Source organism: Falco cherrug, chromosome 1 (assembly GCF_023634085.1).
Source record: "Falco cherrug isolate bFalChe1 chromosome 1, bFalChe1.pri, whole genome shotgun sequence".
NCBI classification, from domain to species: domain Eukaryota; kingdom Metazoa; phylum Chordata; class Aves; order Falconiformes; family Falconidae; genus Falco; species Falco cherrug.
In genome coordinates, this window is record NC_073697.1 from 83,717,099 (window position 1) to 83,960,891 (window position 243,793).

Here is a 243,793-nt window from a genome sequence, read left to right on the forward strand (position 1 = left end):
AAAAATGAGTGCAACTACCTTCCAAGGTTAAACTTCCTATGGATGTAATAATTACTCCTAAGGTAAAACTTTCCATAGGAATAGCCACTGCAGCAGGGGGCACAATGCGACCCACAGAGAGACCATGCTCCTTTGGAAAAGCTGTGGCCACAGTAATTACCTGAACCAGACCACATACAGAGCGTAGTCACAATGGAAGCAGCTGGGCCTCTCTTCAGCTTGGAATCTATGGTAGGCATCTCTCCTGTCAGCAAAATGTTTATGGTCACTGTGCCGAAAAGATACTAAAAAAATTCCTACTCTTGCTGATTGCTTTACCCTTGCTGCCACAGAAGTATTTGCATTCTTCAGCATGTTGCTGTATATTTTTAAGTCAGAATGGCACAAGCAAGAACACAGACTACAAGCCTAATTGTCAGATCCTTCAGGCCACAGTTGTTTCAACAGCCGGACAGTCTGGTGAACCTGTAGCGATAACATGAATAGCACAAACAACTGCTATAATGAAAAATACAAAAAAAGGACAAGTCTTATCCTTTACAGAATTTCCTCAAAGACAGGAAAAAAAGGATAAGAAAACTACGGAAGGAAAAGTGGGCACAATCATCAGTAAAAATAGCTCTTTTTTGTCCGGTCCGTGATGGCACCAACAGACCTGACTGTCCCTGCCCAACCCCTGAGGCCTCCTCCCACCGGCCCAGGGCCCCGTTTCAGCCCCTCAGGGCCATCAGTCCCTGCCCAGTAGTGCTGCAGCAGTGCCAGCCTCCAGCTCCCCCCAGCCCAGCAGGCTGGCAACCTGGTCTGGCCTCAGCCTCTTCCCAAGGAGATGCCCGATGCCTGAGGCTGCAGCAGCTCCCCAGCTGCCCTGCTCTTGACTGGGGCAGTGGGACAGGCCCTGGCTACCAGGCCCTGCCCTGCCACTCCGTGGGAGCTCCCACGGCCCCAGCCCCAAGGCAGCAGCCACCGACCCTCGCTGCACCCTGATGTTTTTTGGCTCCTGGGGTACCCAGTTACTGAACTTGTCTCAGGAAAGTTAATCATAATAAAACAAACTATTGGCATAGCTAGGCTTTAAAATACTTTCTGGGTAACACCATTTTTTTCTGGACTGAAAAGTAAACAGCTCACTGGACGAGTATCATTCCCACTGAAGTCCAAGGAAGCTTTGCTGTTGTTCTCTGCAGGAGCAGAAGTAGAGTCACAACTCTACTAATTAAGCAGACTTAATGCTCAGGAAAATGGCAGGGGTATATTAGGCACTGAAGTGGATTATGATACTCTAAAAATACCAGTTCCTTAAAGTTAAAATATTGTAAAACCACTGTTTTAATTATACAAGCACAGACTTTGCAACTGTAATTAAGCTCTTAAAATAATTTTCCCAGATTTTAAATACTTTAGTTAGCAGCTGCAACAGCAAGATTTAGATTTGGAGATGTCCCTGCAGACGAGGCTGCTGCTGGCAGCAGCACCAACTCTCACCCGCTGCTGCTGGAGGTACCTCCCACACCCTACCCTCAGGAGCCAGCTGCTGCCACCGGGGTGAGCCACCAGCCACAGTGCACCCTGAGGGTAGAAGGTGAAGCCCCCCCAGGTGGCTAACATACCTGAAAGAATTAAAAATAGCATGTACATAACATTACTGCCAGAGAGGTTGGGGACAAAGGACAGAAAAAAATTGCTTACTAATAGATTCTAAAATAAATGTTTTTGTTAATTAAATCAGCTAAACATTAAATGCATAAATTAAATCAATAGGAAACCATCTTTCTTGGATCTAAGGTTAGTTCTAAACAGTTTGCAATCCATTCAGTTATTGAGTGTATTAGCAATTGTCTCCTTTACAACTCTAGATACTTTTGTAGCACCTGTGGCTTATGTGACTTGTGTGGCACCTGTTGCCCCTGTCTGCTTATGCAGGAAGTGTTACCTGTCCCATCAGAAATACCCCACAGGAGAAAATTGCTAAATATATTTTGAGAGCCTTCTTGCCTGAGCTTCCAGCTATACACAGCAAGTGGGCTATCAACAGCTATCATGACAATAACAACTACATGACTCACCCATGCAATGTCTATGGCACAAAAAAATACATTAACAGCAAGAGGAATCCAATCACAATACCTTCCTTCAACAGACCAAAGAAGACTTCTTCACCCCTTCCTATTTCAGAAAACCATGATAGTTGATAAATTTTGTATTAAATAGTCTCAGGTCAGACTTAAAACAAATCCTTTGCACTGAAGATCACAAGTATAAACAGGCAGCACCTCAGAAGTCTTTAATACATCCTAGGAACTGAGAGCACTCTGGACCTCTTTAAGGATCCATGAAAGTGCAGGACATGATGTTTTATCCAGGACAGACCAAGGAGTCCAAAGAACTTTTGCAAGTCCAGATGAATACTGAATAATAACTGTTCTCTGCTTTCATGTTTGTCTATTACACACTACACTGTCTATTACATTTTACGATACTAATGCGTATTATGAGAACATCCATATTCCAAGGGTAAGAACATGTTTCTTTTCTTCAAGGCAGTCAAAAATGTCTGGTACACATCACCTTAGATCCACACCTGGGAAGACTCAACTTTCCTTTCTGCTTGGGATCAAAAGCCTCTGGTATACAGGCCCCATTTGTTATCTGATGCAATGAGCAGCCTTCCATGAACAAAACCTGTGTAAACTTCTGTCTTACACAGTAAATTGTCTGCCTTTAATTAACACTAATCTCTTTAGCATGTCAGCTCTGGAATGCAGAGGAGACACTTCACTGTCAATGTGAATGACACTATGGCTAATCCTTTTCCATCTCAAGCAGGGAAAGGAATCAGAATCCAGAGATGCAGATGGTCATGGATGAGAACTGACATGCAAAACCACAGAAGGTATATATGAAAAGGAGAACTGTTTTAAATGCTGTAAAAGCAGTAGCCTTAAAATACGTGAGGAAACATGCTCAAAAAAAAAAAAAGCATGACAGAGAATTTGAAGAATAACAAATAGCAGTAATTAAAATTGTAGATCAGTTCCTAAAACACGCAGACAATCCCTACACTTTGGGCAGACTTTCTATTCTATTAGGAACCTTCCTTCAAGTGGCTGGAGGAAGTGTGGAATTCTAAGTATGCCTTAGGTCTCCTGGTTTTCCACAAACCTAGGTGACAAGCACATAGTTTCTTTCTCTAAGGGGTACTACACTCTGATGTCTATTTAGTTCAAAGAAAATCTTTGTTACCATTTATTACATTTCTTTCCATTAACCCCACTGTACCTACTGAGCTCTTGATAGGGATGCCCAAACGTGTAGCCTCAATTTCTTCAGAAATTCAAGATGTTTTCTTATTTCTAAAGTAACCACATACATGGTTATTGATAGAATCATACAACCATAACACATCAATTAATTACACAAGATCCAAAAGGTAAGACACTGCAATAAAAGCCACAGACATGAACATATGCTAGTAACAGCGCTTTACCAGGGCTTTGGGAATCATGTTCACCCTGGAGAAGTCTGAAATCCTTGTCTTCAGTTTGTGATACCTGTTGTGTTACTTCTTCAGTGATCAAGATACTGTAACTGTAATCTGGGTCTTCGGCTTCTTCTTCTCGATATTCCTCTTCTTCAAGCACCCGCACAACAGCTGCTTCTGCTTTGTCACTGGTCTCATCCTCCTCATCACTCTCACGTGTACTGCCTCTCTGTTTATCTTCCTTTGTGGGAATTAAGCCTATTTTCTCACTGTCACTACACTCTCACTACCCTTATCATTGCTAGCATTCTCATTTGCATCATTATGAACAAATTTTTTTTGAAATTATCTTCTGCAGAATCCATTGTGGATCTTGATTCTGGTGTCGAAAAAAGAAAACTCTAAGTAATCAAGAGAGAATTTTCAGGAAATGTGGTATGCTCTGAGGCTTCATCCATTAAATTATCTACTTCATAATCACACTGGAATAAAACTTTAAGTAAAATCAGAAAGCATTTTGTGAACATCCCTGTGAGACATATTTTCATTCTAAAATTAACAAATACTTTCATGAACTATAAGGAAAACATCAGATTTTGTCTTAAAGTTTACTGAAAAGGAGCATTACATATCTGTTTTGCACTTTGCATGAAGGGACTTTTAGGGGGGGTTAGTCATAATTTGCTATATTAGCTAGGTCTACATGGCATGCTCCAAGGAACAATCCATGTTTCCTTGTTCAGCTGACTTGTACCTGTACCATTCATGCTAGTCCAGTCACAAGTAGGCATGCCACAACATCTTCACTGTATGATGGGGGTAATCATGGTTTGGTATCAATCCCACTTTATAATTCAGTTTAGTTTTCTTCCTTTTTTTTTCAAGGACTGAATTCTCAAATCTTGAGTGAGCATATAACTGTAATGGTTAGGGTAGCTCCCCACTTTATGAGGTCACAATGTTCAGTTTCCTTTGAGCTAAAGAACAAGCAGCTTGGGATAATCCTGTACAGTCCCTACCACAACAGCTCGTTTCTTCTGAACTTCAGTTTCCTCTAGTAAGCCTCATTCAGGTAACTGCCTCATGCAGCACTTACTGTTTCTGTATTTGACATTGCAATATTCATATGTTTTAGATATGGCTATCCTTAATTTTTCCTGAGATGATAAAAAGACTATTCAATCTTTAGATGTCACTTTTAGTCTTACAACCTTTCTTATAACCTTTCTTAAAAAAATGACAAAAGAAAATAAAGTGGAACCTCCATTTTTCAGATTTCAAACTCAAAATTAAGCTGCAATTTTCTTTTTGATTTTTGCCTTGTGTTAACCTTTTAGCAACTGCAGAAAACCCCCACATTATTATCTACTTGTAAAATACTGTGCACAGTGTGCTATATTACAGTTGTGTGTCTAATGTAACTTTACTGTTGAACTTTTCATACCTACTTTCACAAAATGTAAGCTATTTATATAAATACAGCTACATAGTCACCTTTTGTGTACCTGCATACGTACTTTTTGTCAAAGCAGCAATAAACCTGAGACTTTTCTCTATTTTCTTATCTAAATTGAAAAAGCTGTATCAAAGGCTTGAGAACACCATTCTGGGATGAATCATGTATTTCTGCATGCTGAAATTGTCAATTACCTAGAAAACAGTCACTACTATCTCAAAAATCTCCTAAGCAACCCTGACTTTACGTATCTGAAAATGTAAACTGAGCTATTCTCAGAGGAAGCAAAACTGTAACTGTATATACTCATGTATGGGCTGCTATATTTCTTTTCAACAAAAAAAAGGCTTAAATACTTTGCTACAACAGTGGTTTTCCGCAATGCACACACAACATCTGAGGTGCCTGGGGCTACAGTGTGGGCAGAGGCAACCAGGTGGCTTTGACACCCTGCCAGCACCCCCGTTGCCCCTCCACACTGGAAGGTGCTCCCTGGCTGCCTGCAAAGCCCCAGATGTTCCCCTGCCAGCTGTCCAGCCACCTCATCCAGCCCCAGACCAACTGCAACCCTAACGCAAACACCAACCCCAGCTCCAGCATCATGCCTAAACCCAACCACAGCCCGCCAAGAATCAATCCCAATGTACCAACGTACTCTAAAGGTAACCCTAACCACAAAAAAGTCCTGGCCTGGCTAGTACCTGCTGCTGCCCTCCTAGCTGCCCACTCCCGCTGCTCCCACCCGCCTTGCTGTCTTGCCACCCCCCGTCCCGCCACCCCCCGGTTCCCACTCCCACCGCGACCACAAAACTGAGGTTTTGTTGCTGAGGTTCCAGAAGACCTGTGACCCTGAATAGGGCCCTGCAAAGCATCACCAGTATTTCCTTGCTGCCATTAAACCATACTTTTCAGTCACGCCAGCTTCAGCTGATGGTCCAAGAGCCATTAAGCCTGCACTGCTTAAGAATATTATTAAAGAAGGTTGCATACACAGTAAAGAAAATACTAAATCCTATTTCTATCCCCTTATTCACCATGATATTCTTCCACCAGCCAGCTTGCTTCAAGTAGTAAACACCATATAAAAATAAACTAAGAGACACACTATATAACTTCTTAGCACAACTTTTACTGGACACATACCACTTTGTAATAGCAAAGCCTCGATTCGCAAGGGAACCTGGCTACCCAAGTACTGTTGAAACTTTCAGGAAACCAGAATTTACGTATCGGATTGTCTTGGCGAGAAATGAAAAGCACTGCTCCTCTTTAGATCAGATACTTGTGCAGGATACAGCACAGAAAACCGCTGGGTTTACATATGTAAGTAGACTCTCCGTTGATCCAGATAAATATTTGACAGCCTCCCTGGTGAACAGCTGACACATAACACGTGTCACATAAGCAGATCAGAGGACTTTTCCACATCCTGCATTTCCTTTGAGACCTGTACAAAGATTCCAGAAACTCAGGAGAACAGTATCTTTTACAGTACAGTAACATGCCTACAGTGCTCCAGCTTTGTTTAGCTAGCCAAGGTAAGCCCCTGCTCCCTCTCAGCACACTTCCTTCTTCTTTGGTAGGTAACAATCTGGGAAATAGCTGGAACTCTTTATTTCCTTTCCTCAAATTAAATGGGAGATGATCCAATGCTTCAACAGATTTTTAATATAACTTTTAATTAGGTCCTGAAGACAGACCTAATTCTCCATCCCTTTGGATAATGCATCTTGGTTTGGAAAAGTGTATTTTAGGTCTGCTATTCACCTGACTAAAAGGTAGATTGGACACTTTACTTTCCTGAGGAAGCTGGTGCCACCTCCATGAAAACATATTTAAGAAAGAGCTAAAACACCACTCAGGCAGAGGAGTGAGGAGGGGGGAAAAGAAGGAGGGGGGGGAAAGCGGGGTGGGGTGGGTGGGGTGCAGAGGAGTGAGAACCACTAGTGCAAGCACCAAGACAAGGTCCCCTCATGGAGGACCCACCCTATGCTGGAGGAGGTGGAGATGCTCTGAAAGAAGCACAGACTGTAGAAAACCTACACTGGATCAGGTTTATCCTGAAGGACTGCAGCCCATGGAATGGATTCACGCTGGAGAAATGGTCAAGTGACAAGAAAAACTGTTATGTCCTGACTAAGTCCCGCAACTCGCATCCCTCCTGTACCACTCAGGGGACAGGAGTCAAGAATGGAGTGAAGTTGACCTGAGAAAGGGGAGGGTGGGGGGAAGGCACTGTTTAAAATTTTATTTGTTGTTTCTCATTAACAAAATCTATTTTAATGGGCAATAAATTAAATTACTTTTCCCCAAGTCGAGTCTGGTTTGCCTGTGATGGTATCTGGTAAGCCATCTCCATGTCTTTGTGTTGACCCACAAACTTTTCCATCCTATTTTCTCTCCCCTCCTTTTGAGGCAGAGGAGTGAGAGAAGAGCTGGGTGAGAATCTGGTAGTCAGCCAAGGTAAACCAGCCACACACTTTTAGATCTCTCTACATAATGCATGAGGCAAAGAAGGAAGGGGTACAGAGAGATGCTTGAGATCAAGCATGAACCAGAGTGCCTAAAAGCATTGAGCAGTTGGCAGTAACCATCCAGTATAGAAAAACACCTGCAGAAATTTTAACTTGAGATATCCTACAAATGGGGAAATTCAAATTGTAACTGATGAGCAACGGCAACTGGAGATCAAGGAATGACCTGGTCCTGGCAGTGGAAAAGTTTAACTGCAGAACCAGGTTAAACAACAGAAACAGAATAGAAATGGAACGCCAGAGGTGGAACGACTCTTGATAAAATAAGAAATGCTACAGTGTTGATTTGTAATGATATGACTGGTGCTGGCACAAGTGTGTATAAGGAATCAGCTCATGCCACATCTTTGCAGACTCCCTGTAGAACTGCTTATGGCAGTTGTGCTCTGCCCAATGGATTGTCCATTAAATCACTTCATACTTAAGCACAAATGCATATTTAATGCACCTCAAGGGGTACAAGAAAAATTCCCCAACACTTACTTGAAGCTATCAGGAGCACCTATCTTAAGCTAAGCTAAGCAACTCTCCTTTAAAATAAATGCATAAATTCAAATTTTGCAGAAGTTATGTCTCAACTGGTTTTGGAATCTAGCCCTAAATTCAATACGGATGGTGAATAGACTAGTGCGTGTCTGAATGGGGGATTTTTTTTACCCAAAGATTAAACTAAATATATGAACATTTACACTTCTTTCATTAACCTTACTGTACCAACACAAAGTACAGAAAGTAGTGGTAGGAAATCTGGTAATGCTTTGATTACTTTTCAAACAGTAGTAAGTGTAAAGGCCATGCCATAAGGAGCCCTCTGCTTGTCTATAACTTGCACGACATTTCTCAGAGACAACTTCAAGAAACATTGCAAAATGAAAGCAGAACATGAAATGTGCACATGCTTTTATGCAGAAGAAAATTTCTTTGCTTAGTGTTAAGGCAAGAGTTACAATGAACAAGATAAAGTTTTAAATTAAGAACTACTCAGAGTTACTTAAGCATTTTAATTAGTATTTTTACTGTGCATTTTCTCATTGAACTTTCTAAATGGTGAAACTCAGGTCATGCTTATCTTTCACTTCCAAAAACTAATCATCATATCCAATATTTCAGGTCCATTTCTTAAGATTGACTAATTTTCATACATTTCTATTCAGTTTATAGGAACAAGGAATGAGTCTCTCTCAGACTTCAGAGATCTGCATCTGCTTATAATGATTTACCCATTCACGTGAGATTCCTGAAGTAGGTTTGCAGCCCAGTCGGCACAGACAAATTACTCTGCTTTCTAGCACAATGATAAGCAAGTCACTAGATTGGGAACCCAACGGTGGTTTTGCTCTGGAGGAGGAAGATACCACAGTGGTTTGTGAGGGAAAACAAGCATGGGAAAACAAAGAGATAAGGAGGCAAAAGGCTGACTGCATGTAAAGAGGTTGATGAGCACAATGCTTGTCTAGCCATGCACCCGCACCTAATCAGCACAGGCTGTCCTGTCTGCTCCATTTCTAACCACCTTCCTGGATGAGAGACTACCTGTTCTATGTGCATGTGTGTGTATGGAGGTCTGAAAATTGTTTCCATATGCATGTGTCTGTCTGTGCAGAAGGCAACTGGGGAGAGCCAGGATCCATGGCCAGCCATCGGGTGCTCCAAGTGCAAAAGCCCAGCTACTGGTGGAATTCTATATGTATACATTTCCTACTAAAGGGCCTGATCCGCCAGCGAGCGCTCAGTGTTTCTCTGAGTCTGTTCATCTGTATGGCCAGCTGTGTTTATATGTATGCGTTGTATGTGTGTTTGTGCGAATACCTGATGGGGACACCTGTTCAGCCCCATCACTGGTTAGACCTGAGAACATGGAGCTACAGTAGCCTCACAGCTTTGGGGTTACTAGATTCGGCAGCTCTTCACAGAGGTAAGTCTCGAATCCAAAAACTGCCCTTCTAGGCAGGTTTGGTTTGTTGGGGGGGTGGGGTGTGTGTTCTAGTTTTAAAAGGCAGAAATTTAGTTATATTTGTCTACCAGGATTTAATCCCACACATGAAATCCTGCCATCCTGTATTTTAGTAAATAATATGATTTCTTTCACGGTGTAATCTGCTGTATTGATAAGGATATCTGTTGAAAAATCATTTCCAAACTTAATAATTATCTTGTTTAAATTATCCTTTTCAAATTACTAATTTGTTTTTAAATCCAGTAAGCGTTATATGCATACCTGATAATTTCGATGTAAGTAAAAAAAATATATCAGATTATAAACTCTTCTATGCTGTAGACTCAAAGAAGAGAAAAAAGCTCATTTCAAACTTTAAAAAGAATTGAACAGAAGGCATACGTACAGTTTGTTACTTGAGTTCATACAGAAAGAAGATCTGATCCATTAATATAAGTAAAAATACTTCAAATTGCTTTCCTAGCCTAGAAAAATTCTCTAGGATTACTAGCATGCTAAAAGTCAACATCAGGAAAGCTAAATGTTAAAGCAAAATGATGCTTCCAGCAGCTGTAGTGAAGACTCCTCTGTACTTCAGGGTCACAAACCTGTTCAATTCTCTAAAGCAGGTTTTATATAAGTGTAATTTCTCCAGCTTCTTGGACTAAATCCAAGGACATTAGGGAAAAATTCACACTACTGCAACTACATGTTATACGAAGAGTAGTAAGATTCACTCCACTTTACAGAAGAACTCAAAAGTTTACAGAAAGTCTTATGAGTGACAGAAAACCATATCAATATATATCAAAAATCTATAGCCTTTATGTTCAATAGCCCAAATATTTTCCTAGAAAAGAAAGTCTGATGTATATAGTATCAATTTAATGGCATGAAATAAAATTTTCCAGCTATAAAATCTGTTGTTCATTACCAAATTGCATGTGGCTGTAAAAGGAGAGACAAAGAATTTGATATTAAATAAACATTTTTTGTAAAATAAGGCTGCCTTGCTCATATGGCTGTTTTGAAATTAGATGCCCTATGTGTTTGTCAAAGACATTAATATCCTCAAATCTATAGAATTTAATGTGCAGGTTTTGAAATATATCTATCCTGGATACAAAATGTGTCCTTATATGCCTATTAATACTTACAGCATTGACATTTTCTGCATGAGCTTGTAATTGCTACATAAGCAACCATCATCATTTCCAGACAAGCAAACAAAAGGTGAAATAGCTGTTCTTCCATTATTGCAACCCATTAAGTAAGATGCTAGTTCTGAGTCAGTGCATTCGTTATCTGAGAAGTCTAAACAGAAATGACATTAAATGTTAAGTGTAGCCATACTTATAGACGCTATTCTTCTCCAACCCATACAAAAAGCTTGTTCATACTACTGTTATTTAAGCACTACCTCTAAAAATTTGAAATTACAGAGAAACACCTACAATCGTGAAGACTTACTTTTTATTTAAAAAAGTTCAGCCATGTTCTTCAGCAAATTTTTTAATGATTGAATTTCTTTACACCCTGGTAAATCTTTCCACTTTGTATGTACAGAGACTCTGTTCTCATCCACTTGTAATTTTGGCTAAAATTGATATGACCTGAGATTTCACAAGCATGCTCTTTGCCTCAGGACAAATAGGTGTTTCTTTTAGCAATTACTGAAAATAATTTTAGGGGAAAACAGGACTATTTTTAGCTAGTATTATTTCTCTGTTTCTTTAGAAATCTCTGTTTTGAAAGGCTGTACCCACAACAGTTATTAAAATTTCCTTAACTATTATATCAGTCTTTACAGTATGAAAGCATATTAACTTTGTTCATATATACTAGTTCACATTATACACTGCAGTGTAATGAGGTAGTGGAATTTTACTGGAGGCTTTGGTATTGTTCATGTTTAGTAAAACAAATTAAAGGACACCACCTCACCACAAGCACCAGGACAGCCCAGCCCTGGAAATAAGGACTTTGTTTTTTAGAGCTATTCATGAAGGATAGAAGTTATCCCTGGACACCCAAAACACTACTAGCATCCTATGCCCTTCAATACATCTTTAAAGCCCTCAGTATCCGGTGTCACAGGTAAGTCCTACAGCAAGACTGAATCCAGGGACACGTGGATCAATGGACAAGCAGCAAGAATCCTGATGGATTACAATGCAGCAGAAATACAGGTTTTGTTAAGTTCTTTGTAAAGTTCTACTAGGATTAGTAGCTGATAGCGCATGTGTTAAATTAGTGATTAGCTAAATTTTATTGTACCCAAATACTTGAAGGGTATAAGAGCCCTGTGTAAAACCATATCCAGTATGCCCCAGTTTGGCTGGACACCTCATATGCATGAGTAAATATTCACCCTTGTAATTCTGTACTTTGCTTCCTACCCTCTTTCTGTGGCCAACATAGGCCAGCTGTAAAATTTATGTAACACAATATATAGGGAAGAAAAAGTTAAGTTGGTTTTGGTGTTAGATTGTAGAAGAATGAAGCTGGGTTAATTAGCATTGATAACATACAGCTGTGGTTGGCTTCAGGGGTGGCGGGTTGGTTGATGTAGACAAGGTGCAGCTGTGGCTGGTTAAGTTAAGTGGTTGAGAGCCAATGAAGAGAGAGCAGCCGAGGAAGATGCAAGAGGAGAGAGAACATATGCCTGAGATGAGGAGAAGATAGTGGAGGGACTGGCATGAAGAGTGTGCTGGTTTGAGATGGTAAAGGACCTTGTTGCAGCTTGAAAGTTTGGAGAGTGCTGTGACATTAGATGTGCATTTTAGGTCCTAATGAAAGTTCACCAAGATCTAGGCTAAATTTTACCTATAAGTAAAATACAATTATACCAATTCAGTACAGATTATTTGTAACAGTTACTGAATTTTCTGATTACTCCTACATTACATATGCATTAAGTGCACAGACTAACCACACTGAGTGTGCCTTACTCTTTCTTTCAATCTCATGATTATCACAGGAAAACTGTCAAAGGAATGCAAACACAGGAACGGCAGCAAAATGCTTATTGGTGCGGTGGGTGTGAGACGTAATAGGCAAACAGGTTTTCATTAGAGAAAGAACAATCATGGTAAAACAATGGGGGTACTGCAAGCCTGATACTATGTGAGATTATGTTTTCCCATACACCAACATACAGTTGGTCCTCCCGATTTTCCTGCAATCCATACCACAGTTTGTTGAAGTAATACTGTATGTCTGCTTATAAAGCTAGAGTATTTACTAGCCAACTTCTAGAAGGGGCAGTCTGTATTCTTGTTTCATATCAGCCACTCTAGAATCAATCAATAGGAGCTAGCCAAAGTTCTCCTCTGTTTTGCTGTTTGTAGGCGTTTAACGTAGCAGCAAAATCTCCTGGAAAATTGATATTACCGAAAGAAAAACACAGTTTACATTTATGCTTCTGAGCAGCTAGAAGAAAACATGAAATGCTATAATCACACTGTAATTTAATTTCATTACAACACAGCCACAACAATCGATCAGCACAAGAGGAGGAGCAGGGCAACTCACAGCTGGTGGCCAAGCTGGCAGAGTGGCACAGGCTGGGCAGTGTGGAGGCAGGCGAGCAGAGCAAGGTGGCAGCAGCAAAGGATCCCGCCAGTAGCCCAGTCATCATCAGGCAAAGCAGTAAACCAAAACTAACCCAGGAGCCCCACACAGTAACTCAGGAACAGGGCTAAGGCAAGCCAACTGCAATCAGACAGAGCTTAAATGGAGCCCCACAGTTGGGGGTGCATGGGGGAAGGCTCCAGGAGTGGCTAGCCAGGGCAGTTAATGCCAGTTACACTGAGGTACCTAACAGCACCCAAGCTTAGGCTGAATTACTTCTCAAGCAAGTTCCAATATCTATGTATTAACTTCCAAGTTCCGAGAATGGAAGCTGACATAAAGCTGACCCATGTACTTTGGATTTTGCTGACAATTTATCTTTTATTTTGTACTGTTTCAAGAACTTACACTTGAAGATAGGATTTGGTAGCTTCCTAAGCTTGCAATTCTAGGAAGAAAGTATTTTAGAAAAATGTACACCTTCTATGCTGTGTGTTTCTTATTAATCACATAGGAAAGACCTTACTGTTCGTTTCAGAAAGTTATCATATGCTTAATGAAAACAATGTTAGAACAGGATACCTTGGACTACTGTCACTTTATCACTGGTGACCAAGTGCTGGGAGCTATCTTGTACTTTAGAGGTTGTGTTCAAGAAAGCAGAATGCAACACAGTGGATAGGTTCCTAATATTACTTTCCTGTGTACAAAACTGTTATCTTTCCAGATAAATATTTTTAAAAGGAAAAATCTCTTAGTACATCAGAAAAATTCTAAGTTGTGGTCCATATTTTGTGAAAGTTTGGCAAGGGCTTCCAGCTGTTGTGGAAATACTTAACTCTTTCAGAGAGGTAACATGCTTGCAAAGGACTCAAATACCTTCAAGTGATCATCAACTTACATGATTTACATCCGAGAATAAATTCTGAGTCAACAGTTATGAATACAGTTGCTGTCACACTGACATTCTTGGTATAATATAAAGCCAGATATTTCTTGTCAGATTTTCAACTACCATGCAGTCCACTTCCGTTTGCTTTCCTTTACTATAATTTTTAACACACTGTTACAACACAATGGTGGTATTACGATGGTGGTGTTAGAACCTACTGTCTAGCTGATAATATGGAATTCCTGACCTGCAAAGGAAACACAACATTAAACTTAAGCTTATTTGATAAAGATGTCAAATAAAGCGCATGAGTGGGGCAGGGAGGGAAAGAAAGTGTTAATTAGTAAATATTTAATCTCTATTCACCATTCAGCATTTTTGATGCAAGAGAAGTACATGGGAAGTGAAGTACATCGAAAATTTGGGGCCTGAACAGCACAACTCCGTTATTTGCTTACAACAGGTAGTACAGACAATTACAGATAGTGCATCTCTGAACTTTACAGTTCCTGATTTTGCAATGTAAGTGTCTTTATCTGAGGTTTCGCTGCCAATATTGTTGTTGCTTTATTATTTTGAGAAAAACCAGTATCAACTATGCAGCAGCAAATATATATAGGAAAAATAGAAAACTTGTAAAAATTAATTATTTTATAGACATAACCTGTGGATAATCCAGACTGTCAAATTCTCAAATCCAGAACATGTAAGGCATTTGGAAATTTTCTTATAATTTGTTGTCTGCAGTAAACAGTACAGAATGAATCCTTCTCATTGTTTCAACAGCTATTCTTAGATCTTTCACACTTCTGCCTCGGGGCGGGGGGGAGGGCGGGGAGAATGTAAAAAAAAAGCCAGTTGTAATGATTGTCATATTCAATACTTTTGGTTTTAAGAATCTTTCCCCTAATGGAAGAAACTTTCAAAAATCAGGAACCAGTGATTCTCACAGAAGTCCCAGCGTGTAAAGAAATTAACATATGCAACAGATGCACTTGGAAATGAAAATGCATGCATATTCTGTCTGCAAATGTGCAGCCTGCATTTTCCCCCAGTTTCCCCTATCATTCCAGTCCTATAAACCTCAGAGGCACCTGCTGATCTGGGTTAAAGTTACTGATGTCAGCCCCTCCCCCCCAACTCTTAACACCACTTCATTGCTAGGTGTTACTCTCCCAGTTATTCCACATTAACTGATTATCCGTAGGTCATCTAGATTTGAAACAAAACAAAAAGCTGCAATAACAAGCAAGTATCTACAAGAATGGAAATTATTAGCCCGAAAAGGGTCAAGCCAAAGCTTTTTATACTTTCCTTTCATTCCCATAGATCCTATCAGTGGGCTTATCAAAATGGCTTAAACTGACCATCATCAACAGTCCCAAACTGAATAGGTTGTGGGCCACCACAAAATAGCAATGCATCACCTGATGCAGTACTAGGGCCCTTGGCTGACACTGGAGGGAGAGTATAAGGCAGAAAGAAGGCCATTACACCCAGTGAGTGCATACCTCACTCATGGACATTTTTACACTTTGCTGTTCATCATGTGGAGAATATATGCTAATCATCACTGCTATGAATTTAGTGGAAGCAGAAATTAACCAAGATATGTAAGCTTGACATAATAAGAACACCCTCAAAAAGCACTAGAAGGGTCTACTGTGCGCCTTAGCATGTTTAAAGCATTCCTTCCTCTTCTGTTACTCAGCTGACCCAACATAATCTGTAATATATGTATTGTAAAAACCTATTTCTTACAAAACTCAGATGTAATGTTTAGGAAACTCCTCAAATACAGAATACGCCTCTTCCACAAACTAACTTCCTAGAAGTGAACTGAGCTGCAAACAAAACTCTGCTGTTAGTATGAAAACACTTTGCCATTACAATAGGCAGATTTTATTAGGCTGTTCTCCAGTCTTCATACAGTTAATTCCTGCCATCCCCTCCAAAAAACCCACAAAAATACGTACACTTTTTGAAAGCCCACATTAATTCCCTTTATATAGGGATTGTTCTTTCCGCAGTTGAAAACAGACATTGAAACCAGACATTTCTGCAGTACATTTCACAGAATTATTTTGACAAGTTTCCATGAAATCTTTTAACTTATTTATTCCAGACCTAAAATTGTGCTAAATTTGGTTGTCAATACAATTTCCATCGTTTCCACTTGCCCACCCCCCCCACCCCCTCCCCATCTTCACTGTTCATCCTTTTCTCGTTTCCTTCAATGATTTTTTTCTGCTTTTGAATTTTACCGATAAATCAAATTGCTTACAAAGTATTTGTGAAATTTTAGTTAACAAATGCTAAATGTCTTCCATAAATTCTGTGTTCACTGCTTGATAAATCTGATTTACATTTTGCATTTTTTCTCATAAAAAACAAAATCTTAGTCAATGCATATAACACCAGTGGTAATCCAGTGGTAATGAAACATACCTACATACAGTGAAGAAAATATGTCCAAGCACAAAGCGATATTAAGGCTTTGAGAACTCTTTAATCTTTGTTCTGAGTAAGGACATATACATACTTTATCATACATACAAGTTGGTTAATAAACAAACACACAAAACCGCAGTGATATCCAGCTGACTACCACACACATTCAGACTAAATGAAATGTTTTTTAATATTGTATTTTTGAAACAAATCTATTTATTTTCATTCTGTATCAGCTACTAGCCAAAATTATAATATTTAGAATAAACAACCTTTGTAAAAGAATAATATTCACCACTCATTTTCTAAGTAAACTAATAGTAATGATGTAAACTAATAATAATAATGATACCTAGAACATTGTTTCCTTTATATGCCTTTGCTATTCCTCTGCCCTGTCCCATTTTCTGTGTATGAGCCAAGAAACAAACTAATTGTTGTACACACCTAAGTAGTGTGACTGACCCTGCTTTTAAAGAAAAGATGTGAGGGCTGCAAGTTCAATAAGGGACCAGTACTAATTCTTTATTATCACTGTGCACCACTAAACAAATGGCAGATTGAAGAGATTTATCCTGAGGTCTTGTTAACATTTTGAACTGTATTTTTGAGGAAATGCCTGTCTGAATGTATTAAGTAACAATCACTCAGATGCCAGTGTTGATGCAACATACAAGAATAACATTAAAGCTGCAAAGTCAAACATTCAGAAATCAGGTAATGACAAAATGAAGTCTGCCTGCAGATAGAAAATGAAATCACATTGGAACTTAGGACAGGAAGGCATAAACTAGGTTCATTTCCTTCTGTCTTGTTCTCTCACAAGTACTATGTCTTGTAAACCATATGCAGCATCTGTGAAAGCTTAGTAGTGAAGCAACGGCCTGTACAAATGTGCAGTCTGCTTTCAAAGCTGTTAGTTACATTTAGGAACTTGTGCAAGGACCAAAGTCTGTACATGAAAAGCATTAGTTCCCACTTGACTTAAAACTGACCAAAAATTAAGGTATTTGGTTAAAACCAACATTTCCTAAGTTACAAACTGTTACCTATTCACATAGAATGCTGGTAAAGTATCAGAACAACTATGTCTACTCTAATAATAGGGAAATATTCTGTAATAAACTTAATTTTTTTTTAATTAAAGTACCTTCCTCAAACCATATGAAAGTTTGATAATAACAGAAAAGAATTAGCTTCTTACCTTGATTTCTGAACTTTTTTTAACTCATTGACTGTCAATATCTACTCTATTTCCTCTCTCCAAGAAAACGTATTTGAAAATTCTCTGCAGCCTTGATCCTCAAAAGATAATAATTTTTATTCACAGCTTTTAGCTATGAGATTGTAATTTCTATTTTGAAAACAAACTGCAGATGTCCTGATTGTCACCTTTCAGTTTATATATGCTTACTAGACAAGAGGTATTCTATTTCCATATCCATATTTCCATCTTCTGGCTATCTAAAAAAAAACCAAACAAAAAACAACAAAAAATGTATAGGCTTTATTAAAAAACTGTATATACTAAGTCAATGGAACTTTGAAATATGATTTATCTCTAAAACTAAATGATTCATTGATAATGGAATAATACATGTCAGTAGGATGTAAGCTCTTTAAACATAAAACATGTATTTGTAAATCAGAAGTACACAGAACACTTCATCATGGAAGAAAAAAAATATGGGTTTAGTTGTAAGCCATTAAAAATGTGCTATGGTAGAACACACCATTCCCAACTTGTAAACACAGGTGGTTGCAGTCTGGCTTCTTTGTTTCACATCAGGAAGATGTGAGAAGAAGACAGAAAGGAAAAATTCCGTTATTTTTTTACATGATACAGCCTATCATCAAACAAAAAGTAAGTTACTGTTGCTTGTCCATATGATATTTGGTATGTCTGGAGTATTTCTGCCACCACCTTTTTCAGCACCTGTTTGTTGGCCAATCATAAAAAAGCAAAAGGCCTGAAGTCTCTCCAACTCCATGGAAACTCTTTCCAAAAATACCCCCCAGCTCAGTGTCTCCCTGATAGAAGCTAGTGACTGACAAATCTCTCAGCAGTTCATTCTAAATAGCCAGCTGTGTTTTAACGTTTGTTTTTTTTTTTCAGTTTAGTCCTACTGGAGTTAACAGCGGAAGTAATCAGCTGTTCAGCACTCCTCCTTCAGCATTCATTCCTCTTTCCAGAATTATGGATGTCACATTCTTGTACATTTGTCTTTGTTTAGTACTATGACTTCTGGCAGCAACACACAGCTGTCTACCCTTATCTTGCACCAGACGTGTTTTTAGGTGGCAGGCTGAGCCTTCCTACAGACTGCAGGAATACATTGGGCACAATCAAAAGACAATTTGCGATAGCTGTTAAAAAGGTAATGTAAAGCTGTATTAAGATAAAAGGAATAAGAGAAGTAAATATTTATTTTCCTAGAGATTAGCATTTCACAGTTTGTGTTGAAAGAGGCACATTCCTTTTTCAAAGTTAATCCCCTTGTAAAGAAAGAGGCTTTAATCTGGTATTGAACTTCAGCACTGTCTGTGCTTGCTCAGACCAAACATATTTCACATGCTAGGAAGGAATCCAAGTACAAGACTAGCTGTCAATATAAACATGTAAAATATGCACTATAGGCTTGCAGCTAAGATTAATCTAATGAAGATCATTTTCCTTATGAAGAGGAAAGTCTAACAGCTGCATTGACAAAGGCTCAGTACATATAGCATAAAAAGATGCCATGTGATGCATGTGAAGCATTTTTCTCACTGCCCAGCCATGAGAGTATTATGATACACATAACTGCAAATGGTTTTTATTTAAAAAAAACCCACACAACAGATATGTTTCATATATATTTTTCACAACGGTATGCAGGTAACAGCTATTGTGAGTGGGACTGAAGCACATACTTAACCAGGAGTTCCGTACCATGCAGGACACAGAAAGACAGATAACTTTTCAGATATGGTACAGAGAGTTGTAACAAGTGTAATTTACAAAATAAAAGAAATAATAAACCCACATGAATATGACTAACATTTACAGAACACAGGACAAAATTAACGTAGAGAAAAGTAACAGTTGAAGCAGTTAAATGAAACTAGACAAAATTGCAGCTAAGGTCTTGAATGTGGACTCCTGAAAACTCTTAAGAACCAGACTAGTGTTACTTCTGCTTTGCACAGTTGGGACACTTAAATTAATTACCTAACGCTTACAGTTTGCTTTCCTTTTTTCAAACAGTATATGAGGTACCAGCCTGTTTAAGTTAGAATATTACTTTAGTGACACAGATTTTCCACTAGAGTGTTCTAGTTGTAATTTATTTCACTCCTTTCCTTAGAAAATTATATAGGGCTACACTGAGCTGATACATTAAAAACAGTGCTTAGATTTCTTAGCATACAATTTAAAATTTTTACATGCTGGACAATCCAATCTCAATTATATTACCATGTGTTACACTACCAAATTTTATCCCTGCTTTCTCTACCCTTGTGAGATTGCATCAGTCCTCTCTTCTGTAACTTTCCCTCCTTTCCCATGTTTCTTAATTCAACATGAAATGGATTTGGTTTTTGTGCTTTAACATCAGCTGTATAATAGGCTTGCTTAAATTCCTAAACATTTCCAAATGCTAAAACACGGAACGGCCTTTCTGCTAAAACCACAGATGACTGTCAATTCCAGTTTGTTGACACCTCATTCCTTGTCCTTTAGTACTTTTACATAGCAAGTCTTAATGGAATCAGGCAGTGAAAAGGCTTTCTCTAGGCCTTCTGCACAGATGTGAGCCCAGCCTATATACATTTCTAAGGACTTTTATTATCAGTACCTGATTTACAGGAGGAATTTCAATGAAATATGGGCCTAACGCTGGCCCCTAGCCTAAAAGTTTGATGGCTTAAAAAATAATAAAAAAAGACAAATATGTCCTGTGGGCCCCTGCCACATCACGACACCCTCCCGGCCACCGCAGCCAGGCAGGGTGGCGCTGTCTAAAGGTGGCTCCCCACAGGGCCTTCCCCATCACCCAGAAGGGCTGCCAGGCTTCCCGCCACACCTGAGGCACCTGCTGTCACCGGGCCTGCCCGCCTCGGTGCCCGCCTAGGTGCCCGCCTCGGTGCCCGCCTCGGTGCCCGCCTCGGTGCCCGCCTCGGTGCCCGCCTCGGTGCCCGCCTCGGTGCCCGCCTCGGTGCCCGCCTGCTTCCCACGTTTCTCCTTCCCGCCCTTCTCCCTCAGCGCCCGCTGTCTACTCGCCTTTCTCCGTCGGCGGCTCTCGTTGGGCCACTGAGCGCGTAACGGACCAGTGAGTGGAAGGGCCTATAAAGGCAAAAGGCAGGCTCAGAAACGAGTGTGTAACCGTTTCGTGAACCTAGAGGGCGTCTGATGAACGCCTGGGCCTGGCAAAAAGCACACTCTGGTGGCTGGATGGCTGGCAGCACCGCCCAGCCCAAGCGACTGCCCAGTCTCAGGTAACTCGGGCAGGGACATCTTTACCACAGGCACAGGGTTTATTGGCCTTGCTCGATGTTTCTTTGCCTTCGTGCTAAATCCTGTGAGGTCACGGTGTGCTTCACAACCACAGATGCAGAAGTGTATTAATCATAGTGCACAGGGGTACAAATTACTAACAAAATTCATTTGAGATTTCAAGGGGTGTTGAAGACACCATTAAGTGGGAATTTGTCTATAAGTTCAGTTTTCACCTGTCTGGCTCATAATAGATTTTAAAATGTGGCGGTGTTCTAGCAGTCTTGAGGTAAGGGAAGCTGAATTACCTGTTTCTGAGGTCTGAGGTAGGTTGCCTCAGCAAGATCTTAGATACCATAGATCTTGGGCTGAGAAGCCTTCACCTGTTCCCCAGTTTAAGAAACAATATTAGCTCTTTATGAGTTGCTTGTTAGCCTTCCTTGTCATTTCATGGTTTCTTTTCCTACTCTGAGCTGTGGTAATTCTGAAAAGTTGTGATATTTTTAAGTTTATTGAACTATTCTTTAATAGTTCACTTGCAGCCCCTCAGTCACTTTGTTGATGAAGAATTCTGTTGTGATTTATTATTACTGTTCTTTTAACAGTTTAATTTTGACAAATGTATTTCTTCTAGACTGAGTATCGTTACCACTGCTAGAAAAACTGAAGGTGAAAGAGCTTTTCTGTTGCACTTTTACAGTTTCCTCCTAGGCAAATCCTCAGATAAACTCTTCCAGAAACTTGGAAAAATGATGTTTGAGTACCATTGACACCGCTTGACTATTTCACTGTTTGACACTTTCATATATATACAACAGGTAGGTACTTGCAATGCACTCTATAAAAAACAGTTTAGCCCTAGCTATGTAACATTTATTTACAAATAAATTTACAAGCTAAATTAAATTTGTTTGAATACTAAGGGAAAACAAAAAAAACCCAAAGCTATGTATGACATCAAACTACAGCAAGGCAGTGGCCCAGGGTGTTTAAGCATAGCGACCAGATTTTTTTTTTTAAAAAAAAAAACAAACACTTTTGGAGGCAGAAAAAAATTTCTGTTAGTGACTCAAAATAACTAGAGGATTCTGTGGCAACTAGTAAAATGGGTTATCTGTTTCTGCTGCTTAAAGTAGAAGCAACTCTTAAAGATTGTTATTTGAAGTTTACAGAGTGGTGTTTGACTCAGAGGTTGCCTATCTACTTGTATTTTATCTTGTTGCTGTTAGGGTATGATAGAAAATAACAGGAACCATAACAGGTTTTCTGCTTTCTCAGGTAACTACAGAAATTACTAGGGTAAAGAGCCATGCTTGTTGCTATATATTGGTTTTAGCCCAATTAACAATGCAGATCCTCTGCACCATGTAACGTCTTCATCAGGTGGAATGGAAAGTTTGTACAACCAGAATAGCTTTACAGTTTGTGACATGAGGTTTTGCATGACTCAGGCTGACTAGTATTAGAAAATATTATTTATTAAGGTTTCAGGAGACAAGTGTAGCTAGTGCAAAGTATTATCTCCATGGAGTTCTGTTTATCACTTTAATTTGCCATAATACTGCAATAGGTATGGAGTGAATATATCAGGCATAATATCCTTTATGTTGTTTGTGTGCTATTATTATTTTTTATATTTTACATGTAAATGCTAAATAATTACATTATTGCATATTATTGCACATATTTACCTTTCAAAATGTGTAATTATTCCAAGGTTTTAGTCCCTCTGGCATTTGCTTATAGTGATTTACTACTGTCTACCACCTTTGTAAAGGACCATACACATCAATTTTGCAATAAAAATTGAAGATCTCCATCAAAATTTAAGTAGATTTCCAAAAGATTTAGCACAGGATATAAACATTCCCTAAATCTCCATAGAATGATATAAGGAAAGTTTGTTCATGCCTTAATACAGATGTATAAAACCTTGCCCTAATAAGTTTTCAAGTTATGGTGAGTATTTTGTTAACACTTGAAGCCACTAGGAAGAAATTGCACACATATATTTCACTTTCTGGGCAAGTGTTTCTATCATGCTGTACAAAAAGTAATAGGCATACCTGATTTACACAAATCACCAGTGCAACTGTGTTCACAAAAGCTCAGTTTCTTTTAAAACAATTTCTGCAGGTGTCTCCAGGCAGATATATTTTCTTCCCAGAAGTGACAATTTAAACATACATATTCCAAGAACCAGGATTTCATCCACCCCCCTCCCTCTAGAAAATGCTGTAGATAGACCAAGGCAGTTTGTTGCAGTTTATATGCAGGCTATTTTTGGCTCCCATTCCAAGGTGGCTTACTCATGCATTTAGTGGAGAGGCTGGGTGGCCTGACACAGGGCCTGGATTCCACTGTGTTGGGTGAGTGCTTAAAAATCAGGCATACGGTGATTAACTTTTAGATGACCAGCTCCTTTTTTTTTGTGTACAGTTTTTAGCCTGGAATTTTTAGAATGATGATTCTGTTCTTATTTGACAAACTGAAATTACTGTAAAATGACCTGAAATAAAATTCTTTTTATTAATTTCATTACAACATGGTAATGATCCCAGTCATAAAAGTCGGGAGTTTATACATTTTGAAGTATTCCTAATGCAACAATGAGTCTGATTAGGGGACAGTAATTGCCTGTGTGAAGATGCAAAGAAAGATACTATATTAACCACTGAAATACAATGTGTGATACTAACACAGAAAGATGCTCCGGGACCTATAGAGTACTATGAGTCTCTTGTGTACTTCTGTTACAACAGTGAGTCCACTGCACTTCCACTGTTGCCAAGGAATAAATTTTAGTAAAAAACACAAGGCAATAGTATCTAGAAGACCTTAAGCTAAGAACAAGTGCCAGGCCACAAAATAAATTCGAATCAGAGAACAGATATAATGGATGCTGGCAGAAGGGATGGAGGAGAAACATTCGTTTGGAGCTACAATTACTCCTATCTGTGCAAGAATTTGACTCCCAATAGGTTGCAATCTGGCAGAAACAATCCTACCCACATACTGCTTTTATGTCTGAAAATTATGTGACAAACTCTGTAGATTAACCAGCAGTCTTCATGTTTACTTCTGATCATTGAGTATCAAGGGAAATGATGTGCCTGAGAAGGCGGAAGTATGCTTTTGGACAAAAAAATTTTTCTTCCCTGAGACACAACTCTCACAGGATTTCTTAATGAGGTGACAGTACTTCCTTAGCAAGGACAGTAAGGGAGAGGTGGCTGTATTACTCATTACACTCTACAAAGCTATAGAAACCAGAAGTGCATTTTGATTGTTTCAGTGTTAATATGTCTCAGAGTTGTGGGGTCTTTTTAAAGCATACATGTTTTCCAGGGATTTTGTATGTCATTTCTGAGGGAGATACTTCTTCTCTGCTGATAGGATTACTTCATTTGAGATGTGAAAATTTAGTAGGTAGGTTTATTTATACAGTATGGTATATGGTTACAGATTAATAATTACCTATTATAACAAAAAGATGTACCATTTCTGCTGATAACTCTAAAAATGTTAAGGGTCTTTTCCAACTTAAATAAGTCTATTATTCTATGTTTTTTTCTTTTACTGGAAGATTTCAAGGTACACAAGGAACCTATTAATCGTAAACAATTTTTGTAGAAAAAGCCAATTATTTTATTTATTGTCATAGAAATAGTTGTTTGTTTAAAAAAATCTAAGACAAAATGTTGTAGAAAGAAAATATTTTTAAACATTAACTTTTACACTGTGTTTCTTCTATGTCCTGTGGAAGTAGGCCCTTTAACAGTGAGCAAAAATAACATCCTGAAATTCCAGAATCCTATTTTAAAACAGGCTAAAATACTGTGTTATATACAATAAAAATTGCTCATTTAAATGATTAAGGTCTCTGAATTTCTGCATAGTAACTGCGCAGAACTTTGTGCCACTTCCAGGCCTAATGTTGCTTCTATGCTTCTACTGGAATTCCAGATAGCAGCAGTCTGCTGAAACATGAGTTCAGTTACCAAATATAGATGAGTGGGGTAAGAATTACATAGTCACAGAGGACAGATGTAACACATAGGCCACAGTCTTCTTGATGCTTACTGAGGACCAAGCAATCTTTAATGAATAGCTGGAGCAACTTTAAGCCTACTTAGATAAAGAAGACAAAATACAACTTTACCCGCAACTAATTATATTTGAGACTCTGCATATTGGCCTGTTCATTGTAAGGTCTGCTTTATATTTTCTGTTAGATTTAATTATTGTACTTTGGGGAGTAATTTTGCAGGATGTCAAAATTCAGAGGAAGAATAGTTGTCTTTTTTTTAAAAAAAATCTTAGTAGATACATTTCTTCCTTCATATTATTCCTTTGAACAGATTGACTTATTTTTGTAAGAAATAATTTTTCATTGTACAGGTTTTGCAAATTCAGGATGCTTATCCTTTTCTTTAAATGAGTCCTTTGATTTTCTGTGGTTTTCCATATTTCATTATTTACCTCTTGAAAACCTTAATGTGATTAATTATTTAAATATTTTCTGAGATTATTGTAATCCAGTTCATTTTGAATTTACTATTTACCATATTATTCCTTAGAGCATCTAAGTGTGATTTTCTGAATAAATATTTAAACAGCATGATATTAAAATGTGTATTTACTTGTGAGTAATTTTTAAATATATAACAAGTAGGACCCCATAAATAGTTTATATGTAATAATGCTGGAAGTATAGCTAGACACTGATCTGGATGCAACATTGTATTTTATGTTTGTGTCTTTAAATGATATAGTATAAAGCTTTACAGGTTACCTAATGAATAATGGTGATGAAACTGTTATAAATACATTGTTGTCTAACTTGGAGAAGCTATAAATAACATTTGAAATTTCTAATTATGATCTTATATGCTGCTTGGTAGCATTAGCAATACTTCACCTCCAGTTCTCTGTGGTTACAAGTTGCTGTAAAAGAAAAATGGTTTTCTGTATTACAGTGTGGCTGAAAAAAAAAGTCTTTATACTGGAAGCTTCCATTCAGTTGTCTAAAGCTAGACATATAAATCCATTTTTAGGCATCAGACCTTTTGCACCGAGAAGGCTTATCAGCATTAGAGATTGTCAATAAACAGCATATGTTTAAATTCATCAGCTTTACATACCCAGCTACAGATTGATTTACCTAAATTTAGACACTGGGCTTTGAAAATCATGACATAAGTAACCATTATATTTTTCTAATAATAAAACTGAGTATTAGGAGGAACTTTGCTATTTCATAATACATTAATTTTAGTAATTGTGTCAAGTGGCTAGCAATAGGTAAAATTGTCCTCCAACCCATAACCCACTGAAACATCAGGGCAGCTTGGTGTTGGAAGTCAGAGTTATCTGAGTGTGTAATGTACCACTCCGAAATGGGAACAAGCTAGGAATCAGTATGAATCAGATTTGAATAAAGATGTAATTTGAAGCACAGATATTTTACAAGTTATCTAAATAGTAAACTAGCATCTTTGTTCATTTGAATATAAAGTTTTAAAAAATAACTAAGATTAAGGAGATGATAGAAACTCTCCAGGTTTAACCCTTGATTCCCTGGCATTCCTCCAGTTTATGCCTTAACAGCTGAGCCTCTAGACCAACTGTTTGCTTGGCTTCTCAGATTCATTCTTTAAAGCTGCTATGTGGTAGTCAGTTATACTGTATATACTTTTTTAGATTTTGTTGACAAGAGATTGGCATGGTTGCTAAATTTGTTGCCCTGTAAACTGAGGAAATAAAAGGAAAGATGTAATACCAGCAAAGAATAAGCCCATCACTGTATTCTAGAAAAACATATCAAATCCTAAAATACTTTGTTTTCCCTATACTTCTCTTTTATGTGTTGAGTTGTAATCTGTTGGCAAGACACACAGGCACATGAAGAGATGCATATGCCAGGCCAAGAATTCCAATAATCTATCAGTCAGTTAATGACTACATGCCGGGGGTAAGCCCTGGTGAAGTGACTGAAGGTAATGGGAGCTTGCACAAGCTGATGTAAAATACATCCAAGTGTGTCTCATGACTGTCAAGCCCCCTATCTATCAGTGGAGAAATACTTTTGATCATTTAGAGAAAATAAAAGTATTTTTTTAAATCTCATGCAAAATTAATCTCATAGCAATTGTCATAAGAAGGAGAAAATTTTCAAAGGTAATTAAAAACACTGATATTCAACTTAATTAAATGCTTTGCAGAAGCAGCAATTACTTTTAAGATCAGATCACCCACGATCTAGTCACCAGCAGGACAAATAAATTTCAATAAGGAGAGTTTCAGGCAGATACTGCCCTTGAGAAAAGAATGGTTTCCCTGATATCTTGTTTCTTACTGACTTTACAGCACCGGAGAATGCTCATACTCATTCTAAAATCATGTGAGAAAACTTGGAGGTGTATAGATGCTTCTGTACTTTGTGAAACTGGTGCAGAATATACATTATACACATATGTCATGCAGGATGATATATAGGTTGTGAAATCTATTTCTTTGGTATTTTACTTCTAAAGTAGTGGTAGTTTGATATTCCATTTATCAGTGCTGAGGAAAGTGCTACTAAATTGTATTGAAAGGTAACAAGTTAAAAACATTAACATAAGAAGTAAAATGAAATTAAACACATTATCAACATTAAACAGAAAGGATAACTTGGAATTTCTAATGAAAAAGACCTTGTGTAGGTTCTTAGAATGGTTTCAACTAGAACACTTTTCCTCTTGGAATTTGATGGCTTAGTTTCTGGGAAAGAGAAAAGTAAATATATTCCCCAAATCATCATAAGCCTAGAACCAGAAAAAATGAAGTGCAATAGCATTGATGTGAAATGACAAATCAGGCATGAAGTAACAAATCACTCAGACTGGTCCAGTGGAATCGAGCTTGTGCTAGGCAATGTACAGACAAAGGATGTCTTTCTAGTTCTGAAGGAAGACACATGAGAGAAAAGACTCCCTAAATGCTTTCATTTCCACCTAGACAATTTGCAGCCCTGGCCCATTCTAACAGAAACCAAGGTTTATGGTATTTCTGCTCTTTTCCCAGTTTTGTGTCTACCTGGGAACCTGGAGAAAACAGGTGGGGTTTTTATTAAGAAGTTTTTTCATTAAGGAATGGTATTTGTGTTTTCCAGGATGCAAGACAGAAGCTGTGGCCAGGCATTGCCTCTTTCTTTAATGCTGAAGGAGACTTACTGTGCAGAGAGAGGCACCAATAAGGGATACTCTGAAAATATGCCAGAAGCTTCCTCCTACCATGCCTTTTTCTGTGATTCGCTGTCAGACATACAGAATGGGGAATTTTCAAATGAACTTTCTGCCTTCCTTACCCAGGAGGAGATATGTAAGAGCCTTGACATAGCTCAGGAAGCCATTGCCAATTCCATGAAGGAGGATCAGAATACAGCACCAGATTTTACTCATTATTTCAACACTTCTCATTCTAGCACTTCAGAAAATCCTTCTTTCAGGGATACTAAACTGCACGAGCAAGATGCTTTACAGAGGCCTCAAGCAAGCAGTCTGACTTCATCTGCTGCAAGTCACATTCTCCCAAGGAATCATAAAGAGCAATCCACCACACCTCAAACAGCAGGTAGTTTTGTCACAGTTTCCAGGAGGCAAGCAAGCACCTCACCTTTGCTAACCACTAGTCCCAGCTTCATTAGAAGCCTGAAACATTTGGAGAAGGAAGCTCCGTGTCTGCCTAAGACAAGCCCAAAGTCCAAGTCAGCGTCCCAGGGAGAAGTTCCTTTCAGGAACAATCTGTGTGACAAAACTGCCACATTCATAGAGGAATTGTCATCTATATTTAGACAGGCAGCAAAGACAAGAGGCCGAAGTCCTGATGGGGACTCTTCTTCTCCAGACAGTGGATACTTGTCTCCCAAAAAGAAACAACCAGCTCTAAGTGCCTCGGTGCACCAGGACAAGCATCAGCAAGACACTGAGCCTGAGGCAAAATCACCTGGAGTTCATCTGAATGGAGAGCAGTTTTCTGAAAGGGAGAGCATCAATCAGAATGAAATGGACCTTCACCACCCCTTAATCAACACGGAAGAGAATCAGTTTTCACCACCTCAATTCACTCAGAAGCTCCGGAGCCAAGAAGTTGCTGAAGGAAACAGAGTATTGCTGGAGTGCAGAGTTGCTGGCAACCCAGTCCCTGATGTCAGGTAAGCGCGTGCCTTTTAACTAAGTCACCAGATATCACCATCTTCTGATTGTGCAAGATGCCTAAGGACAGGTATCACAGTGGACCTGCTTAGAGGTAGTCACATAAGAACAGTAGATCATGCAGTGTTGGTAAGCACGTGGGATAACCAGTTCTGACCTCTTTAGTTCTCTAGAGTGTTTCATTGTTTTCTGCTTGGGAAATGAAGTTCTACTGGATTCAAGAGCCACATGGCAAAATTAGAAACAGAATTGGCTCTAACAACATTCTTTGTGACTTACCTCATTAATCTAGGCTAGAGAATTAACAGTTTGCCCCTGAAGAGCATATATCAGGCAGTTGATACAGTTTTTACTGTCACTTAATTAAAATTTCTTCAAGTCCACTGCCAATGGGATTTGGGGTCTATACTATAAGAAAACCTAAAGTTTTCTATATGTGGCCACATACTCTCTTGTGTAAAACATTTCCAGAACACATTGATGGTCCCCTTTTCAAAACTTCTTTTGATAGTTTATAGTAAAATTTATGTGTGTTTGCTTTTGTTCAATGACAAAACATAAAATTACTGCTGTATAAGTTTGGTTTAGGTGTTTTGTTTTATTTTTATTATGAATAACTCATGTGTTCCACTGTCTTCCTTTCCTTCTAATGCTAATAGAAATTCAGGTCAACTAGCACTGTGCAGACAGTGTTTGTCACTTCACAGGTCTGAGACTTAATGCTAATATGATTGCTTATCACACACAGAGATAGATTATACCTCTAGTTTATTTTATATAGCTCCTCACAACCTATTTTGGTTTAAAGTCAACTGAGCACATTTGATATTCTCAAAGGAAAATTTTGTCCAGAAAGTCCTGTTTGGACACAATAGAATTTGTAGTTCCCCATTTAGAACTTCCTGCAAGGTTCTTTAGTTAGATCTGAAGACAACATAATTATTTTAAAGTTCTCAACATTTCCTTAAAGAAATGTAGCAATCACTTTCCTGTATCACTTGTTGTGCTTTAAATTTCTTCATAGCTTTTGCTTTGAAGTCAACAAGATTAAAAAGCTACAGCTTTGCAAAGTGGTATTATAGCTGTATGTGCTTATATATGCTTTCATTCCAAAGTTACTTTGTAGAAAGTATCTCCACAGAGTCTTGTTTGTGACTGTTGAAGACAACAGCATTGCCTTTATCCACTGTATTCAGTGAAAATGTATCCCAAACAAGCGGAATATTGAGACACTGGAATTTTTACAGCGTTGAAAGATCATTTATAGAGACATCAAGTGTGTTCAGTTATTTTTGTATACAAAGTGGAAAAACGTGTACCTCAACACGTGGAGTACATTGGTAATGCACTCAAGCTTAGATTGACTTACAAACTGAAGCCAACTGATCTCCTAAGCCAAGACAAGCTGTAGATCTAAGTATGCTAAACAAAGGACTTGCATCATGAGCCTTGCAGCAGGTCAGGAAGCTTACTCCAAATCTGTAATTTTAATGCCCATCAAAAAATATGATATCCATGCCATGTCATTAATAGTTGTTGTATTTTATTTTTTTTAGTATCTGCTGGAGAAAAGAGTAAGAATCACTGTTATGGGTACAAAAGACTGCCAGTTGTTCATTCTCCTTCAGACTTCCATGAAGCAGGAAAGGGGAATTGTAGAAGTTGCACAATTAAGAGAGCCAGGGAATCCTCCTTTTATTTCTTCTCTTAGATACTTCCTTCCGCATTATTAAGATATTGCAGCCTGTCAATGACACTGATGTGGACACTAGGGCAACACAAGCTGTTAACTTCTAGCAATTTTTTTGATGTTGTCATTGCTGGGTTAGATAATATAACACCTAATGTACTGTTACTGATACTTTTGAGTTGTAAAATAGAGTAGTAGCAACAGACAGAGTGCCCACCCTTAAGGAAAAAAAATACTGTTGATTAGTACTAAAGACCTAATTTTACCCATCTGTAGGTTGACCTGACCTCACCAAGTCACCCTAGACTACTTCTGCAGCCACTAGAGAAATGCACATCTTCCAAATATCACTTACCTGTATGGTACATTGACAAGAACTTAAAGCAAATTCCTCAGACTAAACTCCACGTTACTAGTTTGTTATAATAGGTGAGGTGAATTCTACCCATTCCCCCCTCTCTATACCAGAGAGAAAGAGTTGCTCTGCCCACTTGTATACACAGGTAATGAAACTAGAACAAAACCCTAAACTGTCTCTTACAGGCGAGAATTCACCATGATACTTATTGCCTCAAAGGAACTCAGTTTTCTAGTATTTAAATTTTGAAAACATCCATGCTTCCATAACTTGAACAGCAAACTCCCTTACAAAGTTTCTTGCTAAGAAAGCAAGAGACACAAAGGTGTGGGTTTTTATTGAGTACTACTTATCAAGTCATTAATAGGACTATTCAGGTATTGAGAGTCATTCTGTAGACAGTACTGTTTTACTGGAATGAAACGCTGTTTCTGTTGGCTTGGATGTTTTTACCACCATCAGTCTATTATGGTTTAACATATCTCAGTCCTACTGAGTTACAATGTGTATTTTGAAGGGTGAAAATGATCTTAGGATAGGCATGGAGGATCTTTAAAAATAGAATTACTAAACATTCACTACATAGATCCTAGGGTCAACAGGCATATACTTTCATAACACCACAAAAAGCCCCCACTGGTGCCATCAGACTCACATACTCTCTATTTCCTGCCATTGGTACAAGTACAGTTCTGTTCAGAACTGATTAGAAGTTGTTGATTTCTTCTAAGAAATACAGCATAGACAGTTTAGGTGAGTTTGACAGCAGCAATGAGGTTGCAGGGGTTTAACAGCAAAGATGCACTGTTGTAGTACTTCAGTTTCTTGTTGCTCTTATTTTATCTGGCAGAACATCAGTCTGTTTCAGTGCTACGACTCTAGAACTCTATGTAAACATCAACTAAACTAGGAGGTTGTGTACAAGCTATGGAACTTTTTTTGCTTAGGTCTTTTACATCATTGTTGTATTCATTTCAGGGCGTGCAAATATCAAGAAGTTTTCAAGAAACCTAGAAAAAAGTTGTGTTCTTTAAATTCTTATGTAAACCGGTTTTTTTAATCTTAACTCTTGCAGAATCATTAAATGAGAAGGCAAATCTTAATCACTGACCAGAATGAGTCATGAGAAACACTGATGACATGAGTGGATGATTTTAAAATCAAGTATACTTTTAAGTAATCTCATCAGTATCAATTAATTTGTAACTTTTGCTTTATTTCCCTTTCTGAAACCTGTAATTGTCCAATGATAATAGGGTGCAGATAGAACCATTGCCAAATTACACCAAGTATGCTTCATGCCACCCTCTCCGTCTCCTGAAAAGCTCCCTGACACAGTTTAATACATTTTTAATACAATTCCACCCTCGAATTGGTTTTATTTGATAATATTATTAATTCTCCATCTGGCAACAGCACACAATTTTGTGAATATAGTTAAAGAAGACATATTAGTTACTAACAAAAAATCAGTTTTCAAAAGTTCCTACTAAAAATACATTTCCCCTTTAGTCTCCATTTCGTTATGGATCTTCAAAAATACGGTAGCTGTACCTCAAAAGCTATTCGTTTCGGACGTCAATACAATTCTGCAACGTGATCTTTATGTAATGACGCTGACTTGGCTGAAGGGGTCACTCGCACACAGCGCGGGCAGGGCTCTCGCAGGCTGGATTTCTTCTTGGGGCCGAGCAGCACCAAGGGGGAAGTATCGAGCCATTTAGCTATTGAGCTCTGCTGCGGAGCCCGTGGAACAAAATTCAGTGGTTGGGAGGCTGGGCTAGCCGTGTAAGGACCCGGCAAATACTTGCAGGCTGTTTGGGTGAAAACTCTGAAGTCCTTTCTCTAAATCTTGGGGAAAGGAGGGAGTTTTTTAGAGGATAAGAAAGTGTACAGAAAAATTTGTAGTGGATTCCAGACTATAGCATTACTAGTAACTTCTAAGCAGTTACATATCACCTATGCACATCCCTTCCACTCTTTCTGGAGCTGAAAGGAAATTTTATGGTATATCCTGTATATCCTTTATATCCAGTAAATGGCTAATATGCTGCAGTAGAAAACAACAGCCTATTTAAAATTACTGATGCGCTGCAGTTCAAGTGAAGAACACTTCCTGTTTGTGGCACTTTCAGGGACATCTCTGTAAATCTGAGTTTTATATGGTGAAAAAGTAGAGAACGCAAAGCAGTAGTGATACAATACTGGTTGACCATTTCTTATATTTTGGTAATAAAAATAATCTAGTTTTCTAAAGCAGTGTACTTAGACAACTGTTTCATGAAACTGAATAATTGATTGTTAATATGTTTGAAAAAAATCTGTGGGGCACAATCATACGAATTGGAAAGATTTAAGTATCTACTGTTTCCCGAAGAAACAGGCCAGAGGAAAAAAGGTGTAAAAGATATTAAATGTTTTGAAAACCACTGAATAGGTAGAAGATAGAAATAGATATTGTTATTGCCAACAGAAGGGCTATAGAACAAGCTGAACAGTTACCTGGTCTGTGAGGCATGAGAGTGAGTCACTTAGCACATGCAAAACTTGCTGAATATGAGTTGCAGATAGGGACATGAGCCAGAATTGCCACGGTCTGCACGTTTGCATACAGCAATAAGATCTGCATAAACCAGGCTTCATTGTTCTGATTTTCTCCAGAAAAGCCAGTATCAATAACATAGCCACTGCAAATATTTTTGGAACTGTGTGGTAAGTGTGATAAAAGTAGAAAGCAATTGGGACTTTCATTTTTTGCCTCAGCTAGGAAGAAAATAACCAGAAGCCATAGTTCCTAAAGTCATGATTAAATAACAATAACTTAATGGTGACTAGAAAAACATTGACTAAATTGTTATTTTCCCTTGTACCCAAGAAGTTGTCCAGCCTAGTAAAGAGCATAGCCGATATTTAGGCAGCATCAAGCACTGGCAGCTATGAGTTCACTGAAGTGACCTACAGCAGAGCAAAAGGCCTTCAAAAGAAGCTACTTAGGTATTTTCTGACCTTTTAGTGTGTTATTGTTTTTCTATGCATCATGTTTGATTCTAGATCCCAATAATATTTATAACTGCCTTTCTTCCCTTTTCATAGCTTTTTTGGAGCTAAACTATCCAAAATCCTCAACCTATCCAGAGTTAAGCTAGCATTCTGCCTTAAGCTGCTACCCTTCTTACAAGACTAAGGATAACAAGATTCAAGAATCTTATAATAAGCAAGAAACCATCAAATGTAGTGTAAGGACAAGGCGTATATTTGAAAGTTATGTGACTAAGAAGGCCTCTTAAGATTTAAGTTCCTTGGATGTTCATAGCTGTATCATATAGAAAGTAAAAACAGTAAGTATTATGGTTTGAGTGACAAAATTTGACCAAATTAGCTTTGTTCTACAATAGGAAAGTAAGTAATCTTTATAGAACTTGTAACTAGAGTCTTATGGTTGAATCTCAAAAGAAAACATTCAGTTAAATTTCAAGAACCACTACATTTCCTCAAAATTCAATGCCTAACTTACTAGTTCTACTAGCAGAAAAAAAGATACCTAACAACAAAGATTTTGTCACTAGTCAGAACAATTTTAACATTGCTGAACAACCCAGATTCCAACCTAAGACCTAGCAAACTACTGGGTAATTGTAATTTGAGATGTTTTAGGATATTTGCCTTCTAAAGAAGGTCTAAAGCATATAAAATAGAAGTTGAATCAGAAATTTTCTGTATTACTTTCAAAACCATTTCATCAGTCAGTAGCTCTCCTTCAAAGTGCGTCAGCAGTGCAGTACTTAAAATACCCAAGTCAGCAATGAGCTAGCTAAAGCAAATCCCTGCTGGGAGTGACTTAAAGCTCTTCAGCATTTGCCACACTACCTGAATATTTAATTACTTCTGAGTTCTGCCCTGAGCTTTAAGCTATGATTAAAGTATTTGCAGATATTCACCCAGATTCTCTATTCACCCAGATTCTGTAGCACAACAGGTATTGAAATGTTTTGTGCAAAGTATAGTAAGTATATTCTTTTCATTCTTCAACAGCACTAACCAAAACCAAAACAACAACAACAACAACAAAAAATAAAAAATGGCTTTCCACATACTACATGGCAAGAACAGGGCTTCTTTGCTTTAAGGAACCTATTTTTTCTCATGAGAACCTTTTTCTTCTCATAAATGTTGTTTATCTAAATTCCATTATAACATGTACCCACAATTAACACCTAGAAACATTATTTGCATGTAATCCAGAACTGTTCTTAGAAAATATAGAAATAAATACAAAGTATAATTTATAATAAAGCCCATACTACCTAGATTTCTACAATTTCACAAAACTTACCCAGTTGTACAGCCTTTAAAATCTTTGAAGTCTAAAAGCATGCATTAAACTGTGTTTCTACCATAGTCTTCCTGTCAGGCAGAGCTGCAAAGAACATTGGGTGTCATATTACGTAATGCTTAACACAAATCTACACAGCTGGGTGGAAATCCAGGTGCACAGGACAACAGTGACTGAACTACCTAGACAGCAGTTCATAGATTTTTAAGTCTTGGAAATGTAAAGGTTGTCACAGATGTAGTTTCTGCTTCCTTACTAGGCTTGATTTCAGTAGGAAAACTGGTTTAGATGTAGCATTTAGTTCTTTTCTTAAGGTCTCTCATTGTGTAAATTTTATAGTTGTAATGAAACACCAGTGTTATCTTCGGTAGGAGATACAGGTGTTCTACTAGGGCTGTAACGGCAGGACTTTAATACTACTTATTTTTTATTAGGTATGAGTACCTATTTGCACGCACATTAATGGAACAGATTTCACAATCCTAGGTATCCTTAGTTCAAAAAAAATCAATTTCTTGGGTATGTTATTCACTTTTTTGTGTAAGCTCTATAATAGTCATCTTCAGAACTGTTACTTTTCCATTTGTAAAATCTTAACTATTCAGGTTAGAGTTTAGGACCAGGCGGTTCAGGTCCTGCTTTCCAAATGTTCTCATAAGGTTAAATACATACTTATCTTATTCAAGGTGGAAACCTTAGTGAAGCTATTTTGTGATGAACTTGTTTAAAGTACTTGTTAATTCTATTCTTATTTGCTAGCCCAACACTGAGGAAGAGCCCAAGAACTAAACTTGCTTCTGAAAAATTAGATGTGTCTTAAAAACAGATTTTGCTACACTATAAGCATTATACATCACTACAGTGATTGCAGAAATACTTTATAGAAGATTAAAAGAATTAATATGTGCTCTATGTGGCAGGAGAGGGCTCTTGTGACTTGAAAATCATTAACAGCCACATCTATTATTCCTAAAGTGTGACAAGAAATAGTGGTTCTTTTTTATTACACAACCTTTTGTAAACAAGAAGTGTCTCCACAATATTTTGTATTTGTACTTGTTAAAAATGGAAGATTTTTGTACCTAAGGACTTCCATGGGTCAAAAAATGTACCTTTGCAGATCTGGATGCTTTTCTCTTTATGGAGCACTGAAGATCATCTCAAAGTATAACCATCAGTATTATTGCTGGGTGTTAATAGAAAAACGTTTTTAGCCATTTTAATCTGGTAGTGCATTAATTTCAGAAATCTCTTCAGCAGAAATGTGTTGTTATTTAGTATTTTATTTGCATTCAAATTAAGATACTATATCTATAGATATGAAAATCATATGTCAACATCCTCAATATTTTTGTCACAAGAATATTTTTTCTTACTCCTTCTTATAGCAATAATCTGTACTTTTACTTTTTTTTCTTCATTTAGAAGTCAAAATTACAGCTATTTGCAGTCTTGACAATAACAAGTCAATAAAAAAAAAAGTCAATAACATTATTCTTTTAGCCCTTCTTCCCTTCTCATTTATTTCCTTTTATTCTCTTGGTTTATTTGACCATGCTATGACATTCTTATGTCTTTTGTTTGTTTGCTTTCACTAATTTGAGATAAGGCCTGTCCATCTGCAGGTATCCCTGGAGTTCCAGTTTCCTTTGGAGCAGATCTGGAATGTAATGTTTAAAGTCACATCAATGACTTATGAAACTGCTTCTTCATTCTGTTTGTCTTAGAGCAGTGCTCTGGACTAGTGGGCTTTATTGGGGAAGCAAGGGTTTATACCCTAGCACAAATTGTTAAGCTGTTGCAGTGGCTGCCTGTAGTAATTTGTGCCCTGCACGTTTTAGGTACATAATGGTGCATCTTTCAAGTATTTTCTCTGCCATTATGCATCCATTTGTGGCAATGAATGTCCACACTATCAGGATTTTCTGCATCTGGGGGGAAAACATACAGTGGTGTTAAGACCTATTCAGGTCATGTACCCATCTGCTTTAAAGAAACAGTGTGACATATCTAAGATAATGCTAGTAGTGCACCAGTTTTCTTAATTTGTAAATAATATTCCTTCTACCTAAGAACCACAAGGGTGTTGGAAAGAGGATTCTTTATTATTTGTCATAACACTACATAAGAACAGCATTTAGGAGACTATTGTATTATATGGTAACCAAGTGTTCTATCTGGATGGAGGTTTTTTGTCTTACTTTATTGTCTAAAATTATAGAGTACAGTATATAAAATGGGTATCTGGAGAGCCAGGCTCTTTCCTAGGTGAATTGATCTTTACAAAGTCCAGATTGTAATAACAGGATAATTTATGAAAGTCTTGTAAAATAAACAAATTGCTAGAGAGCTTAGGCTGAGAAATCTATTGATCTTACAAAATGAATATTCAAAGATCTAAAATCAAGAATGTGTGGGTGTGGTTGGGGGAGGGGACGGGACATGGACTGTATACTTGTTTACTTGATTGTTTTTTGTAAAAGCCCCAAGCAGGATCTATAGATCCTGGACACTGGGGTTACTCTCACATTTCATTTATTTCTTGTCTCTGTAGAGTAGTTATGACTACATGATGTATGCATTTCCTCATCTTTGTCATACAGGGTCTGTGCATCACCAGGCTCTCTTTTTCTTCAGAGCTGGAAGTTTAGTATTTTTCATGAATGCTGAAATGTCTTCTGTGGTTTTTCTTTTAGAAAATTACATACTTTATTTTTGGTTTTCCATCATGAAAATAGGAAGAATAAAGCCTTTTAGGTGCACGAAGATGGGTGTTGTAAGAGGCAGTCTGAAAAACAATGGGTTAGTTGTTGAAACTAGGATTGTTTGTTCACATTGTAATTAGGAAGAGAATTCCAGTTCAGTTACTTTATTTTTCTCTGTCTGTTTGTGAATGCCAGTGTCTCTGTCTTGGTGTATTTCTGATGACATTACTGAAAGTTTAAAAGCATCTCAGTTCACTTATTTATTCTTTTGTTCTGCTTTGTCTGCCTCTCAGTAAAGGAATGCAAATCTAAAGTTCCTTGCTAATGTTCCATAAATAAATAAGATACTAACTAGTATTTATAAAAAGACCCAGAGATTAGATGAAAATGTTACCAAAGTACATTTTAAACTGATTCTAGGCTTGATGACTGATGTGAAAAGCTTAAAAGTATATTAATAAAAATTACTCCTCTAAAATAAGAAAAATGGTGCTGCTATCTGCATAATAATAAAAAAGAGGAACTTTTGCCTTTTATTTACATAAGAATTGTATGAGACTTGGATGAACTCTAAAATAGCAAGGCACCACATGTCTTCAGAAAGTTCTTTCACTACACTAGCTTTGACAATGTTAAACATTTTTAGTTTTTAAAACCTAAGCTTAATTGAAGTAGTTTTAAAATACAGATTTCCAACAAAACTGCTGCTGAAACAGGGCCAGAGGCAGTATTCCAAGAGGCTGCTTTTACTTAATGTTTTGCATTTATTTGTATAAAACTTATATACCATCCCTGGGCCTTTCCAGTAAGCGTCAACAGCCAAGAAGTCTGACGCATTAGCAATCTGCTTGTCACAAACTAATTGAAAATACCAATCTGTGGCAAATTAAAACTAAATGTAGAGGCTAAATAGAACAGAGGTGAGAATGAATCCACAGATTTTAGGAGTGAATTGTTTTACTTTGTACTGAGATGTGAAGAGATATGGAGTAGTGAAGCTTTTCATAGAGAGAAGTGTTTGGAGTCAGTAATTCTGGTATCATTACTTATCAATGTTCAACAGGTATGCCATGCTATTCCAAATTCTATTTCAAATATTATGTTTAATATTCTTCGACATGGTTGCTCATTTGCCTAAAGACAATAACACATCTTGGATTGTTTAAGTTTCTTAAGGTAATTATATCAGTTTAATAATGTTACATAAACAGGACATACCTTTGTAAGATACAATATGTTGCTTTATAAATATAAACTAAGTAAATACAATTATCACTTTGAAACTTGATGCTTTAAAAAATCTTTACTAATAACAACTTTCTGAATGTCTGAAATATGCTCTGTAAATGCAGTCTAGACAATGTGAAAGCTAACTTTAGAGATCTGGATGAGGAAATTGAAGAAAGAGGATGTCTGTAAACATTCATAGCTAATGACTGAAAATGTTAGACTTCAGTTCATGCAATTAGAGCTGACAGGACTTTGAGGGATGTAGAGAAGGCTAAGGACTAAATGTTTGCAATAGACCAAACGCAGAAGAAATATTGTTAAACAGCAGTTAATGTTGAGCTTATTTTATTACTTCTAGAACCCATCTGGGAAGTGCATTCTTTCTAACAAGTGTTACAGTTTGACAGGGCTCTGTTAGGTGAACTGTAAAGATGGATCATTTAATAGTCCATGGGCTTGCCCTTTAAGCCCAGGCAAAGGTAAAGGAAGAAGTAAAAGAAATTCTCTTGCACACCCACTCCCTGCCACATAGTAAAATAAGAAAGTCCTTCCCATAATAACTGTATTTCCTTCCCTAAGCACAGATGTAAAGAGAGCAGGGAGTTAAAGAATTAGTAGGGCTTTGGTTTCATACCTTGTACAATCGTGCTTACATTTTGAGCTGGGTGGTGCAAGAACAGCAGCAAATAGAGATGTTATTTCTGTGAACCCTCTGAAAAGCTTCCTTTCAGTGAAACACATCACTCTCATCAATGGTGAGGTTCATAGAAAGGAATAGATAAATGGAAATCCTAGGTAGCTTTTTCAGGGTATGTGGGAGAGATGTTCAAGGGACATCATGATGAAAGAAGCCCGTTCCTGGGCTTTACAAAACCTCTGCAGATGTATTATATGCAGAACAGCTATTTTATTTATACCTGAGGCGTTATAATGGTTTCTCACCATGTTACTTATTCACAAAACATTTTATGTTGTTGCGTTCTCACATTCCATGGACTTTAGGACAGAAATTAAGTTTAAAAGATGTATTGTTTTTTACACTTTTGGATATTGAAAAATAATCTACAGTTACGTAGTGAGGAGATAGCATTTTTTTTTAAGATAGCAAAATGAACAGAATTTGGAAGTTTAGCTTTGCGCAGAATAAATTTAACTGAGGAGTAGCTCCTTTAGACACTCAAGTGGGTTTTAGCTTTTATCCTCTAAAAAATTTTACATGTATTAATATAAGGAATAGACTTGCTACTTTGCTTCTGTCAGTTGCCTTGTCTGAGGCAACTCACAGAAGAATTGATCAGTAGCAATAGTGAAATAGCAATAGTGAAAAACTGTAAACAACTGAAATAATAAGGGACTTGCTTAAGTATTGAAAACTTGAATCAGTATCCACATGACATGTTTCTGTAGAACAGGAAATGAGCAGACTTCTTAAATATACACCTGTTTAATCTGGGTAGATAGGAGATGCTATTTTATGAAATAAATCAGGAAGAATAATTCAGCTAGATAATTACACCTGTATATACAAAGATAATTTAAGTATAGGCAAATGCCTGTATAGCAGTATCTTGTCTGATGTACTGAAGTACTCAAAAGTGCTCATTATAGGCCAGACTCCAAGAACCTTATTTTCCTGAAGTAATACACTACAGTTAGTATGATACTACTCCATATATATGAGTACACAACTCAAGATTAGGAGTAGTGTGAACTTGAATAGGTCAGACTTCCTGTGGGAAAGGGTAATAAGTTAAAATGCTTGGAGGCTGGAAGTAATTAGCAGGTAGAATCACTCCTGAAATACGGACAGGTCAAAGCAAGTAGAAGACTAAAATTGTTCTGCAACAAGTCTGTTATGAAGACATGTTTCTCTTAGTCTAACACTAACATGCTGCTTCATATCAGTGATTCATTTTTCTATTTATTAATAATGTATACTTGCAGTGCATGCATGCATTAATGTTATAAAAATAATTAAGACTTCGCACTTATGCAATGCCTTTCATATGAGCATTTCAGCGTTTTGTAAACAGCTTGTATAATTTGTGAACAGCTTTTATCTCCTTTTATTTGATAAGGTTGTGCTTTTCAGGCGGACAAGGGAAAAAGATCAGACAAATAGAATCCACCTCTCAATTAAGGTACAGTACCCATAGCTAATATAAATCAGTTTAATAATACAGAATGTGGCCACTAAGATAACACATGGGCCAACAGTAAATCATTGCTTAGGGGAAGACCACCTAAATATTTGCCCTGTGAGTATCTGCGACATGTATTTAACTGAACTAACATGAACTGAAGGCATACTAGACTAGCCTTGACAATTGCAAGTTGATAACAAGCTTCATAGAAGACTGTTTCACATTTGGCCACAATCTAGCATAACTAGCATTTTGTTCTTCCACTGTCTTTTTTTTCCCCTGTGACATATCAGTAAAATGGGTAAAATATTAATACACTGATACTGCCAGTACTTCACATGGGCATGAATGATACCTCAAGAAAGAACCTGGGCAGAATCAAGGATGACTATAAAGTCCTGGGGGTGCAAGTGAAAAATGTTGGTGCCCAAGTTATTTTTGCTTCCATTTTACCAGTTAGAGGAAAGGGTGCCACCAGAAATAGACGTATAACACACATCAACTTGTGGCTTCATGGCAGGTGCTGTCATGACGGTTTTAGTTTCTGTGACAAAGGGGCATTCTTTGATGACTATAACCTGTAAGGGAGGGATGGAATCCATCTGTCTAGAAGAGGCAACGGAATCTTTGGCAGCAGGCTGGCCAGCTTGGTGAGGTGGAGCTTTAAACTAAAGGATTTGGTGGGGAGGGGTCCAAAGTGTCAATGCTCATGCCATCACATCCAACCTGGGAATAAGCCAGCCCAAGCAGAGCAGCAATATACTTTGCTGCCTCTCATGACAAGTACCAGAAGGCCAGGCACCTCAAGGGTGTGCATGTGTGGCTATGGTGGATCCTCTTGCACCCCTCCTGTGAAACCTGTGTGCTCAATTATCTCTCTGAACTGTCTGTACAGCAATGCATACAGTGTGGGGAATAAAAGGAGGAATCAGAGGTATGTGTGGTAATCGCAGGGCCATGATCTCACTGTATTTAGAGACATGGTGGGATAGCTCACATGACTGGAATGCTGTCTTTTCAGAGTGGTAACTCATTTCTGCAGTTAGGTACTCTGCATGCCTGTGTTGGACTGTGAAGGCCTTGAGTGGGCACAGAGATATTCTTTGTAATACCATATTTAAGAGATAAGTTGAAACATGGATCTCTTTACGACAATTATCCTAGTTAAAGCTTGAATGTGAAGTGACTTAATTTCTACCTTATTCACTAAACAACCCCCAAGTTAGTTAAATAAAGATAATGCGTAAGTGAACTGACATGCTTATTTTCAGTTAAATCATAGTTCTGGATAAAAAGTAATGCATTATGCATAGTTGAAATTATGTAAGTTAAGTTTTATAAATTTTGAAGTGTTTGAAGAGTGAATTTCTGTTATTGTCCAGTACAGGCTTGTAGAGGAATGAAGCTGGGTTAATTAGCATTGATAATATACAACTGTGGGTTGGCTTCAGGGGCGGGGGTTGGCCGATGTAGATAAGGTGCAGCTGTGCCTGGCTCTGTTAAGTGGTTGAGAGCCAATGAAGAGAGAGCAGCCGAGGAAGAAGCAAGAGAAGAGAGAGTGGGTTCTGGATGAGATGAGGAGAAGGTAGCAGAGGGACTGGCATGAGATGGTAAAAGACCTTGTTGCAGCTTGATAGTTTGGAGAGTGCAATGACACAGGCTGATTAAGAAGTGTGCTGGCTTAGGATTTTGTTTCCAGTAACAGATGTCCCACTAAGTAGAATGTGAAGCTCATTGAAACTTTTTCTCATTTTTCCCCTTCTTTTGGGAAATGTGTTTCTCTGATAGTTCTGAATGTAAATATTTGCTGAACCAATTAGTTCAGAAAATAAAAGGAATGAAATTATGTAGGTAAATAACAAATGCACTGTAAGGTATAAAAATGGCTTTTTAATTTTTCCTATGAATAAGTAAAATCAGCTGTTGTTAAATATTGTACTGGTTTTGGCTGGGATAGAGTTAATTTTCTTCATAGTAGCTAGTATGGGGCTATGCTTTGGATTTGTGCTGGGAACTGTTAGTACAGGGATCTCTTCATTATTGCTGAGCAGTGCTTACACAGAGTTCAGGCCTTTTCTGTTTCTCACACCAACCCACCAGTGAGTAGGCTGGGGGTCCACAAGAAGTTGGGAGGACAGCTGACCCCAACTGACCCAAGGGATATTGTAGACCATATGGTGTTGTGCCCAGTGTATAAAGCTGGGGGAAGAAGGAAGGCAGGGGCATTTGGAGTGATGGCTATTGTCTTCCCAAGTAACCGTTACACGTGATGGGGCCCTGCTTTTCTGGGGATGGCTGAACACCTGTCTGCTGATGGGACGTGGTGAATGAATTCCTTGTTTTGCTTGTGTGCACAGCTTTTTGCTTTACCTATTAAACTGTCTTTATCTCGACCCATGAGTTTTCTTACTTTTACTCTTCCAATTCTCTCCCCAATCCCACTGGAGGGAAGTGAGCAAGTGGTTGTGGTGTACTTGGTTGCCAGCTGGGGTTAAACCATGGCAGTCCTTTTTGGTGCCTAATGTGGGGCACAAAGGGTTTGTGGTAACAGCAGATTTAATTGAAGTGTGCCAGATCAAATTTATACCTGTTATTGCTCTTTTAGCTATTAATTGGCAGACTCCTGTGCTTGCCATGGTGCTTGCTTGCCTTACTGTATATTAGTCTAGTGTTTGTTGGTGGCTGCTTGCTGTACTGCTTGTTATCTTATTCTACTGTGCATGGGAACATTTTCTTAACAGCAGTGGCTGTGCACCTGGGCTGGCAGATAGCCAGGGCATCGCTGCTGTTTCTGTGCTGCTGTACTGGACAGGAACTCCAGTGTAACTCAAGTTGAAGGGATGAGTCCACACAGGAGCAGGACACCCCGAAGCATCAGGGTTGGTGGATAAGCCCATGCTGGGTGCATCTCAGAGTGTCTGTGGCCGTGGTTATGTCTGTGCTGCAGCTGGTATACCTCTTGAGGATTGTGGCTGAGGATAAGACCATACTGGAGAAGGTATAACTCAAAGCATCTGTGGCAAAATGCTGCAGCAGGCACATCCTGAAGCATCAGTGACAGAATATATTCTTAGTTCCCATTAGATCCCTTCACTTAGAATTTTCTGCTTTTTAAACTGTAAAGGCTTACATTAAGATACCTGCTATAGCTATTTATCAGGTAAACATTATCACTGTTTACAAGCAGTGTAAACCAAACTCTTTTAAGACCTGCAGTGACCAATTGATATGTGCCTCAAGCAGATAAACAAAAGCCACAGAGTGTGTTAGTGCTTTTTAAAAAGGCAGAAAAACTTCTAAGGAAGTTCTTATTCAGAATTGAAGATATTAATAAAAAGTGGGGAAATATAACTTTTTCATTTTTAAGGGCCTGCCTTAGTTCTGAATGACTAATCCATAGAAAATTCCATTCTCACAGTTGCTGCATGAAAAGTCCTCAGAAAGAGAATTCCATGATAATCAATGAATGGGATTTATGTTCCTAAATTCTTTGAGAGCTTTCATGCACAACAGTGAGACATCTAATTTTGATACTACATGTAACAGAACATAGTATAATATGGTATAATATTGGTAATAACATGGTATAATATTCCAATTGAGTGTAAAAAAAAAAAAATAAAATGAAGACATTATCTCAATTTCTGTTTTTGCACTTTAACAGCTTTCTTAAATAATGGGGTTTATGTCTCCTAAACTATGATTATACTTAACCAGTCATCAGTCAAGCAAATCTGGAAAAGAAAAAAACTTGGAGGGGAAAACACTTACTCTCTATAATACACTATTCAAACTCTGTTGGATGGTTTCCCCAAGAATGCTTGTGAATTGCTGCTGTTAGAAGGGATTCTTCTGCAGAGGTTAATTTAGGGAGAACTTGAATCTTAGTTAAGAAGCAGTATAACATCATCCAAACTAAAATGCTGAACTTACTGTTTTAATGTCTTTCCCATACACTGCAGAGAGCATTTGTATGTTACAGTCTTTATTAGCAATTACTGTCAATATTGACTGGATCTAAAGACTTCAGTAATTTGTCCCTTAGGACAATAAAGATCGACAACATAATTCTCAATTTATGGTTTGCTTGAGATGTTGATACAGTAAGTCTCTTGTACAGTGAAGAGTGAGGAAAAACACTTGTAGCCTTACAGAGGTGAACGTTACTGTATGTTTTCTGCCTTTTTTCCAAAACAGCATTGCCGCTGGTGAGGGCTTTCAAGTTTAATTAGGGAGGGCTGGGACAGGAGGAGAGCTGATTCTATCTGAGCTTCCTCAGGCTTGCCATATGGCCAGAAGGAATCTATAAAAGCTTGTTTTCCACAAAACCCATGAGAGGTAATTTGGGGGGACTTTACCTATAAAGGAAATAGTTGGAGATGATTTGCGGTTAACTGGGGAATTGTTACAGATGCCAGGCATTGCAATTCTAGAACATGCTACTGACTGCAAATTCAAAGGCTGGTGATTCAGAGTTTCAGCCTAGAATCTCTCTGTATTCTCAGAGGATCTCTATATCACTGACTAAAGCCCTGCTCCCTTTTAAAAAAAAAAAAAAAACAAAACCAAAAAAAAAACCAACCACACAACAAAAACAACCAATGCACAACTAAAACATAACCGAAATGAGCTAATTTCTTGTTGTATGGAGGAAACACCACTGTTGCTGTAATCCAGGTAAGTGGCAACCTGAAAATTGGATCCATGTGACCTTACATAGTGTGATATTACAGCCAAAGTCACTCTAGAACCCAGAACTGACATAAGACCCGTGGAAAATTCCTACAGAAACTGATGGAGAAACTGGTTTTCAATGAGGAATTTCACTAGTTTTATAGTTAGAGCAGGCCCACTATGTTATGTTCCTTCATGGCTTTAGTCCTCAGAAGGACTATTGTTCAGGTGTGTGACATGAGCATAGAAATTACATGCTCTTGATTGAGAAGGAAGATGCAGTATTATAGTTTCCTTAGCTGCATGGTATTGAAAAGGTAACCTTTAATTGAATGTAGTCATCATGACTCAAAGCAGACTATTATTTTGTCTCCTGCCTATTTGCAAGATGGATCTACTATAGCCTTCACAACAAGGTTGGACTGCACTTCAATACTTTGCATTTTAAACACAGATTGAATTCATCAATTATTGCCTCAATTAACCATATACTCTGCTTTACTGATTTTAGTGTAGTGCAGTTTGACTAAAAGACATTACATGTTTTTGTATGCAGCCTCTATTACAAGTGCAGATATTTTGCTTGATATTATATATTTTAATGCTGCTACATTAGGTAATTTCTGGATAGTTCAAACTGCAACAAAAGTGTGGCATATACCTCTAAGGCCATGTTGATCCCAAGGATGAACCTGATTTGCTGCACTATTATTTATTCATAGTATAAAAAGTTTTCTCTTGTTCTGTAATTCTTAAAGATTAACTCGCTTACCTATAACTTAAATAGTGCTTTCTAAATAGGAAACAGGAAAAAAGTGAAATGTTGATATGAAGGTGGACGTTACTGTCCCAACAACATTGTAGTGTATTATATGCAAATTTAAACTTTAGACCTTCTGGAAAATGAACCAGTGGTGCGTATTGTAGCAACTTCTCAGTTTAGAAAGAATCTGCATGGAGTTCTTCATGCTTAATTCATAATTCAGAGCAATTCTATGGGGTTTAGGGTAAAAATTAAGATTTTTACTTTAACAAATAGGGTTCTTCAGCAGCTTGGAAATTTGCTACTTAAGTCCAGTTCTGTATCTGTTTTTGTTATACAAATGTGTGATTAAGACAATTCAATGCTCTGCATGTGATAAAGCAAAGAGAATAGCCAGGAGAATATTGTTTTGCATTCCTTTGGTTCCTCCCTGCCTTACTTAATGCCTTAAAAATCTTTGGCTTTGTATTTCAGGTAACTTTTAGAAAAGTATCTATTCCTCACCTTTTTGTGGAAAAGGGAATGTGAAAAAGTTGGGTTGAAGGGGGATATTGTATCTAGTCATGTATTTTTATATTGTTGACATGAAATGAACATTGTCTAACAGTGGATAAATATTTAAATTATAGAATGAATTTCCAAAGTCACAGGGGATCAGGCACTAGGAAATGGGAAACAATCTACAAAAAACACACTTGCTGAAAATCTTCATGTATTCTTTGGTGTTTCCTGCTTTGTCTTTAATATCCTAATAGAAGAACTGAAGTTCTTTTAATCTAAAAGGTAAATTTTTGTCCTAGAGCAAGTTATTTGATCTAGACTAGCTCTCTATTTTCAAGTGAGAGAAAGATAATTTATACTAATCTTTGTGAAAACAAAATTCAACTCTTTTTCAGGAAAGGCCCATGTTCAGATAATTGTTGTAGCATGTGGTACAAATATCCCATGAACTCCAGTGAAATCTGTTTTCTGGCTGAAATGCATTGCCTGGCAAATCTGTTATTGACTCTGGTTTGTACAGCACCTTGCCAGTTCCCCATATTCCGCACCAGTAATGAAACTAGCAGTTGCAGTAATCTCAGTTGATGTAAATATATTCCTTTTTTTTTTAAAAAAAAAGATACAATCTTGACATTTGCAGCAGGGATTGTTACGACCTTAAACCTGTCTGTGTTGTGTTTTATACACCTAAAAGAAGCACGGGGCAAACAAAAGCATAGTATTCTAGATAAAGAAGTCCTCACTTAAGTTTAAGTTTTATTTACACCCAGTTTACATGGTGTTCTATTAAGATTGCTTTTGCAGCCAGCAGGATTTTTTGGGAGACAAGCTGGAAGCACAAAACATTCCAGAAATAACCTAGTTGCCCTTTGCTGCCTTACAAAGTGCAGGGCTCTTTCTAAAGTATGTAGATGAGAATAACGTCTCTAATTTACCACAATTCAAAGCCAAATGTCTCCTTTTGATATTTACTGAAATTTGCATAGTGGTAGCTGGCAACACTGTAGCTGCACTTTTGACAGCTTATTTGTGTTTCCCCATGAAGAGTACTGCAATAGCTTCCTTAGATAAGGAATGTCAGGGGTGAAATAAGGGACTTCTTATTTGTTAGAAAGGCTCTCTTGACACACCTAATAAAGATTCTCAGAATGCAGATGTCTGACAGTAGGAGACATGAGGAACCACCGACCTTCTGCATGGATCTTCCCATTTATGCCTAAGGCATTCTTTGAATTGGCAGTGAAAAAAAACTACAGTACATGCAAGCACACTATGGGTGAATGAAAGAACTGAAGAAACAGCCACTACTTAGGAATGCTAGAGAGAGGCCTTAGGCACTGCCCTTACTGGAGATTTTTTTTTTTTTGCTAGTGCAGTGTGGTTTTGACATTTCTTTAAGGGCTCCTACTGTTGTAGACAAAAATCTTACTCTTATCTTGTGCTTATAAGTGATGAAACTGAGGTGCAGAGCTTCCTGGAAGCAGGTTTAGAAGGAATACCACTGCCTTTTGTGCCAATGGCACACATATATTTTCTTTCAATAGGAATATCCTTTGCTTAATTCTACTAATTAAACTACAGGTAGAGCATCGTAGGGAAGATGTGACCACCAACACATACAAAAACAGAGCAGTTCCTAGTGTTTTATTGTATATTTTTAGCCTATATTAGTAATGGAGAATTCTGCTTTAGAAATTGACTTCAGTAATTTACCTAAAAAATCAAGTAATACCTTTTTTCTTTTTTTTTGTTGTGTGTGGCAGAACATTTAACACTACCATCTGTGCTTATCCCCTTTTTGTTTTTCTTAAAACCTGCATTTCAAGAAACAGCAATTTCTTTTCATAGGACAGCAAGTATCTCTTTGAGAAATCAAGTGACTTCATAACCCTTTAAATCTGTCTACCAAGAGTCTTCGTCTCTCCTTACTTTTTTCTTTAGGTATTCAGAAAGTTTTCTCTTTCACCATATAAAATAGTCCCATTCATGCATAACATCCAGAATTGAATTCTAGGGAGGTGTTTTTTCCCTCAGATTCAATCTGATTTTCAAATAAAACTTGGAGATCAAAGCAGGCTGTTGAAACTCTGCTGCAGGAGTGTCGGTTAGACCAGGGAAGTTCGTCAATATGCAAGGTATTTTACCTCAGTGTTGCAAGGTATTTTCCCAAGAAGTTTATTCTTCTTCCACTAGAATACAATGAGGAGTCTAGACTAGTTGTAGCTGTTCTTTACTGTCTTGTTGTCATCTTCTTTTTCTCTTTGACTGTCTTAGCTGAGCTAGTACATTTAATTGCATCTAAATTGGACTGTGCTCCAGTTCATAAAGTGATGCTGATTTTTTCTTTTCTTCCGACAACTAAACAGGTCTGCCCTAAGTTTGGAGTTCTCAATACATGAACTGTCTTAATTTTTTCATCAAATTGCATTTCTGTTGTTCTTTAGAATAACTGTGTTTCTTTTTATTACTAATTAATTTTTCAACGTTTGAACTCTTTCTTGAGTACTTTGGTGAATAATGTGCAGGGAATAACTTCATACTTAGCATTTTATTTTTGCCTTCCATATTATATTGGATCTATTCTCTTGTTTGCTCATTGATACTTAGTGAACAGTACAAAAACTATTTCTTAGTACTTTTCCCTGTACTCAAAATTGAAACCATCCAGTTAGTTATATAATTACCCTCAAAATTGTTGGTCATGTATAGCCAGGTACCAGGTCATGTATGACCAGGAGGTATCTTAAGATGAGATTATTTGAATAAAAAGGCTTTTCCTCATTGTTCACCAAAAATCAGTGACTAAATCCATGACTGAATCAAAAATCCATAAATATTAAAAGATTTAAATAGGCATTAAGAATAGAAGTATCAATAACTTTGAATATTTGAAATAAAATATCAAAGATACTGTAGTGTGGGGGATGGACTTTGTTTTAACACTGTTCCATTATCCATTCCATGTGTATTAGGTCATCTCTAAGATGGAAACATGCCATTGAAGTTTTCATTCAAGTCTTGAAAAGTGTAATCATAATACCTCTTAGCTGAACTAGAAGGGATTTCAATGGTGAGTTAACACAGATGCAATATTTGATATAAAGTAATTATTTGCACCCTTATGTAGGAGTAAGAGTAGGCTATTTGAAATGCGGAGTTTCATCATTGATTTCTTTGTTCTGCAGTGAATCAAGGGTTAGCATAATCTTCTCAGGTGGAAGGACTGTCAATCTAAGGGAAATTCACAACTTCAGACATTGTACCATAAAGGACTCTTCTTTGCTTTTCATTAATTTAATCAAAATTTTAAAAAATATCAAAAATGGAGGGAAACTGCATGAAAAATTGAAGATTACTGAAACAGACATGCTGGAAATTAAAATATAGGAATAGTGCCTGACGTACTTTTCTACTAAATATTGAGAAGATACTATTTCTTCGGTTTTAAGACTAGATGTTTTTTGAAGTCTTTAATTAGTCATTCTTCACATTTATTGCAGTGAATGTAGGATTCATGTAGTACTTAGTGTATCACCAATATTACTTGAAGCATTAGGCCTGCAAAACAAAATTTATTAATAACTGCAAATTAGGTTGTCACCTGTCTGAAGTCCTATGAGGCACTTTAAAGAGCTACTGTGTTTTAAAAGAATGTAAAAATGAGCAGAACTGTCTAAACACACAGTATCAGATGTTCAATCTGGTATATTTCATCTTGACTCCCAAAAAGACCTTGTATTGTGGGCCAAAGAGAGAGGGAGGAGGAGAACTGCTGAGGCTTCTGAAATATTGGAGTCCTCTGGTATTCTTCTAAAATTAAACTTGCTTGCATAAGCTTAAACAGGATAGCTTCAGGTATAAGATCAATTAAATCAGTTGCTCTCTTAGGTTTACATAGTCAATCCTATAGAATAAAACTTAACCTTTTCTTAGCTCACTGAAGAATGGAATGCCAAAATCTTTCAGATTGACCATTTAGACTGCAGGGAGACTATTTTGTGATAGATGCAGTCTTTTCACGTGATAGATCTGAGAGAGTTTGGAATTATTTTGAATGTTACTAGTTTTTTGAGGTGGGGTGGGAAGATGACTGTTTTAGTACTGCCCATAATGCAAGCTCTTGTACCAGAGTTCACTTATACCCAAGGTCCTGAGTAAATAGAAAGCCACAACATGTAAAAAAGGACTCCATTCCAAAGGAACTTGTTTAAAGCTGATAATAATTGTGTGATCTTATTTTGAAATTGGTTGCAAGTGTCCAGTGCTCATTTATTAGTGAACTGAAGCAAAAGGAGGTTATATACTAAGTTGATTTTGAAGTACATAAGTGTTTAATGAGAGAAAGCTAGGGACAGAAAGGCTCCTGACTGTTATTTTAGTATTCTAAAAATTCGTTCATGCTTCTAAGCTTCAAGAAGGCAAACATGTTGCACAACCAGTTCCAATTTCAAAATACCCCTTAACATAAAGGTGGTGCAGTGAACAGGAAACTAGGAGACTGATTTCAAGAGACTGGTTTCTTGTATGTTTAATGTATTTCTCAAGTCTTAAACCCTTGTATTGAAACAAAGGCATCATTGAGAGATAACTGAGAGGCAGAACAAGCTAGTGGACAGGAAAGAGCTTGGCCTTCTGTCTGATGTAACCAGGTTATAGACCTAAAGAAATTTATAGTACAACAGACCTGATATCCTTTGGTTACTCACTGTCCTCATAGAGCACAAAGATATCCCAAGATGTAAGAAAGGCACGTATCAGTCAGGCATATAAGTGCAAGACATAGCTGAATGGATGGAGCTTGGTGCAAGCTACAGATAAGATGATGATTGTTACTATTTTACCCAATCCTGTGGGAGTTCTGCAGTTTTCACTGGACTTGAGTTTTACGGCATTTTGTAGCTGCACTGCACCCCAAGTATAGCCACCTCTTAATCTGTGGTATAGAATTTCATGAAGTCACCCTGTTGTAGAGAATACTGCGGTAAGTCTGTACTTAGCTGTGGTGGCTGTAACCAGAGCATCGTATCCCATTCCAGAACTACCACTGGAGTCTAGAACTCCTGACTCATTTATTCTGCTCCTTGTTAGCAAATATGCATGTACCTGCTGAAATCTGTTCCATACTTAGAAAGAAATAGTGATTCTGAAAAGATGATAGTCTACTGTGGTTTCACAGCACACCATAATCTCTCATGCAAACCCCTCTATTGGCTACATGATGATCAAAAATCCCATTTCTTCCAGTAAGACACATTATACGTGCACTGTGCAACTTCAGTAAGGCCAGCAAGTTCTGTAGAATTCTTACCTTGTTTTGAAAATAGACCTGTGCTTTTTTGTTGCTTTGTTGCAGAAATCAGGAGAGGAACTTGAAGTGAGAAAAACAAATGGCACATAATTCTTGCAAGTTTTTAAAAAATGTATCTGAATTTTTTTTCTTAATTGTATGTAATTATATCATGTCTATAAATGGATCTCCTACTATGTCTATTTTGGGTTAGGATAGTTTTATTTTTCTCTTCACCTAATATTTGAATCCCTTTCACCTTTCTAATTTTATGCTTCATGAAACTTCATAGCCTGAGAACCCTTTGAGAGTAGTAATCATAGATCTAACAGAATACTTTTGATTTTTATCACAGCATGAAGGCAAAATGAAGAAATGCTGAGATTCAATGATGTTTTTCTTTAGAGCAGCTACTTAAAAATACCAATGGAAAAAATGTTGATCTTTGTAAGGGCCACGTTGGCTAGAAAGGAAGTATTTTGATTACATTGTAATAGTATGAAATATAGCCTAGATAATAAAAGGCAAGAGGTTATGGCCTCTTACTGTATAATCTCTTTGGCCATCAGCCAGAGCAGGAAATTTTCTCTCGGAGACTGAATGCATCAAGTAACTTGAAAAGTAATATATTTTCAGAGACACTAGCTTCATTTCACACTGCTTTCTAGAATTAGATTGTCACCTTACAGAACGGACTTATTGTTTGAAAAGCAGTCTGTAGTCTAACTCTTTTTTCCATATATATTTAAAGTATGCTTTAATTGGATGGAGAGAGGGGAGAATACCGTTATTTTAGGAAAGACCTTTATTGCTAATGAACAATAGTATACTGTAATGTATGCTAGAGAACAGCATATGCTATTCATGACTGTATAGTACAAATGTGTCACCATAAAGCCAAATGCTAAAATAATGTATTTGCAGTATTTCACTTAGCAGAAATGACTTTTGGTACAGTCATGTCAGTATGAAGTCCTGAAAAGTGCAGTGATGGGTCCTGCAGTTATGTCCTGCTTTTCCTGTTTGTTGCACCAAGTGAGTTTGTTCATTTTATTTAAAAAAGTCTTTGTGGAGAGACCATTTTATGCATCTGTATAGCACCAGCAGGCAGGGGTGAGGGAGGAAGGGAAAGGCTCTAGATATTTGGAGGTATTTCAAATCAACCTTGAAAAGATTTTAGTTATGCATCTTTAAAATAACTGTTATTTATTGTACAGAAAAAATATGCTGCTGAAATTTGACAGTGAAATATGTTTTTGCTCAAGACAATTGTAAATTGTTGACCACCATTCTATTTATGGTGGCAAAGCTCACTATGTTATTATGTACTAAATAACTTCTATTTCAGAAAGTGTGCTTTGGTTTATAATGCTTTTGAAGTGTCACTACCTGTATTACGTTTTACCGTATGAATTGTGATAGTGATATCTCTTGTCTAAGTGAACAATTCAACAACTGCAATATTCATGTAACTTAAAAAGGTACCAATAGGATCAGTGGGGGTGGGGGGAATTAAGACTCAGATCCACAACCATTGTCTTCCATCAAGGCAATCTGATCCCATCCCTTGCTGGAGTAGGATGGATATTGCAACAGAAAGTGTCATTGGAGGGAATGTGGGATTCCTTCTTTCTGCCAGTCCCATGCAGGAATTTGACCATGGATAGCATGGGAGAATCAGCATCAGTCATGTTAGTACTGTGTGCATTCTGATTCATGATTCTGGATACTTTAATGACATCATATCATAAATTATTTCTTTAGGGGCATCCACACCTCCCTTAATTGTTTCTATCCTTTGAAGACCTGCTGACTATGGTGCATTATCCCTTAACTTCAAAAGTCCCAACCAATTAAAAGGTTTTGGGAAGGATTTTGTGACAGCTAAGGGTGTGGGATTTTTTTTTTCTTCTTTTTAAGAGAGGAATGAGCAGAAAATTAGGTGTTTAGTTTGCTTGAATTAAAAGAAAATGCTGCCCAGTAATATATCTATTATTCTGCCAGTTCTTTAGGGCATCTTTTGAAATTTGATACAGGGCAACCTTTGTGCTAGAGATGTACCTTTTGCCACTCCTATGAAAATACACCCAGAGCTGGCCAAGTTGCGACCTGCAGTTCTTCCTGGGTTTATATGTGGTTCCATGATTGAGGAATTTTGCCCTTAAGCAAAGATTGTTTGTACTGGCTATGTTCATCTCTGAAACATGGTCCAAGCAGCCTAAAGCCTTTACAGGCTGATGTACTTCTATGCTCTCTTAACAGGCTAAAGAGACAGAGACAGTGTGAAGAGAAGGCTTTGGTCAGGAGTGTAGTGTGCACTTAGGATTAGCACTGGCTGACCACTTTGGGGAGCTGTGAACAAACTGGGAACTGATCAGATGAAGGCCCTTGAGAACTGGGGAAGGAGGGAAGGATGCAGTGCCTGAATAAGGAGGCTGGAACTGTGATCCAGTAGAGAGAGATGGAAGGAGGTGGAATAAAAAGAAAACTAAGACGTTAGGGTAACACTGGGCTTGTGGTAAGACATCTGAAGAACATGGATTAGGGCTGCCTAGACAAAAAGCTATAGATATAGAAGGAATGGGACCAGGATGGGTGAGGACAACAGTGTTCAACTGTCTCACTCCATATTTAGCAAGTCAGAAGTTCTCAAAGTAGTCTAAAAGGTTCTGATGTGATTCCGTACATTTCTGTGATGCTGTATGATAGAACTTACCTTGTTGGCTTGTTCTAAGAAATGTAAAAATAATTTCAATTATAAAGAATTACTGAAGTTATAAAGTCAAGGACTCAAAATGTGGAAAACAAAGTTGCACTTGAACAGTACACTACAGTATGTAATTACATAATCACATTTCCTGACTCCCCTATCTTATTCCTCAGATAAGGGGTACAGTCAAGAAAGGATTTTTGTAGGATTCCTAGCTTATTTTTGGTGAAGCTGGAAAACATAATACTGAATGAATACCGAAAATTAAGTATGTTATTCAAGGTACTGAAGTCACTGTTTTCAATTGCAACTGAAAGTAATAGAAATGCTGCTTTAGATACATACAGCATTATGTATTCTCTGAAAAAAACCAGCTCCTAAATATTTCAAATTGTATTTTGCATTCCCATTTGCAAAGCAGTGATACCAGCATGGATATATCAAGTTGAGGACAAACGGAGGGAGAACGGGTCTCTTTCAGATCCTCAGATCTTTACTCTTGCCCTTCCTGTGCCATTAGCAAATGTTGGTGAAACCTGGTAACATACAGTCCCGTTCTTTCTTCTGCTCATCCGTTCTTCACCATTATCTGCCCAGTGAATTCTTTCAAGAGTAGGTGTTTGCTGTTTGGCATTTCCTAACAACTGAGTGCTTAACTTATTAGCAATGCTTTTTGACATATTAGGCTTGTATGTAATGTCTTTTCTTTCCAAATACAATACTGAAAGCTCAGAACCCTGAATCATTATTCATGAGATGCATAAAGTCAGCTTGTCAGACGTTATGCTGCTCCAGCTGACTGAAAAAAATAATAATCATAAATTGTAAAATTATTTGATTATTTAACCTGTGGATTGAAATTATTAAAATACTCAACAAATTTGTTGTACCCTTTGGAAAACATGAGGAATCATTCCTCCAAATCTGCCAAAAGCAAGACTAAGATGATATGCAAATAAAATGGGTGGTTGCAAGGCATGAGTCTGACATTCTTCAGGCACACAAAAACTGTCAATTTTACTTGTAGGGAGTATTTTATCAGCACATTCTATTCAAACAATAACCATTCTTATCAACTAGAACCAGGTTTGGTCTTGTTAATAGGATGAATTGGCAATGACTTCTGTCAACATAGCAACCAGCAAATATTGTTCCAGTGGTCCAGAGTGGCCAATGAGAGACAGGGCACGCTGGGGCAGCTTTGCTCACAGCACTAGCACTGTACTGCAATTTGTCCTCCTGACAACCCCCTCCCCATTTCACTGACATGAACTTTTTTAGAGTATGATCTCATCTGCAAATCGTAAATACTTGACACTTTTATGACAGGGAAGTATTACAAAGTGCTGAGGCTTGCTTCATAAAGAATTTAGGTAGGAAGCATTTTTAATTTTCTATTATTAATGACTTAACACATTTAAAAAATTGTACTCTTAATTACACTAACTTGTAATTTCAGTAAGGATTCATATGTGTAGTATTTAGCATTTTATTTAAAGTTCTCGCCGTCTTTAGGGCCTCTTAGTGGAACTGCATTCAGCTGCCTTTTATTGTTCATAAACAAGCAGTGACTGGAGAAAAACCCCCAAAAATTCTTCGCTACCCTTATTTATAAGCTTTTAATGTGTGCCACCTAATGATGCCTCTTCTCATTCTTCATTTTGTTGCTGAAGTGCCTTTACTTCACTCTAGATAGAATAAACTGTAAAATACTATATTGCCTGCTCTTCCTTATGTATTATTCTTTGCCATATTCACTAGTGGATTATACACATATCACAAAATTTACTCAAAATATATTATATTGGGTTTAAACTGAAGAGGAAAGTCTCCATAGGAGAAATTTACGTAGAAAATGCCACTAAACAATAGACATCTATTAAGAAAACCCATGTTTAACATTACAAATACTTTCTTGACTTCCATTTCTATGGCTCATCTCTTTGGATGCTCTAAGCACATTCTATATTAAGAAGTATATTCTAGATTAAAAAAATGTAAAAGTCCTATGGAGACTTTCCTCTTCATTTGAGTTTAAACCCAATGTAATATATTTTGAGTAAATTTTGTGATATGTGTATAATCCACTAGTGAATATGGCAAAGAATAATACATATTTTGCATATATATTAAGGAATCTAGGTTTTAACTGCTCAATAATCCTAAATATTACAAGAAAATGCTTCTACAGCAATGCAAAGAAAAGAGAGAGGGGGCTTTAAGGCCAATAGGGAAATGCTACCTTTTCTTCTACTTAAATTTTTTCTTTCAGGAATAGTTTTCTGTGTTTTAAAGAGAGTGTTTCTGACTTGCAGAGATAGGTGTGTATGTGTCAATAATAGTAAAAAATGTCCAAAAACATCAAATGTCCAAAAGTAGCGTTGCTTCCTACATCTAAACACAAATTTTAGGTAAAGCTATTTTAAATCTAAAGAGCTAATTAAAATTTAAAATTTGTAGCATTCAGAGTAGCTGCCTGACTTCAAATTAATGAAACAAAAGGTGCCATTTTTCATATAGAGACTAAAAGCAGTAGACAAACTTTTCAAAAGTTTTAGACTGTAGACCACTTTGAAACAACATTGTGGAGGTATATTTTATCAGATCTAGTGTCTTGAAGTCAGAAGGAACAGTTGTTCAAATGTGCAGTGTTTGTACAGAAATTATCATTTATAAAAATTGTTGATGCAAAAAATTGCTGATACAAAATTATTTATATATGCCATAAACTGCTGCATTCTATATAGAGTGTGTTCTTGTTCTGATTCCTGCTGATCATGCAGATTTCATTATGATTTTAGCAGGTCAACTTAATCTGAAGACCAGAAAAGGTCAGTGATATAATGGCTTCTGCACATGGTTCTTAAAGGTGAACTGCAAAGTTAAATTTACAATTGGATGGGATCCAAAAGTCTAAAACTCCAATGCCCATGCTGTCCTGCTGGCAAAGAATATTAAACAGGTTTTTCAATAGAACTTAAATGTTTGTAAGCACGGGAATATACACATTGATTTCACTTGAATATCTTGCCTCAAATGAATGCTTCTCTTGAATTTTATCTTTGTTGCCTTGTGAATTTTCCTCTGTTGGTTCTGTACCTGAATTTAAAGTGAATTTATGTTCACCCTATACAGAAGCGCTTTTGTTTCAGGACTTGCTAACATTATTACATGTTCTGTGTAAGAGGAGTTATAGATTGAAGCATTTGTGGATGCTTTTAAAGAACATAAAAGTGGCATAAAATGTAGGGTGTTTAAACTCTAATATACGTGCTTGCTATTTATGACAATTCAGTCATTAGACTAATTCTCTTTCATACATTTCTCCATAATGATCTTGGCTATGTGGAGATTAATGAGTGAAATGAGTGTTTAAAGGCAAAGAAAATTAAGAATATGTAGGAAATGAGTAGTAAGCTTCCTTGCAGGCAGAGTAAAAGCACTGGTCACAAAGTACTTCATTCTTTCATGTTCTTTCCTGGAGTACCCCTCCGAGGATCATCACTCTGCAGGTTATTTGTACCAGAATTGCATATATATTGTCCCTGTAGGACAGATGAAATAGCTCAAATTAAGTGACAAAACAGATTTAGTCTATGTAGTAGCAAAATATCGAGTGCTTCCTTTTGTATGGAATGTGTGTCATCTAGCAGTGGTAATTCTCCACCACTTCACTATAGCTACACAAAAATGATATCATTGTATATTGCACTTATACATGTCTGATCTTGACCTTTCCATAGAACACTTACAGAAATTCAAGGCCTGAACTTCATGGTTCCCTTTGGATCCAAACTGCATTTTATTTTAATTAACATTTGAGTCTCTGATTTCCACATCTTGATGACGGATTAGCATACCAGTAGAGTGATAAAATGAGATTAAAGGTAGACAAACTTCTGTTTTTATAAAGCCTGGATGTTACAGAAGAAGAAAGGAATTTGATCATGGAATGTTCCTAGATTAAGGATCTTAATAACAAAATTCCATGGCATTCCTTTTAAGTTATTCATTGTTTACCTCTGTATTTGGATGTATTAGGAACTTAAATATTGGCTTGTTATGAAAAATTATAGTTTTATAGTTACAGAAAGATCCAGTGCCATTGAAACAGCAAAATAAAAAAAAAAGGCAAGTGTCATAGCATATCTAAAATTTTCTCCTAAAGCCTTTTCCTTTTTTTTTTTTTTTTAACTGAAAATGTTCTCATTTGCATTTTTTAAGCTCCGAACGCATAAATGGGGCTTGGAGGACTGCATCATTAAAATTGAGAGTTGATTCAGTTTATAAATGGGTAGTTACCTATTATAAATTAACTACTCCCCTATGCTCAGTAGAAACTACTAACAGCTTCAGTCTTGGAAAAGATGTACAAAAGGAAAATTCCATAGTGGGTTGTTAGGACTTTGAGTTTAAATTTTTTTACTTTCTGATTCAAACATTAGTATTACATACAATAGCATCTCAGATTAAATGTTTCTAATCTTATAAACTAAACTAATTGCAGTGAATAAACTCAGCATACTTGAAGTAAACCTGTGGGCATTTTGATGATTTGAGCATATATCATACTGACGTGTTTGAAAATAGAGGGGAAGCAGTGCTTGAACTTGAAAGGGTGTTGGCAGATAGCTGTTATTATTTCTGGATATTCCCTCTAAAGTAACAGCAGTAGCAGGTGCTGGTGAGTTCCAATGATCTTATTCCTAGAAGGGCTTACATACATTAAGAGCTGAAACACAGCCTCTGTGCTTTTGATGGCCAGAAGCAGCCAAATACCACTGTTCAATATTGTGATCTAGCTATTTCTTGCCTCAATTTTACAAACAAGCAAACAAAAGCATTCCTGTGGGAAGAAGTATAAGTAAACGTATAAAATAATATGAAATCCAGCTGAATACTAGATACAATGTGGAATAGACATTGAATATTGTGAAAATTTTCACTACTTTAGATTCATTTTTATTCCCAATTGGAATTGGGAACCATTTTTTTTTTTTCCCTCTTGAAGGGAGAGAAACAGAGATCCTAGCATCCAGTTTATTGGATGAAGTCCATGACTCAAGAGGGATCTAAGGCCTCAACTGGAAGGAGGCTACTGTGCCCTTTGTATGTAAGTATGTGATATTTTTAAGACCAACATCTGTTACCTCTACTGAATATGTGAGAATTATCTATTTCCTAGTTAGCTTATTCGAAGTAATAGTGTGCAGTCCATAAATACATCCCTCTTTCCCAGAGGGAACTGGAAGTCCCGCAGCATAACTGGGCCTGAGAGAATGTTTAAAGATCTGCCTTCAGAGAGCTATCAAGAAGGAAAGGCCTCGTCAGGTTCTGTGGGAGTACAGGGAATAAAGGATAGTGTTGGTAAGCAGGTATCATCAGCCAGGAGTTATTTACTTTGGCACTATGTATTAATAGTAAACGGAATGCTCTTTTTTATGGATATATGTATATTTTTGTCTGGTGAGTACTTTTACAGTACAGTAAATTGTTAGATTGAATGGCTGTTATATTCCTCATCCTGCCCTGGTAATATAGGCTAGAAGAGTTTTCAAAACTGACTGCACAGATTGATTGGGAAACTATCAATCAGCAGTAACCGTACTGGTAGGATTTTGAAAGCAGGTTTTGTTTTGGTTTTTTTTTACCAATCCTACTGAACAAAGCTGTATGCAGTATAGAACCGGGGTCTTCTCAAGGAGTAAGAGGTGGTAGAGAAGGGGAATTACCAGCTATGGAAGTAACTTTTGTAGAGACTCATAACACATTTTAAGATTGCTATGAACAAAGCATGACTAGAAATACTTGTATAAGCACCAGAAGAAACAGCATAGTAAGTGTTAAAAGAATGGCCTGAAGTAATATTGAAGAACATAGTTCTCAGTTAATCAACTGAACGATGGTGTTCATTCTCTCAAACCTAAAAGGCCTGCACTTCACTAGGACCACACCATCTTGTTAGTGGAAGGCTATGCATTCTGACAACAGAAGGGTGGGAACAAGGTTGTAGTATATGCTATTTATTTTTCTGTTCGTTCAAAAGGAAGAAACCTTATAGCAAAAGACTTCCTATAACAACTGGTAACTCTTAAAGAACATAAAAATCTGTCATTATTGCTAATCAGGAAGAAACCTAGAAAAAACACAAGGTCTTGATAGCCAGCATCCCTTGTTTTCCATGTTGCATGCAAGTGATCTTGGCCAGACCACTAAATACATGTCTTGGTGCTTGTAAATACACGGATGTGACAGTGATTAGGTAAAATCAAATTACCTGGAGATACTGTAAATGCGATTTCATCTGTCATAAGGTTTTGCACTGAGTTTTGTTATACTAATTTCCTACACACCTACCTAAAAATTAGGAGGAAAGCATTTAATTTTAAACGTGCACAGCTGAGAAAAACATACTAAAATGTCATCTTAAGAAGAAACGGAAAGCTGAAAAAAAAGTGTTAATGTGATGCACTTCCTTCTGTGAGCGTGCTCTTACAGTAAAGGAATAAAACTACTCCATCTTGCACACCCACATATCTGCACCCAGGGAGAGTAAATACTATACAGTTTTTAGAATGGTCATTTTCCCAAACTTTTAAGGTAATAGATATGAATAAATACAATTAACACTGCAAATCTTAGTTAATCTTGTGATCATAGAACAGGATACGTGACCTTGTCTCTCGCCCAACTTTTCTTTCATGGCAATATATCTGATATTTCACTGAAGCATCTCACAGGCTACAGCAAGTCACTAATTCACAGAATATGCAAGTCAGTTTATTCCTGCAGTGAAGAACACATCTTACATTGATAAACATGAATAATGATGAAGAATTGGAAAAATCAATGGGCAAGGATGTGATATAAAGTTCTGCTGGGCAGACTATAGAAAAAGCTACACTGATGTAGCAGGCCAGGCAAAATGCATTTGAAATACTGGTTTGTATTTTATTTGACTACTTTCTTAACTGTTACTTCCGACACTTCTCACACGAGTATTTGAAGATATTTCTAAATCCCTCACAATTTTTTTAAAGATAAATTTAGTTTTACAAAATAATATTTTAAGTTTAATAACTTAAGGTGGCGTTTTACTCTAGCAAATTTAGGAGGATTCTTTCTCTTCCCCCCTTGAGTGAGCCAGGAAATTGTGTTGAATGTTTGTACTTAAGCTTTGACCTGTAAATTATTTCAATGTTTATCAAGCAGATACACATTTCTGAATAACTTTTGTTGTCAAACTCTCCAATTAGTTTACTGACAGAAGAAAGTAAACCTTTTATTTTAACAATTACTATTAAATAGTTGAGGTTAAAATAGGGTGCTCATTGCATCTTCGTGCACAATTTATTTTGTTCTCAGGATAAACAAGAGCATCTATCCAAAGTGACACCACCAGAAATGAAATGCAATTTGATTATACTGTAATAACTGCTTACTGACTGTGGAGTTGCTTATTGTGAGCATCGTGAAGTCAGGATTAACTGTTCAGGTTACAATTTGTAACCACTTCTTCGCCTCATCTTAGAACTGTCATGTGTGCTCACCATTCAAGCCAAATGAGTCTGTGTGGATGGTTCCTTTGCGGGAGCTGAAGATCTAGTTCCCATTTCTCTTGTGGAAGTAGCTTACAGAATGGAGAAGGTGCTTCAGCCTCTATTTCCCAAATGTTTGGATTTGTCGTCTTTTTTTTTTTTTTCTACTATTTCAGGTATTCTTTGTTCTTGAAGGTGATAATCTTAGCATCTCATTTTACAGACAGTTTCTGTCAGGGACAAATCAACTTGCTGTGGAGCTAGCACTTATGGTGTAGGAACAGCAGATAACTTATGTAGCATTCTACTTCAGTGTCAAATTATGTGTTATCTATGTCTTTCTCAATGGTGACATCTTTGCTTGATTGTATATTAACATTAGCAAGCCCCAAATTTCTACTCATTCCTGAACATAAAAGCACCCATTACAGGGAGTACTTCAAGGATGCTGAAGAAATCTTTTGGTGTGTAGGCCACGTGTTAAAATGAAACTTGTACAATATAATAGTTAATATATAGGTTCCACCACCTTGTATTAGGAAAAAAAAAGTCATTATGTATTGTCACATTTCATGTGATTTTCCTTCTGGCTGATGTGGCATCAGCCTATTTCCTCTCTGGTGATGACTGGAAAATAGTCCAAGAATTATCGTAGCCATTAGCTCATGTTACAAGAAATACACATACTAGGTGACACTTCTTAGGAAAACTGTAAGCAGGCATACAGAGTTTAGTTCAATTTTTAGTTTCACCCCCCTGTATGTGTTAGTTTACATTCCTGACTGAACTTGTGAATAAAATTTTTATTAAAAATAAAAGGAAAATATCAGACTAGATTCTTTGTCAATTATAAGAAGCCTCATCTTGAATGCTTATAAAAGGCTATCTTGAACAGAAAGGTTCTCAGCCCTTCATAGTTTACTTATGCTCCTTGTAGCCTTGATTTTATGTTCTGTGTAAAGTATCCGTGGACATACTAATGCTTATACCTAATCCCTTTTTTAAATTTCATTTGACTTGACTTTCAGAGACTTCTTGATACCATTTTGCGAGGTTGAAGGACCTGAGGCGTTACACCTACATACCCTACTGTCCCTGTTCAGCAGCAGGACAGACACTACCTCAGATGCCTCTGTACTCCCCTCTAGTGTACAGCCTGGATATTTCTGCCACTCTGTTAATAAAAGACCTTCCAAACTTCTGATGACTTTCAGATGCCTATAGTCTTTTTTTTCCACTCCTGTTTTTTGAGACAAAATGACAAATATTAAAGCCGTAATAGTCTGTGTTTTCCTTCTTCCTTTGAGAGTTGCTATAAGTTGAAAAGAGGTTTTAGTGACTTTATGTTAATAAATGCAATTTTAAACTGCTTGTATTCAGTTGTATGCTGGTGCTTTCAGAAATCTAAAGCAGCCATACAGAGTTAGTACCTGGAAGAAGAATTCTATATTTACCTGCTTAGTTTTGAGCTAATGGTAGCCTGTACTTAGGTGCTTAGAAGGATCTGACATTTGGGTAACTTATCTTTGTATTTCTTTGACTAGGGCACGGTGCCAATACTACCATATGCTTTGCAGTACTATTGACCTTGGTTATGCAGAATGTTTGCATGAGAATCCATATTACGAAAGGGGTACAAAGTCTAATAGAAGAGTGTTAACTTCTGATGGAGATAGCTTTATGTGTGCCCACAGACTGTATCATATAATCATTTAGGTTGGAAAAGACCTTTAGGATCATCAAGTCCAACCGTCAACCCAGGACTGCCAAGTCATAAACTTGCCACTAAACGATGCCCAGAAGCACCTCATATATGTGTTTTTTTTAAACACTTCCAGGGATGGTGATTCCACCATCTCCCAGGACAGCCTGTTCCAATGACTGACCACCCTTTCAGTGAAGAAATTCTTCTTAATATCCAATCTAAACCTCCCCTGGCACAACTTGAAGACATTTCCTCTTGTCTTATTACTGGTTACCTGGGAGAAGAGAGAACCCCCATCTGTATACAACCTCCTTCCAGGCAGTTGTGGAGAGCAATAAATTCTCCTGAGTCTCCTTTTTTCTTCAGGCTAAACAGCCCCAGTTCCCTCAGCTGCCCCTGACAAGACTTGTGCTTCAGACCCCCCACCAGCCTCGCTGCCCGTCCCTGGACACGCTCCAGCACCTCCCTGTCCCTCTTGCAGCAAGGGGCCCAAACCTGAACACGGTACCTGAGGTGCGGCCTCACCAGTGCCGAGCGCAGGGGGACGGTCACTGCCCTTGCCCCGCTGGCCACACCGTTTCAGCCACCAGCCAGGACGCTGCCGGCCTTCCTGGCCACCTGGGCACCCTGCTGGCTCCTGCCCAGCCGGCTGCCAGCCAGCACCCCCAGGCCCTTTCCCCCCAGGCCCTGCCCAGCCGATCTCCCCCAGCCTGGAGCGCTGCGGGGGGTTGCTGTGACCCAAGGACAGGGCCTGGCACTCAGCCTGGTGGAACCTTGTACAGTGGCCTCGGCCCATCGGCCCAGCCTGCCCAGACCCTCTGCAGAGCCTTCCTGTCCTCTAGTAGATCAGCACTCCTGCACAACTTGGTGTTGTCTGCAAACTGGCTGAGGGTGCACTTGATCCCCTTGTCCAGATTCTCGATAAAGACACTGAACAGGACTGGCCCCAGCACTGAGCCCTGGGGACATCACTTGTGACCAGCCACTAGCTGGGTTTAACTCCAGTCACCACCACTCAGTCACCACTGGGCTCAGCCATCCAGCCAGCTTTTTACTCAGTATAGAGTCCACCTGCCCCAGCTGTGGGCAGCCAGTTTCTCCAGGAGAGTGTCATGGGAAACAATGTCAAAGGCTTTACTAAGGTCCAGGTGGACAACATCCACAGCCTTTCCCTCCTCCACTAGGTGGGTAACTTGCTCTAGAAGGAGATCAGGTTCATTCAAGCAGGACCTGCCTTCCATCAGCCCAGGCTGGCTGGGCCCGATCCCCCAGCTGTGCTGCACGTGCTGTGTGATGGCGCTCGGGGTGACCTGCTTCATCACCTTCCCTGGCACCGAGGTCAGGCTGACAGCCCTGGAGTTCCACAGATCCTCCTTCCTGCCCTTCTTGTAGATGGGGGTCACACTGGCTAACTTCCAGTCTTCTGGGACCTCCCCGGTCAGCCAGGACTGCTGGTAAATGATGGAGAGTGGCTTGGAGAGCTCTTCCGCCAGCTCCCTCAGTACCTTGGATACCTCAGATCCCATCCAGCCTTGTGCTGTTCAATCAGTCAGGTTCCCGTGTATATTATCAAACTCCATCTAGAAAGTAAATAGCTGTTCAAAAATGAAACTAAATCTAAATGAATCCTGTCTTTTCTCTAGTGGACACCTCAGAACATGCATTTCTGTGTTGTAGCTATATTTTTTTTTAGGTAACAAGAAGTGGGATTGCAGAAGAAAAAAGCTGAAGTTCTGTATCAGCAGAAAAAGTCTTTATGTTCTGTTCCTGATAAGCAATGTGAACAGAAAGCCAATAACTGTTATTCCATATGAATATTTCAATGTTATGTGCAATTTCACAAAGTTTACACATATTTAAAGGAAAAGTCTTGTCCTCCTTTTTAAAAGAAATGCAGCATTAACTATGAGTTGCTACTAAGAATTTGCTAGAGAGATACCCATTTTGCAGTTGTGTTTCAGTAGTTGCCTTTTGCAGAATAAATGTCAATTGTAGTTGTAATATAAAGCAAGTTACCGAAACTCTGACTTCATGATACCAGTTTAATAGTGGATTTGAACTATTTATCTTACCTATTGATTGGCATCTGTTCTTTCTGTTTTGAAGAACATGGAAAGGAAACCAGAAATGCTTCTTTGTTTTTGAATGTGTATTTACAGGGAAGGCCTGCAATATCTTAGTACACAGATAATGTAATGCCCGCAAAATAGAGACTGTGCAATTTGAGGTGCTTTACATGGATCATTATTATGAGCTCTAAGTAGTTCTAAGTCTTTATATAGTCTTTTGTCCAGTACTTTAATTGTACAGGTAGTTAGTCTGATGATTTTTATTCAGCCAATGTTGTATGTTGAAATGTACACATTTTAATATAAATATCCTTTTTTGTATTTACTAGTAATTTTTATTGAGATGTTGATCATGCTTGTGTGTATTGACCTGCTTGCTCTTTAAATTAGAATTCTATTTCATGTCCCCAGTAACCTGTATTTGTAGCATCTTTCAGTTGACTCTCCTTGTCATTCAGCAGCTTGCTGCTCTTCCGAAGAGTGATAAAATAAGAGGAAATGCAAAGTGGTTATATGTGAACCATTGCAACCTGGCCAGCTTCATCTCCTCTTCCAGACTAGATGGGTGAATGCAGTTCAGCTAGTTACATGCTTGACAGATTGTAGTTCTCTTTAGAACAGCGAGGTTTCCTTCCACAGACACTTTTGTTGAAAGGTAGTTGCTATGCGAGTCCTCCTACAGGTAACCCATAAAACAAGACAGGTAATGTTTCCAAAATGCTGCCCTTGGAACAGAGACACTCTTGATGGAACCATGGTGGCACAGACTGACTTAACTCAGCTTATGTGTGCTTTTGGCTACTTTACAAAGTAGGTAAACTGCCTATGGAAAATGGAGTATTTTTACCTAACAAGTTTTAATTTATTTGTAAGGCTAGAGCGTAACAATATCTTTCTGCCTCCACTAATTCAAGGGCCCCAGTGGCCCCAGTGTCTGGAATTGTGTGTGTATAAAAAAATATATTTATATATATATTTATATATAAAATAAGAAGTAAGTGTAAATTTATTTCTATTCCTCATGCATGGATCACTACAACAAGTTGTAAGAAATCAATATTGATAATATCTGTTATAGGAGAAGGTAGGGACAAGGGGAAGAAATGGTAAGTTTTGCATCAATTTACTACATGCTTAAAACAAAACGTTTTCCATGTCTTCCATTTTAAATGGGGAGTTGGCATTTTCAGCAGTATCCAAAGGGGAGGCTGTGAATGAACTCTGGCAAACACAGATGTTCCATCTGTGTCCCGAGAGCTCTGACTGGCATGTGGCAACAGGATGTTACTTCTGGCACTGTGTGGCTTGATGATCTGCTGAGTCCCTGGCATACCGATCTGTGTAGCAAAGATCTGTGAAGACATCAAGGGCTTGGCAGCATTGTATATATCTTAGCAATACAACAAGCCTGGATTTGCAAACAGGTAATGCTGCATGAGTTCATTCACTGAAAGCAGAAACAAAAGCCAGCTTTTCAGTGAGTGAGAGGGGAAAGAGAACTTCTTGCCAGCTGCATTACTCATTAGTCCTCTTAACGTAGTTAACCCTTTTGTGCACAGTGAAGCTGTAAGGGAGCAAGGACTGTTTGAATGCTTTGTGGATGCTTTCAGCATTTGTTCATCAGCTGCTATAGAGCAACTGGCCATGCTGCAAGAGTGAAACTTTAAGAATGTGTTTCCAGATCTGCTTGGCCAGTTTGCCCTCCACTGTGTGAGGCTATTGTTGAAGGTATGCAAAGATCACAGATTCTGCACTGGAGAGAAGCAGGATATCTGCTTAAGAAGTTTGGGTTAGTATATACATGGAATATCCATTTTTCATCATAAATCCTGCTTGCCATACAATTAGCTCAGAGCTTGAATAGCAGAATGATGTGAGATGTGATCAGGTTCTACCACGAAACACACATTCAGTCTCTGCTTTTATTTTTGTACACTGGTTACTGGTGCTCATACCATAGTGAGATATTTTTGCCTATGAACAGGGTGCAACTACCCTGATAAATAATATTGGACTGAAGGAAGACAACATATTGATAGCACTTCATCTCCAAATGCTAGTTAAGGGAATATTAAGTATGTAGGAAAGATAGTTAAAAAGCAGACTGCAGCCTCCAGGAGGGTACCTCCATTCTCAGGCTTCCTGCCGTGGCTGCCAGTAGTGCTATAATTCACTCCCTGGCTCTCTACCAGAGATGAGAAGCAATCTTTAGGCGGCCAGCATTACCTACACTTTATTTAAGCCCATTCAAATGAGGAAGCACCTTGCTGGGGATCAGATGTGAGCAGGGAAGAAGGGCTCTGGGCTCTGTTTTAAAGGGCCATGGCCATACCCTCTCTTAGGAAGAGGATGCAGGGGGAAGGGTAGAGGTAAGATATGTGCTTCAGGCATAGTGCACTAGAGGTAGGGCATCAGATTCTCCCATCTAATGATCTCCTGCTTAGCCCTTGCTATGTCTATGACTGATCTCTAAGAAGTGGCCTTCTGTGGAAAAAAAGTCCTCATTTAAAAGCTTCAGTTCAAAAACCTCCTCTGATGTACTGTGTGTACACATTGCCCAGACACATATACATTACAATTTCACCTAATCCTTTCCAGGTATCCTGAAACTTCCTTTTGTGTAAAACTTTGCAAATTCAGCTTTGTCATAGAGATACTTTACATAGAATGAAGTTTGGAAAGCTTATCTCTTAAAAATGCAAAACCTATAGCAAAGATGTGGCACTGTTACTGTTTCACTCATTTTGTTTGTGGCACTGTTCCTGTTTCACTCATTTTGTTTGTTGTTCTTTCATCTTGCCACCACCAAATATAAACACAAAACTCAAGTGAAAAGCCTCAGTTAGAAGAGCATGGGATTTCAAAGGACTGGTAGAAAAAAACACCTCCATGTATGCTAGCTCACTTCGAGAAAAGTTCTAGAAGTGTGTCAGCAGCAGAGGGTTAGACAGCCTGTTTCTGTAAAAGCCATGACTCTGAGAATCCCAACTGTTCATGAAAGCTTGCCGTCTGGATGTAGCTCCACAGCATTTGAAAATTATCTCCTTGGTGTGGCTGCACTGCAATCCTGCTTGCTCTTCAGCTGATTATTTCTGTCTCTTTCTGGCATAATAATTGTTGAACTGGAGGCTGGTTTCAAAAAAACTTTATTGTAAGTAGAGATTTCAAAGCTAACTCCTTAAAGGTTCTGTTAAAATAAGAAACCAAACTTAATATACCTACTGAGTTTATGGCTTCTTTGTTGGTGCAAATTGTTATGCAAAATTATTAATTTTTTTTTCCCAGCTTCCTGTTGAGTCAGCTTGTACATACCAGAGTAGAAGTATCAATGTCATCATGGTGTATAATGTTTGGTAGCTAGGGGGTATAGAAGGGATTGCAAGGTGCAGATTTGAGCGTTGACACTGATGCTTTTGTGGGGAAGAGAAAGTGATTTGTGTAACACAGCTTTTGTAACATATTAAAGTGGAGAAAACATAAATTGTGCATATTTGTAAGAAATCATCCCTGAAGAATAGCCTGAGTTTTATTGCTTGTAAAATTAAGAAGTTGTATGTATTAGGTTGATTGGATCAAGGTAAGAGATCACTCCTTGAATTGGCCAAACTAACTAGTAATGTTTAGGGAACGTTTATAAAATAGTGCTCTGTGCCATTGCAAGTGAAGTGAGCCTGAGGGAAAACTATGTCAAGAATATGAAATAATTTAGCTTTGCAAAGGGGCAAAATCTTCATATTTAGGGGGTCTGAAAAGAAAAATATATCCAACCAAACTTAGGGGTAGAGTTAATACTTTATAAGCATAAATGTGGTTACAATTACTACTAACTGTATGCTGATGTTCCTTGGGAAAGGTAAAATACACTTGAAGAAGGGGCAGTTCAGGTACATGTATCTTAAAATGCAGATCAGTGGTTCTTTGAGGTAGTGGATTAGAAAACAGGTATAACATTTAAATGGCAAAAATTATCAGCTATTAAAAAAAAATAAAATAGCTGCTTTGGAAGTTAACACAAGAAGTACTTAGGTTCTGTAAGAGTCCCAAAGCTGGAAAGATCAGTAATTAAAGGTAAAAAAGTTGGGGCATGAGGTAACAACAAATAGCCTGTACATTGGATTTTATTTTTTTTAAAAAAAACAAACACAAGAATACTGCATATTGCATCTTCAATTTTTATATGTTTTAATATTTAAATATTATAATAAAAATTATTATATAATTTTATAATTTATATAATTTTAATATTTTTAATAAATAGTCTGATATTTAATAAATAGCCTGATTTTCCAAAACAGCTGAATATTTTAAATATCTCAAAAAGACTGTTTTGATGAGCAGAACCTGCTAAGTACTTTATAACATAAAACATCTGAAGGTTTACAGAAAAAAACTTGATTTTAAAATCCCATTAAAGACAGCAAAAAAACCCTTGGGTACAGCTTGGGTTACTATTGGCTAGAAACACTACCAAATCTGTATATCAGCATTCACAGATACCACCCTTCTTCACGGTTTCAGCAATGAAAGAGAAGGGGAATAGCACTGTGTGTTAAGCATTACTTTTTCTGGGGTTTTAATTTTATTTTAATTTTTAATCTACCTATGAGCTCACTTCCTCAACTGATTTACCTCAGTACTCAGGAATAGAAATATGTGGTTTACCTCAAGTTACTTTTGAAGAACTACTGCTGCACAGTTAATCCATCTGAATAGCATTTTTACAATTTTTTCAAATCATGAAAGGGGATTTGTCCCAGAAGTAGGTGAAGCAGGCAGCCTGGTAAAACTCAGCCTTCACTCCACAGCTATACAGCCAAAGCAAGCTTGATTTTATACAAAAAGCATTGACTGATGCTCAAGGGAAGCCCGCTCCAGGCAGTGTGTGAACTGGGAGCCTCTTATGGTCCAGTCAGTAGTCTCTGTTAGGTGATCTGTTGGGAAGTTTTCCCCCACCTGACCTAATCCTCAGTGTTTGTGCCAAAATATCTTTTCTGGAAATCATTCTTAGTGACATTACACAGTTAATTTTAAAAAACTGTCTATCTTGACTCCAAAGTGAAAGAATATGTAAAGAATATGTAAATTAATGAGATTTATTTTAAAAGAAAATTAAGAATTAGATATACTTTTGACAGATTATTTAACTATATGTTTAATTTCATTTTCTGGTAACAATACTTCACTTATGACAAATGTTAATTCCTAAGTTATTTCTAGTCCTTACTCTATGTCCAACTGTAATTTCTGTTTTTCTGTTTCATTGATAAGGAAAATATTTTAACCTTTCAGAAAAATATAACTTCTTAATATATAGTACCTCTTAAAATTTAATGTTATAAAAGTTTGAGAAGGAAAACTTGTGGCCACTTTTGTAGCTTGCTTAGAAAATACTGATAGTGACAGAAAGAGAAGATCTCTTTTTAAATAGGTAGACATACATGTTGTTTCTGTCATTGGAGACAGACATGAATTTTTGGCTTATTGAAATGCTGCCTTTGTCTAACATAAAGCATTTGTGCAAACAATATACATTATCTGTTACTAGTAGACCAAAGAATCATACAGGTTTCTTTGAAAACAAAGTCTCAGTATTGTGGCTATAAGGATTTCTCAAGTACTGATTAATTTAACATCAGAACCCAATACAAGCAATTGTTTCTTCAATTTAGCTACTTTCTTTATGAGAATTTATAAATGCTGGCTGACCATCAACTTTGCTGAATGCTTCTATTGCTTAGTAAACACATCTTGAAAAAATGTACCGCTTTTCACTTGGCTTAAACTAATCCCTGTGTTTCATTAAAAGGAGGTTGTTCTTCCCATTTTAAAGCTTTGTGGTTGCTCGTTCTCAGCCTGCTGTTCACTGAGAATAGAAGGATTTATTGTATGGTGAGAAGGGCAGGATGATTATAGTTTTACATGGTTTTGTTGTAAAAAATGCTACTTATTTTTTAGTAATTGTTGCATGACTTTCAGGGGATGGCAGTTGCCTGGCTGTCAGTTAAAAACTTGATCAGAGTTCAAGAACTGAACCTTTAGGACATAAGAAAAAACAGGGGCTTGCCTTCCCAGCTTAGCTACACTTTATATTTCATTCCATTTTTTGCAAGATACTTGCTGTTTCAATCTTTAAATATACTTTTATTTAAATGGAAATGCAGCAGTAGCTGGACTGCTTCATTTAATATTCCTTTCAATAATAGAGGCAGTAGAAATGAGTTCTTTAAAAGCTCAACTAGAATGGGATAAGGCAATGACTATACTTTTTAAAAGCACTGTGGTTTTAAAAACAAATAAAACCCCCCATCTTCAGAATACAAGATATGTGGTGGGAGGAAAGGTTTGGGCCCCACAAACCTTTGTTGTATTGCTACAGGGTTTTTTTAACCTCCTGATAGTTGCTAGATCATAACAGAAGAACTTTGGCATTGTTCATGTTAAAAAAATGCATAAACTAAGCTAAGAACTAGTATAAATAGTTCTTCACAGACTGTGTTCTTCACTGACCCCTAGAGTTGCAAATGAAGTAAGAAAAATAAAAGTATCTTCTGCAGGATTTAGGGATTATTTTGTTACTTTATGGAAACCAGCTTCTCTAAGTTTAAACTGACATTAAATTGTTTATGAACTTCTATCATTATTCTTTGACTTCTTGTTTCTTACCTAAATGGGTTTGGTTGTCAGTTGGTAGCAGCAGCATCTGCTGACATCCTGGACATCAGTTCACATAGAGAAGGATGCACTGTTAAGGCTGGAAGCTCCAATTCAAGAAACTAATAGTAGTTTCTCTGCTTTTTCAGAACACTAGAGCTGAATTGGGACTGGAGTCTGGTCAGCTGTCCCAACCTTTTGACTTGTTTGCTTGGAAAGCTAACAATGCCTGGGGTTACAGTTTCTTTAATAATGTGACCATGGAAGTTTTAAACTGTGTTCAAGCTACAGTTGTTTCTGGCTTTTCTCATAGATTTTCTGTAGTAAATATTCACAGATAATGGCATGAAATAAAATTAAGAAAAGAAAAAAAGGAGAGAGTAGGGGCATAATTAGGGAGCATTCAACTGAAAATTACATTACAAGAGTTGCAACAATTTTTAGGTGTAGTTTGATATTTTCTACAACCAAAATTCAACACCTTTCTCTAGCCCTATTTCTTAAAAAATTCTTTAAAAAAAAAAGATTTATCATTTCTTATGAAAGGAGAGTAAATTTCTTTAATAGCTTTCAAAGCATTCACATATTTTTCGTATGTATTTGTGACTCTTCAATTCTGACTGAGAATATCTGCACTATCCAGAAAGAAGTACTTGGGTTTTTGCTTTCTGACGGAATTTAATGGATAATCATGACCCATTTCCACACTCTAGGTTTGTATGTTCTCTCAACGTGAGAATGAATGTGAATTAAAACTGCAGATAAATAGATGCATCAGAGAAGGCATGAGATTCTCAGACTCGCTGGCAATTAAGAATAATTCCCATGAGCCACAGCCTCAAGCAGAATTTCCCCAGTGTATGAATCATATGGACAATGCATGAGTTAAACAAGTGGATAAGTTGAGTTTTAGAAATGTTTGGTTCCCCTTATCTCCACCCTACCATTATCCTAGTTCATGCATCCCTTTAAGGTGTTTTTACATTTAATCGCTCAGCAATTTCACTGGAACCTATTTCAGGGCTGATGATTATATACTTTTCCTGAGATTACAATGGATTCAATGAACAAACAAAAGTAGATGATTTTTCAGCTCTTTGAACAAATACTTCAGCTATTTGGTTTGTTTGGGCTTGGGATGCCTGCATGTATCACCCCTAAAAGTAAACAAATTTTCATTGAAATCAAATGCAGCAACTGATTTGGAAAGTAATAGATACTAAAACGGTTCTTGGGCTTTTCGATCTTTGGGGGATTCCTGTTGGCATCTAAATGAGAGATGCATACTCTACAAGATTCCTACATTCTTCTCGTGCTCTGGGATATCATTCATGTGGTTTGACTGCTTTCAGGCTTAAGTGGAGATGAGGAGGATTTTTATTTGTGTAACTAAAAAATATGTATTTCTATCAGTTTATGTTATGATGCAGCTATAAAATATTTGGAAAACCAAACTTGTCTGAACACATACTGTCAGTATGATACAGATACTAATCTTGAGGTCATTCTGCTCGATGCTGCAGCTTGTAGGTACTGTTGATTTTAATAGCTATTGGGTTTGAAAAGCTTGTGATTTCTTTGAAACTTCAGTTTAGGTATATTAATTCTGACCTTGAGCTGTGTGGAAGACATCTCATAAATTAACTTATTCTGAGTTATCAGAACACATCCCTTCATATACACAGCTTATATGGCTATTTCTAATATCTCGTTCTTCTGCATCTTTACTGCTTATGTAAAAGTAAATTAACAATGTTTTTAAATAGAAACACTGGAGGCACCAAAGACAGAATTATGTTTATTCTTTTTTCTTTCAAATAAGAAAGTTCTCATGCAAGGAAAGCATTATGAAAATTTTAATTCCCTCTGATTTAGATTATATTTTCTGTAAAAGTTTATTCAAAATTATTGAAGAAGGAGGAAGTTCTATTTCTCTTAAATAAATGCTAACTTACATTATTCCTCTAAGAGACAGAGAAGACTTTGGAACTGCACACGAAGTCTTACTTTCAAAATTGTCTAAATGTTCTTCAGGCCCTTTTCGAGAATGAAATGTTGACATTAAATAATTTCAGAACATGCAAATACTTCACACATCATCTTTACAGAGAAAAAGCTCCTCTATAAACCTATGCCACAGAAACACTTCTGCTTTTTAAAAGAACACAAGTCATTAGTGAAGAGGGCAAAGGAGATCAGGAAAGAGCATGCTGTGGGTCAGTAGTCACAGAAACCACGGAGAGGCTGTATGGATAGTAAAAGCAAAACCTTTACATGATCAAAGATACACTCAACATAGGTTTGAACAATTAAGGTATATAGATACTAAAAGGAAAATGGTTAAATTGGGAAAATACAAACTGTCTGACCTCGTGTTGTACCTTTTTGCATTTTTCACAAGTTTTGTGTCTTCTATTAGATTATAACCCTTGTCTTGCAAGTGCTCCCTGCTTTCAAACACTTTGTGACCTTTACGGCTGAATGCCAAATTTACATAGGCTATATTGGGAACACATTTGCGTGTACAGAATACAAGACACTGAAGTTGTTATAATGGCCCAATTTACTGAGCTTGTGTCTAGTAAGCTCCAAGAAGTGAGTAAAATTTAATTTTTGTTCTTAATAAATGGTTATTATTATATTATACTATTATTCTGGGGAGGAAAAAAAATGAAACATTGCTTCTTCATGCAAACAGTCCAGGAAAGTCTGCCATAACCTCTCTGAATGGGCCTTACCATATAGTGATACGAGAAAATCCTGCTTTGACTTTTGAGAAGCTAGTCAACTCTGACATTACTTTGAACTCTTTGATCTTTTAAATCTGTATTATTTTTCACAGATTATAACGTCTGATGTGTTTATCTAATGCTTCAGAAATTACTATAGCTGTCTTGTCTGACCAGCAACCAATTTATGATGGCTATATCTTACCAGTCAAAGTGTAATGAGAATGAACATTCAGGGAAAGAAAGTATAACATATATCTTTTCATTTCCTTCCTTACTTAACTGTAAATGAGAACAGTTGGAAAACAAACTGAATTCTGATAAGTATTCATCAGAATTTGAAACTTGCAGCTGATTTGCTTGGAGGCAGAAAATAAGACATGTTAACTTAAAGCAAATCAGCTGCAAATTAGCAAATATACAGTTGTCATAAGTTTCCAAAATGTGATAGGGTTACACTATATTTGAGTTAAATAACAACAATATTAGTGTAGTAATCATTTATGCAACTGAGACCCCTGAAAAATTCAATCTATTAGTTCATTAAGTACACAACAACAAATAATTCCAGGTATTTGTATGTGCCTCATGTCTTTGTCACCTATATAGACATCAGAGAATAACAAGAATGTTATATCTATGCTAGTAATGATTCGTTTGATGCATAAATGTTGTGGAATATCAGCTACTGAACTACTCAACCTTATTTTATCATATCTTTTGAATTTTTGGTTGTCTGGGTTTCAAATTTTCCTGAAAGCAGCATCACAGTTTTGGGTCTGTTTATGACAGCAGAGTTCAGACAGAGGAAAGCAGGTGACAGCTCCCCATTACTTTTTTTGTTTGCTTGCTCTTTTTGTGTTTATGTTGTAACTTTATACTTTTGCAGATTTTATATTCTTTCAGGCCTGTGCTGTTCCGTAATAGCAAAACAAATACAAATGTCTGGACTAAGACTAGGTTTTGGACTAACTTGTTTTGTCTGGAGATTCAGTTGCAAATGAAACTAAATGTGGGCTTATTGTTGTCTACTCAAAGTGTATGTTTTTTAAATTAGAACTGTAATTAGCCAATTCAGCAGATTCAGTGCAGCTGATATTCTAGATGGGATGAGGTGTGGACTAAAAGCCCTTAGGTACTCTTATCTGTTCTTGATCTTTTCTTTCGTGTGAAATTTGTCAGGTTAAATTTGGGCTGGCAAACCTCAAGACAGCAAAAGCAAAGCTCAGTAATGCTACCAAGGAGTAAAGTACCCACAGAAAAGTACATCACAGCAGGGCTCAGTGGACTTCCTGATACAGAACTTGGATTTACTGTAACTTTTATGGCCTTAAAATATATTGAAATTCAGTCTCTAGTGAATATGCAGGAAGGCAAACTTAAATCATCACAACTTCCTTTCATTCCAGATGGTTTCTATAGGTTTCTGAAATTTACCTTCAACATAGAATGTATTTGTAGTTTTAAAATATATCATAACAATTCTTTTTGCTGATAGCTTTGGAAAAACACTGTAATTTCTTTAATGTAATTGTAATGTAGGGAAGTGTATTATATAGGTTCTATAAAACCTAAGCTCCTATACAAAGCTCCATTAGTCTTACTAAATGATAAAAAAGGGTAGGTCCAGACAAAGTATTCTGATTATTCAGGAAGTCCTAATTTTTTGTTGTTGTTCTGAGGGGTTTTCTTGTTTGTGTTGTGTTGAGGGTGTTGATTTTCTTTTTAACAGAGAGTACTCTTCTGAATGTGGAATTTGTTTAAGAAAATTTCTGAAAAAAGAGGGTGAGATTTTTATATCCTATTTCTGCATTATATTGTAAACTTGCAACATTAGCTGTTTTAAAAATCAACTTTAAGCAGTATCTAGCAATACCTGGGGCTGGAATTTAAGAACTTCTGCAAAGGCAGCTGTGATGCTATTTTTTCTGACACAGTAAACTTCAATAGTACTTTCTGTTTTTTCTCTCCAGTTTGTGAACTAATGCACACAGTATGAAACGCACTGTGGCTTCAGCATTATCAAGTAGATTGGTACTAAATCATGCGTTTCGTGACGTGTACTTCTAGAGCTCCTCAGTTACAGTTTAGTAGTGCAATCAAATGAGCTGCAAGTCACATTGGAATTTTTTCTCTACTTCTCTTGAGATCAGAATCTTAGGGTAGAGACACTCTCAGTACATGCGATAAGAGGAGAGAAGGAGGGGAGACGGATCGCTACATTACTTCCTTCATGCTATTTTTGGATATGACTAGCATTCCTCCCCTTACACACACCCTCTTTTTTCCCCAGCCCCCATCTCTTACATCCATTACAAGCTCATACAAACACTCTCACGTACTCTGAAGCAAAAGCAAGAGCAACAGTTGGACTGAAGCCAGAAGACTTAAACTCTGCTTCCTCATTGCCAGCAGGCTTTGTTCTTTGGAATCAGTCAGAACTAGGGAGAAGTCTTCATTGCCGATTGTGAGTGGTTGGAATTTGGCAGCTCAGCTGTCTTAATTTTTTCTGTGCTTTTCTGCAAACTAGGCTGAATTTAGAGCAGCAAAGATAAGAGCCGGGGATAGTCAAGAAATAAAGGATCCAGAGACCATCAGATATCAGCTTCTTTGTGGGGGGTGGGGGCCCAACTGTTCTGCAACGGTAAGTGGCAGCATTAAATGTGTATAAAGATGCAAGAAACAATAAGGTGTTTTAGCTGTTCTACTACAATAGAGGAGGGAGGAAAAGTATGTGAGTGAATATACAGTGTGTGCTCAGTTAGAGTGGTCTTGGAACAGTGCCTAGCAGTAAAATGTTCCTCATTTCTCTGTTTCCAAAAAGCACTGTAAGAATGTATGTATTTTAGCAAAATTCCTAAGTACCTGTATAATTCTGGAAAGTTTTCCAAATGGCTTTATTATCAGGTTTTCTGCAAGTCTGTTTTGCTTTGAACCATGTGCAGTATAGAGTAAATTTAACAGTAGAGTAACCCATTTGTTTTAAGTGCAAGAGCAGAACCTGGGAAGTAAATATCTTCCATCACAGAGGATACAAATAGAACTAAAGTTCAGGAGGATGGAGGAGTGAAAAGGGATGAGATGCTTCCTAAGACTGTTTAGGTTATATGAACCCAAAATAAACTTTTTTTTAAATTATTGGCATTCATTCAGAGCACACACACCCCCTCCTCCCCTCCCCTGCATTAGGAGCTGAGTGAATCTGGTTTTAAAAGCAAACTAGGGCATGCAAGCTAATGTACAGTGGAAAAGAGTGTATGCTTGGATAAATGATTCTGAGATGACAGGAACTGCAAAAAGAAACTTAGTTTTTCAGTAAGCAAAATTATTTAGCTGTTCTTGCCTTATGAAAGTGTTAACTGCTGCCTTTTAAGTTTACTGGCAGAATGGATTGCTTTATTAACAAGGACCTTTTTTTTTTCCACCTTCCTGTCTTGTCCTTTCTAGGAAGAGTTTTGTAATGATTGTCACAGTGGCAGGTTAATCCAAATGCCTTGCTTTCAGAAATGCCATCTAGCTGTCAAAGGAAATTCACTCTAGGGACCCATTTGTTTTAAAGCTACTGATAAGCTTTTCTGTCAGCATGCTATTATGTCTTGCTACCTAGGTTATCTTAATAAAGTGATAAATAAGAAACCCTTGAAATCCAAAACTTCAAATGTTTAATAGATTTGACGAAGGGGGAAGGACCAGGTGAATGAATGTACTTATGTACTTTAAAACAAACAAAAAAACATTACTGGGGCAACAGACCTGAAAAGAGGAAAGCTTTCCTTTCCTTTCCCTTAACTCTGGCTTCATCATCTACTTCAAGCAGTTATTCCAGTATTTTGTGTTGAAAAGGTGAGCAGTCCCTTCACCCTAACCCCTTATTAACTGCTGATTATGAAGGATTTGTGAAGGTGACTCTAGTCCCATGAAAAATATGCTGAATGAGCAAATGGGTGATTGTGCGAAGTATAGGAGGCACAGTCAATTAGCTGTTCATTTGAGGCCTGTAAATCTGTTTTTTCTGATTCAAAAAATCATTACCAAAACTCCCATTCTGACTTTCACACTTCGTTTGGAAGAATACTCTGCTTGGTGTGGTAATTTGTAAAAATGACCTGCTAAATTCTGTTATTATGGCATGACTGCAAAGCAGGGCTCAACAGGAGTGTGCAGTATGTTAGGATGTTGAGGATGTTTACTACACATTTTGTTTGTCATGTACTAAGGCACTTCTTTCTGTAGCAGTTACTAGCTCTATTTATGGCAAGTTATTCACTGAACTGGAATTGCACACTAGAACTAGCAAAGATTCTTTTTCAGAGCTAAAAATGGAACAGTGTTTTCCCGAGTCGGGCTCCCCCCTGCTGATGGCACCATGTCAGGTTGCCTCAGCAGCTGCTTTCAGTTTCACAATTTACATGGGTGCTATAATGACGTTTTTTCTCATTGATGTGGTGGAAAAATCTGACATCTTTATGCTGTTTTCCCTGCTTTGATATGTTAAAGCGTATTTTCTACTGACTGTGAGGTTTGGCAATGAGTGCTGAGCTCAGATGGGTCTGTACCAAAACCCCTGGATTCCAACATCCATGAAGTATGAGAAGGTTAATATAATAACTGGATCCAAGCGTCTTGGCTCTGGCCTATTCCTGTTTTAGATGCACATCGCTTTGGCCACATGTTTAAATTGTTTTTTGAGGTGATTAAGACTGAAAGAAATCTTGCAGGCTGCAGACTAGACTTTTAAAGAGGAAGTGGCATTTAAGAATCTTACAGTTAAAAAAAGCTTGCTCATTTGCTGCTTAAACTTGACTTTTAAGAGGCCCCAAGGAATTACATTCCTTTTCCTCTATTATAACTTCAGATGTAAGTAATATTTTGGAACTCTTTCTGAGATGTGCTGAGAAAGCTAAGGTGCTTTGTGCTTGTCATTCCTACTTGCTCAAGTGGAGCAGTGGAGAAAGCTACATCCAGGTAATACAAGTACCTCAAAGCGTTACTTTGATCCTAAGTGATCTGTCTGTAAGTTTTTAACAAAGTGCCTTATCCATACGCATCTATGCAAAAAATTGTGGTAGCCCATGGTAAAAAACACTGTAACTCAGTGTAAGGGGATGCACAGATTGTTACTGAAATCATAGTTATTCTGCTCTTTTAATTGATAAGCTTCTCCAAGTCTGGCTAGCTTAATGGATTCAATGGCTCTCTGTGAATGCAATTGCACATTTATCTGCCAGCTGCCTGTGGTATCTCTGCTTCAGCAAGGAAAGCTGTTCTTGTGCTGTGTTGGCTCATTGTGGTTTGTGGCACACAGAACTGATTTATTAGGCAGTAGTTGCATTTTTCCCTTTTTTCTTTGAATGATTGAACTGTGATGTCACTCTTTGTCTTGGCTTTAACCTTTTAAAGAATTTTTTGTTGTTGTTTTTTTTTCTGCAGACTATTCTCTTAACAACTAGGGAAGTGGGAAATATCCCAATGTTCATTGCAGAGCAACTCTGTCTACCCCAGCACATTCCAGGGCCACCGAATCATTTGTGGTGAGAGTGATTCAGATCTGGTTAAGATGATTTAAAAGAAAGGTTATGGGCATACTGCAGTTGTGCATTTAAGAAAATACAGAGAGTATTTTACTGCCTGATTGAGACCACATGGCTCCAACTTAGACTTTTTTTTAACATGGAAATTGTTGGCTGGATGTACTCAAACGATTTTTTTTTTAATTGCCTAGAGGCTAAGAGTTGGGATCATAGCATTTAGTGGTAAGGTCAGGGTTAAAACAAACAGTTTTTAATGTTCTTTTGAATAAAAAGATAAATGGCTTCTTTGAATATTTTGCATAGAATACAAGCGTGCCTCTCTTAAATGAGAGCAAATGGATCTCAGGAATTCTTTTGGACATTACAAGGGAATTTGTGACCTGATTCGAGAGAGGGGGAGAAGGAGATGAGGGAAGATTTCCCTGTCATAAATCACAGTAAATATGTTCCATTCCAAATACGTTACGGAAAGTATGAAAAGTAAAAAGGAAGGACAATGCCCTTTTTGATTGTATACAGTTTAATTACTTGCTCTCAAAGTTAGCATTTTGGGCTGCTCTTAAAAAGAGTGAAAAGTTTATATTATTAAACACTTTATTAAAATGTTGTAATTATCTAGAACAAAGTATATCCCTAATCTGAAGGATGAGATTGTAATAATCTATATCGTAGGTACTTTGTACTATGATATTCTTTTTATGCTTATTGTTTATTCTGAGATAGATACTTTTAATAAAACCTTGTTCTTCCCTCAGTACTCTCGTAGTTCTTTCTTCTCCATTATATCCTTTCTCCCATAAACTGATGCATAGCATTTGATATAAGGTTTTCACACAAATCTCCCTCAAATGTGAGTATTTTATTATGAATATATTTTATACAGATACTTCCTAAATGGGGAAAAAAAGTCCATGGAGCTTCAAATTTAGAAAACAGATCAAAATTTATAGCATTGAAAAATACTGTTTATTCTTGCCTCTGGTTGGAACATGAAGAAAATTACAACTGCAGTTCTGCATACATGGTAACTTCTCTAGAAATAATCTGTTAGTATTGTTTTACAGCGGCAATTGCAATAAACAACGGTTACAAGCTTTTTCCTATCTTTAAGTATTGGGTTAGTAAATTTAGCTGGCAGAAACTGGGAAAGAAAGCCAAAAGAGAATAATCAGTCATATAGTTGCGTACATCCTTTTGAACTAGTTTCTTGCTTAACATTACTTCTCTAATTTCCAAGACAGATGTGAACTTTGTTCTTCACTAAAAAAAGGATAAAAACTAAAAAAACCCCAACCTTTAACCAGGGTTCATGAATCATGGTTAGTTAATTTCTGCCTCACATAAACTACAATGTAAATGTTTAAAAGTTATTTGGAGATTTTTTGTAATTGTGAAGTGCACAGTGCGGATGGGAAAGCTATTAGTATTTCTGAATAACTGAGAACTAACCAGAAATCAAAATGTATACTACAGCACCTTAACTTTCCTTCCTCTGATAAGTTAAAGTGTTGTGTCAATGTACAGTTTTACTGTGTTAATGTAAATGAGATATGTAAATTATGTAGATATAACTGGAATTGGTATTATCCTAGACAGTCCTAACTGTAATGTGGATAAAACAGTACAGTTTTTCTACCAACCCCCCACCCCCCCCCAAAAAAAAGGAGGCACGATCTTTATGGTGCTCAGTATGTAAAGGCGTCTTGTGCCAGAAGTCTGACAAATTCCAGGGCCTCTCAGTGCTTTAAGGATTGAGTGAAGCAGAGGTGGTAAGATTCTGCTGCATAGTATAGGTGGGAATATCCCTGTGTTTTCATATAAAGACCAGAATATTCTGTTCTTTGAGACACCTCTAGGCCAGCTTTGATAGGTCCACTGAGGGTATGCAGGTATTAATCTGTAACTAGATTGACATTTGTCATTCTTCCCAAATGTAATGACTATTTACATGGCTTTCCTGACTGTAATGCTGGAGCAACCTGCATTGCACTGCTCATATGTGAAATAGATCTCCTCTCTTTAGTTTTTCAAACAGCGGAAGAGGCATGATGGAAGAGGGCTGGAAATAAGGATCAAGGAATTCCAGGATTTACATGGGCCGCAGCAAGCCTATATAAATTCTAGTAATTGCAAAAAAGACACCTCAAAGCAGTCTTGGGCGTTGACCTTCAGCCTGCTGGATTCCTCTGGAACTTCTGATTTTTCCAATAAAACCAGCTTTTGGTACTGTTTCATATTTCAGTTTTCATAATGGTTGTGAAAAATACACATGGTATGCTTGAGGCATACAAATGCAATACAAATACTAAACTAGGGTGTATTGGTAGGTGGGAAGAATCTTGGAAGTGAATGTTAGGATCAAGCGGGCACTGGCCATAGCTATGCTGATAGTAACCAAAGCACAAAGCAAGGGTACATGCATGCTTTTGGATCATACCGTATTGACAGCTGACAACCATGGGTATAAGCTTGTCTGGTAAGGCTGAGACCAAAGTCTCAAGTGACAGTCAAGCTGTGTCTTGCAGCTAGTGAGAGAGTGTAAAGGTGCTTTAACTGATACCTGAACAGACAGCAGAAGTTAATCGATTAGGAAAAGGTGATGCCTAGTCCTCAGGTTTAGGTGGTGAATGTAATCCTGCTCTAAAGAGTCCTTGTGGGTTTTGAAATGCACAATAATGGAGCAGTTAACCCTAATGACAGGTATTTATTTGCATAAACCAAGTAAATAGGTCAGATTTTGCCTGTGCTGTGTGATTTCTGTAAAGGGATGCTGTGCATAAGGATGCTGAGGAAATGGTGCCATACATTTTGCTGCCTTGGTAGAACTGAGGTTCTGAAGACAGACAATTTTCCTTCCCCACACTTTCCTTCCTTTTATCTGCTGTTTCAACTAGACCCTTTCACACAGTACACTCTAAATCTGTCCTATGACACCACAGATGCTATCTGGGAGTACAAAGTCTTGAACCTTACTTTAGCTCTTTTAATGGGTAGTTTCTTGCGATGTCTGTAATTGTACTTACCGCCAAGTTAGGATATAAGGAAATAGCATGCCAAAGAAAAGTAGTTACTTGTAAAGACGACAGCTGTTACATAGAGATCAAGCTGGTTTGTTGGGTTTTTTTCCTACCAGCAACTGTGAAAAAATGTGTTTGATAATTTTACATTAGGAATCAGAATAAGTATAATCATCATCGCTGATGTATTGTTTTGCTAGTTAATGTTGGAAATTAGTTCAGAAAGCTTCCAGTTTCAGTCCAGACCAGTAGGCTTAGAAACTATTTAACATGTTACAAAAGTGGGTTGGCAAGGTGTCTGAATTGTTCGCTGTATTGCAATGATTATACAGCTGACCTCAGATCTAGCTTTAATAATTTCCTCTCCTGAATTTCTATATAAATAGTTTTCTCAACATTTTCCAGTTGTCCTTATGTAAAGAAAGTGGTCAATGATGCTGAGTCGGAATAAACAAATTTAAAAATGCATGCAAGATAGCATGAATTAGCTGCATGGATGTAGCAGAATTCAGCCTATTTGGGAAAGACTTCATCCCTAAGTTAAGAACAACATTTGACAAAAAAAGTAACCGTTTAAAAATAGTACAAATTAGCTCCATTATTTCTAGGACTTGATTATTTAACTCCTTTTGGCTTCTGGTATGTCAAGCAAATGTGAAAGGAAAAATTCAAAAGTAATAAAACTTAAGAAAACACTATATGGGAAGATAAGTATGAAAATTGAACTTGAATGATCAGCATTTCTGCTTTTGCTCACTATTTCAGACATTACTAAAGAAAAACATTCAAAACTCAAAATTGTCAGGACCCCAGAACAGCAGAATAGTCTCTATTTACAAAATTCTGATTTTATTTATGAAAAAGAAAATGTTAGGAAATTGTTGGTTATAAAAAGCAAACAAACAAACAGGACCCAAAGAACCAGAGTTAAGTGGTTACTACTGATTTTTTTTTTTTTTTTTTTTTTTTTTTTTTTGGTAAAAAACAGAAGGTATGTGAATTTTTTTCTGAGATTTTGTATATACATTGTCAGGTACCTTACAGAAACACAGAAAAAACACATTTCATTTTCCTGATAGTCCTGAGGGCACTTGCATGAGGATTTTGTGTTAAGGTTTTTTCTGTGGACTAGAGTGATTGATTTACAATACTTCTTAGCTTCTTCCTCTTTTTAAGTATTATGGTTTTCAGAAGTATTATTGCTTCATCTGAAATGTGTGTTGCCAGCCATGAACTTGCCACTCACTCACTCACCACAATCTTATTAAATGCAGTCTGTCTTATGTACAGAATTTAAGCTGCATAAATGCTATGTTATCCTTACAACTCTCCAACTTCTTCTTTACTTTTAACTCTTTACAGTCCTTCTGGAAGATTATACCTGGCAGTTCTGTAAGAGGTTTCCCTCCCCATGTAAGAAATAATGACAGCATGCTAGTTCAAAATCTGTTTCTGGTCAAAGTATATAGTTATAATGGATAGCTAAGAGCAGCATTTAATTTCTAGACAATATGTATTCCATTTCAGCCAGAAAAGCTGTTATGTTAATCCTACGAGCCTCAATAGTTCTTTGGGTCTAAAAAATGTTTGGTTTTACATCTGATTATTAAATACTTGCTTTTTTAACCTGCTGTAACTGTCTTCACTGCTTTTAATTTCCTTTCTCTTCTTCCCTTCCATGATCATGTTAATTTCCTATCAAATACCAGAAGTGGTAACTTGATGTAAGCTTAGGTCTGCATAAGCCAAGTGATGGTATCTGCAATGTTAGTGAACAGTCATTTAGTGTGTGCACTAGAGACTTTGGTGCATAACTGCCCTCAGAGTTGATGGAAGGTGGTCACATAAAATCCTTCTGCAACATTAGGCAAACAGACCCCTAAGAATGAAGCTCCAGTATTTCATGGCCACACAGTGCTGTGTAGTAACTTAAATCAGTCTCTTAATTCCCAGCTACTAGCTTTTTAAAAGGTGAATAATAAACTTTTGGCTAACAATCCATCTGGTAACACAAAGTCAGAACCTGCTTTGATTCTTGAGACCTGCTCAGTGCATGGAAGATGGTCTTAGAGTTAAGACAGTGGAAACTGAGTCCAGAGCTGGCTCTTAACTTTCTTGGGTGACAGTGGGCAAAGTGCTTAACTTCAATTTCTCAATAATAAAACATATTTAATAATCTCATGTTCAATTATAGTTTCAGTGCTCGAAGTCCTATTCATTGAGCTTTTCTTCAGAGAAACATTTTTATTCAGCTACCTTATATATGAAAACATTTATTGTGCAATTGCCGATATTCACTGTAGATGAGTGGAAACTGTTGTTCTGAACCATTAGATCCTGTCTAGACTGTCGTTACCAGGTGGCTCAATGCCTATATTCAGTAAGATGTGCCATGTGCTAGACACTCTGGAAAATTGTGGTGAATGTTCTTACTGAAAATACACATGAGGGCTTGCCTAACCTAACAGAATGGGAAAAAATGGATGAGGGGAAGGAAAGGTGGAATAAAATGAGGGAGACATAACTACGCTTCTCTAGTTGGCTCTTCCAGCACACTGAAGCTGAGAACGGTCCATATGAAACCAGGAATGTTATCTCTAATACCATATGTATGTTTTTTCTGAAGCACTAAACTCCAACTGTGGTCTCATATGCTTCCCCTGCTACTGACTCTTAGTACAGAGCTGGCTGCATTTGGAGACTACTTTTTCAAATGTATGGGTTATCTTTCTGTAACTTCATTTAAACAAGTATTTAGGGATGTTCAATAGAAAATAAAATAGGCAGAGTTTTCTGGATTATCTTTGGAATCCAATTTTATGAATTTGTATGTATGTATTTGCATGTGTGGCAAAGGGTTCCTTTAGCCACAGGGTGAAAAATATGGAACAACATCTCTACTTTGGAAAGCTAATATTCTGATTTTTTGGGGAAGAGATTATAATCTTTGCATGAAACAAAACGGCAAATCAATCAGTTTCTGCTGGCACAAGTACAGACACGAGCAGAAGGGATCTGCTTGACTTGCTGACAAATGAATTAGTGGAACAATCTGAAATACAGGTAACGTCTACCACACTTTGTCTTCGGGGTAGGATGTTCCAGGCCCAAGAAGGAAGTTGTACAAAACCAGTCAATTTAATTACCTGTCAGAAAGGAAGAAATTATTGCTCAGTGTCTAGCATTTCATGCCCTAAAACTATGGGGGCTCCTATGTAGTAGCTAGTTAAATGCAAAAAGTGTGTGTTTCAGGTGCTGGGTTTTTTCTTGTGTTCATTGCTTAATTCTGTATAGAGTGTTTTAGTTCTGTGATAATCCTCTGAGAGTGCATATATATACACACCCACACACATATATGTAAACTGAATTACTTTAAAAAATAAATGAAAGCATCTACAATAATATTAGGGATAGAATTGCAGAGTCAGCTATTAAATTTTTATGACTGTGCTTCCTCATTCTTCACATTTCTAAACTGTTCTGTCTTTGTACTTTGATACATGGAAGCAGCTTCCATGTTTATTGGCATTGGAGGCAAGCTATTGCCTATATTGCACTGGAGATTGAAACATACAAGATAGTTCAGAAGAAAAAAAAAATGTTTCCAGCCAAACATGAAGCCTAAAAAGAGAAAATGAAAGAGTTACATGGAATGCTAAAGGAATGCAACGAATGTACATTAGCTGTATGTACTATGCCTGTTTGAATTTGAATTTGTACTTCACTTTATTCTTCCTACCACATACTGCTCATAGCACCTACCATTTTAGCGTTAAGTCTTCTGAAATACACATAAATATACTACAAAACTACTGTATGAACATTCATTTCCTAAATCTACTGTCCTGCTTCTTGGCTTTTGTTTTGTTTTTTATTAACCCATTATGCAGAGTTGAATTTGTAGATACGTCAGAAGGACAAAGAATTTTCCTTTTTAATGTATTGTAAATAATTGTGCAAATTTCAGACCAGATTATGATCCATTAGTATTCACAGGGTTTACTTTGTAATTTTTTCTTTTTTTTTCTTTTTTTCCTTTTTTTTTCTTTTTTTTTAAACTCTGAAACCCAGAGAGTTTACAAATGGTTTTATTACTGTATTCATGAAACAACCATTTTCCAAACCTAGGTGGTGTAATTTGAGAGCTAATAACAAGTGGAAATTTGCAATTATTAAATTATTAAATTATTTTGCCATATCTCATATTTAATGATACTGAAAAAAACCTACATTTATCTATATAAAATACATGTTTAAAAATATAGAAATAACTTGGGTTATTGCAGCTTGCTGCTATTTCCAATTCAATCTTTTTTATCCCCCTTATATTTACAGGCTTTTATAATTAAATTTTGGGGTCTTACATCTGAGGAAAATAATACTAAGTGAAGGGACAAGATTTTTCAATCTTGACCTTTAACAGCTTAGCCTCCTGAAGTTGAGGGCAGTTTGTTGTGAGGTAGTATTGGTTTTGTTCTGAAGGAAATTTGTTTCAATTCCAACACATAACAGGAGCTTGAAAAAATGACGTATTGTCAAGTGCAGCCATCCAAGGTGCTGAGTGATTGCTTTCATTATTGAAATACACAACTGTAGTAGTAGTAGAGCAAAGAATTCTTTTGGCTCTTCAGTTGTGCCATAAGGTGCCTACTCTGACTTTTGAGGAGAGTAGTAGTTTCCCCTTTGATTATTATTCCAATTTATCCTTCTTCAGTCTGGCTAACCTGTGAGGTGGCAGAGTTGTTTCTTAGGCACCCACAAAGAAGCTCTAGCCATCTTTGCACAGACTGCATGTCATCTCAAAAGCCACTTCAGGAGATATATCATTTCAGAGGTATGGCTGAGTTGTAAGTGGTGGTAGTACCCATTTGTGTGCTAGGAACTCAAGCTTAGTCAATCAGAAGATGATTTAAAATATCCTGCTATAGACCCGAGGATGTCAGGTACAAAGTAATGCTCCATAAAATAGCAAAGTGTGAAGAAACTGACAAGAAGAGATTGTGTAGGGAAATTGTTACATTAAATGTTGTTAATCACTTGTTCTGCAATAAGATTTCTGAATTTTCTGCACAAATGGCTGCTATTAAGAATCTCGTTAAATTAACCTGCAGTTATCTAATGGGTCCAAGAGCTTTAAAAAATGTCTTACAGATAAAAGTATGGAAACCTGAGTATCTTAAATTGCATATAAATTATTCTTTGGTTTTTATTCATGCTTTTCATTTACATATTTGAATATGGACACATAATTTGTAAATTTATAGATGCCCAAAATCAGTGCTTATAGAATTTACTCAATGACATGAGAAGACATTGTTACATTTAAGTAACAAGCTGGATATGTGGCAAATAATCAACATGCTTGTTTTAAAAGGTGGTTTGCAGTTTGCACTACATAATTGGTCCTTAAATTGCACAGTATTTTCTCTTTCTTGATCCAATGATTACCCAAATATAGAATAAACTGATTTATCTGTCCGCACCTATTTGTCAGTTGAATTGCTGCATCTGAAAGTGTCCCATTTATGGCACAGGCTTGTGCCCTAAAAAGGAAGAGAGAATTCTGTGTAAGGTTTCTGAAACTGTGAAATCTATGGCTTACACCTACACCTGGTCTTCAGGAAATACGCAGTTAGGATCGAGAGTAATCATACAGTACTTTGTGTTGTAGTGATAGACAAAAATAAGGAAAATAAATAAATCTTTCAGGGCAAAGATAAATCAAAATAGGATATGAGGTAGGATTAAAACTTTGGACTTCAGAAATGGAAAATAAGTTATTCAGCATATAGTTCAGCATTCTGTTATTTCATATATGAAGGCTGACTGTAACATAAGCAATAGTTTTTTAGAATCAATTTCTTTATGAGCATAAGACACTTGTTCATTCTGGTTAGAGAAGAAAATATACAGATTTTTGCTTTAATACTGACTGCTTCTTTGGCCAGTTAAAGAAATACGATCTCCTTGCTGTTCTTACTGAATAAATATAGCTGCACAGATGTCTTTGTTCTGCATGATGAAACAGGAATACCTGAAATGTGGTATCTCATTTAGATACCACTGGATGCATTTGTGAAATATCATTTGCCCCAACACCACAGTACTGTCAACAAGAGTCACTTTCCTGGTTTCTCTGCCATATGGCATAAATGTACCTATGTGGCTTTGAAGCCAGTTCAACAAGAAAGTTGCTAGATGCTTTTCATTATTCTTCTATTAAATATTTAGTTATCTTCTTTATAATCAGAGTTCGAAAAAAAATAGTGAACATAGCCAGTTTTTTAAAAAGTTGCTCCTGTAGGGAGTAGCAAATAGTGAACATTACCTTATCCTCCTACACAGCCTGTTATGTCAGAGAAGTTTATTACTCACAAATAAACAGCTTTGGACTACATATCCAAATAAGTCATACAGCAGGTACTTCTTTTCTATATGATATATTATACCTGGTTTCTATAAAGAAAAAATTAGCATTAAATATCTTCATTGTAGGCATGGAATGTAATTCACTTTTCATCTTTCAGTCTCACCACTTTTTCCTTTGCATCCAGATATTTTATTCATCACATCATGTATATCTTCTAAACTTTTATAAGAATGCAGGATAAACAGAGACATGCAATTTATAAAAAAGAATTTTTACTAAATTAGAATGGTTTTGTTTTATTAACTCATTCTTGCTATAATTTCCGATAATACATAGTCAAATTATGATAAATGTAAAAAAAAAAAAAATCAATTTATTTATTTTAATTACTTCTTATGCTTCTCCCACATGAAGGCCACATCTTTATGACTCTCAAAAAAAAAAAAATCTAAACAGAGCTGCAGAACTGTAAGCAAAAAAAACCCCGAAACAAAACCAAACAAAACCCCCCAACTATTTGTGTTTCAGGACAAATTTATTTGAAGTATGTATGTTGTTACTGGTAACTCTGTTATGAACTGCCTATACAAATAATGAAATTGTATGTTGCACAAAAATGGAGCAGTGTGCAAAGAACATAAGCATCTGAATAATCTGATTCATGCAGCGTATTCTAGATCTTATATGGCAAAGTTAATTTTTTTAAAAATCAAGTCAAATTCTTTAAGTAGTAATGTTTTACAGTGTGGAAGTGTTGGACTGCTTAACTTAAATGCAGAAAAAACAAAATGGAAGTTGCACAATATTGTGATGGAAATGCTGACTCTGCCAGTATAGGAATGTCAGAGTATTTCATTTTAACTTTTCTTGCTGGACATACTTAACACCACTAAGGATAAGATTACTTTTTAATTTGCAACTTATCTCTCTGCACTTTTTGTAGCGGTCAGAGTTCCCTATTATAATTCTTCCCTAAGGCTGTATCTTAGAGTTTCACTTCAGCTGCCATTTTAAATTAACTTTTAAGAGTGTGCTGAAAGGAAAACCTTTCTATTCCTCAGTGACTCTCAAAAAACACAAGTTCCAGCAGGATTATGCATTAGAGAGAACCTTGAACTGTTTTTCTTAAGGCCCTGGTGCTTACTCAGTCAGTGTACTGTTCAACTCTGTTTATATTTTGTTCACAGTCATTAAAATCCCAGGCACACGTGCTCATATGTATTTCCATGCGCGGAGGGTTATGAGGACATAAAGAAGAATGAACAAGAAAGACATATTGTGTGAATTCCTACTTGATGTCAGTGTGCATGGACTGCTGCTCACCTGGCATCTGACTGTCCTTTTTTGTTTGCTGTTTTACCATCATACAATAATGTAGCCAGTGGAAGAGCAAAGTATGGTTTGAAGTGTGAAAAGCGAGGATCTTAATCATTGTTCCCCTGCTACCAAAATACCTCTGGTTCGCTTTCTTGGAGTATTGACTTTCCAGTCTAGTGATTGTGTTTCAGTGCCTGCATTAAATACTTAATTGCTATCATTTTAACATACAAGAGATATAATGCAGGTGAAAAACTAAGCACAGCTGGAGAAAAGGAAAGGCAAAGAGTGGTACAGTGGAAATACAGTCAGGAAGATAAATTGAGAGAAGAGAATGAAGAAGAAGGTAGAAGAGAACAGAGAAATTCAATGTAATTTGAAAGGTGGCAAGATACATAATGACTAATAAAATTAATTCCAGTTACATAAAATGTATATTCCTTTTATTGGCTTTTTTGTTTGCCAGCCTTTGTCTAACATCTTACGGTAGTTTCTGTTCTCTTTCAAGGGGATCTTTCCCTATAAATTTGCACGAATGCTAGCGTGGCCTGCAGGAATGCACCTAGGATGCAAGCTTGAGTTCTTATTCTGTAGACTGATATGTATACACATATGGAAACGTTTTTGTTGGTCTTTCTGCCTGTTTGGTTTCTATCTGGACTTCTTATACAATATTGAGGACCTACAACAAAGGGATAGGGAAATGAGTAGGTACTTTTTGTACTTAATATCCAGAACCTGTGAAATACATGTCTTTTTAAACCGAAGGTCTTTCTACAGGAAATTCTCTTTTTCACAAAGCATCTGCAATGAGTCCACTGCACTTTCAGTGTTTCTTGGTTTTGGTTTGGTTTGGGGTATTTTGGCTCTCCAAAAGCGTTATTGTTTTCTCACAGCTAGATAATAATCCTCTAACCCAAGAGGATCAGTAGGTTGGAATAGACTGGACATGAGTTAATGCTGCCCTAGTTAGCATAAAGCTGGAATTTCCTTGCAAGACTTGCTTTATGGCTGTTTTTCTGTGTCTAGCCATGAGTCCTCCTGGTTTCTTTGGCTAAGTTTCCCTTTGATAGTGATTTGTTGCTTGCTTTGGTGATCCCTCTGCAGAGAGAATGCTGTAAAGATCTGTCTTTGAGTCTTTTTCAGTCCTTAGGAGCAGAAAATCCTCTTACCATGACTATTCCAAGTGTGATGGCATTAAGGCTGATGGGGCCTGTAGATAGCAGTTTTGTGCTCTATAATAGCCCATACTATATAAAAGATGGAAAACTAAAATTCACTGTGTGTTTGGGCAAAAATTACTTCATTTATTTTTGTTAGCTGACCCTTTTTTTTAATTCACAAACTCTCTTGAACTGAACTGGCAATTAGCAAGTCAAGTATTTCAGTTGAGTATTTTCTCATTCACTTAATTTTGATGTAATCTCCAAGAGAGATTCATGTTAATTAATCCTCTCTTTTTATTAACATGTAGATGGAAAAGGAAAAAAAATACAATTAGAAAAGGAAAGAATATAACTAAGCCTTTTCCAGTGTTTTTCATTTCAAATAACTCTGCTTTTGCCCATTGTGAAGGTGAATCCTTCTTTTCACAATAAACAGTGCAGTCCCACACCAGGCTAGTTTCACATTCATCTAACATCACCTTAATGATGACTGAGGTAATTTTGTATTGAATTGCTTATTTATGTGTTTTTTTTCTGTGGCACACAGTGTCTGATGTAGCAGGTCAGAACTCATTTTCAGTGGTATGTCGCTGATGTGATGCAATGAGTCTCAGTCCCAACCAGTGTTGAGGAATAGCTCCCACTGCTTGAGGCTGTGTCTATGCACGAATCAAGGGACAGTGTAGAACTTGTCCTCCTAAGAAAAAAAAAATGCTTATTAAATGTCATCTGACAAAAAATTATAAATGGATTATTAATTTTAGATTCATATGCCTATCACAATTTCTTAAACGCTTTGTGAGCATCAGATTTGGGAGATGATAGAAATCCATACAATTTGCATGAAACTAAAACAGGATCTATCTGAGAAAATAGTTAGGTTTGGAGGAGAGGTTTTCCTTTGCAGGATGTTTCTGGAAAGGAAAGTAGAGCTAATGGTTAGATAGAGCCTCATATTACAGGCTCTTGTCTGTGATTGTCTAGAAATTGAATGAACCTCTCTCTTGTGCATATCATTTAATGTGACTTAGGAAAGGCTGCACAGAGGTTAGGACTCTGAAGGTCTAATAAGGAGAAATAGTAGCAGAGGTCCTCACACCAGGAGAAGGGAGAACTTGCGACGAGAGGAAAGGAGGGGAAGAGGGGGAAGAGAAATGTTAATTTTGGCAGTTGAGCTGACAGAATGGATTTGTCTCCAAGCCCAATAGTTGTAAAAGTAGGCCAAAGGGGTCTACTGAGTAAACAAATGGAAGTTTGTTAGTTCCTTCCAGAAATTATACTTTCTGTGCACGCTGTCTGGGCACAACAGAAGACAGAAAAAGAACTTGTTAGTCTTTTAATTACAGAAGACAATTACATATGGTTTTAATGCCACTATCAATTTTTTTTCACCTTCAGGGATAAAAGATCTATTGTTCATAAACACAGAAGGCTTGCCCACAGTTCTGGGTGTTATTAAGGAGAATTCTCTTAAGTGTAAATCTGTTAGGTTTCTTAAGTCTGCATTCTGAAATAAGCATGGAATTTCAATTTTTAAAATCTAATATTTTCAGAAGAAAGCTTTGAAACCTACTTTTTATTTCTATTAATATGTAGTTTGCTAATTAAAAAAGAGCAATAAAAGTGAGGGGGTTCATTTCTAAAGACTCCTCATTGGTTTTTACTTTGTAGTATCTGTCATCCTGTAACGTTGCATGATTTTCCTAAATAAGTAGGGGAGGTTCTGTAATTCCTTGGGGTTATTTTGTTTTTAGGCAGCAGGGGAAAGCCATCTGATAAGGAGGGAAAAATTTTAATTCCGAAGTATTACTGGAATGTAATTGCAAAAATTCTCTCATTAACACGTGCAAACTAAAGGAAAAATATGATTTTCTTTTTTGTGGCAGATTTTCAGTCTTCTAAATTATTTTTTAAAATACCATCATCTTTGCATTTGAATTGACTCTTCATAAACTTATGTGGTTATATTTATTTGTTTTTTTTTCAAAAAGTCCTTACTACAGTAGAAAACACAGAGTGCATGGGGGGAAGAGAATGAAAGATCACTTTTGAAGCTTCCTGTAAAGAATTACTTATTTTTCTATCCTCACCACAGCAAGATTTGAATTTTGGGGTGGCAGAGGAAGAAGAGGGAAAGGAGGGTAGAGAGAGAACATGGAAAAGCACAGATTAGGATTTGAAGGAAGAGTGGTAAAGATCAGAGTGAATTTGTAGGACTGGATTGAGAATAACAAATTTAGAAAGACTTGGTTGAGAATGGAAGAAAAGCTGTTGCCTAATGGTTTTCCCTGAGTGACTCACCAATCCACCACTCCTTGCAAAAATGCATATCAGCCGGTATAAAAAAAAAGAATTCTACTACTCATACTTTCTGCACTGCTAGAAATATGGATAAAGCAGAGAGCAGCCTATGAGAATAGGGCTAGCTGATATAAGGGAATCAAACAGAAAAAGATGGGACCTGGTACCTTCATGGCAGCAATGTGGACTGAGAACATGGACTAGCTCTTCAGGCAGCCTGCACTGGAAGATGCTTGACCGACCTGACGTAAACAAAATAGGCTGTGCTTTTACCTAGTAATAAGTCACCCAAGCTAGGTGTCTGTTTTGCGTGTACTGAAACCCAGTGCTCTTGTTGGGGCATACGTCTTTGTATTATATGTATTGTAATGTATTATATCCATACATAAAAATCCAGGGCTAGAAAACCAGTTTATGTTCCTGATCTGAGGCAAGAGTAAACCTATTTAAAGTTTTGCGATATGGAGGAACCTGTACCGTGGAATTATATTAGGTTGACTGGGCATGATGGACAAAAGTCAAACATCCTCTGTGGAGAACTGGTGATTATTAGGAAGAAGGGGATAGCAAGTTAAATGGAAATGGATTAGGCTGTGGTCAAAGCAAGCCAGTACATATGATATGCTGAAAGCATTAATTCTATCAAAACAGGACAGGAAATTGTTTTAAATTGTAGGTGTGTACAATTTTCTTAGCATTCAGAAATGTCTCACTACCTTTTAAGTAAAGTTTATGGCAGCAAGTGATTTCTTTGTGAATGTCATTAAACACTTCAAAGCATTATGTGCTGATTTCAGTAGCAATTTAGATTTTTGCAGAAGGGTGTAATGTCTTCTTGTGTGTGATGAGCCTGAACCAATCCTTTATGTTCTTTTTTTCTTTGTCTTTCTAAATGTGTGTGGACTGCAGATGGTTCTGTGAAGGAAAAGAACTCCAGAATTCCCCTGACATTCAGATCCGTTCTGCAAGTGGAGGACTTCATTCACTAATTATAGCAGAAGCCTTTGAAGACGATACTGGACGCTATACTTGTCTGGCTTCAAATTCCATTGGTTCAGATAGTACATCAGCTGAAATATTCATCGAAGGTAAGAGGTGAAATAATAAAATACTTGATGCATACAGGAAAGGATAACTAAGCTGAAGTTTACTTTTGGTTCTGTATGTTAAGGTTACATTTGCTTTGGTGGTACTTTTACAGTGTTCCTCTGCTTCCCTTTAATGCAACACATTTTGAACATCACATGATACTCATTCAGGTATTTCAAGGAATGTCCCAGGAATCAGTGGGTAAAGTGCTATTTACTTAGGGTACAAGTAAGGTAAAGAATGGAAAAGGAGAAATAAGCAGAGCTTTTGGCATATGGCTAGATTTTAAGTAGTACCCTCTGTAAATCAAAGATTTGACTGGTGATACCAATAATGATTTTCATGATAGCAGTAATCCCTGTCTCAGTTCTGAACTTGCTCCCAGTGCAAGTAAGTGTGGCTGCCCCAGATGAATCTTCTTCAGTCATGTGTAAGCATGTTATAATTCTTCATATTTCGTACACTGGCTTTAAGTCAGGTTAAAAGTCAGTAATACTGCTTTTGTCCAAAATCAACTGGTAGTAATTTTAAAAATATTTGACTTCAAAATTAATCATAATTCCAGTATTATTTTATCTGAGGAAGGTTAATAACTTGACCATGAACAAAATTATTAAATTATTTTTTTAGTGGAGGACTGTATTTTAGGCATGATTATATTAATCACATACTGATTTTTATTTTTATTCATGCATCTTTCAAAGATTTTGGTAATATGTATTCTTTTACCAGCTTTGTAACTCATTAAAATTCATTTAAAAGGTTACCTGAAAGCATAAAACAAATTAAGATAACAAATACTCATAACAAATCTTAATAATAAAATACCAAAATGATTAAATAGCTTTTGATTAACAAAGCAATAAACTTTTTTGCTATAAATTAGCTAAATCATGACAGATGTGCATTTATAAGGTTTCTTCCATTATGTTTTTTATTCTCAGAATTTTTTTATCCCACATTGGGATCAAGACTTTTCTGAATCTTATGGATTCTAGTAAGACTTGTTTACAGAAGTAAGCATATTTCAGAAATACTCAGGTATAGTACAAATATATAATATTGTGTGAAGTTGTAACAGAAGCAACACTAAAAAAGAAACATCTAGGTAGAGAGATACAGCAAACAAAACAATTCCTCTTTTGAGACCTGGCAAAGTCTTGCTATATGGAAGTGCTATGTTGAAGTTTTACAATATGTAACTTTGAAAGATAGAGAAACGTACAAGTTGTTAGGCTCATCCCCTATGATCTTTAAGGAAACCAGATTGTTACACAGGCATTGCTTTGTACATTAATAGTCTTTGTACATTAATAGTCTTGATGACAATGATGCCTCATGCTTTCTTCTGTGCAGCAGGCCCTGCTACACAAGACCTGGTTATCCTTTGCTTATGGGAAATACTTTCATGTAGACCCACTTTGCTGTCTTGACATTTCTTCTCCCTTCTTACCTTTTCTGTGCTACTTGTTGCTTTGATTTTTATATTCTAAACTTTGTAAATAAATAGGGTACTTGAGTGCCTCAGTCCAATTTTTGTTTCATTAGAATCAGTCTATGCTATACTATGCATATTGATTATGAATTGCTTATGATTTGTATTACGGATACAGCTATCCATATGGATGCACAAATCCTTTGAGGAGTAAGAGGAGTAATACGTACTGCACAAATGTCTAGGATAAATGTGTGAAGTACCAGTTGTTAGGAAAAATAAAGACAAATAAATGCTTTCATTTTTTTTTCTTTAAGTGAGTTCAGGGTATTGCCAAACTCATACATTCTATCAAGACTTCCACTGGCAAGAAATACCAGTATATAAATGTTATATATAGGTTAATGTAAATACTCTGAGCTGTGCAGATTGTGGGTAGCAAGTTTAGTCTGAAAATGTCTTGCATACTGAGTTGCTCACCCTTAAGGCTGAAGATTTGTTATCTGTGTATAAGCTATATGTTTGGTTAAGCTTTGAGTTTTAACTTTCAAGAAAATAAAATTATACATTTCCAGTAGAGTAGTAGTCAGCATTTTTTTTTAACCATATTTACTTCAATATGAAGGAAGACAGCTGAGAGCATAGGGAAAAGAGATGGCAATTAAATTGTCATGGTTATGATTTCTGTAACTGGCTAAAGTACATAGCTAGAATCTTAACCAGATAAGAAAAACTGCCATAGTTTATTACAGAGAATTCTCAACTCTTGAAGTGAAATGCAAAAGTAGTGTAGTTTTTTCTTTGGAGTTTAAACATTAAATAAATCAGTAAAAGGATATAAGATTATTAAAAATACTTTCTTTTCCAGGTGCCAGTTCCACAGATTCAGAGAGTGAAAGTTTAATTTTCAAATCAAAATCTGGAGCTATGCCACAGTAAGTGTGCAAAGTAGAACCAATGCTGTGCAAATGTTCTTAATAAGGAGCACTGGAAAACCTATGGTAGTTTTAGATCTGAATAAGCATCTGGGATATATTTCTGTATGTCTTGTCTTTTCTCCTTCTCTCACATGATACAAATGTGTAGTATTATAGCTGTAGATTGTATTAATGTGCTTGTGCTGTCAGAGAAGTCTGGCCTTAGCCTGACAACTCTTCTGTTGATACCAGCTTCTCATTTTCAGGAGTAACTTTAAGTTAACCAAGCCTCCATTTGTGAACATGCAGCCCTGTGCCTCCAGAAAAACAGATAGAGGCCTATGATTAAAGACACAAAAAGCATTTTAGTTTGTATCTTAAATCAGTACTTTTTATTGGGTGTGAAAGTGTAAATTAGCCTAAGATTGTGTTCTGCTCAGGCTTCCTCCAGTGTTGATCTTTTCAGCTGATAAGGACATATTTAAAGATGTAGAAAACACAAGGTAGCTTATGGATAATAAGCTAACGTAAAGACCTTATAAAGTGCTTGCTGTTTTCTTTTCTTACAGGGCCCAAAAGAAAACCACCTCTGTTTCCTTGACAATAGGATCTTCTGCACCACAGTCTGGAGTCACCACAGCTGTAATTCAACCTATCTCTGTGCCCAGTCAGCAGGTATTTTTAGACACCAATTTTTAAATTAGTAAAAGTATTTTAATTTTTTTCAAAAATTGTAAGTCCTGAAAAACTCCATTGTTTTGAGCAGGGGTCCTCAAACTTTTAAACAGGGGGCCAGCGCGTGGATGAAGTGGCAGGAGGTCATCTGCAGCTGCTTGGTTTCCCCCCCCAACCCCTGGCAGGGGGCGGGGCGGGGGGCTTCTGTAAATACCGGGGGCCGGATTGAGGACCCTGGGGGGCCGTATCCAGCCCGCGGGCCGTAGTTTGAGGACCCCTGGTTTTAAGGAATTATACTATTGAAGTATAAACTTAAGTTATCATTAGATATATATAATAAATGTTATATAAATATATATATTAAAATTAAGTTATAAGATAATGATAATTTTTAAAATTTAAGTATATATCTAGTGAATGGGGCATAAAAGTAAATATACACACGGATTCTTACACAATGTGTATCAACACAGCATGTGATCAGCTGACATATCTGTGATGATGAAAATTACAGAGTATATCACTTAATAGTGACTTCTTCCAATTCCGAAAGACTGTAATACAAATGAATGCCTACAATATTTTTTATCAAAAGTTTTAAATTTTGTTATTAAATTAAATATTGAAGTGATTTTTCTGGCCCTTTTAGAGAAAATTAAGTTTTACTATCTAGAAGTTAAATGTAGAAAATCAATGTTCATTAGTTTATACTAAGTTTTAATGCCACTGTGGCTTACTTTGTATATGAATTATAAAATATAAATAAAATAAAAATCTCTGCTAGACTGTACATGGTAAATTCTCTTCTATTTCTTTGGCTAACCTTGGTAAGCTTTTAGGTACCTGAATTTATTTCTTACTACATCAGCCAAGGGATGTAGTAACAGGAGAGGCAAAAATGCTTCAATGCAAAGAGCTTCCTTGAATGATGTTAACAGGAGTCAAACTCTCAAAATACTTCAAGGCAAAGACAGTTGGATATAAAATTTTCATGGGAAGTACAGAAGCCTTTAAAGTTTGCATTTTGATTTCAGAAGTATAACAGATGTGAAATAGTGATGCCACTCAAGAAGCATGTAAGAACAAGAACACCATAATAAGACTGTACATTTAAGAGTTTGCATTATCATATATATATATTATTGAAACTAATAGACTTTCCATTTTATAGCATTGTTGCGTTGCTTTGCAGGTTCAAAGCCCTACTTCGTATCTGCACCGTCTGGATGGACCCAAGCCTATCTATTCTGCACCCATTTTTACAAAGGTAAGTTTTATTCATCATGACTTCTACATCATACTCCAATAGTCCGGAAGGAAATATCAAAATGATTTATCCTAATGTAGGAATGTTTGATTGTGTTAAAACTTTTACAGTTTTCATTATCCTTTTCAGTATTAATGACTTCCTAAGAAAATACTTTTCAACTGCAACAATGAAGTTCTTATGCATTCTACCCTATTAAAATCACTAGTGGAATAACATGAATATTCTGTATGTGTTTGTCTTATGCCCATGACTGTCCTCCATTAAGAAATCTTTGTAAAATAAAATAAAGTAGGCACCAATTACACATCATAGTCATGACAAAGCTTCATTCACAATAATTTACCTACTGGCAAGAGCAAGTAACAGTGTTTTTTACTTCATTTTAGAAAAAAAAAAAGCCATGCAGTTGTGTTAGTTTAAAAAGCAGTTCAGATGTTGGGATGTCTTGTAAAATGTAAGGCACAGAATCATAGAATCGTTCAGGTTGGAAAAGACCTTTAAGATCATCAAGTCCAACCATTAACCCAGGACTGCCAAGCCCACCACTAAACCATGTCCCTTAGTGCCACATCTACAGTCTTTTAAATACCCTCAGGGATGGTGACTCAACCACTTCTCTGGGCAGCCTGTTCCAATGACTGACAACCCTTTCAGTGAAGAAATTTTTCCTAATATCCAATCTAAACCTCCCCTGGTGCAAGTTGAGGCTGTTTCCTCTTGACCTATTGCTTGTTACTTGGGAGAGGAGACCAACACCCATCTCACTACAACTTCCTTTCAGGTGGTTGTAGGCAGCAATAAGGTCCCCCCTGAGCCTCCTTTTTCTCCAGGCTGAACACCCCGGTTCCCTCAGCCGCCCCTGACAAGACTTGTGCTCCAGACCCCCCACCAGCCTCGCTGCCCATCTCTGGACACGCTCCAGCACCTCATTGTCCCTCTTGCAGTGAGGGGCCCAAACCTGAACACGGTACCTGAGGTGCGGCCTCACCAGTGCCAAGCGCAGGGGGACAATCACTGCCCTTGCCCTGCTGGCCACACCATTTCTGATAAATGGACCTTTTAGAAGGGAAACTTTCATTCAGTAATTCTTAAGTAAATATTTAAGTCAATATTTATCTTCACTTTCATCCCAAATCTAACTTTAGAACTGGGAATTAGGTAACACAAAAAGACAGCATAGTTCCCTAATCTCTAAAATAAAAATTTAATAGAAAATATGATTTTCATTATGCCTCAAACCATCATTTCCATAGCAGTAATTATTACTTAATCACTATTTGTTGAAGTCTAAATGAAGATAAGAAGGGATTTCTGGTTATTGCTTCAGAAAAAAATTGACTAAAAGATAATATAGGACAGCAAGTAGTTTTGCTTAGAGATGAGTAAACCCTGTTCTGCACAGCTGTCTAGCTTGGCTCCATCATATCTCTTTCTCATGCCAGGAAAGGTCTGACACTGTCCCTCATAATTCTGCACTGATACTGCAGGTATCATAGGAGAGTGAATAGTGGAGGTACAAGGAAGTAGAGACTATGGTTACTGCAAGGTAGGGAGCCAGGCAACTTCATAATAAGTGTGGGAAACAGGAGAAATCCAGCCCTCATTCAGAAACTACCAAAGCAATCAGAACTCCACTGTTCCTTCCCAATTCACCTGTCTCTTGTCCCTGAAATCCAGTATTAACTGGCTTAAGTCAGTTGGAACATATTAAACAAAACCAACATTAATTACAGAAGAAACAAACCAGATATGAACAAAAAAATATATACTTAATACAGCTTCCTAACATAAATTTCTTTCTCTACAAGCTTCATGCAGCAATCCAAACATTTTTATGTTTCCATGTAACAAAATTCTTACGTGTTTGATTAACTAGAGATCTGTGAATAGTAACTAGGCAGAACTCTGAACTTAGACCTAACTTCAAGTGCTTTGCTGCATCAAGGCCTAAACCTTATTAATAAACTGGAAAGGCAAGGAGACAGCCAGTACAGTAAAAAGACTCTCATTTATAATTTTAAGAGGGATAGCAAAGGCAAAAAAAGTAGCTGTCTCCTGTCAATTCTGCTACTTAAAATACTGTGTTTCTCTTCTTTCACTGCAGTTATTCATCAAAGATTTAGACCATTCCTGCAGTTTTTCAGATGTGTGTAAGAATTTATTTCAGCCATAATACTGTCTCAGAAGCTATCCATACAAAAGTCCTTATTGTATTTATGTCATCTAATTTTGCTTGGTTGGTTATAAATGGCTCAGAGGAAAAGCAACTCCACATTCTAGAGGTTGACCTGAAAGCAGCACAGCTACTCTCTCCGGACCAAGTCAATCAATGTGTAGTTAGTTGCAGAATTTTCATTTCATCTTGTGGAAGGATGAAAACTGAAAGGTCAGACTGCAACTCTCTGTTTGTGATGGTCTGACAAATTAAATACTTCTATACCGATTCCATCTTTGGTCATATTAAGAATGTATTTGAAAATAACCTATTCAGTCATTTTTAACTATATAGCTGATATATTAGATTTAATCAGAGTGAAAATACAGCTCACAGAAAATGTCTATTGCAAAAACGTAATGGCACAATAAAATGAAGTGGAAATACAAAGGGAAGAAAAGACTACTTTTAAGAATGTAAAATGCTCCCAGTTCATTTGAGTTGTGATTGTTATATTTCAGGAGCTACAAAACTCCACAGCATCTGAGGGACAAGTCGTGGTATTGGAATGCAGGGTCAGAGGACCCCCTCCCATTCATGTTAAGTGGTTTCGACAGGGCGTTGAAATTCAAGATTCTCCAGACTTCAGAATTCTCCAAAAAAGTAAGGCAATAAACTGAAGCGGCTACTTTTGATACAGGATGGGAAAAGATAATGAAATTAGCCTGTCAGGATTGAGTTTTGGATAGTCTTCTCTTTCTCACATTTCAGCAATTATAATGGCTAGAGTAATAATTGAACTACTGCTACCGACAGACAATTTAAGTATTCCTTACGTTGTAATGTGTCTGCACAGATTCTGTACTGTTCTACAGTATTTCAGTATAATATGTTAATTCAGTATAATGTTGTTTATAAATGTAATCTTTAATACTATTTTTCTTGTTTGTTTCCCCTCCTTGTGATGTGATATGCAGAGCCACGATCTGCAAATGAACCTGGTAAGCATCATATGAAAAAATAATCTCTTGATTCACTAGCTCTTTGAGTTTGTACTGAAGCCATAAATAGAAAAGTGTATTCTGCTGAGCACTGATAATATGAAACCCCCTTAAAGACAATGTTTCTTTATCACACTATCCATACTTTACACTGTTCTTTATATCAATTCCTTTATTAGTTAAACAGTAAATTCATTTAGACCAGCAAGGAGAGTCTCACAGCTTAAACTTTGAAGCAAACTTCATTCTCAGAAAATGAGCAATTTGCATGCTACTGAGGAAAAAGAACAAATCCCACAAAATTCCATTACCCAAATTGTACTCAAGAGTTTCTTAACACCCAACCACTAAATGCTGGTTTTGCCAGTCTAGCTTGCCTGATGTGAAGTGTCTTAAATGCAAGTAAAAACTGATCCTCAAAAACAAAGGCACATTGAATTTTTCTAGCCTATTTGCAAGATAAAAGTCCTACATTTCAGCAAGGAAAGTGTTCTTCCAACTACATGTTTTCTCTGGCTGCTTCATTTTCCCATTATACATCCTTATATGCTGTGGTAGTTTCTTGACTAGTAAGTGGATGCTAAAAGGCTAAGAATGTTTGTTCTTTAATGTTTCTAAGTCAAACAACTCGTAGAAGAGAAGACAGTGATAAGGTCCAAGCCTTGATTTAAAAGGGTGGCTGGTTGTGCTTGAATATGCTTGAATTTGGAGAGAGTTTTAATTATGGAGTAGAAAAATAAAACAGAAAAGTTTTCTAAGACCTGGGTGTTCTCCAAGTGTCTCTGAAGGACCTTAGCAATGGAGGGGTGTTTTAAGCTTGGAGGGGTCACATTGGTAGTCTTTGCAGGGAGAACAGAATTAGCCGCTGAGTGATATTTATAAGGTAGCAGTGTGGTTATGAGGATATGGGCTAGGAAAAAGCAGTGAAGAGTTAATCCTAGGCGAAATGCAGCTTTCTCTTAACTTTCATGGAAAAGAGAAGAGGCAAAGAGGGGAAAAGCTCCTGCTTTTCTTTGTCTGGTACTCACTTGTTCTCTTACTACTTCACAAAATTGTTATATACCTATTTTACTTCATGACCATCATACATAAACATATATAAAACCACAGATGTGTGTGCATGCCCCCCCCCACATGCATGCTCTGTCTTGACAGTTAATATTATTAATTGTGGTGTGCAGCATCATCACCTCTAGTTAAACAGCTGATGCCCAGAATACATGTGACTAAATGATTTTATCTGTGGAGGCTTGAACTGTGAGGCACTAGAATGAAAGAAGAGTGCTGGAAAACCAAGTTAACCTCTAATGAGGAATTAAAACATGTCCGAGTGCTAACAATGGGCTATTGGTAGTTTATAATTGTAATCCAAACTTTAAGGTTTAAAGATTGTAAGTTACAGTACAAAACAATTTGAGAAGAGTTCCAATACGGTAACAAGCTTTTGGATATGAAAATAAATAATGGAGAATTGATTTGTGTTGAAATTTATTCAATTCTGTATCTTTCTTGGAAAATTCTCCTGTAATACATATTACAAAATCAGCCTCTCAACTTAGCTGTTTTCTTGGTATCTTTAAAAAAAAAGATCAGTGGGTTGACTTTTTTCCCCATCCCAGAGAAACTTATTTCCTATCCAAGTAGTAACATCTTTTCTAGATTTAATCTACCCACACTATGAGAATAGTACCTAGTATACCTAGCGCACTGTTGTTACTAGGAGCTTCTTTTCTACAAAATCATTTGAACTGCATTCACTCTCTTCTTTAACATGATAGAAAATACCTGAAAGGACTGAAACTTTATGGAAAGGATTCTATGAAGTCTAAATTTACTAGAATATATTAGGATGGGGTTTTTAATACCGGTATTTGAAAGTTCTGTCAAAACTCACAATCATGAGTAATGTTTACCCATTTTTGGTAATCTCTTTTTATTCCTTCACCCTCTTTAGGCACCATAATGTCTATAATGCTACATGAACAAGATATTTTGGAGTAGGAATGCAGTGTTATCTGGTAGAAAGGAGAAGCACTTGTTTGCTTGAGACAAAAGGTTCAAATTCCATTGTGTGAATAGTCGAGTACAAAGGAAATCATACATTATGCCTCTTACAAGAAGATTTTTTTTGATGGAAAACTAAGTAATTTTCAGTATTGTTAGTTGCAAGGTTCATGTAGCCTATCTGACAGATACTACTGTGGAATAAGTAAAAATATTCATGATAGTTCACGAAGCTAACAATTTCCTTTCATAGATGCTACCTGAAATGGGAAATAGAAGGTGGGATTCTGAGTCCAAAAAGATTATCACTTTTCCAGTCCTCTCACAAACTTGTGCCATCATGCTGATGGTGCTGAACACTCTCACTCCCCTGTCTGGTTAGCTTGCAGACCCTGGGAGAAGATACATAAAGCCTTCTAAAAAGTACTAGGGAATGGATCCTTAAATGAAAGGTGCATTTCTTGGGTTTTCTCAGATACAGAAAAGTTATTTAATATCAAGGTATCTCATACCACTCTCAGGTAGGTGGCAAGGTAAGAGTGGCAAGGCAAGAGTAGCAAGGCATCTCAAAAAACTGTTTTTGTGTCTGTATTGTTGTGGTTTAATAGACCAATAGACCTAACAGTAGTGAATGCCTGACAGCAATCTTTTTTTTTTTCTTCCTCCATGCCTGTAATTCTTTTGTAATATATATTTATAAGCACCTTCCTGCTGTCCATAACCTATAAAAGAGTTTCAGTTTGTTATTTTATTCTCCCTGGATTCATTTATCTAAGTCAGGGGTCCTCAAACTACGGCCTGGATACGGCCCCCCAGGGTCGTCAGTCCAGCACCCCATATTTACAGAACCCCCCCACCCCTGCCGGGGGTTGGGGGAGGAAACCAAGCAGCCGCAGATGACTTCCTGCCACTTCATCCGTGCGCCGGCCCCCTGTTTAAAAAGTTTGAGGACCCCTGATCTAAGTACTGTCCCTGTAAGATTTGTCCATGTATCAGTTCCTACTAAGCCTTATTAAATAATATGCAGTATCTTACTCACCACTAAAACTAATGACATTCGCTTATTGACTCATTTGTGTAGGAATTGACTCTGTGCATGCAAGGGGAATGTAAATTAAGTTTAGGCAAAATGTAAATATTTCCTTTTGGTGTAAATGATGAGCAGTGTTTTATGTATTAGTAGTAATACTGGCAATAAGTAACACTGTTTTTTAGGATGTCATGAAGGATCTTAAAATTTCTACAACAGGAAGCTGGGTGGGTACCAGAAATGTAACAGGTACAGCATTGGTTTATGATGCAATTCATACTCTTCAGAAGCCAGATGAAACAATACCTGCAGAGGAAATGGTTCATATGCAAACAAACAACTGCTGTTCAGTGCGGATGGTGTGAACATATGTGCAAGATTGATATGGAAAACAGCATGCCTATGCTAGATAATTATTCAGAATTTTGAAAGATGGACATGATTTCTAAAAATGTTTCCAAGTGTACAACCTCCATGGAATTTTACATAAATTTTAACAGGTTGTAGTCTGACTTTAATTGCTGGTTATCAACCAAATTCCAACCATCAATACTTCATAGTGCTCAAAAACATTGGTCATCCTTTGCTACACCAGTATTAATGATTCAGAAGAAAAATCTTCCATGAACTCACACAGGTAAAAAATTAAGAAGGAAGGTGAGGGTGGGTGGCTACTTTTTGGGGGTACATTCTATCTACCCTAATGCATTTTGCACTCCTTTTTCTGTCTAGACAGAAATCTTTGAATCACAAATCTCTCCAGACTGCTTTGTGAATTAATAGCTAGTCAGATTACTTAAAGCCAACATCACAGATTGTCAAATTACCTGCTCTGTACTTCTTTCTTGGACGTTTTGACTTTATACTGATTGAATCCTTCAAAGAGCAGGCTGCCTGAGAGTGAAAAATCCCATGGAGTCATTTGCCAGCTGTTGATCTTTTGACCATTACTCAGCTGTCTGGAGGCAGCCACAAACTGTATTGAATTACATTAAAACAATTGTCTGATGGCATGTAAGTAGAAAACTATATGAAGTAACTTTTCTCTAGATTGCCAGAGAATTGCCACGTATACATGGTGTTTTTTTCTTAAGCACGTTCACCAAAAACATCTCAAAAGACAGTCATCACTTCTTTTAGATTGTGCTTTCTTGTTCCCCGCATTATATTGCCCACAATCATACTTGCTGTTGTTCTGTTTTCTTCTCAGTATTTTTAAAGTGCTGTTTGCGGTATCTTCAAACACACTCAGTTCTTTATAACTTTTAAAAATTTGTCTCTTCATTTATTGAGTGGCATAAAACCTAATAAGCCAAAATTGCTGGCCAGATGGGTAAAGGTATAGACAATAGTGATCATCAGAAACAGGTAAATTAAATACTTTTTTCATTGTGTTACTGCAAGTTAAGGCATCTACAGGTCTGCAATACTACCATCTATTATGCTACTCCACATATTCAGTTACTCTCTATTTTCACACTTCCCTGTTCTCTTTATACAAAAGATGCACAGATACCTAAATGAGAAGTTATCAGATGGGCATATTGCTTTGCTGTTAAACTGTGGTTAAACATCTGATGGCTAGGGGAACAAAAGGGAGAATAAAAGACAAGTTGTCTACAAGATGGCAGGGTTGCATTTTGATTTTTACCACTGTGACTACCTGCTGCCTTTGTGTAGCAGAAAACTTAAGGCTCTGAACCTACATCTATAGAAATAGCTCTGTGTGTTGCATCATAATGAACTACTACTAATTATCTCCCAGGAGTGTATGTGAGTTACAGTGGAGGAAGCTAATGATCACATTTGAAGATAAAGCTGCAGATATAAGAACTACGCTACCTTTAATTTAATACATAGAAACATTCTGAAGTAAACATATTGTCAATGATGAAATTTGTTAAAATGAAACAGTTTTCTGTTTTACCAAAGATTATTCTCCCTAATGGACTCATGAACCATAAAGGGAAAGGATTACTCTGTAAAATGTAATCTTTCTTTCTAAATAACTGACAAAATTGTCAAGTACTTGCATGCCTAAGCATTTTACATGTTTCAGTGAACAGAATGCTTTTGTATTCATTTAGTCAAGTGTTAAATGTGTTTTAAGGCCCTGAGAACAGCATTTCAGAGCTGCTTTCTGGAACACATTTTTGTGATGAAATTATTTGTCAGCTGATGATTGCCAGGAAGTAGAACAGACATTATTTACTTCAAATCATCAGATTCTACTTAGCACAGTAACAGAAAGAAAAATAATTATGTAAGTCAGGACGTAAAGCTAAAAAAAAAACTCATAGCACTATGTATCCAGAGCATGTTATGGAAATCTTTAAAGAACATTTCTTTTTTCAAATCAGTGTTTCATTTCTATGTTTTCCACGGTAGGTAGGCCTTTTAGCAAGGACCTGGAAGTCAGTGATTCTTGGTTTTGGGGGAGCAAAATAAATCAAGACAACAGCAATGTGTTGCTTGCACATACTTTTTGGCCAAGCTGCCTTTTGATTAGTTCATAAGGTTTTTTTTTTTATGTTTTCAGTTTAGCCAGTTTTCTCATGATTGATCACAAATATGCTGAAGTTTGTTCATCTGGATGAGGACTGAGTTTTAAACTCTGATTATTTTCATCACTAATTTGCTTCCAAATTCTTTTGCAAGGATTACTGCACATTACCATGTATAATTTTCAAATATACTGTTTCAGTAAACAAATTTAATCATGGTAGGATCCACTGGAATTCTTTTATCATTGAAGAGTGAAAATCAGCTCTTGTCATGTGATCATTTTACATACTTTAAAAATTGCAAGAATGTCGTGTATTAATTAGCTCTGCTGTTTGGAAAATAGGAATTCTGCTGGTTGTTCTACTTTGTAGTACCTCTGCCCTCATTCAAACAGCAGTTTGCAGCATGGTGGGAGTGATTTTCTTTTGCAATCCTGAAATACCCAGCTTTCAGAATTCTGCTGTTAAATGAACAGGAAACTAGTGTGCTGCCTGGATCAGATTGCATCCCCAGAGCCAGTTCAATCCAGGAGTATGCATGTGTGGTTAACAATATAGCTTCAGCTGCTTACAACACACCAAGACTAAAAAAAGCTGATCTCAGTAGTTCAAAAACTAGCTTGTGTTACCTGTTACTTTCCTGATAAGACCTTTCAAGAGTCATTAATCTTAATCTGGGTCAGGTAAAATCCAGCTTGCTACCAGATATGCCTCTTGCAGCTACACAGAATGACTGGTTTGTGTTGCCAAAAAAAAAAGCACATTCTGCTGTCTGAAAAATAACTGTGCCAAATATTTAGTTAGTCATTCATTTTTAGCCCATTTCTATTACAGGAAGTTTTTGGATATGATGTCATTTATAGTCGGAAAAATTCCATAACATCTTTGTTAACTGTCTAAATGAGATGGTGGTCTACCATTCCACAATGAAAATTAGGAAAGAAATAAAAAGAACTGTTGGAAAATGTTTTCCTTCTTTGAACTAAAAGAAGTGAAGCTTACGTTACTGAACCTCTTCTACAGAGTAATTTTATTGTGAAAGTTATTGGAGTCTGAAATATTTTTTCTCACTTTTCAGTTTGTTTTTATTAGCTATATTCCATTGATTTTGTGATAATATGTTATATTCCGTGTAAATGTCGTATCCAAAATGCAATTTCTATTTTTTTTAAATGAAACTGAGTTCTATAAAACTTCCCTGGTTTGGTTTTGAGAGTAGAAAATAACCATAAGCAAAATAAACCCTAATTAATTAAGAAAACTCACAATGTAACTGTTCAGGTCTAAAATCATTTAAGTATGTTGTGTAAATATTAGTTATTAGGATTAGCTGTACAGTGAATTTTTATAAAGACTAAAATACAAGTAGACAAAATAAAGTGACTTCTTTGAAGAATCTGGAAAAAATATGCCTCGATCATTAAACATGCCCATTATAAATGGATTAATTGATTTGATAATTGATAATGAAATTGATAACGAAAACATTACTGTGAGACCCAACCTGAAATATGAACTGTCCAGCCATACAAGGTTTTGACTAAGGCCCTGTATGATTAAAGCATGTACTATGGCATATCAAAGTAGAATGCCCAGATTTCAAACAGCCACAGACTACATCTGTCACAGGATTCTGAAGAGTTTCTGGGGATGCTGTTTTGTCTTATGTTTTCAGTTCATCCATTCTCACTGCTGTTCTGACAGAGACAGAAATTATCTTCCCAAACTGCATAAGGGGAATATTTATGCATCCAGAATTTTTAGTTCCGGTCAATTTATACAGAAAAGTTAATTGAAAGTAATGGCGCAATGCTTTCTTATTTTACTGGGAATGGGATTTGATCTGAAATGTTGCATTAAATACAGAAAACTTTAGGGAAAGAAGAAACGACATGACATTCATATTGGTGGTGATACTTAGAGGCCCAACAAGAGCTTCCAAGTATTAATTGTGTATGGAAACCAATACATTTGTATGAATTAGTACTATCCTGCATAAAAATGAAGATACTGGGGGTGACATCTCTGCAAAATTATTGTTCAAGACAGGCCCCTTTTGGAAACTTAACTTGATGAATTTACTTGTTTTAGATACAAAGTGGTTTTTATTAAAGCTGTTTATGTTGGAAGCTCTCCTGCAGTTCTCCCAGCATTTCTTTGTATAAGTAGCACTTTCTGGTGTCCTACCGACATACAGTGCAAAAACATTACACAGTACTTTAAATAGTTTATGATGCAGTTTATTTTTCTGTTTATTTCCAGAAGAGATATGTACCCTTGTAATTGCAGAAACTTTTCCTGAAGATTCAGGACTTTTCACATGCACAGCAACAAACGAACATGGTTCAGTAACAAGCAGTGCACAACTAACTGTCTGCTCAGGTATGGGATGAAGGGAAAGAGGAATTTTTAACAATACATTTTAGATAATTCATTTACCTGTGAAGTTATCAGCCTGCTTCCCTTGTAGAAAAGGGCTGCTGTAAGACAGGGGTTTCATTAACCTCGGAGCATTCATATAAGCCAAACTGAATGTTTCGTAGTCTCACATTTTTTTTCATATAAAATGTATTTTTAAGTGCCTGTAACAAGCCTGGCATATTTTTAAGCATTAGGGTTCTGAGACTAGATGGCAGCAGAGGCAAAATTAAAGCAGATTAGACTAGCTACCAAAGGGGGCATGTGCCTTTTGTAAAATAAGAAACTGTGACATGGTATGTTTAGTTTTATAGTATGTTTACATGCATATTGTTGTGGAATGCACTAACGCAACTGCCATTGCAAACGTGCCATGTATACATACATACTAAAGCTGTTGTTTTAAACGGTTTGTTCTTAAATGATGCTGAGACTCCAGGAAGAGGAAATGCTGTTTCAGCTGTTGTTTTCTGTACTTGCCAGTCTGTTAGCAGCTAGATTCCGGAAACAGATTTAGAGAGATCCATAAGGTTCCTTATTGGGCCTTTTGCATGGGGCAAAATCAGAAAATGAATAGCCAGTCAGGTATCTATGTCAGCGTAAATTATCAAAAGGAAGTATAGAAAAATATCTGCACAGAACCGGACCTCACCTTTGACAAACTGAAAATACAGTGTGTACATACTATGTACTTTGTCTAGGACTTGTCAGAGAGATGTTCTTTTTGATTTCTTTTAGCGAACTCAGAAAGCTCTAGTCATGAATCACTGACAAGAGAATCCAACAGTGATGATTTCCATCGTTTCCCACCTCTTCCTCCAGCTGAAATTAGCTCTCTTGAGCTTCCTCTTAAGAAACATACAGAGACCCACCAAGCAAACAACACTGAGCAGAGATCTGGTGTGACAGCCCTTCAACTGCAGCTCAATGCATCTGAGGAAAAAAAAAATGGCATCCATCCGATTCATGGAGTAAATGGAATGATTAACAGCAAGCCAAATGGTGATAAATCCACCCCACCTCCAGCTGTCTTGCTTTCACCCACAAAAGAGCCACCACCTGTGCTTGCCAAACCAAAGCTGTGAGTATTTCTTATTTGTTTTCTTGTTTCCTATAAACTCAATATTTGTGGAAAGCCAATTTTTGTCTGGAACAATTTAGTGTCAGACAAATAATGGACAATGACTGTGCCTGTCCCTTGAACAAGCTTCTTACTGCTGTGACTTATTTCCCAAAGAGCTGAATACAGGAGAGAACTGTGCTCTTTCTTATAGTGCTACATAAAAGGGAAGTACATAATACATACCTAATTCTATAGAAAGATTAAGATAAAGTCACAAAAAAGAAATAAGCGGTAGTGGCTGTTGATCTAAGGTTTTTATTCTTGGATCTCTGTACCTAAATGTCATAGTGGCCTGAGATTTTTACACACTGTTCCTGTTTCAACGCTGGTTAGCTATTGTTAAGCTGAATGTTCTTGGTTTTGTGTAGTCAGTGGAGGTGTGCAGTGTTTATACATATAACATGTAACTCATACAGCTGTCAGCCAGATTGCAGTAGCTCTTTTGAACTAAAAATCTGAAAATGAGAAACTCAAGAAGGGAAGAATGAAATAAGATAAAATTGTATGAATATTTTTACCCTATGTTAGTGATGATAACCTTACTTGTGCAAGAGTGATCTTATGCCAACTGGTAACTTACAGCTTGGTTTTAGCATTGTGCAGACTCCTCTTTTCCATTTCCCCCAAGAATTTTTGGAGTGACAAAGGAATTAAAATGCTATTATATTTGCATCAATAATCATAAGGGATTATTAATTACAAAAATGTGTTTAAGAAGAAGCATTAAATATGGTCTTCAAGCTTAGCAAGGTCATTTGCTTAATTACATGTTCTCACAGGATAACTTGCAAAATATAAAAATACTGTTCTTTTAGCAATCATGCAGATTTTAAACACACAAAAACACATGCTTCAGACAGCAAGCCAACAGGATTCACTTTCTGCACCTACCACTTTTTTTCTATTGCTTTTTGTCATTCTAAGCAGTGTCTGATAACTGTAGAAGAGGAGGGGTGGAAGAAGTAGAAAGAGTGATGGAATAACAGTATGTATGGTAGTGATTGCATTTATGGGGGGGAGGTTGCTGAGGCTGGCAAGTTGCAGATGATTCATAATGTGGAGTGAGCCAGGTGGTCCTGTACCCAGAACATCTGTTGCAATACCCATTTGTGAAGAAAGGAGATAGCAGCTCCAGCAGCACAGTAAAAAGCAAATTTCACCCCAGAGCTTTCTTTCCCAGAAGTGGAGTTGCCCTAGATAAAGGAAAGAAGGCTGTGTGGTAAATTTCCCGTTGTATAATGTTCACTGCTACTTGTGCAAAGTTTGTTGTGTTTTTAAATGTAGAGTCAACATATCAACAGAGGTGGACGTTGTATACAGTTATGTGAGAGGGATGCTATTATAAGAATCCTTTTGGTTGCTGATGTCCAAATAGATGACCTTGGAATCCCTAGTGCAATTGCACTTGAGTCCTATATTTTGCCATTAACAACACTTCATGCACAAGAGACCGATCTTGATTGCAGTCAATATAAGTTTTGCTTGGCCAAAGACAGCGTAAGTCTATGCTGCTGCCAGAAATGGAAATCTTGCCTTCCTCTCAGCCAAGTACTTTGCTCCCGAGTATAGTGATAGCATAAGAAAGGGAAAGGGTGCTAACAGGAGGAAGAAAAGGAACATCTGGCTGCAGGGACTTGAAATCAGCTTTTGGCATTTGGGAAACTTCATCCCAAATCAAAGCTGATGAAATAATTGCATTAAAGTTAGCTGAGTAGTAAGTAGCTCTCTCGACTATGAGAATGATCCCTCTTGAAGAGAACTCCTCTATGGAGTTATATCTGTCTAAAGAGTATTACTATTTGATGACAGAAGCAGCCTATATTAGCAATGACATAATAGCAAACATGTTTATTATAATCTTTTTTAAAAAAAATTATGTAAGCATTTAAAGTAATGTTGGCTATGTAGAAAGCTTGAAACTTGTGAATATCATTGGTGAGTTTTGTTTTTGATGAAGACTGACTCTTGATTGTACATCTCCTAAACAACCTTGTTTTTTAAGGCTTATCTTAACTCATCAATTACTTAACAGGTTTATCTGTGAACTCTCTGAAAGTAGTTTATTCAGCCAGCATTGAAAGTAATTGAAAAGAGTTTGGGAATGATGGGCTGGTTTGGTGTGGGGTTTTTTTAATTATTATTATTACTGTAGTTTATCAAGTAGAGACTGAATACCATCTTGAAGTATGAAATACATTTGCACCTTGGCAATACACCTGTAACCAACACCTATAAGTAATGATTTACCACAATTCAGTCCAATGCAAGAGCTGGCACATTACAGAGAGTTATTGTAGTTGTTTTGAGGCTTGAAAGGTGTTTTTAAAGTCCTACAAAATGCTCAGTTTGTGGTTGCAGACACTTAAGTAATTCTTAAGGCATATTAGTTGTTGCCTCACTCTGGTGCTGAGATTATTTAAGACAGAGTTTAATGTGTTAATATACAGAATTTTCTGGGAAAAGTATATACAGGATTAACTGGGAAAGCAGTCAATACCAGATATTTTGCTAACACGGAATTTAGAAGACAATAACACTAAATATGGTTAAAAGACACACTGTTTTATCATGCCCTGTTTGCAACATGAGTTTGTGTAGACAAGAGAGGAAGGACTGTTAAGCTGAGACCAAAAACCCCCAGATTTCTGCAATTTTGATCTCTGCTGCTGTGACCTATTTGGTGAGGTTGAGCTATTAGTGTGCATTGAACTTTTCGAGGCAATATCGGTTTAATGCATAGATAAGCTTTCAGAAGTATCCCCATAAATGTATGGTATCCTCAGATAGGTTGCATCTCTCAAGTTAGGCAAATAAGTGTTAATATTATTTTCAGTATGTAGCCTCTGTGTGAAAGTGCTGCCTTAAACCCCTCATAACCCTCAGTCTGCAAAAAAGCCAGGACACTGTTCTGTAGAACTGTGTATAACATGTCCATGGTTTCAAATGAAGAACTTCCATTCAAGAAATTATTACTTCCTTAATAATAGTATTTGATGCATACAAGTAGTAAGTCACTGTTTAGACTATACTAGGAAGAGCTGGATAGAAAAAGAACATGTGAGAATAGCCAACAATCTAATGATCAATGCCTTTGAATGTACAAAAGTCAGATGTAAGTCCTTAACCTGTCTAAGAGAGCCTAGGCCACTAAAGCCCAGAGAACAGATGCTTGTGCTAGGAGCTTTGAAGGCTTCACATTTGTTCTTATGCAGAACAACAACATTCTAGAAATGGTGAGAAGAAATGTAATGCAGGAAAACTGGTTTCCATCCGTTCTACTGAGGTATATATGCATGTGATTTGCTTTAGCAGCCTAAATTAGGAAAGACTGACCGCAGAAATGCTCAACTTGAATGTGAAACACCGATTTACACAATTTTTTGTTTGAAGTTACTGCATCTACTGATAAAAACCTGAATACAAAACCATTCTTGCATAGCTTGAATGATGTACCAAGCTGAGCTCTGCTGTCATTATTTGTATGAAACCAAAAGAAACACAGCTTTTTTCAACTATGGGAAAGATATTCCCACCTCTTATGTGTTATTCAGAAATGAACTATGTCCTAGTGGGTTTTCCATATTTCTCCAACAGCTATGTTAAAAACCAAAAGCAGTTATTATTAATTTTGAATTACAACTGTCAATCAGAATTATGTACGATATATATTCAAGATTTATTTGCTACAGCAAAAATGTGGGAAGTGAAATTTTGTCATTACAGAAATGCAAAGATAAAAAGAAAACATGGCTATTACAAAAAATTGTGAAGTTATACTAATAATAATTTAAATCACAAAGCAATAATTTCAAATTCCATGGAATCTGAAAAGTCACATTACAAATACACACTCTTACAGAGAATAAGACACTGGTTAGCATCCCCCATAACACTTTCTGATAGAAAAAAGGCATGAAGTAATGTATAATTGAGGTTCCCATATTCCATAAGGATGAACAAAATTCAAAGTTGTAAACATTCATAGCATTTTAGTTGGAAATCAAAAAGAAAGTCTTCATCTGTGTAAGGAAACTGACACACTTGTTTTGTCTAGGAATTAGTGATCACAGTAAACATGTAACTTCACATTCATAAGCAAAGGTCCATCCAGCTCCATCTCTTTAGTTTCATCTGCTGTGCTCTTTCAAGGTTGGCAAGGATATTTGGATCCTTATCTTGCTAATAAAGTCTACCCAAAATAAAACTGATCTACATGTATTTTCTACTCTAGTAGAAATAATTAATGCTAACAAAATTTGCTAAAATGTAAAGCAGAATAACTGCACACAAAGTTAATCACTCAATTATAGTACAAGTCCTGAGCATTTTCTATATGTTCAATGTTAATTTATAAATGGTTCATTTGTGGTGCTTTTACTTCTCTCTTATTTCATACCAGTCTTTTTTAATGGCGTTAGAGAGAAACTAAGGAAAACTTTTGTTAAGAATTTCCATTTCAGTGGCCACTAATCAAAAGGTACTTTTTATACTAGGACTAGAGTTTATGATTTACTAATAACAAATAATATATAAAAATAGAGGAGGCTTTATGAAAGAATATACTAAGAAATAGGGATTTGTTGGCATTTTCTTGTGCAAAAGTTGCAAATCCTAAGAAGGAACAAGAAGTACTATAATGTCTCATGGCACACCTGTAGACTGATTGCAATAGATTAGTTTAAACCAAGACATTGGTTGACTTCCTTAGTGATCCTAGGTCACTGTGAAAAAATCTGAACTTAAAAAGATATAAAATTAATCCAGTCCCACCTCAAAATTCTGTAACTGCTGTTCAGATGGATCTGATGCTGCATATTAGTGATCTGTTTGTTCATATTGTCCTAAACACAGTTTCATGAGACAGTTCTAATCCCAGTGACTTTCATGATTCCTCATTTAGACACTTAAAGTCACATGAAAATGTGTCAACAATTTCTGTCATGTTCCTCAAAATCGGGACAAATAACTTGAATTACGTGCTAGTCAATCTTCTGTTAAAGGCAGCCTGCTCAGCAATACAATGTCACTTTTTTCCAGTTCCTAAAGTGTCTTTAATGAAAACCTTAGAACAGATAGTAACTTGAAAGTGTAAATAAAAATAATTAATTGGGGGTTTGTGCATGTGCTGCTTTCAGTGACTTTAATTGCATATTTCAGACCAAGGAATAGCATAATCTAAAAACAGTGGCAGTTATTGCTGAGAAATTTCCTTTTTACAAATGCCTTTGTCAACGTAGTGTTAAAGGGTAGTCCTACATGAACTTTAAGCCTTTTAAAATCTGCAGAAATAGAAGTCTAAATCTCTTTGTAACAATAGATACCAACACCAAGAAAGGTTAAAGGTAGGTGATAAATGTATTCTTTATTTTTTTCTTTCTTTTGGCACTTATGTTTTCTGACCTTTAGTAGATGGAGACAACTAACTGTACATCCTGCTTACATAAAAGCTAATCAGCATTGTAACAGGAAAAGTCAAACGTCCTTGAATCAGTTCTGAAATATGTGTAGTGTGTGTGCTGACAGTGTAATCTGCACACAGGATTTCTGTCTCTTCAGGTTTTTATTTTAACACTGAAATTAATCCAGGTTATAGGATAAGCAGGAAAATTGAGGAAAATCAATAGGATCATGGGTAGGGACACCTTCCACTAGACCAGGTTGCTCCCAGCCCCGTCCAGCCTGGCCTTGAACATTGCCAGGGATGGGGCATCCACAACTACTCTGGGCAACCTGTGCCAGTGTCTCACCACCCTCATACTGAAGAGTTTCTTCCTAATAGCTAATGTAAATCTACTCTCAGTTTAAAGCTGTTCCTCCTTGTCCTATTGCTACAAGCCCTGCTAAAAAGCCCCTCTCCAGCTTTCTTGTAGGGCCCCCATTAGGTACTGGGAGGCTGCTGTAAGGTCTCCCCGGAGCCTTCTCTTCTCCAGGCTGAACACCCCCAACTCTCTCAGCCCGTCTTCACAGGAGAGGTGCTCCAGCCTCTGATCAGCTTCCCGGCCTGGACTTGCTCCAACAGGTCCATGCCCTTCTTCTGTTTGGGACCCCAGAGCTGAACACAGTATTCCAGATGGGGTCCCATGAGAGCAGAGTAGAGAGAATCACTTCCCTTATCCTGCTGGTCACATTTCTTTTGATGCAGCCAGGATATGGTTGACTTTCTGGGCTGCGAGTACACAGGTTTAGCCGCTTGTTTGAGTCTGTGCATTTTAAACTTTCAGTTAAACACATGCTGTAAGCTTGTAAAAATCTTTAGTGCCTCCAAGAGTGCTCTTCCTGTCTTTTTTGCTTGACTGCTGCTTTGTACCTCTGTTGCCTCTTTCACACCTTTGTTACCAACTGTTACTCCCAGTTCCTTTCAAGGTACCATGAGTAGGCTTTTTTCTAAGAGGCAGGTAGAAACTAGAAACTTGGCCTAAGTGCTGAGAAGCTTCTTCGTTTTCAGTAGGTGCTGGAAGTATATGGAATCATGTGGATGTATAAATAATCAAACGGCATTTCAGACTAAAGATAGCAAAGGTTGTGGAGGTGTGGGCCAGATCATGCATTTGGCGTGGTTTGGTTTTTTTCTGTTACAAGGTTTAGTAGCTCAGTATGCCAGCAGTTTTGTGATGCACCTTTGAACCAGAAAATACAGGAGGAAGTGTTGTACTGTTTCTCTGCAAACAGCTTATAGTAGTCTTATAATTGTGAATTAAAAACATTAGGATGAAACATTTTGACTTTTGAAATGTTTCTGTTGGGTTTTGTTTCCTTCCTTCTTGCTGAAATGACTGCATGGATTTAATACTTGGAAACGATCAAACAAAGCAAATCCAAGTGTTCTGTTTTTCTAATATGGAGCATTTTCTGAGAGGTTCTCAGGGTGGCTTTTGTATAGGGAGTTCCTATAGAAACATTCAAGGATTCTCTTGGTATCACAGGATAGCATTCTCAAACTGATTAAATGCCCCCTTGCACGCTAATCCTTGCAGACTAATCATCATATGTACTTACTCCATATTTATATGGCTTTGAAAATGGCCTGCAACCACATTTGCTTTGATATTGTCCCATCCTTGACCATATAATTATCCACTCTACATGTAATTTTGAAAATGTAAAAATACCATCTTTTTCTAGGTAGAAGGAGGGAGGTGAGAAAAGATTCAGATTTTGTTTTGCACTACCTTTGTTTTGCTCTGCCTCAGTGCAGACAAATCCATTTTCCAGGACTTCTCGCTTTAGCTGTAGCAAGTAGATGCTGAAGCTTCAAAACAGAGACAGATGGTATTCCTCATTTTGTGTTTGGTTTGCAGGAAAGAGGAACACTAAGTTCTGAAGTACTGATAATAGTATGTCTGTCATATTTGCCTTCTGAGCAACTTCCTGGGGATGCACTGTGTTGTGGTTTAACCCCAGCCAGCAAACAAGCACCATGCAGCCACTTGCTCACTCCCCCCGACCCAGAGGGATGGGGAGGAGAATCAGAAAGGAATGTAAAACTCAGGGGTTGAGATAAGAACAATTTAGTAGGTAAAGCCTCTCTGATTTCTGCCAGAGAACCATCCTGACTAAAGTAAGGTAAAGTTAGCCTTTATTTAAGAAAAAAAAAAGTGCTATGTGACTTAAAGAAAGACTTTGTTGCTCACTGAATAATGCTTCTAACAGTAGACATGGATTTAGGCCATTAAATAACCGATGCCTTTGTTTCCAAAATGAGATAAAGCAAATTCAGGACAAACTTCGGAGTCACTGGAACAAATGGTAATTTCAAAAACCATCGTTTAACTCTTCTGAAAAAATACTGAAAGTGTGAGTCAGCAATTAATGACATTCTATAGCTGACACCCACCCCTGGACAAATTTACTAGTACAATATGAGATCAATACATGTGTTTCTTTTTATTCATTTACTACTACCATACCATTAATACTAGTATAGGTAATGGCATAAATAGTAAAACTTAGAAAATATTACCTCTTTGTAGTAAATATTGGTATAGTATGTTAACGTCTTTTCTCTATGGCAAACAAAATTCAAAACAGAAGTACATCCTTGAAAGATAAAATCTGATCCTTCCAAAAAGGATGCACATACTAAGAACCCTTGCTGAAGCCACATCTAAATCCCAGCTTATACTCAAACAGTGAAAGAGCAAGCTCTTTACTGCCAAGCCCTGATCAGGCAATATTTGGATTGAAACGTAACATCAGTGCTCTGGATAACAATATTCTGCAAAGCTTTACAGATAGAAGTTAAAATGTGGTAACAGATGAGTACTGGTATGATCTTAGTGTCTTGTGAACCAACGACTGGGGATTTGGATAACGTATATGTAACTTCTTAAAGGAAATATTAAAGACAGGAAATGGCTGTTTGTATTCAACTTGTTGCATAGCACTTGTGTATTTCGTTTTTACGCACCCATGGAATGTTTCAGAAAAACATCGGGGAAACTACATCAACTTTTGGCCAAGGGAAAATGCAGTACAGCATTATTTAAGGACAGAATAACGTTTATAAGAGTCCAGATTTCAGACAGTAACTTCATCAGCTTTGTATGTTGGCTATTGATTGTTGACCGTGCTGAAAATATGTAGGAAATTCTTTGAATTCTCTGTGTCCATTTGCTCTTGCTTGTATTGGAATCCATATGCTTTTAAACATTGTAACTGGTTCTAATTATTGTTTTATACGAGTTAGTATTCTCCATAAATCAGAATCTATTTTTAGATATGGTCAAAAGGACTTGTCATAAGCTGTCAGAAAACAGTTGGGTTACAGCCCAAGTGTTTTACTTCTTTAATTTGTGATCAGAAGGAACGTTACTCACTTCACCTTCAGAAAAAAATGAATGAGAGAGAAATATTATCTCTAAAACGAGAAAGAAGTATCATAAACATAAAATATTGAGTATTCTATCTCTGGTACCAATGCAAAATCAATTCTGAGAAGACAAAGTTATTTTTATAAGTTTTGTTTTAGTTATCAATGTCAAACTTTATAAATAGCTAAACCATAAACTTTCAGACCCCTATTTTCATTTACAATGACTTGACTCTGATTTTCTTTGGCTTTACTAGAATATCCGTTTAACACCCTATGTGTATGTAGCTTCTTGGAAACTGATTTTAAAACCCAGTAATATTGTAGCTTATTTTAGCCAGAAATTCAAATGGATTTTGTTCTTGTTTGATACCACTAAATCCTTTTCTTTTTTGGGTTGGAAAGGGATAGACTTTTATAAGACCCCTTGAAATAAGCTATATATGTTACCATGAAAGAAAGGAGAAGGGTTTTTTCAGATACTAATCATTTAGTCTCTTCTGAATACTTGCAGACCATGGTAATTATCTTTCTGTGTGTAAGAAAGATACTTTAGTCTTGTGCTGATTCGAGTAGAACCCAGCTACATTCCTTACCAGTCCTCAGAACAATGATAATATGCACATCTTCTAGAATGTGGAAATAATGGTGTTATCAGATTCTTTCTTTTATGAACAAAAGTTATCTAAAATTAAATATAAGTTGGTTAGGTCTGTGGTTGTGATAGTGGATAAGAGTGTATGCATGTGTGTGTGGATTCCTGTTAGTCCTTTTAAAAGATTCCTTCATTTAAAATATTTTTAACCTAAAACTTTTCACTTACAGTATATTTAAAATATTATAATAATGTCGATATAATATATAATATATTATTATTATACATAATAAATAGCAATATAAAATATTAATATTTGTGATACACACTCCAGGAGGCCTCTTCTGCTTTGGCCTACTTTGAACGTGCCAGTATTGAAAGATGTGAGAAGATTACTTTAGGCTGTGGTCTCAAAGATGCACTTTCAACAACAGACCTAGGTTTACTAGTACCTAGAAACCTCTTCAATCTTACCAGTTTAGAAATTATGTATGACAGTCATTGCATTACACATGTGATATGCTGAATGTGAGTTCATTTTTGATTTTGTGGTATTTACCTGGAAAGACTTTTGCTGTCATTTTTGTTTGTTAAAGGTTTTCTTGGTTGGTTGTTTTGCTCTTGTTTTTCCCGTTTGACAGCTGTGTTTGAATATAGATCCCTGAAGCTGGTTCCAGGTTTATTGATGGAATAGATGCAGCATACTGCTACTTCAAGAGTATTAGGATGTTGTATGCCTCTAATCCTTCACAGATTATCTATTAGTTAATAGTAATCACACTATTAACACGTGGCTTTTCTCTCTTGGCTTTGTTTGCCAAGAACTGTGTTTTCAACAACCTCCTCAACATCAGTCTTCCAGGAACAAATCTGAAGAACCCACTATCTCTCCACTGGGGTAGACACGGTGTCAATTTGGCTATACAACTGATGGATCAAGAGACCAACTAAGCTAAGGCCCAGCCAGAATTGTTCCATTAAACTATCAAAAATGGCTATATTTTTTTTTCTCTTTTGCTCCAGTACAGGAAAACGCTGGTTCCAGATTGAGACTATTAATTGCTAGATTAACTGCATGAGTTAGTTCCATCCTGTATGTAGGACAGGACTCGAGCATCACTCGAAAGTTGATGCTTCTTTTGATACTTCATATGAGGTTTTCACAGCTCACTTAATCTGATCAATTAAGCTTTGCCATCTGTTTATCTTCAGTATGTGTCGACTGTGAGTCTCACTGATGAGGCTGGTTTCACACAGTCACTTAGAGGTCAATCTTCACAGTCTTCACACAATCTGTTAGAAGTCAGTTTGTAGTCATCTAAGCTAAGGTTGCTAAACTGGAGTAAACTTTTTTTTTTTTTAATAAACATTATTTATGACAAAATAAAGCTGCCAAAGCAGCACAGAAAATGTAAAACTGTGATAGTGCATTTGCAATTTCTGCAGTGAGCCTACATTATCTGGAGTTTTTTGGCAGTGCATAGTTGCAAGGGCACTTTTGTGTGAGTATATTATTAAACAAACCCCCAAAAATATAGCTTTAGATGCAAACTACATTTGATACACTCTTGTTTTACCAAACTGCCAAAAGATGTTTCAGGTAAAGTAAAGCTGTCCCTTTAAAACTGGTTTATTCGGCTCAGTCAGTTTGAGACAGCCTGCCAAAGCAGGGCAGGTTACTCCAAATCACTGTAAACATGCTCTGGGAAAGAGAGAAGACAGTAGCTGTTTCTTGACCAATTAATTACACACTTTAAGTTACTATTTTTAGTGGGTAGTTGTAATAACCCAATGACCCACAAATACTCCATGGAAAGCTTAGAAAAGTATTTTGTTTCAAGAATGTTTTTACTGTACACACACAGCTTTGTTCTGTCATAGAATTTTTGATGCTAAGATTGATTTCAGAGCAAGAAATCCTGATCACAGCAACTGAAGGAGGTGCTTTTAAAGTAGCTGTAGCAAACCTACTTTTCTTGGATGGTTGGAAGTCTGAAAAGTTTCCAGCCTTCTGTAGCTTATATTACCTTTTTTTCATGCTTTTTATGGATTCTCAGTAGTAGATAATATTTGTGATACACGTTCCAGGAGGCCTCTTCTGCTTTGGCCTACTTTCAACATGCTAGTACTGAAAGATGTGAGAGGATTAGTTCAGGCTGTGGTCTCACGGATGCACTTTCCACGAGCATAAGTCAAAGCTGCTGTCACCCTGTTCTGGCCTCCCCTCAGCCAGCCTAGCCCCACGGTGCATGCCAGATGAAAGTAGTACATGTAGCAGATGCCTGCATAAATGTTTGTGTGGCACTGCGGTGGGGGCTGGGAGCAGTAGGCTCTTAACGGCAGTAATACCAACTTAAAACATCTGTATGTGAAGCTGTGGCTTCAGAACTCCTGCTGTTCCAGTGACAGTGGCCTCCTGCTCAGTAACTCTACTGGGAGAAATGTTTTTGTTGCTTTTGTTGTGGTTGGTTTTTTTTGGTTGGTTTGGTGTTTTTTTTTCATGACAGTGGAGTATAAACGGGTTTTACTTTAACATAAATACTTTTGGCCCAGGATCTTTATCCATGAGTTCATTTGCTCCTACTGTTGCTGGTTTTTATTTCTCATTGTGGATTTACAGTCCCTTGAGGTCTGGTAACTGAAGAGACAAAGCTGCTATAAGGAGTAGCCTAGAAAATCAGACTCCAAAGAAACACCTGCAATTGATTTATACTGTTACTGAGTTTCACCCTATGCTTCAGAAAAATATGAGGGCATGTTCACTCATTTGGAAGGAAAAAGAGTTGCTGAAACTTCCATAGGGACTGAGCAGTATAATAGCATTGTTCCTTTCCACTTCTTTTGTTGTCCTATGTTGTTCCCTTTCCTGCCTATCCCCTGTTCTGCCCCCCTCCCCTCAGGTCTTGTCTCTTCAAACGTAGCAGTCTCTCCCCAAATCCCTTCAATTTTTCCACTGTTTACTCAAAGCCAGACAAACCCCTCACTGTGAAAATCAGCAAATACAGGTCTCCTTCAGGGTGAGTTTATCTTTCCTTCTGCTGTACAGTGGTAGAACTATTGGGAATCTTGCATTGTGTACTTCTACTAGTAATTATTGATTTTGAAATTTCTCTAATGCAACTGTGAATTTTGCTTCATAGGTCACCTAGTAACTGATTTGGAACAGAAGAATAAAAAATAAATTGTGGGGCTCTGAGATAACATAAATAAATAATTATAATTTAACAGAAATACTATTTCTGTCACTTGAGAGTCTAATTGCACAAACAGTTGTATTTGCAGAGAGATGGGAAAGTGTAGCAATGGCACCTACAGTGATGAAGAAGTGACTGAATAGGAGGAGAAAAGACAAATTCCTAAAATTACTGGTGAAAACTGTTTCTGTTCTACTTTAAGTTTCCATTCTCTGCCCCAGCTGCATGTTCAACTCCATTATTTGTGCCAAGACCAACTGAGTGTGTCCAAGACACAGAAACCTCTTAGCAATGTAGTGAAAACGTTACCATCTATGAACACAATACATGATAATAATTCAATACAATTATGACAATTTTGGAGCCATAGAGACACTTCCCAGAATTTATGAACTGCTTTCAGTTAAGGCAAATTACTTTTATATAAGGCATCAGATCATAAGGCAAAAATTTTACCTAACTGTACAAACTGAGGTAAAATAGTTGAAGTAGTCAAAAACGATGGCAAATGTTACTTCCCCCACAAGGTGTTAATTTGTACTTTATACTTACCATTTACTCCTGGCTTTACAGTTCTTTTTCTACCACTTATATTTTCAGTTGAGTGTTTTTCTCAGAATTAGAGAAAATTGAAGTAAACTAGATCAGATAAAATAAGAATATCATCCCAGTTCTTGATCAAAAACGTGGTGCATGTGCAAAAATGTTTGGATTATTTTTTTGTTAGCTGTCAAAATTCCATCACCAAAGGATTTTTTGGTTTTAATGTCAGACACTAGTATGCAATATCCTGAGCTCTTGAGGCCAGTGTCACAAGCAGGTCTGTTTCCGTTTTTTCTGACCATGGCTCTGTTTTCTGAAACAAAGTACTAAATTTTAAAAAAATTTACATGTAAAATTGCATGTAGTGTTTATATTAGCACTTAGTCTAAACATCCATAAAAATGGTTGTAGGGTATCTGTGTTTGGTTATTTGTGAGTGGCTGCAGCGTGGACCCACATGCACTAATAGGAACTGTATACTGCAGCTGTTTTTTCTCATTGTAAAGATATGACCCTAAAACTGTTTGTTTACACAAAGCAAAAATGTTCTACTCTAAATACGGTTCCGCAATGGCTTTCTTTTACTCAAGCGGCACGCAAAAAAGGATTTTCCTGGGAGATTGAAAACACTGGATGCTCCAGAAAGAATAATCGAGCATTTCAGAATGAATTATGCTACCTTGCTGAACCAGACTCTTCTCCCTGTGGGCATGTAACTGTTTGCATATATTTATCAGTCTGCTTGGAAACAGAATGAGGAACACTCATGCATTGCCTTATACAGAAGAATCTGGATGGACCTTTCTTTTTTTTAGGGTATTAGGGAAAAAAGCATCCTAAGAAAGAGTGTAGCCACGTACTGTAAACTAGAAAAAGGGTCTAAATCAGGGGTCCTCAAACTTTTTAAACAGGGGGCCGGCGCGTGGATGAAGTGGCAGGAGGTCATCTGTGGCTGCTTGGTTTCCCCCCCCCAACCCCCAGCGGGGCGGGGCGGGGGGGTTCTGTAAATACCGGGGGCCGGATTGAGGACCCTTGGGGGCCGTATCTGGCCCACGGGCTGTAGTTTGAGGACCCCTGGTCTAAAGGCTCTTCCTCCCACTGATTTTCACACAGCATGAGTCGTTACTTCGTCTTTTCCTTAGATGATTCCAAGGTCCGGTTTAAAGTGAAGCACCCTATGATTCCCTGTGTCCTAGTTTAACCTCCCTAAGGGAGGAAATTCAGGAAGCCTGTATTTTTTTGTAATTTCTTGATTGTCAGGCTATTTTACTTCTTTGACCACCCATGAAGCACTTTGAATCTGATTACTAGGACTTTAACAAGTTCAGATGCTTCCAGAATTGAAACAGATCTCAAAATAATGGGTCACTTAATATATTTAATATTTTAGTAGACAAGTTCTTACAAAAGGAAACCCCAAAACCTTACTGGTTTATAAAGTTATGACCTCATGGCCTCAAAATCAGGTTAGGCCTGATCTTAACAGTGTTACTAAGCAGAGTACTGGTCTAGCTAGCAAGCACCACACAAAGCAACTACAGCTATTGACAAAGTACTGGAATTCTTTTCCTTTGTGACAAGCTCTTTGTCCAGCAAAAACTGTTCCAGCATTTGACATAAAGCAAATGCTTACCAGTCACTGTGAAAGAGGTTGCTTGCAAAGAAGTATGCATTGTTCACATTGCTTAATGTACACAAAGAAAGCTATATTAGGAGGCCAGTCACACATCTCCTATGTGGTTAGTAAGGAGGGGAGCTTTTATAGGGGTTGTTTCAGATTATTGTTCTTCAGAACTCAGCAGCACTGTCATGTCCAGGTGCCCCATCAAACCATGTTATGATTTTATCTCATAAGAAGACTCAGGATGCACCATCCCTTCTCCTCAAACTTTATTTCCACATCAAGGAAGCCCGATTTTCTTGTTTGCCTTTTTCTTTTGATGTCCTTGCAAATTAATGCTATTGGTCATTTGCTAATTTTTAAGCTAGGTTGCTTATAGCTCCCACTTTTAGAACTCTGAACTGATAGCCAAAATACCAATACAGTTAACTTTAGCATAACCTGTATCTCTCCTTCAAATAATAATCATGTCAAAAGCCAAAAATATTGCTGAAAATAATGAATTTGTTATCCACGTTTTCCATAACAAAAAAAATGTCTTACTCTATCTTCTTCCAAGGATATATTCAGGATCTAGGAATATACCCTCTTCATTTAAAGCTGCCTTTCTTTTTTGAAAAACAATTAAGCAACTAGAATGGCAGTTCCAGTGTTTTTTGTTTGTTTATGCTTACTTTCTAATTAATCTGACATAACCTACACATTCAAAATTAAGCTGGTGCACATCTTGATTTATTGTGAATATCTGCTTATATTTTCAAAGCATAAAGATTTAAAGCAAGGCTGCTTGCTTTCTATGGCTATTAAAATATATTGGCAGGAGTTTGAAAGTCGGGACGAATCTCACCTATATGCACCAATCTTTTTTCAGTGAAAGCATTCACTTTCACCCACTATCTAGTAGGTCATGAAAGCGGGTAGAACTTTTTAATAAGCAACAATGCCAAACTACGAATTGGCGTAATCAAGTAACTAGGGAGTAACACAGCTTTTTAAAAACTCCACATTGTGATTTATTAACACTTTATAAACTATTCTGCAAATTTACATTACAGAGAAATTGCAGATTTTTATTACAGATGGCAGTTGTAACCATAACATGACATGATGATTTTCCTCTTTATGCTTTGACTGTTCATTTTCAGGGCCGCAGCAGTCTCACTACCATAAGCAGTGTAGCATTGGATTTATTTTCATGTACATCTTGCCTTTTACTTTTTCTCCAGATTTATTCTCTATACTAGGCATCAAGAAATGGTTCAGACTGAAAATTATGAATCTGAGCTCCGGGGGAGTTCAGAGATGGGCTTTTGTTTCGGGCCTATCTTCAGCCTTATATAATAATGACTAAAAACTTCTTCAATTCTTTTTCATTGTTAAAAAAAAAACCACCAAAACCAAACAACAAACAAAACAAAACAAATGAGTATTTTGAAACTATATAGCTTAACTAGAGGGTGGGAGGAGAGGAGAGCTTCAGCTTACATCTGACAGACAGCTGAAAGTTAAAAGTTGAAGTTCCCGAAAGAAGGATCTAAACAAGACAAGTGCTTGACAGTGTCCTGCAGAATATCAAAACCAACATCACATCTGTCTGTGTTCTGGAATGAGTATGAAGCAACAACCCTGAAATTTATTTGTGATCAGAGTTACTCTCATGAACTGGCCCAGCATCATAGTTTAGTCTTAATATATCCTGAAGGGTTCTTTGCCAAGTAGTTGGAAACGCTTGGGGAAACTCTTGAAAGCCTTTCAAGACAGCTTCCCTTCCCCAGCTCCCTTGCCATGAGACTTAACCTGTCTCATGGAAATTTAGCCAGACTGTCTCACAGATCTTGGTTCAGTGACTTGAAGCTGAGATAACTGTGGTTTAGATATAAGGCAGTTGCACACAAATTAGCTTAGTTGCATGGCTGAGTGATAATATTTTGAGTTGAGATGAGCACTTTCAAATACAATTGTATGTTTTGATTAGTGTATTCAGTAAGGATGGAGTATAGAGACAAGAGACTCAATAGTGACTCTTTCCAGATGGAGCATCCCATTGCCTTATGCAGACAGATGACATTCCCAGACCTTGCAATGGAACTGAAGAAAGACAGAGCTGGTGGTGCTGGGTGGGTAAAATGGCAAGCATGTATGTCTGGAGGTTTCTCTGTCAACATAGTTAGCAACACACTGCCAAAGTGAAGGTCATTGCCAGCAAGGAAAGTTTATTCAGGTAAGTGGGATTACCTCTCCCTCTAGCAACAGACATGAAGAAACCAGGCTGTTTTGCCAAGTGGGAATCTGCTTCTACTCCCTGAACTGCTGGCTGGAGGATTAAAGAGGGAATGGGAACTTTGTGCTGTCCATATTTCAAAAATCCCACCAATGTCTTCTAGAAACAACAACAACAACAAGAAGTATTTGATAGTATCACAGCTCTTTTTTGGTATCCATAACAGAAAAGAATTTGAAATGTACTACTTGTTGTTGTTGAAGAATGTCAGTCATCCATATTAATTTGTGTGAGAAACAGTTCATAGAAAACACTATTGCTTAAATTCATATCTGTCTCCAAATGCTATTCATATCTGTCTCCCAAGTATTATATATGTGCTGTTGTAATCTTGATGTGCTCTGTTGTTTTCACAAATTCTTCTGAATTCTCACCAACATCAACTTTCATGCAAGCATCTGAAAAAGATTATCTACCTCTCTGGTTTAGGTTTGTGATTTCAATATATGATTAGTAACTCCATTGTTTATTAAGTAAACCATTTTACACCATTTCAGGTGGGACTGCAAGATCTAATGGAGATGTATGCCCTTGCTGTCAGAAAGGCAACTTTGCAAAGTTGGAACAGAGGGAACTTGTTTCCGTACAGAGAGAAAAAATGATAAGAGAAGCATACTCTGATTCAGAAGTGAGCTAGCTTTCTTAATTAGGTGGAGCTCTATCCTCTTGGTGAACCTGTAACCTGCCACTCGGTCAACTTGCTATCCATTGAGTTTCATAGTTTCTTCTAAAAAGCATTGAGATATTCTCATTATTCATTGTTTGTCCAGTCTTTTTAAGTATGGAAGATTATGATTTTTGACTCACTTCATCTGCAGTATCAGGTACCGCATATGCCCTAAAGAGATATGTGGCAGAATTTAGTATCTTCATATTGTTTTCCGTGGGTCGTGCTGTACCAAGGGCCATATTATTACACAAAAAGCATAAACTTGTCTTTCCCATCCCCTACCTTATGACTTCTTCCCCTGTGAAGGCACCAGCAATCATGCAACCACATGGCCAGCTGAATTGGGTACCTGATATGGTTGAAAAGTAAGCCAAAAAAAATCAACCAAAAAAACCCCTTAGTTTTTCAGCCAGATGGCTACCCTTTCAGTGTTGGTCCAAATTTAGATCAGCTTAAACTAACAATGAAACTGCATCCTTACTGTGGAAGATGGCTCCAGTACACCTTTAATAAAAATCCTTGAAAGGTTACTCTTGGTGCAGGGTATTTTAGAAAAGGGGTTGTTGAAATAAACTTGTATGAGATATGAATGGCTGTCCTGTGCAGTGGTACAGAAGGAGACCTTACTGTAAGAATGGCTCAATAGCTATACGTCATGGTAACATTTATTGTGTTGATTCTGACATGACTCCTTACAGATTAAAAATCTTGACATTGACAAATGTCTTGAAAGTTTTCCAGGAATTTAAAATTTTACACAGTACAAGAAATTGTGCCTGAAAATTTAACCTTTCTGTTAGAAGAAATGCAATGGGGAAAGAAACAGCTTAGAATTTCCCATTTTATTTTGGACTGTTGCTTACTGCCCAATTCATGGATGTTGTCATGTACGTGTTACATTATTATGTGAAAGTTTTGTTGATCTTCATTAGCAAGTCTGTTTGGACTTGAAAGGTAACATTAGGAAACCAATCAGAAATATTACACCAGGCTGTCAGAGTAGCAGTTTGTTTTCTGTAGTATGACTATATCTAACTTAACTTCTTAAAGTCGTTTGGTTTGTAAAGCACTTTCATACTTTGAGAATATTTATTGAAGTTACACCATCGGTATTGATCCACAGAATTCTTTTTTTGCATTTCCAACTGCTCTATAATGAATTCTGTGTTGTATCTGTATTTGTACTGATTCTTCAGCTATGCTAGCTTACATCTGTCCTCTGCCTTACTGACCCTGAAGTCAACCAAAGTGGTGAGCATACAGCCAATTTCAGATGGCATTTGGTTAGTTTACTCCCTTTTAGAGTACTTTAGGAAATGTAACTCAAATATTTGTTACTTGGCAAGCCTGTTTAACTTTTCCAATTTCACCCCCTTTACTCTAAATTTCCTCCTCCTTAATATTTTCCAGTTCTAGAGAAAGGGATTAGAAGTGTACCTCACCTTTAGCTGTTTTCATTCTACTTTTCTTTTTAAATTTCCAGCTTTGTTTGTCCAGCTATGGGTTTGGTTTTTTTCCAAATCCCAGGTTTATATATATTTTTGCTTTGTGCTGCTGTGCATTTGTCTTTCAAGACATAGTTATATAACCCTGGCAGGTAGTCTAAACTCATAATTACTTTAAAGGCAATTAGGGTGTGCAAGGAATGCAAGATCAGGAATTTGGAAAATGGTCCAGTGGAGTTACTTTTTTTCCCCTGTACAATGAGTATTTATCCTAAACAACTTCCATGCCTCTTAGAAACTTATTTCAGTTCTTCTCAGGTAATATGTGTTCCATTAGCATTTTTTGGCCTGAAGCCAGGTGATTCCTTCAGGCTTTGCTGTAGTGTGGGTAGGTGGTGGGTTTTTTCTTTTGTTTGGGGTTGGTTTTTTGGGTTAGTGGGTTTGTTGTTTTTTTCTTTTACCAGTTCTCTGTCTGAAATGACCTAGCTTTGATTTAGTGGGTATTGTGATGTTGGGTTTTGGTGGCTTTTAGCCTCCCAGACCAGTGACTAGAATTGCAGCTCCTTTCTTCAGAAGTCCAGACCTTTATTTATGTGTTGTTTTATTGCAGACTGTATGGGATGCTGTCCAGGCAATACCTGATTAAAATAGGATAAGGTATATTTAGTGATCAGACTTAGCAGACTTATTTTATTTTTTTGAGAATCATATCACAGAGCATGTATCATACCATACTATCAATAATACCATTCTGGCAGTATTATTTATGGTATGTTTTTCTCATAGCTTACTGGGAAATTTAAAAGAAAAAACACTTTATTGCCTTTTACATATACGTGGGACTGTTTCCTCACTTCACTGTGTTGTGTTCTTCGGAATGTGTACTTAAGGAAGCTGTACAGTATTTCTTAGAAGAACAAGCCAGGAAATAGTGATGCAAATAAACCAAACAGGCACAGCTTTTTGAAGGTCCTAATAAAACATAAGCTATTGTAATTACCTGACTGCATCAAAAAAAGAATTGCGTATTTTTCCCTGGGGTGGGCTGATAAGGGACAAAAGGTCCTTAAAGTGTAAGACAGAAGGTTCAAGAAAAACTAAGTAACTTACGATAGTACTGAGAGGCTGACTTCCTTGTGTACCAGTGGAAAAGGACAGCCAGTGATAAGGGGAGGTTGTATGCAGCAAATAGTTCAGAGGTTGGCAATCATGCTAAACTTTCCTCCTTTATTCACTGAATATGTAAGACTCAACTAATTTTGGTGTGGATTGGGGTTTTTTGTTTCTGGAGTTGCTTAAACATTTTTTTTGTTTTTAAGTACAATAAGCACTGTGACATAAGTCACACTTTGATTTGAAGAAACAAATGTATGTTGTGACAAACTTCTCAACTAGTCACAGGTGACACCTGTTGTAATCTGAGTAGCAGAATGAGAATAATCAAACTGGGGAATTTCCCTTTCAGTTCTGCTACCTCTTTAGAAGTTAATGGCCTGAGGAGTTCCTCCTTTTGGGATATGCCTTATGGAATCCTGAGAAAAGATACTGGTATGGATAGTCAAGTGGCCATGGTTGAGACATCTCTTGGTAGAAATTTGTTCACATTTATGCATGGCCTATCCTAAATTGATTCCAGTTGTCCTGTTTTTAGAGATGCTGAACTGCTGCTTAAAACTGGTCCAGCAAAAATTAATTGAGGGAATTCAGCCTCATGTGCCATTAAACTTTTAGCTGTGTTACATCTGGATTGCTGTTCAGTTATTTTACAGTAGCATTCCCCACTAATTCCCAACTAAAAAAAAATACATTTACTTGATGAAGATCTAAAATATGCTTCTTACATTAAAAATAAAATACTAAATAAAATGTAAAAAAAATTATAATTATACCACTTTGTATACCATAGTTTAATTCTACAAAGTTTTTCCAATGAAGATAAATTTCCCAAATTCTTCACATGACTGATACCATTTTTATCTGTAGTACTTTCTCAGGTAACCTTTTCCTTCTAATTTTGTAATTCTTATGCATTCACCTTATCCTCACGTATATATTAGATTCTTAATTTGGCATTGTTGCTGCTTGAAATCTGGAAGCCTCTTGGGATAAACCTGAATAGTGAATCTTTCTCCCTAGAGCCCCCTGAACAATCCCTGGGACTGAAATATGAGCTTTTTCATATGCTTCTTCACAGCAGCAGGTCCATGTGGTTCTTGGCTAGGCAAGGACTGCTGAAGTAAAACCTGCTTCCACCATGTTTTTTTTCTTCTTTGAATCTTCCAGCATGCCCATCTTTGTTAGGGGGTATCAGACAGTTGGCATAGCACCCACACAGCAGCTGGAGCTCTTCTCATGTGAGGTTAGAAGAGTGCTGGGGGCCTCTCCTGAAGAGATTGAGCCATCCTTCAAAGTATTTGCCCAGCTACCTATAAATGAACATGGCTAAACCTTTTTTCCATGACCACTCTCTTTTTTTCCCCCCAGTGTTTAATTCTGCAGAGGATGGTTATTTTACAACCATCAGATGATTGAGCAAGGGATTTTGGCTATTTTATCTTTAAGGTACAAAATACTTCTAAAATATTTATACAATAAAAAATAAAATACTTATATAGTTTATCGGAATTGCAGTAAATCTAGTGAGAGAGAGAGGTCATACAAAAAAACCCTCATTACATCTATAAACAACTCTTGGTTGGAATGCCTTCTGTTTTAAGTCTATAAGTATTCAATGAGAGATACTTACAGTTTGTCCCTTTCAACAGGTCATCATAATTTGAGTTTAGTTTAGAAGTTTCCATACAAGAAAGATTGATTCAGTTTAGAGACAGTGGTATTTTGTGGGGCCTAGACACTCTTAAGATAGTGGTCTTGACAGTACACCTGTCATGTTATAAAGTATTTTCTGTAAGTGCTGATTTCAGTATGTTAAGGAATTTATTTTTCCAAGGTCTTCTAGCAAAAACATCCTAAAGCAAAATCCTGTAAACATCCTACAGCAAAATTCTAAATATTAAAAAAATTTCAACTAACACTGAGGAATATTTTAGAAAGAATTAGATACCCTCTTCTTCCTCCTAAGAAGCTGAAGGAAGGATAGTTTTTACAGTAGCAGTGTGAAGTTGTAAAAGGAACACAGTAGTTCTTTCAGAACAGACTCTTCATAAGCTGAACAGACCCCAAAGCAAAAGAAAGTGTTCCATTATACAAGATACCTATAGAGAGCTCTCATTATGCCAAATCCAGAAAAAGATTTACTTTGGATTTGGCAAAGAAGTAATCCAAGAATAGTTTGGCAACGAGTATGTTGGGGAACTGTCTCATTCTCCCCTCCTCCACTATACTTATTGCATTCCTAGCCTTTTGGGTTGTTTCTTTTTTCCAAAAAACATTCTGCTAGTTCTGTAAGTTCAAGAAAACCATAGTGAAATGTTGTAAGGCAGCATATATTAGTGTATATTAATTGTAAGGGCTGTGTTTCAACAAAAGGTGTTACATTTCTTCAAATATGAACCATACATGTTACATAGTATTGTAGCAAAAGGCTTGCTGCAAATATATTATGTTTTTAGTTTAATCAAAATAGTAGAATTTGAGGGAAAATATACAATCATCAGTAATACTTTATTGGCACCCACCCATTGCTGGAGAACTTGTTCTTAGAAGTCCAGTTTCGGTCAGTGAGTAAGTATGAGTTTATTGATAGGAACTGTATGTCTGCAATGCAGTCCTTTTCCGGCCAGGAACATACTGTTGTTGTGATACAGAAAAACTTAATTTGATATGGGTTTGGGGGCTCTTCGTTTGTTTGTTTGTTTGTTTTGTTTTGGTGGTGGTGGTGATTTTGTTTAACTTTTGACTCTATGTAATAAAGAGCACTGAACTGCTTTTAAAATAACTGCTCTGGATAAGTGCAGTTGTTGGATTAGAAAATAAATGTGCTTCAAGAAATTTAAAAGATTCTCCAGTTATGCTTCCTAATCAGAGTAGACAACATCCATACTGTTGATATCAGCAGAATTAGTGAATACACAAATGATCACTCACCAACGTAGATGGTGATACTATGGATTAAACTTCCTGCCTAAGAACTGCTGTCTGCTGCTGTTGCACTTGCTCTCACAATGGATGCTGGTGGAAGTCCACAAAATTCTTTGCATTCCATAGATTGCTGCCTAGGCACTGGCCTGGTTGCTGCTCCCTTGGCATATCTTCTCAAAGGAACTTTTACCTTTAAAAGTTTTGGTGGAGATACAGCATCTCTGATCATGAAGCACTCCTCAGTTAAAAACTCACATAAGAGTCTTTGTCATGCTTCTGGAATACAAATGTTGTGTGTTGTTTAGCTTTGTCAAAGAAAGGCCTCTCATGGCCTAACTAAAACTGTAAAAGGGAAAGTATCAAAGGTTGTTAGCACCTATGGACACATCAGTTAGCAGATGTTATCTGTCAAATCCATCCAGGTTGTTTTAGTACCACTATAATTTTAAAGCCTAGTTACAAATTAAAGTAGCATCTTAAAAACTAATGCAACTATGTGAAAGCAAAGTGTTATTCATAGGAATTCATATAAGACCAAAAAAAAAAATTGTGATTTTTACAGAATATGGTCTTTTCATGGAAACTGCATACTTACGCAGTTGTACTTAATGAAAACCTATAGAAATAAATAAAATTTCAGTGCTTTTAAGACAGTCTATATATCTACTTCCTATTTTGTCATGGACTGTTCAGAATATTTTTATCACTGGCCTCTCCATGATACCTGTTCAACTTTGTTTTTAAAGAGACTTCCAGTTTTTAGTTTTCACTTTTAATGATCAAAAATCTTCTTTTAGAGAAGAAAAGGAACTGGAGAATACTTCAGAATCTTCTAGATATCGATGGATTGGTATTTCCATCCTACAACAGAAGTATGGACATTTTATTGCATGCCATAACTAAGTTTAAAGTGAAAACCACTATGTCTTTAATAGAATTGCATAGGGAGAGGGGTAAAGTTTTAACCAAAATTCAAGATGAAACAGCAGAAGTTTTGTTTTAATGAATGGTACACTTTTTTTACCAGTTCTTGTCCAGATAATGAAAAAAATGAAGGAAAAAACCCCCAACCAAACCCAAATGCCCTGTGTTCACTGGGAACTAGGTAGCAAAAATGTAGTGACAGCTGTGAAGTAATATAGATTAAGAGGTCATATACATCTTAGGGAGGTATCAAAACATGCAGTCTTATATTAGAGTTCACAGATTTTACGAAACTGTTCCAATAATCCAGGCTGAATAAAATGTAGCATTTTAATATTCAGGCTTACTGCAGTATAAACAAATTTGTTTTAACAGTACTTTCTTTCTGGAAATGAAGTTTTATGATGCCATATTCCTTTGCAGTTTATTTTCATATCAACTGAATAGCTGATGTAGGCAAAACTTGATGCTTCCCAAAAATGCTGGTAAGAAGCCCAGAAAGAACTGTATGGTGCAAACTCTCTCCAAGGATTTCTGTGGAAGTTGAGCATGTAAGACTAGATGAAAATGAAGTTAAGACTAATTTGGACAAGTTTGTTCATCTATTTCTACCCATATATATCACAAAAGATTACATGAAAAGAAATTTATGCAGTCAAGTACAAGAAGTTAGTTTTATAGTCTCCTATGATTCCCTTTAATCTCTACTGTCTCACCTTCATACCGAATCTGATGTAGTTGCCCTGTCATCACCTTGAGCAAACGCTGGGAATGCAGGCCAGACAAACTCCTTGCTTTCAGTTCTCATGTGTTGTGTCTGTGATTCAGAACAGGGTTTCTAGGAAAGTCCTGCTAAGCCAGAAACAGTCCAGAGATCTAGTGTAGATCATCCTATGTGTATGATCCCTGGTTTTCTGACCAGGGGAAAAATCTGGCTGAAATTCTGTCTTACTGAGCATGTGCAAAGTTGAATTTTTGGTAGGAAGGGTGTTTGTTTGTTTACTCTTAAATAAAAGAGTTTGTCATCTAGCCAAATATAGACATAGTTTAGTGTAGAGAAAAAGACTTATTTCTGGCACTAGTAAGATCCTCTGCCAAATAAATTGATTCTCTACAGAAGTGTTCACATGTTAGAACATCCTTAAGTTGCAAGAATTACATTCCACTTTTATTAATTTCAACTTCAAAACTTTAATTTCAAAGGCACCTCAAACTTATTTGTATAAAACTTAAAAGAAAAGTCAACAAAAATATTCTGATCAGATGTTTGCCATGGATTATTTCAGCACAAATGGAAATTTTGCAAAGCTGTAAGGAGCTGATTGCAGGTTCTTTTAGCAATGGGCTGTGGATATCTTTTATCAAAGATGATGCTATACTTTGAAGAGCATATTACTACTTACCAACAAGCTGTTTGAACAATTTCTCCAGTAAACATGGAAAAAGCCCTGGTGGGTTTCACACCAACACCTTCGTATGGGTGAGAGTTGTGCTGGTTCACCATCTCTTTGGTTGCCATACAGAGAAAGAACTTGCTCATGCAAGAAATTTTGGTCTGTAAACAATGTACCATACAATGGTGAAAGAGCTTCTTAAAAAGCATTTAGATACAGTGTACAGTGTTGGAGTGGTTCATGAATCACTAAGGAGAAGCACCAGTCAACAGCTTTTCTGTGTATTTTGGAACAATTGCATTCCTTTTTCTAAGCCAAAACGTAGCCATCACCGGTTTATATAAATTTGTCATTCTTGAGAAGTCTGGTTCTCTTCCTTAATTTCCTGTGGCATCTTAGCTGCAGTTTATTTCAGACTGTTTTCTCTTTAAGCTCCCAGAAAATGTAAACAGAGCATAAAAATCTTGTCCACAAATCTTCACACCAAGTAATTCTGAACACCCACTAGGAGTACGTTACCCATAAGATCAGTTATTGCAAATTACTATTGAAGTATTGCTCCCTCACACCCCACCCCCCTTTACATATGTCATAATGTCTAGGAAGAAGAAACCAGGTTTCTAAAGGACAGAAATGAAGCCTTTAATGCACTGTGCTTTGATAGTCCTAGACCTGATGATGCATTTCTTTTTGTTACATGTTATAATGGGGTTTGGTGGCTCAAAAGTTCTGTTGTCCTGAGCATCCAATAAACATGACTCCTACAAAGGAAAGAAAGTTCTCACTACTACAGTACACCAAGACAGCTAATACAAAAATGATTTTGTGTTGCTGAGTTAATTACAGTGTTGCTTTATTCTCTGTTTAGCACTGTCTGATCTGTGGATCTTCTGTTTTGCCCAACAGACTGAGATGAGCTGAAGTATGGTATAATGCTGGCACGTTTTCCATTATAGTTAGCTCCAATTTGCCATTTCTTAATTTTGTTCTGCCACTCCTGACTGTAGTCTGTGCTTATTTACCATTTACCGCTAGTTATCATTTAACAAACTCATGCAGCATATATTTCTGCCTAAAACCAGAAAGCAGTCATCTACTTGCAAATGACAGTTATTTATGATGCCATTCTGCATGTTTCCTCCATTTTGATGACAACATGTTGGCAAATATTTTACAGATCTAAATACAATGCAATAGGGCATGTCAGCCACGCATATGGAGACCAGTACTCCCTGTTCCCGTGAATTTGTGCCCAACTCTCTTATACATGAGCTTTGTCTTTTGCTGCTGCTGTAAATATAAGTCAAATGTATGAATTTTACCACTCATAACTGCATTATATTTCAGAGTAGCTTTCATTCAGGTTTCCCCCAGGATATGTTTCAATACTTCTGCACTGAAAGTTCTGGCAATACTATTTTGATATGAATGCACATGGTTTTCATTCAGATATACGTCTATAGTTTTAATGTTGCTCACATGGGTCTGTAATCAGAAAAGCATTCATTAAGATTAAATGAGAATTCAATTCAAACAATAGATTTATGTGTAGTAATTAAATATTGATGACCAAAGTCTTGATATTAAGTAAACAATTTTGATTTCAGTAAAAGATGGCATTTATTTTTGAGTCTCACTTATATTTAGTTGACAAAAATCTGTGATACTTGGAAAAAAAAATATTTAGATATGATAGTTACAGCATCATGTAAAGCCTTTCTGCACAGTTATGTTTAAATATTTAATGCTACACTGTGAGTTCAGGCATGTAGAGCATGATGCAGAGTTCTTTTTTGTATCAGCTGTCTGTTTTCCTTCTCATAATGAAAATGCCAAGATAGAAATGTCTTGTGTCTTGTGATCCCATGCAAACATATCTTAACAGTCAGCTAAACTGCGCAGATTAATTTAAAGCTGGGAAATAACCATTCTTTGCCTGCTCTGTGTGGCTGCCTATGAGTACCTATATACTTGGATGTGTGCATTCCATATCCCTCCATGAAAGTTCTGGGAGAAATCTGCAGCAAGCAGTACTATCTTGGTAGCAATGCGGACATGTGTGGACAAGAGTATTTAAAACGTTTAGAAAAAGAAAAATGTAGTAAGTTTACAGATTATATATTGGCCAAAACAATTTGGGATGATCCTTTGAAAGAGTATATTTAGTTAATTAACCAAAGGCGGCAAATACAGCACTGATTTTTAAAAAGTTTTCAGTGTGTTTTAGGGGACTCTTTACTGATGAGCCTGGTATCTGAAAAACAGTATGATCTGGAATAAAGAAATCAGAACGATAAGATCATGAACACAATGTGACATTTTGGGAAAAAAGTAAATACATTTTGTAAATAGAAGTAGCACCTCACAAATCTGCTCAAACTATTTGAAAGAATCAACAGGAACCATGTGGATGAGTGAAGTCTAGCTGATACAGTCCACTGGATTTCCAAAGGTTTTTAACCTTTGAAAGGCTTCTGAAGAAAATAAGTAGACAGGGGATAAAGCCTTGACAAAATATATCTTCTTGCCCAAATAAAAGTAAGTGTTTAAAAGAAAGTAATCAAAAATAGAAGTAAACTGTCAATTCTCAAAAGAGCAGGAGATAACCGGTTCACTCCATCACAGAGCTGTGCTGAGTCTGGCGCTGTTGATCATATGTGTCTCTGTTTCCAGATCACTTAGGTTTTAAAAAAACAAAACAAAACAAAAACCCCTTCCTCCAAACAAAAAAAAGTGTTTAGGTACAACAGATCCATAATGTATTATTTTTATCAGTTAAGTCAATGTATATTCTCATACTTTGGCGGGAGATTTATTGAAGCTCTGTATTAAAATACATTATTATCAGTATGTGTACTTATATACATCCAGAATATGTTAAGATGTTAAGCCTGAGAAATATGATTATGTGTTACTGAATATGCTTTACAATATTACTAAATGTTTTAGCACTTACATTACAATGCCAGTCATTTTTATTGCAAGGCTGAACACTAGTACAGAAATTCAGTTTTATTTTACTGATAAAATGCTGAGGGGTTTTTGATTGTTTTCATAATTCCTTTAGTAATAGTAAATGTAGTTTAAATTGTAGTTTATGAGTTAGTGTTCCCCAGCAGCAGATTGAAACAGTTGTTGCCAGTACTCAACCTGATAAATAGTTGTGCACTGGTACCTAATACCTTCGTATTCAGATGGTAAAACTACTCAGGCTCATCGTATTAATGGTCTTTCCTGGCACGTTTCTGTTCCACTGCTCCTGCAGAGCCTTCTATTTTCTGTCTACATAAAACTGCCATAACATTGGTGTGGGGCTGGGCAGCACAAGTACGCTCTGGCAGAAGTGCAAGTGGGACAGCATACAGTGCAGCTCTCTGAGGGCAGCACTTCAGGCCTATGAAGTGCAAGGCACTGCCACGGCTCAGTCTAGTTGCAACTGTCGATTTATTGTGTGCTGTGGAGTAGTTTGAGTGAGTGGGTTCACTGGAGGAGGAGAAAGAAGGCTTTGATTGGGCAAGCACAAATTCACAGCTACCAAAATAAGAAGATGGCAAGGGAACACATATGCTCTACTTAATGAAAGATTGCCACTGGGGTCAATGGTAGCAATTTAACTATGTGGAGTATTTAGAGAGAGAAAACCTGTACTTTGCAACCTATTTGATCAGACCTAGAGAGGTCTGGAATTGTCATTGAAAACCAGTTGAGCAGTAACTTCCAGACCACTGGGAGATCATCCTTTCTGCAAGAGCAGAGGCCAAAGCTTTCATATGCATTTATCTAAGTTTTTAGGTACCTTTCTGGCGAGCATTACAAGTTCCTTGCTTAGCAGAGACATTCTTATTTCGGAAAGGAAATGTGGCACAACATCAAAACAGGAAAAAAAGAAAGTTGTCTGCAAGTGTACTGAAAGTGCGCTTGATCCCTTCATCCAGATCATCGATAAAGATATTCAACAGGACTGGCCCCAACACTGAGCCCTGGGGACACTACTTGTGACCAGCCACCAGCTGGGTGTAACTCCAGTCACCACCACTCCCTGGGCTCAGCCATCCAGCCAGCTTTTTATCCAGCATAGATTCCACCTGCCCCAGCTGTGAGCAGCCAGTTTCTCCAAGAGAGTGTCATGGGAAACAATGTCAAAGGCTTTACTAAGGTCCAGGTGGACAACATCCACAGCCTTTTCCTCCTCCACTAAGCAGGACACCTTGTCATAGAAGGAGGCCTGCTGGCTGGGCCTAATCCCCCAGTTGTCCAGCACATGCTGTGTGATGGCGCTCAGGATGACCTGCTCCATAACCTTTCCTGGCACTGAATTCAGACTGACAGGCCTGTAGTTTCCTGGATCCTCCTTCCTGCCCTTCTTGTAAATGGGGGTCGGTCACACTGGCTAACCACCAGTCTTTTTGGACCTTCCTGTTAGTCAAAACTGTTGATAAATGATGGAGAGCAGCTTGGTGAGCTTTTCTGTCAGCCATCAGATGGATTCCATCCAGACCCATAGACTTGTACATGTCTAAGTTGTGTAGCAGATCACTAACCATTTCCTCCTGGACTATGAGGACTTCGTTCTGCTCCTCCTTGTCCCTGTCTTCCAGCTCAGGGGGCTGAATACCCTAAAGGTAACTGATCTTGCTATTAAGGACTGAAGCAAATAAAGCATTATGTACCTTAGCTTTTTCCTCATCCTTTGTGGTAATGTTCCCCCACTCCCCATCCAATAAAGGATGCAGGTTGTCCTTGGCCCTCCTTTTGTTTCTAATGTATTTGTAAAAACATTTTTTATTATCTTTTATGGCACTGGCCAGCCTGAGTTCTAGCTGGGCTTTCATCTTTCTAATTTTCTCTTTGCATAACCTGACGATGTTCTTATAGTCCTCCTGAGTTCCCTGCCCCTTCTTTCAAAGGTGGCAAATTTTCTTTCTTTTCCCTGAGTTCCAGCCAAAGCTCTGTTCAGCCAGGCTTGTCTTCTGCCTTGCTGGCTTATCTTTCCACACACCAGGACAGCCTGCTCCTGTTCCTTTGAAGAATGTCCAGCCTTCCTGGACCCCTTGGCCCTTCAGAACTATCTCCCAAGGGACTCTGTCAACCAGGCTCCTAAACAGGCCAAAGTCTGCCCTCTGGAAGACCAAGGTAACAGCTTTGCTGATCCCCGTCCTTACTTCTCCAACAATTGAAAATTCTATCATTTTGTGATTGCCATGCCCCAGGTGTCCTCCGACCACCACATCACCCACCAGTTCTCCTCTGTTCATAAAGAGCAGGTCCAGTGGGGCATCTTCACTGGTTGGCTCACTCACCAGCTGTGTCAGGGAATTGTCTTCCACTCACTCCAGGAACCTCCTGGACTGTTTCCCCTCTGCTGTGTTGTATTTCCCGTGGGCATCCAGTAAGAGCAAGGGCCAGCAATCATAAGACTGCTCCCAGCTTCTTGTTGAGTTTCATCTGTCTCTTCATCCTGGTTGGGTAGTCTATAACAGACTCCCACCAGGATATCTGCCTTGTTGGCCTTCGCCCTGATTCTTACCTATAAACATTTGACCTTGTTATTACCATCATTAAGTTCTAGACAGTCGAAACACTCCCTGACATACAGGGCTACCTCACTGCCTCTCCTTGCCTTTCCCTTCTGAAGAATTTGTAGCCATCCATTGCAGCACTCCAGTCATGCGGGTTATCCCACCACATTTCTGTGATGGTGATTCTGTCACAGTCTCCCTGCTGCACCATGGCCTCCAGCTCATCCGGTTTGTTTCCTGTGCTTCAGGCATTGGTGTAGATGCACTTCACTTGGGCTACCGATCTCGCCTCCAGCACTGGCATGCTGCCCTCAGGCTCATCTCTAGAAGGCCTAGTTGTATCCCCTTCCACCTTTGAATCTGTTTTAAAGTGAGCACTGCTAACTCCTGACCTAGGATTATTTACCCCCTTTGAGACAGGTGAACCCCATCTGTTGCCAGCAGTCCTGGTGTCATGTGAACTGACCCATGTGATTTCATGTGAACTGAAACATGTTTCATGTGAACTGGAAAAACCCAACATTCAAATGGTGACACCAGGTCTGGAGCGAGGTATTGATCTCTGTGATCTTCCGATTACTTGCACCATTGTTCCCTGCAACTGGCAGGATCAAAGGAAACACTGCTTGTGCTCCTGATCTCTCAACCAGTCACCCCAAGGCCCTGAGGTCTCTCTTGCTTGCCCTCAGACTTTTGGTGTTTGGACTTCATCACTGCCCACCTGAAAAAACAGTAATGGGCAGCAATGAGAGGGCTGTACCAGACAAGGGAGTTTTCTAGTAACAGCCCTTACCCAGGCCCAGGGAGGCAGCAGGCTTCCCTGTGGGTTGGGGCTGGTCCTCCATTCCTCAGAGTAGAGTCACCAGTGACAACCACCCTCTTTTTTTCTTCACAGAGGCAGTCATGATGCATGAGGTTGACCGACTCACCCTAGGCAACCCCTTCAACCTGGACATGTCCTTTTACTCTGAACATATCTGTTACGGTGTCATTTGTTCCATTCAGAAGAACTGATGTCAGATGATAGGGCCTGAACAGTAAATTGTCTGCAGAATCAGCAGTGAGTTATTTATCAGTAGCCCGAACACCTGCTGGAGATGATGGAGGTGTTCTGAAATAAACAAGTACTGCTGCAGCCTTTAGCAGTAGAGAGGGTGAGCTCCATGAGATATCCCATTTTGTTTTAAATTACTATTTGACAATCATATGTCCTTATGACTTTTGTTTAATTTATTATTAAAGCATTTCTGTATTTTGGATTTTAATTTTAGCATTTTCTTTGTCAGTTATGAGTGTTTTAATTACATTCATCTTGAAACATAACTTGAAACCGGGACATTTTTCTGGACATAAATTCTACTGAATTGTTCCTACGTTTCTTATTTTGCTGTAAGTTGTTTGGGTTTTTTTTCTTCTGAGGTGAATTTTTTAACATGGTAGTATATGTATGTAATGTAAATATGATGCGGTCAATATATTTCTTACTGTGCTATTCTTATTAAGCCTTTTACTTAAGTTTTTCTAGTTTGAGAATTTCTCATAAATAAACAAACTTGTTCAGGCCTCTGTTGAGGGCAAGAATGCAATATAAAAATACCAGAGTCAGTTTTCTGTTGAGCTGTAAATACAAGTGGCTCAATGTGTTGAGTGCAGCTGAAGCCGTGTTACAGGAAGGTGGTTATAAATGCACTTTTGTACTCTTCCTAATTTTTTTTTTTTTCATGCACTTGTACCCAGGAGCAGTCACTATTGCCTATTAAGTCACGTCAGTGACTTGAGGCAGTGCTCTCTTTGTTCCATTCTTCTACTTGTTTTCTCCTTCATCCAATCACCCACAGGAGCTTGCAATAATGGAAGAACTTTATCATTACTTAAGAACTTCTTTTCACAACTTAATACTAAGGAACCATATTGAGAAATACAGGAATGCTTCCAGACTCCCAAACAGAATCAGAAAGTTAGAAGTTTAGGTACAACTTCTTCTTTAATTTGTTGCAAAATACTGTTTCTTGTCACGCTGCTTTCTGGGAGGACTGTCTCACAAGAGTTGCTAATTTTGAATCTTTAGTTTGTGAAGGGTATTCCTTTTAAGGAGTCACAGCTCAGTAATTCTTTAGTCAGATAGAGCTATCTCCGCCTATTAACTTTGTTTCAGTTGTTGCTGTAGACATATTTAGTATATGTTCTCCTGAACTGTCATTATAATTTTCACATGTAAATTTAAGGAAATCACTTCCTGCATGATTCCTGATGTTTATTTTTAAAATGTCTACTACATAAATGCCTGGGATATTCCATTTCAATAAGACTAAACAAAATGAACAAAGTGATCTTTTATTTAAGTCTTCTTCCTTGCTTGCTGTTGACCTTACATATACACGTACAATCAGACTCCATGTGAAGTACCTGATGTGCTACTAAAACTAAGAATCAGGCAACAGTAGTGATAGCAGGGAGCGTTCTGCTAGCGAATTTACACCGACTTACAGCAGGTAAGCTGCTCTTTGTAATACTACTTAAAACAGTTTAGGGAGATGTTGAGAGTAAAACCGGTCTTGCATGCTTTCTTCATGTAGCATAACAGAATAGCCACTTCTGAAAAGACTGAGTAGCACTGTTGAGGGATTCCTTTTTCCCTGCAGAAAACACCAGTTAAATCCCCAAAGGACAGGCTGTAACCTGTTCTAAAGAACAATGAAAAATATGACAAGAATCTGTGAGTTTTCACACTGGAACTTCTCAACTTCGTTCTCCCTTGCCTTGTAGCCAGCGGTGTGCGCAGGCTGCTGGGGCTGCTCACAAAGCGCTACCAGCCAGGAAAGGCACGGCGGTTTTGGCGGGTAAGGTAAGGCCGCTGGAGGGGGGCCGCGGGAGCCAGGAAAGGGCGGCGGCTCCCCACAGGCTCCCCGCGGCCGCGCTGCAGCGGGGGAAGCCCGGCAGCCCTGCGAGGCCTCCGCCCGCCCCGCCGAGCCCCGCCGGGCGGCCGGCGCCCGGGGCCGGTGCTCCCTACATGGGCATGGCCGCGGCCCGCCGCCGCCGCTCGGCCGCCGCCCAGGCGGGGTGGGCCGCTGGAGCCGGGGCGGTGCGGCCCTGGGGGCGCAGCCAGACAAAGAACAGTTCGGGCAACCAAACAAGGCAGTTGGAGCTGGAGGGTTTCAGAATACGAGCCGCGGGGGGAGGCGGCGGGGAAGCAGTCTTTCTGCAGGAAGCTGCTCTCTGTTGTGAAGTGGTAAATACAGGAGATCAAGGCTCATGAACTCGCCGTTACCCGTCTGTAATCTTTTGCCAGCAAAGCTGAAGAACTCAAGCTGTGTTTATCATATTTTCTCATGTTTCTGAAAGCTCTTTATAGAATTTTGCTTATAAAGGAGAGAGGTCTTTGGCATCCCTGTTGGTTAGCAGCCTGAAGATAAACGAGCCGTTCTCTGCCAGGGGAAAAAAATCCCACTGTAGATTATTTCAAGCATTACGAAAACACATTACAAATTTTTGTCTGCTGCAGTGTTCTAGCAAAAACTTAGAAATTCATCTAGAAAGGATACGTGTGCACTCCTGAGAAACTGCAGTGTCTTTGCGGTTAAGAACAGTAGTAGAGAAAGAGAGAAAATAAAGAAAATGCATATTAAAAAAAAAATAATCCTGATCATTCTGATTTAAAAAAGCATTTTGTAACAAAATGACTTGGTGGAAAAATATTCTGGGATATCAGGAATGCAAGTAAGGTACTGTTTTAAACATAGGTGTGGAATTCATACCCTGCGATCCTAATCCCCAGTGTCTTAGGACATTTTTTTTTTTCTACTTATATGGGCTGAATTTAAAAAGTCTTATTCCTGGTGGGAAAAGACGCAGAACACCATTCACTATTTCACTTCAGACTTACTCAGAGCAGGAAGAATCAACACCACAAAAACATTCAGTAGATGAAGGAGCGGCTATGATCTCTGCTGGCTGCGCGAAAGCTAGTACAGAGAAAACTAAATAGCTGTGGGCACAAACTTTAGCAGTAACGTTTAACATACTGGCCTGGTTTGCTCTGGTTTCAAAATATTAACAGCAGCATGTATCCTAAATTCACAGCCTTTATAGCAAACAATGACATACACTATGAGCTTGACATCCTGATGAAAGGAAGCAAGTTATGCCTTGATCTTGAAATTGTGACCAGATCAGCTCATAAAGAGCTACTGAAAAACGTTTTAAATATTGTGGGGAAGCCTGACTCAGAAGAAACAGCTTTTTTATCTTTCCTGACAGGCCTCCCAATTACAGCAGCTGTAAGTTACTGAAGTGTAACTAATTGAAAGATACAACACACTATTACTGTATCAGAAGTATTAAAAGAAGAGAAAGTAGTGTTTTTTGAGTGGTGAACTGGGCAGAACTTATGTGTGACATTCAAATTGCTGTAACCATCTGTGACTTTATATAAGCCTCCTAACAACTTAAGTATCTGAAGTGTAGGTGGACCTGTCATAGACCCATAGTGATGCTTGCAAATGTGATTTCAATATCACAGCTGGAGTGTTATGCCAATTTTACTATTAAGTGAAGAAGAAAGCATAGATACAACACTTACAAAACCACAGAGGGTAAGCTTTAGGCAAGGTTATTTTGCTCTTGATCCCGATACGTTGATGTTGATCGAAACAGAATAATATTACACATGTCTCTGTAATTTATTTCATTAATAAAAAAATAGAGAACCTGAGAAGAGTAATAGAGCGAGGGAGAATGACATTTCAAAGAAAAGGTGCAAGAGTTGGGCAGTGAATACAAGGCAGAAGCAGCTGCACAGCTTGGGAGGGAAAAGAAGTTGGACAAAAACTTACAAAATAGTTCTCTTTTGTGGTGTTAGTGAAACTGGCAGCTTAACATGGGTCCAAAATCCTTTTGAGCCTGAGGAGTAGGTTGTTTTCCAGGTTATATTTTGTTATATTTAATGTAGCTATTTCCAGAGCTCATACACGTTGCTTTACCAGTACCTGTGCAGGCCAGGACGTTCTCATGGATTACTCATTGTCAAAACAGACTTAAGAATCTGGGTAACAAAGTATGTAGGTATTTTAAAGAAATCATTGGGATACTTCTCTATATGCTTGTTGTTCAGCTGTTGCTGTTCCAGTTCCTTGTTAGATAGTGCCTATATAGCGGACTTACCATTTTTTTCCATATCATCTTAGAAGCTGCACAAGTCTAATCAATATCATTTAAACAATTTTGTACCCTGAAGACCCTTGCTATTTCAGTTCAAAAGGTAATTAGTATTATAACAAAAAAGACTTAAGCATGAGTCACTTAATCACCATGTATATACACATCTGTGTATACATACATGTCCATTATAAATGGTAATTTCTGCCTCATGAAAATTGTCTCAGCAATAGAAACTTCCAGTTCTTGTTTTCCTCTATGTATAATTAGAAGTTTGGGAAAAGGTCCTCTTTTCATTTTATTTTTGTTGAATCATGTTTTAATAGATCAGAGACTTTGCAGTATGATTTGCTTTTGGATGTTGGCTGTAGCTATGGTTCCCTCAGTGTAAAACACTGAGGTGTGTATTGGCATAACTGAAAGTGATGGGAAAAGTTTGCTTAAATAGTCCCTCTTGTAACAAACATGTGATCCTTTATTTTCCAGAAATGATAAGAAAAACAAAAGCCACAAACAACTTGGTACTCCTAGTTCAGACACTGCAGATTTCATCAACAGGAAATAATACCAAACAAAGCAATTTATAGTTACGACTTCGGTGTCTGCCAACACCAGCAAAGTTAGGTACTACAGGATGCTTGTAATACAGGACTCAAGAGACTTTTGAAATAGTAGTAAATGCTTTGGACTGTTACGTGTTTGGCAACTGCCACTTCAGAGGTATAGTTAGTCCCTTTTGTTTTTAGGAGAACCTAACTTTGCATTCTAGCCTTCTAAAGAAATCTCGCTTTCTCATGCATTGCAAAAAAATATCAGTGTACTGTTCCTGGCTTAGTAAACCCCATTCAGAACTTTTAAATGTGGTCAAGTACAGTATGGGAGGGGACATAATTTTATGGAGATTTTTTTCATTTTAAATAAAAATGTGAAAATTCACAATGGTTGAAATGTCAAAGCTTATTTTGCATAGCTAATGTAAATGGGATGCATTTCCTTTGTGTAAGAAAAACAGGGAGACTGCTGAACTGGGCTCCATAAATCACTGAATTCAGTCAGCTGCATATGAATGATTGAAAGCTTGTGAACTCTTTCAGTTCCCTCTTCTAGTCCTTCAGTGTCTATGTTACTCCCATTTCCATCTGATCTTAACAATGTTTGAACTGTAATATGATGCAGAGCTCCATTGTGGCTAGCTGAATACTATTTGGATTGACTTACAGGCATGTCTATATTCTTGAATTGATTTCCAGTTTTTAAGACCAATGGAATCTTGTGTCATGTGTTTCCCCAATGTAGAAAACACCATTTGGATGTCAATCACAACAACTTCTTCTAAGACCTCAGAATTTTATAGTGTTTGTTTCTTTGTTTTCTTTTTGAAAAACATCCTGGTTTGAGTTAAAGAATTTGAGAGATCTGGTCTTAAATAGGATATCAGAATTGCACACTCTGGTGTAGCTGTCTTTTTAATGTCTTTGTTACTCACCAGCTAGGATGCTAAAGTTTTGCGTATCATAATGAATTAAAACGAGGTAGGCTAGTAGAAGAAAGGAAACAGAAAATTCACAAAGAAGTGTGGTTATTTGTGGTATAGTAGCACCTGGAAACTAGCTGTTGTGGATGACAATGTATATACACTTAAATTAAAATACACTTCCTTCACTGAAGATACACTGCAAGCAAAAAGGTTGCATTTAAATTCCACAGATTATTCTGTAGTAGTTAAGAACTTGACAGACTCTGTCAAGAAGTCCATTGAGTTGTTTTATCTTAATTTGTTTTCTCTCAGATTGGTGAGGATGTGATTACTTTGTGTAAGTTCTCTCTCTGCATTTTCAGGTGGTTTTGTTTTTTTTTTTCCTGAAGTCATCCTTTTCAGTTTGAGTACTTTAAGCAGTACTTATTTCATTTTGTTTACAGGGTAGTATAGAAAATGAACCTTCATTTTGTGAAGATTGTCAAAGTTTCAATGAATGCTAACAAATACAACTTCAGGCAGGTTGGCATTTACCTGTTTTACTAATGGCATTTACCATTACCTCCATTAGTTAACAGAAATTAATTGTTGGTTTTTTACAGCACTTTTCAAAAAAACCTGTTTGTTATAATTGTCATTACATTTTAAATATTTCATTTAGATTAAAATTTAAATATTAGAAATTGATTGGAGTTGTATGCAATTGTCTTTATGTGTAAATTAGTTTCCTTCCTTGTAGTTTGCCAGTGATGCTGTACATACTCCTTAAACTAGAAACAAATGTTCCTGGGGCTAGAATGCTAGGCAGAGTTGTTTACAAGAAAGAATCACAGATCATATTAAGTTTTAAGTTAAGCATATGGTGTTGTTTCCTTTCTCTTTGGATCTTTATCTCACATTGTGCCTCATGTTTGGTTTCCCAGTAAGTTGAGCTTCATTTTCACTTTCCATGCCCAGTTATGCTTGTGGAGTCACAGTGAAGCATCTTGAACTAAGCTGATGTGCACAAGCTGTCTTTTGGCTTTCATCTTCCATCCCCATGAAGTGAACATGAGCATACATGCATAGACATAAAATTCTTCTCCAAAATTCTTGGAACGTGTGTGCAAAATATGTGCAATGTAAGAGCTGTGACAGAAGAAAATGTCAGAGAACTCAGTTGCCTTTACTGCAGTATTAACTCTGTGGAATCAAATGCAAAGGAGAAGGTGCAGCTGAGAGATGTGAAGTCCAGGTACTGTTTTTCTGTAATTGGCTTTTCCTACTGCACATCAGTCTGTTCTTTGTTTTGTGTTAGGTTATCAGCAGCTATTACTGGTTGAACTGTGTTCTGCTTGTTAGATAAAATACTATCCTCGACAAGCATACTTACCCAAAATCATATAGAGACCTTGTTAGTGATGAGTGATACTCTTTTTATCTTTGTACTGTCTTAATACTATGTGTATGAGCCACCATGCTTCTTCCCCATAGTCATGTACCAGAATTGGAAACCAAGTGCTAGTGCAGTGCTGGTCTTCTCGCTGCCAGGATCTGGCATGTCACTCTCTGTGCTAGCAGTGGGGAGATGTTTTATTTCACCCTCCCTTTTTCCTAGTTGGCAGCGTTACTCGGTTCTCCTTGTTATGCTCCGGAGCAATCGAGTGATGTGGAGAGTTCTGAGTCCTAAGGAGGGCTGGGTGGTGAAAAGGAGGGAAAAATGTTGAGTAAGGAGCGCAAGTTTTCAGTACCATGTTGACTTGCATCGTCCACTGTAGAATGAAATTTCTCAGATACAGGCCTTGTTCGTCTTGTGGGTACACACCAGTTGTGGGAAAATAGTTACGATGATGATGTTGTGTAAAACCCAGACATCCAGAGCTGGACTGTAATACATGCTGACTGGAAAGAAGAAAGAGGAGCACCACTGATTGCAGCTGCCCTAAAATCTCTTAACCATTATCCAGGACGTTTAATAGTAGTGAGGTAAAAGGCAGTATGTTTGCATGCTTATTTTTGCTGTCCGTGTTGTAGAAAATTCAAGTGAGATCACTGATCACTTCCATGGATTAAACATGGATTAAGTTTGAGAATAGATACATCATTTTGAGATTGGCCATCTTGCTTTAAGCAGATGTTTAAGTAGATGCTACTAAGGGTTAGTTGTGTTCCATGATTACTTGTAACACTGATGTTGGCATGTAATCTGTAAGAAATCACTGGATCCAGACCAGGTGGGTTCCAGTGGGAAGGGTATGAACCACAGCAGAGATCTGTTCTTCAGTCTTCATCTCCTTAATAAAAAAAAAAAAACAAAAACAAACCCAAACAACCACCAAAATGTACCTCCAATTTATGTCCTTAGTGGAAAATGCAGTAGTAATGAATGTATTTTACTGTAAATGTTTGACACTCTGGATGGTTTTACATACTTCGACTGCAAAAGAGCATGATTTTTGTCATGTATAGTAAATGTTTTCTGAACTCCGGTACTATTCTTTGACAGGTGAAGACAGTGCAGGAGATTGTTTATAAAACAGATGACTATAAAGTGTGCAATAGAGTGATATGGTTTTCCTGAAAAATGTTTTAAATTCAGTTTAACCTGAAAACTTGGGGACTTGAGTAGTGGCATAAGCATTATTTTCAAAGCACAGAAAAGTATTAAAAGGCTTTGAAGAATAACTTGAGACACCACTTCTGCAGTTCTATATTAAAAAGCAGCCATCCCATCCACTCTGTCATGCGGATAAAAACCGATGGAAACTTTTCCTGTGCAGAAAAGCTAACGCAAACCCCGGTGGCAGCACTTCGTGCCGCTGCACGGCAGTACGGAGGAGCCTGGGATGCTTCCTCTGCCCTCCCGGCTGCTGCGGCGCCTGCTTCTGCTCTGGTAGAAGTTTCTCAGGCTTTTCTGCTGCCTATGGACGCCGAGTTCCTGGCGGGAGGGGAGCGAGCTTCCAGCATGGGACCCGGACCTTTTTTGGCAAAAGGCGAATCAACAAGTCCCAGTTCTCGCAGCTACTAGGGGAGAGACTGCGGCACCAGAGAGGGACGATCCCAGCGGCGATTCGCTGCGGGAAACCCACGTTTCCCCGCCGCCCCCAGCAGCGTGGCAACGCCTCTCGGGGAGCCCGGCGTGGCCGCGGGACTCTTAACGTGAAGCCGCCGGAGCGGGACGCGCCGGCGGGGGCTCGCTGAGTGACGGCATGACCCGCGCCGCCGCCCGCCCTATATAGCGGCGGGTACCTGCGGGCGCCCGCCGCCCCGCCCCGCCGCTGCCGCCGCCCCGCCCCGCCCCGCCGCTCCCGCCGCCGCCGCGCGCCCTCGGCCCCGGCAGCTCGCGCTCGGGCGTGCGGTAACTGTCCGCGGAGACGTGGCCCAGGTAAGATGGCAGGACGCTTTCACGAGTTCGTACGTGACGCGTTTTCTTCAGACGAGGCGAACGCAGAGCAGAAGCGGTGCTGAAAGGCGAGGGGTCGGGGCAAATGAGGCGGCTCGGTAACCGGGTCGGGCTGACCGCGTTTCCTTCGAGCGTTTCTTTTTTGCACGACTCTCCCTTGCCCTTTGAGCTTGGCCACATCGGCTGGAGCTGCATTCCAGTCTGGCTGATGCATTTCGTTTGGCGACCTTGGTGTTTCCAAATACAGAAAAGATGTGGTGGCAGCGGTTGTGTGTATCTCTGTAGCTCAAGACTTGCTAAATCAGTTGTTAGTTTGTTTGTAAATGTGACAGAGCTGTAAAATGCGAGTGCTTTCGCAGCCTTCTTTGTAGGAGACCTCTGTAGGAACCCAGTGAAACTCCTGGCTGAAAAGAAAGTTGGTAATGGGCAGGAAACTTGGTGGTTTAGAAAACTTACTATGACTTCTTACTGAAATGAAACCAAACTCAAAAAATTATTTTTTTTTTACCTGTGGAATTCATTAGTCTGTAAGGAAGACATATTTGGTGTCTTCGCAATGATATATGTACTTCTGTAGCCAACTTTTTTTGTGGAATGTTTATCATTCAGTGTTGAAAGGAATTTGGCGTTACATAGTAACTTTGTAACTTCTAACAGTAATGACTTCGGAGGTTTTGGGGTTTTTTGGTGGTGTGTGTCCCCCCCCCCCTTCTGAGTCTGTAGCAGACATTTGCTGAAATTTTAGTAGCGAAGACCCCCCTCCAAAAAAAAAAAAAAAAAAAAAAAGTTAGTTTGAAAGTTTCCTGGCAGCAGGCGCATAATTAGAAAGAAGGCTGGGAAAAGTAAGACTGGCCTTCCTTATAATGATGTGTTTACAGAAACTTGGAAAGCAGAGATATGCATTGGCTATCAAAGAGAAACCAACGTCTGCTGTTGGAACATTTGGGTCAGCTTTATATTAATGAATATGGCACTGCAGAGCATACATCTAAAAATAGGAATGGACACATTTGATGTTTCATTAGGCTTTGAGGTCAAGAAACTTTTTCCACGGTATTCTGTGGCTGTGTTGAGCTGAGAGCATGACTCCTGGGACCAAACCTTCTATTTCTGAAATGAACTCTTTAAGATGTATTACATATTATATGGAAAGTTTTATGTCCACGCACAAGTCTGTGTGCACTGAAATCCCCTGGAGTTCTGGGGTGGGAAAAGTTATGATGATGTTCTTAAGGAAACCCAACAGTTTCCAGGCATCCAGAGCTGGTCTGTGATTCACAATGCATACCAGACATAGAAGGATTAAGATATAGAACTGATAACAAGAGGATGGAAAAAAAACATTTTAAAAAGTTAAATGGTACGCAGCTTATGTCCATTGATTGTATCTAAACCATTTTGCTATGAAAAAGGGGACAAATACTTGTGAGCACAGGATTCTGAGAGAGATTGTGTTGCATCCTGCTTTTGGATGGGGAACAAAACCTGAAGGAACAGACTATCTATGAAATAGTATTCTGGTACTAATTTTCCTGGCCAGGAGGAGAAACCCTGTGGGGGAAAAGGTGGAGGCAAAGGGATGAGGGAAGAAAAGAGACTGGGAAGATCAGTGAGGAGGTATGCAGGTGTTCCTGCAACTCTTGAAACTCTTAGGAATATGCAGGTAGGATTTTGTTGGAATTAGGAGTGTCCCATTTGGATAAAAAACATTTATCTAATCTTTGAGATAATAGAAACCCAATAATCACAAAGTCAGAATTTACCAAGTTACCGTACACTGCAATCTGACGTAGAAGTTTTCCTAAAATTGGAATGGTGGATGTGTGGTAAAGGTTTGTTAGCAATTGGCAGATATGTTATGTAGCTTTATGAGAGCCAAGTTAGGTTGTTGGTTTTTTTAAGTGAAAAACTGTTCTGTAAATTTGAAGTGCATTTTAAGTAACAATAAGCAGCTTGATGTATCAGGATTCCATTAAAAAGCACTGTTGTAAAATACATGGGTTTATGTTCTCATACTTGATTAAGTCCTAGAAAATTCTCTATTATCTTTTTTGTAAGAGCAGAACAGTTATATTTGTTGTCCTGGCCAAGCTCGTCTTGCTGGACACATGCACCTGTTATTGTGGGCCTGTTATTTTTGACAAGCCTGTCTACTGCTTTCTCTTTGCAGAGGCTGTGTGATGATTGCAACATATAAAACTTCACAAAGTGTTATTCTACAGTAATTACTGATTTTGTACAATTACAATTATTGTAAGGTAATTATTGACATCTATGGTTCCAGATAACAGAAAGCAACTTACTGTTCTCTGCTCTGCACTGAAGACTTTTCTGAGCTTGTATGACAGTTGTGGAGGTCATGATCGTCTAAGTGCTCCACAAACACGAATGTGGTTGTGATTTTGTCATCCACTGTGTGGTCTATATGACTACAGCAGCCATTTCTAACAGCTATGTTAGAACAGCATGCCTCCATTTCTGTAAATACACGGTGGTAAATTTGATGAGTAATGCTCAGCTGTTGGGCTTTGGGCATTGGAAGACAAAGGGAGCTGTCTGGCTGGAAGTGGCCTGTGGGGTGCTGGTCAGCCCACTTACATGGAAAATTCTGTCTTTCTCTCCTGTACAGAATTTTTTTCTATTACTCTGCTTCAAAATGATCTGTGAGATACTTGACTTTTTAAACTTACCTGGTTCTCAGCTGGGCAAAGCAAACTGATCTTACTTGTGAAATAGTGTATTTGATGGGAAATTATTGTATACTTGAAACAGCAAATTAATTTCTCAACCAGTTCTGCTTAAACTTGCTGCTTTGTGATTTTACTCATGCCAACATTAATGTGGACCCATGTGCCTGGGAGCAGACTACAGCATCAATCAGTGTGATGTCATGTATATAGGTTTTCTCTGTGTGTATAGCATCATTTCCTGTAGATTATGGATGTTGGTAGGCACTAAACCTGAAAGGCATGACGATAAAGACCTGTGGTTTTAAAAAGCTGAATTTCTAAAATGAAAATGTGTAGATAAGGGAAGTGTGCAAGGTGCAGTGAGAAGAAACGGTCTAAAAGATTAAGATAAGCATATGCACTATTAGTTACATAATTTCTATATGAAAGATTTTATGTTATTGTCATGTGTCTCTTCATTTGCTCTTTACTCTCCAAGAAAGGAGTCTTCAAGTATTTGGGGATCTGCTGGACCTTTACTGACGTGAGAAGAGTTGGTGGCCCTAAGATTTTGTTTTCCTAATAAAAATTTCAGGGTTATGTAGAACATATTCATTAACTGATAGTCCCATGTATTCATGATAACATAATCATTAGCTGAAGATCTTTCCTGCTGGGATTTTTTTAAAAATCAAAATATGCCTATGGAATTTTGTATTCACGAATCATGTGCCATCTTGGAAATATTCCCGTTTCCTTAACTGATAGCACAAGTGCTAGACTAAGTAATAAAGTTCCCTTTGGAGTGAAGCTCCCACTCAGTAATAGCAATACTGAGCAATGATGTCATAATGACAACACATCCATTTGGAAGAATTAGGAATACATACAGAATAACTACTAACCAAGTTACAGTATGCCCAGAAGACTCATTTTAACCTCTTCTGCAGAAAGTGAAGAGTCTTTTGTGACCACAAGTGTCAGAACTTCCCTGGAGCATTACAGATTATTTAACATTTTGGTATTCGTATAATTAAAAAAAAATATGCTTACTATGCCACCATAATTATCATAGAAGGAGAACCAATAACTGAGGCAGTTCTTTTTATGTGTCAAGTATACTTTCTGGATTAGCACACAAGTAGAAAACTTAGGAAATAATTTTCCTCCACTCTGCTGTCTAGACACTTAACATGGTCCTTCTCCTAACTCCTTGAGACATTCTAGCCCTTGCCAAGGCAGGAAGTTTGTATTTCCTTTATTGAGGCAGTAAGTGATTGTAATTATGTATTGTGTATGGCACTCCCTCGTACTTTCCCTTTCCACAAAGGGAAGGAGTTTAAGATAAACAGCATTTATTTTTAAATAAATAAATACAGTGGGCTCGATTTACTGCTGGCCCTTTTTCTCCCCAGTGCACCTGCATGAGACGAGCCAAGAAACAACTGAATCTGCTTTCCCTACTTTGCATAGTGTGCGTACCTCTCCAGGGGTAATTGACTAAGAAATCTTGATTAACTTAGATTATCTTAAACTATCCTTTGGTAGCAGTCATTCAGAATTCATTCCAGTCCTTCCCAGGACATTCTTCTCAGACTGGGGAATTCTATTCCTTCACGTCACCAAAAAAATGTTCCTTCTTGAAATAGGATCTGGATTTTGTTCATTATCAGTTTCAGAAGATGTCTGTTATATGTGCTGGTCTAAAACAGCAGAAGAAAAGAACCGGTTCTTCTAATTCTTTTTGAAGAAACCAATCTTATATCACACTTCACTGTAGAATATTTCAAACAGAAAGTGGCAATGTGGGCCTGAGTTCATAATTCAGCCTCAAATATGTGGAAGAGTTATTTAGTTGAAAAGTTGAGTCTGTGTGTCAGGAGCTGCTATAATGCGTTGCCAAAGTATTGAAGTTTTTGTAAATGTTCATAAGATAGCATGTCTCATTTGTCCTTTTGGGTTTGTGTGAAGTGAAGGCTTTTAGGGAAAGACAATTATTTGCAGGCATGATGTGTCAGCCAGCAGAAATATACAGGAAAAAATTTTTTGCTTTTCATTGGCAACATGGTTACATTTTTTTTTTCCCAGGCTAAAATGTAAAACTAGATTAACACACAAAAGCCTGTTTTAGTAATGTTAACATCTATACCAAACAACTAACCCCATCAAATTCACTGAAGTGTGATATTCTTGTTTTGTATGCTACTGTACCCATTAAGGCAACATAGTAGCAGAGGTGTGCATGTAAATAATGGGAAAATATAGGGAATTCAGTTTACAACATCAGTATTTTAACTCCTTGCCTTTACGATCTTGAGTGGGTTTGTTTTAATCTTTGCATTTACAAGAAAATGACTGAACTTTGCTTTAAAAGCATTACATTTAGATGAAGATTCAAGCAGCTGGATTTAATTTTTAAATTGAAGTTTAAAAAGAATTCCTCTCCTATGATGAAGAAGAATCCACTTCAGAGAGCAAGAAATGCAGGCAGGCAGTATCTGGTGGACTTGGGCTCTAGTGAAAACGAATATGGACTATTTGGATTTTTTGTGTGTGCTGCTTCTGCTACAGAATAATTTTAAAAGTATGATCCCAGTTCTTCAGCCACACTGAATATAGAAATCTGGTTTAAATCAAAACCTGCATGTGTTACAGCAACTTTTCTCAGGAGAGCCAACCTGCTGGTTTTAGGCCAAGCTTTAAGCTGGGCTTGCTCCTACCCATTTTTGTGCCTTACTCACAACTTGGAAGACTTATCCTTTAAAAAAAGGATAGTTATGTTCTCTTTGTAGTTGGATTTTATCATCTTTCTAGATTTTTTACTCTATGGCTGAAGTCATTCTTCTGAGTAGGCTGAATCACATTATGGCTGTAGTCACTAGAAACAATTGTTTCTTTCAGTTCTGTTTTAAACACCATGTGCGTATGTACATGCAGGTGTGTGTAAAATGTGTTTCTGATTTCGAAGAACAGATAATGCAGATATATATATTTTTTTTTATGAGGGGAGATGCAAGTCTGTTTCTGTGTGCATATGAGTCTAATGGTATGTGAATATGTATGTGTGCATCTGTCCATACAGAGCATAAGTAAAAATCTTATCTGACTCATGGGGATGATTTGTTTAAACCAGCTACTAAAGTGCAAAACAATTTTAATAGCCAGCTTTGGCTAGCAGAGCAGATTCACTGAGGCAACTTAGAAAGTTTTGCACAAACTAGAGTTTCCTTGTGCAGAAACCCAGTGGTGCTGTATTTCTTTCAGCCTACCTCACTGTACTTATTTTGGCTCTGAAATATAAAGCCTTTCTTCTCAGCATTTGAAGGTTTCAGGAGGGCACCCTGATTTATGTATGTATTTTGCAGTGACCAAAGATCTAGTGACTTTTTTAGTACAAGTGAGGCTTTGAAAAGCCCGGAGGTGGTCATAATATTTTGTGGCTGGGGTATTTTCATGCAGTCTGTGTTTGTGTGTGATCTGTGTTTCCTGTCAAAACTTTTAGGGAATTAAATGAAAGCATGAGTTACTTGGTGTTGCATTACTGATGGTGAGTCTGTTGCAAGATGATGCCATTTACTTTTGTGCAAATACAAGGTGCCTAAAACCAGAATTACGTAAAGAATTTTTTTTATTTTGATATTATTGATATCCACACTGACAGAGGTGTTGGGGCATAGCTGTAAATGTCTTTCAGACACTTTCATGAAAGGGGTCCTAGGCTTCAGAAGTGTTCATCAGTGTTACTCAACTGACAGGCCACCAGACTGTATATTTTTCCCTATAAACTGTAGATTATTTTCAGTGAGGCACCAGAGGCTTTGGCATTTTCTTTTCCACAACAGACATGTTTCCTCATCTGACGTGGCCAAATTCCATTGTTTTTCTGTTTCCAAAGCTACCTGATACTTTTCATATATCCATAATCACTCTCACACACCTAGGTTCAATGTCCTTGCCAGATCATGTTTATTCTTTCATGTATAACCTTTGTAGTTGATTTTTTTCAGGCAGTAAATAGTTTGCCACACTGCTTGGCCATGTTCTAGGGAGAAAGTCTTGGTTTCCTATAAATCTTCATAGGTTTTCTATCTTTATAAAAATCTGGAGATCTTTATGTAACACAAAAAGGAGAGACACTTCTATCAGTTTCTGCAGACATATGAAGTCCAATTTATAAAGTGAGACTATGGAAGTTCAAACTATATTGAAAGTACATCATGTTGTCTTCTGAGTCTCTGGGATGTTACATGTGGTTTCCATTCTTTTATCTTTAGTGGCTTTTAGAGTTTCTGCCAGAGATTTTGAGGTTATTAACTATTTAACTTTTTTTATGTTGTTCATCAGTAATTTCTGGGAAATGATTGCTTCCATTTTCTGCTTTGTATTAAAGTACCCTCTAAGCTTCTTCTTTTGTTTAAAAAAAATATTAAAAAACTTAATTGTATTTCAGGAATATTTGTGCTCATAGGACACAGAGCTTTCAGGGAAAAAAAGCCAGGGTTAGAAGCTGCTTTCATATATATGCAACTGAATTAGATGAGTGTTGCATATGTGTTTGTCCACATAGATGGAAAGGAAAAAGGGGTGCCAATTAACATAAAACCAAAATGGTATGTCAACATTTTCTCAAAGAAAGAATGAACTATCAGCTGCTGACTCTGAGGTTAGTTCTGTGGTTGCCTCTGGCCCATAAAACACAGTGTCTTGAAGCGTTTCTGAGATTTTAGAAATAAAAATTATACACTTTTATTAAAAGTTAAAACTCTAGGTTCCTATGTCCCCCGTCCCTTCAAAATTTAATGGTATGCTAATGGATGGTTATAAAGAGCCAATTAATATGAAGAATTGCATTTATCTGCATCATATGAAATATCCAGAAAAATTAGCAGAAGTCTTGGAAATCAGGATCTCTTTGCCGTGTTTCCCTTGCTGTCTCACCAACTGTACAGCTGCCATCAGCAGCCAGCTGCAAGCAGCACAGGAGCCTTCTCTGCAGCCCTAGCAGGAACATACTGCAGTAATCTAGTCTTGATGTCAAAGGCACATCATGTGGTACGCGGACCGGCGTGTGGTGGAACTATCCCCAGGATGGTGAAACTCAGTGCTGACCGCGTGCATTACAGTTAGCTCAAGATCAAGGGCCCAGTTCCAACTCTGAGGAATCTTTTAAGGGGGGAAGCAATACTTTCTGGAATATGTGCTGTAAATGATGTTTAATGAGAGTAAAATGACGTGTTAAAGGAGCGGGCTTTTGTGATTGCCTGTCTAAGCTTTATCTAAGTACATCTAGTCTATGATACCTCTCTGGAAGTTTTCTCACCACAAGCAAATGTTCACAGGGATTCTGCAGGTTCACGGAAGTATCAAGAAATTTACACCCCAGAAACACACACACACAAGTAGCAGATGTTCTGTTTGTTACAGACTCCAGTAATAAATCAGGACATTCATATTTGAGTGCAAATGTTATAACTTAGTTGCAAGTTCTTTTGCCATGCACGTCTTGAGTTGAAGCAAGCCCTTCCTACACTTCTTACAAGGATCTGATTATTATCTATGAGCGTGGCCTTTTGTGTGGTGAAATGTTTGGTTCAGAAAAATTATTGATATCTTTCATGCTAGATTTAGCATGTTGTTTTACTAAAAGGCAATAAAACACTTCTTGTTTCATCCTCTTCTGAATGCAGTCCGCTCCTCCTATGGACTGCTGGGCAAGACTATTGCATCCTCACTTTGAAGGCTCTTTGAATTTAGTAACTTTGTAAAGATAACATTCCTATTGGATACAAACTTTGGACTTGTGTGGTGGTAGAATGTAACTAGAAAAGAAGAGTGACCTAGGGACAGTTAATTACAATGAATTACAAAAGAGTTCTGTTGGCCACTGGGGCTAATTATCGTTTTTCAGCTAAAACACAGCACTCACATTGTGTCCTTTGGATTAAGATAGATGTTTGTGCTTTAAGCATTAATGCCTCCAAATGCAAAAGACAGGCCCTGTTTACAGAGTGAATTCTTGTATGAGTACTGAACTAGAGGAACTGTTTGCAATGTTAATATTTGAAGTAACATGCTCATTGATAAAGAGCAGAGCAGAATAGAATTGGAATGCATTTAAGCAGAAAATTGATCTGTCGTAGATGAAAGTTTGAGGGTGGGGTGTGTGTGTGAGTGTATTTATATGAACACACAAACCTCTGAGATGCCTACTACTTTTACTAAGTATCCTCCCTTTTTCCCAAAAAGGTTTGGTATGTCTGCCAGAATTTCCAGTACTGGCAGAGCAAAGTTGGTTATGCAGAGTAATAGAGGATTGAATAATTAGAATGAAACGGTATGTTTGGGAGACATTTGTAAAACATGTGACTAGTACCTTTTTATTTAATGGAAATGTTTAAAAAATGCCAGGGCCTTATATAGAGAGTGCTACAAGATGGAAGAGATTAAATACTTCACAAAGCCACAATTAAATAATCCTTGATGTGCTTTTGAGTTAGGGAAATTGTCTCTCTGTCATCATTGATGGCCTTTGTGATAGAGGAAGAATCACAGAAATCTGCTGTCAAGCTTTCTGAGTTACTGATCTTAATTATTATGGTTGGTTGGTGAGAATTTTCTCAAATGCTTTCTCAATTTAATCACCTCAGATTCCAAAGAGCTTTGTTATAGGTTGTCCACTGAATTGAAAATGTCTTTGTCAAGAGTCACTTAAAAAAGAAGGAAGCTACAGATATGATTAGTTTCTCAGTTAAATGCCCCTCATTTTGGAAAATTCAGGGTTTGCTTAAACCACTGTCCCCTGGCAAAGTTTGTAGAATAATTTAAGCTTTCATAGTTGGTAGAGGTAACTGCAGCATGCTGCATAAAGGACAGGAAAAAAGTGGTGCAAGAGCTTTTTGGAAGATGAGGGACATATGAAAAATGTATTTCCCTAACTGGTCTGAGAAGCAGTTCAGTGTTTCAGAGTTTTGCTTGGATGCTCTTGGGCGTACACATTCAGGTTTAAGTTAATTTGTTGTCCTGTAAATTGCTGACTCTGCCTAATATTCCTGATCTCTGTTATCAGGTCTTTCATTGTACAGGTTCCTGTCATATGAATATTGCACATTGATGTGCAGATTGGCATGTTGTGGGGACAAGGGTGTGTGTTTAAGCTATCATGCTTTTGGTTTAATTGAACCATTTCAGAGCCTTTTTTCAGAAAGTATTAGTAGCTTTGCTGTGGTAATAGTATATATTGTCCAGTTTTTTTAATAATTGCCTTTCTAATTAAATTCTCATTGAGGTGCTAACTCTTGAGATTTATCTGTGGCATGTTTGGATTTCTTATTCCCCAGCTAAATTTGGTTTACATTATAGTGTCATCGATGAATTTATACACTGACCTAAAAACTGAAGGATACGTAAGCAATCAGGTAATAGTGTTGTACATCACATTCAGGTTATGACAAGTCAGGCTATGGCTGGGAATAAGACAAAGTTACAAAAATCTCTAGGAAGTTTCAAGATTAATTAGTTATACCTCATTAGCTCTATAAATTTGGCTGTTTCTGTTCCAGAATAAGTGTATACACTGTAAGTAGTTTGGAGTACCTGTTGTGGTAGGAGTGCCTCTTTTAGTATAATTCTGCCTACAGATCAACCCAACTGATTCCTTCATCTCTAGTTTCCTAGTCCAAACCAGAGCAAAAAGCAACATTTCTAAACTGTAGTACTGTAGGCTAAAACTACTGCAGAAGATTGCATAGTACAAGGGGTCGTTAAGCCACAATTGACTGAGTGATACTTAGCTGATATTGGAGGAGATATCTTCTGATTTATATAGTATTTCTAGACATTTTAAATTGCTGTTCACCTGATGATGGTACAGTTTCTTCTGAGGCTTCATGGTATGAGCTTTCTCAAGATGTAATTGATTTTGGCTTGCAGTCATCTTATGCTAGTTTTGCAATGCAGAGTTAATATTTAAATTTAAAATTATTACTTTTCCTACAGTTATCTGTACTGGAAAGAGTTGGTGTCTTTGTAGCTTTTCTGTAACTCAGGCAGTCAATTCATTAAGTAGCAGTAATAAAGCAAGTTTAGACAGTGTAAACCATAAAAGATGCTAAAATATGTCAATAGTACCTGAAATTTGAACTGTATGATTGCCTTTTTCATGGTCACTTAGCAAAGTAAGTTCTCCTGAACTCCTGAGAAATTCTGCCATACCCCTTAATAGGAAGGTTTTCCATTCCAATTTTTGAAGCAGATGATGTCATTCATCACTGTTATTTAAATTACCTGGATTTGTATGCTATAATAAGCATTCTCTGTGATTGGAATATTTAATTAAAACTTGGAAAAGACGCCAGTGTGACACCAGGGACACTGAGTTAGCATCACCAAAAATTTTTACGCTCTTTTATGTATAGGGACATCTTCCAGGCATGAAGAAGAATTTCTGTGTTTTCACAGCTTAAATCTGCTAATAGAGGTTGACATGAAAGGTAATATATTTAGACATTGTGACAACTTTTCCGGGAAGAGAGCAGAGATTGACTCACTGCAATCATACTACAAATGCTAATCAGATGTTTTCCATTTCTGTCACTACTGATTGGACTTAAGTGGGGACCTGAGTATGAAACCCTTGCATCTCCAAGTATTTCTGTGCCATTTAAGAAAAAGCAAATCAGAGATACGTAATTCACCTTAAAAAAATAACTCCTGAGGCACTAACTAAAATTTGAAACAAACTCCTGTAATACAAGGTTGAATTTTTACATGTAAATTTTCAAATTTGACAGAAGCTAAATTCATAGACAAGTTGCCTGATTGTCAGAGCTACTTGTTACTGTTGCTCCCATTAGTTTCAACGGAATGTCTGTGTGCCTGAATTCCTGAAGTCATTTACACAAGTTTGGAAAGCTGTTGCAGCTTGCTTTTTCTGTGATAAAACAAAAAGATGATAGATTTGACATATACGTGCACAGCTAGTATATCAGTTCCTCTAGTAGCTGCTTTATATAACAGGCTAACTTGCATAATAGTAGTGCTAGGATGGATGGCAGAGAGACTTGCAGCTGATTTTTTTCCATTACAGCTTATTTTAGCAGATGTTTTCTCCGTTTCCAAAATAACAGAGCCACACAGTACAATAGTGGAAACTTAACAAATAATTATAATAACTTATTTAGCAGAAACCATGTCGTCCAGTCGGCAGGTTTTGGTGCAATTTTATTGAGACAAAAGATTTGATTAATGTTAGATAAATATAGCTGCCATATTATTTAAAACTGTGTTTTAAATCTAACTTATTTCTACAGCTTTGCCTGACCTTCCCTGAAGACTAGACCTTAATTGAAACCACTGCTAAAATGATATTTTAGAAAATGAGCATTGGCTGATGCTAATAATTCTACATATGGTTTTAGAATAAAGAAAACCTTATTATTTAGTAAGTAGCCAATTCATGGATCAACAAAAGTAACACAAAGATGGAACTGGTGAAGTAAATATTGTTATTCATATGTTTGTCATCCAGGCAATCAAGTCTTAAGCTACATGTCTTCATTTTTAGTGTAATGAAGACCTGTACTGTGTACCTGGTGAGAGTGTTTGAAATCTGCACAAATACCCTCTGAAATCTTCAATAGTTCCAGCAATGGAGGTGAAATTTACTCCAGTTATTCATTGTATATCCTAACCAGTTTAAAATCACTTTTCTCTGTTGTAACCTAAACTTTGGCTTTATTTCCATTAACAACTTCATTGATTTTAGGGCAGCTGATTAAAAATGTGTTTGTGAATTAAAACATAAACACGTTGTTCGGGCACTGCCATTCAGAAGTAAAGTGGATATAAAAGTTCTTTCTTATCCTTCATGATGACAAACTTAAGGTATGGCTTCACAAACCCTACCTTGGAAGGGAATTCCTCAGTGGCAGTGTGAGCCATGCATGGGAGGTTCAACTCGCAGATGCTCGCTCCTGGACAAGCACCACCTTTCTGTTCCACCAGCAGAACCCTTTGGGTGGCTGCTCTTTAATCTGAAGCAGTGAAAAGATCAAAATTTAAAACAAAACAATACCCCCGAAGAAACCAAACAACAAACAAAACCACCAATCCACCCGATTCTAGGGTTACTTTCAACTTCTAATTCGCTTGTCCCTTCTGTTTTAAGGGTCCTAAACTGTTGTGCCATCACAGCTGGCTGCAAAAGAACAGGGAAGGGCTCACAGAAGTATTTGGGGATGTCTTACTGAGCAAGGGGTACAGAGAATCCATGGTATCCTAAGACCACATGATTCCTAAATGAGAAGATTCACGATGTATTTGGTGTACTCCATCTTACATTTATTTGCTGCATACCTTTACTCAGTCAGCATTTTCTTTCCCAAGAGTCACTGATGTAAACATGGAAACATTTACTGTAAATTTTCAAAGGTTGTATGCTGCACAGCTGCAGCTAAAAGCAGTAGGAGCCACTCAGTGAACTTCTCTCAAACTTTTTTGGAAAAAGCAGAGGACAAAATGACCTACACTGACTTTTTGTACTGTGGTAAATGCATTTGTGTGTTTGTGTGTGTGCGCATGCGCATGTGTGACAGTGCCTAAATAAATTATGCTCTCAGTAAAATTCCGTGCCAGCGAATAGTGCATGCAGACTTGAAGCAGAGTTGGATTATTGCTGAGCAATTGCACATTAGAAATACAAAAGCTGGAATTTATGTTTACATTAATTACAGCAAGAACATGAATTTCTTTGGGTGCTTTTATTCTTCATGTACTATGTTGATTGCTTTTCATCTCTCAATATATAGCATGAACAATAAAGTCTAGCAATCTCAGTAATGGATGCAAAAAATTGAGTGCAAGGGCTATCTTTTTCTCAGAAAAATCTTGTAGGTCTGCTGAGTTTTGCTGCACATTTTATTTATTTTTACTGTGTACAATCAAGGAGTCCTATTGTTTGTGGTGAAAAGCTTAACATATATGGGTAGCAACATCTGGCTCTCAGTAAATGAGTAGCATATAATATTTTGCAATAATTAACTAGTTTCTTCAAAATGATGTCATACTAGAGACGAGGGACGGTACTGATGGTACCATAAAATAGAGGGTTTGTCTTTTTCAGGATGACAAAGAGTAAGCAACAAATAAAACTATGGTAGATGCTTGTGTCTCTGTCCTGCTTCTCACTGGTGGATTAGGCCTCTCTCTTTAATTTGCCACTTTCTAAGGTTTCTGAAGGAAATCCTGAGTCTGCTGAAGTAAAGACACAGGAATTAGAACTTCATCCCTTGCTTTTTACTGGAATTATGTACACCTTACACATACCTTTTGCTAGAGATTATGCAACTCCCCTGATCTGCCATTGGTGATAATTTAAAGGTGGTTTTCATTAGAGGTTCTCCTTTCAGTGTTATACTGGGAGCTCCAGCTCGATGCTCTACTCCTTTGCAGCTAACTAGTGGCCTTATATGATGATCCTCACTGAAGACGTTGTGGACACTTCTGAGTATTTAAAGCAAGATGTTAAGTTGCAGTAGAGGTTTCCTATTAAGGAAAAGTGATGTAATGTCAGTGGAACACTGCCAACTTCTCTCTGCTCATTTTATTTATATTAGCTGCATACCAAAGAAAATGCCCCATAAAACATCAGTGCTCCTGGCTATATTTAGCCAAGCTAATTTACTAATACCAGGAGATTATGTTTATATGCAGTGGAAATAATTATAAAAAAGATTTGGGGGCATCTTATTGAAATAAAACAGGTTTAAGTTTGGAAAAGTAAATACCAGATTTGCTCCTGGTCCATAGAAAGACTCTGGAGTATCTTTTAGCAGTTATACTTTCAACATACTTATTTCTGTACTGAAAAGCATTGTTTAACATCTTAATTGAACTATTTTGCTGATTGTTTAAAGAACACAAAGTACAAGGAAGTTATTTACATTGATCTGTGTCTTTTTAAGTCTTAGAAATGCAGATGTTCTTACATTTAATCTATGTGACTAACACTAATCATGCCATATGGATTCCAGTCTGATCTGCTGGCCTGAAATATTTGCCTTCATCTTTATACGGAATACACTGTGATATTGTGCCTTAATTTTTTTTCTCCCCATGTTTAAAATCAGTCTGGCTTATCTTTTGTTGATTACCTTCTCTGAATTTCCTTTAGGACTACTTTTTATGTGAGTAAATGAATCCCCTTTATAATGAGAAAATTTCTTTGTTCTACAGCTGATGGTGTTGGTAAATAATCACCAGATTTCTTCCTGACTCTAGCAACGTTACTTCATAATGCTGTTAAACAATTTGACCTTTTCTATTAATTTTACTCCTACATGGTGACTCTGGCTGGGTGTGGTAGTGTTAGAACTATGCATCCTCCCTGATACTAAGTTTGCCTAAAAGAAAATTCCCCATCAAAGTAGCTGAGTACATTTGTAAACTGCTGATAAGAGCTGTCATACTAGTTAACTCCATAATGCATGTGAAAAAAAAATAATAGTACATTTAAATTAATAAATTAAATCTAGTGTGACTGTGACTCTTCTTTAAGAGAGTCTTCATACATTCTGACATGTAGCATCTAAGTTACACACTCTGAAATGCACCCTGGAGGTTTTACTGACTATCTAGGACACTGTACTACTACTCATGTAAGTGAGATGCCAAAGACAAGATGATGAGAGCATTTCCCTTTGTGTCTCCTTTTGAGTAGAAGAATTAGAGCAATATGACAGCAAACAAGTGCTGCAAGGCCAGTAGAAAAAAGCAAATGATCTTTAGGCCTATCACAAGTCAAGTATCACTGTTTTACACATCTGGAGCTTATTTTCAAAATATAAAGCTATTTAATATATAGAGGATTTCAAAATTATTGCGAGATTGTGTTGCTGTTTCCACATATGCAGATCTTTTCTCATTTGTTCTGAATGATTCATAAGTACATCATGCTGCTAAAAAATCATGAGAAAAAATTTTGAGTCAACTAAGGGTCAAAAAATATTTCCTTCGGTTATGAAGTATGTTAATCAAGCTGGGCCTTTTGCCATACAGATTCCTCTTAATTTCAAATATCAGATTTTAAACATAAGACAAATCTAAACAAAACAAAAAACCTTGGATCATGAGGTGCCATTTCTAGTATTAGGCTCCTGAGGACAAAAGTTCTCCCTGGTGTAGAAGATCAGACATAACTAATCTGTGAAGTATTGCCTGGACAGTGTACAGTAAGAATTATGTGCTATCAATTCTTGCTTAGCAAAGTTTATTTCCCCATTTTTAAAACTAAGGCCTGGTGGATTAGTTAATGTTTAAGTAACTTTAATATTGAAGTCTTGAAATCCATTTGGAAAACTGCAGTCTCTGAAGGTTTATGAAATGACCAAAAAATGGACAGCTTCAGACAACATTGCCTTTGGGGCGTGAGAACGTAATTAATGTGGTAAGTCTAAGCGCACAGGCTCGTTACAGTCCTGGCATGCAAAAGAGGATGACTGTAGGGGAATGAACTTATTTTCCTCCAGACAAAAATACTAAGCACCTCAATCTTTCTGCAGATCTAGGTGCTCATTTTCCCTGATATATGGCACAGCTAGTCAGAGAACTTAAATGTCTGTGCCTCATGTTGCCCTCTATGACAAAAACTACAGTAATTTAAAATGGTCTCTGGTGTCTCTAGCTTTTTTACTTTCATTTAGTCATTCCTTGTTCTGCAAAAAATTATCATATTTTGTATAAATTGTCTATTCAGTTAGCTGACCTCAAATAATCCAAATGCTTTTATTATTGTGCAACACCCGTTAAGTGCTGTGTTGGAGGTTTCTGCCTGAAATGGAAAAGGAATAGAGGGATCTTTCAAATGAGAAACAGGGTCAATGTACTGTGTAAGTTTTATTTATGACTACAGAGTAGCTTTAATAAACTGGCCCAGAGACACAAGGGTCATGCAGCTTCTAACACCTAGAATAACTACCCTTTAGTTCACAGTAGAAAACTGTAGTAGGTAAGTGTATTTTAGGCTGGTGTTTTCTAGAGAGTGAAGCATGCATTTCTAGAGAAGTGAAGTGGAAGGTAACGTCACACATTTTGGTATTGTACACCCTAAGTAGCGCTTCTGGAGCTAACAAGGGGGGGTGAAGAGGTGATGATAGCCCAAGGGGAGAGGCAGGGAGACAGACAAGAAGGCAGAAGTTAGAGAGGGGGAGGTCAGTGAGAAGAAAGATTGAAGGCAGACGAGCATTATACCATGATCTGACTATGGCTGAGAGGAACAGAGGATCATGTGGAATCTCATGGTTCATACATTCACAGATGCTGACTGTAGTGCTACCAGTTTTGGTATTGTCAAAATCCCTCTGTCACTGAAGTAACCTACATGTCCAAAATGACGCTTCTGATATGGAGCTATAGGCCGTTTATTAAACCACAGCCAGATAAGTATTTTCTTTTTTCTATCCCAGCTATTTGTAAGGTAAAGGATAACTTGGAGTCCAAGTTGTGATGGTACTTGAAGAGTAGGTTTTACATACACATAGTGTTGACTTCATTGTGAAAGATGTCTATTGCTACTTTTATATCTTATTAGCACTGGAAACAAAGTGTGGATTTATTAATTATTTATTGATTGTTTCCAATTTAATAACAGTGATTTACCAGTAGTTTCCAAATGTAATCTAAGTACTTTAGTTATGTTAAGGAAACAATTTTTATATATCGTGCACACTACTAACTATTCAATGTAAAGACTTTTTTCAGTAAGAACAAAATACAAATTGCTGTTGGTCAAGATAACTAAATTGACTTTCACTGTAGGAACAGATCAACCATTCTTATCATCCATTCTGGAGCATTCGTTTTAACATAAATCTAATCTTAATAAATAAATATGGGAAAACATAACTTGGGACCCTCAAATCAGACAAGTGCTGTTTCTAGGCCAGTATTCTTTCTACAAGAGTGTCCAGCTCCAGGATAAGAAGGTGCACGAGTCATCAAAATAATGGCTCCATAAAGGGAGAGTCTTCCTTCATATCAAACTGACAAAATGGGTTTAAATCTTGAGGGATTACACTTTTCTATGTAACAACCTTTTTAACAAACTACCTTGTGATCAAACGGAATGTTTGGGAGGTTTTTACTGCAAGGCACAAGGAAGGAATGGGATTAATTGAATGATGCAGGTCACCTGCAGGCAATCAGTAAAATCTGTGCTACAACATACAAAATAGTAAAATTGCAGTCTAGGATGGGTCCGTACATTGTCTCTGAATGTGTAAATGTTAAATAATATGCATGATACCCTATTTTTTAATATATAATGCATCAATATGCTATACACTTAAAAATAGTTCAAGAAACCCTATAAATTAAATGAAGATACTAATTTGCAGCATATTTGTTTAGCAAGATATGTGTTCAACTTCCCAGAAATTGAAACTTAGACAAACTATAAGGCTAGAATAGAATCTCTTGTGGTATACATACATATTTTTAAAAGCCTTCTAGATTGTGTGGTTTAGCAAGACACCTCATGCTACTTTATACGTCTAGTCTGTATGTATAGCCTACGTTAGCAAGTAGTACACAGAAACAAGAGTGGCTCTGTAGAGTGAAAAAATGTGCTGAGGGCATGATATCTCCACAGGTTTCAGAGTTACTGAGTGGGAGTGGTTTGGTTTTTTCACTTTGGACTAGCTCTAGGTCTGCTCCCTGGGACTGAGGCCCATTAGTGGCTGGAGTTTGTTACATTGGTTTCGCTTGACAGGAAATCAGTTCATGTTCTTGGGAGACTTCTGCAGGAAACGAACTGCAGAACAAGCAGGTGGAGATGGCTGGAGATTTGCTTCAAAAGCACATTACTGATCCACACTAAGGCACAAATGCAGATGTGCCTTTACTGTCCTCTTAGCAGTAGTGCCAGTCTTTGTGGTTGCTTGTTTTTGGCCAGTCACCATGTTGGCTGCTATTTTATTCGGGGGAAAAGGCAACTTGGTCCTTCCTCTTGTTTTCTCTGAGTAAGAAGGCTGACTCCTTTCACTGAGAGCTAAGCAAGATTCAAAACAGGTTTAGATAAGGGACCAGGCATTCAGAACTACTGGCACAGTATCTGGTCATAGCAAGTGTCTGTCATTACACAGTTTACCTGTATGATTCCATCAGTTTTATGTCATTATGCATCACTTAAGGCACAGTTTAATTCAGGGAAGAAGTCCCTACTCTGTCAGTCTGCCATGCTCAAGATTACTTGATAAATTAAGAAACAAATAGTACTTGAAGTGAATCATCCTTATGGAATGTGTTTCCACGCAAAAGTACAAAAGCAATGATTTGCTCCATCATTTATATGTAAGGTATTCCATTTAAGCTTCTCAGAACAATGCACTGTACAGTTACCTAGCAGTTAAAAAAAAAATGTTAAATTCTCACCATAAAACCATTTCATCTGTTTACCTGGGAAATACTATTTAAAATTGGGTGTTGCCAGAGCAAGAAGCTAATTAAAGTTGAGTGTCTGTGTCCAAATAAGTGCAAATTCAGGATACATTGTTTCTCTTTGTGATGATGGGGAATGTGACTAGTTCTGGTCAGGTCTGTTCAATCTGTTGGAGAGCAGAATGTATTCTGAGTATTTAAAAGTGTATTTTGACTGCAGTGATGTGTGCATTATGGGTGGATTTTGCCTTTGCTCAGTAATTCTGCTGATAGGTATTCATTTTTTGTTTTGTAACAACAGGAAAATGTCAGTGAGGTATAAAATTCAGTCATGGAGTAAGGCTGCAAGTCTACCAAATCCTTGGGATTTGCCTGAGATATCTCCATTATAATTATGTTTATTGTGCAGTTATAATAAGCAGTAGCCATGCATATCTAAGGGTGCTTTAGCAACATTTTGAGTATCATAATTTTTCTTGCCTCTTATACTTTCGGGAAGATGCCTTTAAAGACAAACAAAAAAACCCCAACTAAATCCCCAAACTCATGCTTCTGAAGTACATGTCTGGCTAGATAAGAAGTGACAGAGTCCTATAAACTCTTATTTTCAAAATCATTTCAGCAAGATGAATGGAGATCCACATCTTAAAAGATTGTTCCTGATACGAAATTGGCCACAGACGTATTCCATCAGGCAGGTATCACTGAAACTGATGAAAGTTGCTGATAGGGGAAAAAATGCAATAAACCAAAAAGATGTTATCAGTCTATGTGAGCAGATAGTTATGTCTACTATTATAGCCAAGTCTACGAAAGAGTTCTTTTCAGTCTTCTAAATGCAATAGCTGACACAAGGTACATTTGCCACACTGTCTAGTGTTTTCATTTTACTAAGATATTCTGTTGCTGCTGTTTTTCCAGTGCATGTAGGAGTTTTTCTTCTGTTCTGTGATAAGTGTAGCCCACAATGAGCCTGCTGGGCATTTTCCAGCTCTCTGCAGAAATATATACATGCAATGCTGCAACAGTTGGGAACACTGATAACACTCCAGCTATTTTTTATATTCATTTTCTTTGCAAGAAAGTATTTCACTTAACCAGAGCTTTGCCTATCAGCTAGCCTGTTTGGGGAAGAAAGCTGAAGCAGTTTTATCCATACCTGAACAAACTCTTTAACTGCAGCTGAAGCCAAGCAGCTATGTAACATGTAGGAGGCAGTTATTTTTCCCATTTCAGGTGCCAAAGATTGACGGCAGGGAAGCAGTGAAAGACTGTTGTTTCTCCAATTAATGCATGATATGGGCTTCACCAGTGCTTTTAAAAGGCTGTCTAACAGGGCATCTGAGAGGAAAAATCCCAATAGATCTGCAGATGTCTCTGGTTGATATCAATCCCTAATATGGCAGTAACTTCAGATACCCTAGGAAGTTTGCAGCATGCAGAGTGACTACAGTTATTAATCCTTTTAAGTATCTTTCTTTTTCACTGCCATAACTTTCACTGAGATTACCAACCTAGATTGCATGACAGGAGTATAGCATTCCGCACTGGATTGAGCACAAGATATAATTGTGTTAGAACCACATTGGTTGAATAAATGTCACAAAAATTGTGAGTAATGCTGTAGCGTTATTTTCACTTTCCAGTGCTCTTGAGAACCAGGCTGAAAGATTATTACTGTCTTTAGCAGTTGCTGTTACTTCCTGGTGCTTCTCCTCCTTCTGTAAAAGTTAGTGTATGTTACTGATGGGGGGTTTTTTTGTGTATAGAAGGCCTTCAGCAAGAATGGTATAGTACTAAAACTTTATGGTACTGAGATGGTGCTGACATCTGAAGTAAGTCATATTGTCATAGTGGGATAATCTCATACATATATATTTATTTCATATAAATACCTGGGTTTATGTCTTGATTTCCTTTCCAGTGTTTTCTTTTCATAAGGTATTTTAAGAGTAGCATACCTCCAGTGAGTTTCAGTAATGTAGATTACTGATGTGTCAGCTGGTGATATCCAAGCTTTACATGAGGCAGTGACTTGCTCAAATGTCTTAACTGTTTGTTAATACAGAATGACTGGTGAAAGGGCCTAGAATTTAGACTCTAAAACTACCTTAATTTCTTTAAGTAGTTTTAAGACATAGTAAAAGTTTTAATTTTCCTAAAAACACACTGACAGCCACTGTGTGCTGCCTTTAATATCAGATCATCCAGTAGCTACCCTATTTATTTATTTTCTTTTTAATATTTTGTTCATTCTTCTTCACAAAGGTATATATTTCAATAGTACAAAGCAGTCATCTTTACATTCAACCCAAGGAACAGATGCTTGACAGGTACTGGAATGTTAATATTGAAAACACAGAGGCCCAGTTTTAAGCCCACTGTAACTGTTGGTGGGTAGGTATAAAAGTAAGCAAATCTTCTAACTTTGGTAGATGAAAAGTGATGGTTTATAGAGCATCACATTAATCAAATATATTAAATGTAAAATAAATAGATACATAAATGAGACAACTGTGCATGTGCTGTTCCAGTGGCAGCACTGAGAAAATGTACCATACTACATCTAGAACAGGAGGAATGGCCATCCATCTTCTCTTCTGTTCACCTTTGGGTTTAGGCTGGTACAGTTTTTCAAACTTTGATATATATTTTTTCTCCCCATATTTTCTGTGAATATATACCAATCAGCACAGAATATAACCTTCCACATGGTGTAGCACAATTGGAGGCAGAAGACCTATTTGTCCATTTGCAGACCAGTTCACTCCTGCATTCCAAGTCATGATTTCTTAGGCTTTGGGCCAGTTCAGCTGTAAATGGAAACCTGTATTGCTATGAATGCCTTGTTACAATCTACCTCTTAATAACATAATACTTTTTGCTTCCTTTATCAGTAAAACTTGTTATCTGTGTCCTTTTTTAACTCTTACATCCATCACTGTGATATTCTGTGCACTAGTTATGTAACACTATTGAATTACCAAGCCAGACAGATTTTTGACTACCAGACTACTTCTTATGATCTAATCCTACCAGAGGTATGAAGTTTAGCCATTTTGCTAAAGCTTTATTGTGTCTTTATGACTTTTGGGAACAATGAATGTGCACAGGAGCACAATTTCCTCTCTTTCTGTACCCAAAATGAACATGTTATCTCACTGGTGCATGTTTTGAAAAATGTCCCCGCGGTGGTATAGCGAGATGAAAAATGGTTCCTGTCTCTGAAAGAATTGTTTGTGTTTGCTGAATACTGGCACTGTCACTACTGTTGATTTCCTTAGTACAGAAATTACCTTGATGGCTTTGACAGATAATCAAACCATAATGGAAAATGGGCACAGGTACAACTGCAATTTTTTAAGATAGACAGAAAAGTTGTTTACAGCCAAATTGCAACAGGATTTCCCTGCAAGAGAAATGCATCCAATACAGATGGCTTATGTTTCCCTTCTGTGTGTATGAAGTTTCTCTCGAATGAAAAATCAAGCTTAGTTTCATAGTGTGCTCATAATACAGTACCTGTTAGATCTTTTACCATAGTGATTTTCTCGAGAGTGTGTTAGGTTACAGTGAAATTAATTATAAAGACTCTTGTATATTAATGTGAAATATGGAAATTGTTACTTGTGAATCTGCATTTTCAGATTGTTAAGCTTTGAAGGGCAAGTAATAAAAATGTTAAAAGATTGCAGCTGGTGGAGATGGTTCCTAGTTATAGCTCTCCAGTTATTCAGTATGAGGAATAAATTGTAGTGACAACCTGCATCTTCCCTGAAATCTATCAGTATAGACAAAAAATATCACTGGATATTTGCCGGGTAGAACCCAAACAGGTGCTGGTTTCTGTTTTTTGTCTTCCCTCCCTCTAGTTTTTATAATTCCAGTCTTATATAAATGTGAATTCAGGATTTAAAACAGTCCATACTTCTTTCTCACAATATAAGCAATTGTTCAGCATCAGGAAACTTAATGCTTGAGTAAATATACTTGTATTAATACAGCCTGAAGTCTGTCTGTGTGTTGAATACTCTGTACAGTTTTTGTAAAAAGGGGCATCTGTTCTCCCTTTATTTCACCTTCTTGTGTTGTCATACACGTACATTTTTAACATTTCTGAAAATGGGTAAATAGTCCTTCAGTGGACAGGGTAGTTAGAGTTACTTTTGTATTCAGAGTATTTCTTTTCAGTACAATTGTTAATTAATTGCTAGCTAGTTGGTTTTTTTCCTCATTTTTAACAACTCTCAAACGTTGATAAAACTGGTGGAAAACCTTGAATTATCTTAGGAATTTTGTCAGAGTACAATTCCAGGTAACAGTGACTACCGTCAAATTTTGGATGTGTTGGTATGTGCATTTCACTCTTTTAAATAGTAACTTTCAGAAGTTTAGAAAATCACTCATTTTCAACAGTACCATTTATACGGGTAAAATACAAATGTTGTGGTTGTAGAAAGCAAATTAAGCAGTAAGTTTAAGAGCTAGCTTAACAGCTACCTGGCAAGTCTGCCATGCCACCAGCTGCCTGAGAGCCCCAGATGCAGGAGCACTTTGAATCTTATCTAGTGAGGGAACCACAGCAGCTCATAAGTTCCCACGGCTTCCAATTCTCCATTCCTTCTCTGCCTACCAGCTACCCAGTTAGTCTGCCAAGAAGCCAAAATCAGGATTTTTAAGAATGTTATAACACAGAAAGAAGTATTTAGTCCTGGTTCTTTATCTGTGGTGGTTTATTTCAATCTACTTCGTACGTTGTGTTGTAAAACACTGAATAAACTACAATGACCTTACCACTCTTTGTGGTAGACACTACCTGGATAGGGTTCATTTTGTTGTACGACTGGTTCCCTCAAGGCTTGGACAGCATTCCGCTACCTTTGGAGAACCTCTCCCTCCAAGAATTGATAGTTTGGTTAGAAAAGCTTCCATATGAACTTTTGTGTTCAAAAGGTACAGAGACCAGGTTATACTGAAGAGTTGATGATTAAACTGCAAATATTAGGGTGCTTCCCAGACGAGGGGCATTATTCCTCTAATTTATTTTTTTTAATGCTCTTCACAAACCCAGAGATGTAAGATAAAAATGAAGCTGGTGCATATCCTAATACTGGGAACATGTCTGTGAATGAGCTTGACAGAACCTTCAGTGTGAAGGATTTCTTGCATCCCTGAAAATGCCATCTGCTGTAATGTCCTCTGCAATCCAGTAGCCAGTTCCTGTTGAGACTTTCAGAGATGTACAACCACCTACTCATCTCCCCTCCTTCATAGCAATGTGTCCAGGCACTTGGATTACAGTTCCTGATGGTGGTTGTTACCAGTTTAGTTCTCAAAGTCAAGGACTGCTCTATTAATTTTCAAAACAGTGTGATACTAAGAAGGTATCAGGAAGAAAAAACATTATGAAAATGAGATACAAAGATAAATCAGCCTATTATAATCTAAATCAAGTGCATACCTCGGAACATGAATTCTTGAGTAACTATTAAAATAGGCTGTATATATTGGCATCCTTAGAGAAGATTCTGATCATCTCTGTCCAATCATACAGTCACAGTGTTTTGCTTTTTAAAAGATAGTATTTTGTAGCTGCCCACCAAGAAACCTCTAATCTTCCCTCTGAACATCTGTTTTCAAATGTGTCTCGCTATCATTTATGTCTGAAAGTCATCACCTTACTGAGCAGGTTCCAAGTGCCAAGAACTGAATCTGTGCATACAGCTGGTTTTGCAGGCAATGCAGGACAGAAACTTCACCTCTGTTACAACTAATGTCTGCTTCCATTAGAATATTACTGCTTTACTGTTTGCATTTCTTTAACTGTTATATCATACCTATTAGAACATCTGAAACCATATATACAAATCCTGGTTAAGAATATCTGGTACTGAAAAGAAAATTGCAAACACTGAAGCAGACCTTGTGAAAATATTGATGTACTACTAGGCCTGCTTTTCAGTGATGCTGAAATTTCTCAGTATTTGCTTTATGCTAGTTCTGATTTTTTTTAATTGCTTACTTTTGCCATTGACTGATTGACTTCTACTAAAAAATTCCTTTTAAATGTTAATTCTTACATTGTTATAGTTAATTACTTGGCAAAACCAAAAACTGCATAAGAGAACAATTTTTATTCTCTATTGTTTAAACAAGCTTGATGTGTTCCCTGGAAGCATGTGTGCCCTTTAAAACACTGGGATTACAAAACATATTTTAGCTAATTGGAAAGAGGATGTAATTACAATTAAACTAATTTTTCCTGTAATCTCATTAAAAAACTTAATTTTGTTTTCCTACTGATGAGGGCAACATAAAAGACCAATTCACTTGCATAATTTTGACTGCTGGGCTCTTGATACCTGTGGCACAGCAGTGTTACCTTTCAGGGACCTACCTACATGTAGAGCTTCCACTGCTGTCAGTGTCATTGCAAAGGAGCACTTGTAAGTTGATTATTCTTTTTTTTTTCCTTTTCTTCTTCATAATGACACATCCCCTAGCATACATCTGCTCAAGAAATTAGGAAGTATAGGGCTGTATCTACCATTTAAAAGAATAGCTCTGAGTTGGAGAACGTTCCTTTGCAGGCAAGGATTGTGCATTTCCGCCACTGGAATAAAAATTTGCTCTGAGGATGCCTTTGTTTTTTGCTACATGGACTGATATGATAATGATTATGTCTGTAAGTTGTTTTTCAAGCAGATTTGATTTGTCTGGACACTAAATGGATCAAAAGCTTTGCAAGTTGAGTTAGTGCTGTCCTGGGCTAATAAACCCAGACTTACAGGCTTGTATATTCCTGTGGCCTCAAGTCAAACTTAGTGTGAGATCAGAGCAGCCTGATGTTTGCCTGCCAACCTTTTGTAGACATACCCTGCATCTGATCGTTATTTCTGCCCTGATTGGTACAGCAGCAGTTCGGTGGCAGGCACTGTTGTTAGTATACTTAGCATTGACAGGGCCATAGATGGTCATTTGTGTAATGCTGTTGGCTGGGCACATCACCATGTGACTTGGCAATGAAAATCAAAAAGGACCAAGAGAAGACACTCTGATTTGCTTTCAGCACATGTTGGGTAAGCACAGGAGTGCTGGTGACAGTGAGGTTTCTTCTATATTCAACACACCATTTACAATACTAAATTTCCATATTTTTTTTAACTTTAGTGCCTCTGAAATAAATAAATTATTGGGGGTGATTATGATGAAAAATAGAATAAGTATTATTTCAAAATAATTTTAGAGGTGAATTGGACAGTAGGTCTGAAAATAGTCAGTCTAAAGACAGAAAATGAGCTGAAAGTAGTAATCTTACAAGACTTTCCAGTCAGAAGTGACCTGAAGTATTTCTGTCATCAGCCAAGAAGGTCAAATGATGATAGGAACTAAAATTGTGTTGCTTTAGCTCAGGGGTCCTCAAACTACGGCCCGCAGGCCGGATACGACCCCTCAGGGTACTCAGTCAGGCCCCCGGTATTTACAGAACCCCCCCGCCCGGGGTTGCGGGGGGGGACCGAGCAGCCACAGATGACCTATGGCCCTTCATCTGCGCGCCAGCCCCCTGTTTAAAAAGTTTGAGGACCCCTGCTTTAGCTCATTTAGGGAAAGGACACTTTTATGTAATTTAGCAAAAATCAAAGACTAAGGTTTAGCCCATGTCCTATGGAGTAAAAAGTTGAACTGAAAGGGATTTAGAGACTCTTGTTAACATTTAAAAGTTAATTATAAAATTTACAAGTGAACTGCATCATTTTGATGTTCTTGTGGCTGATTTAATTAAAAAGGAAAATGTAGTCTCCTTTTAAGTACTGAAGTATGTATTGCTGGTGAGATGATTGATGTTGCTATAATTGAACCATCTTCATAGCAAAAAAGAAAAAAAAATTGTTAAATGTGAAGAACTGATTTTTCAGTTGTCTGTATTGAACAAATTTGCTCCCCTTTTTCTTATCTAAACAATCTCCTTTGGCCTGAGATCATAAGCAGAATACTTGTCAGAAAACATTTGCTAGGAAGTATGGATGATTGGAATATCAAAATTAATCTTTAGAGCAGAAAATATGATGTTATTACCATTTCTAATTTTGTTGCTACCAACAAAAGTATATTGTTGTGCCAGAATCATACATTCATATGCCATGCATTAAGCAGATGGCTGCTAAAATTTCTGCTTAAATGACCTAAATGATATATAAACAATGAGACACTTGTATATAATAAAGTATTTATATATTAAATATTCAGAAAAGGTATATGCGCATGTGCTGAAACTTTGTGAACATCTGGAGTATTGAGATAAAGTTATGATTTCCAGCTGGAACATGACAGGTCAGTCTGATGTATTTTAAAATGATAGACCACACAGTTAATTTTGATCTCCATGTCATTCAAAAAAATGTATTGTGGACAAAAATCCCACCAGTGCATGGTCTGGTTTGGTTTGCTTCACTGCTGAATATTTTGCCCTTTTTTTTAAAAAAAAAAACCTTAATTAACAGTTTTGAGTGCTCCTTTATATTAGTTTTTTAGTCTTTATTGTTCAGCTAGTGAATGTCTGCATTTCTAAAATACATTCTCATTTCTATTTGAGCAGATAGTACTGTAATTAGCAATTTCTCAGAACTGTATTTAATATCTACTAAGATATGTCTTAGGACCCACAGTTAAGAGTAAAGCCTGGAGAAAGAAAAAAAAAAAGTAGGAATAAAAAAGATATGGGGGCAGGTCCGTTTACTATTTCCTTAGGTTACAGATGTTTCTTGGAAGTAATTTTTGCTCATCTACAGATAGATGCATGGTTCTAAAACAGAAGTTGGTCCCTTGTCTCAGAGTACCTTATTAAAAGTATGACAGTAACTAGTATGTTTGATTGGCCCACGGAGGCTACAGCAGAAATTAAGTCTGAAGTTGTCACTGGGTAAATATCTGAGGCTTATTATTGAAACAGGGCCACTGAATGAAATAAGCAAGAAATGAAACCTTGTTAAGAACTTCAACATTTCTACCAATACTTATATTATCTGGATTGCTCCTTTAAAATGTCCTAACAGCCTTCAAATTGTCTTATAAGTTACCTTTTATAAGAATTTAAGGTTATGTCAGCTTCTATTATGGACATCCATTTTTCCCCACTTCCTGAGGTCAAAAAAGGAACTTTTGTAGCAGTGTTTTAGCTCTGAAGAATCAGAGATATTCAAGATATGCAAATGTTTTGAATTTCCCTGCCTTCTGATTTTCCTACACCATAGATCGGTGGAACTTTTACTCCTTCCCAGCCAGCAGTGCATGTCTGATCATCTTTTTGTCTTATTTTTCCTTTTACAGGGACCCTATAAAAATACAGCAGCTGCAGAACCAAATTCGTCTGGAGCAAGAAAGTGGCCAGTGGTATCGTCACCAACAGCAACCTGATCATCATCAGCACCCTCCCTCTTCTCCTTCCTTTCCTCCTCCCCCCTCCTTCCAGGAGCTTGAGTCCAGCCAGTCTGTCACCTCTCCTGAGCCAATGAGTATTCTTAACTCTCATACGTCCCCAACCATGCAGTCTTCCAGCTCCTTCAACTATGCTCGGCCTAAGCAGTTCATTGCTGCTCAGAACATCAGCCCTGCTTCAGGTTACGTGACTCCATCTTCAGGATCATCTACATCCAGCCTTCCTTCTCCTATGTCTCCAACTGCTTCTCAGAAACAGTTTGGGAGAGTGCCTGTTCCCCCTTTCTCTCAGCAGTTTGCTCCAGAAGGGGAGTACGCCTGGTCTCCTTCTTCTCCATCCCCTCCGCCCCCCCCTCCACCTGTCTTCAGTCCAACTGCAACCTATCCGGTGTGTGATTCCTTTCCACTTCCACCTCCTCCACCCCCTCCTCTTCCTTCACTTTCTTCACCATCCCACAGCCTGTCTCCAACTCCCAGATTTCCTAATTCCGGCCAGTCTCCAGCAGCTTTTCTCAGCTCCATGCTGCCATCCCAGCCACCACCCATTTCTGTCAACGCATTAGGCCTCCCGAAAGGAGTGATGCCTCCGTAAGTATCAGCTAATGAGCTCCTTGCATTTGACTGTACTGAAGATTATTGTACTTGCTTCATTTTATACTTTTCTAGGGTCTTTGCTGTTACCTGCTACCTGAGAGGGAGAGATGTGTCAATTATTTGCAAATGTCTCTGTGTTAGAGATGGGATATAGTTTTCTAACCCTCACAGAAGTGAGGTTCTGAAGGAGTCCCACAGTAGTAACACAAAAGAGGAGAAGCTAAAGCTTTAAATTGGAGCTGATGAAAATATGAAATCATCAGCAAAAGCTTCTGCATGCCCAGGGCAGTGGAAGGAGATCCAAGAAAACCCTTCTCATGACCCAGTTCTTTTAAAGTCACATATTTAGTGATATCTGCATCTATGTTCCTATTGCGTGTGCATGTAGAGAAATACCAAGTAGAGAGAGTGTTTTTCAGAAGTCCCTATACCTTTGTGATACTGAAGGTATAGGGTATTAACCTATACATCAGACAACAAAGTGGTCATAATGATATATTGACTTTCGGCTAGAGTTTTTGTTCAGAGGAACTTTGGAAAAGGGTTTAGGAGGGGATTTAGAAAAGTAGTGCGTAAAAACAAACAGAATCCCTCCCCCTAACAACTCCGCATACTTGTTTTCCCCTTTTGTCTTTTCTAAAGGCCAAAATAGTATTTTGGAGCATGTCAGCTCCTATCATAGATCAGTTTGTCTTTCCACTGGCACTAGACTCTCATTCCATCCTTAGAGAACAAAGAGACATGCTGAAGAACAAAAATGAGAATAGCTGTATCCAAGGCTTATTTATAACTTTGTCTAGAAGTTTGTCTAAACATATCTGCGGTATCTAGGTGACTTGCTCAGCTACATACTGTTGCGGTGGGAACTTCTATTATTTCATTCCAAGATATGAAAAGGAAGAGAAGGAAGAAAGTGGGCAGATATCAAAGTAATAGATCATGTATATGCTTTAAAAAGCATTTCATTATCTTGATTTCTGTCATATGTCTTATTATGGAATCTAGCCATAGAACAGATTTAGGAAAAAAAAAAAAGAATAAATAGTACAGCTTGCCCTTGCACTCATAATGGTTGTGATTTTCTGTCTTACTGTGTCCTTTGCACTGGCTGAGTTTCTCTATTGATACTGACTGCTGAAAGTTACCTGATTAATTTACAGACAGCTTGACAGGTAAGCACAGCCCATAAAAGCTTGCAGTTACCCCCGATTTTCCAGGAAAGGCTCTAGTACAGCTATATAGCTCTGGATAGGAACTGGATTCTCTTTCCAGTTCCCTTCTGTGTGCTGCGAGGGTGACAGCAGCAGCTTGAGGCTGTGTCCCTCTTTCCCTGTTATGCTACATTCACGCACACATGTTCTCACTTGAGGCATTAGCTGTGTTCTTCCTCATTCCCTTCGATCTTTGGAAGGAGAGACAACTCTGCAAGGATGCTTTCCCCTTCCCCATGCCCCTCACTTCCCCAAGCCCAGCAGCCAGTCTGGGTGTGCACGTGATGGTGTGTCTGTCCCCGTGGGACAAGGGAATAGTCTCAGGCTCTGAGCTGAGGATGTGGTGGTTGGCTGTTTGGCCTGCATTCCCTCAGGAAATGTAGTCCAGATGGGAGCTGGATCATGTTAACCATATTGAATGTATGTGTGTATAATTTATGTATATATACATGTGTGTATATATATACACACAGTGAGCATTTGTCATCTGAATTATAATGCTACAACATGGTAAAAGACGTACTGCATAATGCAAAAAAAAAAAAAAAACTTTATGTATTTTTGATGCCAATTTTTCCCTGGCCTCTCCTTTTCCTTTTTACTGTGTAGGTTACTAGCATCTGGTGTGTCTTGCTGAGTAAATCATTCCGTTTCCCATCATTCTCATACCACTTCTGAGCAAATCTTCCCCTTGCCTCCCTTCCCCCACTGCTTTTAGTCTCATCTGCTTTGTGCTATAGTCTCAGTTCTTTTTGTTTTCTCCCCACCTTCACTTTTTGCTTCTTTTCCCCCTTCTTTTGCTCCATCCTCACAAATCCTCTTTTCTTGAACATGTTTGTCTTTCTGAGACATAGTTTTTGAGCCACTCATAGTATTCCGTAAGCTTAGCCTATAGTCTCACCATGTACTCCATGACCTCCAAGATCTGTTGATTGAAAAGCATGATACTGTTTCCTGACAGCATGGTCTACAGACTGGGCACAAGGAATGAATTGGAGCTTTCAAAGTTTTGCTTCAGCTCAGCATCTAAAATGCTAGTTAAGCCGTTTATTTTTGTCTCTGCTTCTTGATCAGTCATACAGTGGTGATACTGGGAATATGATAGCTGGTTGCTGCAAGTGAACTAGGCAGAGTATGAAATACCTTTCATTGAAAGGAGCTACATTTTTTACTAGGGACTCCAAATACAGTATTTGAAGTGGTAGGATTTCCTTTTTAGACAATAAATTTATGATTTATTATTATATTTTTACATTAGTGAAAGTAATTTGGACGTGTCATTGCATTTAGATACTTCAACACTTTCATATCAAGTGACTCTAATAGATAAAATGTTCTTAAAAGAGTTTTCCTGACTGCATTCAATGTTTTCATGACTCATTTCTCTCAACTTTTTTTTGTGAGTGTATTTCAGGGTTGATAAATCGCTGCTCGTATTTTGATTACATGGTCTTTTTACCATGGTGGTTTACTCTTATCTCTCCCAGGCATGGATGCTGTGACACTGATAGCCAAATATCTGAAAGAAAACAATAAATATTTAACCTTGTCAGAGTGTTTTGTAATTACCAAAAACCATTGCTTGGCAGAGAAGGAAATTCCGGAGACTGTTTTTATGTCATGCATTTTGACATACCGTGAAACTATTGAATAATTTTTTAATTTTTCATATATTACAGTTATTTTTTTTCATTAATCTTAGCACTTAATAGATCTTCTCAGATTCAGTACTTAGTAGGCCTCATTCTTATTTTCTTCAGATTGCTTTTGTGGTAGCAACAGAATAAAGGTAAAGTAATAAACATTGCAGGTGAAGGTAATTGTTTTTGGAGATGGTCAAAGGCAGCATTGGTGAAGTTTTCTGTAAAATGGAAGACACAGTGTTTGTGTACAAACCAACAGAGTCTTCATTTCCCCTCCTGGAGTGAGACCTTCCCTCCATCAGCTTCCTCCAGGCATTTCTTTTCAGTGTACATACCATCTTTGTTCTACTTACAAGAGAAGTTAATCCAAGGAGGTGTTGTGCCTCTTGTTAGAGAAGAGGTGAGGCAAAACATTTCTAACTCTCTCTTCCATCCCTGTACTTGGTCTGTGGGCCCATGCACAGTAAACACTGTGCTAATGTTTCAGCTAAAGGTTGACATTTTCCTTGAGCTTGAACCCTGAGACTCTGTGGAAGTGATAGCATTATCTAAATGAATTTGATCAAATGAATAATCTCTCCACTTGATGGATTTGGAAACATTGCACTGGGGTGGGTTTTTTTGCTTGTTTGGGTTGGGATTTTTTGTGGGGTTTTATGAACATGTGGTCTTAAAGCCTTGCATGAATCATGGGAACAGTTACATGTGAATTTACTAAATTTTGTTTGGATATCTGAAACATGGAAAGCAGGTTTGTGTCATTAGTACCTACTAATTTACCTTTAAATATTTTAAGCATTTATTTGCAACAATTGTATGGTAAATGTTTCAGGTGAATGAAGTACATATCCCATCTTTCCAATAAGCTCTAGACACTTTGTAGTGACAGTATTTACAAGCTGTGACTGTGGTGGTATTAGCTGAACAAGCTTTGGGAATAACAATTTTTTTTTTTTATTAACAGGGCAGATTTGATAAATTCATGGCTTGTCAGAGCATAGTGTTATTAAACAAAAGAGAAGTGCTAGTGGAACTGGATTGCTAATTAAGTACTTAAGGGAATTATGAACACTGGTCAGTTATTTCTGAGGTAAAACTTGGCTGGAGTAAGATTGTTGGATACTTTTCTTAAAAATCTCAGTTCTTTCTTTACCTAAAGAAAACTCTAGGGTGGTTGGATGTGTTAGCTTTCAGTTACAAAAGACTGGCAGGGAGCAGAGTTAATGTGACAGAAGCCTAGAATTGGGGAAGTTTTCTCCACGGTTAAACCTGTAGAAGCTGGATTCTGGTCTTCACTGTTCATAGAAAAAAATTGCAGCTGTATGAAAAGAAATAGGTATACTTAAAAATTCTAGGTAAGCACATACATTGGTAAATTCACGTGAGCATTTGTGAAAGCAAAAATAATCCCATGAGAAGGATTTAGCAACTAGTTAGTGAATATTTAAATAACAAGAATATAAATCCTGCTACAAAAAGGTGTGGAGTCATCCAACACAGAGAAATGAAATCTCTTTCTAAGTATAAAAAACATGTATTGTCAGCTATGTGTATATCCCTTTGAAAGCAACATCAAAAATTACGGTATTTTCGTAAAGTAGATGCTTTTCCTTGGAATAGACTTTTTCTTAAAGTAGATATCTTCATTCAAAGTAATACTGCTTTAGTTACAAACAGACAAAAAATCTCACTGTACAGAATTGGTGAAAGAACATGACTCTAGATTTACTACTTTCTGGAAGAGAATGAAAAATGGAAAAGAAAACGTTGTTTTGAAGGCAGTCTTGTCTAAAGTATCTTGTAAAATGTAACTAAGTGAGCTGCTTTTATCATTCTGTGTAACAAAGCTGTTTCAATGATCTCTAGAACCTTAAATCCCAATCTTGATATTCTGTGGAATTCATGAGAATAGCAACTTCAGAGACAGCTCTGCACTTCTTTTCCCCTTTGAAGCAGAGCTTCTGGTCTATTCCTGCATCTGTACACTGTGACTTGTCCACTGAATTTTATCTCAAATAGCACCGAAGAAAGTATTTCAGTAATCCGTAAGTTCCTTGAGCCAGTTAGCAATGATGGTGACCACTCTGAGGAAAAGCTACACTTCTCCATCTTATATTACAGCTTGCAACGGTCTCCCAGTAACAGTGCCAACTTTCATTTTAGAGCAAAATGTATCGCTGACTGGAAGACTGGACATTTACTTTTCCCATTTATGTAAGTTATGTAACTGACCTACCGAATCCTGACAAATATTGCATCTGGAAGTCTTAATTTTTGAGATGTTTTTATCCAGTTCTTTTTTCTAAATAGTATTTGCAGAGGCTTAAGAATGTTGTAAGATGACAAGTGACCTGAACTAAGAGAATTAGTACAGCACTGTGCCCAGTTGACCAAGAAGGCCAACAGCACCCTGGCTTGTATGAAACGGTGTGGCCAGCAGGACTAGGGGAGTGATCATCTCCCAGTGGTGAGGCTGCACCTTGAATACCATGTTCAGTTTTGGGGCCCTCACTGCAAGAGGGACAGGGAGGTGCTGGAGCGTGTCCAGGGACGGGCAGCGAGGCTGGTGGGGGGTCTGGAGCACAAGTCTTGTCAGGGGCGGCTGAGGGAACCGGGGTGTTCAGCCTGGAGAAAAGGAGGCTCAGGGGGGGCTCATTGCTGCCTACAGCTGCCTGAGAGGGGGTTGTAGGCACGTGGGGGTCGGTCTCTCCTCCCAGGTAACAAGTGACAGGACAAGAGGAAACAGCCTCAAGTTGTGCCAGGGGAAGTTTAGATCAGATATTAGGAAAAAATTCTTCACTGAAAGAGTGGTCAAGCACTGGAACAGGCTGCCCAGAGAAGCAGTTGAGTCACCATCCCTGGAGGTAATTTAAAAAATTTAAAAGACTGTAGATGTGGCACTAAGGGAAGTGGTTTATTGGTGGGCTTGGCAGTCCTGGAGTGCCATTTGGCACTAGGTGATTTTAAAGGGTTTTCAGCCTAAATGGATTCTATGAATCTATATACCTCTCTGAAAAGAAAGGGAGGCTGTTTGCAGCATTGTTTTCTAGGGGTTTTTTAGTCTGTAGATTTTATTTTTCTTCAGAGTACTTAATTTTATAACTTCCTTATTTCAAGCAAATCTGAATGCCACAGAAATGTCTGTGAATGCAGAAGCCAGGTACAGTGCTTGACAGTTGTGGAGACCTTAACCAGTAGCATCTCATCAACTGGAGTAAAGGTATGTGTTTTGGATACATTACCTTTTCTCAGTTCAGTGTATCTTTTAATTCACATGCTGCTGGCAGTTACCTGTCCTCAGGATTTCAGGACTATGAGGACTGTGCCAGTCTTTTCTACATTGAGGAGCAGTTAGTGCTTTAGTGATTTCTTCTTGACCATCAGTTCTACCATAATGCTGGTAACAATCAGAAATGCAGATAAGATTACTGATTGCAAAGCAGGTAGTATTTTTAAAATTCATATCCAAATATGTGATCATCTTTTGAAAAGCAGATGACACCTGTGTATCTACAGTAACGAGTACAGCATGAGGCAGAGGGGTAACTTGCTCACCTGGGGAAGGAACTGAACAGGAAAATAAAAAAGTAGTATTTCTTCTTTTAATGAGCAAAAATGCATTTTTAAAGATAAGCCTTAGAAAAATAAATTTTTTATGGTAGGCGTGCAGTTTTGTAGGTTCTCTGTGTTACCTTATTAAGGAGGATCAAACTTGTTCAGAAATACATATTATTCATGTTGGTCTTGATACTATCCAGTGCAGAGGCATGATTTATTTATTTTTTTTCAACTACAGTTTCATAACTTTGGGTGGTAGAAATAATTGAACTTTTGTTACCTTTGTTTCTTTTAGTACAAGTCATCCTTAGTCAGGTCTGTGCCTCAGGCATTCCCCTAATTCAGGTGCATGTAGTCACATTACTGAACAGAGCTGACTCCTGGTCTCTACAGGATGTATGACAAGATCAGACTGAAATAATTTTAATATGCAGCTGCAGCTTCAAAGTTTGTGACCTGTTACACTGCTTGTAGTAACTTTGTTCTTATGGTAAGTGAAAAACGTGTTAAGTGGGCGGGAATTAGTTGTATTTTTGGAAGGCTTTATTTTTAAAGGGAAAAAGAAGTTACTGTTCATTACCTAAGTACCAGAGAATTGATTTGGAATTTCTGTGAAACTGAGACATATTGGCTGCAAACAGGAATTTGTTCTTGGAAGGATAACAACAGCCAGCCTGTTGCCCTTGTTTACACTGTAAAAGGTACATAGGAAAAGGGGGAATCGCATCCAGCAGGCACTCTGTGTAATTAAAACACGAAAAGTACTGCTGGTTTGGCCTTCTTTCTAAACAAATGTTAGGGCAAATATTCAAAACTAAGGAGAGCCAAGCCGAGGTTGCAAAAATCTTTGCTGTAAAAAAATCTCTGGGAATTAAGATGACTGAGTTTTGGCAATTCTGTTTTGCCCTTTCTGACCAAAAGAATTCAGACTTGTGTGCTTTTATCTAGGTCTGTATTAGGCCCTCAGCAACTTAAGTGATGCATGTTTCAGAGATGTTTAAAATCTATGTGAACTGCAGCCTGATTCTCAAAGGCTGATGGTTTCTGTACGCATTTGTGGTGGTGGTTGTGTGTTCGATACTAATGGTGTCAATATCTTGAAATAAGCCTTCTCCAGCTATCTCCTGCTATCTTAATACACACAATATACTCTGAAAACTGCATCAGGCAAAGAGTGAACATAAAATACCTAAATTAATTGGCACAATGTTTTGTTTGATATTATCCCTGAGGAAAGATGAAAAGAAAGCTGAGGAGTCATTAAGGAGGACACAAATTTTAGGAACTTAATGCATCCAGATAAGGGATTGGTAATGATAGTGAAAAATATTTGCAAAAACAGCTGAAGGAAGTTTGCTGCCAGTCTGTCTTGACATGCAAACCATCCATCAAGCTGAATGGATCTGTGCTTAGGAGAATAGATTTACCAAGGATCTTCTATTTGTTGCCGTTGCCTTGTAGCCATTTTGAAATTCATCTCAAGAATGCATGTCTTAAGAGCTAACTTGGTGTGAGGGTAGGTATGTGTATATATATTTATATACACATTTTAAAGTGTCTGTATGTAGAGAAAGAAAGAGATTCTGAAGAAAGGGTGGAAATAGAGCATCTGCAGGAAGAATAACATTTCCTCCTGCACTTCTTTTTTTGTCCTGTTTTAAGAGAGTCTTAAAGAGAGAGAGAGGTTTTTCTAAAGGCATTTGAAGAAATTTTGACACATACTCATTTTTGTAGTTGTATTTTTAAACCCACTACTTCCTTTCTTAAATACTTATTTGTAAATGTAAGTAAAGAGAGGAAAATCTGTTTTTCAGGCAAGTTGCCTTGACCAGGTCTTGAATGACACTTCCACACCCACTGTGCAATGCTCAGGGTGTTCTGGCACATAAAAGAGATCTAGATCGTTGTAAGGGAGTCTGCCTCTCCTGTTAAAAGCCACCAGGAATCCCCAGGCCATTGCTAAAATATTTGCATACCTTGTTCTTAAATAAAATTCCTTAGCTTCCCTACATGACTTGTTCCTGTGCTTAACTGTCACTGTTGGAGGGTGGAGAAAGTTCTGCGTATTGTCTTTTTTTTTTGTCTAAGATAGGCCTGTTCTTCAAGTTGTTGTCTACTTACTCTCCTCAGTGGACATGGAGAACCACTGAATACCAGCTATTTTCGCATGTTTTATGTTTGATTCACCTCTCTGTCTTCATTTCCACATTTCCTGACTAAATAAACAAGATTTTCTTTTTGTGTGTGTGACATAGCTTGTCACAATGGCTATGCTTTTAAAACCATCTGACAGTTTTCTGTTCTAAAACTTTCCAATTTGCTGTATTTTTCTGAAAGTGCAGTGGTAAAACTGGATTTGGTGTCCAACATCAAGGAATAAAGGAAAACAATGAGGTTTCATGTCTTATGGTAATATGTCCCAGAATTATATTTCTTTTCCTTTTGAAATAATGGTATTATTGTCCAAGTTTTAATCTCAGAGATTCTTGAGAGATGCTTCATGTGCTAGTGCTAATTTTCCATTTGTATTGCTGTCATGCTTTGAACATTTTTCCTGAGTTTCATCATGAGGTGACCTCTAATTGTGAAGATTATTGTAAATAAGCTGTTACTTGCAAACAAGTTGCAGCTTCTGCAAGTTCAGTGTCATCAGCCAATTTGAGGAACATGCTTTTTTTATTCCACTTGTTAAGGTTGAAATTAAGTGCTGAATTTAGTATACATAGACCTTTGAAAGACTTCTATGGTCTATATTCTTCCAGGTTGATAGGGAAAAAAAAAAACAATCATTGCTGCTACTCTGAATAGCTTTTTCAGACAGTTATGCAGCCATATAATAGAAATTTCAGCCAGACTCTGTTTCCCTGATTTACTAGGGAACGTAATGCGGCTCCTGAAGGCTTACTCAGAAGCTATAAACTGAAGTGGATCAAAGCTACTTTTTTGCCTAGCTGCATGCCCCTCAGCCTGACAGAAATGTGAAGTTTGATATGATTCAATTTTCATTTCCTTATTATCCCACATTGTTTTGAAATGGACTGTAATGTTGTTTTCTTATGTTTAGTATGGACGTTGATCTTACAAACCTGTAATTCTCTTGGTACTCCTTCCTCTTTTAAAAATGGGTGTGTTTGGCTAGGGGTTTTTGTTTTCAGAAATAACTGGTAATGCTTCAGAAAATGCATTCACTTGTTGCTTGAAATCCACTCCAGAGCACTTAGGCCATCCCCCTCTTTTCATGCACTGTTGTGACTTTCCTGGGTAAAGTGTACATTTTACTTTTACAGCCTATTGAGTGCTAAGCTTAAGCAGGCCTCTTTCTGCTAGGACTCTTTTTATCTTTCAAGCATGAAATTTGTAAGAATGTGAAATGAAAACTATTTCTTAATGTATCACTTGGAATTTTCAAGGCAGGATATATGTCTCCATTAAAAAAATATGGCATAGGGCTTCTTCAAGTGAAGCCAGATTTGAAATTTGCTGCCTTGTTGACTGGTTTTTGGTTGGGCTTGGGGTTTTCTGGTGTTTTTTGTTTTATTTATTTCTTTTTGGTTTGTGTGTCCTTACGTAAAAAGTGACAAAATTCAGTTCTGTGGTAGTGCTGAGCTGGGAGAGGTAAGAGGCTGGAAGGCAAAGGGAAAGACTGTGAGGAAAGAGACAGATGCCACCTTTCCACTAACCTTCCAACAGTCAGTCCAGACCTCCTGAGGGGTGTTACCTTCTGATCCCCTCTTCCCACCTTCTCCTGTCCATTTTCCTTCCATATTTTCCTTTACATTTATTGTTCCCAAATTTCTTGAGTTGAAGCAGCTCTTTCTTGAAGAGACCTTACTCCTTCCTCTTAGCAGTCTCTTGTCTCCCTGTAGATGGGATAGTTCTCTTGACTTCTTCCCCAGAACAGCGTGGAGGAGACTTTCCTTGTTACTTGTGACTAAGAAGATCCCCAGCCAAATGCACAGGGAATTATTCTGCTTGGTGACTGAGCTCTTCAGCTAATGACTGAACATTTCTAGGGTGAGGGATGTTGTTCTCTGGCTCTTTGTGACATTAGGCAAATGTCTGCTCTTCTTCTGCTGTGATTTAATGTGAAAATGCAGTTCTTTTTACAAGAACTTCACCATTTTCCCATTTTAAATTTACTCTCAGTAACAGAATATGAAATGTTTTAGGAATTTATACAGAAATGTTTCCAATTACTGTCTTTTCCATCTATTCACTTTAATTCCTTTTTGGCTTTTGACAGCATATGTGTATTGTTTCATTTTAACTAATGCTAAAAATTACCATTGAAAACACTTGCTGAAGAATGAAGTTTCTCTAACCATGTTATAAAATCATAGTACCAAATAATATCCAAGAAAACTTATCTCCATATGATTCTTGTATTACATTTTGGTGCTGGTAATTAAATTATTAAGTTGTGTATTGGAAAGAAGTTTACCCCTTACATGCTAGTCTGATTTTTTCCATATCTATCATCTGTGAGTTTGTCAGTTTATCTGATTAGATTCCATATTTCGCATAAATCATTCCCACGTAATGGGCTGAGCCCTGTTTAGTCAAGTTAAAAACCCACCAAAACTAATATTGAATCAGTATCAGTGTTTTAAATGATGATGTGTGACTTCAATGGAGAAGTGGGGTGTGCTGAAAGTTTCAAATCCTGATAGCAATGTTGATTTCTTCACAACTGTGCAAGAACAGCTGATCTCCAGCAGAAACCACTCTTGTTGGGAATTTCCAGCAACAGAGCCATCATAATGCTACTGAAAAGTGTTAAATATTAGCGCAGACTGAAAAAAAATATTCCTGTCCCATTCCAGAAAATGGGAGCCAGTCATCCTAAAAGTGCAATCATAACTTGTAGACTGGTATGAGGAATAGCTTTGCCCTGTGATTACAAACTACTACATGGTTGCTATTCCAATGTGAAACACTGCTGATGGAAACTACTTTACAGGGATGATCTTTCTTTTTGCCAGTGTAACCTAGATTCTGTGAATGGCTTTTCTTTCAGAAACAACATTAACATGTTGCCTTCCGGATATGTGTTCACAGAGATATGAAGAATAAACATGAAGTTATGCATTGTGTATTGCAAAGCTGTAATAAGGAATTAGTTAATAAGTAATATAGGAAATTAATAATTAACTACCTTGTCTTACATCTTTCTGATCTTTATCCATATGGTACTTCATAGAAACGTAGTTTATCTTCCATCCCCACTTACCTACTCATGCTTTCTCTTTCATGTTTCCTCGCACTTTGCTTTATTGACATTGCTCATCGGTTTCCTCTTTGAGTGTATGGTGTTTACAGCCACCGCTACACAATCCTGAGCTCTGTTTTAACTAATGCATGAATAAAGCATAGTTTCAATTTTGTCCTTAAACTAACAATTCAATCAGTGATGTGAGTTAGCAGGAACAGCATAGTAAGAAAGATGCCAGACCTCTATAATTTCAAAGACATAATCTTGCTTTCTTCACTAATAGCAGTGATTCCAGATAAATTCCTAAATACCAATGGTTTCAGGAAAGGTTATGAATTTTCTTGTACTGTTTTGCAGGGGATTTCCCAAGAAAACAGGCAGAACTGCTAGGATAGCATCAGATGAAGAGATTCAAGGGTCAAAAGATGCTGTAATTCAGGATCTGGAAAGAAAACTTCGCTTCAAGGAAGACCTTTTGAACAATGGGCAACCGGTATAAAAACATAAAATACCCTGGGGAAGGGGAGTGGGCATCACTGGTAGTTTCTCAGATATGCTGCATATAAAATAATCGTTGTAGATTATTTTTATATTTTATGTATTTATCATTTTTAATGTATTTCCAAAGCTGCATTTCCATAAGGAATGCTACATTTTGGCCTATCATTGCTTCTCCTGTTTGACAACTTTACTTGGATTTAACAAAACAATGCAGGTCTCAAAGGTGATGAATTTGCATAAGCAGCTTGTGCAGTCTGTACTTCAAGGGCTTTTTCAGCCTCAGAGGGCATTTGCTTTTGACTGTTCTTCACTGCGTGTCTGGCCAGTAAGCATATGCATAGCTCTTGATCAGTCCAGGCTCATTCTAGCTTTTGTCCAGCTGTTGGACAATGAGAGGTAGCAAAGAGTAGGTGGTAAGTGGACATGAGTGAGAAACAAGGCAATTCATCATGAGAAGCAACCCATTAGGAATCTGACATCATTAGATCCTGCAGTTGTGGGACTTTTTTTGATGAATAGAATAAAGAATAGCCTATAGTACTAACTTACAGACTTCATCAGGAGTTAACAACCTACTTGAGGAGTCAAGAAATGAAGTGGGCATATCAAACAGCTGAAATGCACAGCCACAAAGTTCTCCATTAATATTTGTTTATTTTAAGATACGCATAAAAGATAAAATACCAAATTCTTCCTCTTCAGAGCTGATGAGAAGCAAGCTTCCTAAGACTAGATTATAGTTATTAAGGCATTGATTTAAATGTCTTTGAAGCAGGAATCTCTTTTAAGGGGAAAGTAATTTTAAAAATATAGACTGTCACCCCTGTTTTGTCAATGAAATCTTTTCAAAAGCATCAGAATGCCTTGGGATACCTTTGTGTGACTGAAAGGTAGTGGGCTTTAGGTTTCTCAGGACCATGCTCAAAAGTATGCTAAGTTTGCTGCTGTGTCTGAGATGTCGGACTGTGGTGGTGTAGTAAAACAGCCTATTGAGTCAGACTATCTAGTCCACAGCTGCTGGATTCTGGTTCTTAATAAGGTCAATGGAGTGAAGTAGGGAAAATGTTGAGTGACTAGTGCTTCTGTACTTACCCTTCTCCACTGACTGCATAGGGTTTTGCGGTTTTCTGTAGCAGTTAAGCAGAATTACTTTCAAAGTGTGTAAGTTCCTGTTTTTTTCAAAGGAGGTGGGCTGAGCATGACTGTTAGTGCCTATTTTGGAAAGTGAGAGATGCTTGGCCTGGACAAATGAATGGAATGTTCTGAGAAAGCCTACATGGCCCAAGGCAAGGCAGGGGGTGGGGGGACACCAAACCACACAACCCCAAAAAAAAACCAACCACCAAAAAACTGTGATCAGATGATGTGGGAGCTTGAACCAGGTAAACACTGGTTTTGCACTCCCCTTGAGGCTTTTGCCTTGCAGATTCCTGTCTTGGGCGATTGTTTGTGTAATCATGGCTGTGGGCACCTTGGAGTGATCACAGAAGAAATTAAAGTGAAGAAAAGTTCATGACTTTCTTAGACATTTGTATCCAAGGCAACATAAGTACCTGGTTTTCATGAGTTTCAGCCTGCTAGGTTTAGCTACAATATGGCATGTTTTAAAAATTAATTTAACTGAGCTTTTTTTTTAAATGGAAGCATTAAGTAGATGTAACGTTTTAACATTTCTATTCTTCTTTCATTTTTCTGTTTAAATGAGGCATTTCACTGTGTTATGAGTTTGCCTTTCATTCACTGGCATTTTTTTTTAGTGTTGATTTGTTAAGAAAGTGTCTAGAGTGCCTGAAATGTGTTATGGAATGTAGAAGGAAACTTAATAACTAAATAATCGAAGTGTACACTTAAGGTTTTATTTTAACTTGCTTTACCTTCTGAGTGTAAATTTTATAAGTTGTATCCTTAATTTCTGAAAGAGTAAGAAGAAATAGAAATAAAAACCTTAAATATTCTTCTATAAACCTGTCATATTCTTGGCAAAATAATCAAGTAGAGTAGCATCTCCTTGGCATTTTTGGCAGAGTTTTCTGCCATGTGGTTCTAACGTAAAAATCAAGCAGGATGACTAGGAGTAAGGTTTGGGAGATTTGACATGCAGTTTTTTTGATGGCCACGCCGATTTAAGCAGTTCCTATTGTTCATTCCTGCCCAAGTTCCTGGCAAGAGGATGGAAACCAATGGCAGTCAGGGCAAGGATTGCTTAAGTCAGAAGAGCCACTTGTAATGCAAAGAAAAATGCATTACAAACTGCAGTAGAAAATTTCTGTTAGAAACTTATTTCTGCTCTCTTCTATTAACATTACTTAAGCATTTTTTACTGTCTAACTAACAGTCTTGCAGTTTTTAATGAGAAATAACAACTTTTTTTTCTTCTTTTCCCTCCCCCTCATCCCCTTTTTATTTTTTGTTCAGAGACTAACGTATGAGGAAAAAATGGCTCGTCGATTGCTGGGAGCAGACAGTGCTGCAACTGTCTTCAATATGCAGGAACCAGAAGAAGAGCCTGCTATACAGGTGCCACTTAACTCTACAATTTCATAGGGAAATTAAGAATTCCTTTTTTTTTACAGGCTGTGATTGTCTTAAAAGAAATCCTATGTAAGTCAATAAATATACGCAAGATAGGACGGTTTTGATTACAGAAGTCATATGTTATATATCAGTGAAGTAAACTCGAAGATCACATGCCTATTGCTTAGTTTTTCCATAAGGTTGAGAGTTTTCAACTTTTTGCTTTAAACTCTTCCGTTTATCCTATTCTGTCCTGACCTTTAACTCTCTCAAGGCAAAAATACATCTGCTATCTTGAAACCATCTTCTCTCCATTTGTGTAATCTGCACTTTTTGGATGCATACCAGAAACACAACAGAAAGTCTGCTTGAAAGGCCAGGTACATGGTTCTCCATTGTTCAGATGCCAGAGTTGCTATTCGGAAATGTGTAGCATTCATTTGCTTATGTTACCACACAAGTGTGTTCTCCTGATAAAGACTTCGAGAAACTGTCATGGATGCCTCTTGGTCTTCTTTCTGCCTCTTGATCTTTTTTTCTACCCTTGCAGGAAGCTCACTCTGTTGGCGCTTCTGTAGCGAGTCCTATGGATATTCAAAAGGTTAATGTTTTCAGCTTTTTCTGTCTTGCTTTTTTGACCATTGATTATTTTTTTTCTCTGTCATCTTTGCCCTTTTCCTTCTACTGCTTCTACTTAACAGCAAGAGGTCACCTAGCATTAATAACTGGGGAGATTTGGGCTGCACTCCCTTCAGGGTGCTAAAGTTGTTCTATAAGCCTTATTGTCTGAGTGCAGGCAGCTTAACCACAGTAATGGCATGCTTGCAGTATCCTTCTGCTGTGATGTTAATATACATTGATACTAAGTGTCTTGCATCCATATCAGCTGCTCTTTATATATTCCATGTGTTCTTCGTGGTTTATTTCCATGGTAAACTTTCAGGGAACAAATTAAAAAAAAAAAAATCTGCAGTTTACAAAGGTGTTTCTCTCTTCTGGTTTTTTTTTACCATTATTGAGGGTTATGATTAGTTCTGTAACCAGTCAGTAGAAAAGATTACATGTCATTCCCAGACTAAAGGCAATGACAGGGGGTGGGTATGTGAAAGGAAGCTTTGTATGAGACGTGTTCTATCTAAATAAAATAAGGGTCAGAGACAGTGGCCAAAGGTCATTTGAAAAAGAGCCTGAATTTCTGCTGATTGACGTGAGCATTGGCTAATAAAGATTTTTTTAAAAAACTTTTTTTGTCCCTGCTTCTGGCATTGTCTTTATCAGCACTAAGATTCAAAGTAGGACTTCTGTACTGCAAAGTATATAGCGTGAACAGTTCAAGAAGGTAAACAGTATGTTTCCTAGTGTCTGAATAGCAAATCTAACAAGTTGTAGTGTTTTACACTGAATGAAACTTTCCACTCTACTTTCTGTATCTTGAATACTGTTATGATACCTTTTGTTTTTAAGGAAGAAGTGATACTTTTGGCCAGACAAAGGGGCCTGTGGCAACAGGAGTAAAGGGAGACAACTACTGTCAACTGCCAGTGTTGCCATTTTCTCTCCCTCTTTTTTTTTTTTTTTTTTTTCTTCTCGTTCATTTTTACAGGCAACTGCAAACAAAATAATATTAGCCTTCTGGTGCAGCCTCTGGTACAGTACAGTTCTGTGCAAATAGCAGATGTGAACCATATGGTCTTCTGGCCATCTAGAAACAAAACCCACCCTAAATCTGCCTGTACCCTCAAGGAAATATTAGTGTGTTTCTTTTGTCTTTATGAACTGCTTCAGAATACTTTTGTTCTTATAGGCTTTTTTTAAAAAATGGAAAGAAAGCAACCAATAACTTTCCTTCCCCTTATAAATTAGACCTTAAGATAACATGAAATACAATTTTTGCCTCATACCAGCTGCCTTCATTTTTTCATGGGGAAGTTATTGGAAGCACAGATTATAGTGTTTTTCTTCAACGAGGATCAGTTTCCTTTTATATGTAAAACCTTAATGGATTGTAAAAGATCAGTAGAAAAAAAATTAGGAATCTGTATTGCTGAGCAATGTGTTGAAGCTGGACACTAATATGTACCTTTCTTGTTTGACAGGAGTATAAAGTCTCCAGCTTTGAGCAAAGATTGATCAGTGAAATTGAATACAGGCTGGAGAGATCTCCTGTGGAAGAATCAGATGACGAGGTGCAACATGGAGATGAACCCATTGATAACAGTATGTCACCATATTTTGAGATAAAGCTGAAGCATTACAAAATCTTTGAGGGAATGCCAGTCACATTTACATGCAAAGTGGCAGGAAATCCAAAGCCAAAGGTAAGAAAAGAGGGTAAACCTTCCTAGAAAAGCTCTGAAGAGTTCTGTGTTGGTACCTTATAGTCAGCCCCTGTACCCTATGGGCTGTATTTTACAGGAACAGCAGACATTCTCTCTTGACAAGAAAGACTCCTAGCTGGTATAAACTATCTCTTTTGACAAATCTCTTTTGACATCACTGGATTATTTAGATTTATACTAGACAAAATTCCTCCTATGAGGTTTCAGCTCCTAGTTATTCCCTCCCTCGACTTATCTCAGTTATTTTACCTAAAAGTAGTACTTCTGTCGTTTTCAGAGTTACTTGCAGGGTGCATCCATACCACAGAACACAGTGCAATGCTAGGAAACCCCATGTGAGCTGGCACAATAGTCCCAAAAGCCACCTTATCAGGTTAACATGGGCAATTAGCTCAGGCACAGCAACATGCTAATGCAAAAATACATTGCCTTTGGTTCAGGAGCCAGCATGGTATCTCTGCATTCTTCAGCATTGCAGGGTTTATATCTACACACCCTAAAAAGACTAAATCTTATTGAAAGTTAGACGAAGGCATAATAAAATACCATAAGCTCCCATATATCCCAACAGCAAGATGAGACATGATGGTAAGGTTTTAATGATGAGCTTCTGAGGGGAGGGTTGGGCTTGGGAAGCATTTCCTTTTAGCAAATGTAAAAGTACTGGTTGCATGATGTCAGTAGTCTTGGAAGAATGCCTTCTTTTGTTAGGTTGTGTTTAACCATTTCAAAAATTGCTTGGCAATCAATTGACTCATTATGCAACAGGCAAACAGCAGTAGCTTCTCCACCTTCCCTGCCAAAGCCCTTGTCTTCCCTGTGAGGTCCTAGCAGCTCTTACAGTGACCTCCTGTGGACAGGGGCTCTTTTCTTCTTAGGCAAGATCAAAGATGCCTTATCTCTTAGATAAGATCTTCACAGCAGCAGCCACATCCAAATGTCTCATCTAGTGTAAGTTTGACAGGTATTTAGGATTTTGAACAGACAAATGCAAATGACTTTACTTTTCAAGTGATATGGGTGTATGATACTGCGCAAACTGTAAAAAGAAAGATTGACTTTGTCAGGTAACAGAGAAAGAACAACAGAGAATTAGGGCTACATCTACATTAACAAGTAGTGCAGACCAGAAGAAGCAAATCTGTAGAATAACATAGCCATCCCTGCGTGCATTTCAGGAGGTTTTACTTCAGGCTAGCTCTAATCTTGCCTCACAGACTGAAGCAGATGCAGCACATTAGATGTGTTCTTGCAGCACATTTTTGTGGCTTGGCTTCATCTGAAAGGAATCCAATTCTGTGCTCCAAGACCACAACACGATGTGAACCACTGCAAAGTAAGGGGCTGATCAGTGTACTCCTCTCAAAAAAAGCATTCCTGCTTCAAACTGAAGACGCACACTGAGATTAGCCCAGTCTCACTGAAACCAAACGTTGGACATCCACCATTACTTTTGAGATGACTGTACCGAAGAGTCTGTTGTGCTGAATAAGGGTGGAAGACAAATGGGTTCGTTGGTGTTAGAGGTGCAGTGTGCAGGAGAGGTACTCTTTTTGCCTGAGGCTTATGACTGATTTGCTAGATGACCTATTGTGAGTCAGACTTAATCAAGTTTCCCTAATTTTCACAGTTTTCAATTAAGTTGTAGTTTCACAGTCATCTTAATCTGATTTAAGACAGATGAAAGAGGATGTCTCCTTTCCCTCACTTGCTTTGTTTTGGTGCTAGGGACTGCACAGCCAGGAAATCAGTGTTGTTAGTCATTCCCCTAAAGCACGGCATTATAAAGGAGTATCTGATGTGAATGCACTCTGATTCAGATACAATTTTCTGGTTTTCTACAGTGTCAAAGCATGCACATTAAGATGTGATTTGCTCTTGCACCTGGGACTATGACCCTTTATTCCATCCACTCGCAGATGCTTTGTGTGATTTGTTAGTTGCTTGGGATGGAACCAATTTCAGTCCTGTTGGATGGCTACTTGTTAGCTGGGCTTTGCAAATGTCAAAGGTTGCATCTTCCCTTCATCTGCTGAAGCATGCCAAGATAGCAATTTTGAAATGCTCAATGGCTTAGGGCTGCCCTTCTGCTGTCATTTGTTGAGGCTGGAAGTGTTGCCCCTGAATAAATTCTTTACTTTGGCAAATGAAAAGCTGGAAACAATTTACTATCTTAAAGCTCCTCCCTTCTAAGTATTCTGTCAGCTCTGCCAAGGAATGGCTTTGGGAAGGACTATAGTGTTTCTAAAATCTGGCATTCATTTCAAGGGATTTTTCTAAGCTGGGTTATTGGCTTGATTGTTTTTTCTCCTGAACATGCCATATAAATTGAATACTGATGTGCAAATTCTGTCTCCATAAATATGACTTCTAAATCTGAGTCTACTTTTGTTGTAACCTTCAGTGTAATGTAAAACTATTTTCTTATTAAAATGAGAACCTGTAGTGATACAGGAGGGATTGTGGAATACTTCTTTATAAGGGATATTTCTCTTCAGAATTAAGACAACAACATGCAGAAGGTTGAGACACAAACATTGCATAAAGCTTGTACTGCTCACTCTTCATGTGGCTGAACGTAATTCTTAGTGATTAAAAATGCCTGCACTGCCCAAGATCAAAACCTCTTTTGTGCTGCGTATTCCAATGGATCACAAGTCAGCAATCCAGATGCAGTGTTTGGTGCTTACATAGTTTGTTGATACATTTATTAAAAGGTATTAGAAAGAAAATATTTCCCTGCAAATGCCGTTGTGTCCAGTAGTAGTAGTGTTTTACTTAATAACTCTGCGTCAGATAAAGGTAATACTAAGAATTTACTGCTCATAATTAAAACCCAGATACCAATGCTTTTAAACTTAGTGGAAATAAGTATTGGACAATATAGGCATGATGTTTGAGTAGCTGATTTTCTTGATATTTGCATGTATTTCCATGCAATAATTCCTGGCATGTCTCCTGATATTTCTGGTAAGTGCATCGTTATTAAATAATTACTACTTAACACAGTCCATTTCCAAGCAACATTATAACACATGTAAAGCATGCAAGTTAAAACTTCTTTTTTGCAGCTGTGTTGTTACTAGCACCCATCAGCATGTGTATATAAGTGATCAAGTATCTTTTGCATCTCCAGTAAGTGCTCTGTCAGCAGACGAGAAGACATGACTGAATCTTCTGTTAGCACCGCAGAGTCTCTGCAAGGCTGCTGACAGACAAAATGGGAAACAAGTATAACCAGCTATAGAGGAAATGAAATCATTTCTAGTTACACATAGTGCTTGTTAATATAAAAACCATACATGGTAATTAATTTTTAAGGGACATTTCCACTTATTCCCTCCAAAACATTCTCCATTGTCTTTTTGTGAAATTTAGAAGTACATCTTTAACTTTCCCCCCTGTGAGTGAGTGAATTTAGAGCTTTGAAATCTTGGCACATATGAAAAACCTGGCATGTTAAACTCTATCAGGAATTGAGCTTTGCTTTGTCACTTCATTTTTACTGGGAAGCCAGCACCCTGTAAGACCTAAATTCCCACTTAAAGAATTAGATGGAGGAAAATGTGTGTGTGTGTTCCTCATGGTAAATAGTCCCAGCAGTCATGTGACCAGGACAAATACAGTTGTACTTTGTACAAATTGACCTCATAAAAACTGTGTCGGTATCTACACAAGTGACTTAAGAAATACTGACCACCACTGGTGTTACGGCATAATACACACTTCAGAAATTACAAGTAACGTTCTATTTTAAATAACACTTTGGGGAGCTGACTACACCCTTCCTAGTATAAAATTTTTCACATATTCCTGTGTGTGTTTTCATGAACACACTGTGTTTTTCATCTGATGCAGCAGATTTCATTTTGGGATTTTTTATTATTTTTAAAATATAGTAAAACCCCCACAAAGCTAGGTCAAAATACTTGGTTTTTTTTTTTTTTTTGCCTCCAGTTTGAGGCATTCAAACACATACATATTTTTTTGTGTAATTCATGGATTACTATAAGATATTATTCTGCATACATCATTTTTTTGGCTCACTGAAAGTAGACCTTGGGTCAGCCAGAGAATAAAATTATGTATCAAAAGTAATGGAAAAGACCTCTTTGATAAATAATGTAACTGTTCTGTACAACGTGGAACTATACTGGTGTTGGCGTACAATTATTAAAGGCTATCTATATGCTGACTTGCTTTGAAGTATTTGCTATTACTGTGTAAGAAGGCTGTCCATTTCTGCAGATGTCTGTCACATCGGGGTGACACTGTTGGTTTCAATCATGTAATTATACTGCGCTGGCCCATTTGCATACTGAACTGCTCACTGCCAGCGCGTGTGGCTGAACTCCCTTCTGGCTTTTTGGTCCAGGCCAGTCAACATAATGGATATGAGACAAAACTCACTGTTTCAGCAGTGAGATCATTACTCCTGTTTTATTCATCACTGACTTAATTATCCCTATAATTACCTTGATTTATGTATTTATTTTCTGAAAAGAGAACAATAGTATTCTTAAGTTCTTTCTGCAACTTCTTCAGATTTAAGTGAAATAAAAATGTAAAACTAGTAACCTTCTCTGAAACAGAACTTTTCTTTATAATGATATTGTTGTTCAGTTCTTGAAATGTTCAGCTGCTGTTCTGCCCTTTGGATGGGTACAGCCCTTACACACCTGTAAATTTCTTCAGTAAACGTTCATGCTGCTGTCTTTCTCTTTGAAGGATTGCTAATCTGTAACTTGTCTTTTAGTGAAAGTGGTTCGTGGGAGTGTGGTTCTGCACTTTTACTAGTTGATCAAACTGTTTTCTTTTAATGCTTAACCAGAGAGGTCTTCAGCAGTTAGGAGTCGTTAACACTATTAATTGAGTAATGATGACAATGAGCACCCACCTCTTATCAGCAGTGCCTTGTTTTTGCTTGCAGATTTATTGGTTTAAAGATGGGAAGCAAATTTCTAAACGAAGTGATCACTACCGAATTCAAAGAGAACCTGATGGAACTTGCTCACTGCATACTGCAGCCTCCACCCTGGATGATGATGGGAATTACACTATTATGGCTGCTAACCCACAGGTAAATGAAGGTTTGGCTCCAGAGCAAACATGCTTCTGGACATAAATCTTCAGAAAACTATCTCATCTTACATATGCACGATTTAATTAAATGATGAAGTCACCATAAAGTATGTAAGTTAGATTTCTGTTTTCATCTTGCATCAGTAGGGTGGGACCTTTCTACCTCCAAGAGATTAGCAATCCAACAGCAGGTTTTTTCCTATGGTTTGAGGTTTCAGAGGGGAGGGGTGGTGTTTTTTAATCACTCTTCCACATTTGTTTCGGCTGATAGCATCTCGGTATCCTAACTGAACATGGATAGCATGCATACTATAAAGGGAGAAAAAATCCAGTTTACCAACAGAAGTAACTCAATCCCGTGACTTAATTTTTCTTCTGTTGACACTACTCACTGACTGAGAGCAACTTTTTGGAATGAGCGGGAGTATAACACACCTCAACATGTTTTTGTTAGGCACCGACTGCAATTTTTTAAGGCAAAAAATTTTAGCGCTTATTATGTAGCAGGGAGGTCTCCTGTGTTGATCTCTTAAACAATGTTTTTCTGAAACACCAAGTGTTACTGGTTTTGTAATATTACTTGTTCTTTGCAGACCCAATACAAAAGCTGAGGTATACAATAGAAACCCACTATGTGCTGAACATAGCTGAACTTAAGAGTTCACTCATCCTATTGAAGTAACTTTTTCAATCCACTTTTCCTACAGCACAGCAAATTGAGGGGAAAAATTTGCACGTGAGAAACCAAGGCAGTAACATGACTTTTGGATGTAATGAATTACTTTCCTCTGTAGCACCAAGTAGCTTGCCAAGACCAGGCCTGCAAGTAGAATCACACTGTAAAATAACAAACTGTATCACTGGGACAGAGTTTAATCTACACAGGAGTGTTGTGCTCTGTTATGAATGTTGCTAGGTTACTTAGCATGACACTGCCATTTTTGCCTGGCTTTTTAACTGTCAGTCCTGCTCATATTGCAGCATACTTGTAAACGTATGGGATTGTACACACAGACAACACCCAAGTAACAGTTTTAGGCTAGATTCTACAAACTGCAGTGCTTAAGTCTAGGTAGTTTAAATATTATTTCTACATATACGGTTAGCATAAAGAAAGAAATAATAATGAAATAGCATAAGGCCAAGGGAATTCTTCAAGCTGGGAGCTTTTACACATAGATGACCAAAGTGTTATAGCACTTGGTACCATTTAAATTGTGGAAATTCACAGCAGGTTTAAAAATGATACACACATGCATGCTCAAGGCAAGAAGTGAATCCTCTTCCTCTTCCTGTAAATGCTCTTTTAGTGCATATGCAGTTTCCCTACGGAGTGTTACTGCGTGATCCAGAGTCTTAAGAGAACTTGGTGGATAAACTGGCTTTGTGTTTAGGCACTGTGCTCTGTCCCTGAATGTTTAGGGCCTACTTTGTAGCATTTGTTATTCTGGGTAATGCTCACTCAATGACACAACAGTGACCTAGGTTATCGCTTCTGGTTATTGACGATGCTGGTTTGTTAGTGGCTTTTTAGGTGGACTAGAATGAGCTGGTTTTGTATTGTTGTAGTTTGCGGATGGAAAAAGCAATTTTGTTCGATGATAAAATTCTGTGTCTGTGCTTTTCCCCCTGATCTGGGAGAAGAACCAGAAGCATCCTCCTCTGCCCACATACCCCCCACACACCCTGAACAAAACATCTGTTTCACCAAGCCCATTCTATTCTTTTCTTTACAGTGTAATTCCCAAGCAAGCATACTTATCTCTTACTATTTGCTTGCTTTTACTATGTGTTTAACAGTACAGTGGAGGGAAAGAAGGGCTATGAGTTAATGTACTAACTTTTCACACTCAAAGATCTGGATTCCAATTCTTTTAAGTCATCCTGAGTAGAAATAATTTTGGCATAGCCTTCTCAATTCTAAGGGAAAGTTGTCTACATCTCAAAGCTATCACGAACTTAGGCAAATTTGGAACCTTGCCTTAAGAAAAGTGAAATACGTAAATACAAGGGAGCCTACATCAGGATTCTGATGGACAGGTAGATATTTTCTAGGCTCTTGCTGTGTTTTGGTCATTGCTATTGGAACCACCAAACCACAAAGCAAAAAAGGCATATTCTTAGCTGATAGAAATTGGTTTTATTTAAGTGGATTCAGTTCATTACAGTTCTACTAGTTTACGCCATCCCATGATCTGACCTAATGTGACAGGATTTATGTTTGTAAAATGACTTGTTGACACACCTTGGAAATTATCCGTGGTAGTTAACGTGGCCCGGCACCATTGCCTGCGATGTAAAGTGCAGCAATCTGGAATTAAGGTTCCAACACACCACTGGGGATTGCAGTAAAATTTGCCATATAACTTAATCCAGAGCAAACTGACCTTGGGCCTAGAGAAACACAAAACTTTGCCTGTTTTAGGTCTTTAGTTACAGGTGGCGTCCCTTAACTGATCTCTTTCCATGATCTGTATGGGCTCCAGCTGAGTCCTTATTTTCACCTTCTTTCTTTTTATCCTGTTCTCTCCACTTCTTTGCAGTATGGACCCACAGTCCCCGGTCTGGATTTCCCTTGTTTCCTAGGCCATCTTCTCATGAATTACTTCCCACTTGCCACTTCCTTCCGATTCATCCCGTGACTTTTCCAAATCTTTGGTTTCCTGCTTGTAGTTACTCATCCAAATTCCTTACTGTACTTTGTGTTTCCATTTGTGATGCCTTCATGATTGAGATATGCAGAAATTATCCCAAAATGTGTGAATCCATCACCTGCCAGAAACACATTAACTTACAGTGGTGCCTAAAATAGAAATGTATTTGCAACAGATGTCTTTAATGGTCTTGTAAGTGGAAAAAAAAATAAAATAAAAGATTGTGCTTAAGAAGTTGCTGCAGTTCATTCACAATGGTTTGTTTTAGTGCAGGTGTTTTCCTTGTGGACTAAACGGGTCATGGGAGTAAAGGCAGGACACAGAGGCTTCATTTCTAACAGTCCAGCCAGCAGTAGTGCAAAGGTCATTGCCATTTGAAGGCTGCTTGTGACCCCAGGGCAATTGTTTTTCAGTGGGCTTTGGCCAGTTGTTAATGAACAGCTATTTGCAGCCCCTGAATCACTGTGACGAAAATATCTGTCACTTTTATGCTGACAGACTTGAGGGTGGAGCTCACAGCTTAGAACAGACACTGCAAAACTGAGGTGGATGGTGCCTTACTGCTACCAGGTCAGGGGGAAGAGAGACAGATGATGTATGTCATCTATACATTTACCAAAGAGCTATTTAAAACTATCATTTTTCAAAAGTTACTAAAATTATTACATTGTTAAATAAAAGTGTATGAAGTTTTACTACAGTATTATTTTTATACCTAGCTTTTATATTTGTATCTATCTATTGTGTATATTTGTTAATACCACCAGATGCTTTTACCCCTCACATGGTGAATTCTGCAGACCCCTGGATGTCAGCAATTCTGGCTTTAGGCCATCCCATCCCAGATTTGTTACCAGGAGTGCTTGTGGTGGACAGTCTGTCTTCTAAAAAACAAATTAAAACAAAAAAGGGGACCAGATACAAGAGAGCTCATGTTTTATTTATCATTCACTGAAAATAACCTAAGATGACTGAACTACCTCCAACATCCACCAGTGCAGTTGTGTGCTTCGGTGGGATTCCTACCCCCAAACCAATCTCGTTCTTCAGAGAGGACACTCTAAGTACTTGTACAGTTCTTTTGGGTTTTACATTCATAAAGTTTTTTTGAGCTGTGGCCCCACCAGATCAAGTGGATTAATCCACTTTGGAGGCAACAGCTCTGTCATTAACTACCAACAGTTCACAAGCACCATTTTCAAGATCCTGAACTAATTGTCTTGTCTTTCTGCCCACTTGCCATAGACAGAGGAACTGCCCACTCACATCAGTAACTTAGTATACTCTTTTAGGGACTTAATTGCCAGTGGTACTAATTATCTTTCTTAAAAGAAAAACTTGCAGATGGAACATTCTAACCATGACTGTGTTATAGTGACAATGATTCCAGTCTGGTTTTTTAGACTGGAAGCTGGTAAAATAGTTTAATATCAAACGGTATCTTGACAAATGTTTTTCAAAGACTGTGAAAGAAGAGGTTGCATTGCAGACTCCGTAACAGGTGGGCAAAAAAGAACAGGTCAGGTTGAGCATTTCTTAATATTACTATTTTAAGTCTGTTAATTTTCTTCCTCTCCGTCATCATAACAGGGCAGAGTAAGTTGCACAGGCAGGCTGATGGTTCAAGCTGTAAATCAAAGAGGCCGCAGTCCTTGGTCACCTTCTGGTCAGCCTCATATAAGAAGGTACTTGATGCTTTTTTTTTTTTTTTTTTTTTTTCCTAACAATATGTTTTGTGGAATTATTATGGTAAGATAAAGAATGTCAAGAAGGTAAGTTAAAAGTATGAAATTCAGGAAGAAATGTGACCTCTGCTGTCTAAAAGTCTCTGCAAATCTTGCACACTTGGAAGTACAAGCAACTTCTGAAATTACATGACTTTTAAGTATCTTTAATTTTGCCTGTCTCCTCTTTCTTTATTTGCAATGTTCAGTAATTACTCCTTATTTCAAATTTCACTATCTGCTGTTAGGAAGGACCTTGACACCTGATTAGGATTCTACCCAGAACCTGTACTTTCTGCAGGTATTAATAAGAATTCATGTAAAGAAACATCAGAAATAACTGCATGCCAAAGGAGTTTCAGATTTACATTAGAAATCTTTTAGTGTTTCAGTGATTTTGGTTCAGGTTCTTATAAGGAATTATGAGTCAGAAATAAAGTATTAAAGTTATCTTTGGTGGGTTTACAGTTATTCACATAGGAAGCTTTGGGTTATGTTTTTGAACCATACAAGGGAATTTTCCCTTCAAATACTTTTTTTTTTCCTCCTTCATTACCCAAAGCATTTATGAGACTGTTTAGCACAGCTTAGACATCTCTAGGCAATACAAGAAAAATTAATTTTGGTTACCCAAACAGAACTGCTTTCAGAGGAGCGTGAGGGCTCCGGTTCCGGATTCTGCAGTGATGAGGCACATGTTCTGCGTAATGGTCACAGTGGTCATAGAATCTCAATATTGCCCACCTGTAATATATAAAATAGATGTAATTACATAGTCAAAGTGCAAGAAAAAAATTATTCCTGGAACAATCAGTAGTGGTACTAGCATGCGCTGTAGAACTGCTGCATGCAAAACAGGCTCTCTTTCCCCCCTCTAATAACTAGAAAGTTTTAGGAAGTGAGGTTGGTTGGTTGTTTAAAAGACCTTGTCAGTCTTATTCCTGGGTGAGACAAAGGGAGCTTCCTGCAAATACTGAAAGCATTTCCCAACATCTCTCCAAGGCAGCCTACCACCTCCCCCTCTAATGCTTTGCGTTTAGGCCTGTTAAGCCCAAAGCTCAGAACTCTTACGGAGGGGAATATCCTGACATCACTGCATTGTGAAAACAGCTCAGAAAAAGCTAGGTCCCTGTGCCACAGCCTGTCCAGCAATCAAGGCACTTGGCACCTGCAAATAATGGGTAAAAATGAAAAGTCTCTGTCAACCTCTGAAGGGAAAAGCTACCATGAAAAGTCAGGTTTCAAAACTGAGTTAGTTAGTGCACCCAGGGTGAGAAAGGGGAAACATCTTTAAAAACAGGGACAGGAAACTAGGTGTGGGGAAGAGCAGTGAGCAGCTCACACTTCTCCATCTTTCTGAAGGACAAAACGTGTGTGTCTCGGTGATGGGCAGAACCCTTGGGTTATAACAGAGGAGGCTCCTTTTTTAATCTTTCCAAATGCAATCAAAGTCTGTGGCAGCTTACAGATGATATTTTATTTTCTAATTGAGACAAGCACTCAGGCAACTACTATTACTTCAGTTGAGTGTCCAGCAGTGCAACAAATTATAAATAAGAGAATTCCACATAGCAGTTTAATTAAAATTAGGGCAGTTATTGGAGAGTCTAATTCCCCGCAAAATAACCAGATGTGAAGGGCTCATCCTGATACCTTCACTTACAGAAAGAAGGTCTGTTTCTGCTAAGCATTCAGCACAGAACTATTTCTTTTTAGTGACATTTCTCGCTATGCCCATCACCCAGTTCTCCCTGAGACTGAAGAAACGTGAGCGTGTGAAACCTTCCTATGACAGACTCCCACTGTTGGCTTTTCTAATGTAACAATATTGTGCTCCCTCGTGCACCATGATACTTACCACATGTATTGCCATATACTTTCCATAAGTAATACTCCTGTGGCATTACAATGTTATTTCTATAAGCTTTTCTGCTTGAGAGCAACAAAAACTTTTTTGGTGTTTTGGTGTGTGGTGTGTTTTGGTTTGGTTTTTTTTTTAACAAGTCTATTAGCTTAATGAAGTTGATTACTTGTTACACCGTTGAAACACTTTTTCCTGAAGTATTTTTAATCTCTTACAGAATATGTACTGGCAGAACTCTGTTTTTTGTCATCTTCACTATGTCGCAGATAATTTAAAACGCTCTTTGTAGATACTTAGTTTTCAATGTATTTTTCTGAAATTTGCTTAGCTTGCAAACATTACCTTCTTAGCATTACGTGGCAGGGCGAACTTTTGAATTGTCTGATGGGTAAAAAGCTTGGGCTCAATCCCTTAGATGACATAGCGTTCGACACTGTAGTACATAAGCTCTCTTGTGATGCACTGAAGCCAGAGCCCCAAATAAATAATCTTAAAATGCATGAGATTTAAGGAAACTTTAAAAAAGAAATATTCCTGTTGCTGCTGCTCCCAATTACACTATTAATTTGAACTTAATCTCTTTTATCCCAAATTAGCGATCGTTATCATATGGTCTTGCCCAGCTTCTTGCTTGCTGAAATTTCCAGTGCCTTGCACCACACCAACCCATGGAGTCTCCCCTGGACACATTTAGTATGTGATGTCAGTATTGCTGAAACTTATCTTTGCAATTTGATGCCCACATCACAACTCTAAAGAACCCACGACTAATCCATGGGTATTCCAATCTATTGCAGTTTGTCGTTTGTAGACATCTGACGTACTTGGCTCTACTAATTTCATTGTTTCTTTAAAACCAGAAAACATTTTAGAATTAAAATCACCCTAGTTTCACCTCTCAAGGTAAAGCCTTAAAGTAGTCTGCAATTTTAGATGTTAATTTACAAAGAGGTAAAAAGAAATGCTTATTTCTGACTCAAACAGCATGCTGACTTAGGTTTCCTTTCAAATGTGTAATTTGAAAACTTTAGTTTTCACCATTGCGGAACACACTATCAGAAGAAAAGATCTTTGGTCACAAACTCTTAACCTTTTTGTTTTCTATTTAATTTGGTGTACACTCCCCACCCCAACTGCCCGCCCCAGTTTTGAGCAGTACTACCTTTTTATGCAGCTGCAGCAGTGAGATGGTGACTTTCAGAAGGACTTTCACACTTCTGTGGTGCTAGTTAACCTGTGTGGCTCAGCCTTGCAAGACATTAGGAAGCACTAGTTACTTGTACTTTATTGGCATCTTATCAACAGTATCTAAATAGGATGTATTATAGATACTACGAAGGCAGATTTTGCTTGGGTTGCCAGCAATGTGTAGCACTAACTTGACTAGCTACCATCATTTCTAGCTGGTCTTGCAGAACTAATTACCAAAAGATATAAGTACAGTTTTTCTTTATTACTATCTTCCATCCCATCCACGTGCATATGAGGCACGTGCATCTGCAAAATTGGTTAGGAACGCACCAGCTAGAGCTTAGTGTTGCCTATGAGCTGTAACACAGAAGCTACTGAAGGAGCTTCAGGCATGCTCAAGTGGCAAAATATATTAGGTGCTTAAGACTTGGATTTAGGCACCTGAAGAGCTACATAAGCTTTCAGTGTGTGCAAAGATGTTGGTCTGTGTTCCCCGTGTCAGTATCCATTCCTACATTAGTAAGTGGCATGGGCTAGATTCCCTTTCCCACACACATTCACCTTTAGTTATAGCTGTGGGAAGGCTGTGATGATCATTAGAAGTCAGAGTTTATCTGTTTATGACAGATAATACTGTAGCAAAAGTGATGACTGGTCAGAATTCACACAGAGCAATAATGGAGAGAAGGACAACAAAGGACAAATAAACCAAATTCAAGTAACTCTTAATTAAAATTAACCTCAGTGGAACGGAGTGTGCAGTTAGTGTTTACCTCCCATACAGTAGTACAGCATCTTGTTTTCCAAATGTAATGGGGGGGGGATGGTATTCAAAATTTTTTTGTTATGAATTATTTGAACCTAAAGAAATACCCCATGGCAGTAGAAAATGCAGTATAACCACATATACTGCAGCATGTAGACTGCAGACACCGGCCAAAACAGAAACCCTGGAAAAAGTTATCAGAAAAGGGAATTCAGAAAAGAGAATTTCACTGTAAAAGTTATCTTGGATGATATTTGAATAGCTCCTCTTCACTGCAACAGGATGTTACTGTAGGGAACAGTTGGCTCCAGAAGGGAATCTGCTGGAGCTGCTCAAGCAAGGACAAAACCTGATCTAAAATTTTGTTTCAGTTACAAGTTTCTTTGATTACTAAATCACATGCATGAAATAATGATACTTTCAAATGGAAAAAATACAGTTAAACGAGGAACCACTTTGAAAAAGATTCGGTAGATTAAATTAACAGGCAAGAATAGCTAATGCTGAAAATGGATTAAGTGATACTGTAGAAGCTTAATGTGACAGGAACTATTTTTCCTTCTTTTATTAAACTTCTTAGTGTACCTTTGTGAAGAACAATTTAATGACTGAAGTTTTCTTCCTATTGCTCACAAATTAAATTCTCATTGTTTTGACACCATGATTTGGTGGCTTTGAAAATGTTCAAAATATCTCAAAAAAAACCTGTTAAATGAAGAATAAATACCCACAGAATGTTCTGTATGGTCTTCAGTAGTGCAAACAAGAGAAGATGAAAAGTAAGTCTGATGTGAAAAGTCTCAACTGAGCAGAGTTAGTTTTTAGTGGCTGTTATTTTCTCAAAGGTAAACATAATTAACAAACCTGCACTTTTTGGTGTAATCAGCAACAGTGAAAGGATTAAACACTAAATTAAATACGGACCACTAAAATCGAGGAACATGAAACTAGTAGATGCTAAAGCCTACTGAGTTATTTTAGTGATTTAAAGACTAACTCTAAACAAAAATACTATCAGGTATAAATGAATTATTATTACAAGCAATTATTCTGTAGCAAGATTATTTTCTAGATCATATTTTTGCCACAACATGTGAATTAAATGAGAAGTAATTAATATGTACAGCATCATAATTAACTTGGTCTGGAGCCAAATGCTACAAGTGTATGTGTGTAAATATGGAGCAATTATGTTATAGGTCAAAGAAGTGGCTTAAATTTCAAAGCAGTCTTATACGTGATTTTGGTTCTTGTGATTTAGCGGAGAGAAAAAATAATTTACCTTTATTTCATGTTACTTTAAGACCACGATCTCGATCAAGGGACAGTGGTGATGAAAATGAACCAATTCAGGAACGATTCTTCCGGCCTCATTTTCTGCAGGCTCCTGGAGACCTGACTGTTCAAGAAGGAAAACTCTGCAGAATGGACTGCAAGGCAAGTACCATGCAAAGATAAGGGCAGCAGCAACCTATCGATTGATAGGTTTTGAGCTGCCTCAAAAACCAAATTAGTTTCTTTTTAAAGTTATTTTACCTATTGTCAGTTTCAGCGACTGTCAGTAGGGTAATTAATCTTACTACTTATGAGTAAGTGGACAGTTAAAGGTTGCCTCCCCTCCAATGACAGAGCTTCAGGCAAATCTTCCAGCTCACAGTAAACTGATTTTTAGAAGTCAGCTGTGCTGGGGAGTGGAAGGAAGCAGCAGCACTTTTAGATTAAGACAGTGTGCTTCTCCATTTTAAGTCCTTTTACTACTGGAGTTTCGAGTCCCCATTAAAGTTTGAAACAATATAATCTTGATTTATGACTTTGCCTAATAGAACAAATTAAGGTTTGGATGATTTCTGTTTGCTTTATGCTGACATATTTGGGAGAAGCTATTTGTTTTCAAGCAGCACCCACAGCAAATGGCACAGCTTTCAAAAGTACAAGATTGTTCGCACAGACCAAGCATTAACTAGTGCCGGTGGTGCTGTCACTAGGTTAGACTTAAGCGGAGTGGAATGGAACTTAAGAGTTCAATAATCAGTCAGCTAACATCTTTCTGTCTGCACGTTTTCCACAAGAAGTTAATCTAGAAAGGAGTATTTTCTTATTCCGCCCGAAGAGCAAACAAAAAAAGACAAAAGGTGTCACCCTGCCTTTTGTTTTGCAGTGTATGATTATTTAGCTTCTAGCATATCTAAACACTGATCTTTTTTCAGTCACGCCCATGAGACATCATGAAATTCAGGGAGTTGGCCAGAAAGTAAGTAAATGAATAAAACAAGAGTCAATATGTAATGCAGGGCAGAATTAGATCTTTAAATCTTGTGGTACACCTGCAGTAACAAACAAACCCAAACTTCTCTGAAGTAACAAGTCAGGACTCCTCCAGTGCTTCGTATGGCTAAGACCATTTCCCATTATTCTGTGTTTACACTACAGGTTAGTGGATTACCGACTCCAGATTTAAGCTGGCAACTTAATGGAAGACCGATTCGCCCTGATAGTTCTCATAAGATGTTGGTGCGTGAGAATGGTGTGCACTCCTTGATCATAGAACCAGTCACAGCCAGAGATGCTGGAATTTATACATGCATTGCCAGCAATCGAGCTGGTGAAAATACATTCAGCCTGGAGCTCATTGTTGCAGGTAACATCTTCACGCTAAGCTTCCACACCGAGCACTGTAAGGATAACGTGAAAAAGAAGATGTTAAGTGCTGTCAAATGACATGGTTGAAGGGTAGGAGCAGAAAGAAAAGGAAGCCTCGCAGCAGCAGAACTACAGTATACTTGCAGGCGATACACTGATGTTCTGCTGCGGCATAAGCTGGCTGGCGTGTAACCTCTGTGCGCGCAGTTAAGAGAAGAGGGCTGTTGTCCTGGGGCACAGCTGAGGCTGCAAGCCAGACTATTTACTTGAATGTTTTTTTTAACGGCAACTTGTGCAGACCCATACCTACCAGTGGGCAGGCTAGTAGGATACGATTTGCGTGTTTCACCACATATTAGACAAATGCCATTCCAGCCTCCTGGTAGAGCAGTTCCTTGTATAATTAAAAGCCCATCCTTTTATGGAATATGAAGGTCCACTGTTTAACAAGCAGCGTGGAGCCGGTTTATCTAGTCTTCATGCTTCCCGTTTCAGTTCTTTGGGGGAAGGGGCGGGGGGGAAACGACTCAGCTCTGTTAGTGCTTACCCTTCCCCATTAAAATACTGATGTGACTGTTTTCTTCAGACAAGCCAGGACTGGACTTCACGGTTAATGGAGACAACACTTCAGTTTCCTGCAGAGATTTCTCACTACTGTTTTTTAGCATGTTGCTGAAAGAAAGGCTAAATTTTCATAGACTGGCTGGTGTCAACATGACTGCATCTTTATTTTCACAGCTAAGGAAGTACAGAAAGCACCTGTGTTTATAGAGAAGCTACAAAACACGGGTGTGACTGAGGGGTTCCCAGTGCGACTGGAGTGTCGAATCTCAGGAGAGCCGTCTCCTCAGATATTTTGGAAGAAAGAGAATGAGTCACTCACATACAACACTGACCGAGTGAGGTTAGACTGACTTGGAATAATCTCCCCTTGTATAACTTCAATGATGATTTATCCTGTACCACAAATGAAAAGCCAGAAGGTCATGAGAATGCTTTCTGTGAACAGCATCTCATAAACATTAATGAGTTATTGTAATAATTTATTCAATCTTGAAGCCAGCCTGGTGGTTGAGCCAGAATTAAAATGCTAGTTCTGTTTTCCATCCTTGGATTTAAACAACTATCTTTGCACTTTAAGCAAGTGTAGAAGTATTTTTCTCTTCTAGAATGAAGACAAAGATATTTACTGGTGAAAACGGGGCTTCTAAGTAAAGCTATCTGCTTCTCAGCAGAAACCTTGCTTCATAACTCTGCTGTGTAGTTAAGCAACTAAGATTCAATATTTTATATTCTAAGATCTACAAATGTACCTTCAATATTTGAAGGAATGTTTAAAAGCAAACTGATGATATATTGCAAGAAAGGGAACTTGTTACTGATACGATACTGTAATAAATTATTGCTGTCTTTCTGAATAACTAAAAGTAGTTCAGTACCTCATTCCTCAAGATTTTTTTTATCCTTTCCCCAAAACGTCTGGGTAAGTTCTGGCCTCCCTACTACTTAAATCAGATTTCCAGATGGCTTAATCTGTTATTGTGAAAGAGAAGTTACTTCATACATTTTTGCTGCTTAGTTTTCAGTACAGGATATTAAACTGCCAATTGTCAAGCATACTCAAGGTTTTCTATTCCACTTGCTAATTTCAGAGAAAGTTCCACAGTAATTGAAAATTGACTATAATCAATCTGGAACTAGGATTGGGTCAGTTTATAATGACATTTTAAAACAGTCTACACAGTTTTGCAGTTTAAATAGTAATTTTCTACTTTTCTTTTGTTTAGCATGCACCAGGATAACTACGGCTATATCTGCCTGCTTATTCAGGGAGCTGCCAAGGAGGATGCTGGCTGGTACACTGTTTCAGCTAAGAATGAGGCTGGGATTGTGTCTTGCACTGCCAGGTTGGATGTTTATAGTAAGTGACTTCCCTTTTCACTATCACATTAATCCCCCCAAAAGCAACAGTTCTGTAAGTTTCAGTTTGTTCGCAGAATGGTTTACATTGGTCTCTCTCTCTTTTGTTTATAGTTTCTCCTCAATAGTAAAGATCCACATCAAGACAACAAATGCTCTGTCAAAGTACATGTCACCATCTTTCAGATACCTAAAGCAAAACAAACATGCATGCTTTCTGGTTTTGCTTAGTATATTAAATATAGCTAATTAACATCAGATAATGGCATGATGACATTATTTTTGTGGATCATTATTACTATTGCTCTGCTAGCACTTCCCTAACCTTTTGTATTCTTTTGTACATTAGTCTGTAATACACCTGTGACAGCTACTAGAAGTGTAGTAGATGTTTTTATGGCTTTCTGCTTAATTATTTTCAGTTTGTTCCAAAGCAGCTCCTTACACAGCATATGTTTTCTTAACCCAAAATCTCTTGCTGGTCTCCTCATAACAAATTAAGGGGGGTAAGGGGAGAGATTGGAATGATAAAGGATGGTTTCAGGGAAGGTGGGAGTAGTGCAACATGAATTAGAGACTTGTATGCTGAATAACGCTGAGCCAAGGGGTGGCAATGGCAACCAGACTATTTCCTTTCATATACAACAAATAACCCTTGAATGGGCCTGTGACTGCAACATGAGCACATGGAAACAATCCCCTTGCTGTTGCCCTTCTCAGTGACACAAGGAAAGGTAGAAAGCAATGCCAAAAAGGCAAAGTAACAAACAGAGACACTATTGTTTTTACTTACACGTTTGAAGGTGAAAATAGATGCTGAGGAAAAAAAAAAAAACCACCACAAAACACAGAAATGAAACAAACTTACCTTTGATATAATGGTTTTCCGCTGCTCATAAATTACTATCTCCTTTACAAAGGATTGATTGTGCATCTGGCCATGCTTTGTTGCACCGCTCAAGATGGCTAACATTTTTTCCTTCCTTTTTAATCTGTAGCTCAGTGGCAACAACCACCTCAGACAACCAAGCCAAAGAAGGTGCGGCCCTCAGCCAGCCGATACGCTGCACTTTGTGACCAAGGACTAGACATCAAAGCAGCTTTCCAGCCTGAAGCAAATCCAGTCCACCTGACAATGCAGTCTGGCTTGGTAGAGAGCGATGATCTGTAGATTCAACTGCCGCTTCCATCATTTTCTTTCAAAGCAGAAACACTGAAAGCCATTGCCTTGACCAATGATGCTCCTATGTCACTTTATGCAAAGGCAGACACCTTCAAGTACAAAAGATAGACAACAAACAACAATAACCATATATTCCTTATTCATTATACCAAATTAGAAAAATAGGTAGATTATTAATAGAAATGTACACACTGCACAACAAATCACATTCACCAGTTCCTTATACCTGAGTTGCTTCAGCTCTTACGAATAGCCCTTTTCATAAAGGCCAAGATACATCAGAGAGATTTTTCAGAAGAGAACACTATTTATCACTACATGCCTTCGTAAGCAGTAAGTAGATGCTACAACCTCAATGGTGCAAGATGTTTTACTTGAGGCCATTAGATCACAAAGAAAATTGGAATGTATCATTATCTAGACTTCTAAAGTGGTAATGCATTCTGATAGCTACAATGAACAAGTGCAATACTGTAAGAATAAAACAGGAAGGGACAAGGAAGAGAAACGTAAGCAAATGCTGTATCTCTGTGAAGTGCCTTCTATTCTACATTGAAAAAATATCTTGCCTTAAATGCTGTTAGTATGGACAACTCTATAAAGCAACATCAACATGGTAATTTTAAATTTACTCTTATTTTTCCCTCTTGCCATCGATGGGGAGGCTTACTTACAAACATACAGCAAAGACGGTTTAAGCATAAGTAATTTAACCTTTTCAAGATAATGAAGAAAAAAGAGATGACGTGTAAGAACAGTCTATTCCAGACTATGAATATTGGTAACTAGATGGGAAAAAAAATGCCGACAGTATGAACCACCGCAGTAGGTTACTGCAAGAGGTGGGAGTGGGACAGGGCAAGAGGTTGAAACCATAGAAAAATCTGTGGATTTCCTGAAGACACTCTGTAGCCTCCTCATACTCCCATTCAAGAATCTGGAATTCTAAGGTGAGCTGAAAACTACGGAGTGTATGTATGGGACGTTTGACTGCTTAAAGCTTGTGTAATGTGTATGAGGATTTAAGGAAATGTATAGTAAGTGAAAAATGGGTTGAGACTGCAATATAAATTTAAATGACAAGGATACGCCACAGGTGAAAAGCTTGCAGATCTGAGGAGGTAGAAAAAGAAAATGGACACAAACACCATCAAATTTGTGCGCCTTTTTTCTTTTTTTCCTTAACATAGCACATGTCTCTGGTAGGTTTTGGTGGGTTTTTTTCTTCTGACTGTAGGCAAATGACAGCTCTTTTAATGGGTAGAGTCTGTGCGCCGTAGATGAAAAGCCCAAAGGCTACTTTCAGAATGCAAGGCAAACCCACATCAAACTGGAGCCCCACCTAAGTCAGACCTGACTAGGTAGTTTTAAATTAGAACCAAATGGATTTCAGATGAAGGGGAGAGAGGGATGGAAGAATTACTAGGCCTGACAAGAAAAATGAGCATTTGATGGTACGAGCTACGATACTTTGCTATGAAAGGAAAACACTGTATTCCTTATATGAAGCACATATATGGTATCTTTCATTATTTATAATAAAAGTGTTGAAATCTTTTATCTCAGTTCAGTTATTCAGAAGTCCTGTACTTAGGTTGTTTGGGTTTTTTTATTATTTTGTAATTGTGTACACCATATATTGCATTACTGCTATACATGTATTGCTTTGTAAGTACACAAAGTTTGTTTTGTTTTTTTAGTGACTAATAAACTTTAGCACATAAGGTAGTACTATTCTGGTGCAGGATGTGACCAGGTATGGGGATCGTTAATCTAGATTAACGTCATAGTCTGTCATCTGGGAATAATCTGATTCTATTCTAGAAGTATGTCATATCATTTGCCAAATTTTTCTTGACTGTGACATGCTAATTAACTTTTTTGTTTAGCTTCACTAGCATTATTTTGCCACCTTTTAATTGTATTTATAAAAAAAATGTATTATCATTACTTGGGATTGTTGTGCTGATATAATGTGGGTTTAACATCAATAAATATTACACAAATAGAAAGTTTTCCATCTGGTAAAGACTGTTTCAGTACAAGCCTGCAAGTGTAAGATGTAAAAATTTTATGTATTATGCATACAGATGAAATGAGGGCTATATGCAGCGTCTAAAAATTACTAGAATTTATTAGAATATTCTGCTTCTGACCCAGAATCTTGTTCAAACAAAACAGAGGAACATGGCCCGTAAGTTCCGAGAAACTTCTGCCAAATAAAAGTACTTGAATATACTTTTTTAAAATAGGTTAGAAAATACGCAGGTCTATCTTCCATGCCTAGTAATCACAACACAACATCACAACTGATTCCAAGTAAAAGGCACGGTCAAAGTACTGTTAAATTTTCATTTAAGAACAGTCTTCTAACAAGGCAGTATCAAAATTTTAAAAATGAAATGTTAAACTTTACTTGTAAAATCCTGCATGTAAGCTAGCTTCTCCTTCTTTCCTTTCTGTGCAGACACCAGGAAAGATGCAAGATAAGTTTTTTTTCTTCTAGGTTTACTTTTCAAGTGTTGATTACCACAAACAATTATCTCAGCAATTGAGTACTGACATTAATGGTGATACTGCAACTGAGTCAATGGAGTTCTGTCTGCGTACAGTAAATTTATCTTTGGCTTAGAGACTGAAAAACTGCAACTGCTCTTGTGAGCTGGCTTAAGATGAGGTCATCATCACTTTTTGCCTCTGTATATATGTACAGACACACACTTAAGTACTAAATCACATCTCTAAGCAGCAACATTGTTTTTATGAAAACATTCAGCTGTGCTGTTGCTTAGTTACTGGGACTGTTTAGGTTTACAAATTCAGAGATAGAAGCGTGGCACAAGAAAATGACATACTTTTCAAGCCAAAAATCTGATGTTCTTGGAAGCATCAAAGTAATTTTCAGAAGTTTAATCTCCCTCCAAAGACAGACAGTACGACCTGAAAGTGTACTTTACTTTTATCATTTTGTAGGACTAAAACAAGAAGTCCTAACTTTTTGCAAGACTTCAGGTTTGGCTATGGAAAGACTTAAAATTCTTTAGGAAGCTGATCAGCCCAAGTGTATTCAAAGCAATCGAAGACTCGATGCAGCTGCATTCAGGATGATGACAGAAACCTCTGTCAAGAGTGTCAATAGTGAGGTGCAAAATTCCACAGGCATGAAGGTTTGTTCAGCTGGTGGTGTACCTTAACACATGATGCCTTTATCCTGCAACTTCACAACAACAGCAACAATTACTTAACACACACCCCTTTTTTTTTTCCCCCATCACCACCAACTGGGGATCAAAACCAAACTAGAGTCCAGTTCGAAACTGGCTTATAAAATCATGGTTTCTTTCTGTATTGCCACTTTCAAAGGCCCTTTTAATTCCCTTCGGTTGTATGGTAATAAATGCCTGGATTCCCCACATATGGACAACTACTTCCTTATCTCTGCAAGCAGCCCAAATGGATGTAATATGTAAACTTCATGAGATCGTATTATCCATCATGTCATGATGCTGAGGGGATCGGCTGCATGCTCTGGCTGTACAGCCCGGCTGCCAAACCCACACGGTGTAGTACAGATCGATTAATGCATGGACTGGAAACGCCTGCTCAGATTATGCACGCTGACAACAGACCTGTTTCACTGCCTCACAAATCAGATGTCAGCAAATTCTGCCCTGTGCATGTACATTTAGCTCATTCTCCTGAGCTGGTGGCAAGAAAAAGCCCTCCCCATGCAGAGTTTTCCTGTTTGAGCAGAACTGTGAGCACATAATACACATCAGGCAGATGAAAACACATACCCTGCCCCAAGAAATTTACCATTTACTCCAGACAGCACACAGTATTCTTTAACATGTATTAAAGCTTGCGACTCAAAATCGGAATTAAGCCACAGTCTCTTTACAGAAGTAATTAATACATAAAATAATCTCATACTGCACCGAATCTCTAATAAAAATGTTGGCACTTGCAACATAACGCTTAGCTCGCGCTTAGAGCAAAAAAGCCAGACTACCAGCAACGGTACCTGTACAGCAATGACTTCAGCAGCTATAGAGAGGACAATTGATGAATGAACTTCAGTCTAACACCAGCAGGAAAGAGAATTTTTTTGCTTTAGGAACCAACTGCAGTACAACAGGTAAACCCTGGGGGAGGGCCAAGTCTTGCAGCTGCTGTCACTTCCTAGTTCTGAAGTAGTTTTAAGTGGTCCAGAAACAGCTGCAGAACAAGAAAGGAGAGAAAAATAACAGCACATGGCCACTACTCAAAACGATTACATCATTTACAGCAGGAGCTCTACAAATCTCATCACATTGAATGGATTAGAGTGGGGTTTTTTTGCCTGAAACTGTTCTGTTAAACATACAATGCAACATCTCGTCAGGCTTTTCCCAGCCAGCTCTTGGCCCAGACATCACAGAGTATTTCTACAAAGATGTAAGGGTACAAAAAGACATTGCCAAGGACAGGACCTTTCCAAGCTACTGCAAAAGGTGTTGAAAACACCTTGTAAGATAAGACTTCCCACGCAACAGGCAACACACCTCTGTTCTACTGCAGATTAAGAACTAGTGAATTTTGGAGATGCCTTTTACCTGCAGCTGTTGTCTGAGCAACTGCAGGAAAGTACAGGTCTAAAAGAAAACCTGTTTACCACACTGTTTTGTAGTATAATGCACAATTCTGTCTTACTAACATACTAACTCACTTCTTCCTACAATACTTCAGAATCAGATTCACTGAACATTTTCATAATACCCTGCTAATCCACAATGTTTCATTTTTCTTAAATTCTGTATTAACTTCAGCTGTACAGTCTCTGATTGTTTACCAATTCTTGTTTAATAACGTGTAATAAACAAAAACCTAAAATCTGATGTAATTCTTCTATCAGCACAATTGCTAGTAAATTCAAAGACCTTGAACTGTATGTGAAAGATGTCATTTCAGGTAAGGTACCAGCAGCAGCTTTCATGTTTCAGTTCGTAAAGTTCCAGATCTACTTTCTACTAGGAGAAAAAGCATAATTACATAATGTAGATTTCAAAATCTAAAATAGGCTGTTGTTTCCTCAGTGTCCTGAGCATAAAAAAAAAAAAAGCATAACATAGTTAAAAATCTTAATAGAAAGAATGAAGTAATTTAAAATTATTTTTTAGGCTTTTTCTGAGCAGCAAATCCATTACACAACCAACACCATAAAAGCAGAACAAAATTTTAATTTGTGATTATTAGTGCTTTCTTGCAACATGTAATAACGGTTATAAGAAAAGGCACAGCTACTGCTAGTTAACTATCATTCTAAAAAAATTAATTTCAGGCCAGCCTATATATCCTAAGAATAGAGCGTCACAGTGTTTCCGATCCCTGACTCCAAGGACTAGGACGTCAGTAACCAAGCCTAAGGTGAAGCAAAAGGAACACAGCACCTTAAGCAGGGAAAAAAGTGTTGATGATCAGCACGCCTCCACCGCCCTCACTTCAGAGTTGTCTTGGCTGCTTTTGACAGATGTCAAGTCAAAATTCAGAACTGAACTCGCAGTAAGTGTGGCTGAGCTCAATGTGGAAGTCAGAGAAAGGTGACATAGCAAAGCATTAATTAGCAGTTAGTACAGCAGAAATACAGTTCCTAATTACAAAGGATAATACAGCAAGGGGAGCTCAAATGGATTGTCCTTTTTAGAGGCAAAGCTAAGTTTATTACTTTGGCAATGCAAGTGCCTCTTCACAGACAGCTTCAGCTGCATATGTTGGAATAAATAATTTCTTACGAACAAAATTCACCTCATATTAGTAGTCTAGTATACTTGCTTCTCCCCCAAATGTAAAGGCACCACCTTAATTAATCAATGAGAGATACAGGCTCGTGAGAAGCATTACGGGAAGCCAGATAATACAGCATTAGTAAGAAAGGTGCCATGGTGCTAATAGAAACAAAGATTTTACAGAAAACTTAGTAAACAGCTTTGCAAAATCATGTAAGTAAATCAACCTCACTAATCTCATCTTTACAGATCAACTGAATACGGCTTCACTGTGTAGCATGACCTCCACTCTGGTGTCCTGAAAAATTATGGTGAACTACAGAACTACAGGTGCTCTCTGTTCTATATGCCTTTCAACAAAAGAGCTACAAGAACCTGCAGAGCACAGATGCAGTTCTGGTCTACTGCTAGCGGAGCTGTCTCACCATCACAAAATCATATATGCACACTAAACAGCATCTGTACAAAACACACACAATGGCTATATTGTTTCTTTTCTCTAGGATTACAGCAAGTTTTCAGTAGAAATGTACCAACTACCTGAAAAAATAGCATGAAAAGTCACACCAACAGCAGCAGGAATTAAAACACTGTTACTTAGACCTTTTGACAGGTCTTCAACATACAGGCAGAGATCTGTTTACAACACAGCCTTCAACATATAAGTGCAATGTGCACTCAGTCCATTTAGCATCAGAAGTACCTGCAAGTTATAATTCACAAAACATCAAACTGCTTCACGAACATACTTCAGCAATACCATATCATCAGCTTGCACTTGTTTCTAAACGAACTCTTCAAAATAATGCAATAATTTCAAACACGGCAATATGTGACACATGCAAAGCCACCTCCACAGTCAGTCAGCAGGCTGGGAAACAGTGACACCCACCACAGCTCTGTCTGCTCAGATGGTGTGAGCTCAGTGACATCTGCTCCCACGCTCCATTGACATTATCCTAACATGCATATAATGACACCAAGAAAGATTTGGTGGCTTTTACTTATATGTTGTCTCAGCACATTTAACATCATCACACCCAAACTGCCAATTTTTTACCAAACCGCCAAGTAGCCAAAGGAATAAAAGGAGGAAAAAAACCAGTAGAGTTGGATTTAAAAAAAAAAGAGAAAAACACAACTGTAGGTTTCAGTATTGTATTATATGAAATGAACAAAAATGTCCCAGATCTTAACAGATAGGAGCTGTTAATATGAAAAATAGGAGCATAAAGTATTAGAGCAGTTGTTGTGGTCATAGTCATGCTGATCTAAAGACGTCTGACAAAGCAGAGGTAATATTTGTTACGAACTAACTCAACAGACATACCTACAGCAAAAAGGAGCCTTCAGCACATGGTCTGAAATTGTGGGTAAGAATAAAATGTAATCTGGGGCTTCAGCAGAGTCCTTACTTCTTCAGGCAATAAGCACAGCCAATGCTCTTTAAAGACTTTCTCCATCACCACATTTGCCCTGTCTTTTCAAACACTGATTGATTACCCTAATTAAGCAGGTGTACCCGGTCTTGAGAAGTTTTGTTTTCATTAGCTTTATGTAAATTAACTACACTATGCTTCAAAAACAAAACCAACCAAAAAAGTCACATAATTGCAACATCCCAAAGAGATTTTGAACGCTGGGACTTAAATATCTACTTTCTACCCAAGTTTCACTGAACTAAATGCTGAATACCTTTCGGTCTTTAAAAGTCATGCCTTAGGTCCCCAAATAGCTCAGGATACATGGATTTGGATTTTACAAAACCGGTAACAGCAATGCCAGCTATCAACTTTGTACCTACACAGGCAGCTCCACTTCCCGAAAACTACGTAAATACGCTAACCAAATCATGGCCAATATAATAATGCCTTAGGACAGACTGCCCCCAGGAGGCCAAAATGAAATCTCTCCATGGGAAGTAGCACTAACTCGCTCCCCACACACTAACTCTGCAAGCTTTATATACTTCTGTTACTGTAACAGAAAGTCTGCAAAAGCTGTTCCTTGTGATAGCTCCTACTTAGAGCTGTTTGTTTTTTTCAATAAAAACAAACCCACCACCACCACACCAGCATCTTCCGTGTCCTGCTAGAAACTTCTACTGAGGATAACCATAGAACAGTTTGGGTTGGAAGAGACCTTGAAGATCATCTGGTTCCAACTCCCCTGCCGTAGGCAAGGACACCTTCCACCAGAGCAGCTTGCTCAAAATTCCCACTTAGCCCATCAATTGCAATATATGCCTCAGAAGCAGATAAAGACTAACTACAGCAAGTTGTAAGTTACAAACACACTTATAAGAAGCAGAAGTAAGGCTCCAATGACCTACCTAGGAGAAAAGAATAACACAACAAGAGTAGTCCAACATCTTCCCAAACAGCAAGAAAATAGAGATGCAAAATAATTAACTTGCTAGGCCTACAACGTGCTCCAACTAAAGCCCAGAACATGCAAATCACACTACCTATAAAGTTTAAACTAAATCAAATGTAAAGTCAACAGAAGAACAGCTTTAGGTTTCCTAACTTGGCAGTGACAAGGTAGGGCACATATAAATGAGTAAATACTGCAATACACAATCTCCTTTCAGTGAGCATATCCTTTCTGAAGCAGGAACCCAGCTGAGTTAAAATACTAAAGCAATGACTATGGATAAGTCAGAAAGGGGGCTGCTGTACAAAAGGACTGCATGCTGAGTTAAGTGACAGCTGCAAAAACACAACATGCCTTGATGGTCTCTAGAAATTCTGGGGAGGTGGTGAAAGGCCACACAGGTACAAGTGACATGGGCTGGGGTGGGAGAAAGATCTGGAATAAAACATAGTGTAAGTTGAAGGCCAGATCTGGATAGCAGTCATCTTTAAAGTGCTCCCAAAGCTAGATGATGAGGCAAAGTTCCAATGCATGCCTGAAAACACAGTTGCAGGAAGAGGAGCAGAGATTCTTCAGGAACAGCAGAAATATGGAGTAGTGGGAATTTGTAAAATACTTCATTCTGAACAAAAAAAACCACCAAACACAATCAAAGAAGTAGGAAGATGTTGGCACTTGAAATATTATAGGAGAGTTTTAAGCAATACAGCAGGTGGAGAAACATCAGACAAGTAAGACCACATGCTGTCACTTCCACTAGGAACAGAATTACAGAAACTTTGTATTCCTAGTAAGAGAGTGGACCGAAATTTTCAAAATTCAATTGAGAAACCATGGTAACAATCACACAGTCCTACTCAAGAACACCCACAAGCAAAAAAGCCCAGAACATTTCTATACAGTTTGGCATAAAAGCTAGCAGCACAAGAGGTCTAAAAACGTCTGTTTTTACTCAAGGACAGTGACGTAACAGGCACACTGGAAGACAAATAAGCAAAATACTGGTACAAAATATATAGGAAAGTCATAAAACCAAATATCAATATATAAACCTCAACAAATCACATTGGAATTTCCAGGCCTAATAAGGTAAACTCTGTTGTTAGGCAATATTATCACCCACACAACTAAGACTATGGCAGTAGCTATGCTATCCAAGGACTAGAAGGCCAGCAATGTCACTATAATGAAAGGCAGCACTAACCAGCAGGTTGGATAAATGTCACACTGAAGATGCCAAGATCACTGTTTTCACACATTTTTTTAATGCAGCAAATCAGGGCCACCTAACTTTGGCTGCAATCCCTAGGAGCATACAAGACCTGAGTCAAAACGCTATTTTCAAAGACTGGCTTTGTGATGGTAATTTCTATTTCTGCAAAAATATTGACTGAGTCCAGTACTGTAGACTTCCATAAAAAAGGAGCAACATAAGGAAATACGCTAATGAAACCAAAAAGACAAGTCAAAAGAATTAAGGTGCAAGGTTGATGACAACACTAAGATTGTATGCACTGAACTTCAGTATGATAACTTTAAATACACATGTCTAAACTTTATTTGTGGGGAGGGGGAAGCTGGTATGGATTAAAAGCTACTAGAATTTAAAAGTCAACCTTTGTAAAACCAGCAGTCTAACTTTAGCAGTCAAAAGGAACCTGTCACTGAATGTAAAATTTACAGACAGATCAGAGTGTAGAGGAACAATCTGCAGAAGTGCATACACACTAAACACCACCTTGGGAACACGAACCACCCCTGAATAAGGAAAACAGATGATCAAAATAAAGAGTAAAGTGCTCAGGGAAGGGAAGGTCACAGAAAAAAATATCTCCAACCTCTGAACAAAAACCTAAATCAGTTTTTGGTACCATGCAGGAACTTGAGCAGAACGTCTACAGGCAACTTGTTGAAGGTTTTGCCCCTCAGAGCAATATGTAAGAAGAGGTTACGAGGAAAGAGTGAAAAACAGCTGGGGACTATCGCTCCCTAAGTTTTTAAGAAAGCAAGTAACTCCAGTGTGAAAGGTCTGGGTTGAAACTGCCTAATTATCAAATGACTGGAAGCTGGCAAAAGTGACAGCAGGCTTTTGGGAATTCAAAGGGTGGAAGGATCACCTGTGTTTTAAGAAGAGGTTCCAGAGGGATCTAGGGAACTACAGACTTATTGCATTTTTCTGTACATAGCAAACTGACAGAAATTGTTCTAAAGCCATGAAAACAACTGGATAAACATACTGAGGAAAGTCAGAGTTGCTTTGCAAAGGAAAGTCACGTTCAATAAACATTTTAGAGTTTTTCTAAAGACTAAAAAGAGACGAGAGTATCTGACACATTCCCTTGCCAAAAACCATTAAAGATGATGTGCTGCCAGGAGAAGAAGCTGTCATATCAGTAAGTTGTTTAAAGATAGAAGAGAGAGGGAGTTGTTCTTTCCTAAGAACATGGATTGCCAACAGACCACCACAGGCACCTATGCTGGGGCTAGCAAAGTACAACCAATTGGTGAGGGTTCTGAAACAGCAATTTCTAAAGCCCACTGTATAGTCCTCTAACTCTAAGTAACTCAAATTAATAAAGGGATAAAGGAATTAAACAAAAAAATTGCAGAACTATTTCACTGAGGAAATAGGTGTTAAAACAGCAGACTAAATTCACTGTACATAAATTAGAACAATTGACACTGGGGAAAATACAAAAAAAAAGACCTAAATACATATATAAGGAAATGGATTCCAAGCTGAACATTAATTATTCAGAACTGAGTTTTTCTTACATAGCTTCTGAAAACATAAGTGCAATGGTTAGGAAAAGGCAAAAATATTAGGCAACATTTTTGGCAACAGTATAAAACAAAACATAAATCATCCGCGGGTTTTTTTTAGGTAAGTCCACAGTGAATGTTGCAAGCAGTTCTACCTGTTCCTCCCTGAGAAGCTCAAAAAGTAAAGCAAAGGACAACAAAAATTATGTAAAGTCCAAAAGAGCTTTCCAGCAACAAGCAACTAAAAGAAATAAGACTCTTTAGCCTGAAACAGAAACAACTGAGGCAGGCAGGACACCACAGAGGTCTACAAATTCAGGAGCCTCACCAAGAGAGCGCAAGATGGCTGTTGCAATGTCTCATCCAATGTAAGAACCTGCAGGCCTCAACCAGAGCTATCACATGGCAGATTCAAACATACCAATCACAAACTGCTGGAGGTACAACAGTCTTCTAAGGAGGCATCACCACACACCTGACCTGTTACCTACCCCATGCATTCACTGCTTCGCTTTCTGAGACATCCCACCAGGCCAGACAGACAAACATGTCTGACATTGGCCCATACATCACAGAGTATTTCTACAAAGATGTAAGAACTTCTTACCCTAGTCTGACAAACAGGTATTACTTCTTAGAGTAGATGTACACAGTAAACACTGAAATGGATTATGGTTTTTAACTAGTTTTCAGTTCTAATTTACCATTTTGAAGGGGTGGGGTGGGGTGGGTGGGGAAGCCTTTTTAAAAATTATTTTAAGGCTACCAACACTTCAGACTGGTTCTATAGCAACAGCAGTAATAAAAACATAGGATGTATTTTTTAAAAAGAATATTTAACACATGCTGAGATTCTTTTGAGAATAAAAATATATTCTCACACAAATATAAACTAAAAATGGCACTGTTAATAACTTACTTAACAGTTCCCTTACCCAACAAAACAAGGGATAATAATAATTAGGGACAGAACGCACTAAGAGGGAATTGTTTCTAGCCTCTCTAAGTTTGGCCTCTGGTCAAGATATGTCACACAGGCTTTGCCTGTGAAATACCAAGGACAGGTATGGGCATTAGTCAAGTTATGGACATATTACTACCTGACTAGTAAAAACAGGAGTAACTGCTGTCCTTCACCTTCAGCACCCTCGGAAAAAAATTCATCTACTGTTTAACCAATTCCTTCTATCAAAAAGAAAGTATTAATTAGCAATTACATTTTCAGTGCAAAGATACGTATGACATAACTTTTCCCAGCAAATGCCACCTCTCTACAAAGATATAACAGTAAGGACTCCTGAAAGGACTACCTTTAGCAGTATTTTATATTCCAAAGTGAGTTACACAACCAACTGTAAAATCCCCTGAATATACAACCATTCCTTGGATTATTTCTCAATACATACCTGCCAGAAGCTTGAACACGCACTGTTTTCTGGCACAAAGATAAAATCTCTCAGCTGCACAAACGAAGAAAATCTCAGACTTTATAAAGATTCAAAGTTATCATCAGTGAGATCTCCTTTCTGTACTTTGGTTTGTGCCAAGATGGGAAGTAATTTCAGAAGCTGAATCAACATCTGGATCATGATGCAATGAATGCTTGATCTAAGAAGTGAAGGTTCCAAACCACATCCACGGTTTCCTTCAGAGATGATAAAAAACATCAATTACCCAAAATTACTTGATCTCAACAGAAACGCCTGAGGTCAAATTTTTGGTAATTTTTCAGCAAGAGAGGAAAACTCAGGATCATTCACAGCTGAACAATTACTCTGCTTCAAAAGCTGCTTTGAATAAAATAAATGACTATTTTATTGACTATACATACATATTAAAGAGTATCATAACAGTTGAACTAAGCGTTCAAGAAGATGTAGTGCAAAATACCTTGACTTCACACTCTGGAAGTGATGAAGTGTTTTCTGAACAAATGCTGAGTCAGTGAAAAGTCTTTTATGCAGCAATGTCTGCAACTGTACTGTTCACTGGTGTACATGCAGCTCAAACTCAGAATACAGAGTCAACAACTCCAGTGACCACAGTCCTTCAGTGTATACACGCAAGTGCTACTGGATTAAATGAGTGCTGTACATACAATCAAGAACAGAACTGAGCAGGTTTTGTCTTTACAAAAACACACTGCATATAATTAAACCTCCTAAAGGCAATTCAGCTATGCTGAAGGTCTAGAAGCTCTGAGCTTTGTAGGTGCTAGCTACAAACAAACAAAACCCAAAAGGAAACTCCTTGCCACTTTGTAGGGACTAACTGATAAGAATAAAAAATTGTGCAGTTCATAGTCTTTGCCCTACATGAAAAACTTGATGCAATCATACCTGCCAACCAATAAACATGCCTCCGCACTTTATTAGCCTTGTGTAACACGGTATTTAGAAAAAAATCTCCACTCTATCCCTGATTGGAAAACATGACTTTATAAAAAAAATCATGCTTTAAAAACGTACCAGCATGTTATTTAAAGCTACACCATACCAAAACCAGATCTTTTTCAAATTGTTATATATACAGACTTTGTAATACCAAATGGACCCTTTCAGCAGCTAAACATACACACTGGACTTTACCACCGCTGAATTTCTCCTCTGACTAATTAATATCAAGTCAATTACATACATCAATCTTCAACCAATTTCCACCCCTCTCCGTTTAATTAGCATACATTTATGTATTACCATCATGACAGTAAAGCAGGTACTTATTCAAGGTACTAGTTAAGTCAGAAGCTGCAAGCGTCCATCCACAACTAGCGTACTCCTGTAACATAAGGGGTCTCCAGAAGAAAGACAACAGCTTGCGCAACTTCACAAGGCTCTCCAAATCTTCCGAGGAGAATTGCTTTCTTTAGCTGATCTTCTTCCAAATCAGCAGTCATCCCTGTGTGAATAAAGCCTAAGAGAGGAGAGATATTTGAAGAGTTACCTAATCTTCAACTATATTTCCCTAGTGGATTTTCCCTGAAATCCTCCAAAGTGAAATCTACTACTAGGATTCCACATCAGCTACCATTTTTCGAAGTCTCAGAAGTCAATCCACATCATTTTATGGCTAAGACCAATTTTTTACCTAACCAATATAACGTGTTCTAGTTTTGAAAGCACTGATGTAATAATCAAAATGCAGAGATCTATGGAAGTCCATCAAAAAAAAAGATAACTAAAAATGGGTCCCAAAATCATATTTAGTATCAATTTTCTGAAAGACAAAATACACACATTTCACCAAAACATTGTCAATGAAAACACAAGTACAAAATCTCTGGCAAGAAACCCCTACAGCTTGCAAGTGTTTCCATTATATTTTAGAACTTACGACAACACTTACGTAATTTCTATTACAGCACTCATTTGAAGATAATATTTCTTGACATTTTTGAAGGACATTTCTTTAACATTTTCAGTTATCTGGGATTCAGTTTTCCTACCGCTCTTCACATAAACTGCAGTTTCATGAACAGCTGATCTTATCTGCTTTCTAGGTACCACCAAGAGCGAAAGTCTCAGTTTTGCTTTCTACTGTACCACTCTGCCCCTTTATGATTGCTCTGGACCCTTCTGTGAGCTGCTCAATTCACTAAACAATAAAATGTATTTTTCCTGCCTAGTTCACAAGGTGAACTGGTTCATGTAGAGGTCTGAAAGGCATCAGAGCTAGCACAAGGTGAGCAGCAGAGTACACAGTTGTGAGTGGAAAAAGTCAGAAAAGACAGAAGGGATTTTTCCCTCAGGGCAGTTGTTTGCTTGGACTAGATCAGCTTGTGAAATCACAGCCTTGTCCTCACTGAACTTTCTTTCCAGACTCTCTCCTTTTACTACAGGGACAGACAGGGACGCTTTCATGCCAGCTTCTTGTGGTCTTTCATGTTTTTCTAATAACAAAGAAGCATCCTCTAGCAGGAGACAAGGGTCTAATTAGTTCTAATACTTCCATCTGCAAGGGCAGCAGGTTTTGAAGGAGCAACAAAGAAAAAAACACAAAACATTTATTCTGTAATAATGGACAGAGGAACAGGTAGACACACTCTTCCAAATTTCTCAGTGTTGCCTTAAGAAGACTGAAGGTTTTGTAAAATAATGTATTACACTTTACATTGAAAAAAAAAAAAAAAAAAAAAGAGATTTAAAGCATTTACTTACAAAGGTTGAAGAAAATAATAGACATTTGTCTCAAGTTACATTCAGAGTACAGCAAATATCCAATGCTCTTGATGAGCACGTATTGCAACAGTCAAGGATCTAGCAATTTCGCCAAAACTAACCTGGAGCAACCATGTTGACTCAAATTTGCTTTTTTGCTACTTTTTTAGCAAGAGAGCGTGAAAATCCAACTAATCCTGCTTTGTTAGCACTATATACACTTTGACCAGAGTTGCCTTTAAGTCCTACAATACTTCCTAAAATAAAGAAACATCAAAGAGAAGAAAAGATTAAATGCCTAATTTGAAACCTCGTACTAGCTTTGTAATTTTAAATGTGGAATGGAAAATGAGATTACATGAACAGGAATTAGAATATTTATTACTAAGTGTATTACTAAGTGTACTTTATAGCCTAATGCTGGGATAAGCAAATCCCTCAATTATCTGCAATTTTTGTGGAATCCATATAATTATGTTGATCAGCAGGCAGCAGGAGAGTAAAATGAAAAGCTTTCTAAAAACATATGCTCCCACAGAAAAAACCAAAACAAAACAACCCCAAAAAAACCAACAAGCCAACTGTACCTATTTGATTCCTAGTAACTAGCAGTTAGTAGATTTAGCTACTGAAAGAGCTGATGAAGAATGGTAAAATCATTTTTTCAATAAAATATAAACTCTGAGGTGTTTATTAGTGAAACAAGCTGGGTTTACATTTAGAAGTTGCTGAAATTACACAAAAGAATAAGCATTCATAAAGAAACGCTAAATATAGAATGTCTAAATACAAAGAAATTTAATCATAACAAGTAACATTTTAATACCTTACACCTGCTAATGCTTTCTAGACAACTAGTACATTGAATTCCACTGGATTAGACAAGCAACTTACCTGTATTGACAATAGCACCTCCCCCTGGTGTTGAATAATGTTTTTTACAGCAGATTTGCATGTCAACATTGTTCCCAAAAGGTTAGTGTGAATCTGGGCTATCATATCTTCAGTCTTGGTTCTCAGTAACAAACCATCCCTAACAAACAGACAAAAAACCCCAAAAGAACTCCATGAACAACCCCAGTGACCATATGTACTCCTAATAAAATGTGAGCGATGAATGGGATATTAATAGGGATTTATATGGTTCTATACATTATAGCATTCAAAATGATGACATTGCAAGGATGACACAGAGCAAGAAAAAAGTTAGTTATACATCTGACAACAAAGCCTCCTTTGCAGAGAGGTATCAAACACTGTTTTGTATCACTTCAGGGGGGAAAAGTGAAAGAAAGAGGAGTAGAGAGGAAACTCATAAACTTGGAATGAAGAAACTACAGTGAAAGCTGTATCATCTCTTAGAATTCTACTGTCATCAGGAACAAAATATCAGTGAGTGCTTAATACTGTTTTCAGATGCACTCATTATTAATACTCTTACTAAATGCAAAGGCCCTTAGCACCTTACAATAAGATGCTGTCATCTAGAATTACTTATAATTATGTAACAAATAACTAACCTGTTAATCCCAGCTGCATTAACCAAATAGTCAACAGGACCTAACTTCCTTTGCATCTCCTCAAATCCTTGTTTGCTGGATACATCACAGCTAAGTGCCAGGTGTCCTCCTGTATTGAAATAAAGGCATGTCATAATCATAGTGAAAGATGGTACACCATTCATAAACATTCTTCAGAATTTATAACTCAATTTTAAAAACAGATGTTGAACTAGTTATAACTTGAGGAACCCGTTTAATCTCCAGAGAATTAAATAAGAACAATTTTCAAGTATAGTATTGATGTATTAGTTATGTCACAATTTCTTGGTTTATATTTTTGGCCTTTTGAAATCAGAAGTTCAGCATGAGCAGGCTCATGCCTCATGGGCAGGCTGGTCTCAGTTCTGGCACGGTCAGGAGCCAAGGATGACTCAGTTCATACCGCTTCCTTGTGACCTTGAACAATTCCCTTCATCTTACAATTCATATCTTGCAGATAGAATAGGTAACACAACTTTCCAAAAGAATCTTGTGAAAACCTAACTGTACTGATACAGCTTTTCTTTCAAATTTCTCAGCCTTTATTTTCATTTTCATGTAGTTAAACAACGTTTATTTAAAAATAAAAAAATAGTTTATTTAATGACTTACCACTTTTACAGGTTACTTAAGCACAGGACAGTGAAGAAATAACCACAATGCGGCACACTTACCACCAAGATTACGTGCAGTGGTTTGGGCTACTTCCAGATTTCCAGCAATAATCGCCAGGTGGCAGCCTTTCTGTGCCAGTAATACTGCAACAGCTTTTCCTGTTCCTTGTGATCCTCAAAAATGGCGCAAACCTTGACCATCTGCAAAAATAATTCACAAATTGCAAATACACCATGAATTTTCAGGTCTAGTATAGCAAGACAGTAACCACTGTTCTTGTCAACATCGCAGACCTTATTATTGTGTAGCATTTCATTTTGCAATACCAGATTACAGAATTACTGATTTATTTTGTATACACCAAAAAAAATAATAATACTTGCACTGTTAGACACCACTTCTACAAATGCAAGTTAGTTCTTCATGATTTCTGAACTAGCAAAAATTATGTATGTAATCTAGCATTTCAATGCTAGTGTTATGAAAACAGTTCAGTCGATGAAATATGTGATTTATATATAAAAAAAGCCATAATTTATCATTCAGCTCTTTATTCAAAGCCAATGGTAGTATTTGTAATTACATTGTTCTTACAAGCACTATTTTTGTACTACAGTTATTTAGCCTCAAGGTCTCACTCCATCCTAAGTATCTGTGTTGAACAACCACATTGCAAACATCAGCGAGCATGATTTGATACTATTTTATTTACAATGTTTTCATACTAAGTTACACTGTATAATACTATGCTTTACCACTAGCCCTAGCTTTTTTTGTTTCTGCCTTTGAAGAAAAAAAAAAAAAAAAGAAGGCTTTTGAAACATTCAATTATTCTGAAGTAGCTAACTTACATGTTTATGAAGGACAGTAAAAAGAAAATACTTCTGTAGAACAATTTTTTTATTCTGCAACCTCTAGAAACCAATCAGCTGTTTCGGGATTTCCTGAGGAGCCAGAGGCAGAATCCAAGCTAATAGTAATGAACTTCTTTTGCATACATTTAAATAAATCCTTTTTGAACCCAATTATACTGTCTCCATAACATCCTGAGGCAATGAGTTTTATTATTTGTGGAAAAGTACTTCCTTTTGTTCTTAATTTGCTTTCTGATTAGATAATACTATGCATTTGTCCTCATACCTTCCCCTTACTGCCCCCTTACTCTTCTGTATCTTATGCTTTCTGCTATATCCTCTTTCAGGTCTATTTAGTTACTCATATACATATGGAAGCCATTCTGTATCCCACTAAAAACTGTCCAAGCTCTTAATCTTACCACCTTACCCTTTGCCTTACTTAGGTGTATAATGCCCTTTTTGATGTGTGATAACCAGAAAAGTGCAGTGTTAAGCATACAAGGACACCATCATCTCACACACTGGCATAATGATTTTGGTTTTCTGCAACAAGGCCTGAAAAAGCAGGAAGTCCTTGACTGTAACAAAGTAAGCACGAGTGCTTGAAATCAGCCCACACATCTGCTTCCACTGTCAAGCTGCCATCAGCTCCCCAGGCACAGGAAGAGGATCTTGCATCTCAGGTGTCAGCCCTTTGCACAGACCACATACAAAAAGGTGACCTGCATGAAGACAATTCCTTGGTGATAAAAATGGGGAGCACTGACTCACCAGAAAGACCAATCTTTTGGGTGGTTTTCAGGTAGCTGGAAGAGATGAATCAAGAGGTCTTGCACACCAGTAACTACAGTTCTTACTGTCCTAGCAGACTAAAAGCACAGCCAACCAACCAGTATTTTGTTGGCAATTTTTCTTTTTGTTAGAAGCAAAACCTCAGTCTGCCTTCTCCATCATGACTGATGTCTTCTTTTACAGAATTACCGCAAAAACTCTTGCAATTTCTTGCCTTCTTGTTGCAGCAATGTCATACTGGAATATCCTCCTTCCTATTTTGTTCTTACCAGCACTGAGTATGCTACTCTTATTTTTGTTTGAAATGTGGAATAATATAATTGGGAAGGACCTCTGTAAGTCATCTTGTCTAAGTCCTCCACCCCTCAGCAATGTCAAGTGATCCATCTTACACTGTCTATAAATACTGTCAGACCTGTATGTATTTTCCAAATAATTCTAAACACTCTTAGCTACACAGGTCCCAAAAAGCTGCCTGTGGTGAGAGAACTTCTTTGAAATGTATCGCTGTACCCTCCCTAGTCTGAAAAGGGAAAAAACTGTAGCATTTCTACTGCTCTTAGAAAAAGACAGCAAAGGACCTTGTTTGTTAACCACATAAGAGAGGGAGCATAAGGCATCGTTCCAATGCAGCAGCAATATGTAATTTGTATTTTAACACAACAGAGCCATACTCTTTGGAGTTGTTACTTGGGAGGAAAAAAACCCGCAATAGGAGTAATAAGCCTGTATTCCCTGGTCAATCAAAGCTAGGGAAAAACCAAGTACCTTTTGAGCAACAGGCTCTCCCAGGTCTCCACAGATACAAATGAGCCACCTTTGTCCTCCACGGCCCTTCGCTTCTTTCACACCAAACCAAGTCCCCGTGACCCTCAGGCCCGCAGCAGCAGAGCCTCAGGCCGCACGGCTCCGAGCCCACTGCCAAGAGAACGCCCCGCGACAACCGCCGGCCGGTGGCCTGCAGCCCGCCCACGGCCCGCGCTGCCCCCCGCACCGGCCCTCGGGCACAGACAGCCCGCGTCCCCTCACGGCAAACCTTTTCTCGCTCCCCCCCGCTTATTTTCGGGCTCCCGCCAACCTCCTCCGACCCGGGCCGGCACTCGCGAAGCCCCTCCCGGCTGAGGGCAGCCCCCCCGCCGCCTAACGGCCGCAAACCGCCTCCGCCACACCCGCCGCCAGGGGGCGACAGGGCAGGGAGGCGGGGAAGGAGGCGGGGCAGGAGGCGGGGCAGGCTGTGGCGGCAGTGCGCCCCGCCACGGCTCCCGCCCCGGGCCCGCCAGTCGGGCTCACGGCAGGGAGCGGGGCGCGGTGGCGGCTGGGAGCCTGCCCGCCGCGGGGCACGGCCAGACACGTGTCGTCTTCATATTTTTTCATATGTTTGTAGAAGGAACATACAGACCTGAATATCATCTCTAAAATTTTGCGTTTCTGCTTAGAGATATCATAATATTGCTACATAAATATATAAGTAATAAAAAACCACAGCATTTTTCCATGAAAAGAAAGAAAATCAAAGCCAAGCAGTTGCTCACTTTCTCTTTAAGTTCATCTACTCAGCTCCAACACGGACATATTTCCTACCTCCAGGACTTACTCAAATTTTGAAAAGATGTCAGCATTCTGGAATAAAGACACCACTGAAATATTTTTATGGTCGTGGAAGCTCTGAACTGTAAATCTTCACTTAAAAGTATCTTTTGAAGTCACATCAGAGTTCATTTACAGTCAACTGATGGGAAAAGGACCTCTTAACAAGAGTGTGAAAATATTGACTAGAAGTATTTGTAAGTAATAGAACAGTTCTGAAGCGTGCAATTACTGTATGTTTTAAGATTTTCACAAATTTAAATAGAATAAGCATTTAGGAAGTAAGATTGCCATTCTTCATTACCTGAATCAACTGATTTACAATGTAAGAGCTTGCTAGTCTTACTATATTTGAAGACAGGAGGTATGTTTAAATCACACATTACAGAAGCTTAATTTGTTTCTTAGGAGAACTCCGGAGGACTTACTCAGTCAAGCAGAAACTCTTGTTAGTTTTTTTGGTTTTCCCCGAGTCTTTAGATTGCGTATGCTCTCCCCTGCTTGGTCAGGAAACACTGTAACTTCATGTCTAAGACAGAGGCTGCTCAGGCTTGACAGCGATAACCTACTCATCTGCTCTTGAATACTTCAGGAAGTTCAGGAAGAACGAGCATCCTTCACACTTACTGGGCTTTCTTAGAGACCACGTAACAGTTAAAGCAAGGAACATGAAATTTAATAAATAATTAAATAGTCTCACTTCCGTTGCAGAGATCAATGAAAAAATAAGTAATAAAACAAAAGGCTACCTGAGAAGTCCTGCCAACATTTTGTCATCACTGATACTTCTTTAGGTTTCTACACACGCACACAAAGTACTTTTCTTGTCAACTGTTTTCTCCTTGTCTCTTCTCTCACTTCTAAGATGACTGCAAAAAAAGAAAATCCTCATTTTTTTCACTCCAGATCTTGGCCTCATGTTAAGTAAACGTTATTGGCCCAAAAGTAAATGTTGTTTACAAAGACATACTGCAGCAGACATCATGTTGTCTTCCGTTCAGTTCCCTGATACTACTGACATAACGTCACAGTATCATTTGTGAACTGTTTTAAGAACCAGTAATGTGACTATAAAACTATCAAAACTGGTATCTACGACCCCTTTCCTCATCTGCTAAATGAAATAGAATTTTACTCAAGCTGCTAAAAAACCCATAATCACTACAGAAATGTGAACCGTCACGAAGCATTAGTAACTGAGCATTATGCTGTAGAAATAGTTTCTACTTCCTGAATTTTAGCCAAAGCAATCTAGCATTCAGTTGTCCATCTGCAACAATCTCTCTAACCTGAGGAGGGGTGACCACAAACCACACCTTTCAAGCCCAGAGCCTTCAGGAGCAGTTGCCAGCCTAGAATATACAGATGGAAATTGATGGAGCAGCACAGAGCAAGGTCTGATCTGATACAATAAATATTTTCTAAATCTCTAAAACCTGGCATGTAAGGAACAGTACATAAAAAAGCAAAGTCATAAAATCCCGTTAGATAAGTCATACTCCAGAAAATCCCTATGCTGCTTTCGCCTCTTATCCCCAGCTAAAGAGAATCATAGAATCACATTCATGCGTGACCCTTTCAGCTTTGAAAGAAAGCTCAGACTACAGCTTTTGTACCTAAACAGGTTTAGTGGAAGGTTAACATAAGGTCTGTGCCTCCAACACCATCATTACACTAATGATTGCCTTGATGGTGAGCACGTTTTTGGGTCAGATGGTCATTCTGACCTTGGGGAAATGGTTCCTTTCTTCTGTACTCCTTCCAGGTGCCACGCGGACCAGCCTCACAGTAGAGAAAAACATTCTAAACCTATCAATAAGCGCATTTCAGTGGGGCGCGTTTCCATTTTAAACACTCTCCTGTGTTCTCTGAGCACAGACTCATATCTGCCTAAGGGTGATACTCTGTACCATGCTCCAAATAATCACCCTTTTCAGGTGTGGAGGGTGGGGGAAGTCTTGAAATGCCTTTCCAGACATACTACAGGGAAGCTATCTGCATGCTCCGTTTCAAATGACTTCCACAGACTGACACAAACTCCAGAAACAGAGGCTTTCAATTAGAGCAAGCACAACCGAGACCGCTCTAATAAGCTACTTGATCGCAAACACTTAAAAACCTATCCTACTTATGGTTGGCCATCAGTGAGGAACGACTACTTGTGTGTATCAAGAGCTTCTGGCACACTGTCAATGAAGAGCTTAGGAGCAGTTGAGGATGCTCTTGCCTGCGTAGAAGTCTCCAGCAGCATACGTAGAGTGACCAGAACAACCTCAACAGCCCAGATACCCCGCTTCGTGCTTCAGGATCTAGATGTATTCACCAATCACATTTAAAGAGCTGTTAGGAGTGCACGAGTACCCGCCATAAACCAAAACTAGAAGCAATGTCTGAACTCCTCTCACGCCGAGTCGACCTGGAAACACTGAAGCCCACTGCTGGGATCCAGGCACGGCCCCAGCTATTAACCATTCTCTGGTACAGGGCCAATTTGCATTCATAACTTGCTCAGGATCACCAACAACTGGGCATTTCTTTGGGTTCACACTTACTTGATATAAATAGCCCATGACTGTGCTACCAGTTGTCTCCTACACCCGTACCTAGAGTTGACTGAAAAAAAGCCACACGTCACAGATGTATCCCACAGGTCTCTCTCCAAGGGAGCTCTCACTCAGCTGATTGCAAGGCTCTCCGTTTCACTCTACCCTTGGGACTAGAACAGAGGCTGAAATACTTCCCAGTGTGTTTGTACTTAAATGCTATCTACTTCCAGATCTCCAGAAGGAGATTTCACCTCCTTGACAATACCTTGGAGTTTAATTAAGATCAGTAGTAAATGATATAGCTTGTTGCAGTTATTTTACAGAAGGCAGGTTGAAAAAGTTTGAGAAAACCCCATAGAAATTAAAAAGCAGTTTGTTTCTTGTTTTGGTTGTCTTGTTTTGACAGTACCTCCAGCATTTGCAGGTCTAATTTCTCTTTCAAGCTAGAGGCATGAAGCAAAATGCCAGAGAAAAATATTTTGTCCAGCCTCAGCTAGTAATTTTGAGGTAATTACAGTACTGAATGTTCAGCCTGAAGTTTTCCAGATAATTAGAGGTTTAGGTTAGCTGCCTTTCTTTACTAAGTATTTCAATTCAACTCGCCTCTGTTAAAATAACCCCCCAAACCACACAGAGAATGACATTCCCTGGGTTACAGGAAACAGGTTTTTGTCATACAGCATAATACACCTATAGCTTTGCTAGAGATCTAGGTACAGAAACTAATCTACTTATTCTGAGTTAGAGAAGGGCTCTGTATGATAAAGCACGGCACTGAAGTACTTCTGAGGCCACAGAAATCAGTTATTCTATTTATTTATTTTGGAATATTACACCAGCACCAGAGAGGCAGTCACAGTTCATCTTACCAGATGCTTCTACGTTAACAACTAGTGTAGTGCACAGAGAGAATGGCCAAGGTTAATTTTGTTGTGATGTGTTACAGTTCTAGGCTCTACCACATCACTGTTAACCAGCAGTCAAGTCCGCATCATCTGCTAGTTTTAGTTTGCAGACACTAGCGCAGACAGAGCAGCCACTGGGGAGCCTGGCACCCTCTTCCACTCAGGACGCGCTGAATGGGATCCCAAACCAGGATTTCAGACTTTGTTTCAAACGGAGCACCCCACTGAGGCACTTGAGTGCATGCTGCATGAATCCGGGTACAAAGACCAGGCAGCTTGGTTCCCAAAGAGATCCTTTCCAAAG

General features: G+C 37.8%; 2 protein-coding genes and 1 long non-coding RNA gene across 8 annotated transcripts; 1 reads left to right on the plus strand and 2 right to left on the minus strand.

Moving 5' to 3' along the window:
• The first annotated feature begins 28,038 nt into the window (after positions 1 to 28,038).
• LOC102046790 (palladin) lies at positions 28,039 to 221,597 on the plus strand. Of its 6 annotated transcripts, XM_055706444.1 has the most exons (21): positions 78,472 to 78,726; positions 81,513 to 81,613; positions 96,694 to 96,872; positions 99,177 to 99,243; positions 99,795 to 99,900; positions 101,093 to 101,167; positions 103,847 to 103,988; positions 104,303 to 104,326; positions 112,127 to 112,246; positions 113,021 to 113,363; positions 182,882 to 183,577; positions 195,565 to 195,700; positions 198,124 to 198,225; positions 200,319 to 200,540; positions 205,492 to 205,641; positions 209,888 to 209,982; positions 215,147 to 215,279; positions 216,273 to 216,480; positions 217,221 to 217,386; positions 218,270 to 218,403; positions 219,401 to 221,597. In XM_055706444.1, the coding sequence occupies exons 4-21, from the start codon at positions 99,236 to 99,238 to the stop codon at positions 219,571 to 219,573; spliced, it is 3,033 nt and encodes a 1,010-aa protein (XP_055562419.1). In that variant the 5' UTR covers positions 78,472 to 78,726; positions 81,513 to 81,613; positions 96,694 to 96,872; positions 99,177 to 99,235; the 3' UTR covers positions 219,574 to 221,597. The 6 variants fall into 6 exon arrangements, with proteins under 6 accessions (XP_027670985.1, XP_055562419.1, XP_027670986.1 ...); XM_027815184.2 differs by lacking the exons at positions 78,472 to 78,726; positions 81,513 to 81,613 and adding an exon at positions 28,039 to 28,994; XM_027815185.2 differs by lacking the exon at positions 81,513 to 81,613.
• On the minus strand, positions 205,659 to 215,251 carry LOC114017792 (uncharacterized). The gene is made up of 4 exons (XR_003563045.2): positions 215,125 to 215,251; positions 210,652 to 210,765; positions 209,075 to 209,181; positions 205,659 to 208,415 (listed from the first exon to the last, which is right to left on the minus strand). It is a non-coding gene; the product is annotated as an uncharacterized LOC114017792 (long non-coding RNA).
• On the minus strand, positions 219,551 to 237,002 carry LOC102046622 (3-oxoacyl-[acyl-carrier-protein] reductase-like). Its single transcript, XM_027815189.2, is given in 7 exon segments — positions 219,551 to 219,674; positions 223,610 to 223,803; positions 231,896 to 233,402; positions 235,541 to 235,679; positions 236,167 to 236,275; positions 236,862 to 236,978; positions 236,981 to 237,002. Coding segments are annotated over 5 exon segments (408 nt in total). The 3' UTR covers positions 219,551 to 219,674; positions 223,610 to 223,803; positions 231,896 to 233,381.
• Between the last annotated feature and the right edge of the window lie 6,791 nt (positions 237,003 to 243,793).

Coding starts and splice junctions, on each gene's coding strand:
- LOC102046790 (XM_027815184.2), top strand. CDS start 28,054: ATGCCAGAAGCTTCCTCCTACCATGCCTTTTTCTGTGATTCGCTGTCA. Junction 209,983..215,146: donor GGTCAGCCTCATATAAGAAG/GTACTTGATGCT, acceptor TGTTACTTTAAG/ACCACGATCTCGATCAAGGG. Junction 216,481..217,220: donor CCTGGAGCTCATTGTTGCAG/GTAACATCTTCA, acceptor TTATTTTCACAG/CTAAGGAAGTACAGAAAGCA.